The 288,358-nt window shown below is 40.2% G+C and overlaps 5 protein-coding genes and 1 long non-coding RNA gene across 12 annotated transcripts; 3 read left to right on the top strand and 3 right to left on the bottom strand.

The window, feature by feature from the left end:
• The first annotated feature begins 11,514 nt into the window (after nt 1-11,514).
• Nucleotides 11,515-81,695, top strand: hspa12a (heat shock protein 12A). 3 transcript variants are annotated; one of them, XM_022194330.2, is made up of 12 exons: nt 11,515-11,934; nt 39,852-39,928; nt 40,614-40,738; nt 47,005-47,191; nt 48,341-48,445; nt 48,644-48,760; nt 53,370-53,541; nt 58,650-58,736; nt 62,405-62,509; nt 62,595-62,853; nt 65,967-66,070; nt 76,152-81,695. In XM_022194330.2, the coding sequence occupies exons 1-12, from the start codon at nt 11,892-11,894 to the stop codon at nt 76,781-76,783; spliced, it is 2,013 nt and encodes a 670-aa protein (XP_022050022.1). In that variant the 5' UTR covers nt 11,515-11,891; the 3' UTR covers nt 76,784-81,695. The 3 variants fall into 3 exon arrangements, with proteins under 3 accessions (XP_022050022.1, XP_022050023.1, XP_022050021.1); XM_022194329.2 differs by having other exon boundaries at nt 11,516-11,934; nt 40,611-40,738; XM_022194331.2 differs by lacking the exon at nt 58,650-58,736 and having other exon boundaries at nt 40,611-40,738.
• A 3,864-nt stretch (nt 81,696-85,559) lies between these two features.
• Nucleotides 85,560-94,423, top strand: LOC127537484 (uncharacterized). 2 transcript variants are annotated; one of them, XR_007947142.1, is made up of 4 exons: nt 85,560-85,883; nt 90,245-90,578; nt 91,357-91,399; nt 93,681-94,423. It is a non-coding gene; the product is annotated as an uncharacterized LOC127537484 (long non-coding RNA). The 2 variants fall into 2 exon arrangements; XR_007947141.1 differs by lacking the exon at nt 85,560-85,883 and having other exon boundaries at nt 85,890-90,578.
• LOC110951330 (inactive pancreatic lipase-related protein 1-like) lies at nt 91,254-107,963 on the bottom strand. The gene is made up of 12 exons (XM_022194328.2): nt 107,905-107,963; nt 105,239-105,390; nt 104,496-104,615; nt 103,354-103,488; nt 101,890-101,998; nt 101,175-101,294; nt 100,912-101,028; nt 97,921-98,039; nt 95,923-96,052; nt 95,348-95,462; nt 93,655-93,822; nt 91,254-91,379 (listed from the first exon to the last, which is right to left on the bottom strand). The coding sequence occupies exons 1-12, from the start codon at nt 107,957-107,959 to the stop codon at nt 91,310-91,312; spliced, it is 1,410 nt and encodes a 469-aa protein (XP_022050020.2). The 5' UTR covers nt 107,960-107,963; the 3' UTR covers nt 91,254-91,309.
• A 14,284-nt stretch (nt 107,964-122,247) lies between these two features.
• Nucleotides 122,248-144,329, bottom strand: pitx3 (paired-like homeodomain 3). Its single transcript, XM_022194307.2, has 4 exons — nt 144,023-144,329; nt 135,717-135,834; nt 129,036-129,241; nt 122,248-123,746 (listed from the first exon to the last, which is right to left on the bottom strand). Exons 2-4 carry the CDS (start codon nt 135,823-135,825, stop codon nt 123,177-123,179), a joined length of 885 nt encoding a protein of 294 aa, XP_022049999.1. The 5' UTR covers nt 135,826-135,834; nt 144,023-144,329; the 3' UTR covers nt 122,248-123,176.
• Nucleotides 144,330-150,818: 6,489 nt separating this feature from the next.
• On the top strand, nt 150,819-240,562 carry gbf1 (golgi brefeldin A resistant guanine nucleotide exchange factor 1). Of its 4 annotated transcripts, none has more exons than XM_022194324.2 (41): nt 150,819-151,116; nt 153,505-153,609; nt 153,898-153,964; nt 190,985-191,116; nt 198,196-198,314; nt 198,659-198,767; nt 200,439-200,499; nt 202,553-202,607; nt 207,339-207,374; nt 208,423-208,567; nt 208,815-209,041; nt 209,278-209,446; nt 209,689-209,900; nt 210,380-210,478; nt 210,574-210,768; nt 211,823-212,015; nt 212,177-212,308; nt 212,408-212,496; nt 212,595-212,797; nt 212,974-213,097; nt 215,050-215,175; nt 217,500-217,582; nt 218,644-218,880; nt 219,321-219,414; nt 219,984-220,160; nt 220,359-220,423; nt 220,678-220,801; nt 221,214-221,285; nt 221,474-221,568; nt 221,675-221,828; nt 223,276-223,501; nt 224,162-224,319; nt 224,857-225,106; nt 226,553-226,773; nt 228,006-228,156; nt 229,147-229,277; nt 229,470-229,571; nt 230,571-230,684; nt 232,381-232,558; nt 232,686-232,856; nt 234,169-240,562. In XM_022194324.2, the coding sequence occupies exons 2-41, from the start codon at nt 153,514-153,516 to the stop codon at nt 234,420-234,422; spliced, it is 5,646 nt and encodes a 1,881-aa protein (XP_022050016.1). In that variant the 5' UTR covers nt 150,819-151,116; nt 153,505-153,513; the 3' UTR covers nt 234,423-240,562. The 4 variants fall into 4 exon arrangements, with proteins under 4 accessions (XP_022050016.1, XP_022050017.1, XP_022050019.1 ...); XM_022194325.2 differs by having other exon boundaries at nt 150,820-151,116; nt 226,553-226,761; XM_022194327.2 differs by lacking the exon at nt 207,339-207,374 and having other exon boundaries at nt 150,820-151,116; nt 226,553-226,761.
• An 8,070-nt stretch (nt 240,563-248,632) lies between these two features.
• Nucleotides 248,633-264,184, bottom strand: LOC110951327 (core histone macro-H2A.2). The gene is made up of 9 exons (XM_051960054.1): nt 264,163-264,184; nt 263,448-263,625; nt 261,586-261,705; nt 256,986-257,182; nt 255,198-255,302; nt 254,321-254,420; nt 254,138-254,227; nt 252,560-252,734; nt 248,633-249,192 (listed from the first exon to the last, which is right to left on the bottom strand). The coding sequence occupies exons 1-9, from the start codon at nt 264,163-264,165 to the stop codon at nt 249,027-249,029; spliced, it is 1,134 nt and encodes a 377-aa protein (XP_051816014.1). The 5' UTR covers nt 264,166-264,184; the 3' UTR covers nt 248,633-249,026.
• Nucleotides 264,185-288,358: the final 24,174 nt, after the last annotated feature.

Genomic DNA, 288,358 nt, shown 5'->3' with positions numbered 1-288,358 from the left:
ATGTGAGATTTTGGAGCAACATATGACATAGTGTGCTCCTTAATTACCATCAAAACACCAAATGAGGAAATTTATTGTTGGAAAAAGCTGATGTGAGGAAGCTCGATTGACGTAAACTCAACAACACTTCACTAACACTCTTCATGCCAAAGTAGGTTTTTTACTTTATTTCATCTCCCCTCGCCTACATCTTTTGTAGAAACAGGTTTATTTTGGAAACTACCCAGCAGCTAATGTAGAACTGTCAAATAAATGCAGTTCATATCTATCATGTTTCTACCTTTAAAATGTACTGGAGAAATACAAAGTTGCATAAAACTAGAAGTACTAAGAAAATGCAAAAAGAGCAACATCTGCTTGCTCAAGGGGAATCCAAAGGGATCTTTGGATTGTTGGGTTCTTTAAAGTCATTCGATCTGTAACTTACTATGTTAAATGCTATGAGAATGAATGAATACGTTGTGAATTGGTGTTACATAAAATTGAATTAAACTGAACTAAATTTAACTTATTTGCTCAATTAAAAGGCATCGTTGCAAATGCTCACCCTGTTGCGGCACGAGGTAAAAAATATCCCTTTGTCGGTTCTAGGAGGTGTTGAAGTGTTAGCTTCTCTAGTGTTATATTGGAAATAAGATTCTATAGCTGATGTGCAGAGTACAGTGAAGATACTTGTAGAGTCTGTAAAAATGTAATTAATCCTACTCAAAAAGACAAACTAGTGCAAAATGATTTAAAATAATTTGTCAAAAATGGCCCAAAATTACATGAAGCTGTGGAAAATGACTCAAAAATGCATTGAAATTGAATAAAATTGTCCAGAATAATTGGAAAAAATATTCAGAATTCCTCAAAACATGTCCAAAATAATCATGAGAGGGAAATCAAACCTACTGGGTCAATAAAATAAATGCAGAACAGCTCAGAAACATTAAAAAGACTGGATTCAAAATTGGAAACATTCATTACCAAAATGACTCAAAACTTGTGCAAAATTACACAAATGTGTGCAAAATGCATGTAGAAAATGGATAGATAGATAGATAGATAGATAGATAGATAGATAGATAGATAGATAGATAGATAGATAGATAGATAGATAGATACTTTATTAATCTCCAAAGAGAAATTCACAGTTCACAGAAAATGGCCTGAAATTACTCAGAATTGTCTACGATAGCATGCATCTATATAAAATTGTTGAAAAGGCCACAAAACTTGTTAATACATTTATATGTGAGGACAGTAAAGACCACATTCATTTGGCCTTACCCTGCAGTACCCGACGTTTCTGTTGACCCCACTAGATGGCGCGCTCCAGACACAAGTGACCTTTGTTGGTTTATTTTCTCTTCTACTTTGCAACTGCACTGAGCCCTGCCGTAACAATGAGTGGATCAAAGAAAAGAAAAGTCGACAGTGAGTGTCGAGTGTTTCAGAAGGAGTGGACTACTAAATATGTTTTTGCTGAAGTCCGTTCAAAGGCTGTATGTCTTATTAGCAATGAAACCATTGTGGTTTTTAAAGAATACAATATCAGGCAGTTGTGACTGTTGAATTCGACACGGTGCTCCTCGGAAATTAAATGTTTTATTTGTGGTTGATTCTAGCTGTTACCTGTTTTCAAAGCCATCCCAAAGTGAGTGAGTGCTGCCCAAAGTGAGAGACGCCGGGTGGGTGTGGGGATACTCACAAGCCCCTGGCTGAGCGCCGCTTTGGTGGAGTTCTCCCCGGAGAACGAGAGGGTCGCCTCTCTGCGACTTCGTGTTGTAAAGGGGAAAACTCTGACTGTTGTCTGTGCGTATGTGCCAAACAGCAGTTCAGAGTATTCGGCCTTCTTGGAGTCTCTGGGTGGTGTCCTGGAAGGGGTACTACCCGGGGATTCCATAGTTCTCCTGGGAGACTTCAACGCTCACATGGGCAACGATGGAGAAACCTGGAGGGGGGTGATTGGGAGGAACGGCTTGCCCGATCTGAACCCGAGTGGTGTTTTATTATTGGACTTCTGTGCTAGTCATAGTTTGGCTATAACAAACACCATGTTCGACGCCTCAGGAAGGGGAGGCAGGGCTTCGCTCAGGCTGTGTACAGTCGGGGTGGAGAACTGTTGACCCGTACTGGGGACATCGTCGAGCGGTGGAAAGAGCACTTCGAGGAACTCCTGAACCCGGTAAACACGTCCTCTATGGAGGAGGCAGAGCCTGAAGACTCGGGGGGATCTTCGTCCATATTTGTGGCAGAGGTCGCCGAGGTAGTTAAGAAGCTCCTCGGTGGCAAGGCGCCACGTGTGGACGAGATTCGCCCTGAGATGCTGAAGGCTCTGGACATTGTTGGACTGTCTTGGTTGACACGTCTATACAATGTCGCATGAGCATCGGGTACAGTACCTGTGGAGTGGCAGACCGGGGTGGTGGTCCCTATTTTCAAAAAGGGGGACCGGAGAGTGTGTGCCAACTACCGCGGTGTCACACTTCTCAGCCTCCCCAGGAAAGTTTACTCTAGGGTGCTGGAAGGGAGGATCCGACCGATAGTCGAACCTCGGATTCAGGAGGAGCAATGTGGATTCCGTCCCGGTCGCGGAACACCGGACCAGCTCTTTACCCTTGCAGAGCTGTTGAGGGGGTCATGGGAGTATGACCTACCGGTCTACATGTGTTTTGTGGATCTGGAGAAGGCCTATGACCGTGTCCCCCGAGGGGCTTTGTGGGGGGCACAGTGGGAGTATGGGGTCCCGGGCTCATTGCTATGAGCCATTCGGTCCCTGTACGACCAAAGTGAGAGCTGTGTCCCCATACTCGGTACTAAGTCAGACACGTTTCCGGTGGGTGTTGGACTCCATCAGGGCTGCCCCTTGTCTCCAATCCTGTTTGTGGTTTTCATGGATGGGATTTCAAGGCGCAGTCATGGTGGGGAGGGTGGGGATCGCATCTCTGCTTTTTGCGAATGATGTGGTTTTGTTGGCGTCCTCAGACCGTGATGCACTGGAGTGGTTTGCAGCCGAGTGTGAAGCAGCAGGGATGCAGATCAGCATCCAAGTCCGAGGCCATGGTTCTCTGCCGGGAACCAGTGGATTACTCCCTCCAGGTTGGAGGGGAGTTGCTTCCCCAAGCGAAGGAGTTTAAGTATCTCGGGATCTTGTTCACGAATGTTGGGAAAATGGAGCGAGAGATGGACAGCCGGATTGGTGCGGCGTCAGCAGTAATGCGGGTGTTGTACCGAACCGTCGTGGTGAAGAGGGAGCTGAGCCGTAAGGCCAAGCTCTCGATTTAGCAGTCCATCTACGTTCCAACCCTCACCTATGGTCATGAGCTTTGGGTAGTGACCGAAAGAACAAGATCGCGGATACGAGCGGCCGAAATGAGCTTTCTCCGTAGGGTGGCTGGGCTCAGCCTTAGAGATAAGGTGAGGAGCTCAGACATCTGGAGGGAGCTCGGAGTAGAGCCGCTGCTCCTTCGCATCGAAAGGAGCCAGTTGAAGTGGTTTGGCCATCTGATTCGGATGCCTCCAGAGAGACTTCCTTTGGAGGTTTTCCGAGCACGTCCGTCTGGGAGAAGACCCCAGGGTAGACCCAGAACTTGCTAGAGGGATTATATATCTTGTCTGGCCTGGGAAAGCCTCGGGATCCCCCAGGAAGAGCTGGAAAGCGTTGCTGGGGGGAGGGACGTCTGGAACAACCTGCTTCGCCTGCTGCCTCCGCGACCCGGCCCCGGATAAGCAGAATAAAATGGATGGATGGATGAATATCAGCCGGCACTTTTCCACGAAGCATGCTAACTACGCTAGCAACCAGTTGGCGCAAGAACGGACAGCTACCGCTCAGAGGCTGGCAGCTAGTTTACAAACTCAGCAAAATATGTTTTTTCTGCAAACTATGATTCAAGAGTCAAGCACGAAGGCAAGTTATTTGCTAGCATTCAAAATAGCAAAGGCTAGTAAGCCCTTCTCCGAAGGGGAGTTTTTTTTTTAAAGAATGCATGGTAGAGACAGCAGGTCTGCTGTGTCCAGAGAGCAAAAACAAATTTTAAAAAATTAGTTTATCAGCAAGACAGTTACTTGCCTTGTTGAACTAATCGACGAAGACTTAGCCAGCTCACTGAACAAAAAAGCAGAGTCCTTCAAGCTATATTCATTAGCACCGGACGAAAGTAATGACATAAAAGACACTGCTCAGCTTTTAATGAACATTTTGACACAACGGAGGAATTTTTGATCATGGAACCCCTGAAAGGGAAAACACGTGGAGAGGACTGTAGGACAGGATATCTGGGTCATCCAGAGGATGAAGCTGATGTGGTGGAAACTCGCCAATGTCACCACGGATGGATCACAAAAGTCGACAGGAAAAAAATGTTGGGCTGCTGAAAAGAATCCAGGATAAGGTGAAGGAGGAAAACCCTGAGCTGGATGTGATTTTTCTAAGCTGCATAATCCACCAGGCAGTGCTCTGTAAGTCTGTTTTCCATCTTTATCATGTTGTGAAGCCAGTCGTAAAACTCATTACCTTCATACAGTGAGAGGGCTTCAGCATCATCCGTTCATTAAGTTTCTAGAAGAAACTGATGCTGATCACCAGGACTTGCTTTACCACTCTCATGTCCGCTGGTTAAGTTTGGGGAAAGTATGTCAGCGAGTGTGGGAGCTCAAAGGCCAGATTAGCTCATTTGCCGTCAGTTCTCTGATTTTGAAAAAAATGACATGACACTTCAGCTGGTATCATGTCCTTTGTCACAAGACCCAGAAACAGCACCTCAGGAGTTGCAGTTGGAACTGATCGATCTTCAAAGTGACTCGGTCTTAAATGAGAAGTTCAGCTCCCTTAAACTGAATGACTTTTACACTTCACTAAGTGAAGCCAAGTTTCCAAACATTTGGAAGATGGCACAAAGGATGCTGGTGTTGTTCGGATCTACCTACGTGTGTGAGCAGACGTTTAGCGTGATGAACATCAACAAAGCACACCACAGATCCCAGTTAACTGATGAACACCTCAGATCCATTCTGAGAATTTCCACAACCAGATTGACACCAGACTTGGATGCACTGGCAACAAAGGGTTACCAACAACACTGTTCCCACTGAAACTGAATGTGAGTATTCGTTACTTTGTCAGTATTGTCTTTAACATGTATTTTATATTAGTTTACACAATCTCCAACCATCTGATGCAGGTCTGGTCCATCTGTCGAATTTCAAAAGTCAATGTGGCCCCTGAGCCAAAAAGTTTGCCCACCCCTGGTGTAGACTGTACTATCTAATAAAGGCAAAAAGGCCAGTAAATTACTTTTAAAAAAAGAAAAAAAAGAAGGTACCAAACAGTGGATTTGGCCACATGTAATGTTTTTGCTATCTCTCAGATGGGGTTGTTTTGATTTTTCACCCTAAGGATGGCTTGCTTCATTGATAGTGACAACTCTTTGGAGGTCTCTTTGATAGTGACACTACTCTATTGAGAGGTGACCTTACCAAGATTCTGAACACAAATACCAGACATGAAATTAACTCTACCCTTTTATCTGCTCTTTGATTAATGATTAATAAATTAATGAGAGACTAACACACACCTGGCCATGGACCAACTGAGCAGCCAATTGTACAATTACTTTTGATCCCTTAAAAAGGTGGAGGGCACATATAAGATGAGTTGTGAGTCCTACACAGTTCACCTGATTTGGATGTAAATACCCTCAAATTAAAGTTGGAAGTCTATACTTAAAGCACATCTTGATTGTTTCATTTCAAATCCATTGTTGTGGTGTACAGAGCCAAATTACTGAAAATTGTGTCAATGTCCAAATATTTATGGACCAGACTGTAAACTTGATGAAGAAATACAAATGGCTTATGCTATGCATTTCTGAAGATGTTAGGTTAAGATAAAAACAAAAAAGATATGTTAACTAATTGTAATGCTATGAACTTTAGGTTTCAATGGGAAACTACATATCTTTCTATTTAAATATATCAAATAGTTTTATAATTAGCCTACCGCTCTCAGTTGAGCATTTCAGCTATTTCATATTTTGCATACAAAAGATGAACTTTTTTTTTGGCCTTGCTTGTCTTTTTCTGGTCAGTCTTACTGCCATCCAACCATTTTACCAGCTTGACCAGTTTCCCAGCCAAGTTTTGCAGGTCAGCTGTTCACATGGATTGACCAGCAGCCACCAGTTTAGCCTGAATGGTGTCCAGTGATACCAAGAAGTCCAACTATACCGACAAATTAGCAACACCAGCTTAACCAACATGTCCTGCATGGTAAACCAATCTAACCAGCCTCACACCAGCAGGACCAACTGAAACCAGCAACCATCTTAAGCTGGTCTATGCTGTTTTGTCTTCAGCAGTTGACTAACCTGCTCTTACCCCGAGAAGATGGTACAAAACGGAGTGCCAAACTCATTTTAGAAGCCACATACAGCCAAATTTGATCTCAAGTGGGCCAGACCAGTAGCCTAGCCGCGCTAGACTACCCACGGCAACGAATTTAATTCTCTGCCAGGGTGGGTCTAGTTACCCTCCATAAGGCTTGAGGCTGGATTCGCCTAAAACTGGCCGGACGAATCACCATAAAGTGTAGAGTCAGAAGGCAGGCGTAACTAAGTGACGACAGAGGCGCTACGATTCTGACAGAAACAACCGGAAACAACTAGCCTAGCCGCGCTAGACAACCCACGGCAACGAATTTAATTCTCTGCCGGGGTCGGTCTAGTTACCCTCCATAAGGCTCGAGGTTGGATGCTCCTAAAACTGGCCGGACGAATCACCATGAAGTGTAGAGTCAGAAGGCGGGCATAACTAAGTGACGACAGAGGCGCGACGATTCTGACAGAAACAACTAGCCTAGCCGTGCTAGACAACCCACGACAACGAATTTAATTGTCTGCCAGGGTCGACAACAAAAACGACAACAGTCGTTGAGCTCCATTAGCACCGACTCTGAATAATCTTTCTGTTAACATGTCTGTAATATACTTGAGCTTCACCCATTGACTGTATAATTAAGGCTTCACTGAACTACCGTATCCTCTGATTTCCGGTGCTCTAGGAGCCTATTCGTTGCGCTGATTGGTTGTATACCTACCCAATTGCTGCAGAGTGATTTGATAGACAACCTTTAAGCCCGCCTCCCTCCCTGTCGAGCGTGCCTAGACCCTTGTGCCTTCAGAACATGGGTCTAGCGCGGCTAGGCTACCAGACCAGTAAAATCATAACATAATAACCAATAAATAACGACAACTCAAAATATTTTACTTTATTTTAGTGCAAAAAAGTCCATTCTAAAAATGTTCACATTTAATGAACTAGCTTTTTACAAAACATTTTGAACAACCTGAAATTTCTGAAGAAAAACAAGTGAAATTTTAACAACACTGTGTTCGATCGGCATAATTTAATCGCCCCCTGACGACAAAGTTTTTTGAATCTGAATCTCAGTTTATCATTTGTGTATCTCAGCTGACAGATCACAATGTACCTACAAAGGCACAGAACATTCAGTTGCAGGTATCTGGAACAAAACGATATAGTATTTTACAACTTGTCAAGATCTAGAAATTATTTCAAATTTACATCCATTTCCACAACTGTGTGGTAATCCTGACCACCTGAACTGACTCAGCACACAAGTGGGACCTATTAAAGGGGAACTTCGGTTTTTTTCAACCTGGGGTCTGTTTTCATATGTCATTTCATACATGTGAGTGATGGAGAAATGAATTTTCGACATAGCTCCAGTATTTAGCCAGGCAGGCAGCTTAGCAGCTCAGCTAGCAGCTCAGCTAGCAAAAAGTGTGGGTAAGAGGCCCCTCCGCGTCAAAGTCCGCCCTAACGTGCTTTTTTTCCCACACTGACCGGCTCGGATAGTCTCAATGAGTGTCCCACAACATACTAGAGATAAGAAGTGAACGAAAACCTCCACATTACCTGGCGATCGCTCTTTGTTGTGGTCTGTATCCAAAGCTCAGGACGCTAGAAAGCAAATCTCGTTCCGAAATTGCGCGATAGCTCGCGCCAAAACACTGGTTTTGGCACGAGCTATCGCGCGATTTCGCTAGCTATCATGCAATTTCGAGCTGAGCTGCTAAGCTGCCTGCCTGGCTAAATACTGGAGCTATGTCGAAAATTCATTTCTCCATCACTCACATTTATGAAATGACATATGAAAACAGACCCCAGGTCAGTGTTGTTTTTGGCAGCCAATTTAGATTTAGTCTTAGTTTTAGTCTTTGGGACGAAATCCTTATTCTATTTAGTCACAATTTAGTCATTTCTATAAGTGATAGTTTTAGTCCAGTTTTAGTCGACGAAAACTCAAAAGGTTTTAGTATAGTTTTAGTCTAGACGTATTAGCCTTTTAACAAATTACGTATTATTAACCTAACTGACAAAATGACAGTGGATTCAATGTTCATTACTACAAAAATGCCAACAAAGATATTCCTTCTTCAGGACTTGCGGGTTTATTTTTTCTCAGTTTAGAGTAGTATGTTAAGGTTAAGGTTTTGTAGAATAAATATCCTCGTCTCTATTATTGTTCTACGTCGTTAGAAAGGAAAAAAATACCTTTAATTCTGTGATCTATAAAGTCAGTGCATTTAATTTACAATGCATTGATTTCATAGAATACAATGTTGATTAACTTGCAATGCCCCAGTAAAATAAATAAATCTTGAATAATGGGGGAAAAAATTAGATGAAGCATATCGATGTTCTGAAGGCTGGAATGTGAAATCTCTGGTTAGAATGTGGTCAGATGGTTTATATGATATTATTGTTTTACTTAAAATCTGTTTAAAAGTAGAACAACTCAGGTCCAACTGGTTTATCGCCGTAAGCTTTGAAAACTGTATTAGAACTTCTCTTGCCGTTTCTGTCTGACCGTCGGACTGAGGCCACAGACTGTCACCAGTTAATCTGATCGTCACACTCTGCCGCAGTGAAGCGATATTTCCACTCCGTTAGGTGGAAGTCCTCTTTTAACTGAGAATTTTACTGGTAGACGGAACAGCCATGAGGTCCAACAGAGCAATAATGACATCGTTAAAGCTGACATAAGAACATTTCGGAACAGTTTATTGACGTCTGTGTGTTTTGAACAGGCATCGGTACAGTCACCTATGCTATGCATTGCCGTTGTAACAGCCTTGCTCACTGAATATCACCAGTTGATAGAAACCATCCATTAACGTTTTCGTCCAGTCTCGTCTCTTGAATGAAAACTAGCACATCTCGTCATGTTTTGGTCATCAGAGAGCCGCGTTTATTTCGTCATCGTTTCGTTTTCGTTATGAAAAAAAGGGGCGTCAACGAAATAATTTCGTCATCATCATCGTTAACGAAAACAACACTGCCCCAGGTTGAAAAAAATTTAAGTTCCCCTTTAAGGAAACGATTAAGTTATTCCCCTGTCTTGTAAATGTATAAAATGTATATGTTACAGGGGAATAACTTAATCGTTTCCTTAAAGGGGAACTTAAATTTTTTTCAACCTGGGGCAGTGTTGTTTTCGTTAACGATGATAATTTCGTCATCGTCATCGTTAACGAAAACAACACTGCCCCAGGTTGAAAAAAATTTAAGTTCCCCTTTAAGGAAACGATTAAGTTATTCCCCTGTCTTGTAAATGTATAAAATGTATATGTTACAGGCGAAATTAGAATCCAGGCAGATTTTAAATCCACCTAGGCAGAATGAGAATTTTGATTTCACCTAGACTAGATTGAAATTTGAAGGGTTTTAAATATGATATTCTCTGTTGATGTAATTATTTGTTTTCCCTAAAATTATGTACCTTGAAATTTGGTTTTAGATACAAGGTAAATAATTACTTTAGAAGTAATGTCAACTTTTGTCCTCAACACTTGGCAAAATAAACCGTGGGAAAATTATGTTGTCAAAGTAGTTTCTGGGTTCTTTTTTTCATATACTGTATACTAAAATCCTGTTAGAGGGTTAGGGTTATTCTTTCTAATATACAGGCTATTGATATATCAAGATTAAAATTTGTACAACAACCATGGTAGGATTTTGATTTCGCCTAGGCAAAATCAAAATCCTAATTCTGCCTAGACGGATTCCAAATCTACCTGGATTCTAATTTGGCCTGTGACATATACATTAAAAAAAGTTATGGCAGTGCATCAACAGTAGGGTTCCACCAAACCAAACCCTGTTATACTGAACCTCCTGACTCACATTAAATTGCGGTGTTCACTGGCTGTAATTATTTTCACATGAAGTTTTCATTTTCACACATTCATTTTTTCATGTAATTTTCCCACACGTCTGTGGCTGGATTAGACCCTCTGGTAGGTCAATTTTGACCCCCGGGGCCGAATGTGTTGATACCCCTGGTCTAAAGTGTCTTTAACATTCTAATTTCAGTCCTTGGTATGTCATGTACATGTTGAAGAATTGACAATAAAGCTGACTTTGACTTTGATTTTATTGCAATGTTCAAACAAGAGAACGTTCAAGACACTTTAGACCAGGGGTATCAACACACAAGGCTCGTGGGCCAAAATTGGCCAGAGGGTTCAATCAGGCCCAGGATGACTTTGCAAAGTGTAAAACTTACAGAAGTGAAAATGAATAGTTATTGTGAAAATAATTACACTGAACATTATGCAACATAATGTGAGTCAACAGCTTAAGGATGGCAAGGTTTGGTTTGGTGGAACCCTGTTGTTGATGCACTGCCACAACTTCTTTTATGCATGCATTGGGCTGCACAGTGGATTGGTGGTTAGTCATTTTGCCTTGCAGCGAGATCTCCAGTTAAAAGTCCCTGTCTTCCAGGGATCTTTCTGCATGGAATTTGCATGTTCTCCATGTGCATGTGTGGGTTTTCTCCAGGTACTCCGGCTTCCTCCCACAGTCCAAAAACATACTGATGTTAATTGGTGATTCTAAATTGTCCGTAGGTGTGAACGTGAATGTGTTTGTTTGTCTGTATATGTAGCCCTATGATAGACTGGTGACCTGTTAAGGGTGTCCCCTGCCTTCACTGTAAGTCAGCTGGGATAGACTACAGCACTCCCTGGACCCTAATGAGGATTAAGTGGTGTATAGATAATGGATGGATGGATTTTATACATTAACAAGGCACGTCAATGGATCCTGACGTACCACAGAAACTGCTCAGGAGTGGCCCGGGGAACACAACAAACTAAGCTGTGCACCTGTGTTCCACACTTTCCAGATCCAAATCTTATTGAACATCTGTGGGATGTGCCAGGATAAGCCTGATGTAGGTAGGCCCCACCCTGCAACCTACAGAATTCACTGTGACCATCCTGGACATCCTCAGAGGTCCTGTGTCCATGCCCCACTGGGTCAGAGGAGTTTTAGCAGCATAAAGGAGACCAACACAATATTAGGCAAGTGGTCATAATGTTATGCCTGATCGGTGCGTATAAATATGTATGCTGATTTTAAACGTTGCATTCATTTGTCTGTACTTCATATAATAGTGTCTGCATGGACATGAACTTGTGTGTGAGTGGTGCAGAGCTCAGTATCTTGCTGGCTGCTCTGCACAGCCGCAGCACAGCGGCCAGCGGCAGCACTCTGCCCAGGACAGCCATGACTGAGCTGGGAGGGGCGGACAGAGCAGCAGCAGCAGCCAGTCTGGGCTCCAACATCCTCTCTGCTCAAGCTAACGGCCCCCTCCGGACCCCAAACCTTCTCCATGTGTTTTTAACGCCTTTTCCATAAAACGGGAAGCGGCAAATCGAGGTGAAGTTGAACGGGGCAGCGTTAGCCGCGCGAAGCTGTTTTTTTCTTGATGTTTTCCCCCCTTCTTTGACCCGGTGTGTTTCCAGTAAACCAGGAAAATTGCTTGGTGTAGCTGCATCGGAGAGAAGGCTCGGGAGGAGGCGAAACTGCGGGATATGATGACTGAGAAAGAGACGGTGACCGAGAAGATCATAACCGGTGAGTTAGCTCAGTTTAAAGGCGCACGGCAATTAATGCGCGCGCACGTAAGCGGTGTGTCGGTGTGGGACGATTCGCGGCGGTCAAAGTGAAACTCTCGGTGTTTTGCTGCTTTACGGTGGAATTCGGTTTAAAAAAAAAGTCTTGCGACATCTTCTCTGCAGTGCAGGGAGGCAGTCGGAGATGTGAAATCCTGCCTACGGGCTCTCCAAGGGCAGCCGCAGTGTCCAGGACCTCGCCTACTGGCCTGCGCAGAGCGGCTCAGCAGAGAAACATGGCGATAATAAAAGTTTATTGCTCTGCTTTGGCTTTTTTTTCTGATGGAGACACTGAGCTCAGTGTGTTAGGTCGCTTACGGTGGAGCTGACACGGCTCGGTTCGGTCGTCCATAACGGTGCAGAGTTTGGTCACATGTCTCGTCCCACCGGAGTTGTGACTCAATGCAGCAAAAAAGTCTGCACCATGTCCTCAGGTAACGCAGCGATCATCTCCGCCCAGACGGAGCTGCCTCTGTCTGCTCGGGCTGCAGCTCTGTGCTCCGTCATAAATGGCCGCCGTTTTTTTACATATAAGTCGAGCATATTTCAACCTGTTCACGGATAAGATAAGTTAGTCTTCACGTCCATTTCTTCGCAGGTACACGATGTTCTGTAATCCAGTAAGGGCACTGCTTTGGAAAATCTGTTATTTTATCGGTGCTCCCGTGAAAGCATCAACATACAGAAATCCGCCTCCATTATATAAGCGCTTTTGCATGTATTCCTACTGTCTATGCTGTCTCTTTTAACACTATTTCAACTTTTGATTTCACACTGACTGCTGCTGAATAATGAGCAGTGTGCGCCATTCTTGAAAAGTACTATTTCATGATGCATATCTTTTATTGTTTTTTCTAATTTTACTAATGGCTTTGGAGAGAACATGTGTTAAATTAAGCAAAAATGGGGGGGGGAAAGACTGCCTGGTTTAAAGTTGTTTGCTCAGATGCTGTGATCACCCTTCCTGTGGGCTTGGCAACCCTCCAGGGTTATGTAATGTAAAGGGCTGAATGCTCCCTGGTGATGGACCCTGCAGGGATGAGAGCTAAATGGGAGATTTCATGTGCGTTGAACTCCTTACACTACGGCTCAAAATTTTGGGGTCACCCAGGCAATTTAATGTTTTCCATGAAAAGTCACATTTTTATTCATGTGCTAACATAACTTCACAAAATTGTTCTAATCATCAATTAGCCTTTCCACACCATTAACTAACAAAATGTAGCATTAGAACACAGGAGTGATGGCTGCTGGAAATGTTTCTCTGTACCCCTATGGAGATATTCCATTAAAAATCAGCTGTTTCCAGCTAAGATAGTCATTTACCACATTAACAATGTCTAGACTGTAATTTTGATAAATTTCATGTCATCTTCATTGAACGGCTTTCTTTCAAAAACAAGGATAGATTTTGAAAGATAGTGTGTATTGGTGTTGTTGAAAGCCAATATTCTAACTTGTGGGTTCATGAAGTTACACTGGCAGCTCTGAATTCTGCTGTCACTGTTGTGTAGATGTTATCAGTAAATTGTGGTGGAAGAACTTCATACATAATGACAGTTAAGAAATAATTACACTGCACATGTGCCAAAAGTAGCTGCTTGTGAGATCCTGGAGTTGGATGAATGTGCTTTGATCAGTTTCCGACTGTTTGGATGGAGCACTTCTTCCAAGGATTTGTTTGTTGTTTCGTCCTGTCTCTGTAGTGCAGTAAGTTCTTCACCTATTGTTTTAAACTTGTACAATATATAAATGCAGGACACATCTTAAGAGTTTAAATTTTTGATGCATTTGTGTGATGATCTTCACTCCCATGCGACATGATTGCAGTAACACTGCTGATCCCCCACTCCTCCTCCTCTGCAGTCAAACCAAATTGCATCAACACAGAGCAGGGTGTTGCACAGTCATGATAAATGCCAACACTCGCAGCCAGATGTTATTTTCAGGCAGGACACTGACCCTGACTGGTGATTTGTCTTTATACACATCAGATCTGTAGATTGGCGTCACATTATAGCTCTTACAAACCAATTTGTCACATCGGGCTTTGCTTCTCTAGACGAAATGAGTGTCTGTAGCTGATATAATTTACTTAGGCAGTGATTGAGGTAATTTGTGTTTGTCTTAGATTTTCAAGGCAGCATTTGGAGGATAAAAGAGGCCCATTGTTCATGTTGATATGCCGGCTGTTCCTCTGTGGGTCCACACAGGTCAGAATGAAAGGAAAGCATGCATGTTGTTAGATGCCAGACATGCAAACACAAGTGTCCTTTCATGCAGTATCTCACTATCCACTTATGAGTGGACTTCAGTGCTTGTAGGCCTTGATTGTATTTTGCTTAGTTTGATTTCACAGATAATGCAAAAGAAAAAAATAACATTTTAATGTATCCAAAGCAAACAGAACAAGAACAGAAAGACTTATTGTCACATTTCTACTTTTGGGGACTAAATTAGATATTGTTTTGAGATCCATCCATCCATCCATTCTCTATACACTGCTTTATCCTCACTAGGGTCGCGGGGGGTGCTGGAGTCTATCCCAGCTGACTCGGGCAAAGGCAGGGGACACCCTGGACAGGTCGCCAGTCTGTCGCAGGGCTACATATATTGTTTTGAGAGTGATAGTAAATATTGAGTTCCTGGTACTTCAAGGGGTTGGTGATGGTGATTGGTCGAGAAAATGTGTCATGACATTACAGTAAGGCATGACCATAACAGACACAGCAGTCTAGTCTTGTATTTTTATCAGGGAAAGTGGTACTTTAAAGGGATAGTTCCTTTTTAAAAAAAAAATAAAAAATTTACACTACTGTTCAAAAGTTTGGATGCCATAGAAAAGTCCTTATCTTTGAAAGAAAGCATTTTTTTCAATGAAGATACCATTAAATTATTCAGAAATACAGTGTGGACATTGTTAATGTGGTAAATGATTATTCTAGCTGATTTTTCATGGAATATCTCCATAGTGGGTACAGAGGAACATTTCCAGCAACCATCACTCCTGTGTTCCAATGCTACGTTGTGTTAGCTAATGGTGTTGAAAGGCTAACTGATGATTAGAAAACCCTTGTGCAGTTGTGTTAGCACATGAAAAAAAGTGTGAGTTTTCATGGAAAACATTAAATTGTCTGGGTGACCCCAAACCTTTGAACAGTAGTTGTAGATGATGTCTTAACAAGTGTTCAGTTTCAGGGCTTGGTTCAAAGTAGAAGACAGCATAAAGAACTGGTGTATGTCCTCGTGCTACCCTGGATTCGGTGCCAATACATTAATTTTTTTTTTCTGCAAACAACCACTTACTTCAGCTGGCAACTAAGTGTTATACTCTACAACTCCACAAGTAGTCAGGGATAAATTTCATCACCGAAATCTGAAGAGTTGGTGTAGCATCCCCTTTGCAGATGCTTGGTAGTAGTGTGCATGTGCATAATACAGAGATACAGCCTACTGCACGTGTTGAGTGGAGTCCTACAAACGGATGACTGACAACACAAAAAGTGACACAGTAACAACTATGCATTTTCGTGTGTCTTCAGCTGTCTGTGAGTGAGAGTATATACAATGTATAAGAATGATCTCACAGCAAGTTGTCCCACCATAACCTGTGCAACAAAACTATCTGGAGAGTGATAGGGTTGCCACACCGACAGACAGCATGAGTAAAGACATCTGTGGTTGTGTAGAGGCTTTAACTTATTTGATTCTTATTGCTGTGGTAATAATAAACTCATCAAATGTTGTAGTTGCTCCTCTACCAAGTACATCCAAGGACTGTTGCTCACTCCTTGTTGCCATAGGGGTGTACTGATACACAATGCCTTTCTTTCTTTAGCTTTATCAAAACAATGACAGGTCTCTTTACGTCTATGCGCTCACGCTCCCACAATGTATCGCAGAGCGGAACTGTAGCCAGTATGTATGAGCAGTGCATGAGTTGTTGCACATCAGCTATAGCATGCTAGCAGTGTTAGTCTTGACAACTGATCAGACACTGTGCAGGTTTTATTAAAGTTTAATGTATGACCAATTAACTCACTTCATGCTGAAATTGAGTTTCAGTTGGAGTATGAGCTTTGTGCAGGCAGAATCTGTTACTCCTCTGCTCACACTGCACCAGTCTTTCAACTGGAAGCTAACACTATCTGTCACCAAATAAAACCCATTTGCTTCTGACAATTTTAATAATGTTTTTTCAAACAAAATGGCTGTTTAGTGTTGAGAGAAAGAGAAGGAGACGGAGACGGAGAGGCAGAGGCACGCTTACTTTGTGCAGCTTTTAAAGCTGTACCTGCATTGCTGTCTTTAACAGTTAACTTCAGTTCATTCTGAACATGTTGCATTTGTCTTAATATACATTTTTTGTTTTCTGTTTCTGTTTTACTTTCTTGGATGTACCCAATACATACCGAAGCATAACTCCAAAAGTGAGCATTTGACCATGCCATGAATTTTGTGTGCTGTTAAACCATTTTCTTGAATGAATCTCAGACATTATACATATTAGTTTTACGGTCATCCATGAGTTGAGGTTAGTTATCAGTTTGCTGAATCATGTCTTTGTCAGTTAGCTGCAGCATCTTTTTACACAACTCTCCAGAATGTCCTGTGACTAAGCAGAATTTTTGCCATCCTAATAGGGCTGACTCCAAAAGAGTACTAAGCATGCAAAAGAGGAATCCTAGGTTTCACATTGTGTAACTTCTGTACATTTTGTAACAATCTTTAAATAAGCAAATTGACTTAAAATTCCAAATAGCTGAAATCATCTTAGAAGAAGTCCCTAAATCACAAGACGCCCTGCATTCTGTGCAGATGTTCACATGAGTTTCAAAAAGATCAGGGTGAACAGTGGGAGATCTGAATGTGTTAAGTACTGCATTTAAATGTGAGTTACTTCAGGTGATAGTGAGAAGATGAAATATGGACAAGAAGGCTGATTTGAGCCAAGAATCAATGAGACTGGAAGCTAATCAGATGTGTCAACACCAGCACAATCTTACTAATCTGTACAGTTATTTGATTTCTGTTAGCAAAATGCAAAGCTGCAATTTAGCATATACGAGATGTGACTAATAAATAATGAGACTGATGGTTTGATCAATATTATTTAATTCATGCAGATTAAAGCTTTGAGGGTTTATTTATGCTACCCTTACATCAATGCATAAAGCATAATGCAGGCTGCACACTGTGGTGTGACTGACATAAACCCAGTCTCACCGTTAAACAGTCACATGTCGTCTGATGTTTAAACTCTCATGCAAACTGTTGCACAAATTCATGCCATCCTCGCTATGTGACAGCAATGGTTTTGATGTAATCACCTGTAGTCATGCTCCTTCATGTGTTTTACATGTTTCATACAGTGGAAAATAAACAAAAGGTTGACTTTAGAAAGTTTTATCCCAAATAAATCCAATATCTGTCAGACTTTTTCCTCAAATCGATCACCCTCCACTGCGGAGAACTCTATAATCCATCCATCCATCTATCCATCCATCCATCCATTATCAATCCTCATTAGGGTCGTGGGGAGGCTGGAGTTTATCCCAGCTGACAACCTGGACAGGTCACCAGTCTTATCACAGGGCTACACTTGGAGACAAACAAGCACATTCAAATTCATACCTATGGACAATTTAGGATCAACAATTAGCCTCAGAATGTTTTTGGAATTTTGGAGAACCCATTAAAAAACCACACATGCACAGGGAGAATATTTTAACTCCATGCAGAAACAGCTCAGGCTGGGACACGAACCAGGGATCTTCTATCTGCAAGACAACAGTGCTAACCACCGAGGTACTGTGCAGCCCTTTTGTAATACAACACTAGAAAAATTTAATGCACCATATGCTTCCTCACAAGCTAACAATATACCTGTCAGGTTACAAATGAGTCTTTTGTCCTCTTGAATACAGGGTGTCCCTAAAGTCAGAACACATAGGAAATCTCATTAACTATAATTTTTTGCCTCCATAGTAGGGCTGCACAATTAATCAAATTTTGATCGCGATCACGATTTTGGCTGCCACAATTAAATTAACCTGATCGTTGGCGATATTTACATTTAAAACGCGGGCTCTGGTGCATATCTTATCAAGCGCCTTGTCAACCAGTAGTCAGCCAACCACCAGGAGGCGAACACATGGTTAAGGCTTCATTAACCTGCCTAAATAACAAGTGAGCGCACCCTGCAGCGGCAGCCTCAAATCACTCAGTGGACTGGGCTGATGAGAGCGAGTCATGTCGAGAGAAGAAAGTACAGCAGCAATTGGAGATGAGGAGCATCATGGTGAGGAACTAGTGCCTCGAAACGGATCAGCATCCATCGTCTGGACTTGTTTCAGATTCAGGGCAAGTGACGTTAAACAAGAACAAGTCATATGTAAAGAGTGTACCAGAGTTGTCTCTGCCCCGCACAGTAACACAACTAATCTGTTTGACCATCTGAAAAACATCACAAACGCAAATACGAGGAATGCATGAAGGCTAAAGCTAACGTTGATTCACAAAATCCCCGTCCGTGTCCAGCGGCAACCCAGACAACCATTACAGCGACTCTGCATCAGGCAACACCGTATCCAGCTACCTCCCAAAGACACACAGAGATAACGGACACAATCTCGTTTTATTTGGCCAAAGACATGTCCAATAAATACAGTGAGCAACGAGGGCTTCAGAAAAATATTCAAAACAAAGGACAATAAATATGTGATCCCTTGCGCATATTTATCATTTATTCTTATTTAAAGTTTCATTTTGCACTGAAAACGCTTCATATATTGTTCGCTTAAAAGTAGTGCAATAAAAATACAGGTATTTTCTATAACATGATGAACAACCGTGATTAATAATCGTGATTACAATATTGATCAAAATAATCGTGATTATCATTTTGGCCATAATCGTGCAGCCCTACTCCATAGAGTAAATATGGCTTTGTCAAAAGAAGAACGAGTTGAACTGGTACTTCTCAGTGGACATGGATGGACATATCAAAAGACAGGGCTAGGGAAGTGATTTTTTTTTTTTTTTTTTAGGGCTAGCATGAATTTTAGCCATGACCAATTCATTAGTTTCGGCTGATATATTTTGTCATCCAGCACGGGTTTGTCCATGACACTGCTCATGTCTTTAAACTTTTTAAACACCTTTACCATCATAGAAAAACCAAGTGGAATTCTCCATGGATGACGTGAATTAAACTCATCTGCTATCTTTCAATATGTCCATCCTTCACGTCCACTGAGAAGTACCAGTTCAACTCTCTCTTCTTTTGACAAAGCCATATTTATATTGGCCAATGCAGTGTGTCACTTGGAGAAGCTGCATTGTTGGTCAGCTTTAAATGTTAATCCATTGCCTCTGTGTTGTCTAAATGGGGTTTTAAGCAAGAGTATATTATGGAGAAACAATAAATCCTTTTCTCTGCTTTGTTGTGTCTAGGGCTGGGTATCAATCTAAAAGTTTCGATACCGGTACCAATACCGATACCTTCACTTCGATACCGGTTCCTAAACTATACTTTTTTCGATACCAGTTTTACAATATATACTCTAACAGAATGAAAATTGCATTACACATTACTTTTCACATCTTGAGTTTAATTTTCCAGTGCAAAAGAACATTTGCAAGCAATGTCCAGTTCAGTACATGCTGAGCCACCTTCGGCCCAGACCCTTCCTGGCCGACCTGGAGCCGGTCGCAGCGCACCGCCGCGGAGGAAATGCGCCCGGCGGGGGTTGCCAACTGTCCCATATTAGCCGGGATATCAGGTAAATTGGGCTAAATTGATTTGTCTCATACAGGATCTCAGCTGTCCCGTATTTGTGGGCGCCGCCATTACTGTGGTGTAACAGCGTGTCTACTCCTAAATGCTGCCTGCTGAGACAGCTGCAGATATGCTTGTAATCAAAACGTTACAGAACCACAAGAGTACTGTCAAATATATAGGTCCAGAGCGCACGCTACACTCTGGCAGCTGACCACACTCCAGAATTCAGTCAATAACAACTACCGGGCATAATCAACAGCAACAAAACAGAAACACGAACACTGATCCAACATCATGTCTCACAAGAACAAGGCTGGAGCCACATATTTTAGTTCAATATTTGAATATTTAAATATTTAAATCATTAAATATTTTAGTTTAAGACGATAACAAACCAAACCTCAGCCTGAGCTGACCGTCCTGTTTCTACAGCCAGTCTGTGAACACAGATCACACACAAACACAACTCCAAAATGACTGGAAAAGTCATAATTCCATCTATTTGCTTGCAAGTTGGATAGAATAGATCATCCAGCAGGACAATCTGCTTCATATCTGTCTTTGGTTTCATTTCACACATTAAGTAACCAGTAGCCTGAGTAAACTCCCAGTTAGCTCATAGCATTTAAACTCTGATTAGCAGCTCACAGCCACATATCCTCCAAACAAAACACCAACACAAACTCTGCATTTTAAATGAACTGTATCGCTCACCCATTGACGATCTTATGATCTTCATAAGCCAATGGATTTAGCTGCAGCCGCTGTTCATCTGAAACTTAAACATCCAGCCGTGAAAAATGGCTCCTCTGGTCCAGTAATAGTTAGGTGTTGTCCTGTGGTCCAGTAATAGTTAGGTGTTGTCCTCCGTTTGTAGGTAGTTTTGTGCTGTCCCTTTGTTTTTTATCCATCAGCTTTACATCTTGACCGCTGCTAGCCTGGATAGCCTTTAGAATGCTAACCGGCTCCACCATGCTTATCTAATGAATATTCAATTAGCCATGTGCTGCTTATGCAGATCAATAACTTTGGCACTGAACAGGAAGGAGTATTGAGAGGATGTTTTTTTAGTGGCACTGTGCACCTGTCCCTTGTTTAGTTTTGAGAAAGTTGGCAACCCAGCGGCCGCCCCTGGCCCGCCGAGTTGAGTCCCCCAGGTGGACTGCGCGGACCCCACCCGTTTACCTCTTAACGGTTTCACGCCCTCTTGAACTCTCTCTTCAAAGTTCTTTTCAACTTTCCCTTAAGGTACTTGCCGACTATCGGTCTCGTGCCGGTATTTAGCCTTAGATGGAGTTTACCACTCACTTTGGCATATGCTGCACCGCACACTATTGGCGTCCATTTTACAAAAGTAGAGCCACGTTTTACCCACTTCGACAACACGCTACACAACTGCAGTAAAGTCAATGTACCTAACGTGAAACCTGTCTGTGAATGGGCGGGGCGCGCCACAGCATGTTTTTTTCCGGCTTGCCGCAGTCACGTGTAATGTTACAGTCAATCACAGGTTTGCTTTATCATAATCGCGTGATAAGTACCGGAACATGGAATCGAAAGACGAGGCTTATTTCGATACTCATTAGTACCGAAACATTTCGGTCGGTGCCATTAAAGAACCGAAGTTCTGTACTCAGCCCTAGTTGTGTCTGATAAGAACAATTGGTGATCTCATGATGGAGCACAAGCAGGGCATATTGTAAATGGTGGGATTTAGACAATAGTGCTGATGTGCACATGGTTCTGTACATACGTCAGTAGCTGGGGGTCTGCATACTTGCACAGTACTCTTAAAGGTGTAACACAGTTCTTTGTGGACCTGAGCAGCTTTAACCCTCAAGTTAGGAGAGGCATTTCTGCATTAGATTAGTGTGGAATTTGAAGGAGCTGTTGCTCTTCTGTGGAATATCTGTGGCTTAACAGACTTATGGGGCATAAAAATCATTTGTCCATGATTTGAGCTGCACAGGTGGAGGATTACATTCAGTGCTGTAAAGTAATGCACTGATTTGTAACACTTTAAGGCTTAATGTTCCCTCAGTATATTGCAGTGTATTACAACAGCATTCTGTGCTGTAATGCTTGATTTAGTCTCTTTCAGTTTTGAGCACAAAGTTTCATTTGTATCAGGCACACTCTGACAAAAATCAAGTTACCTGTATCTAAATGAACTGCTGCTGATCGTTCGAATAGGTGTGATAGAAAACCAAAAGGTACTTCATTTACATAACTGTGCTCTGTAAATGAAGTGGCTTTTGCTAGTTGTTGACATCTGTTTGTGAATTTTGTGGGAGTTGGGTGTCAGAGTTTTAGTTGATAGTGGGTGTCGAGGGGGTTGGGTGACTTAACATCCTAGCCACAAGTTTTCCGATAAATCCTATGTGATGCATACAGATCGGCAGACCAGACCGTAAGTGTCTCGTGTCCAGTGTCCAGCTTTGTTTTTGTCAACTTTAAACCACATTTTGAAGTGTTTACATCCTGCTCCAGTTAGCTGTGGGGAGAGGCTGTAGACCTTTTTATTATTAGTCCAACAATGGTTAAAAAAAGAGGAGAAAAGTGGAGGGAAAGCATTCACTGAGTGAGCATAATGGACACTCAAAAACTGCTTGTCATTGTCATTTCAGATTTAGAGGAGTACAGAGGCAACCAGTGAAAAACACATTAGATTACATATGGTGCCTCATGCAGAGCCCCTTTCAGAAATTTACTGCTTCACTGCAGTTTAGGGTGTTGGTCTTATGTCGAAATAAAACTCCTACTCACTTAAAAATCTCCCAAAGTCCGACCTAGTAGCAATTCCTGTATCCCTTCAATATGGAACCAGTGTAATTATGTGCAGTAACACTAAGCATGCATAAGATTACAATGTACTGATGTAAGATGTTTTAAAGGCTGTCTGCCAGACATCCTGCATTCAAAAGCAGTAGAAGACGACATATAATATATCTACAAAAGAACCAAAAAGCACAATAGTTTTGTATGACAGAGATGCATGTTTTTCAGTCATTTCATCACAGAAAACTATGAGTTATAGGAGTCACTGGAAACTTCAGACTGCCACGATATACGTGGTCTTCAGAAGTGTGTATAAACTTTGTTCGCGACCCTATATACTGTAGTGTTCACTCCACAGTTTGCTCATACACATTTAAATATTTTGGAAAAAAAGTTGTCATTAAAAATACATATTTACATAAAAAATGTTTTCACCACCTTCACACCACTTGCGTCACATAGCATAAGTGACCTACTTACTGCCCCCACCCAACCAAAATCAAGTGCAACAAGATGAAACAATTATACCACTCCCAAAAGATGTCATGGTTCAAAAAGTTGTAGGGAGCTTTGGAGCAGGCGGCTGTTGTTAGGATTGTGTCATGTCTCTGATATGAGCCATGTGGAGGAGTGGGAGTTACAGGATGGGGGAGGTGCTTCTCACAGGCTATCAGATAGGAACTGGTGAAGAAGGAGGGAGGAAACGGCTCTCATTTGGAAAGCAAAACATTGTTAGGAAGTCTGCTTTGTGACACATTTCTAGAGACATTATTCTTCTCGATACAATATTCTCTCTCACCTTGTGGAGAAAACCTTCTTTCTGGTGACCCATTAATCACTTTTTTATTATTTACTATGAAGTAAAATCAAATACTTTTTTTTGTTTTACATTTAAGTAAATCAACAGTGTTTGCTTTTTAATCAAAGCGGTCAAAGTGTTTCCACATATCACTGATATATTGTATATTCAAGGATACATGAAAGGTTCTTGGCCTCACCCTGAAACAAGGGGCCTACTTCTGTCAGGGGCATAACTATGTACTATAAAGCCTTATGTGACTGTCCACAAAAACCCATATAGTTAAAACACTAAAAGAAAAAAGAGGAGAAAGGCTTTGAGCTGGCTGCTGCTGCTCCGGGACAATGTGTCCATCCAAACAGCACAGGTGACAGAAACAGAAACACTGAACATGCTGTTCAGCATCTGGAAACTCAAGATTTGAGCTTCTGCAAAGGGATAGTGAAGCGTGAAAATGGGTGGACCAAGTAAATTGAAGTGAAAGACTATGTTGAAGAATTGTGTGAAGAATTTATAAGAACAATCTTTCTCCTGTGATGTTTTCTGATGAGGCTGAGAACTTTTTGATGTACCCTCGTATGACATGTCTGCTTTGAACTTTTAAGATTGTCGCCTCATATGGTCTCATAACGAAAAAGATGTTTTTTCCTCCATAAGAGGTAGCAAGTGTCTAACCTAAATGTTACTTTGCTGATTTTATCAATAGCCATTTCTTAGATATGGAAAGCAAAAACAAGTTCTACTGTGTGACATTAGAACTTTAGTGAATAAAACAGTTTAAGTACTTCTTCTACCACTAACACTGACATTCAGTTAGTGAAACAGTGAAAATAAGACGGTTTTTCTGCAGCCCTCAAACCACTAAATGTTGTTGCTCTGTGCTCTGAAGGTAAAACTAAAATTCCATACGACTTCTGAAGTGACAAACAACTTGTTACTCTTGTAGCAAAAAATGTTTTTATGCATTGACTGTAGTGAAGGTTTATCATAGTTTTAAATGTTTTTTTTTCATCACCTGTGTTGCTGCACGGAGCTGCGAGTGAGTGACAGAGCTGTGTGACCGAATCTGATTTAGAAAGCGAAAGAACATCAATAACACATAGACATCAGACACATCTCTGATGTTGAGATAGATTGTGCAATACAATGATCTTCCTACGGTTTGAAAGTATTGTGTATACAGCCATGGCCATAAGTTTGGACACAGCATGACTTACTATGTCTGTTTTGATATCTATTACAGAACATAACTAATATTTTTTGACAGCACCAGTTTAATTAGTCAACAAATCAACAAGGGATATAATATTATCAATAAATTCCAACAATTGGAACAACTTTGTTCCCAAAACATAATATTAGAAGAAAATAACAAAAAATGCAGTTACTTTCACAACCAAATTTGGTAAGAATAACAAAATGACACCAAACTCTTTTGATGTTTTTTTCAAATATGAAACTTAATATAGTTCTCAGGAGTTGTGTACTGTATTGTAAGTGACAATTTTGTGGTATTTTCTAAGATTCACAAGCATCATGGTACTTGTGTCCAAACTTATGGCCATGGCTGTAGAACCATTATCATCAGAGCTTATTGATTCTCCCTTTTTTTAATAATTACGCCCCGTAACTTACTTATTACCAGGGTTCAGTATCTATCTCTTGGTGTGACGGCTAACACTCAGCAGTTTCAAATATCTAGTACTTATGACCCAAATGTTTGGACCATTGGACACATGTAGCTTTGTCTGGCAGACACGAGAAACATCTTGCTTGCCTATGGTGGCCTATAGCTCTATCTGGACAATCCCAGTACACTCATATAAGAATCTGTTGATGGTATTTGTTGATATTCTGTTGGCAGCACAGGAAAGAGCAGGATCCTTGTGATAAATTGTCATTTACTGTGAAGCAAAATCAAATACTTTTTTTTTTAGCTATCTACACATCAGCTAACAATCAAATGCTGCTGTATGGAGGGTTAAAATATGAAGCTGAATATTTTGTTGCTGTTCAATAATTCATAGGCTGTTCAAATATGCATACATTCCAAGCATGGCTGCAGATTCACATCTGAAACATCGAGGCATGCGATACAACAGGAAAGCACTGGACACCTCAAGTAGAGAAAAACACTTCCAATTGTGTTTCTGACTTCAGATAATGACATGTTGACGTGGATGTCAACACAATAGTAATGGTCTATTTTCGTCTAGTCTGAGTTAAGGCAATTGTCTTCGGTAATCAGGCAGTATTTGAGTGGAGCCTTTGTTGTTATCATTTTTTCCATTACAGACATGCAGGAAGGAAAGCCATTGTTCAGCAGAGAGTTTTAAGGCATTTCCTCAGAATGTGACCTCTTCAGGAACCTCCCTCAGACATGTCTGTTCATTGTTTTTCATATAAAAGTACTTGTTTCTTTGTTATACATAACGGTAGGCCTCGTGGTCTTGTGCACATCTGTTTCAATAAAGGTGCAGCCTGTCTGCTTTGAAGTGGAAACGTGTGGCAAGTTTGAAAGAAATTGGTATGAAGAATTGAATGATTGGAAAGTTCAGCTGCCAGTCATGAATCATCCTACTGAGCAGGTGGTGCTTAGGAGCTTCAGTTACAGTCAGGTCCATAGATATTTAGACACTGACATAATTTTTAGTGGTGTAGGAATCACAACACATTTTATATGTGCCCTCTACCTTTTTAAGGGACTAAAAGTAGTTTGACAAACTAACACAATCTCGAATCAAATCACTTTTAATATTTAGTTGCAGATCCTTTGCAGTCAATGAGGTCTGGAACCCATAGACATCACAAGACGCTGGGTTTGGTCCCTGATGATGCTCTGCCAGGCCTCTGCTACTGCTGTCTTGGGGCATTTTCCCTACGGTTTTGTCTTCAGCAAGTGAAATTCATGAGTGTCTAATGAATGTGTATAATGTGTATAATGATGATATAATGATTATATATATGTGTATATGATATTTGTATATAATGAACGCCTTTACGTTCATTATAGGCAAACACAAGCAACAGACTTAATGTTGTATGAAGTGATTTGGGTAAGGTTTTTTTTCTGCATTTCAGCACCAATATTGTTCTGAAAACATCACAGAGACCCTATGACACAGTTTGCTGCCTCAATCACAAAACCCTTTTCTCCTTCACTTTGCTCTGCAGTTTCACATCTATTACAGATTGAGAAGTCCATAAAAATGAAACTTCACTGTACTGAAGACAGAATTGTAACGGGTGTTCTCAGGTTGATTCCAAAGCTCCATCACAACTGTTTTTTATTGTTGTTAAAGTAGTAATTAGATTATCATCACAGACAATTCTGTGTTTAAAGATAATAAACTCAGCTATTAGTTTTACAGACAGGTTGATAAGCCAGTTCTTAGTTTAGGTTTAATCTGTCTTTATTAGAGCATTATTCTGTGTTATGCCATCTGATGCACTGTCCAGTTTCACAAGTGAATCTTGCACATACAGTGGCTCTCTCCATCGCTGTAGTGGGTTCGTCTGAGTGAAGCTGTAAGGAGCATTACTGTAAAAGTGGCCTTTCTCTGTGATTGAGTGCTGTCTCTTTAACAGACTGGTGAAACCACATTGTTTAGTCACAGCTCATTGGGCAGCGGGAATGAGTTAGCTCGAGAAACTACAAATGATCTTGATTGTCATTCTAATGATGTTTAGTCCCAGTTAATCATTTAAACTCTAGTAATAAATGCACTGGGATATATAAGCACTTTGTGGTGTTCTGTCTTACAAACATCATCAATCTCTGTGCTGCTCCAGCAGAGGCTTGTTTGTGAGAATCAGTAGTTAGAGTGTACTGATTTTGTGATTTTTACTGTGATTATCGGACTAGATCATCATTAACTTGTGTCTCTGTTTTCAGCAGAGAGCAGAAAGAGGAATGGACAAGAGAATTATATATAGATAATATAATTATGCTATTTTTTCATTTTGCCACATTAAGATGTTTATAAATGCATTCAAACAAAAATACATAAACATTAAACTCATGTTCATGCATGACAGCAGGATACCCCAAAACAGAAAGCAAATGAACCAGGCTTATAAATGAGAGGAGAACACTTAAGAGCTTACTTGGGAATTGTCAGTTAAGTTTTCTGCAGTAACTTAATAACCCAGGGACATATAGAAAGCTTTCTTTATGCCCCAGTGTACATTACAAGCAGAGGCTGCCAATAGCCTTTCAGCTACTTTTGATGGTGCTCAAAAGAGAAAAGCAGTTCTAGCAGTAGAATACACTGTATAACCAAACATGTCTGTTTTTAAAATGTCAGGACACTGTCTAATTTATACCAGACAAACTTTGAAAAAAAATGTAAGCTAAATTTCTTATCCATTATAAGTTTATGTAGGCTCTGGTGGTCTAATCATGGCTGGACTGTACTGTCACAGACCAGGTCAGAGATTCAAACGCAGATGACAAAGACACAGTAGACAGTATATTCAAACAAAAATACATTTATTTACAATAAGAATATTTACACAGAATCACATGTAAGGCTGAAGGGTAAGGGGAACTGATGTCACAAGTGATTGGACAAAGCTGGTTTCTCCTGGGTGCACAGATGGAGTTTGTTGTCCTGGAGAGAGTGGTGAGAGAGGACTGCCCCCACACCGTGTCAGAGGTGTTGACTTCAATGATAGGATCAAGATAGGATCAGGCTGGATGAGGATGTTATGTTATGAAGCAACGGTTGAAGTCTAAGTGGCTTTGGATGACCAGCAAAATGGCTTGGAGGTGGAGGTCAGGGCAGTTAGGTGGGCAGCAACCTTGCTGTAGTGGTGTATGAATCTCCTGTAGAGGTTGGTGATTACAGTTGTCAGGTTGGGGCCAGTCTTTCACGGTGGAGAGTTTCATGGGGTCCATTCGTACCTCACCTCGGGAGTTGACATAGCCCAGGAAGCACGCAATGGGCTAATTCAAAGGTTACGCTCCTTATGTTGTTTCCTGGAGGCGGCTGTCCAGTCGGATGGCCAGCGAGATTAGCTGGTCCAAACTTGAGACGTTGTTCTGGGTTGCTAGCTCATCCTTGAGGACGTCTCGTAGGCCCATATAAAAGACGTCTGGAGTGCCTTGTCGTTCCAGTCACTCTTGGTTGCTAAGGTTGCGGAACTCGATTGTGTATCCAGCCATGTTGTATGTTTCTTGACAAGTGGGGATGAGTCCGTTGCTAGCATCTTGCCCTCTGACAGGGTGGTCAAAGACCTTCCTGGTAGACAGACTAAGAAGGGGAGACTTGGTGGACTGGTGGAAAACTGAGTAATCTGAGAAATCAAACTGGACAATTAATGGTTAGTTGAGACATTTGATTTATTAGTGCGGTCAACTAGACTGCAAAGTAAGTCATTAAGCAATTGTATGCTGGATGGTGACAACAGGAGGTGCTAGGTCAGGACCGGCTCTGCTGCTGGGCTCACACAGAGCCAGAAATAGCTGCAGAAGCCAGGAAAGGACAAAATACTAGAATGGGATCTACCAAACTAGAAGACAGATTTAATCTTGCAAATGCAGACACATTTTTACAAGGTAGAGCTAACCAGGATTTCAGAGCAAAGATAGAAAAGTCGAGGGCAGGAGAGCATAATAAACAGAATGGTGCATGAAGACACACAAGCACTAAATGCTAAACAAGACAGAGAGAGGGGCTAAAGTTAGCTGACAGCCTGATGAGGAGAGGGAGTGACGGAGCAGGCGTGTGTCGGCAGGTGTAGGAGCCAGGTGGTTTCAACCTCAGATATAGTTCAAGAACCTACAAGAGAAGTCTAGTTGATTTCTACTGAAGCTCCTACGATTACTGTGACCTGGATGACTAAGAATCTACACAGACATATTGCCCTGCACTTTGAGATGAACGCCCTACGATTTATGCGGGAGTATGAGAAGATGGCACAACTGTCTGTTTATGTTCACAATAACATGGTAGTTATGCCCATAGGCGTCAGTTTAGGGGGGGGGCGGTGGAGACGTGTCCCCCCCACTTTTTGTCAGGGGTCATTTTGTCTCCAACACATTCAAATTCTTCACATGTAAACCCAGTTATTTTCAGTAGTATAGAAAATTCCGACGCTCCTGAACGCACCATCCGCACTCGACCGAGAGTTGCACAGACACGCAGCACACCTTCTACCTGCATGTACCAATAGCTCAACAGCTTGAGCCTCCGCCTTTGGTGCGGTGGTTGTGAGTTCGAGCCCAGCTTGTGGCATTTTGCAAGTGCTGTGGTCTCCATCCCCCCCACTTTTAAAAACAAACTGACGCCCTTGGTTATGCCGACCTAGCATGACAATAGCTAACAGCTAAAAAGCCACGAAGTAACTGCAGAAATAACATAAGTGTATTTGAGAATACAGAACGACTGTTCATCACACCATCAGCTGCATGTTGAGGAGCATTTTAGGAGGAGCAATGTGAGAGGGGACGGGCTTTATTCAAATGATTCACAGTGCTGTCTGTCTTCAGCAACTGTCATGGATTAACATTAGTGTTGAACTACTTGTGACCATTATGTATTTAATATGCAACTCTGTCAAAGACGACATGTTTAGACATCTAAGAAAGGTGTCTCTGGTTTTTATTTTGGTTCGTATGAGTCGTGATTTAATGACAAATAAAATGGTGGAGTAGAGAAAGTGTGATTGACCGTTAAAGGCCATCAGAGGGCTGCAGAAATAATGTTTCGCCAGTAACTTCACTCATTAGGTTGCTTATATACAACATACACCTGTGGCCTAAATCTTAAGATAAATTCATCAGTCCAAATGATCGCTAAATTAATGCATGCTCCATAGAAATATCTTAGTGTTTTTGTTGATTTCCTCTCACAATTACCTGTTGTTTTTTTTTTTTAAATTTTGAACCTGTACTACAACCTACCTTAAATTTGCGGCAACAAGAAGTTCAAGACAAGATGTATTTCATAACTCATTTATAGGCAGATTTTTTTAAAGGTAATATAATTCCCCAGAGGTTTAATGCTTTATTGCATGTTTTTGTACTTAAAAATTCCTCTCTGTTGTAAATTTCCACAAATACTAAAGGACAAAGTATTGTAAAACAGTAGAATGTTCTGCCTGTAATTCATGTTTGTTGTCATAAGTGTTAAGATCCCAAAAAAGAAGTTATTTTATTCATTATATATATTTTTAAATTAATTGGCCGATTAATCAGTTATCAGAATTTTTTTCTGCCAAGTATCGGAATCGGAATCAATCTCAAAAAATCCATACTGGTTGAGCCCTATATACAACATTACCATTAGTTGCTGCTGAATCTGCTACGCTTGACCTTTAACTTGTGTAATAAATATTTTTCAATGAAGAGAACTGAAAAAAAAAGAGTTTAGCTATGGTCTTAACTGCTTATTTTGTTCAGTGGCCTCATCTCTACAGCTTTTTGTTCTTTTATAGGAAAAAGCAACACTTACATCTTCACATCTGCAATGATTACTGCGCATCTGACATTTGGGATCGTAGATTGCTGCACATGAAAAAAATGTGTTCTCTAATAAATAATTCCGCCTTGAACATACATATTCACAGGCCTTTGATTTGGGTCTGCGAAAAATCTAGCAGTGTGACATGGCACGTAATGAGCACTCCCCCTCACAGTCAGACTCATGTATATTCCAGTTTGACAGTGGAATGCTTTGGATCTGTTTCATTCCTATCCCTTTAGCATAAATGCAGACCTAGATTCGTTGTGTTTCACATGATTTATCTGCTACAGAAACAATAATGGATACTTGGCATGAAAATAATGCATTACAGAAGAAATGTATTTTAGGGTCTTCCAGTGGTGAGAAACTTTATTCTAAAAATATCTCCACATTTGTTCTGGAAAACATTATTGTGCATTTCTTCAAACCTGTGTGTGCTTTAGATGCAGTCCAGCATGTGTGGATGTACATCCTTGTGTAGTGGCTGCAGCTGCTGTCAGGCTGTCTTTCTGCCCTGTGTGTGTCTGGGCTGGCAGCCAAGTGGATGCAGTCAGCCGGGGAGAGAGGAGTGTGTGCAGGAGGGGGGTTCTGTCACTCTTTCTACATGGCATTAATGAATGGGACCTCAGATGGGAAGAAGAAACAGAGCATTCACTCTACAAACTCATTTTGCCGCCGCCCCTTATGAATGTGGCTCTTTTATAGCCGATTTTTTTTTGTGTGTGTGTTTGTGCCTCTCAGTTTGCTGCAGTGAATTTAATAGGGCTCCTCTCCTGCTATTGTAGGCAACAGTGAGTGCCTTGCTTTGTATCTGCCCCTGTGTTTCTTCACAGTCTTTCTTTACCATTTCAGCAGGCTGCTATTTTTTTTCATTTCTTTGACTTTTCTCTGTAGGTTTATTTACAAGTTTCTAAGCATTTTAAATTTAAAATATTTAAAGTAGATACAGTGCACAGAGTGAATAATAGCAAAGCTGCACTATGAGAACAGACTGTAGCCATGGAATACAATGAACAACCCGTCCACAAAAATTAAGTGGCAGACCCAGTATATTCAGTTTAGATTGCTTGCGTGATTGGCTGGAAGCCCAGCCTGCCTGCCAAGCCTGGTCAAAACGAAGGCTCCTGTGATTTGAGAAATAAGTGAGAATCATCATATTATAGCACAGTGAAGGTATTTTGTGAGCTTCTCTTTTAATTTTATGTTACTTTCAACAATAACCTTAGCCTAGCCATGCTAGACAACCCACGGCAACAAATTTAATTCTCTGCCAGGGTGGGTCTAGTTACCCTCCATAAGGCTCGAGGCTGGATTCTCCTAAAACTGGCCGGACCAATCACCATGAAGTGTAGAGTCAGAAGGCGGGCGTAACTAAGTGACAACAGAGGCGCGACGATTCTGACAGAAACAACCGGCGCACAATAAACAGTTATCTTTCGACTCGGCTTTGGCCACAGCCCTTAAAGATTTGAAGCTAAAATTCAACTTGAAAGATAAACAAAGGACGGCACTGAAGTGTTTCATTGAGAAGAAAGACGTATTTGGACTTATGCCGACGGGATATGGCAAATCCTTAATATACCAGTTGGCTCCGCTGGTTGGGAAGCTAATGGGACTTAGCCACAATCCGCCGGCGCTCTAGGAACTACGTCAGCCTATTCGTTGCGCTGATTGGTTGTATACCTACACAATTGCTGCAGAGTGATTTTAGCCCGCCTCCCTCCCTGTCAAACGTTCCTAGACCCTTGTGTCTTAAGAGCTGGGTCTAGCGCGGCTAGGCTACAATAACCTGGGACGACAAGCAAAATAACTCCTGGCAAACATTTTGAGGATGGAGATCTGTTAAATACCTGTGTAAATAGAAGGTCTGTTGGTGCATTATGTGTGCATTTTAAATTTATGTATAACGAAACATGATTAAAACACCAGAAATGTATAAAAACATTGATACATTGTGATGAAAAGGTTTTTCATTTGACTGAGGTGAAGTAGAAGCTTGTCATAAAAATCTAAAGATACAACACAAGCTGATAAAAGCAGATTTTTTTTAAATGCATTTTGATATCACAGTACCTGCTTCTTCCTCTACTTTTACATAAAGCTTTCATCCTCTACTGTCACTTACTATATCAGACAGGAGAAAGTGTCAGGTGTGCAGGATCCACTGGAGCAGCTCATGAAGCACCACAGGATGCACACATTATTTTTTTTTTTTTTTGCAAGTCCTAGCAAGCCTACAATGGCTACAGTATTTTATTGTAACTAGAGCTGGGCAAGTTAACGCACTTTATCACGTTATTATCACATTAACGCCGGCAATTATTTTATCGCACGTTTTTGAAATTATTCTTCTGAAAGTGGCTGGCTCTGAATCCTCAGGCAGACTAACCATGGATCACAAGAGGGCTGGATGTTAATCAGTACTTGGGATGGGTGTCATAATGTCTCACCCAAACAGTGGAGGGAGGCTTCGGCAGACTGGTTGGAAGCAGCGTGTGGGAGAAATGGAGATAAACTAAAGCAAGACAAGCTAACAAATGCCACAGTGAGGTAGTTAGCTATAGACTGCATTCTGGTTAGTATTGTGGAAGATCTGTTGGTCTGAAGAACGTTCTTAGGATCACAATAAATGACGGCCTGTGTGAGCCTCAACCTGCTCATACATGCGTTGATCGGTACTTGCCATCCCAAGTACCGATCAACATCCAGCCCTCTCAACCTCCAAAAGAAGTACAAACATGGACTTCACAGACTAAATTGTTTTCTGCAGTCAGTCTCAGCTGTGTACTTTTTCACCTCACTCTAACAGGGCCAGTTGCTGCTGAACATGGACTGTTTATGCTGCTTGTTGATAAAAGAAAACAGATTTAAGAACATTAACTTGCTGTTTCCTGCTATAATGTTATGATTATGGCTGTGTGCTCTGAGGGTGACTAATTTTTCTGTAACAAAGTACAGAAAAGGTTAATGCATAATTATTACATAAATATTTAGTTGAGATTTGCAAGAAATATTTGAACTACTACTGTGTAAAGGGAACACTGCTGTTTAAAAGCACCTTGTTTAAAATGTTTGCAAACCAAATGTTATTGCATTTTTGTTCATATAGCCGTACGTTTAAAATAGTGCAGAATAGACTTTTTCAATTCATTATTTAGTTTTGCACATAACAATGTAATTAATCATGATTGCGTAACAGTAATTGTAACCTATATCATACATTTTGTCCCCTACAAGTGTACATAAAGCTCCACTCAGAAGTCTCTGTAGTAATCAGTGAGGAAAAATGTACTGTACATGTGGACTGCACATGTATAAAATGTGAGCACACATGCACACCAAACACAATGCAGATAGTAACACAACTGCATGTGCTTCACTGTCTCACTGTTACAATGAAGAAATGCAGACACAGTGATGGTCTGTCTATTAGCTTGTCACAACAACATGGTGGTGCAGCTCCTGAATTGCAAGTTTGGTTCAGATATTGGATGGTTTTGATAAGAAGTTAGTTTTTCTTTCATTCATGAATCAGAATATTCAAAAGCTGAACTAGAGTATAAGAGCGACCAAAAACTACATCAAATTAGCATCATAAGAGATCTAAGGAATAATGAGAGAATCTTATTCTGTTACTTTACTTGCCTTGTCTGTGGTGCTATGAACACACACTTTGTTTTTCAGGAAAAACATCCAGCTTGTTAGGCCATAAGATCACACAAACACACGCTCTCCTGGAAAACACTGGCCTTGAGCTGCTGTAGCAAAAAAGAAAAAAGGTGTCATGACCTTTGAAGATCTTAAGTTGGTATAAAATTAACGCTGCATAAACTGAAAAACTCCCACAAAATCGGTGCAAACACCTCATTTCTCCAACTACTCGACCCAAAAACAGTAGAGTGGAGCAAGCTTTGAGCAACACCCATGTCTAATTTGGGTTTAGGGAAGGCAAGTGTAACTAAAAAAAAAAAAAAAACAACAAGCAAAAGAAAGTGATTTTATGCAAAAAAAACCAACAAGACACTTGTAAATGATTTTTAAAAATTGTGAAGCGCAAAAACATAATTTTAATACTACACTCTGTAAAGGTTACAATCAGTATCATTTTTAATGTGTACCATAGTTTGCCATATAGGGGCTGTAACTTTTGAACCAATCTACTGCTATTTAAAAAATAACCAATGCATCTAAGTGGTAAAAGTGTCAGTATGATCTCACTAACGGACATGTTGGATGACTGATGACTGCTGGGACATAACGATGGCACAAGCACTGAAAGATATAAAAACGCAAATATTATCTTGTGTGCAAAGTGCAATCATATATCAATATTTAGGAAATATGCAGTGGTTTACAAATAAGTGTCATTGCCTCCACCTCTACTATGAATCTTTCCATTTACTGTGACAATAAATCCACATCACCATTTTGTCAATATAGCAAATAAAAAAGCTACCTTAACTTACCACACATCAAATTCTATTGAAATTGGTGAAATATTGACCAAAGACTGCATTTGTAGTTGAAACTAGAGATACAACCAAATATATACATTTGCAAGAAGTTTCTGCAGCTCTAATAAAACCGTAGATTGAAAATGTTGCATTCTTTTACTGGTTTTGCTGGGCCAAAAATTGTGGTTTTGGCCTTTGCTGGAGCACAGTGGATACTAGGGACAGTTTTGTCTGTATCCTCACCACATTTAATGGCCAAACTGGATGTGTGGATCAGTCTAATAGACTTCAATAGACTGATAGATTTGGTTTCCCATTTACAGAGTTAGGGCTGAGTGTGATATTTTTAATGCTTACAGGCAGCTGGCAGACTGTGAGGAGCTAGTCAATGAATTAGATCAGAAAAGCTGACTTTACCCTTAATATTGTAGAAATGTACATTCACTAATGCTGATCTACAGTCAACAAAAACTGTTTGTCATCATAGTAACATAGTGCATTTCTGCTTTCATTACTAAGTAGTGTGTAAAGCAAGTGAATTTTTAGGTAGACTTTCTACTAGACTTTTATTTCGTCTGGTGGTGGCGGCTGCTGTCTGGGTCATGGTGGCTAAAAGGTTACAGGTGACATACTGTCCTCCTTGAGTGCAGGTTAGAAGTGTGTATTGGATTTTCTGCTTTTCACATCCAGCAGATGCTCTTGAAAGTGACCTTAGTTCAACAGATCAAAGAGCACATCAATGTCATCGTCACGTCTTTCCTCATGTGGGCTATTTTAACCTTTCTAAAAGCTTTTTACCTTTCTTTATATTTCAAACAGAAGTGCCTGATCATTTTCCTAACGTGCTCTACAGGCTCATTCTCTGACTAAAAGTCATTTGGGAAATAGATGGAATGTGATGCCTACAGGAAGTCGCTGCTCTTGCTGAGAGGAGAAAAATAAGAATCTTTGCGTCGTGTTGCAGTGCAGGTTTGTTCATCCTTCTGCACTTTTTGGAAAGGATGGAGAGTAGTCTGCTCTCACCTGTGCCATTTAAGCTGTTCAGAACCGTTAGTAATCTTGTTACGTTACTTCTCAGTTCATAAGTACACTGATTTATATTTGTATCTCTATTTGTATTGAAAAAAATAGCAGAAGTGAGTTTAGACAATGAAAAAACACATGGAGAGAGAAAGATATTTAGGAAAGATCTCAAGCAACTGAACCAGGGATGTCCGGCTTACACGGTATGTTGCAACCCTGTCCTCTGGGTACTGTACAAAATGCTTTAATAGACACAGAGCCTCCAGTAAGGTTAGTAACAGGACAGAGAAAGTCTCAGATGTTGTGGTAAAGTCTGTGCAATGACAGAGCGATATTACTGTCCTTTCATATCACCTCATAAAGTAGTATGTCTGTATCCACACAAGCATGCTACCAATAACCGTCACCTGTTTGTCTCCGTTATCAATTCAAGTATTTATTTTTGGAAATTAAAACAGTAGTGCCCCCAGCAGGTCAAAATCTTACTTATCCAGTGACATATTTCAACATCTACCTCACAGATTAGTATGACTTTTTATACACATATTCATGTTATTCCCAGTGTAAAAGAACTGCAACAACAGTCATCTGACTTTACAGGAAGTACTATAATTAAGTCGTATGTCATTCCAATCAGCCTTGTTGTGTTTATTTCTATGATTATGCTAAGCTAATGGGTCCGTCTCATTATTCAGACTGTGGTATTTATACATACATGTATTTGTATATTGTAGGTGATCAGTTGGCATCCTCGGTACACAGCTGCCTTTAGAAGCTCAGTAATAACATTTCTTATTGCATGCAGGTAAACAAACTAGCGCTGGCACAAAAGGAAAGAACGGCTGAGCCAAACCTTAGTCATACGGCATTTGAGGTATTATTTATTGCAAGATTACAATCACTTTACTTCTCTAATCGTGATTTGATTTTTATGGCCATTGTTGGGAATAAAAACTCCAGCTTGTAAAGGTGATTTTGGGAGTGGGCTTCCGGGGCCGCAGAGAGTTGAGCTGGATGGCGGCTAGATGGAGTATAGCCACAGGTGGTCTGTAATTCTGCACCGTAATTGCTTGGCAAAGTGTATTATGGGTCTTCAGACCACTCATCCACTCTGTAGGGGTGGACAAGAGAAAAGGGTGAGCGAGGTGGAAAAATAGGATGGATAACATGATGTCCCGTTGTGAGACAATTCTGCCAGACACTTACAATATGTCGAGGGAGTATTATTATTGTGTGCGTTCAAAGAACACTTTCGGTGAAGGCTATTAAGCCAGACTAATGAAAATGATGGTGGCAAATGGGGAGACAATCTCCAATTCAATTGAAATGTCATTGTGTTTTAAAGACATGTGCAACAGACATTTTCTGCTCTTTGAATGGAGAAGATGTTATCAGTCTGGAGCTCGGCACCAGGAAAGCAGTCATCCTTTCACTGCTCGGCCATTTACATGTGGGTTTACAGAGTTCAGGGTCAGCAGCAGGACAGAGTCCCTGGAGTAATTTGGTGTTCGGTGCCTGCTTCTGGGCCACTTTCAGCTGGCAGCACCCACTGTGCAAACACCACCTCACAATAGTTCCTCAGTTCAGCTTCTGAGCCTCCTCACTTATCATGTTTGATGATTGGCGGGACTCATTAGAAAAACCCTCCTGCCAGCACATGAGATCAAACTGAGGATGCACATCTTTATGAACCTGACCAATCAGTCTTGATAGCATCTTATTCTGCTACTAGGACTGAAGGCGCAGTTGTAATTAATTGGTCAGTCAGTCCACAGGAAGTGTATCTTCAAGTATTTTGATCATTAATTCATTACCAAAAAAAGACAAATATTCTCTGTTTTAGCCTTTCATATAAGAGGATTTTGTTTGGAAAGGAAGCTGAATGTTTTACGGGTGTTTATCAAAGGGCTCTTAAAAATTAGAAGGGGCATGTTCTCCCTTTCCTGAGGAGGTCTGCATTTAACATTCTATGATTCATCCACAAATCCAGAAATAGTGGGCAGATGTAGTGATGATGAAAAACACTCTAAGTCTTACTGCTGGCTCTGAGCTTGACCTCCTTTTTTCTAACTCTTTTTTTTGGAGGTTTTACCAGCACCAACACAACCAGACAGTAAGCACACATGCAGCCGAAAGACAAACAGCATGTCACAAAGTGTGTCATTTTCTGACTTTAAATCACACCTCTTTGTGTCTGGTTGCAAACACCTCATCATTTGATCTACTTTTGTCACATCATCGCAGGTGTGTTTGTTGCGTATGCGTGGAGCTCATTGCACCTTTCTGTCTTTACCCAGCCAATCTTTCTTCAGTCATCTATCCTCTGCTCTGTGGCTTTAGACCTCTTTGGGGTGGTTGGTGTAACTGGTTTGGTGTACTGTTCACAGACAGCTCATGTCTGTTTCTGGTGTACATTTAGTCTCTTGTCTCTGACAGCTGAGTAAAGTATCTGTTAAACACCATGGAAAAAGCAAGTAAGAGGATCTCGAGTTAAGATCATTTCATTGAATGTTTCTGATGTTGATAATCAGCTTTTACACTCAAACACAGAACATGTGGTCTAGTGATGGATGGATTAAAGCTGATTACCAGAAGGACAGCTAACCGGACCTAAACTGGGTTGGTCTGTTCTGCCTAATGGGGCTAGAGCTAACAGGTTGTTTTTACTCATCAAGAGTTTCTTTCTTTGTTGATAGTAACACTTTGTCGGCACCGGTATCTATACGTGTGACCAATACTGAGCTCTGTGTCATACAAGATGTGCATCTCGAAATTATTATAAATAAGTACAAGCTTCAAATACGTGCATCTGTGCATGAAAAAGTGCTGCTGTTATTACTCCATCAAGGAACGCTGTGGAGTTATGTGACGATCAGCGTACATTTGTCCACCTGTTTGTCTGTCTGTTTGCAATATTACTCTGAAACAGACTAATAGTTGTGGATGAAATTTTCAGGGAAGGTCAGAAATGACACAAGGACCAAGTGATCAGATTTTGGCAGTGATGTGGCTTATAGTCTGGATCCATGGATTTGTTAAAGGTTTCTATATCATTGTGAGATAGCATCACAGCATCACTGTAACTATGACAACAAGTGAATAAATCCATACTACAAATCCACCGCTGCAGACTTATCGGGACTTACTCATCAGAAAATATACGATGACTGAGCAGCCTTGGCTTTCAAACCCTATTTTTAGTATCACTGCATGCAAGCTTTCAAAAACATTGTTTATTTAATGTGCTTTATTTTAATGCAGATAAAAAGAAGTCATTTGTAACTATGTGTTTTAATGAGGAAAGAATTCTTCGATTTAGTTTTTGTGATGTTTGCCTAAAATAAGTATTGAAACATTGAACAGAGTTTTGTAAAAGAAAAATAATAATAATGGAAATATGAACAAAACAGTGACAACAAAAAACATCTGATGTTTTAAAAATGTCAAATATAATGTAACATTTGTGCTAATGTGTTAGTACGTAACAAGGTGTAAGTTATTTTAACAAATGACTGATTGAAGAGTTAAACGGGGGATTGTGACCTAAATATCTTTGTCTGTCTCCTTCTACAGATGCAATGGCCAATCCTTCTCCAGCAAAGAGCATGGGTGACCCTGGAATTACCCCTCTGTCTCCAACACACACTCAGGTGACTCAGCTCTCCTGTACACATAAACTTGTATCTATACCTGCTGTAACTGCAGGCCGTGTATGATCTACAGACATGTTAGGTCTTCTGTTAGCAGAGGTTTAGCACAGCTGACTTTAGATATGCTAATCTTTTAACAAAATATTTTTGTCATATACTCTTTGACTACTATGTCTTTGGACAGTCATACTGTACTTAATCTCTGCTGTACATCAGGAGCAGTTCTTTCCCTTTCATTGTGATGTAAAGACACAGTGTGTGGTCTGCCTGCTCTTCACTTTTTTTTTAGCTATTCATTGTTTTCGCTTCCTCACTTGTGTATTTTACATAACAATGTTAGAGGACCAGAACAGGACAACTGGATTGAATCACTGCAAAAATAAACAATGATTAGGACATCGTGCACAGGAAGAAAAATACTTTCTGGACCATTGATTCCTCTACCATTCTGCTATTCTGTATCTATCTAAATAATATGGTTATTTTAAGGATACCACTACGCTGCAGTTCAAACAATAATAGACATCAGTGTATCCTGTGATATTTCTTTTAAAATCTTACTGATATTCACCCACGGTTTTGAACTGTTGTATTGTGTGTGACTCTCTTGTTGAAGCATATCTCATAACACACAATCACATGCCCTAATTCCATCACACTGTGTTTTCTTTTCTCTGTATAGCAGAATGACACAGACCAGGTACCACCAGGGCCGTCCTTTGTGGTGGTGGTAGCCATTGATTTTGGCACTACATCCAGTGGTTATGCTTACGCCTTCACTAAGGAGCCAGAGTGCATTCACACTATGAGGTAGGCCAGCACTGCAATGCAGACGCTGACAGAGGCAAGTGTGGGGGTGGACAGGAGCCACACCAACACCCTGTTACTTTCCTGATAGTGGTCTACCTGCTTTGAACATGCTAAAACAGCAGCCTGCATGCAAAGCGGAATGATCCAGGAGTCATTCAGATGATTTGAAAATACCAAAACAAGTGCAAGTGGTGCTAGCCTAAGTCCAACGGATCCTTAACCCTCATAAAATATTACTGTCCAAACAGGATGTTCTTGCTCAGGACTCATTTTAGAATCTAGTTCTGCCAGTGGAAGCACAGATTGAAGACCTGAGTTTCTCAAAAGGTTCTTGCATTGGAAATGCCCCCCTTTGTGGACTTCGCCTCTCCTGAATTCCATTAACTTGCACTGCTACATTTGCTTTGATGCTGTTTGCACTGAACATGTTGTCTATGATAATGATACATGATGTCTAACTGTTGTGAGTCCTGGGAAGGTTTTGTGCTTTTGAACATTAAAATGTGGTTGTGAATGGTCAGACTAATGGTGCATTACAGCATTTCTGAGTTGTTTGAAACTGAAGATGGTCTTAGCACATTTAGCAGCAATCTTTCCAAGAACAATGAGTTCACATGAGATATACATGGTACAGGAGTAGCAGCTAATTAAAAGCAGTAAGATCTCATCACTATTATCAGCAGATTCTAGGTGACTGCAGGTTAATAACCTCGATTTTGGTAAAGAATTGTTCAACATTTTAAGAAATGAGCTTGTTTTCCTTTGTTCAGACAATATGATGACAGGATTAGTATCTGTCGTGTTTGTGTGAATTACAGAGCTTTAGCATGGGGCTAGTTGCCTACCTTAGCACTCGGACTGGAAACAGAGAGGGGAAAGCTAGCATGACTCAGTCCAATGATCAACAGTATGCCAAGATCACTCAAGTCGCTTCTGTTAAATAAAAAGGAGGTTAGCAGAGAAACATGAATATCTTTCAAAATATGTTAACAAATATATGTTTTGACATTGGTTTGATATCAGGCACTGGAACTATCAACAATTCCAACTGAGAAGCCACACAGGTAATGCCATTACCCACTGATATTTGCTGGTTGCAGTGATGGTAGCAAAAATAACTAATGATCTTACGCGCCTTTCAGACATGCACTTAATCCATTAATCTGATGGCATCTAAACATATCAGCTTCATGTCTGATTGCCCACACTGACTCACTCACTTTTCCTTAACAGTCACAATGGCAGTCATACTTGGATGGACCCAGTAACATATCCATATTACTTACATAATTCTGAACCGCATTGAAAAACACACACAAGTGATGCACTTTGAGTTGCGTGAAGTGATTCAGGAAAGGCTTTTCAGCACCATAATTGTTCTGAAAACATCACCAACAGCACAAGGCACACTTTGGTGCCAAGATCACAAACACTCCTCTCATTCACTTTGCTCTACAGCGAAGAAGACAGAATGTGTAACCGTTCAGGTCAATCAGGCCCAGCAGCAGTTAATAAAATCCAGGCTTTGACAAGATGGTAACAGAAGCTGAAGTTCAGTTTATTGCTTCAGCTGCTTGTAGGAGTATTTTCTGACTTTAATAAAAACCTGCATCATCGGTCAGCAGCAGGATCTATATGAACCTCTCCATAGAGTGTTGTGTGTATTTACATATGTAGAACAACAGCGGTAATTTCCTTATTTTTTGAAATGGGCAGAGGATTGATCAGCATCTAACAGCAGGTCATACTGTGTACCTGTCAGTTAAATCATTTGGTACGTAGCGGGTGCTCTCTTGTTCAGGTCGGAACTAAAACACAGTTGTAGTGATACTTTTACTCCTACAAGGAATGCGGCAGAGTTCTTTGATGATTGGCGTAAGTTTGTCTGAATCTGTCTGTGTGCAACATTTCTCAAAAACGGACTAACGGATTTGGATGAAATTTTCAGGGAAGGTCAGAAATGACACAAGGACCAACTCAATAAATTTTGGCAGTGATGTAGCTTATAGTCTGGATCCACAGATTTGTTAAAGATTTTCGTATCATTGCAAGTTACTGGCACGACATCTCTAACTATGTCTACAAGTGAAGACTAGATCAGCTGCCTATTGATGATCACATGATTGCGATCCTAAAACAAATCCCCCGCTGCTGACTTATACAGACTTATCTATCGGAAACTACACAACTGAGCAGCCTTGGCAGAGCACTGTGCTCTCTGAGTGCTTTTCTTGTTTGTCTTTGTTGGTAAAGTAATCTGGAGATTATCATTACACATGGACAGAATTTTCAGTGTTTGGGAAATCACGAAATAACAAGGCTGTTAATGGTTTAGTCAGTTTGTTAGTCTTTTATATGTACATTATTATGTATTATACACTACTTGATGTACTGTCCAGGGATGCATGTATGATGAATGTAGTCCTGTGGATCTCTGTCACTGTGCCATCTGCATGAAGCTATGAGGACCATCAATGTAAAAGTGATGCATGTCTGAATGACAGAATGGCGTCACTTCAGCAGACTGACAAAGCAGCAAATGTTATATAGCAGCAATGTTATATATCTCATTTCTGAACTTTAGTTAGTGTAAGTACACTGTTTGATCTATTTTTTAGTCTTGGCTAATTTGCAGCCTTTCGCAAAAGCTTTGTATTTACTCTAGGGCATACAGATATACAGAAATTTAAGATGAAAAGACTAGATTTAATTTTAATGTGAACAAAGTGGACGCAGTGTGCCAAAAGCCATACATATGACAGTGTAATCTTGCTTTTTATTGGTCTTACTTACTTTGAGATAACTTGTATTATATTAGATTGAAATAAAATTGAAATGCTGAGTTTTAATTGAGACCTTCCACTGTGTGTCTAGTGCTGACAGTTAGCATGTGAAAGAAGCTAGAGTCCAACTCTGGAAGTCCCATGACCTCTCAGGTCAACCTAGTGGTGGGCACCACAGGGGTGAACAGCCTCCATCCCACCACAGGCTGACAGGTGTTTTAGTAGACCGGCTCATGTGTGATTTTTCACATTCTTGGCATTGCTTTGTCATGGTGCAGTGCAGGGATCCAAAGTGCAGCAGTGTGCAGCAACACTGCATTATAATGAGATAAGTAATTTTCCCTTCACCAGTCAGTGGTTTTATTGCCGTAAATGATCAGTGCACACATTCAGTGTTCAAGTACGTACAATATTCAGTGAGCGTATCCTCATGCTGTGAAACCGGTACCAGACACTTTTATAGCTCCTGTGCTTTTCTGACAATATGCTTTTGAGCTCGTTTGCACAGTTTCCTCTCTTCATCACTTCATATGTGTATAAGTGTCAGGTAACAGGGCAACAGCAAAACAACAAAACTTTTTTATTAGTATGTTCACAGTCAGTTCTAAGTTGTAGTCCTGTCATTGTAAATACACAGTATTGTAAGTATTTTCTGACATTTTAGTACTTCATGAACAAAAGACAGCTTTACAACATTGTGATTAAAAGTCTGTCAGCCAAAGTCTGTTGCTCAAAGTACGGTAATCAGATGCTAAAATTAAACAGATTTTGCCCTCTAATGAACTGTACAGTATTTTAAACCCACACATATCGAACACTGTACATGTATGATGTTCATTAATTGTAGTGTACCTGCTTGTAAGTCTTACCATCTTTAAAGAAATGTACCCTGTATGTCTTTTGTTTAGTTTTTATAGTGGTTATGATGAGGACAACAGGAATCTCCAGTAATGAGAAGAAGCAGTAGCACAAAATGCTATTTGAGTCATTCACAAGTCATAACTGTAGGAGTCCTTCCCACATTACCTGCCCTCCTACATATTTTTAACATGGCATTAGCTTGAACATGCCGCCATGTTATATATTTTGAAAACGTTTGCAATTACTCTGGGAAGCACTGATGTGGCTCTAATCTGAGCTGCTGTTTATTGTTTGTCTTTCTGGAGTGACTGACCCTTATGTCCTAAAGTAATGATGGACTGTTGTTTCTCTTAACTTAGCTAAGTAGTTCTTGCCATAATATGGATTATTACTGTAGCTAAAGTAGCTCTTCTGCTAACTGAACACCATTCTTGGTGACGACCTCATGGGGCTGGTAAAGGTATTGCTTAGAGTGTTCAAAGTTGTCAAGGGAAGCAGTGGCTAGTTTGAGGAATGTAACATGATTACATTTTAGTGTTCATTGTGTGTCCACTGTTTATGGCTCCAGCTCCACCGTCTTCTTGATAACCAGCACTTTGTCTTGTGGCCCGCTCAGTTTTAGACATATTTTACAGTCGCTGGTAAACATGTTCATTATTTTTCCCTGCTTTTTCAGTTAGCGTGCTTTTCTGCCTATTTCAGCGTTGTATTTAGTTAGATTCATTAAAACACTTGTTCCCTTTAATTTTCTCCCCTGTATTAGTAGTACCATCTTGTGCTTTCTATTAACAAATCTTAGGATAATAGCCGACTTGCCGGTGGCACTTTTTCTAGGCAAAGGGTGACATGCCTCGATGTTATGGCAGTCCAGTTGGATCTCTTTGCACTCTAGGAAAGCAGCAACCTGGTCCTCTGTGGATCTGATGTCCAGCTCACCAAAGTGTATTATTCTATGTTTCTTATGCCCTCAGTTTTGTTCTACATCGGAGAAAACAGTTATAATAAACAAAATCTTTGTCCAGTTGTTTTGCTGCTAATGTAGTTTTACATCTATGTCAGTTTGCTCTTTGTAATATAAATTCATTAGCAATGTAATTATAAGCAAAAATGGAGCAGGGACGTGACTGTGGCAGACCATCCCACTAAACACAGAAAACAGTCTGAGGTACAGATAACTTTTTAGAGATAGAAGTTCAGGGTGGTGTGAGGCCAGCAAAGACAGGCTTCTTGCTGGTGCTCTGACTGGTGTTAATCCCATGATGACCAGAACCAACAAAGCCACTACAGCTGTCTGTGGCATTGATCTCCAAACTTATTAGAAAATCTACAGAAAGCAAAAATAGGCATAGCATGTTTCCAAAACAACTGGTGACTGTAAATTTTAGCAAACCTTACTTAATTATGAACTACGACATTTGTTTGAGGCTGTTTTCAGTGCAGATTAATACACATTTGATGCTCTTGAACTGTGTCACAATATCTAAATAAATACTTCCTTTAAACCAGATGTTTCATCCATTAGATTGGGCCAGTTGGTATAAACACAGTGTTATATTTGTCTTTAAATTCAGTGTGTTTATTCTTGGCTACATTTAGTATTTCTGGCATGGTAGCAAAGAAATATGTCATTGTATAACAGTGCGGTTCAGTTGTTTGTTTTTAGGCCACAATAGAGCTCTGTGCTACAGACTACTATGACACATCAGACTTTAGTTCACACACAGTACTCATTAGTAAGATGCTTTCATTGCTGGTTTGGGTCTTACCATGAAACCGTAAGGAACAAATATAATACCAACCATATCCTTCAAAACTGCCGTCACTCAGGTCTAGGATGAATATTGTTTGTTGTGTACTGCCATTAACTTCTTCTTATATTTTGGATTAATTTTATCTGAGACTATTTCTTTGTTCTTTAAGAAAAGCTTGTTTTTGGGTGGCATCAAGCTGAGAGGAGCAACTAGTAGTCTTTTAAACTGAGGACATTCCTTAAAGCTCTTGAATTAACAAGTAAACAGTCAGTAGGTCAATTTATGACACTCAAGGGGTTTGATTTCAACAGCTGTATTTAGTTTAATATCACCATTGGCTTATGTTGGTTCATGTAAAACATTTGAGATAACTGGTTCAAAGCGTCCTCCTGGTCATTATTTTATGTTTTAAAAAAATCCCAACAACCTCAAATTAGCTAAAAGCTGTTCCATCCAGTCTTTTCCCAGATCTCCCAAATTAGTTCCTCTTCGCATCAGGTGCTCATAGTGAGATGGCCTCCATAATTCCATTATACACTTCTCCCAAGGAACAGAGGTAACACTATTAATAGCTGTCCTCCATTTGTCCGGAAATACTGTGTAGCTTAATTAGCCAAGGGGCTAAGTTCACATGTCTTTACTTAAAGAACCGAAGGCCTAATTTCAAACTCGTGGAATATTTACAAATGACTGATATGAGCTGCATGAAAGTCCTGAGAGTGGTGCTTAAATAGGATTTTACCTGAGAAAATATTGCTTGACTGATATTTGCAAGGTGCTAATGGCTTCAAAAGTCAATATTTGATCATTTCAAATGACAAAAATACAGCTTTAACTTACATGTACTGATAACTGACTATTCTCTTTCTAGGCGTTGGGAGGGTGGAGACCCTGGTGTGTCCAATCAGAAGACTCCAACCACCATTTTACTGACTCCAGACAGGAAGTTCCACAGTTTTGGCTATGCGGCTCGTGACTTCTACCATGACCTGGACCCCAGCGAGTCCAAACACTGGCTCTACTTAGAAAAATTCAAAATGAAGCTTCATACAACCGCAGTAAGGATTCAGACGTACACTAACCACATATTATACAAGCAGAGAATACATTGCAGTTCTCTAAGCTGCTCTTCTAGCCAGCAGCATCACTACAGGCACACTCCTTCCTCATCACTCACTGACTTTCTCACCTTGGCTGGTGTGATGGATGGTGTTGCTGCTGGGTGAGCCTGAGCTGATGCTGCAGCACATTGCTGACTTTGTCTCTTTCTAGACATTTCTGCCAGCGGCTGATGGCTCAGGGCTATTTGCTGCCCATTTGTCACTGCAGGAAATGAAATAAAGCTTTTTAGGCCCATGTCTGTATTGATTATTGTAATTGAGAAAGGCCGATATACAGTAAAAGTGTTTTACTAACAACATGTGATAGCAGAAATAACAAGGTTTGTTCATTTTTACTGAATTTGTACATATATATATAATAAATGTATGTAGAATAAAAATAATGGTGACATTTCAGCATCACATGACACTACGATGCTCTCCTGTTTACTGTGAGATCGATTGATTTAGATCAAGATCAGTTTGTCTTCAGTTCCATATGCTTTTCTTCTCTGTTTTGTTAACCTTTTTTTTATTCTATAATTTTTATTGCCTGCTAAGATACAGATCATAAAACATTATTTCTTGCTGTTTTCCAGACACTGTTTCAGGTTAATTTATGGTTTCCTCCTAACTTAGCCTCAAGCTGTTAGTGCAGCCTCAGTATCTGTGAAACCAGCTAATACCCTGACTTGTGCTTCTTGTCAACCACACCACGTAAACACCTGCAAAATACGTATAAAGACACACTAGGTATGCGTGCCTGTTGTTGTTGTCACTGTGTCCCTTGGGGAATGAATTTTCTCAGCAAATTCCATGACAGTTGCACTACAGTACAAATGTCCACAGTGCTTTTGGGAACTGGTACTGAAGCTTGATGATTGAATGAAAGGAAAGGTCAGAGGTCACAAAAACCTTTCCAAATCCTTCTTTGGTGACCATGAGTTTCAGGATCGTCTGGTCATTGGTATGAATGGATGTGAATGTGAGTGTTAAACACGGAACTGGAAATTTACACCACAGATATGTAATTCACACGATGAATAAATTAATGTACTGTTTTTCATTCATGCAACTTTATCTGTGATATCTTCTCCCTCCAACCAGAATCTGTCCATTGACACTGACCTCCACGCGGCCAATGGGAAGCGAGTAAAAGCTCTGGACATCTTTGCATATGCGCTGGCTTTCTTTAAGGAACAAGCACTAAAAGTAAACTTTTCCTTCCATCTTGAACTTTTGTATGTACCTTTGGGTACTTATTGATTAGTGTAGTTGTTTACAATCATTTGTTATAACAGTCATTTTTTGTGAATTCAGAAACCTTTGACTATGATCGTCACAGTGAGACACTAACCTTTCTAGTGAACTGTGTAACGAGCAGACTGTGTTTAAATGTTTATTCTACAGGAGCTAAGTGATCAGACGGGCGGCGAGTTTGATAACAACGATGTAAGATGGGTAATCACAGTTCCTGCCATCTGGAAAATGCCTGCAAAGCAGTTCATGAGGGAAGCTGCCTATAAGGTAGGCTGAGAAGGTTCATTCACGTTTGTTTGCTAATTTTTTTCCAGACTCCAGCTTGCATCTAGTCTGCACACAACTAGTTTGCAGACGACTGATTCCAAAACTTGATTTAAAAAAAGGCAGGCTCTTACCTTGTAGCTTGGTAAAAATATGTTTGTGACAAATGAACCCTCACTGTTTTGAGGCCATACAATACTCAGGGTGCTGTTGCTGCAGTGACACACAGGAGTCAAGGCTCACATTCATGCTTAACGACCATATGCACACACAGTGACCTACAGTCTGTGAAAGGACACAGGAGTCAGTCATCAATACGGAGACACAAAGAAAAGACGAAGGTGAAGAAAGACAATACACCATCCATCCATACTGAAGTTACCCTAAAGACCAATAACTTCATGCATGTTACACATTATGCACAAAGGGATGTTACAAATGTAAATCCATCTTGCAGGCCCTTCATAATGTGTAGTGAAGTGTCTTTAAATCTGTTTTGGTTGATTGTGGAAATCAGTGCAGCGACCGGTTTTACTTGCTGCCTTAAATATACTGCTGGAAAATTGATTAGATACTTCAAAGGCAAGGAGTGCTGGTTTGTGCATTATCATGTCCTTTCATTTAGTGGGTAGAATGTCTTTGCATCATATCAACCAAACCTCTACGAGCAAATCTGTAGATTCATACATAAACAATTGCAAGATGCTTGACATGATTCTAATCTAAATCTGAGTGAAGGTCACACTTTAACAGAAATTATGTGATCACTGATTGGATCCTATTCAGTGATACAATCTTGTCCTTGTCGTCTTCCTTAAATGCAGGAATGTTATGTCAGATTTTTAGGTTGTGATGTACAGAGATCCTGAGTGGAGACAATTTATTGTTTTGTTCCCCTTTAGCCTAGGTAGGATCTCTTTTTTGTCCTGATTTCAATAAATTTTGAGTCCATCATAAATTTCTAAGTGGCCTTAGGTCAATTAGCAGCTGTATAGAAGTGGATGTCATCTACACTTTAGTAAATCTGCTTGGTCAAAAATTCTAATACTTGTCTAATAATTGACGATTTTCATCAGTTAGCACTGCCACAGAGTTTAGGTTCACACTCCACCCCCAATTGTCACTTTTGAATTAGCTCACAGGCTAATATTCAGACACTAATCCTTTAGCACACAGTATACAGTATGTACACAGAGAAGAAATGTCTCTCAGCTGCTTATATGTGACCTGCCTACTTGGTTATGTTTGAGTGCAAGTCCAGCCAGAAACAACCACATTTGTGTAGCAAAGTAATGTGTACTCTATAGTGCAATACGTATATTGTAGTACGAATGGAACCGCATGCGCATCCACAGTAGATTTCAAAGCAGTATAGACAGATTAGCACGTTTAGATTTTTTTGAGCTCTGTTTCTACACTGGTTCTGTTTCGTTTCCCTCCTGTCTTCCCCAATGATATCGTCATTTAATCCTCGTCGCCATCTCCCTGGTGTGCGTGAGGACAAATAGGAGAAAGAGGAGGGCAAGAACAGTAAAAGGAGGAGGGCTTTCAGCTGTTATCTGCAGTGGTTTGAGGCAGGGTGGAGGGGAGAGTTGACAGAGAGAGAGGATGTGATTAAAACTCCAATGAGAGCAGGAGGAAGCTGGGCGTCTACAGTGACTCAGCATGAGGCAGTGGGATTCATTTGATTGGCTGTTAAAAGGGAGAGGGAGGAAGAAAACAAGAAATCAGCACTGCATCCACTCCTCTAATCACATCATCCAGTTCTTCAGAGACCATGACACAACCCACTGCGCTTTCTGTTCTCTGCTCCTCCATCCTTAACCTATCACTATTTCTTGTCTGGCTCCTGCTTTCAAACAATAAAAGCAGTGCCGCGTCTTAGGACTTCCTGTTCAAAGCAGAGCTGCCTGTTTGAGAGAGACACTGTTAAAGGAGTCTAGAATACTGTGAGGAAGGTAGAAAAGCTGAAACGAATTCTGAAAAACAATAAACCTATATGACATACAATGTCATTTATAGCTGCTGTTATTTTCTGTAGGAGTCCAAACGAAACCCCATTCCTCATCAGCAGCTCTAAATCAGAGCACAGTCAATGTTTTTCATTCATCTCTGGCCCTAATGGCACATTCTTGGCTCTTGATTGCATTGTTGGATCATCATCCCATTTAGCAATTGTGCAATGACCGCAAATTTATCAGAAAACCTTACTGATTACAAAGGTGTAGTGGTGCTTGTATTCCTCCTGAACCACTTAGTATGTACGCCATGTGATCCACACAATCACTTTGTCTTTTGTGTCTACATACTTGCATGCATACTTCCTTGGTGGCAAACTGGACACAGTAAGTGTCGTCAAAAAAGCTTCAGCTGTCCAACAGTTGTTGGACAAAGTGTAATTGGAAGATGAGTTCTGTTTGTACCAACAGGGCAAGTATTGTAATCAAGTACAATATTTCGCTTCTTCTTACTGATAAATTGTGCAATACAATGTTGAGTCACAGACACAGTAGAACTTTGTGTATTGAGACAGAATCTGAGACAGGATGAGTTCAGGACAAAGGGAGGGCAGCATTATTTTTTTTTTTATCCTTTATTAATCCCACGAGGGGAAATTCTGATTTTCGCATATCCCCCCATCTGGGGGGGTCAGAGCGCAGGGTCAGCCGCGGTACAGCGCCCCTGGTGCAATTAGGGGTTAGGTGTCTTGCTCAGGGACACCTCGACATGAGCGCGACGGGCCGGGGATCGAACCGCAACCCTCCGGTTGCGAGATGGCCACTCTACCCACTGAGAGACAATGTTAAGTCCACATGCTTTGAATTTCTTACTTATGAAGCGATAATGTTCAAAGTGAGCACACTTACAAGAGGGCCTATTTTTAACAGAGCCAAAACCATCATGTATTACTGAAAATATGATTGGTTTACTAGTAGAAGATCTTTTAGAATCTTTTTGAGTGGACATTGATTCATTGGTCTAAAGCTACTTTCATACTGACTTTAGACCCAAACTGTGACAGGTAGTGCTTGATCAAACCTAAATTATTATTAGTTAGCAACTATAAACATGCCACCCACTAACAGTAACACAGGAAGCTTTGCAGCAGTATTTTTCATCTATTTGTCTTACTTCTGTTTTGTTTCGTTGTTATCTATAGAGCTGTTAACACAAGCTGTCTAACAGGTCTTGTTTTTACTCATGCTACATTCTGTACATGTATCTATATTTTATCGCTTCAAGTCTCTGTTCTTTATGGACATAACTACATAACTTGCAGATTATTTACACGCCAATAAATTTTAGTGCTTCCAAAGCATTGTGCCCCCTTTCTTAACAGATCCACGTCTCTCATGTGTCTTTTAAATTTTTTTGATAAATGATGGAGCCAGCAGTATACACATAAATCTGTCTTGTTTTTAGAGAAGGGAAATTGCTACAAATGACTGCTTACAGTTGTCACTATGTAGCCTCACCTTCTCCTACATCCTTAATAACATTATCAGACGATGAGCTAATGATGGATCTGCTGCTGTTCCACTTTCTGTGGTTGTTTCTGATATTGATGTGGTTTTATCATGTTGACCTTTGCTTGGATCATTGTTTTGGGGTAGTGTTACTTAAGGGTTTGGGCTACTGATTAGAATGTGCAGTGTTCAAACCCTAGCAGCACCATAGTTGGGCCCTTGAGCAAGGTCCTTAACTCCGTCTGCTCCAAGGGGCTTAATGTGGCTGACCCTGTGTGGGGTGTCAGGCAGTACAGTCTTAGTGTGATGAACTCTGTCCAGGTGGACTTCCTGATAGGTGTACGAGTTGAGTGTCTGAGGCTGGCACAGACGCTGTGCGCGACTTGTAATCAGGAGCATGTATTTACTGACTGTAGAGGACTGGGGAGCAGAGCTTGAAGGTCTGAACCAGTTGATGGATTGCCAGTCTGCGGATAAGGTGGAGGTCTCATAGGCTGGGACCTGAAACACAGGCGGTAGCAGTGTAAGTCTTATTCAAACAGAACAGTGGAGCAGAACTACTGATTCTACCACATGAGCAAGCAGAACCATCCAGTGGAAAACGGAGGTTTGTACCAGAGTTGTTTCCGGGGGTAGATTGGATGTTGAGATCCAGGTGTGTACGATGGTTGTCAGCATAAAGAAAGTATGTTGTCATAGTCATATAAGTATACACACAGACAGACATGAATACAAACAGGTGGAGAGGACAGACAAGAAACACCAGAGAAGGGAGTAGAACAGTGGAAACCAAGGGAAAAGGAGCAAGGTTCTGTCAGGACCATGACAAGAGTGGTGTATTTCTGCCCATAACAGCTGTGACCTCAATACTTTACATAGTGTACAACAGATACCGCATGGACAAACTGTGTTATTCACATCATATTCCTTACCACACAACTCCAAACGTGTCATGTCCCAAACATTTTTGTCTTACAGAAGTACACAGGTGAGCTTTTACTGTTTTTGTGTCCAGATGTGAACACAAGGACAACAAAACCAAAACAAAGTCTATTCAGACATTAAAAAGACTGAAAACTGAGCATTTTTCCATGTCATGTCAGAGTTGAAGCATCCTGTCCTGTTTATCTTCTACCCTTGTGCAGTCTGGTTTGGTGCCCCGTGAAAACCCAGAGCAGCTGATCATCGCCTTAGAACCCGAGGCAGCTTCAATCTATTGTCGCAAGCTCCGCCTCCACCAGATGGTGGACCTTGGCACCCAGACCACCCAGAACGGCTTCAGTCCCACTGAAAATGTGGGGAGCGCAATGACCCAAGGTATGTCCCAAATACACTGACTTCAAAGGCCACTGATTGCTCTACTTCCATGATGATGCTTTCATACAGGTCTTGTGACCTCTGACTTCACCATTCACTGCTGATTTGTCTGTGTGAATTTCAAGTTTCTTGCAACTTACTGTTTTTTCCTCCTAATGAATGTTGCTTTTATCCGTAGTGTCTCCAGGCCAAGGTAACAATGTTAACTTTTAAGCTCAAACACCAAATGCCTAAGATTTCAAAGGCACACCAACTTTTTTTTTTTTTTTTTAAATAATCACATTTAAACTTGCTTTTGCTTCTTTTCTGAGATTCTGTTGCACATAGAACAACTTCACTTGGTTTCTGATGAGATATTCAACCACAAATTATTACTGTATAAACAAACCTTATAGTTGCCATCTTGCAGTGGTGACATAACTGGACAACCAAAGTGTGTCCAGTAATGACTGGAGGTGGAGACAGGGCATCAAGGTTCCAACTCCTATACCACCCAAATGTGTATTCATTAAACTGGATATGGCTAATTGATCAGTTATTAGTAAACCCTAATAACTTACATTTGATTAAGGGAATCTTTTTTATTCCTGTTCATAATACTATTGTCAATAATCAGTCTTTAGTTATTATTCTAGTCAAGTGACAATGAAAAAACTTCCAGATACATTCAATACTGAGCCTAAACTGACACATGAGAAGCAGCAACAGCAAAAAAAACACACATCTTCCTTTTTTAGTCCTTCACTATTGTTTCATGCAATGTTTTTATCACCAAAACACAAAAGGTTCACTTTAGTCTTACTTTATGTATTGTCTATAAAGACAATCAAAGTTTTTCCACTTGCATGTAAACAACATCCATTCCGGTTCAACACGTTAATTTTTGTTATCCAAAGCAGACAATCATGTAAAAAGAAAAATGTTTTGCACCCAGTTCTTTGTTGTTTTTGTGCATATGAATGCGTTTACTCATGTTATAAGACTTTGAAGACGTTTCCTTGAAAAAGTACTTGTGTACAGGTGCAAGTGCAAGTTAAATAGATGCATTAAGACATTCACCTTATTGGTGCATGATTTTAGGTTCATTGATCTCATATTTATAGAAGCATGTCGTAACAGTTTACATTTTGTTCTTCCCTAAAGTGATGTACGTCTTACCTGTGTCAGCTTTAAAACCAACAACCCTGCTACTTATTTGATGAAATACAGTGCATCACTGTTTGGTTTAGAAGTGTTTTAGTTGTTTTTCTGATAAATGCTACAGATTGTGAATCAGAAAAGAAGACAATGCTAAGTTTAGTGCAGTGTGCCATTTACCATTGACCACACTGTTTGAGGAAGAGGAGCTCTCTTCTGTAAAAGAGAGATGGAAAGGAACAGTTTTGTAAAGGTCTACTGAAGAATAAAAAGAGCAATGCATTCATCAACAGGTGGTATCAAACTCGCATTCCTCTTCCGCAACTCTCTTGTACTTTTGCATCTAGAGTAACATGCTACAAGGTCCCTTTTTTTCCAGGTATTTCCAGCTAAAATTTCTTTTTCCACCACATGGCTGTAGAGGTTAGGCAAAATAATAAAGGATGAAACAAAATGACAGCATTGTTAAATTAGTCAGAAAGCTAACAGTGTAACTTGTAAAAATGTAATCTTTCAAGAATCAAGAACAAAACAAGTAGGGCTGACAAGGACTTGCCCTTTACTGAGAACGATTGTAGTTATGGATCTTTACAGGAGCAATGAGCTCTACCAGTGACACTCATTAACTCAGAGCAGTAGGTCCTCAAGCACTTCTTTCCTTCTGCAGTAATACTCTGCTGGTGTCAAGTACGTCACAGAATGGTCTTTCATTTTCACAACAGGAACATTCTCTATTGAACAAGAACCGCTGTAATTGTGTATGGTGTTTACATTATTATGTAAAGTGAAGTTATAAATAGGTGTTGCTTTAATAGAACTGAATTGAACTGAACTTTGAGGAACTCTGTTCTCCTATCTGCACTTTCACCAGAGAAACCATGACCTTTAAAGTTCCAAGGTAGATAGTTTTACATCCGCCAAAGCCCTTGCTTTGATGGAGATGCCTTCTGAAATTTCAGAGACATTGCTGAATGGTTTAATATACGAGCATTTCTTTTGCATCTTGGTATATACCCTCCGTGTTTTAAGTAGTTTGTGGCCATCAGTAATCAGGATGGTGCAGCCAAGGAGGTTTTCTATTGGGCTGGTTTTGCTTGAAGACACGAGGTGAAAGCAAACATTTCCTTTTCATTTCTGATGATTAGTTACAGCTAAAGGCTATGGAAGTCTCTTTAAAACACAAACCACATCATTAGTCCACCTGCATACTATATAATGAGCTGTTTTGGCTGAATGGAAAATGTACAACTTGAGGCTTGGAGCAAAGGCTGAGAGTGATGACATTGCACTTGAATTATTTGGGAAGTCATTTTGTGAGGCACATTTATTTGCAAAAGTGACTTAAGTCACTTGCTGTATTTGAGGAATTGGGTAAAAGCATTTTCATCTTTAACTGTGAGAGATACATTACATAATGTTTCATTAAAGCCTATCTTTGACTCCCACTGACTTCTGTACAGTTGTGAAAGAGAAGTGAACTAAGAGCTAAGCCAGTATTATTCCCTGCAAGGAATATCACAGAATTTATATGTGTAGATGGACATAATTTGACTCATCATTCCTTGTGAAATGGTTGTGCTTGCACATTGCAATTCAAAGTTGTTTTCACTTCACCTCATCAGTTGTTTCTAGCCTTGACTAGTACTTTGATTTCATGCAAATGCGAGCAATAACTTTAGCTTCAAAGCATGTGGCATTACTGTGCGTTAATCCAGTTTTGCTCTAATCCAAACCTCGGTGCTTTTTTTAAATGAATGATACTGTACCTGCAAAATTGCAATGGATTTCCTTTAGGCCTGGCAGCTGGAGTTTTATTGTGTGATAAACTGGTACAGTGACCAGAGTGTTAAGGGTCCATACTGAATAATCTGTTAGGATATTATAAGTTTTCTCACCTCAAGTCTTTGACAGGAACTCAGAAAGGAACAGTTAGAACCAGTCATTTTTCTTTTGAGCATTGCCACTGAATCTTTGCCCCAACAGCTTCACTGCAACTGCCTGTTCTTTAGGTATTACTAAACTTTAGAACTTCCTGATTGTTTTACCACATATCTGCTCAATTGAAAGTTATTTTTTTAAGTCTTGAAAGGTGACTGTTGCTGGTGTTGGGATGTTGCTGGAATGATGTAATTTTAATGGAAGACCTTTCTCATGCCCTGCTAACGACAGTAGGACAGTTGTCCTTCCTGTTCTGTATTGTTTCCTCTATGCAGGAGGAAATGTCTCTCTGACATTTACTTCTGCCAGGTCTTCCTGCTATTAGACAGTCAACCTTAGATCACACGGTTTAAATGCCATCCCAGGTAGACAACCTAGGCTAGAAGACAGTAGTTGTATATACTGGGTAATTTTTTGTATTTTCTTTAGAAGATTTTCTCATCAAAACCTGCTTTGCTGAAACACATTTACTAATTAAAAATGGCTCCTCACACTATAAACTTGACCGAGGTGAAATTACACGCCTATTCATGGAGCATGAGTGTAGAATTCTGAAGGTGTGTGATGAGGATGGATGAAATGGGTTGAACTTTGTGTAAACTGGAGAGGGAAGATAGTTTTAAGCCCCTTTCAGACATGCACTCTGTTCCATTAATCTGACGCAACTGAACATCTTGCTTGAATGCACACCCTGGTGATGTGCTATTAGTTTAGATTTTACCTGTTGTTGTATTATTGTCCATTATACTTCACTTGTGTATTGACTAGGCTTGTATGAATGACGCATATCTAAATGACTAGAATGTTGTTACATTAATAGGTTGATGAAGCCAACAGTGTTCCATATCCCATGCCTGAAAGGGGCTTTAGTAACACAAGTCTGCTACGATCCACTTGAACTGTCTTGGAGTCTCTTAAGCTATTTACCCTTACTGCATGATCACACTGTGAGCAGCCTGATTGTTGCGTCGCATTTTGTGACAGATTGTCCCCGATGCCTTACTTAGATTTCTGTAGAGGTGTACAGTCTGCAGTTGTTTCAGAAAGTATTCAGACCCCCCTCGCTTTTTGCATGAAGTTGTGAAGTTATGTTGTGCACCTCATTCTTAAAGGATAAAGTAGACCTTTCCCTACCATCTACATCTAGACAAAAGATTAGGCCTGTTTACGTTTTTGTTAAATTAATCTTATAAATCGTCTGAAATGTCTCATTCACAAAAATTCAAGACCCATCATTCAGTACTTTTTAGAAGCCCCTTTGGCAGCACTTACACTTTCCAGTCTTCTTGGGTGAGTCTCTACAGGTTTTGTACACCTTGATTTGGGCAGTTTATCCCATTCAACCAGCCACACTTAGGTCTCTAAATAGATGTTCAAAGAAGTTTAAGTTATTGCCTTGTCGTTGCTCACCATTCCCGTTGTTTTGGCTCTTTGCTGTGGGTTTCTGTTATGGTGAAGGATGAACCATAGCAACGGTTTCAGGTCCCTTCATTCTTAAGCAAGTTTCTTCAAGGACCTCTCTGTATTTAGCTGCATTCATCCTTCCCCTAGTTATGACTAGCTTTCCTGTTGTTGCTGCTGAGAAGAACCCTGATATAATAATGCCACCACCATGCTTTACCTTAGAGATGGTATTAATAACTAATGAACAATGAATGGTGTTCGACAGTGTTCGAGCTTGAAGTTTTGTCCAAAGAGTTTAGCTTCAATACCAAAAATTGTTTTCTTTATTTGCGCAGTAGATTGATGAGGGGAAATGTCAAATTTATCCATTTGAAATCAGTTCTACAATACTCAGCAGAAAGTAAAGTAGTCTGAATACCTTTTGAAGCAACTTTACAGATGCGCTGAAAAAATCTTTTACAGATTGTGTAAGTGTGTGAAAATGAGACTTCTTCACAGTGTGGATACATGTGCACCTCAGTCTGCGGCTTGCTCTGCACAGCACTGTATATGAGCCTCACAGCTTCACACAGCAGAGCTTCAAGCCTTCACCACACTCACCAGAACGTTCTCTCTCTGTTAACAACCAGCCAAGGAGCATGTTCGGCGCAACCGACAGAGTCGTACCTTTTTGGTGGAAAATGTCATAGGGGAGCTTTGGTCGGAGCTGGAAGAAGGTAGAGTCTTTCTGTTCTTTAAATCTGCTTTGAAATTCTTTTCCTCTTCCTTTAGGATAACTGCTCTTGCTGTTTCTTATGCTGCCAATCTGCCTTATTAGATGCTAGACTCAAATGAGCTTCATAGAAATAGCGCATGCTGATTTTGAGAAACTGAAACAATCTAGACATCTGTAGAAACTGTAATATCTACAGAAGGGCACCGAGATTGTGATTTTTCCATTCATGTTGCTTTTATGTCATGTTTTTGATATTTAATTTCATTGTATCAATGGTAAAAAGTTAAAAAATATATATATACAGAGGCTATGCATGTCTCTGCTCTACTTCTACTTGTTTTAGCTGAGCTCTGAATTCCTCACAGGAAAACTTTTATGACGTTTATTACAACGTGGGTTTTCATTTTCATAGCGTTTGCTATTCATTTTAACGCATCATAATGCCATGGCACTTCCTCAAGTGACTGCTCACATCTGAATGTCTATAAATAAAGTTTAGACAGGTGAAGAACGACAGATTGTAAGCATTTGTCCAGATAAGTGACTATTACTCGGAAGAGAAAACAAGGATAAATGATGGAACAATTACTCAAAATGCCTGTAGTAAACATCACAATTAGCAAAACTTTTTTTCAAAATTGATTTGCTGTGCTCATCATAGCTGTGCATGGTTTGTTTGTGCAATGAAGAATGATAAGCTGTATGTCCAGAGAACTCACTCTCCATTTGACCCTCAGATAAGCTGTTGGTTTGTTTACAACATGCATGACGTATTGCAACTGCTTCTTTATTGCCTTGCTGGGCTCAGCAATTCATGTGGTGTGCACAATGCTGTCATGACAAATAGAAATTACAGGCAAACTCCAGATAAACCTAAATTCTAATTTCCATAAGTGCCTCAATGTAAAATGACTTTCACCCACATACAGTAAGAATCTTTGAGATGGTTTGTAGCCTGTTTGTCATCCCAGTAAGATTATTTCACGATTGCACTGGGAGAACACTGAAGAGCTGAAACCCATGACTGACAGCAACAGTTTACTAAATGCTGTGATCCTTATGTTGCTGCTGACATGCTTCAGTTACTAGGTCAGCTTGTTACCTTTATCTTTTCATGACACAAAGCCCTGGCTCTGCTGTTAAAATATTAATATTAATACTGTAAAATTTACATCTACATAATGCAAAACAATAACTTGAGGTTACTTATTTCATAAGTCTGGTTCTATAATAACATAAGTGACGTGTCTTTCTATGGAGGAAATGCTCTCTCTGCATTATCCTCAGAAGCCTTGATATCATTATTCCAGCCAGTACTGGCTAGCAGTCGTGACGCTTATTTCAAGAGATTGACATGGTGTCACCCAGCATTCAAGCTAAGCTCAACTCTTCCTCATTTTACACAAGGAGGGTGATCTGGTGAGACATCTCGCTCATATTGTCAGACAACCGAGGTATAAATGAATGTTTGAAAGGGAGCTTAAGATTAGTTATGTCTTTATAACTAATCTTAAGCTCCCTTTCAAACATTCAATTCAATGTCTCACTATGGAGATGCACAGACTCCCATATTGCCAGATAAAGTGACATCTAATGTATAGAACCTTGCAAAGGTCAGAGATGAAGCCCAACTTTCTGCTGCAAATATTTCTTTCATTGTCACCTCCTTAAATAAGGCAAAGGAGGTTACCACTCCTCTGGCTGAGTGGTCGCGTAGCCACAAAGGGGGTCTTAGTCCCTTGCTGGTATAGACCACTTTAATTGCCTTTACAATCCAATGGGATTGACATTGTTTGCTGATGGCTTGCCCACATGGGATTTGACAATTGAAGCACAAAGCTGATCAGACCTCCTACATGGTTTTGTTCTTTCAATATCAGCATGCAAGACTCTTATTGGACAGAGAGCATGCAGTGCTCAGAAAAAGGGAAGAAGAAAAAATGCCCCCAGCTCCAAAGAACGCACCTTTGAATTTTAGGCGTGTTTGGTTTGGTCAAAGTATGACGTATGGCCTTGGGATTACCCTGCATAAACTGAGTGCATTGTGCATGGATGTCAGTGACACATATGCTGATGCAAGAGCCAGCAATATTATGTCTTAAGGGATAGTGTCTTCATGTCTGCCTGATTCAGTGGCTCAAATGGTGGATGGGAGACAGCATCCAGTACCAGAGATAAATCCCAAGAAGGTTCCAATGTTCTAGACATGGGGCGGAGCCATCGTGTTCATTTCCCACCGTATGATCTGCAAAGCCCACATAGCAGGCTGAAATGACTGCTAAATAAACTAATAGTAGAAAAAGCCTTGCCTTTGTCCAGCAGCTCCTGAAAGAAGGACAGAACCGCTGCTAAAGACCATTGAAAGGAAATTATCTGAGATTTCCTGAACCATTCTTCATACACCCTTTATTTGTTTTCATGCAATGTTCCAGTGACGCTCCCTGTGAGTGAAATTTGTGATTCCTCAAGTGGTGCAGTGCTGCAGCACAATCTGCAGTCACTTCGATATTATGGTGGATATGGTGTGTTCGACACAGAGGAATCACCGCCAGTGCAGATGCCACCAATCCCAACATCTGCAGACACTGTTTAAATGGGACGAAATTCCCGGTTCGAAGCACACTTATGTCTGATATCAGCTTCTTTACTCTGTCTGTGCAAAGGCGTGTGCTCTGAATCAATGAATGTCAGAGTTATTCCTCTGTAAGAAATGACCTGGGTTGGTTCCAGGACACTCTTTTCATAGTTTGACAAAACCTAGAGCAGTCATATGATCTACTGGCATCCTCATATGCTTTCTTGACACCTTTTCAGACTCAGACAGTAGTAGTCAGACATTTATTTCTTTTGCTATGGGGATGACCTGTTCCTTTAAAGGAGGCAGTAGACTCCTGTGCATTTGACAAAAAACTTGGGGATTCAGTGAAGGACAGAAATGTGAATACTGCTGCTTGGGCATGCTACAGCTCAAGGCACATCACATACACCTCATGAGTGACTAGTCCTGAAATTTTGCACAATAATTTGTAAATTTGTACACATTTTGGTTGGTGGTATGCTGACTACCATTTCAAACTTAGCCCGGTGTAGCCAGTTTGTTCAGATCCTTCTGCCTTGAAACAAGCATCATGACCACCAGCTGGTGTTTCCTGGTAATGATATTAAGGCTTCTGAGGAAAGTGCTGAGAGAGCATTGCCCTCATGGTTAGACACCGAAATGAATGTTTGAGGGAGAACTCACTGGTTCAAGTTGGATTCCAGGGGAAATACTTGAATAAAACACAGTTGTAAATGGGACATTTTGAACTTTATTTATTTCACTGTTGGAATCATGTGAGATCCAAACTGTTTGCTGCTGTTCACCATCTTTATCTCAGGTACTTTTTATTCTTTTATCACCTCACCACTGGGCCCATGACACTGAAGTCACAATAGATGTAGGTCAGCAGTGTTGTCGGCTTCCTGGTTCAACAAGCCGTGACAGAGACTCACATCCAGTGTCCCTTAAAGATCTTCTACAAACAGCAGATCAGTGTTACAGAGGAACATAGGCTATGTGTCAGAGCAATGAGTCAAATGGGGAAAGATGCTGCTGGATGACATGAGTTTTACATGCCATGTCTGAGCTTGTTACACACTTCGTTCCATTTTTGTGTATTCTCTGTGCAGGCGACCGTTATGTGGTGGTAGACTGTGGTGGAGGGACAGTGGACCTGACTGTCCATCAGATTCGTCTTCCAGAGGGACATCTGAAAGAGCTCTACAAGGCATCAGGTAAATGAATGCAAAAAAGAACAGCTGACTTTTCAACTTTAAGAAAAAAGAATTGATTCACACTCACCACCACTTCTTATTGCAGGTGGTCCTTATGGTTCTATTGGGATTGACTATGAATTTGAGAAGCTGCTGTGTAGGATCTTTGGCCAAGATTTTATTGACCAGTTTAAGATAAAGAGGCCAGCTGCCTGGGTGGACCTGATGATTGCATTTGAGTCTCGGAAGAGAGCAGCAGCTCCTGACAGAACCAACCCGCTCAATATTAATTTGCCCTTCTCCTTCATCGACTACTACAAGAAGTTCAGAGGCCACAGTGTGGAGCATGCCCTGCGCAAAAGCAAGTAAGTGAAAACAGAAAACCAGAGACTAAACCTTAAACTAACATGTTGAAACCAGTGTCTGTATGACCCTGATCTGGAACAAGTCAGAGTGAAAAGTATTCTGTCTGTCGCATATTTATTTGTTTCTGAAAACAAAAGTCACAAATACGGCAACAAAATAAGCAATGACTTGTATAATTGTCAGTAACTGACAATAAAAATATTGGAAAAGAGAACAAGAGCCATGGGAATTTGCATTACATTCATGTGCAGACACTTTTCCTGCTGCTGTATGTGATACAAGTAGCCTTTGATCACCAAAGACTTTGTTTTTCAAAATTAAAATTTAAGTATGGAGCTGTACTGAAGACACGTTAGCCTCGATTCTCATTACCGAAACTGATTATATTCCAGGATGAATGCAGACAGCTGCAGACTTGCACAGGCTTCTGTGCATACTACACATATGTGTGCCCTAGAAAACATGATGGTGAACACCAGACAGCGCAAAGCTGTAAATTTAATCATGAATCAAATTTAGAGCAGAACAGCATTTAAAACAGCAACATTTTTTGCCAAAAAGAAAAAACTCCTGACTTAAGAAAAAAGTTTTGCATTAGACCTCTGTGTTGTGCAGTGTTAGAGAAGACATAAATGGTGGCGTAACTTTTCACTTACAATATTATGAGGCCTTACTTCTGGGACCACCATGGAGTCTAGGTATTAATGGCCCTGTCTTTTGTCTGTGTCGATTTCCATCCCACACACAATACCAGAGAGAGGAACACTACCAGATATTTTTATGGCTGAAATTGGAGCCTCAGTGGCCTCCAGGCTCCTCTGATGCCTCACAGGAAGGTCTCAGTCTGTCTAATTGTGCTGGAAAACCCTGGGAGGGGCCAACGCTGTTACACACATGTGCTCATACTGTACATGAATCACACATGTGGGATGACAGCAGATGGATACCATAGATTTTTTTCAGGATTTATTGTTCAACAGCCGAATGGCACCAGGTATAGCAAAATGGACCTGTAGGCCTCTAGAGACAGGACTGAGGGAAACAACCTACAAAAATCTATACCAGTGCATGATACTGAGCTCTGGTTTCTGCTTCTGGTTGTCTAGCTGCACAGTGGTTGATGTCCATACCACCTTACCTTAGTCTTGCTAATTGATATGTCCAGGCAGCATAGATTCCCAAGATGATGATTTCCAAGCAGAAATCTATATTTACTGCAGTCAGCTAGACAGAATCTGTATCACCATATTGAAGCTGTTGGAACGACAAATAAAGCACAAGTACAGTACAGTGGTGTTAAGGGACTTATTTATTCACTAAATATCTTGGGTTGAGTACAGACAGCATATGGAGAGCACACATTCAGATTATAACTAGTCTAACTTTGGCCTGTCATTGCATTACTCACCTATTCTGATGTTGGAAAGGTGTGTGGGAATTCTCAAGCAGTTTGGCCAATCTAAAAAGATTCAGATGTTTTATGCTGACGCCATTCAGGAACCTTTAGGGTATGTCAGTACTAAACCATTAGACATGCTGTTTGACCACGTTTGTGCTTATGCCAGAACCCACACAAGGCTGAGAAAAGACTAGCATGAATAGTTGGAAGGATGGGAGAATTGTTTGAGCACTTTGAGTATGGTAGCGTCTCTGCCAGGCGTAAACTAATCGTGACGTCACCCGCTGGTTTCAACACCGAGAAAATGAAGCCCGGATTTTGCTACTTCCTGGTCGCCGTTTTGGATTTTTTGGAGCCAGTGACGTAAAAAGCGTCATCAAACAGACTGGACCGGAGAGCAACTAGGGGCAGGATTGGCTGAGGACTCTCTTATCCCGCCCACATTTTACCGCAGAGGCTTCTGTTGCTGTCTATCAAGTATAGCCACGTCCCCTGGCTCTGCCAACTTTAACGATTTATTTAAAATTCAGTATTGATTTATTTTAAGTTCGGCCACCTGATCTCTCATTTTGACAATGAAAACTAACGGGAAAAAAATCCTGAGCTGTAGAACATCAGTCTATCAAATTTTATTTTTTCCAAAAATGAAGTGGGGTCTATGGAGCAAAAGCTTTTTGGAGCCAACCCTAGTGGACGGCGTGATATTGCAAGTTTTTGACACTTCCGGGTTGCCTTCAATTCTGGAGCCAGGTGCTACGTCCATCTTTATATACAGACTATGGTCTCTGCTCAAGAAGTGCTCGTATTGACTAGTCCACTACTTTTCGTTCAAACTGGTGCATCTCGTGAACGATTAGATGAATTGCCATTATAGGTAATCGTTATCCCCAGAACATGATTTTTGTTGAGTTTTATTTAGCATTACCTGCACTATAATGTGTTTATCTGTTAAGTTCTTTGCTCTATATCCACATGCATGATTGCATTTTGGATAGCGTGTCCAAGTCTGCATCCATCCTGAAATACGATTTAATGCTAAGCTAAGCTCACAAAGTCGTGATCCAACTTATATTATTTGATAACATTATCATCAACCTCAGATGCACTTTGTTTTTAATGCTATTTATCAAATGTTAGAACACTAACAGAAAAAAACTGAGATGGTAAACACTACCCGTTGAACATTAGAATGTTAACATTGTGACTGTGAGCATGCTTTCATGCTAATGTAAGTATAGTCATAAAAACCTGCGAGCTTTAGACTGAATAAATCATTCCTCAAGCTCACAACACCTGGATTGCAGTAGTATTGCAGATAGCACTGAGCTACAATTTTGGTTTATTGTTTGTAAGTTTCAGTGGAACGGTGTCCTAATCACATATACTGGAGAGTCTTTGTGAAAATACAAGCATTGTACTGTCATTTTACAAAATGATCTTAAGATTCTGAACTGATGATGTTGTGGAACTGTGTGTGAAGAAGTTTTCCTGATATCATTTTACACTTGAACATAAATGCGCTGGTCATTAGTTTGACTTTATTTTATAAATAATTGGGCTAACCTTTGGCATATAGTGATATGTTACGGTACTTAAAATGTGATAAATTTTGAAATGTTGGTTTGCTTCACTTGACCCTAACTGTAGATGAACCCAATGTAACTGAACTGAATACACAATATGTGACACATTTTCTTCTCTCCTGCTCTCCAGTGTGGACTTTGTTAAATGGTCATCTCAGGGAATGCTGAGGATGAGTCCAGATGCTATGAATTCCCTCTTTAAGCCCACCATAGACCACATCATCCAACATCTCAGTAAGCTGCATTCATAACTCATAAACCTCAACACACGCGTATGTCTCTCCCCTTTCTCTTCAAACAAGTCTTTCAGCTCCAAAGGAAATTATGTTTTTAAAATTGTGGTAAAACTATTCTACAATTTTCAAGACAGGTTTGTACTCATTGTGCCACTGCTTTGAACATTTGAAAGCAATTCATCAAAAACAATACTTTATATGTCACGGCTTAGCTTATTCAGACCGAACAGAGAGCCACTACTACCAGAACCGGAGAAGTTGAAAAAAGGATTTATTGTTCAGGGGTGGATATGGCTGGAGTATGAGGACCGGAATGCAGGGACGGGAATGCAGGCGGGGGGAGGATGTGGCCAGGTGGATCTGGGGGCCGGGGATCGGCGGTAGTCCGGGTCCGGGCGGGACCGGAGCGCTGCGGATCTCTGTGGGGGATCCCTGGCGGCCAGACGTCAAGAGCTTAGAGTTCGGTGGAGGAGAGGAGTTTGGAGAGGACGGACGTAGCACTCTGACGATCCGGGGGGGCCGAGGTGTCGGATTGGCTGAGCAGAGACGGCGTCTCGCCGGTGATGTTCCGGGAGGGGGCTCCGGGAAGGCAGGGAGAGCCGGTTGTCTGCTGCGGCTTCAGCAGCCAGGAGGGAAACGGGTTGGGGGTTCAAGGAAGGGTCCAGGCGGAATGGGGGATCCAAGTGGGGAGGGGACCGGTGCCGAATGGCTCAGGGGGGTTCCAGTGAGGGTTCCAGGTGGGGAGGTCTCCGGGCAGCTGGGTCTGGAAGAGGGTAAGAGAGGTGCACGTTAGAAACGTCAAAATTCTTAATAAACTTTCTGGAGGCTGGAAAGAGAACTGACAGCGAAGTCTATTTCAACAATCTGGCAGGGTGTGGAGTGTTGAGCCGGTACTTATTGTGAGGTGGGTAATCAGGGTGATTTCTTCCAGCTGCCCGGGACTCATGGAGGAGCTTGATTACCTGAGTGGAGACGGCTGCGAAGCCGAACTCCACTCAGGTGTCGTGCTGAGGGAAAGCAGAGGAAGAGGGACGGATGGGAGACAGAAGACACATAGGGAGGGGGTTAGTTTGGGATGCCAGGTGGGGAGGGGTGAGGAGAGGGCCCTGACAGTACCCTCCCCACAACGGGCGCCTCCCGGCGCCCCACGAAGCCGGTCAGGGTGGTTCCGGTGGAAGTCGGCGATGAGGGAGGGATCCAGAATCCGGCTACTGGGAACCCAGCACCGCTCTTCCGGGCCGTAGCCCTCCCAATCCACCAGATATTGACGCCCCCTACCCCGGCGGCGGACATCCAGGAGGCGGGAGACTGTGTACACTGGCTCGCCGTCTAGCATGCGGGGGGGTGGAGGGGCCGGAACGGGAGGGGCCAATGGACTTCCTGAACCGGTTTGATTTGAGAAACGTGGAAGGTGGGATGGATCTTCATGGCAGCGGGGAGTTTCAAACGAACGGCAGATGGATTGATGATTTTGTCGACGGGGAAGGGACCAATGAAGCGGGGAGCCAGTTTCTTTGGAGGGGACACGGAGGGGAAGATCCTTGGCCCGAAGCCAGACCTTCTGGCCCGGGGTGTAGATGGGTGCCTCGGAACGATGGCGATTCGCCTGGTCTTTGGTCTTACGGGAGGCGCGGAGGAGGGCGGCGCGGGCCTGGCGCCAGGTGGCGGGCGCACCGGCGAAGGTGCGCCTCTACAGATGGAACCTCGATCTCTCTCTCCCGGTCCGGGAAGAGAGGCGGGGGGGTAGCCGTAGGCGCAGTGAAAGGTGACAGCCCCGGTGGAGGAGCAGGCAAGGTGTTATGTGCGTACTCCACCCAGGGGAGTTTTGAGTTCCCAGGAGCTGGGGTTCTTTGAAGCCAGGCAGCGGAGGGTGGCCTCCATTTCCTGATTCAAGCCGCTTCCGTCTGGCCGTTGGTCTGTGGGTGAAAGCGGAAGATAGGCTGACCTTGGCCCCAAGTGCTGTACAGAAGGACGCCAACCTGCGAAGTAAACTGGGGCCCCGGTCCGAGACGAGTCTATGGGGATGCCATGGGCTCGGAACACGTGGGCCACCAGCAGGTCGGCGGTCTCGCGGGCTGAGGGGAGTTTAGATAGGGGCAATGAAATGTGCAAACTTTGAGAACCGATCAATTATTGAGAGGATGGTTGTCATACCTTGAGATGGGGGTAGACCGGTGACGAAAATCCAGGGGATATGGGACAAGGTCGGCGTGGGATTGGAAGGGGGTTGCAGGAAACCGGAGGCTGGGTTGGTTGGGGGTTTTGTTTTGTGCACAGACGGAGCAGGCTGAAACGAACTCAACGGCAATCGTGATTCATGGAAGGCCACCAGAACGCCGGCGGAGAACCGCCAGCGTCCCTGGACACCCCTGGGTGGCACGATAACTGGCTGGAGTGCACCAACGGAGTACGTCCGGTGCGGGCGGGTCTCCGGAACGAACAGCGTTCCTGGGGGACCGCTCTCAGGAACTGGTTTTGCTGGGCTCTGCGGACAGTAGCTTCGATATCCCCAGTTAGGCAAGCCAGGTGACAGGGGGACAGGATTGGTTCAGATCTTCAGGTGCGTTCTCTTTTGAGTAGATGCGCGACAGGGCATCAGGTTTAGCATTTCTGGGTTCCGGGGACGATAAGAAAGGTGAAACAGAACCTATCAAAAAACAGAGCCACCTGGCTTGCCGAGGGTTATAACCGTTTTGCTGATCGAGAGTACTGGAGGTTTTGTGGTCGGTCACACCAGAACGGCTGTTCTGCCCCCTCCAGCCAGTGCCGCCACTCCTCCAGAGCCAATTTTCACTTGCCAGCAGCTCCCGGTCTCCCACCGCATAGTTTCTTTCCGCCGGGGAGAGTTTGCGGAGTAGAAGGCGCACGGGTGGAGTTTCTCATCTCCGCCGGTGCGCTGTGAAAGCACCGCCCCACTCGGTGTCCGAGGCATCACCTCCACAATAAACTGCAGACCAGGGTCTGGCTGGACAGGATCGGGGCGGAGGTGAACCGGTTTTTGAGGGTCTGGAAGGCGGCGTGAGCTGTGGGGGACCAGGTGAACTTACAGGAGGTGGATGTGAGAGCGGTCAGGGGTGCGGTGATTTGGCTGTAATTCCGGATGAAGCGGCGGTAGAAGTTGGCGAAGCCCAGGAACCGCTGGAGCTGTTTGCGATCCCCTGGGGCTCCGGCCAACCCTCCACCGCCGCTACCTTGGCGGGTCATCCTGATCTTCCCAGCAGCAATGATGTATCCAGGAAGGGCAACCGTCGGCGCATGAAACACGCACTTCTCAGCTTTCAGGAAAAGGCGGTTTTCACGGAGACGCTTCGATTACCCTCCTCACGTGCCGACGGTGCTCCTCTAAGCTGCTGGAGAAGATCAGGATGTCGTCGAGGTATACGAAGACAAACCGGTTCAGGAAATCACGTAGCACATTCATTGACTAGATGCTGGAAGACAGCCGGGGCGTTGTGAGGCCGAAGGGCATGACTAGATACTCGAAGTGGCCTAAGGGGGTGTTGAAGGCTGTCTTCCATTCATCTCCCTCCCGTATCCGGACCCAGGTGGTAAGCGTTGGCGTAAAATCCAACTTAGTGAAAACGGTGGCGACCAATGAAGTGGGGTGAATGCAGAATCCAGAAGTGGGAAGAGGATATTTATTACGGATGGTGATCTGGGTTAATTCCCCGGTAGTCCCACAGGGGCGCAATCCTCCATCCTTCTTCCCACGAAGAAGAATCCTGCACCAACGGGGGAAGTGGAGGGGCGAATCAGCCCGGCCGCTAATGACTCTTTGATGTAATCCTCCATGGCTCTTTGCTCTGGTTTGGAGAGATTGTATAATTTCCCACTAGGCAAGGAGGCGTCCTTCTGAAGCTCGATGGCGCAATCGTATGGTCGGTGGGCGGAAGGGAGAGGGCCTGGTCCTTATCAAACGCAGGAGCTAAGTCATGGTATTCTACGGGGATGCCAGTGAGATCGGGGGGGTTAGAACGGGCTGGCGTGTGGGACTACCGGGGGCCGAGGCAGAGAGGAGGAGGTGGCATGCAGCTGGGGCTCCATGAAAGAATCTTCCCTGAGACCAGTCAATGTGAGGGTTGTGGCGTCTTAGCCAGGGAAATCCGAGGACCAGAGGGGTGTGTAGGTTGGGAGAGTGCAGAGGGTGATGGATTCAGCGTGATTACCAGATATACGGAGAGTGAAGGGGACAGTTTGGACCTTAATGGTGCTAGACGGCGGCCATTCAGGGAGAAGGCAGAGAGGGGAGGTTGAATGGGTTCAGTGGATATCAGTTGCCGAACCAAGGACTCATCGATGAAGTTTCCTTCTGCACCCGAATCCACGCAACGCCGCGACTGAACACTGGTGATCTCTCCACTCAAGGGTGGCTGTCACCGGAGGTGAGTCGATGGGGAGGAAAGCATGGTTCGACTCACCAGGACCCCCCGGTCACTGGTGAGTCGTGGATTTTCCCGGCTTGGCCGGGCAGGTGGCTGAATAGTGTCCCATCTCTCCGCAGTACAGACAGGCGTTCCGTTGTCGGCGCGCCGTCTTTTCCTCCTCGGAGAGGTGGGCCCGGCCAAGCTGCATGGGTTCCCCCCCGACGCGGACTGGACTGGGGGCAGAAGGCAAGGAACCGGTTCTGAGCGACTGCGGGGCGAGGTGGGCTGATTCTGGGAGGGGGGCCGGTGGCGCCGGGACAGGGGGATCGAGGCTGGATTGGGAGGCGGGGCCGCTGGGGTCGAGGAAGCCAGGAGTTCTCCTTTCTCTCCGGCGCTCCCGGAGGCCGGTTTGTTCCAGCCGGATCGTCAGGTCGATGAGCTCCTTCAGGATCCCAACTCCTCCTTAGGGCTAGTTCGTCCTTAAGCTCCTCATTTTAAACCGTCCTGGAAATGGTAACGGAGGGCCGAATCATTCCAATCACATTCGGCCGCCAGGGTCCGAAACTCGACAGCGTAGTCCGCGACACTCCGTCCCCCCTGCTTAAGACTGCCAGTCGCTTGGCTGCATTCTGTCCCTGGACCGGGTGGTCGAACACCTCCCTCATGGCGGTGCGTGAACGCTGAATAGGAGTCGCAGACGGGGTTGTTATTCATCCAAACCGCCGATCCCCAGCGCCGCGTGCTCCGGTGAGTAAACTCAGTGTGTAGGAATCTTTTGTTCATCTGTGCTGTAGGTGAAGCGGTTGCATGCAAATACTAAAGACGTCTGCATGAGGAATTCTGGCAGGTTCCCTTGATCTCCTGAATAACGTTTCAGGGGTGGGGATATATGGTTCACGAGATGGAGGAGAAGACGGAGCAGCGGGCCGAAGTTCTGGAGGTGGGGTGAAGGGATAAACTGGGGGGAGTCTGGGTTGTGGATAACTGGACCAGGGAGGTGGGCTACCTCACGGCTTAGCTTATTCAGACCGAACAGAGAGCCACTACTACCAGAACCGGAGAAGTTGAAAAAAGGATTTATTGTTCAGGGGTGGATATGGCTGGAGTATGAGGACCGGAATGCAGGGACGGGAATGCAGGCGGGGGGAGGATGTGGCCAGGTGGATCTGGGGGCCGGGGATCGGCGGTAGTCCGGGGTCCGGGCGGGACCGGAGCGCTGCGGATCTCTGTGGGGATCCCTGGCGGCCAGACGTCAAGAGCTTAGAGTTCGGTGGAGGAGAGGAGTTTGGAGAGGACGGACGTAGCACTCTGACGATCCGGGGGGGCCGAGGTGTCGGATTGGCTGAGCAGAGACGGCGTCTCGCGGTGATGTTCCGGGAGGGGGCTCCGGGAGGCAGGGAGAGCCGGTTGTCTGCTGCGGCTTCAGCAGCCAGGAGGGAAACGGGTTGGGGGTTCAAGGAAGGGGTCCAGGCGGAATGGGGGATCCAAGTGGGGAGGGGACCGGTGCCGAATGGCTCAGGGGGGTTCCAGTGAGGGTTCCAGGTGGGGAGGTCTCCGGGCAGCTGGGTCTGGAAGAGGGTAAGAGAGGTAGCACGTTAGAAACGTCAAAATTCTTAATAAACTTTCTGGAGGCTGGAAAGAGAACTGACAGCGAAGTCTATTTCAACAATCTGGCAGGGTGTGGAGTGTTGAGCCGGTACTTATTGTGAGGTGGGTAATCAGGGTGATTTCTTCCAGCTGCCCGGGACTCATGGAGGAGCTTGATTACCTGAGTGGAGACGGCTGCGAAGCCGAACTCCACTCAGGTGTCGTGCTGAGGGAAAGCAGAGGAAGAGGGACGGATGGGAGACAGAAGACACATAGGGAGGGGGTTAGTTTGGGATGCCAGGTGGGGAGGGGTGAGGAGAGGGCCCTGACATTATACTTGATTGAGGTCAGTAACAGTTAAAGATATTCTGAGAACTGTGTTTTTGCTGCTCAGTTTTAAAGGGAGAGGCTTAGTCTCTGCCTAAATACAACTAACCTACATAATTTATTATTTCCAGAACTAGAGGAAAGTAGGTCACATTACTTCAGCATGGCCTGCATGGATTTTAAAACGGACAAAATCTTTCTCACCTAAAGAAATTGCGACCCAAGCTCTGTTTGTACGTGAGTGCATTCATGAACAGCTTGTGTAGCAGAATCAAAGAACTACCTTTGCATTAAGAACCTTAATATTGTCTGCAAAATGGAGCAATAAAAAGCAGTACAGATTTTCTTCATTTGCCATTTTACTTTTAGTAAATTGTGACATTATGACATTGAACAAGAGACTCAATGCCTCCTTCCACTGCCTACAGCAAGCATAAAGCAATATTGAGCTGGTGCTACAAGTTCATAAAGCTCCAGTTTGAGAAATAGGTTGAGTGGTCCTTCAAATATTCATACATTAAAGTAAAATCCACAAAGAAAATAGGAGTATTGACTGAACTCGTATTGAAGAAGACAAGCACTCAGAGAGCACAGTACTCCACCAAGGCTGCTCGGTCGTATCATTTCCAATGACTTAAAACTTGAAAAAAATTTGGTGGAGAAATCACGGCAAAATAGAAGGTTCCCATTTAAAATAGATGTACCCACAAACAAAATGATCTTACGCTGACCATAGGCGTGTGTTATGATGTGTACTTTATGTACGGATACCAAATCATGGGACTTAAATATGTAGCGGGCAGCAGGAATTGATGGGACTCAGAAACACCCCACAATTTAATCAATTGTTCCTTGTATCATTTGTATCATAAGTCCCGATAAGTCCACAACGGTCTATTTGTAGTAGTCGTCAGCAGGCAGCAGCTAGTGTTTACTTCTTGTCATAGAGTTACACCCTGCCGCTTTCTGGCAGTGATACAGAAATCTTTAGGAAATCTGTAGATCCAGACTATAAGCCGCATCTTTGCTGAAATCTAATCACTTGTTCCTTCTGCCATTTGTGACCTTCCCTGAAAATCTGTTTGTCTGTTTTTGAGTAATGTTGATAACAGACAGACAGATGGACAAACATACGCTGATCGTCACATAACTGCGCCACATTGCTTGGCAGAGTAACTATACGAAATATAGTGAATGAATCTTACAGTCAGCAACCATTAACACTAAGCTTGTACCCAACAAGTTAAATATTGACCTCTAAGAACAGAGCAACATCAAAAATCTTGGAGGAAATACAAAAGACAAGTAGTCCGATGCTGGAAGTAAGTTATTGGTCAAACCTGTGAACACCCATCACAGTTTATAGATCAACTTATGCTGCAGCCTTGATGTGCTTGTACCTGCTGTAGTTCAACATTTTTTATGGGCAGTCACACTTTATTGTTAAGATTTCAGGCTTAGTCACTTACAAAAGTAATGGTTTAAATAATCTACACTACCGTTCAAAAGTTTGGGGTCACCCAGGCAATTTCATGTTTTCCATGAAAACTAACTCTTTTATTCATGTGCTAATATAACTGCAAAGGGTTTTCTAATCATTAATTAGCCTTTCAACATGATTAGCTAACACAATGTAGCATTGGTAATGTTCCTCTGTACCCCTATGTAGATATTCAATTAAAATCAACTGTTTCCTGCTAGAATAGTCATTTATCACATTAACAATGTCTAGACTGTGTTTCTGATTCATTTAAATTTATCTTAATTGAAAAAAAAACTGCTTTTCTTTCAAAAGTAGGGACATTTCTAAGTGACCGTAAACTTTGAACGGTAATGTTGGTAAATCTTCAGCTTGTTTTTGACATACTGGTCATCTCACTGTTTCTATTTCTTGCTATAGTGTCAGAAAACATGTTCAGAAAAACAAAAGAAAATTAAATGTAATTTATAGTGAAAAGTAACTTCAGGTCTAATAAACCTACTTGCTAAGATATGTGCTAAGATGATGTTCCTCTGCTGTAGTAGCATTAAATAGGCATCAGAGCCCATCTGTGAAAGCTGTGGTCAGAGGAGGTGGTGCAGCAGACCAAGCACAGTGGTCATCACTGTATACACACGTGGACAAAATTGTTGGTACCCCTCAGTTAAAGAAGGAAAAACCCACAATTCTCACTAAAATCACTTGAAACTCACAAAAGTAACAATAAATAAAAATTTATTGAAAATTAAATAATCAAAATCAGCCATTACTTTTGAATTGTTGATTAACATAATTATTTAAAAAAACAAACTAATGAAACAGGCCTGGACAAAAATGATGGTACCTCTATGAAAGATTGAAAACTATTTGACCAGAGTGACATGATTAACTCAGGTGTGTCATTTAATTGACATCACAGGTGTTTCCAAACTCATAATCAGTCAGTCTGCCTATTTAAAGGGAGACAAGTAGTCACCCTGCTGTTTGGTGAAAAGGTGTGTACCACACTGAACATGGACAACAGAAAGCGAAGGAGAGAATTGTCCCAGGACATCCGAAAAAAAATTATAGACAAACATCTTAAAGGTAAAGGCTATAAGACCATCTCTAAACAGCTTGAAGTTCCTGTGACAACAGTGGCTCATATTATTCAGAAGTTCAAGACCCACGGGACAGTAGCCAACCTCCCTGGACGTGGCCGCAAGAGGAAAATTGATGACAAATTGAAGAGACGGATCATTGGAATTGTATCCAAAGAGCCCAGAGCAACCTCCAAAGAAATTAAAGGTGAACTCCAAGGCCAAGGTACATCAGTGTCAGATCGCACCATTCGTCGTTGTTTGAGCCAAAGTGGACTTCATGGGAGACGACCAAGGAGGACACCACTGCTGAAAAAAACTCATATAAAAGCCAGACTGGAATTTGCAAAAATGCATGTTGACAAGCCACAAAGCTTCTGGGAGAATGTCCTTTGGACAGATGAGACCAAACTGGAGCTTTTTGGTAAGGCACATCAACTCTATGTTCATAGACTCAAAAAGCAAGCATACGAAGAAAAGAACACTGTCCCTACGGTGAAACATGGAGGAGGCTCAGTAATGTTTTGGGGCTGCTTTGCTGCATCTGGCACAGGGTGTCTTGAAAGTGTGCAAGGTACGATGAAATCTGAAGACTATCAAGGCATTCTGGAGAGAAATGTGCTGCCTAGTGTCAGAAAGCTTGGTCTCAGTCGCAGGTCATGGGTCTTCCAACAGGACAACCATCCAAAACACACAGCCAAAAACACCCAAGAATGGCTGAGAGAAAAGCGTTGGACTATTCTAAAGTGGCCTTCTATGAGCCCAGATCTGAATCCCATTGAACATATGTGGAAGGAGCTGAAACATGCCATTTGGAGAAGACACCCATCAAACCTGAGACAACTGGAGCTGTTTGCTCATGAGGAGTGGGCCAAAATACCTGTTGACAGCTGCAGAACGCTCACTGACAAATACAGAAATCGTTTAATTGCAGTGATTGCCTCAAAAGGTTGTGCAACAAAATATTAAGTTATGGGTACCATCATTTTTGTCCAGCCCTATTTCATTAGTTTGTTTTTTTAAATAATTATGTTAATCAACAATTCAAAAGTGATGGCTGATTTTGATTATTTAATTTTCAATAAATTTTTATTTATTGTTACTTTTGTGAGTTTCAAGTGATTTCAGTGAGAATTGTGGGTTTTTCCTTCTTTAACTGAGGGGTACCAACAATTTTGTCCACGTGTGTATATGAACGAGAGGCAAAGTTTAATTCATTGGAATTCTGCTTCTGTCTTCTAGCTGAGCTCTTTGATAAGCCAGAAGTCAGCGATATTAAGTTCCTGTTTCTCGTGGGAGGTTTTGCTGAGTCCACCCTTCTGCAGCAAGCTGTCCAGAACATGCTCCAGGGCCGCAGCCGCATAATTATCCCCCATGACGTTGGCCTCACCATCCTGAAAGGTGCTGTGCTGTTCGGCCTGGATCCCAGCGTCATCAAAGTCCGCCGCTCTCCCCTCACATACGGGGTGGGCGTCCTCAATCGCTTTGTGGAGGGCAAGCACCCGCCAGAGAAGCTACTGGTGAAGGATGGCACACGCTGGTGCACTGACGTGTTTGACACCTTCATTGCTGCCGACCAGTCGGTGGCGCTGGGCGAGATGGTGAAGCGGAGCTACACGCCGGCCAAGCCTTCCCAGCAGGTTATCGTCATCCACGTCTATTGTTCTGAGAAAGAAAGTGCCGGGTTCATCAGTGAGCCCGGCGTCAGGAAGTGTGGGACACTTCGCTTGGATGTGAGCGGAACGGAAAGCACGGCACCACGTCGTGAAATCCAGACGCTCATGCAGTTTGGCGACACGGAGATCAGGGCGATGGCCGTGGATGTGTCCACTGGACGCACCGTCAAAGCTAGCATTGACTTCCTAAGCCATTAACCAGGCCATGAGAGAGATAATGTGTCAGAATTGTTGAAAGCAATGGAAACACATACATACAACAATCTGTGGATATTTACTGGAAAGCTGTTTATGGTCATGAATCTCAATGCTCAGTCACTCAGTTTAAAGTTGAGTGGTAGACCGAATGAAAGTGTTAAGCTTCACCTAAAACCCAGACATTCAACTGTAGAATCCATGTTATAGCAAGGAAAAGACAAAATGGAGTCAGAAAAAGCCCAGTGTGTTTTAGGTCTGTCGCTTAACTCCATCCTGCTAGCTTATTTCCTGAGGAGCTCCACAGTTTTCACACTCATAACAAACCCATATGCTGAGACTACAGTTTTGTTTAGTCATTTTTAGGAGCTCCTGACAGGAAAGATGAAGGCTATTGAACACTCCTCAACCACATCTTAACCATGATAAATTAACATAGGACAGCTTTTCAAATCTTCTCTTTGTGCATTTGAAAGGAAAGCTGTCAAAGCTAGATTTAAAATCTAATGTTCCATCACATTTCAGAATACATCTTTACATGCTTCATTTTGTTTAAGGTTTCAGCAGACCGTTGTATATTGTTAATGATGCTGGTTTATGCGGTGTCTTGTTGCGTCGTATATGCTCTACAAATCATTTTAGGAGATCCAAATATGAAGCGGTCATGATAACATGCTCTAATGAAGCATAATGATACAAATGAATTCTGTTATATTCTCCAGAAATGACATCAGCACCATTTCACCACCACTCTGGGGACCATGCCAGTTGTTTTGCATGATTTAGCTCTTGGAATAGTCAGACATTTTCTAGAGCGATTAAGCTGAACTGTTACCTTCCATCTGTTGCTCATTCACGGAAATGACTGTGAAATCCTCATTGTTGTGCAAAACAGGTCATATATGGAGGAACAAGGGACTAAGAGTTGACTGTGAGGTATATTTAGCCAGCTGTGGACCACTGTAGCTTTCAAAGGGAGGCCATGACCACCCCTGAGGTCCCACTGGCCATCCCAGATCTGAAAGATCAACTTTATTCACTGAAACTCTGATGTTAAAATTTTAGTGGATACAATGTAAAGTGTCAGAGTGCAACTGAAAGCAGCATTAAGTGACTGTAACAGCTACTGAACAGTAGCCAGTTGGCTTTGAGGCCCATCCATAAACATCACAGAGAGCGCAAGACACACTTTGCACCTGTTTAAGGTGCAAAGTGTGTCAAAAGGTGCAAGGTGCAAAGTGAGTCAAAGTGAGTGCAAAGTGAGTCAAAAATTCCCGCACATTTTATGTGCGGGAAGTTTTGACTCATTGACTTTGACAAAGTTTCCTGTCTATTACAAACTGAAATTCCCATAAAAATACAATATTACTGCATCTGACCATTAAACAAGTCAGATTAATGAGACTTCCAAGTAATGAATTAGCTGCCGATTACTTTGTTGCATCCAACTACTCTGTTCTCTAAGTATATTTCTCTACAAGTCAGATGTGGACAGTAAGAGACTGTACCATGGTTCAATCCAAAACAATTCTGTCTGGGTTTGTTACTACAAGCTACAAACTGCTGTTCTCACTGAACACATAATCAGTTTACACATTGCTGTATAATATTAATAGAAACCATTGTTCATAAATTGTTTTTAATTGTTCATGAAGTTCTAGTTGTGCAATTGGCAGTTGAAGAATCAACCACAAAATTGTGTCTTTTTACTAACAGTCTCCATTCAGGATTAGTATTTGTTTACCTACACTATCGTTCAAAAGTTTGGGGTCACTTAGAAATGTCCTAATTCTTAAAATAAAAGCATTTTTTCCCAATGAAGATAGTATTAAATAGATTTTTAATGGAATATCTACATAGGGGTACAGAGGAACATTTCCGGCAACCGTCACTCCTGTGTTCTAATGCTATATTGTGTTAGCTAATGGTGTTGAAACGCTAGCTGATGATAGGAAAACCCTTGTGCAAGTTTTCATGGAAAACATGAAATTGCCTGGGTGACCCCAAACTTTTGAACAGTAGTGTACATGATACAGATGAGATGTGACAGTAAATGATGGTCCATAGTTCAATCTTCTGTAGTAGGGAAATTACTCTAAAACTTGATGCCAAATCATGCTAAACCACCAGTATGGTCCTTTAATGTCATCCACTGTTTAAACCTAAATCCAGGAATGTGAAATGTGCAGCGAGCGCAATCTGAGAAGAAAGAACAGCCATCAAATATGCTTAACTGTTGCCTTTATTTGTTTATGCTTCTGACTATTAGCTGTGGACAGAATGCCACTTGCCCACTTGAATACTTTAAATCCAGGTGTGATCGCACGTGACGAGTGCAGGCCAGTTGAGACAAACAATGAAGTATGTTTATTTCTGTAAATACAGTATTTAAATATTGTACAGATTTTTAGCATCGTTTCAGCAGCTTTAGAACCAAGAGTGCGTGTGTGTGTGCGTATGGGCGGCGTGTGTGCTTTCGCATGGACATCTCATGTTTTTTTTTTCTCACCAGCCATAGCATGAAAGGTTGAGGCACGTTTCATTGCTGTGTTTTCTTTTGTTTTGTTTTTTTTTCAAAAATTGGATGTCGCCTTACTCTTGTTTTCAATCGCTAAGGAAACTTGAATACCTCCGTCCTTAAAAAAGCATTTCAGTGAGCGAGTCTGCTGTTAGTTGATGATAGCAGAGTTTGAATGTGTCCCAACAAACTTCCCATCCATTTATCCATTTAATGATGTATTGCATATACAGTAAAGAGTGTTTCCTCCCTACTGAGAAGAACTTGAGCCATCGAATTTAGCAGAAATAGTTTCTGTGTTAAAGACTTAGTTAGCAATAACCATACAAGTAAAAATCTCTGGGCTGATTATGAAAGGTTTGAAGTCTTAATCAAGAGTGCCTAGTATGAATTCAATGTGATGTCAGCATTCACTCAGCCAATCAGAGGAAGACAACTTTCTATACATGTGTGACTTCAGACGCGATCACTGAGCATCACACTGTGAATTCATGAGGAGCCATTGTCTTATCTAAATGTTGGACAACTTTGCCAGACATCCTGGTAAATCCGACTCCACGGGCAAAAATTAAAGGGGCATTACTCTGAGTTTCATCATACATTGATTGACCAGATGAAGGTACAACAACACTAGTAAAAGAAACGTTTGTCCCTCTAACGTAGTGACCACAACATACAGTGGTAGCTTTGGTTGTGCCTCGTTTCGTCCATGGCTAAATGCTCTTTTGTGTTTACCTCTCATTCAACTCAGCTGGATTGTATACAACTGGAAGGTGCAACACTTGATGCCGTAGCTGAATTCATGTTTTCAGATCTCAGTATGCTTTAAGCTAAATAGAGCCCTCCCTCTGAACTCTCTACAAGCTCTTTTGTTCGCATTTGTCGTCTTAATGAAATAATCCGGGCACTTTTCGCAGACAGTTTTTCTTTCTGGTCCCTCGGAGTTACCATCGCACAAATGACTGTGTAGGATTGGGATCACTGTCAAATTCTCTCTTGTGGACAGTTACAAGGTTTTCGATGGTCCAAAAAGCACTTCAAGTTATACTGAGGCCATCACAGTTCACTCGTGTTGTATTGTGGAAATTCTCTTTGAATATGTTGCCTACATGAATAATCTGCATCGGTTCCATTGATATGAGTAGATATCTGTACAGGATGCTGCGCTTTGGCAGTTCCAGCTGGATTCATTCACTTCAGTGTGTGCTTCACCAAATCCTAACACAACTCAAGGGGGCAGAACGTGTTCACACTTTATGCTAGCTCATTAATCAAGAGCTAGAAATGACACATGCTCTAAAGAGGCAACATTGTACCGTGGTAAATGTTCTGAAGAGAAAAACAAACTTTTCGTTGGTTGGTTTGAAGGGGATATTAATCAGAGTCATCGGTGTTGATCAACTAGCACTGATATGTTGGTCATTTTAGTTTGAAGGACTAAATTATAGCCAGTTTTGAAGCCTTTTTCTTTTATTTTTTATTTAAACTGAATTAAGGCTTGTCTCGCTTTCCAGTGTCGATGTACAAAGATGCACAAGCTTCAGTGCCCTCTGCTGTCTTCGGCACTCTTTCTGCAAATGCACGTTTCGCATGTGTCACAGTAATGATTAACAACAAGTTTATTGCTCTTACTAATCCACAAACCCGAGGTTAGCCACTGATGATGATGATGATGATGATGATGTCCTTAGACTCGTCGCTGCGTTGAAGACTGGCTGGACGACGCTCTGAGCTGAGCTTTAGTTGATGCTCAGAACTGATGGCAGCTCACAGCGACTTCACGTACTTTACCGCTAACTAACCTCATAACCCTTTCTTCCTCCTCCACGTCTCTGTGCTCACAAGGGTGAATATTAAAATGGAAGGATCTAATAACATCGTGATTCTGTTGTCTCCTTGGTTAGATAATTGCTATGTATTTTGTGCAACCCTGAGTATTGCATAATGCACGGGGTAATGTTATGTAGCAGCTTTATACCTGAAGCTATAATAAAATTATATGAAGACATGTTTAGCTGACATTAGCTTTCTCTTCTTGGTGCGCTAGGCAGGTCTGAGCCAAGTGGTTCAGTGGAGGTAATATGAGGTAGCTGTATAGCCAGTGTGCAATATGTACAAGCATCTGCGTAACACTATCTACAATATACAATATTTCTAAAGATTTTACCACTAAAATGATTGAGCTTGTAGTTAGGATCACCTCAGCCACTCTGGAACGCAACAAATGTACACTTTGTTCTTTTAGTCCTTAATTGCTAATGCTAAGAAGTTTTGTTTGTTTTTACTTTGAGTTACTTGTCTTGTTTTCTTGTGGTTTTCACAGTAATGGATGTATTCTGATCAATGCCAGGTATTCACTGTCAGATGGTCATCAATAAAATGTATGTGTATTTCAAATTCCTCTGTGTATTGTTTTCTGCTCATTTTTTACATGAACCAATCCTTCCATGAACGGCTAAGCTAGCATTTTACACATACTGGGGTCATGACTCCACATCATGATCAACAATAGTTTAATTGTCTTCACTTCTTTTCATTTTTTTTTTTTTTTTGCCTTTTTATGAGCTTTATTCAATAGAATTTGTTTATGGGTCACCCGCTCAACCAGTTGAGCTACTTGGGTGCCTATGAATTCTTTTCAAATTTAACACACACTACTATTCAAAAGTTAGGGGGCATTCAGACATGTCCTTACTTTTGAAAGAAAAGCAGTTTTTTTTCAATGAAGATAACAGTTTAGTGAATCAGAAATACATTTTAAACATTGTTAATGTGGTAAATGACTAGTCTAGCTGGAAATGGCTGACTTTTAATACCGGGCTTTGCAAAAGTTCTGTTACACGGTTTCATGATTTTTAGAGATGTTTACATGTCGGAGTGAAAAATTCCATTAAATAAACTGAAAGTTCTACCTTATAGGCAGGTGTCCTTAATACAATGTTTTTCTCCGGTGAAGTTGTATCAAGATGGAAGTCAAAAGAGTTGAGATATCTGCTCTCCTTTGTGCTGAACATCAGCCGGATGACCGTCCACAAAGTCGCGGAGAGGCTAAAGAATGGTGAAGATCTTTCAGGTCTTCACCATTCTTGAAAGATCACTAAAAGATCTTCACCATTCTTGAGCCTCTCCGCGACTCTGTGGACGGTCATCCGGCTGATGTTCAGTTGCTTGGCTCTGTCAGACTTGTTGTGGCCAGCATGAAGGAGAGCAGATATCTCAACTCTTTTGACTTCCATCTTGATACAACTTCACCGGAGAAAAAAATTGTATTCAGGACACCTGCCTATAAGGTAGAACTTTCAGTTTATTTAATGGAATTTTTCACTCCAACATGTAAACATCTCTAAAGATCATGAAACCGTGTAACAGAACTTTTGCAAAGCCCGGTATATTAATAGAGAACATTGCTCACAGATAGTTTTCAATTCTTCATAAATTCCTGGTTGTGCAATTGGCAGTTCAAGAACCAACCTAAGAACAGTCTCCATTTAGAATCAGTATTTGTTTACTTACACTACCGTTCAAAAGTTTGAGGTCACTTAGAAATGTCCTTATTCTCAAAAGAAAAGCATTTTGTCAGTGAAGATAGTATTGAATTGATTTTTAATGGAATATCTCCATAGGGGTACAGAGGAACATTTCCAGCAACCATCACTCCTGTGTTCTAATGCTGCATTGTGTTAGCTAATGGTGTTGAAAGGCTAACTGATGATTAGAAAACCCTTGTGCAGTTATGTTAGCACACGAATAAAAGTGAGTTTTCCTGGAAAACATGAGATTGTCTGGGTGACCCCAAACTTTTGAACGGTAGTGTACATATTTCTTTATAAAGCACTACAAGATTACAGATTCATTTTGTTGCAAAATTTACAATGACAGTTAAAGGAATTCTGTTCTGTCTTCTGAAACTTTCAGTCCCAACTGTGATACCATGTTTCCGTCTGTGACAATGGTACTTAATGAGCAATGTTCTGCTGAAAACTGAAAGTGTTAACAATGGCTGCAGGTTGAATTAGTTGAACAAGCCTGTGATGAGTCGATTAAATCTATCCAGGAGTCACTTGAACGCTGCTTTAGTGGAAGCTGAGGCCTCAGTGTGGAAGCTACAGTCTTTACTGAGAGGATTGTGTATTAAGACACTAAGCAAAAATTTGAAATAACTGGACATTTCCCATACAAGGTCCCACCACATAAACCAAATTATGTCGTCTCCATGTTAAAGGCCAGGTTCAAACTGCAGTTCCACGCCACCAGGTCTGAAAGAGAAAAACTGTTGCTTGGATTATTTGCTGAAGTCTGGACAACAGGTAGAGTCTTTGTGAGGCAACACTGTCACCAAGTGGCGGCTTCACACTTTCAACTGGTCTGTGATAATATTATCCTGGTGCCAGGGGTAAGCAGCATACAAAAAAGAGGCTTTATCGAATTTCTACTGAACTCATTAGTGACGGAATGGTAGAAAAAAAAGCTCCAAAAATAGAAGGGTGTAAACAGTGCATTAAGAGGTAACAAAATGGCATATGAGTATGAAATGATACATCCTACTGACTCACTCCTTTTGTAAGGTTCAGAAGAACTCTGTGGGCTCTGTACCCCATCGATTATTATTTTTGTAAGAAATTACACATGGAAAAATCCAGCATTGCAACCTCTCCATACTGTAAGAGCAGACTGATCTTTTTGACTCAGTGTGCTAATTTTTGACAACACATTTTATATAGCAGATTTTTTTTTAATTGCTGCAGTAAACTTGAGAGTGTTTTTTATGGTTAAAGTTTTGGTGATCTATGTCCATACCAGCAATATTTTCTAAGATAATTTTTGGACACAAGAACTAGACTGCACATCGCTTTGCTGTAATCTGTAGAGCATCTGAACACAACTGGCCTTAATTATTTTAGCGAAGATCGTTCTTTATCAATAAATAACAGCCTTAACAACTCTGAGTGCCACACATCTCTGTTTATACAACTTTAGTCATATGCTACCAGGAAAGCTACAATGAATGTTTTAAAGAAGTTGCGATATAACCACAACAGCAGCCAGGTCACTCAACCTGATTTAGCCCAATAAACAAAATCCATGGACTTTGGATGCTTACAATTCTTGAATGTTATATGTCCTGTTTTTCTTCGGTTTTTCATTATGGCAGGAGAAGCTCCAAGTACTTTTGTGACCTAGCTGCAAAACCTCCACTGAAACCCCCCCACAACGTCTCTTTGTTGTCACCGCTGTGCTTTGTAGGTTATAAAAACTCCTATACAGGAACCATTTTATATTATACTCTGGGTTTTTTTTTCCTTTAGTTCCCCTCAAACACCCCCACCAGTGATTCACCCAGTGGAATATGAAACTAAACACAGCCACTTATTCAGTAACCAGAATACATTTACGCAGTGAGTGTATTATTCTTACACAAGTGGAGGTAGAGAGCCACTCAACCCTTTACAGGGCAAGGTTGTTTTTAGCTTGGATGTGGTGTGTGTGTGTGCGTCAGGGTCAGGGGAAGGGGACAGTGGAGACAGGGTGAGAGGGTTGGATAGGTGTGGCCGATTTCCCTCAAATAGCTATGAAGTAGAATAGTTGCTACGGCAATCTGGAGGGACCCAAACTCTCCAAGTGGCCCTTTAGTTGCCAGCTCGACTGCCCTCCCACATACGTGCTCTCTTCCAGTTAATGGCAGAGTTCAGAGCTACACGAGTAACCAATGAAATCATGGGACAGTAACAGGGAGCTTGACACACTTTGCGCTTGTTAAAGCTTCTCTTTGTTGAAAACAGACAGAATGTAAGTTCATTAGAATTTGTTTGTTTGAATTGAATATTTGTGTAACCTTCTTAAGTGTTCAGGTGTAAAGGTATGCCTGAACACTTAACACGCACGCACACTCACACTCCAGCCCACCCACACACCCACCCACCCACACACACGCACACACACACTGACTGAGGAAAATTGTTGTTTGAAGGTACGCATGCTTGTCAGAGAGGATTGTGAGTCACAGCAAAAACAGGCAGGACTTACAGGATCCTGAAAACAATCAGTAAACATTCAGCAATTCTAAAACTGACTCATCCTTATGGACATACAGCAGAAGTGCACTCCTGTGACGTATCAATAATAGTCAAATGATTCAAAAAAGACTGTGCTGAAAATACAGGTCCCAAAGTAGAAACTCATTGCAAGAAACGTGAATCCACCTGTGCTCAGTGAGACACAGCTGGCTAAACCTGTGCTTTCCAGTTAACCCAATTCCAGGAACGCATCCCGGCCTTCCTGGGATCTTTCTGCATGGAGTTTGCATGTTCTCCCTGTGCATGCATGGGTGCTTCCTCCCACAGTCCAAAAACATGCTGAGGTTAATAGGTAGCTCTAAATTGTACGTAGGTGTGAATGTGAGTGTGATTGTTTGTCTCTATATGTAGCCCTGTGATAGACTGGTGACCTGTCCACCAAGGTGTCTTTTATCTTCGCCTTAAAGGGGAACCGGTGTTTTGGCGCGAGCTCTCGCGCGATTTCGGAAGGAGATTTGCGTTCTAGCATCCTGAGATGTTGATACAGACCACAACAAAGAGCGATCGCCAGGTAATGTGGAGGTTTTCGTTCCCTTCTCATCTCTAGTATGTTGTGGGACACTCATTGAGACTATCTGAGCCGGTCAGTGTGGGGCAAAAGCACGTTAGGGCGGACTTTGACGCGGGGGGGGGCGGGCAGCTGCCCCATACTTTTCGCTAGCTGAGCTGCTAGCTGAGCTGCTAAGCTGCCTGCCTGGCTAAATACTGGAGCTATGTCAAAAATTCATTTCTCCATCACTCACATGTATGAAATTACATATGGAAACAGACCCCAGGTTGAAAAAAAACGAAGTTCCGCTTTAAATCAGCTGGGATAGACTCCAGCCCGACTGCAGCCCTACTGAGGATTAAGCAGTGTATAGATGATGGATGGTTATAAAATAACTGTTGAACAGCAGAATGTTTTTTGACCTATGGACTGTGTCTATATCATAGCTTCACACAGACAAAAATTGTCAGAGAACCAGAAAAGCTGAAAGAAAAATAGAGAAAATGTGGATCAGTGGCCAACTAAAAATCAGTGAAACACAGTTCGGCAGTAATCAGGAGGTGAGCCAATAATCAGAGCTGCAGTGGCCATCATCATAAACTGACAGCGCAGACAGCCAGCGGCTTGTACAATCTAACTCCGAAAAACAGGAAGGCATATTCAACAGACTTGGCACAGTGGTTATTTATGGGAGTCACAGTTTCTGTATCGGCTCAGTCAGAGTGAAGGACAGTGCATTACATCAACCTCTATGGACAGCAGCCGAGACAAAAAAAACTCTACTTGCTCTTCCTCTTTTTGGCAAGACTGAACTAAAGAATATAAAAAGAAGCCTGATAAATATTAAAAAAGCATTCTCTGAGCAGGGCTGCACAGTGGGAGGTGGTTAGCATCGCCGCCTTGCAGCTAGAAGATCCCCGGTTCGTGTCCCGGCCTGGGTCTGGGATCTTTCTGCATGGCGTTTGCATGTTCTCCCTGTACTTGGGTTTTCTCCAGGTTCTCCAGCTAAACCTGTAAACCTGACAGAGACTACCACACTGAACGCACAGTCCTGACAGTGAATCTCAGAAGTGTGATGAGGAGATGGTTTTATATATGGTCCCATGCAGAGTCTTGATATAACGGGAATGTTCTAGCATGATAATGACCCAAAGCACACAAGAGAAGAACACAAATAAAGCTATGACCTGGCCAAGTCTGCTGTGGAGGTTTTCTCCAGCTGCCTCCCACAATCCAAAGGCACGAATGATTGGTTAACTAGCAATTCTAATTTGCCTGTAAGAATTCTTTCTCCACATCGGTATCCACAGTAACCCAACCTTACCCTAACCCTCACTAGTTTTGCCTTCCTATAGCTTACCAAACACAAATGGCTACAACCAATCAACAGCTAAAAATTCAAAATAATGCTGTGCAGGACTTAAGAATTTATGGGATCACAATCAAAAAACACCGCAGCAGTTGTCTTCTCAAGTTGTCAAATATCAGCACAAAAGAACTTTAGCAAAAAAATTTAAAAAAAAAACAGCCCACAAATGCTGTTAAAAAGAGTGCACAGAAAAACTCTATTCAACCTATTTCCTGCTCACTAAAATAGATTCCTTTGTGTACTCACATATTACTGCTGAATCCATTTATTATGAAGGTCACAACATATTGTGGTATTCAAAATAGTTTTGTTATTGAGGTCAAACAGACTTGACCTCTCTTTATGTGATTTCTTTAGGACGACACCGAACAACTGAAATCCTTAAAACCCTTTGGCAGTTTAGTGTGCCGCTCCTCTCAGCATTGTCTCTTCTGTTCTTATATTGTAGCCTGCTGGGTTACTTACTCATTCAACATTCATGTCTTGCTTTGCCTCATCTTTGCAGCAGCGGGCTTGTGGATTCTTTACCTTTGTGCTGCTGCTGAATTCTTCTTGATGGCGGTACAGTCTCGATAAAGGCCAGGGGTTGAATTTGTTGTGTAAGCATTCCTCAGGGGAGCTATTTTCTTTTGCCACCTACATCTATACCTCACTAATTCATGACCTGTCTATAAATGCTTTGTTAGTAACAATGCCACCCCCGAAGCTACTGGCTTAAAGATCAGAATAAGAAGCGCTGTCATTCGCAAATTTCCTCTGACAAACACACATAATTACAGGAATTAGTCCGCTATTTTGTCATTAGCCTTCACTTTCAATGAGCCAATAATAAAAAGAGAAACAAGAGTCAGAGACAAAGACGGATGTCTTTAGAGGATTTCAAGACAATTACTCCCCCCACTTCTTTGCCCACACATTCAATTTGCTATTTTATTAATATTATTAATATAGTCAAGCTTCAAGCTTTGAAGCCGAGAGTTTTTCTTCTGATTGGTATTGTGTGAGCACTGATGGCTTAGCTCAGGGAAAGTCAGCGTGATTTCAAATGCACTTTGTTAGTGCCATGATGAAAATGGCAGCTCGCCTTTTTAAAGCCGTATATTTGCAAGCGTGATTATGGGGTGTGTGTTCAAATAAATGAAGCCAAAACAATGACACACAATCAGGACTTCATAAGCCAGGGAAAGGCCACGGACAGATTAATAAGTGCTTTGTAGACATACGTGCATACACACATGTACATGCAAAGAACTTTTGGAATTACAGATATATGTGACACAGCAGACAAGATTTTGTCCGGGACCATTCTGTATCCAAATGAGCAGGAGAAAGCAGCGATCCCACCATGTAATTTACTGTTGATTTGTGTTTGCACAAATGGAGCCTGATGTCTTTCAACATTAATAAGGGTAATATTTACCCTCTCCTTGTCCTGACAGGCCTTGGCAGTGACGAACAGTTAGCTATGTGAGGCAAGAGAAAGACAAGGGACGTTAATTGTTGGACATGTGAAGTATCCCTCTTACTGCTGCTCTTGTTGAGCCTGTTAAAGTGACAGTAATAACACTGAAGTAATGGAACTATAAATAGCAATGAAGTTGTCACTGATGGTTTTAAGTGAATTTATGTAAATTCTCCGTTTACTACAAAGACTAGTAAATAATGGATGACTATTGTAGGATGCACTCACTTGTTTCATCCCAGCTTACTGATCTTTGGAGACTATAGTTTTAGCGCATTGACGAGCAAGCTGAGTGTCATCAGTGTTGTTGGTCCTTTCAAAATGTTTTTAAAACCATCATGTGGTGCCAAATATGATACACCAACCAGACAGCAACAGTATAACCACCAGCCTAATCGTGTGTAAGTCCCCATCAAGACCTGCAGTTGCAAGTTCAAGACCTCCTTGGATCCACTGTTGTTTTTGATGACTGATTAATTGCTGTATTTAGAGATAATAGGCCTCTGTGGTCTCTTTCTACAAAATGAAAATATGTTTTTCTAGTATGGTCTTGGGCTGCACAGGTGGTTAGCACTTTCACCTTGCAGCTAGAAGATCCCGGTTCAAATCCCGGGGTGGGCCTAGGATCTTTCTGCATGGAGTTTGCATGTTCTCCCTGTGCATGCGTGGGTTTTCTCCGGGCACTCCGGCTTCCTCCCACAGTCCAAAAATATGCTGAGGTTAATTGGTTACTCTAAATTGCCCGTAAGTGTGAATGTGAGTGTGATTGTTTGTCTGTATATGTAGCCCTGCGACAGACTGGTGACCTGTCCAGGGTGTCCCCTGCCTTTGCCCGAGTCAGCTGGGATAGGCTCCAGCACCCTCCGCGACCCTAGAGAGGATAAAGCGGTGTATAGAGAATGGATGGATGGATGTTTAGGCTCTTTAACCCAGCTGGAAAGCTGTATATACCTTCTCATTTTGGACTGTTAACATTCAAATTATGATGGACTTGTTTCCTTGTTTATGTGAATTACAGCATCATTGCTGCAGCATCTGCCTGTTATGTAAAACTGTAAGCTCAACGACAGAATCCTGAAGGCAGTTAAGTGAAAAATAATGTGCAAGAACAGCACGATATACAACCCTGTCAATTTCCACTTCTTAGAATGTTTACTGACAATAATCACACCTAAAATAAGAAATAATATTCTGTACTTTTAGCAACTAGTTCTAAGTTGTAAACCATAAACATCATAGGGTTCTGTTTACTAATCAGTCGAAATCTAAATGAGTACTTCCCAATACACAGTGAACAACAACAATCTGTACCCTTGATCTGTGGTAAAATAATCTGAAATGTTCTGTGCAGTAATGTCAATTTTAAAATACAGTAAGTAGCACTCTATACATTTAACAATAAACCTGAGAACAATAATAAACAGTAACAATATTCCATATTCTTAAGTCATTTAATAGTTCACAGCTCAGCAAACATAGTGTTCTGCATAGAAATCACAAAAAGCTGCTCTCAATAATCTTTCACAGTGAGCAGATGTTCTTGTGTTGCAGGTCCATGGTCCAGACGTGGCCGTGGAAGAAAGCTGAAAAAGTGAAGGTTGCAGCAGGAAACGTCAACTACTCGAGTCCTCCATGACTAGCTTGGAAAATCCAAACTAAATCTCCATGTTCTCCTATCTCCATGTTAGGAGATACAGGAGAATCAGGTTGGCATTGGGCGAATTGAATCGCGTTTCCCTCCAGGGAAAGTTTGGTACGACCAATCATAGCACGGGAGGCGGAAGTTAATGCTGCGTCATCTTCCGACGATGAGGAGGCAGTGGATGGCTCGTTACTTTCACCTTCTTGCCATTGTTTGTACAGAGGAAAATCCCGTTTCAAACGTGTGAGTAAATTTAAGCAACTTTTACACATACGCACCGACTTGGTTTGGCTCTGATTTAAAGTTATTCCTAACACCGCTAATCGTTCGGAAGGAGTCTTTTGTTGCATAGCCTTTTCAAAAATAAGTGTTGTACTTGAGAGTACCCCATGTATTCGCAGATTTTTGTGACAAAAACGGCAGTAATCATTCACCGCGACGCTTTCTCGGCTGCATCCGTGTTACGCTGATTGGTTCTTTCGCGTTCAAGCTGCATTCGTTAGCCCCTCCTTTTTGAAATCGTCTCGTATCATCGCAATGCCAGACTGCCTTTATTTGTATTTATATTAATACATAAATAAAGTCAGTCTGGATTTTCCAGGCAAGTGCTTTCCTTCACTGCTCATCACAATGCTTATGATAATATTTTTTATTCTTCATATAGTGAACATTAGCAATACAATGTATGAACCAAGGGCAAAAGTTGTGGCCTCACATATTTCCTTCTTAAATAATTCCCCATCTCTTACGAGTTCATTGCCATATCCTTTTTTGTTTTCTTTCTAATCTCATCCTTTCTTGGCTGACTTTGCAGTTGATCCGGCTAAGTATTTTGCCCTTGCATCGTGCTCACTTCATTGACTGATCACTTTATAAAGGTGCCACAATAAGCACAACAGCACAAAAGATGAGACAAGCGAGAGAAAACAGAATCTTTATTGAAAGACCCTGAGCCAGCTAACGATTGTGGCTGGTTAAGCCCAGCATGGAAGCACTGACTGGATCTCATTCTCTTCCACAGTCTGTCCTCCGCAGAAGAGGAACCTGAAGGATGAGATAAAAAGGTGATAAAAAGAGATAGAGACTGAATTTGACATTGGAGGGGAGAATGTGAATTAACATTTTAACTTAACCAAACAGCGGCTGATTCTAAAACAAAAAAAATCCTAAATTAATGTAACTGTTTCAAACCTGTGAGCTGATAATTCAAGATGATCCCTAAAATAATAAATAAATCTTTAACTAAGATAGTCATAGTCCAGTTTTGAGTCAGCTGAAGCAAGATACTTTCCCCTGTCACTACAATATATTTCATTCCTATTGACTAATGTATTGTAATGATGTGAAAGACAAATGACAACGCAAAATGAAAACAAACACCAAAAACAGAACTGTTTCCTCTCACCATGTCCCCACCCTGCAGCTGTGAGCACCACTAGAGGGCACTAGAAACAGTCCTATGCTGCCCTCTAGTGGCCAAATGTCATTTGTGTCAGACATTAAGTGCTGCAGTTTGACAACAAAAGCAAGTTCATCACTACTTCTAAATATATACATTGCTCCTTCAACCCCAATAAGCCCAGGCCTGAATCATGCCCACCTCAGCTGGATGATCACAACACAGCAGATGCACAAACAAATAAAGCTTAGCAGATAGGAAGCCAGAGACAGAAATTACTTTGAAAATGAACATCAGTATCTTATCAAATAGATTTACAATAATCAACAGAACATAACTATTTTTTCTATTAATGTAATCATTTTTTTTTTTACCAGCAGTTCTGTTGTAGTCGGTCTTTTTTTTTTGTTTAGCATTTCAAATCAAACCTAAACCTCGTGTGTTCATGCTCATTTGCTGCCCTCCTCATATTCAGCTGTGTGAGACAGATCTAAAAACCTTTTTAATTCAGCACAGCATTCAGCTCTTAGTCCTTGATGACTTTTAATCAAAATTGTGCAATTTAATTTCTCAAAAATTGCTCCTTCTTTTGTAAAGCATTTTAATATTTGTGTTGCGTCTGGCATTTGTTAATTACTTTTGGCCAATAAACTTAACATGCCAAAGAAGTTTTTACCAACCAGCTGAAATTTCTGGTTACAAGAAAAATGCATTCTCCGTAATTTGTATTAATCTTTCTCCATGACAGAGAAATAAACTAATTATTTTAAAGAATTATTAGAATAATAAATAAAGCTTCCTGTCATGAAACTACCAATAAACTATTTATAGTCTTGCACCTTAAAAATTTTAGATATTGTATATTTAAAAACATTTGAAATACTATTTTGAGTAAAGAATAAAAGTCTTCCCACCTATATTCAACAATTTTTTTAAATGAGAAAAAAATGGAATTTAAGAGGGGTGTCTGTCTTTGAAAGAGGTAATGTGAGAAAAGCACTGAAAGGTAAAATAATTAAGGATTACAATGTTAAATGACTGATATGTGAAACGATTAAGGAGAATAATTTAGAGTAAAATCTTGTTTTTTCTTTTTATCTTATATTTCTTGTATTACTGATATGCTGGATTATTTTATAAATTGTTCAGAATTGACTAAAAATGCCTCGGCTTCAGCACATTCTTTTTTCGATTACAGAGCTTGTCAAAAAAATTGTTCTCTCATTTTTATTTTATTTTTTTTGTGAGAGGAAGAGAGAAAGGGGGAAGGGGGAAAAAGAAAAAGGGAAAGAAGGGAAGGGGAAATATGTTTACTGGAAGAATGTATAATAATTCTTTGCTAGCTGAACGCACAAAATGAAATTATTGTACTGCAACACTGTAACCAAAATAAACCTTTCATTCATAAATTAAAATGTGTTTTATAACATATTGTATCTATTCCATGAGCATAAAGGATTTTAAGATGAATAAACTCTACACAGCAGAATCTTTACAATATTACTTAGACTTTGCTCACCTATCCCCTTATTTATTTTTTTTGATTTTTCATATTTATTTTTCTGCTTTCAGTTCACACACACTAACCTTTTATGTGCTTTCTATGAGTGAATTGAGGGAGTAAGTAGCACAAACTGGCTGAATCAGGGTTCATCACTGCTCAAAATGTGCTCTGCCAGATAGTTGACAAACCAATGAAGTGTGTTACAAATGGGTTTACTACGTTGCATTTTTTGTTAATGGTAAAGTACAATTATCATTAAGCATCAATGAATCTACGTACAAACTGCCTTTTTTTAAATCCACCAGTCATTGTCTAGGAGAAAGTGGCTTCTGAGATGCTTCTGTTTAGGATTGCTGAATTGTGACATCAGGATACAAGGAGTCTGACAGTCGTGTTTATTAAAAAGACAAACTTACGTTTTGCCATCTTTTCCCCTCTGCAGCTCCACCCTGGTTGCACCGTACTTGGGATTCATGGGGTTCAGAATGTGGTTGTTCCACCGAAACTTCACCTCCGTCACGTCACTCAAGTACTTGTCAGCATCAATCAGCATCTCGTACCTCCGCCCAGGATTCAGCATACCCCTGGAGTGTCACATTGTTCACTCATTACATGAACCTTTAGATATAGTATAATAATATGATACTTAATGAAAATACTGCACATTCACTGCATAAACCCACTCTAGAAGACTCTGTGTAAAAGGATCGTTTTTGAGTCAAATTACATGTATTTTTATTGATTTTGTCTGCTTTGTGTATCACTAACATTTGATCTCTATGGAGAAAACATGACAAAAGGCAAGCTGTGGCAATGGATTCTTCGTTTTCCATTTATGACATACTCTGAAATGTTTAGTTTATTTTAAAAGCATCATCAAACTGCAGAATACTTCTACATTACTTAGTTTTATGTAAAATGGAAAAAGCAAGCCATCACATCAGATCCGTTTGTCAGTCATCTACTCCTTCTCATACAGTACAGGATGTTGGTCAGCCTTCAGCACCTGAGGAACAGGAACTCATTTTCATATATAATTGGCTTTCTTCGACTATTAATGTAATAATGATACAGGTGAAGGTTTTTGATGTGTGATTTAGACTGTGTGTAATTATCATAGTTGAACTAAGCTCAGAGACTATAAAATATAAAATCACACGGAGGTTTCTACACCTTCACATTTTACACTTTGTCTAAGTACTTGACTTTATGAGCTCTCAGCTACAACACATAAGGGCAATGAGAAAGCTCTGCTAGACGACTGAAAACTGCTTTTGAAATGTTTTTATTATTGATATTTTGGAGGGTAAAAAAAACACAGAGAGTATACTATTCTTGCCCTTACTGATCTTACTTTAGAAATGCCAGTCTAAAACCTTAATATCTGATTTAATGTTTTCTTTATCTGCTTGGCTGTGAGTGTTGGGTCATTGTTCTGCTGGAACATCTATCTAAGATCTAACCTCCATCTTCATTATTTTGTTTACTTTTTTATAAAGCACCAGTTCCGCTGGCAGTAAAACAGTCCCAGAGCATCATACTATCACCGCCATGCTTGACAAAAGGTGTGATGTTTTGGTTAAAGGCTTAATTTTCTGTTCTCCAAACAAATTTCTGGTGAATTTCCGCAGAACATTTTCCCAGAAAGGTTTAGCTTAGTAAACATGATCTGTGTTTCAGAAGCTTCTAATTCATGTTTTTTGGTGATTCTTGGTAGATCAATAAGACAACTAAAGAAAGTCATTCAGCAACTTCACCCCTGCCAGTGATGTTAGATGGAGGAAAGCTGCTGGGTGTATTCTGTAGAACTTAGATTACTCACTGGTGGTCCGAGTCTGGACCCAGACACCATCCTATATGGACCTAGACCTACAATCAATCAATTATAAGGGGATTTAACTTGATGAGATACTTCTATTGGTTTCGCAGATCAGAGGGCTGTACTACAACTTATTGATTACATGCAGACAGTGATACAACTACTACACTTCATCAACATATATCAAACTAACTCAAGTTAGATATTGTCCTATTCCAGACCTTTGCTTTAATACATTTTCACTGGCTGGAGCATACCCCTGCTATAGAACAATGTACTATGGTTCTTACAAATGAATCTGGACCTCCTTGGTTGTGACTTTGCCTCCAGTAAGTGCCACAAACAGGAGTCCTGGGTTTGGCCAGCTGGGACCATCGAGGGTTAATGTGACTCTGTAGCTGTAACCTAGGAAAGAAATAGTACACCTTTGTGCATTTGTGCATACATGGTTAATTATCACACATCACATATTGTTGGGGTGAAATCCGAGAAAATCTCATACAAAAAATGAACAAAAAAGTCTTTTATACCAATACTTTTCCAAGTTTGACATGTCTTGTTGTTCCACTGGCAAGTACTGAAAGATGCTTTTCTTTCCCAGTACCACTCTGAGTTGAAAACTTTTCAGAACATTAGAAAAATAGCTTTGTTTTTATGGATGGCAGTGCATTTTTGAGTGTACTGTAGCAGAGGGCATATGAGCCTAAAGAATGAGGACTGTGTGTTACCCTTTAAATGAGCTGAAAGCATTTAAACAAAACAAAACCGGCAACATCTTTCAGTGCTCCTTCACAGCAACATCTAAGCTGTGAGTTCTTAAGTCACACCTTCATTTTTACCAGGACAGGAAGGTCAGGGTACTTACGACCAAAGGGCTTTGAACGGCCTGTGCTGAGGAAGTACTTCGTCTTTGAAATGCCATCAATCACGGTGAACTTGTCAGCGGAGTGGCCCATCAGAGGACACTGGCTGTCTGCACATGGGAAACACTTTTCCTGTGAAGACAAGGACATGGTGAGGTGTAAAGAGTGAGCTCAGCCCATGATTGAGTGCACCAGCCTCTCTTCTGTCAATGAGCAGTCAGAGAAAAAGTGACAACCCTAAAACACTTTACCCCTACGACTTCATACATTTGACAGTAAGGAACTGTGCTTGTTTTGCAGAAAGTTACTCTGTAGGACCAGGCTGACTGTGCGGCTGCCAACTATGGCTGCAGGAATAACACCAGAGAGCGTTTATGAGGTGAACGACAAGGAGGTGCTGTCATCTTTCAACAGGGACATACTCATATGAGGTCATTCTTGGCGCTCTCCGGGCCTCCTTTGATCGGGACATGTGTCCAGAGCAGGGATAAACTGTCATTACCGCCAACAGCTGCAGATACAAGCCCGCACCAAGGAGGCAATGACTGAAGCCTATTTACATCGTCCCATGCACCGCAGTGAAAATCCAATCTTGCCGAATCAACTTCTAAAACCAAAGAAAAAGTTTGCAGCCATATCAATGTCATACAGCAGTAACAGGTGGCATCCCCGCATACATGCTGGAGTGGCGGGAATGTGGCCCTTCTCCTTCCAGCCCTTCTTTTGTCTGAGCACATCTGATAGCCCTGACTCACATTTTAAATTGAGGACATAAGATGCCTTCAAGATCCCTTGTGTGTAGCTCCTTCCACCGGGAGCTTTGCTGGGATCATTAAAGCTTCTCAAGACGCTATTTCTGTGACCAAATCATGTCCCATTTTAACTATTATCTAACAGGATCCACGGACCTAAATTTTCATTTCAGGGTTTGGGTGTATTCTTGTGGCTAACACAAGTTTTTTATAAACATCTTAAATCAATCATTTCAACTAAATCTTTGGAATTTTTCAACGAGGTGAAGCACATCAGTGCAGATTATACATAGATTGGTTCAGTGAGATGTGTGCACATGTAGAGGCCCAGAAAACTAAGCTACGGTAATGTAATGTCAGAGGTTATGAGGACTGTCAGTCACTGCATACAGTTATTGAGTGGAAAATGTTAATTATCACAAGAAGGAAATCTTCATTGCTCAGAGCACAAAATTGACTAACTGCATATTATAAGGCTGTCATCTCAGTGACTGACATGTTTGTAAGATTTCAGTGGGGACCAATCGCATAGTGAGTTTGTGAGGAAAGGAGCTCTGCAGTCATCTACACGTAACGGGTTTTTGCATTAATGTAACACATCTGACATATATCCATTATCTGGAATATTATCCACAACATCCACATTCAGCATTTGAGTTACACTGTAATAAAAATTCTTTTCATCTCATGGCTGATTGCTACAGTGCCTGAGCAGTGCTAGCTGCATAGCATGTTCCTGGTGAATTAGCAGTCACAGCAGCTTTTCAACCAGCTCTGCTTTTAGTCAGAGCTGGCTGGAATTTTTTTTCAATATGATATACTACTGTTCAAAAGTTTGGGGTCACCCAGACAATTTGATGTTTTCCATGAAAACTCACAATTTTATCAATGTGCTAACATAACTGCACAAAGGTTTTCTAATCATCAATTAGCCTTTCAACATGACTAGCTAACACAGTGTAGCACTAAAACACAGGAGGGATGTTCCTCTGTACCTCTTTGTAGATATTCCATTAAAAATCAGCCATTTCCAGCTAGAAAAGTCATTTACCACATTATCAAGGTCTAAACTGTGTTTCTGATTCATTTAATGTCATCTTCATTGAAAAAAATGATTTTCTTTCAAAAATAAGGACATTTCTAAGTGACCCCATATTTTTGAACGGTAGTGTACATTCTGTAAAAATAAGCCCTTGGAGAGGTATCATCTAGCAGTGGCTCACTTACTAAGTTCACTCAAAGACTTACAGCAGCAAAACTGTCCTGGTCAGAGCAGGGGAATCCCACAAAGCTTTCTGACTGAGAAATGCTCTCGGTGTAGTACTGATAGGCTCGGGCATGGTTGCAGGCATCAAAGTTTGAGGTGCCTAATAAAAGATTGGAAGGGAGAAATGAGATGAGAGAAAAGAGGTTAAGGTAAGAACAATAAGGAGAGAGATATGAGTGCAGATGAAAGTGTTAAATTTCAGATAGCTATAAGTATGAACTCACAACTTTCTGACCAGGACTGAGTCACTGAGCACTGAGAAACATTTGGAAGTTTAGAAGACAGGGAAGCATTTTGTGTCAAAAACATTTAGAATCTGCAGTGGTATGATTTTGAAATTTTGCAGTGATTGACATGAAAAACAGGATCCAGAAGAAGTTATTGCATGTAACACAACAAAAAGGAGAATCTTAAAGTCAGAGTAGGAATGTAAGATAGGGTTGGTGAGCGGCAGACATAGAAAGAGCTTGTCTTCCTTTGTTTTCTCTTCCAGCTCAGGGCAAACACCAGGCACTCCAGGACCTCCAACTATGCAGCCCTGGCTCCCACTCTCAGTCTCTTATCTATAGGATCAAAAGTGGCAGATTCAGCTGTGACAACACCCTCCCTCCCCCTCCTCCACATCATGGCATGGCACCAATGCTGCCACTTGAGCCTCGCTGCTCAGCGGTCCATTTCAAAGAAGGCCGTCGTCATCCATTTTAGAAAATATCTGCTCAGATAGGTCTAGCAGAAATAACTCGGCCTGGAGTTTCTCCACGGTTTTTCCATTGGGACAACTCCAATATTCCTCAGGGCATTGCACTGTAAGTTGCATGGTTGAGAAAATAGGATGCATGAGTCATTGTGCTATGTAAGGCAAGAATGACTGTGATGAAGCCTGATGTCGACTTCAGAGCACTGGATGTGTACTGAGGAGATCAGAGGCCACACCATGTGCCTTATGGATGCATTTTACTCTCTTCCTTTAGAGTAGAAGCCAACACAGAAAGAGCACTACGATTCAATGATAGCAGATGTAGACCAATCAAACAGATGAATAAATGGATTTAAATATGAGCGACGGTGACTGGTGTTTCTTTTCTAGGGGAGGATTTTGATGTACTGTTGATGTGCTGAATGTCAGATAAGGTTTGTGGATTAAATCAATGACGTGACACATTTCCAAAAGCGTCAGATGTTTACGAACACTGGAATCATTCATCTTTATGCAGCCAGTTGTGATAAATATTGCAATCCTCATAAACTCCAGGAGAGGACACTGTTGTTCCTGGCACGCTTGTAAGCTAGAGAGATGCACGGATGTACAAGGTGTCCCCAAAAAATTTGACATCATATCACAGGCCAATAATTTTGGCAATTCTTGTTGAAATAACCTCAAACTTTCACAGAATGTATAGAAACAGAACAAGATTTTATATTTAACGTTTTATTTTTGTTCTGTTTTTAGGATGAGCCGTGCCGTTCACTCCCAAAGAGAAGTCATTTTGCGTCTTGCAATATGCTCGCACACAGTCACCAAAGATTGTGCAGCGTGTCTTCAATGGAAAAACTTCACCAACTGGCAAACAAATTTGGACTTGGTACCAAAAATTTAAAGAGGAGGGCTGCTTATGCAGGGCTAAAAGAGCTGGTAGACCATCATCAACATCAGCATATTCCAAGACGCAAAATGACTTCTCTTTGGGAGTGAACGGCACGGCTCAGCCTGAAAACAGAACAAAAATAAAACATCAATTATAAAATCTTGATCTGTTTCTATACATTCTGTGAAAGTTTGAGGTTATTTCAAGAATTGCCAAAATTATTGGCCTGCGATATGATGTCAAATTTTTTGCGTCACCTTGTACTATCAGCTGAGACTCTTCTTCCGTCCCTGGCTGTCTTGTCAGTGGTACAAAAACACTGCATTAGCAATTCCTGCTGCCACACTCACTGTTATATCATTTTGTTTTCCTTTTGTATTTCTCAGTGTTTTTCCTTTCCCTGTGCCTCCTGTGCTATTTGTGTAACTCTTTAAAGTTTTCTGTTTTATTGTCCTAATCATTGGTCTTGTGTGTTGCTTCACATCTTTGTGTTTTCCCTCTTATGCCCCAACCTCGTGGTTTTGCCTGTTTTAAGTTAGTGTCAGTTTGTCGGCGCTCGTTCCATTTGTACCTCGACCACATGTTTTACAGATGTGCTTCATGCTTTGCTTTCCAGCATTTTCAGTTAGTGCTTCAGCTAGTTTGGCGTAATTTGGATTATTCTCTCTTTTTGTTGTTGTTATAAATTCCATCCAAATTCATGGACTTTGGACCTTTGTAAGGTTCACCTTCCCATGTGAAGTGCCTTAAGATTACATATGTTCTGAACTGATGTCATATACATAAAACTGAATTCAATGGAACTGGGTTGCACAGTGGATGGTGGTTAGCACTGTCGCCTTGTAGCTCAAAGTGCATTGGTTCGTATCCAGACCTTGCTGGGATCTTTCTGCATGGAGTTTGCATGTTCTTCCTGTGGATGTGTGGATTTAGGTACTTCAGCTTCTTCCCACATTCCAAAAACATGATTAGATTAATTCTGTAATTCTAAATTGTCTGTAGGTGTGAATGTGAGTGTGATTGTTTGTCTCTATGTGTAGTCCTGTGATAGACGGGCGACCTGTCCAGGATGAACCATGCCTTCAACCTAAGTCAACTGAGATAGACTCCAGTGCCCTCCCTGCAACCATATTGAGGATAGATGGATGAATTGTATTCTATACATTTACAGTTTTTTATGTTCTGGTGACCTTTGACATTACAGTTATGATTTCCTTCCCATTCATTTAGAAATGGCTGCAGAGTGCTCAGACTTGCATGTAATGACTTTGCTGTAGTCTATGATTGAGTGACACAAAAAATGTGATTACATCAAAATTATCGCTGCAATCAGTGCATTTACAACATCTGATAAAGTGAGTTTAAGAAAGGTGTGATTTGTCTTACCTTCCCAGATAGCATCAAGCTCAGTGGGCTTGCCTTTGTTGGCAGAGCAGCCGGGCATCAGTTCTCCTCCGTTGGGGTAAAAGTCAATGTGACCAACAGACTCTGACATCCCCAATCCTGACAGAATGGAAACAAAAATCATGTTGGTGCAAAGACATGAGATTTTAAAAGCAGAAGGTAAAATAAATACATCGAGCAGATATTTTTTATACAATGTCCTTTAGCCATTTCTGAAATGAAAAGAAATGCTTCAGTGATCATACCCAGTTTGGAGCTGAAGGGAAGTGCATCAGTGTGAATAACATCAACAAAAGTGGCGTCACTGGTGTCGAGACGCACAGAACTGTCAGTGTGTTGGAAGTAAGGTTCAGATGGGTCCAGTCCTAAACAGAAAAAGAGTGCATTAAATGGATCAATGACACACCCTAAATTTCATCTAGTTCTATCTCTGTCACTTATTTCTACAAGCAGCTTCATTGTCACACATTTAAAGGAAGATTCCTGTAAAACTTAAAGACTGTATGAATAAATTTGGGCATAACAGTACCCAAACATGGTGAGAGGTTCGAAATTTTACCAAAATCCTGTTTCATGTTAGAGCGGAAAGACACAACCAGACTTTGAGAAACGTCCACAGAAATCCCATGTGTCCATGTTTAAAATCCACATTGTTCATCCCTAAACCATGAATTGCCCTTTAGCCTTCTTCAGCTCCGTCCCTAAAGTTCTTCCCTCTTCAGCTCGAACTACTTGAAACTGGATAAGTTGCATAGAGAGAATTTATTCTAAACTGTTTAATTTGTTCATTTTTAATCTTCTAACTCATCAAAAAGTTCATGTGTGCTGCCTGTTTTATTATTACCACAAATCACAATGGCAGCCTGATATTAGAGGTTGGCGAAACAACAACAAGTGAAAAACATTTGAAGAAAAGCAGCTGTGTCTTATCATAAAGTGTGAACGGTGTAGCAGGTTCACCGGTGATTCGTGCCAGTCCAGGGATTCTGCTTCCAACCTCCCCAGCAGCGTGAGCTCCCAGGCTGTGTCCGATCAGGTGGAACTTATCAGCGTTCTGCTTGAAGTGTCCCTGTGTCATGCAACATGTGCAGTACGTTAAATTCAAAGACACCGGGTCCACCACATACAGTACACAGAACATATAGTACGTCCTTCAGCTGCTGTGTGTGTGGGTCTGTCATCTGATGTGTTATTTTAGGGTTATTTTTTGCTCCTCTGATTACATACTCGGCAGCAATACTATTATGTTTCACAAACGTTTCCTTTAAAGGGAGTTCTTTGCTGTCACACTGTGTTGGATTGGTTTACTCCACTCTTAGTCTCAGTGTGTGTCAGGTATCAGTCTGACACTGTGTGATGGATACCTGATAAATCACTGTGGGTCATTTCAGAATTGGAGAACATTTACGTCCTACCCGTCAAATTTCAAATAATCCATGTACAAAATACTAAGACATGCAGTTGTTGTGTAAATTTACTTGTCCTGAGACCACATCTAAAAAAAAACTAGGAGAAAAGATAATAGAAAAGAAAATATTTTTAAATACCAAATAAGTCTGGAGTTCCTCCTAAAATGCCATTTTTCTCTTGTCCCCCCCACCCCACCCCTCATGACCAAATAAAATCTCAAATGGAATAGTGTTTTCCTTTTTTGGCATTATTTGTTAATTGATGTCTCATGTAATTGTGGGAACATTTTTTTAATCAAATGATACAGTGGAATTAACATCATCAAACAGTTTTCCAAAAGAATGAGTAGAGCAAAGCTATTTCTTCTCTCCTATTTTTCATATTATCGTAACACTGTCAGCCTCGATTGAATGTCTCACTCTACCTCATTCAACACTGTTACTCACATTATCACAATAAGACAAATTCTTTTTACCTTTTTTTTTTTTTTTTTAACTTTTTTCCATCTGTAAGTTTGTCCTCCTGGTCAGCAGTAACAGCTAGCTAAACATCTAGCTTCTACTGCTGAGGAAAAGCTAGCATTAGCATGGATTAGCAACCCTGTTACTCTGATTAGAGTAGGCTTAGCAAACAACAAATAAAACACGTAATAAAAATGGTACCATTGATGTGTAAGCTGAGCTAATCAAGCCTTTGATAGTTTATTGTCTATTATTGATGAATATGTAGCAGAAAATTGTAAACTAGAAGGTTTATTTTTCAAAAATGTTGAAGCCCAAATGTCCTCCAATTCTAGAAGGACCCCTATCAGGTAAAACGAAGGTTGGGACAGTCAAAATGAGAGATTTTCATTCTACATTTCTTTATATTTCTGACACTGTTTGAATTTTGAAATAACCTGTATTTTGTGACATTTTGTGAGCATATTGTAATGTAGACAACACTACTAGTACTGTGTAGATCTAACCTATATAGAACGTCAATGTGTGGTCGCTAATAAAGCGCTGTATTTACCATGAGGAACGTGATCATGGATGCCACCTGGGCAGCCAACACCCTGGCATTATTGGCCGCCTGAGCATACTTAGTCTTCAATCCTTTCTTCCACTCCACAGCAATGCAGTTCCCATTTTCCTTTTTCACCATCGCCTACAGCAATAAGTTTACCAACACAACATTTTACAAAACACAGGATTAGTTCACCCAATTTACAAAACTATGTTTTCTTCCTTCTGTACCGTGCAAATACTGTCAGTAAATATGCCATACCAGTCAAAAGTTAGGACACATCTGGTCATTTATCGTTTTTTCTGTATTTTCATGAGTATTTATATTGTAGATTTTCACGAAAGTCATCAAACTATGAATGAACACATATGGAATTATGTAGTAAGCAAAGAAAGCGTGAAATAAGTCAAAACATGTTTGATTTTTTAGATTCATCAAAAATAGCCACCCTTTGCTTTGATTACTGCTTTTCCAACCCTTGGCCTTCCCTCAATGAGCTTCATGAGGTACTCACTGGAAATGGTTTTCACTTCACAGGTGTGCCTTGACAAAGTTAATTTGTGGATTTTTTTTCTCTCTTTATGGGGTTGGGACCATCAGTTGTGTTGTGCAGAAGTCAGGTTGATACACAGTAGTACTCAATGCAAAGGGTGGCTATTTTGAAGAAGTGCAAACTCCATGCAGAAAGATCCTAAGACAGCCAGGGTGAGAACCGGGGATCTTCTAGCTGCGAGGCAACAGTGCTAACCAACAAGCTGGCAGTAATATAGTTGGGAAAAAGAAACATTGCACTCGCATTAAAACAGCTGTATAGCAGTGGCAGAGATTTTGGTAGACACATGAAGATTACATATTTATTGACCATTTTCTGGTTACATATGTTAAATGTATGACCATTTGAGGCATTTTGGGGAATGACATTGCTAAGGACAGTTAGATGTTGGATACTGCTAAAAAGTGGCATATGCTGTACTTTGAGTTTTCGACTGCTTGCCTGCAATTGAAGTGACAATTAAAAACTGGAAAGAGCAAGAAGAGGAACCTCCTAGTCTTATACGATGGATAAACATCCTGTAATGTATTGAAAGAGAGACATTTTTTTTCTTTACATTAATCCAGGAATGAGATGTCAGTGTGTGCCTTCTTACCTTGCACATGTCCTGTGGCCAATCCTCATCTTTTTTCACCAAATAACCAGGAATAGCGAATCGAGTTTTATACCTGCCACTGTAGTTGGATATGTCGATAGTTTCATCAGCCTTGATCTCCTGTTGGTTTCATGAGAAAAGCGCTGAAGCCTCTTTAGGATAAATACATTCTTCCAATACATACTGAAGGCTAAAATAATGTAGACACTTTTCAGTCATTTGGATTGTATAGAAACATATAGATATGATGAAAATCTGTTCTTCAGCAGTTTTACCTGTAAACTACCGTATAAAAGTGTGGGGTCACTTAGACATGTCCTTATTTTTGAAAGAAAAGGATTTTTTTCCCAATGAATGAACATTAAATGAATCAGAAATACAGTGTAGACATTGTTAATGTGGTAAATGACTATTCTAGCTATAAACAGCTGATTTTTAATGGAATAGCTCCATAGGGGTACAGAGGAACATTTCCAGCAACCATCACTCCTGTGTTCTAATGCTACATTGTGTTAGCTAATGGTGTTGAAAGGCTAATTGATGATTAGAAAACCCCTGTGCAGTTATGTTAGCACATGAATAAAAGTGTGAGTTTCATGGAAAACCTGAAATTGTCTATGTGACCCCGAACTTTTAAACGGTAGAATATGTCCAAGCTGATACACACACATGGATCACAGACGAGACAACACAACTCCTTGTTAGGTAATATCTATGAAAAGACAGTCAGTCCTCCTCCTTGCCTGGTAGTAGCTGTTCCTCCCTGTGAAGAGGAGGAAGCGGGTGCCAAGCTCCGTGGGGTTCCAGGGCAGGGCAGAAACTGGTCTCTGGTCAGTGCCGGACCAAGGAGGATGATCACTGAAGCAGCCCAGCTCATCATAGCAGACCTCAGTCGCTGCGAACACAAAGGACACACCTCTGCTTGTACATTACACCTTCCTTCACTCATATAGGGTAAACTCCACAATGATCATGCTCATTTAGTTCTGATGCTTTGCAGTTTGAAAACTCCCTTCACAGAACCACAGAGGAAGAAATGTCAGATGAGGTTGTAAAAAGTTTAATTTTGCTTTTGAGTCCTAAAACGTGGTTTGTACTACATAGGTGTAAGTCTGAAGCAAAACACGTCATTAATAATTAATTGATTTTTGTAGAGTTTTAAGACATTGTGAGTACAGTTCATACAAATGGGCTTTAAATACAAGGGATGGGTGGGAACAAAGCTTAATCATATCATCCTGGATATTGAATACATTTATGCCCTGTACATTTATGGTTTCAGACTGCAGTTTAGCTGTTTGCTTTTTTTTTTTTTTTTTTTTTTTTTTTTAACGCTGAATGAGTCTTTCCATGTGGGTCTTGACTAATGTTATGTTGTTTTCCACCATGATTGTCTAACAGTTTCCAAGCTGTGGCTCATGTGGAAGGCTGGCAGTTCAAGCCCAAGTGTCCTTGGGAAAACACTGAACCCCAAACTGTTATCAATGGCAGCAGTCACCAGTAGTGTGAATGCGAATGTGTAAGCAAATGGGAAACACTGTAAATGACTTTGAGTACAATTAAAGTTTAAAAAAAAAGCATTGTATGCATGCAGCATTGACCAGTTATTAGCTTGTCTCCTTGATGTATTTGTAGCCTCCCCCTGTATTAGTCCGTTCCCTCATGGCTCACCTGCCCAGGGATTCCCTACATGTTCTTCAAGCTTTCCTGCTTGATTTTCAGTTTCCTTTTGTCCTCTTTAAATTGATTTTGTTGGACTATTGTTTGGACTATTTATTTTTTTGCTTCAAGTTTGATTAAAATTACTTTTGTTGCCATGTCTGTCATGCATTTATGTCCTCCAGTTGATCTGAACCTGACAAAACCAATTTTCATCGAGTCTTTACTTTATCAATTGTAGAAAAGAAACAAAAAATCTTTTATTATCATATAAATATATTTTTGGTTTAAAGTGGAATTGTCAGAACTCTGAATTACAAGTTACATAAACTCATGTCCAATGGATCCCACCTGTGGAGCATACCCACTAACAACATTGAACATTACACTTTCGATTTCTAGCTTCAGGCTCATCACTCGATCTGACACTCTTTTTACCTCCAGGACATTCCTAACAAACTCCTCCTTCAAGATAACTCCTACTCCATTTCTCTTCCTATCTACACCATGGTAGAACAACTTGAACCCTGCTCCTAAACTTCTAGCTTTACTACCTTTCCACCTGGTCTCCTGGACACACAGTATGTCCACCTTCCTTCTCTGCATCATGTCAACCAGCTCTCTACCTTTTCCTGTCATAGTTCCAACATTCAAAGTCCCTACTCTCAGTCCTAGACTCTTGGTGTTCCTCTTCTCTCTCTTCCTATGAACACACCTTCTTCCCCTCCTTCTTCAACCAACAGTAGATTTGAGAGATTTGGAGACCAAATCTAAAAAAAAAAAAAAAAAAAAAAAAAACTAAGCGAAAGAATGTTGGAAAATATTTTTAAGATACCAAATAAATCTGGAGTTCCCCCTAAAATGCCATTTTTCTCTTGTCCCACTCCCCTGATGACCAAATTGAATCTCAAATATAACAGTTAAAATGAAATTTAAATCTCCTTTATTTGGTATTATATTTTTCATTGATGTCTCATGTAATTGTGGGAACATTTTTTTTATTCAACATAATATCTTAAATAATAATTATTATGCATGGGATGTGTGTCCCACAACATGCAATCAACCCTGTTAGCATAACCCTTTTAGCTGGTAGATGAAGAAGAAAACAGTGACTCTCACGATACACTGGAATTAACATCATCAAACAGTTTTCCAAAAGAATGGGTAGAGCAAAGCTATGTCCTGTCTTCTATTTTTCATATTTTCATAACAGTATCAGCCTTGATCGAATGTCTCACTCTACCTTATGCAGCCCTGTTGTGCATATTATCAGGGTAAGATAAATTATTTTTATTTTATTCTTTACTTTTTTCCATCAGTAAGTTTGTCCTCTTGCTCAGCAGAAACAGTCAGATAAATATCTAGCTTCTACTCCTGAGGAAAAGCTAACATTAGCGTGAATTAGCAACCCTGCTACTGTGATTAGAGTAGGGTTAGCAAACAACAAATAAAACACGTAATAAAAATGGTACCATTGATGTGTAAGCTGAGCCATTCAATAGTTGACAGTTTATTACCTATTACTGATGAATACATAGCAGAAAATTGCAAAAGAGAAGGTTTATTTTTCAAAAATCTTGAAGCCCAAATGTCCTCTAATTCTGAATGACTCATTAAATGGCAACACAAACTTGCATGTCAACAGCTGTCAAAAACTAATTAAAATTAAAATTTCAATTAAAAAAGCCACTCCACCTTAACTTTGCCATTTCAGTAAAATAGTTTCCAACAACTGAAGCCAGCTCACCATATGATGCGCCGGTGAGTAAGCACAACAGACCCAAACTCCACATCAGTGACATCTGTTGGGCAGAAAGTTTGATCAGAATTTTTTGATGAATGAAATGAAGTAAAGTTATGAACAGGATCGTACTCACCACACAGCCAGACAACAAGTTCATGAACTAATTCTGACTCTCCTCTCCTTTAAACACTCCAGCCAGCTGCCTTTTTCCCCACACAGGAGTGGGGAAATACACAGCTGGCAGACTGATATGTTATCCATGGCAGTTCAGAAACCAGCCACTTAGTCGCCTGTGGTTTTAATGCATACTCAGTACTATCACCTGTAGGTTAGAATTAAACATATGAATGTTGATCAGTAGATCTAGCGAGACATATGCAGACAGACACATTTTCCTGTGTACGTATCTGTAGTAGCAGGGTTTCATAATCACCACTCTGCTGTGGATCAGCAGTTAGCAGGAAATATCGGCAGTACACAACACAGTTAGCCTCAGGTGAACCTACAACAAACATCACCATTCACAGGTGCTCACACGCTTATCAGAACAGTATGAACTTCCACACTGAGGACAAGACCACCCATAGGCCAGAGGTTTTACGTTTCCAGATGGTGGCAATGTAACAAAGTCTGAAATTTCAACTTAGATGGATAGTAGAGTTCAGCTACTTTATTACACATTATACAGAAGCTACCTACAGTATAAATACTCCTTGTCTATACTCCTTGTCGACTGATTTCGATGAAGCTGTGTCGCCTCCAAAGGCAGTAAGAAACTTTGATGAACAAAGCATTTAAAAGTTGAAGGGTTTTTTGGACAATAACAATACTAGATCCGTAAGAGCAGCAAGAATTGGAAACCAACAATGACTGGACAGATTCTCAGTAATTTCTTCAGATATTTATGAATCTAAACTCTAAATGTGTCAATATGATTCTTTCAGGTAGTTTTTCTAGACAATCTATGGGATATATTTTTGACTCTCCTGCTGTAGCTACACTAATAGTCAAAGGTTTGGGGTCACCCAAACAATTTAATGTTTTCCATGAAAGCTCACACTTTTATTCATGTGCTAACATAACTGCATAAGGGTTTTCTAATCATCAGTTAGCCTTTCAACACCATTAACTAACACAATGTAGCATTAGAACACAGGAGTGATGGTTGCTGGAAATGTTCCTCTGTACCTCTATGTAGATATTCCATTAAAAATCATCCGTTTCCAGTTAGAATACTCATTTACCACATTAACAATGTCTTTCCAAAGATAAGGACATTTCTAAGTGACCCCAGAAAACCGTGAGCCATAGTTTTTAATAGAATCAGTGTACCTGACTGGTGGTTCATCATGTAATGATAGAAAGACGTTTAACTGCCCTCCTGGGTTCTGTTAACTACACTATTGATGATAGTGACAAAAGAATCATTTGCATTTCTTTCATTTTTAAACATTTTGTATTTCCAACAGATGGCACTAGAGAGCAAGTAAACGTAGCAGCAGCTCCAGTTTCATCAGTGAACCATGCTTGATCAGGCCTCTGTTTAAGTAGATCCAGTTCCCAGTGTCCTCTCTAAAGAGCAGACTTAATCAGTCCTGATTCATGATGACCACCCGGGCGGTCTGTAATTTCCCACTGTCCTCCTGACAGCCTGAGAACACAGAATAAATACAATAAATGAACACAACATGTCTATTACTTTAGCATAAGACATTTGCCTTCAAGAGGCTTTTTATAATTGAGCAATTATCAGTATCTGCCTCACACTGATCATACTGTAGTAGGCGGCACTGATTCCTAACATGGAAACTGCAGCTTCTATCTCCTGTGAGGACTCTACAAACAAATGTAGCTACATTCTGAGGGCACTGTTGCTGCCGCTCAGACACACTGAGCTAAATCAGATTGGTCAGATTGGGTAAACATGCCGGTGGGGGCCAATCTTTGCCAGATGATGCAGAGAGAGTGTTGGGTTTTTCCCTGTGAAGTGTGTTGGGATTTGGACCTGGGTTAATCCCATGTGAAAACAGCCCTGCGTGCACTCTGCTCTCCTGGGCTCCTGGATAAATAACGGCCAATTAGGGGTGTCTGGGATAGGTTTTAGACAAAACCTGTAGCTGCAGCCACCATGTGTGTGAGTGTGTCTGTGTGTGTGAAAGACTGCAATCATCCATTAAAGGCGAAAATATTTTTTTCCTGTTGTCAACAAATGCCACATACTGGTGCTGTGTGCGTCCTATTCCTCTGAGCCACAGAGCTCTGCTGATGTCCACAAACTATTAAGGCACACCAGTGATCCACGTTCTTGCGCTGAGTGACAAGATCCTTCATCCTCAACAAGCCTGGAATAAAAGGTTGATTCTTTTCTTTTTATCTGCAGTTTTTAAAGTTTATTTTATTCGTGATTGTATGAACAAATAGATAGCTAATTTTTACAGTTATTGAAAAATGAACAAAGGTAGAGTAGAAGCAGTTTTGTATAGATGCTTGAAATTTTCATTTTGACTTTACTGACAGAAGGATAAAATAAAAATGTTGGTTTATTCACAGAAGACTATAGTGATTACAGTGCATCACAATGGAGAACACTGAATTGTAAATGATAAAAAAAAGTCCTTAGAAATTTAAAATTTCTCAGAGACACCAACCAGAATGCAGCTTAGTGTGTTGCGTGACTTTATGCCTGCAGCCCAAACGCACAAATACAACTACAAACTGTGTGCGTGGCATGCATACTGGAGGCTTTTATTTGGATGGTGGTGGAGGACTAAGGCAAACGGGAAATTACATGCAGGATAGCACAAGCTGGAGGGGCTGGGGAAGAGGACAGAAAAGCTCGGTAGGTTGGGCATGCACTGCAGCGGTTTACTGTAGGAATGTTAATCCTCCTAATGTATTACAGTTGGAGAAAGAGCCGGACCACAGGCTGAACTGCGCCTACAGGACACGAAGAGGAGAGACATTACAAGGTGAGAGGAGAGAAGCAAAAATATAGGCAGGGATGTGGAGTAAGACGGAGACAATAGAAAGTGTAGTTTGTGTGTTTGTGTGTGAGTGGCTGTGTGTTTTCCACCACCTGGCATACACACAATAAGTGTCGTCAAATCCCTTAAACAGCACTAAGCTTAAGAACTGTTTCAGAGCTTTCAGATCCAATTTCACTGGAGTTTAAATTAGAGCTTTAAATTCCAGATTCACCACTATGTTTTGATTTTTATGTGTATGTTCAAAATGCCCTCAGGAGAAAATAGTGCACCACACACACTCATCATTGTCTTCATTGTGACAACATTAGCTTCAAACTTATACTGAGCTTTGCTGGTATATCACCGCCGCCTTGCAGCTGGAAGATTCTGTTCCGAGGTTAATTGGTGATTCTAAATTGCCCGGAGTTGTGAAAACGAGTGTATTTGTTTGTCTCTATGTGTAGCCTTGAGATAGACTGGTGGCCTGTCCCGGATGTTCCCTGTCTTCACCCTAACTCAGCTGGAATAGACTCCAATCCACCCACAACCCTAATGAGGACTAAGCGGTGTATAGATAATGGACAGATGTTATATCATACACACATATGGGTTTAAATCAGGTGTTTAAAATGTGACTCCTGCTACCTCTCTGAGTCCTGGTCAGGTAGATAGCTGCATCCACCCCACTTCAATAAAGCTCAGTGGAGTTTAGCTGCAATGTTCATAGCATTAAAAAACAACTTGGAAAGAAATGATTCTCCATCGTCAGAAACAGAATTCTTGGGATACACTTCAGTCCAAGATATAGATTAGAAAAATAAAATCCATTTTATGCCTGTGCATCGAAACCAGCTTTACATAAAATGTTAGGGCAGATGAACACTGCACCTACAACACATCTAAAGATTAGAAAGCCGCTTTGTTTATATTCACGTTTGAGAGGTTTGAGATAATTTGAGACATCTTTTCTTTTTTTAAAAGAATGACTACATTTTAATCATTTTCTTTCAACCATTTTTTTTCCTTCAGGCTGCACAGTGGCTCAGGGTTTTAGCACTTTAGCCTCGTAGCTAGAAGATCCCCGATTCGTTTCCTGGCTTTCCCAGGATCTTTCTGCATGGAGTTTGTATGCTCTCGTGGTTTTCCTCCCACAGTCCAAAAACATGCTGAGGTTAATTTGTGACTGGTGAATGTGAGTGTGATTGTTTGTCTCAATGCGTAACTCTGTGATAGACTGGTGACCTGACCAGGGTGCATCCTGCCTTCACCCTAAATCAGCTGGGATAGACTCTAGCACCCTATGACCCTAATGAGGATTAAGTGGTATAATGGATTGATGGATTTCCGTCATGGATGTTGTTGGTTTCTGGCTTCCTGAGACCATAAACAAGTTGATGTGTGCAGTATTTTGGCCCCACAAGAAATTCTTGCTGATCCAGCCATGCTAACATCTCCTAATTCAAAATTAATTATTGATCTTTTAACATCCGGTTGTCTTGTAATATAGAGAAAATGATAACTTGCATTTTTTAAAATAAATAATATGTGTTGGAAATATTTTGTGGTGAAAATCAATGAGATGAGATGTCAGTGATTTGGAGCTGATGGGGTCTAACATGTCTGTCAACGCGTACTAATGCCAAAGATGTTGTACAGAAACACTGAGTGGACATAGAAGTTCCATTTATTTGTGATAATAAATGAATTTAGTGTGGAAAATAAATTAACTGGAGAGCTTCAGAAGAGTCTCTTGACACTTTTTCAAAGTATAGATATGACATTGCTATTGATCTCATCTCACTCTTGCAGAGAAAGAATGAAAATATGAGCAACATTTTTATAGCCTTGGCTTTAGCGTAGCCTAGAGGCATCAGTCCAGAAACATCACTGCCGACATAAGGCCTCATAAATTCTTTCTGTTGACCACATATCTTCTGTTCTGTTGCTGATGAAAAACAGGCTTTGTTCGAAACAAAGAGTTCTCCTTACATCCCAACAGGTGTGCCGTTGCTGGCTGCAGGGAAGTCTTCATTGTATAGCTGCTCACACCTGCTGCGAGGGGAAGGCCACTGTTTAAATTATGGTTAGTCTGATATCCAGGTTCGCTGTTATTACTGGCCTGATATAAAGACATGTTGCTCTATTGGTGTCTTTTAACTTTGTCAGGTTTTTACCAGTCTACTACGGTACTTATTTTTAGAACTGGAGCCTGAATGGCACCAACAAACAACAACATAACAAAGGAATATTACCATCAAGTTCATAGCACTTCAAAATTACACAGAGAAAACAACAAGAGTCTATAATCATGGGTGGCAATATAAAATAAGTGAACCGTTTGGATTTATTTGCATTTTCAAAAAAATCTGATTAGAGATTTCACTATGAGCACATAATGTATTTAAAATAATGCCACAGAAGGCGTAGTGCTGTGCTTTTTTTTTGTCTTTATTGTAGTTGAAACTGAGAGAGACAGGAAACACGAGGAGAAGAGTGAGTTAAAGACAGGCAGCGAATGACCATGGGTCGAACTCAAGCCCATGACCGCTGTGTCGGTGATTATAGCCCCGTTTATGGGTTGCCTGCTCGACCTGTTGAGCTTGTTCATTTTGGCTTTATCAATCAAACAACCACAGTGCATGCTGGACAAAAATGTACGACCCCCTACACTGAAAACATCAACAGAAGCTAACCGAAGTCGGGAGTCAGCAAATCACAGCGGCACTGCAGTTCACCAACTCAAAGGAGACGAACAGCAGAGGCAGTGTCATAATTTGGGGTTTGGCTGCCTCTGGGCCTGGACAGCTCACCAGCACTGAGCATGTTAATCAAGGTGTCGTCCAGGAAGTATCCAGCTGAAGCACAGAGATGCAGCAAGACAATGACTCCAAATATCCATGAAAATGTACTACAGAAAGACATCAAACAAAGACAATGTGCCTTCTAGAGTCAGAGCTTTGACCTGATCCCAGCAGAGATGCCGTGCATGACGTCATAGAGCTGTTTAGACCAGACAGTCAAAGAAGAAGCAGCTGGGTTAAAAACAAGAATCCAAAGTCCGTCTTTAATGTTTTCCAGCTACAGGAAACACTTGTTTCAGGTTTTGCTGCAGAAGAAGGTTTGAACAGTTATCAAATCCAAGAGATGACTTCTGATTTTCAATGGCACTGGGGATGTTTAATAGGTGTGTTTAAGTGTTATTCCCTTAACCTTTAGATGCAGAAGTGAGTCAAAAGTGACCAGTGAGGTCGTTTTATGAAAAGCTTTTATCATTTCATTTTCCAGCTATTCTTCAAAAAAACATGCTTTTGATGTCATTCCGTTTAAAGTTACCTGTTATACTTTTAAAGGAATTGTAATATTTGTACCCCAAGCTCTTTATCACTGATAATATCATACAAGAGGTGATGCAGTGCACAATCTTAGAGGGACGGAAAGCAGCGACAGCTGGAGGAAAAGAGTGGGAAAATGTCAACAAAATGGATGTTGACATTCTTCTAAAGCTGTTCTGTGTAATATTCTTCTTTTTCAATCATCAAAATGTTCAAATCTGTTATAAAGTGAAAAATAAACATATTTCAAACATGAAATCATTCACATTAATTAATTCTTGTTTGGACAAAAATATGATACAAACAATAATGCCAATTATTACTTTTATTCAAAATGACATAAAATGCTATAAAAACACACTGATTTTTATACAGTTCATTTCTGACCTACTTATGGAAGAGTGTAGGATCCAATCACTCGTGCATCTAAGGGCTAAGAGCATTGTGTTTGTCTATTAGTGTGACTTAGCTGAAGCCCAGATCCTATGTTTTAACTATTTAAAGGAGAAAACAAGGTCATTTTTTCTTCTTTATTTCTTCAAATATTCTTTTTAATGTGACTTACAATCTCTCTGCACTATTCCCGAGCAAAAGTAAACTCAGACCTGTGAGTCCATCAGAGCTACCTGAGCTAATTCAGCCAAGCTGAAAACGTAAATGATTGCAAATTCTTGCAAAACATTTTCACCTCCCTCTTGTGCTGTCAGTGATTAGTGAACGTGTCCTGCTCACACTGTCCTCTGTTAACACTGTCCACTGACTTGTTGCCTGCGGCTGCTTGAATATTGAAGTCATGTGGTAAAAACATGAAATTGTTCATCTGAACTTCACATCTTATGAAACTTTTTCCTAAATTAGTGCTTGCGTTTCTCCTGAGATTTATTCCATTTTAAATCAGTTGAGCAAACACCTCATAAAAAGTGGCACCAAAAGTCACTTTGTTTAGTTAATAACTCTGAAAAGCCTGTTCTAATTTTTTTCTAATCTTATACCAGGAACAAACAGTAAGAAGACTCTGCTGAATCACTCCACCACTCTTTACTTTCAACAGTAATTACCATAAAGGTGTTTTCTGCTCGACTGCTAATTATACTGATCACATTGCTGACTTTCATTTAGTCCACCTCCACTCAGACAATAACCTAATATCAGTGAGAACTAAAAATTCCTGAGATCATAACCAGGTACTTTATGCAGGTAGCAGATTAATGACACACATTAGCCACTGAAATGACTGCCGAACACCAATCAGGATTCTCTTTTATTTTAGCATTTCCACCTGGCAGTCACAACACTGGAGTTTTACTGATGTCTGATACTCGTGTTTTTTTTTCTATTGCAGATGATCTTTTAACTTTACTGTAGCAACTGATAATATAATAATACATAAACAGGACTGCATTTCTTAGAAAAAAAAAGATTTTTCGCAGTTTTTGTGCAGTCTGCTCATCAAAAACAGCTAAAGTGGATGGCACAGTCATCACAATCATTCATCAAGGATATGTCCCTTGTAGCTCTCTCTCTCCTTAATTTTGGCTGTAAGACTCAATTTGAGAATTATTTGTTGAACAAAATCTTTACTTACAATACTGTGTATTTGCTTAGATGTGTAAATTCATTATTTCATGTCAGTGTCTCTGTTGGATGCTGCATTGTCAAATGAATTTACTGCAATTTTTCAAACATTTCTAAAGGAAAAAACAATTCAGTCCTCACTTAAAACTGTCTTTATATAACTGGACTGGCACTATAATGGCTCTTAACTCCAAATAACTGAAGAGTATTATGTACATATTGAACTAAGGGAAAAAACATCAGTATAAAATTGACATTACTTCTTTCAGTGAATGTCCTTAACTTCATATTATCCAAAAGCTACATTACTGAGAGGAATCCAGGTTTTCATCAATCCATATTATATGTGTAAACTTAGACCACTGTTAGTCCAGTAGCCTTGTAAAGCTTTATAATCCTAATGGAACAGTCATCTTCTGTGTCTAGGCTCTCTGCAGTGCTTCTCTAATATACACTACCGTTCAAAAGTTTGGGGTCACCCAGGCAATTTCATGCTTTCTATGAAAACTCACACTTTTATTTATAATACAAAAGTGTGAACACAATTGCATCAGGGTTTTCTAATCATCAGTGAGCCTTTCAACACCGTTAGCTAACACAATGTAGCATTAGAACACAGGAGTGATGGTTGCTGGAAATGTTCCTCTGTACCTCTATGGAGATATTCCATTAAAAATCAGCTGTTTCCATCTATAATAGTCATTTACCACATTAACAATGTCCAGACTGTATTTCTGATTAATTTAATGTTATCTTCACTGATAAAATACGCTTTTTTTTCAAAAATAAGGACATTTCTAAAAGACTTTTGAACAGTACTAGCCTAGCCGCGCTAGACAACCTACGGCAACGAATTTAATTCTCTGCCAGGTTGGGTCTAGTTACCCTCCATAAGGCTCGAGGCTGGATTCTCCTAAAACTGGCCGGACCAATCACCATGAAGTGTAGAGTCAGAAGGCGGGCGTAACTAAGTGACGACAGAGGCGCGACGATTCTGACAGAAACAACCAGCGCACAATAAACAGTTATCTTTCGACTCGGCTTTGGCCATAGCCCTTAAAGATTTGAAGCTGAAATTCAACTTGAAAGATAAACAAAGGACGGCACTGAAGTGTTTCATTGAGAAGAAAGACGTATTTGGACTTATGCCGACGGGATATGGCAAATCCTTAATATACCAGTTGGCTCCGCTGGTTGGGAAGCTAATGGGACTTAGCCACAATCCGCCGGTGCTCTCGGAACTGCGTCAGCCTATTTGTTGCGCTGATTGGTTGTATACCTACTCAATTGCTGCAGAGGGATTTGATAGACAACCTTTTAGCCCGCCTCCCTCCCTGTCGAGCTTCCCTAGACCCTTGTGCCGTCAGAAACATGGGTATAGCGTGGCTAGGCTAGAACAGTAGTGCATAAGATTAAAAATGCAGTTCTAATTATGTATTATTACACTATCGGCTGCAGTTATTATATTTTCAGAAGATTTTTGAATGCTAGGCCACTGACATGATAACCAGCTAATAACTTATTACATTATTGGCAAACTGTTCTGACTTTATTGACTCAAAAACTTTATTACAATACTGGCAAGTTATTAAGCTATTGGCTTTATTACATACAGTATAAAGTGGCCAAAACTATTACATTATTAGCTTTTATTGCATTCTTAATTGCTACAAGATACTATCTCAAATCATCCTCTCTGTCATCAGATGTGTTTATCAGAGACTTAAAAGAGATGTAAACCTTAATGCCTCTAACACTGATGTGCTGTTGACTGTGAAAGTGATATTGGTCCCCAGCAAGTTTCAGTGACAGGCTCCAGACAGATCCAGTTGCACTGAAGCACGCTGGTTATGAGTTTCTGGCTTGGCACTGACATGACGTTGTCTCTATCAAGTTCTAAGCAAGAAATTCAAAATGCCATTTTACTTAGATTTTTCTGGAGATGTGCACAGACCAGTCATGTGCAGCAGAATGATCATGAGGGAAACATTTGAGTCTTTGATGGCTCAGTTGAGCACATCAAACGTAAAGACAGTGCCTTGGCTTTGGTGACTGATGGGGAATGTTGTTGCTTGGTAAATTTACCCATTTGACATTTGACGTGTGTGTGCCTTTCTGCAGTCGATGAATGCAAACATATGAGACAAATGTCTGAAAATAGACATTAACTTCAGATTCAGGGCTGTTTCCTGCATGTTTTTATAATTTTGCTGGTCACTGCAAGGTTTTATACCCTACAGAAATACATTTATTTATCTTTTTTTTTTACACTTCTTCCATTTTCTTAACGTATGTATTATTATTTTTATTAGCCTACATTGAAATTTAACAGCTACATGACATCGTTTCGCAAAGTACCGTTACTATTTAAGCGCAAGGATCATTATCATTTTTATTATTATTCTTCTATTGTGTTTGTAGACTGCTATTTGAGCAATTTTTGTGGTGGGGTGGGTGCAGTGTCAAAGTAACATCTGCATCTATCTATCTATCTATCTATCTATCTATCTATCTATCTATCTATCTATCTATCTATCTATCTATCTATCTATCTATCTATCTATCTATCTATCCATCTATCTATCTATCTATCTATCTATCTATCTATCTATCTATCAGGGACAAATATTAAAAAGAACTGCAAAAATTCCACACATGTACAAGTCATCATGTCATAGTATTAATTATTATTATTCGTTTTCTATGTTTCATTCAGTGTCACATGCTTTCAAAAATCAAAATTTCATATGTAGTCCATGCCCTCAATGAATTTGCTTCCTGGGAAGTGGCATTAATATCCTTGTAAGGACAGAAAAATAAAGAAAAGAAGTGGCCAAACACTAAACCTGAGCTATTAGGTCAAAAGAAAACGACTCTCACAGAGCTGGTGTCCTACAAAAACATGCATGGTCTTTAGATATTTCAATGTCAACTTCTTCCATCAGTTAGTTTCTCTTTTCTCATCTCTATTCTCAGAGGTAATCGTTAGAACTTCCTCGGGTTCTGTATTTTTTCCAGACCACGGTCTGTGTTCTCTCTTCGCTTGCTGTAGTTTTGCAGTGTGAGTAAACATAAGGGACCGGCACACATCTCCCCTCCGGTGGAATATTGATTCTTTAGCGCGGTGTGGTGAGGAAGAGCACACACTGTGACCGTTTCACCTCGCTCCACAAAATAGGTCTATGAGGAGACTGCCAGGAGAATAGCTGCGGTTGGATCAGCAGGTTGATTTGGAAGCTCCTTGCTGCCTGGTTTGGAGTTTGAGAGTGTTTCTCTCTCACTGAGAGTTTGTTGGATACAATCACACACAGCAGCTCTGTGTCTAGTGAAGCAGTAATACCTTCAACCAAAAAACTTAAAAGTGGAATTTCTTGAATAATAATAAAGACTAATAATAAAACAATTTCTGTCACTGTATGTGGGGTTCACTTGGCCCTACTTGAAATTCAGATTTCTTGTCCATAGAATCCATATATCTATAAATATTTTTTCACTAAATGTTCTAAATAATCAAACTAATATTTATATTGATTAAATATTATGCAGAGATAACCAACAAAATTTACTGACGATATAGTGAGAATCTGTGTCACCCCAGTAAAAAAGTAATTACCCCCTTAAATCTAATAACTACTTGGTCCCAACTGCAGTTAAATGTTTGTTACAGCTTGTGATCAGTGTTTTACACTAATTCGATTCAGTTCAATTTTATTTGTATAGCACCAATTACAGTTAAATTGTCTCAAGATGCTTTACAGAACCCTTATGCCTGACCCCCAGAGCAAGCCCCAAGGTGACAGTGGCAAGGAAGAGATTTAGATCATTCTTCTCTTCAGAGTAGCTTTAATTTGGCTACATTAGATAGTTTTAGAACATCAACTGCTCCTTTGAGGTCTTACCACTGCATCTCAATTGGATTCGAATCTGATTTTTGAGCCACTCAGAGGTACATTTGCCTGTGTGCTTTGGGTCACTATCATGTTGAATTCAACTCTCCCATGGATCCATTTTCTCCCAGAGTCTTCCTTATTGTGGAACCATGAAGACAGACTTCAGCTGAGGCCAGTGAGGTCTGCAGACCTTTTGATGTTCATCTGGGTTTCTTTATTGACTCCTTGATTAGATATCAGCATGCTTTTAGAGAAATGTTGGTAGGCCGGCCACTCCTGGGAAGGTTCACCACTGTTCCATGTTTCTCCATGTGTGGATAATGTCTGTGGTTCTCTGGAGTCCCAGAGCCTCAGCAATGGCTTTATAACCTTCCAGACTGATCAATGTCAGTGACTTTGTTTAATTGTCTGTTCTTGAATTTCTTTAGAAGGTGGCATCATATGCTGCTTTTTGAGACCCTTTAGCGACTTCACAATGCCATACAGGTTCTATTTAGTGATGCTAAGATTCAACAGATCTTGCAGGAATTATACGTTCATCTGGCAGGTGAGACTGAACCCAACTGCCAAATGAATTTGGTCATTTGGTAGGCTGTAGCCAAGGGGACAAATATTTTTTTCACATAGGGCAAGATGGGCGAGAAAACATTTTTAATTTCATTTAAAAATTGCATTTTGTGTTTGTTTTTTTTACTTCTACAATGTGAGATTAAGCTTTAGTCAAATTTATGTGTTATCAAAAAATTCTTATGGTCAAAATGGAATTTTAATTGCTCTGTTAACAATGTGAGTAATGATATTCGCTTTACCTACGGTTAAGGCTCACTGTTTGTCAGCCTTACGTTTTTTTTATACCCCAATTATCCAGCTGTATTTATGATGTTTTTCCAAATTTGCAGTGTAGCTGCATTTTTTATGGCAAAACAAAAATGGCAACTATAAAACTTCAGCTTTTAAAATAATTCTAAAGTAATTATTATTTTTTGTCACATTCAGCACTTTTCCCCACAGTGTCCACAAGCTCTCCATTCTCAGTGTGCTCTGAAAATGAAATGTAGAGTTTATACCAGTCCTGGAAAATGGGAAATAACGTGGCTCATCCTGATCCACAGGACAACATGCCTGTGTGTCCTGCCTGTATTTCGCTCATGGAAACTATCTAATATGCAAATTAGCATAGCTTGCTAGCTAAACATTCTGACTAGCTAAATGCCTGCTAAATGATTCTCTGGAATGACAGAACTTAATTTTGACCAAATATTGCTGCATTTTGGCTTTCTAGGGCAATACAATGTGCTGTTTCCAGTTACTTGGCTTAGACAGAATGCACAGAATCTAACACTGTATTGTTGGGTTACAGACATCAGTACACCAGATACCTCCATTCACATAACCCAGGAAATGTAAACTCGCTCTCTGTAGAACTGAATTTTAAAAATGACAAATCCCAGTGGCTGGGTGTACAGTCTGCTAAATCACAAGCTTGAAAACTGCAATTATATTCTAATAAGTAAGGTGGTACTCCTGTTTTTTGCTCATTAAATTGGGAAATGACACAATTCTCTTTATTTTACAGGACTGTAACAGGAAATGTTTGCTCTTTTAAATCTGTTTTAAAGTTCACATAGTTGATGAAAATGGTGTGACAATTCTGCTCCTTTACATTTCATTCTGTGCCTTTTCCCAATTCTGTTATTTCAACAAAACAAAATGAACTCTCCTTTTACTTTCTCCGAGTCCGTTTGCCAATTTTAAAAAAGGAGAATGTGATTGAAATCTCTGGAAAAAGATCACTCAGTGGGTCTTGACTTGACTATTAGGTTAATCTACAGATGGAGTTGGAACTTCAGTTACAGCCTGATTCTAAAAATCTTAGCTTTTTTTTGATGCTATCATTTTGATGATGTCATTTTTTGGCCTCAAAGTTTAATTCGGGATTTAAAGTTACTACATTGTTCATTCTCCTCTTATATACTCTCTTTACATGATTATATTCTATGTTGTCAAATTTGTGTGGCAGTATCAGATCAAAATGTAGAGGCATTTCCACTGTCCTAACAAGACAGATAAGCTATGCCACTTTAAAAATAGGACTTTGTAGAATTTCTCTAGAAATCTGCATAAATAAGAAAAAGTGGAAATGTCAGACCAATGAACAGCTACAGAGACTGATAGAGATTGATGGACTGCTAACCCCTCATTTGTGGGTTGTTGGGACACCTCGCTCCTTAAAGCCTTTATGTAATGCTGGCACTGCTTCAGCCCTGACCTCTGTGAATTCCTGCTGTGTTACTGGATAGCCTGCGGTTACCACTCAGAGTGTAGGTCAAACATATCAGTGAGCCACCATCGGGAACATCTATAACCCCCCCGCCCCCCGCCACCGCTCTCTGCTCCAGCGTATACTCTCTCTTTTTGTTGCGTAAGTGTTGCCATGGAAGTGAGTCTGGGTTTCCATGGTGCTGCGCTCATAGTTGTGAGAACATCGTGTTTCAGTCCATATGTCAAAGAACTGCGACAGGTTACAGATCAGTGATATGGAGGGATGTGTGCTGTTCTGTTCCATGTAAAAGTCCATAGCAGTTGATAGAAACGGATCCTTTAATTGGTTCTTTAATGAGACAAAGCAGGCTACACCAGGAAAAAAAGCTTGTTTTTTTTTGTTTTAACAACTGCACTCTTACATACATTTTTTACAGTCATGGACTCCCTTTGTATAACACCACACAAATCTATATATTCAATGGCTTTTTAGAGTTTTACTTGAAAAAATCTTGTTGATATTCGGGTATTTGTCTGTCTGAATTGCTGTTTTTGTCTTAAAGCTTGAAGTTGTGTTGACTTTCCAGGACTGCCCTCCACTCACCCATCCATGTCGACCTTTGACCTATAACCTTCCAGGGGGAGAGAAATTCACAACAAAGTTTAAAGTTCCTAAAAGATGTGCTTGTAGTCCATCAACCTAGGGCCTTTGCTTTTGAAGAACATGCTCATCTCATCTTTAAAGTACTACGTTTTCATATATTTTTGCCACATACAAAACAGAAAAAAGTTCATTATATACATCCTCCATTTGAAACCACAGGTCCCTTTTCCTGCAACAGTAGCAAAGATTGCATTTGACGTTTTTGGGCCAAGATGTTGACCACCAGTCCAGTTGAAGCATCCGTATTTTGTTTACCTTTGGTTTCTACTCTAATCATGCAGTTTAAAAGAAGGAAAAAAAATCATAATGGATAATCATTTTTAGAAATCCTTCGAAGCAGTTGGTCAGTTCAGCGACAAAGTCTCACAAACCGGAGAGAATTCCTTTGAAATGCGGTGGTCCGTCTCAGCACGTCTATTTGTTGTGTCAGTTTTGAAGATTATTCTCATTGTGCACCATCAAAACACAAACTGCCAGTCTGCTGCACATCTGGCAGATTGAGATGGAACTGAAGAGATGTGAAATGGAGAAACAGTGGACTTACAGCTGGTCACGGGGGTCAGGGGTCACAGTTGGTGCTTCTTCTTCATACTGGCCGGTCCACAGCATATTGGCAGGGGTTCAGGTTGGACACGGGGTTCTGCACTGCTGGGTAAGCGAAGTTGGTGTGCTGCTTGGCCTTCAGCCGCAAGCTGGCCAGGCTGGAGTTGCAGGTGTCTCTGTACATGTAGGGACTGGCTGTGGTGGCGTATGGGCAAGTGGCGGCAGTCACCGCTACCGAGTTGAGCGCCGTGGGGCTGTTGAGGTTGTTCAGGTTGCCCAGGTTGTTGAGCCCAGTAGCGGGAACTCCAGCAACCGCTGAGGGCACCATGCTAGAGGCCATGTTCATGGAAGGGATGGAGCTAGGGGGGGAGAACATGGGCTGGGATGACAAGGGGCTTACATTCATTGAGTTAAAGAATGGAAAGCTCTTAGCGGAGAGTGGGCTGCTCGCCAGGCTCTTGGTTGCCCAATTGTTGTAGGAGTATCCTGTGTACATGTCATCGTAGGGCTGCATGAGTCCATTGAACTGGGCACCGAAGCCATTTTTGCATAACTCTGCCTGCTGGTTCCTCTCCCGCTTTCTCCACTTGGCACGTCGGTTCTTGAACCATACCTAGGGAAAGGAGAAAAAAACTTGAGTCAATACGGTATTGGTTTAACCCTCTCTGAACTCTGATACACCCTCATGAACAGCTGTGGCTCTGGTGAATGATCGGTTTGTTCACTGAACCCTAAGTTGCGGTCAATTACAGGACGGTGCCTTACATGGTAACAGATTGTGTGAGAACATGTGTGTGAACGAGAGAAAAAAAAACTGTACAGCATTTGTGCACTTGTGTTAAAAAATTTGCAGTTAATTTGTGATTTAAATACTGAAATAAATATAAATAATTCAAAACACCTCTACCGAAAACCAACGAGAAGAGCACTGAGATTTTTATTGTGGGCTATTTTCTTAGAAATGCATCTTTTAAAGTTGAAGGGATTAAACTACAATTAGGTAAAAAGATGTTTCACAGCACACTTGTAATTTAAGTTAATTTTATTTTGCGAACAAGGAAAAAATAGGACGACAGAGAAAATTATTTTAAAATGACTTTTTCTTCAAAAACCGTCAGGAGTCAATAATGTGTAATTCTTAAGCACATCCAGTCAAAGTAACCTAACCCCTCTCCAATACTTTCAGTAATATTGTGTGCATATGTATCCAGAATTTTTGAAAGACACAATGATCCCAGAAAGTAAGTTGAAGTGTATCTTCAAACAGTCATATTAGGCAAGGCTTATTAAAACTAATCATTCACTTATTTGAATAGTGAGATCCCAACGAAAGAAATGTCAGGAAAGGGCAATCTTCACATTTGTCATTTTATGGTCCTATATTTGGAGGATATGAGTTGGATTAAAGCTTTAGTGGAAAATCTAAATTGAGGGTTTTTAGAAATGAAAACTGAACCAAGTTTCTCTTGCGGGTAAAGTTCTGGACAAACTTTTGCTGTAAACTGGGTACAAAATGGTAGAAATGCAGCGTGTGACAGAGGCCTTATGGTCAACTGGTAACACCCATGTATTTGTTTTACATTAAAATCAGTTGGTATCAGATTTTTTATCTCTTTAATCCTCGTAGAACTTTTACAGGCCTTTTTGTGTTGATGCTCAGTTGCCTCTCTGCCCACTTGGCGTCCATGCTGCGTATAACCCAATCCCCTGTTATTATAGTAACAGAATGCTGTTGACTCATTAATATGAGTATAAAGTGTATGACTCTGAGTTTTCCATCCCACTCGGTGACAGCAGGGGAAACCCCCACCAAAGGACAGAAGCTACCCAGTCTTTGCTGTGACTCAGAGGCAATGCCATTTGAAAATTTGTGGAAGAGGTCGGACGTCAAGGTTGTTCTCATCTGCTGCCACTTTTGTATTTCTTCCATGAAACGGTTAAGAAATTGCAAGAAAAGGAGAATAAAATGCTTTCCTTAAAAAAACTGTGAAATATGCACTACCGTTCAAAAGTTTGGGGACACTGTACTTATTTTTTGAAAGAAATCAGTTTTTACAGAGGCCCATTTCCAGCAACCATCACCCCTGTGTTCTATTGCTATACTGTGTTAGCTAATGGTGTTGAAAGGCTAATTGATGACTGACTTTGAAGGCAGAAAATAAGAATAGCTTTCAAATGATTCATGGTTGGTTTGAACATTTAACATTCAGAGTTTCTCATGGAGAAAATACAGATAAAACACAGGCACTCAAAGCATGTTAGATGTATTTGGCGTACTGCGGGGATACACCACCATGCAGCCAACTTTAAAATGTGTAAAACTATATTTACTATTTACTATGTTTTCTATTATGGATTTTCAGAATCATGGCCCTTTTTATTAGTCAACTCTCTTTTGGAATCCAACTCAAATGATCAGTAATAATGCAGAATAATGGAGAATAAACAATGTTACGGGCTGAATGACCCAGACTTAAACAGCTCAACAATTACTATTATTAGATCGGTTTCTATGACCTTTAGTACAGACATGTACAGATATGTGATATGTACAGTACCTGTTTCTGATTCTCACAATCAGAAACAGGTTTGTTACTAACTATTGTTTCACAAACAAGTTTGGCTTTAAAATGAGCAAAATATTTCTAAAGTTTGTTGCAGTTCTTTACGATTCCTAAACAATACAGTCGACTGATTATACTATCTTTTCTTCTTTCATCTGAACATTTAAATCTTTTTGGTGAAACTTAAATATCTTGACAGCTGATGAATGCACGACCATACCATGGATGAACTCTTTTCTTTGACTGTCCAATATTTAGACATGTGGCCTTCACATCATGACATTCCTGTCACCCTCAACTGAGCTAATGCCCGGATTAACCTTCAAAGGGATTCCCGGACAGAAAATTATGGCGTGATTCTACTGAACTTCCACCTACTGGCCTCTGAAAATGAACCCTGCCAACCCCAAGTTCCCATTAAGTCTAGCAACCAAACCTGTACCTAATTAAACTCCCAAAACCAGTGGGAATGGATCAGTCTTTCAGAGCCCCTGGGCAGTTGACTGTTTTTTCTAGCCTTACCTGCTCTGTATCGGCATGTTAGCATTTTAACTGCTAACATGATTTTCTGATGTTAGCACTTAGCTCAAAACACCACTGTGCTTACGTATAGTTGCCACCTGGGCTATAGACTGAAACACATAAAGCCCATCAGCTATTTTGTGGCATATTTTGAATGTTGCAGTACATAATGTTAAGAGCAAATCAGACATTTGCTTTAGGGCTCTTCTTGGTGAGTCAACACTTGGTCCATAGTCCCTGGAGATTTACCAATATGTTCTGCGACTTTGATGATTAACATCAGCTTCCTAAAAAAAAAAAATCACATGAATCAGGCTGACAGGTCAAGTATTTGGGGCATGTCGGAATCTGTCTGCATGCAGGGATTTAGAAGAGCCAGTGATGGATATTAAGAGCAAGACAATGTGTAGTTGGTTGTCCTTTCAAAATAACAACCAAGACTGTGTGCTATGTGACCTTTCATCTGGCCAACATTAATTTGATCCATTACTTGTCAGGCAGGCAAGCGATTGTATTGTCATCTATCAGAATGTGTGCCCTCCTGCTCCATATAGCTACAGTGACCAAAATGCTGGGTGTGACATTTATGGCTTTTTTTTTCGTTAGCCATTTAGGGTTTATATACAGTACCAGTCAAAAGTTTGGGGTCACTCCCAAATATCATTATTTTTGAAAAAGGCAGTTTTTTCAATGACGATAACATTAAATTACCAGTAATCAGAAATACCGTCTAGACATAGTTAATGTGGTAAATGATTATTCTAGCTGGAAATTGCTGATTTTTAATGGAATATCTACATACGGGTACAGAGGAACATTTCCAGCAACCATCACTCCTGTGTTCTAATGCTACATTGTGTTAGCTAATGGTGCTGAAAGGCTAATTGATGATTAGAAAACCCTTGTGCAGTTATGTTAGCACATGAATAAAAGTGTGAGTTTTCATGGAAAACATGAAATTGTCTGAGTGACCCCAAACTTTTGAAATGGTATTGTCTCTCTCTGTTGTTAGCATCTTGGAAACCAGCTGTAAATCTGACATTGACCTCCATCTTTTAAGTTGGTTTGCTCACTTATTAGTCTGGTAGACATATAACATGATCTTATTAATTCTATAACAGCTTTAAACTTGAGCATGAATACTGATTCAGAGCCTTAGAAACAGCAGCGATAGAACAAAATAAATGTCACTCATGTCTCACTACATGTGTTTAAGATACCCAGAAAAAAAGAGAGTAAGACAAGCTGAACTGAAGGGTTTTGTCCAGATTCAAAGTTAATTACTGCCCACATTTCAAAGGTGTTTAAAAGAGCTAATGACATGGAAGCATTTGCACATTCATAGACCTTAAAACTAAAAACAGTGCTGTGTTTAAGCAGTGTAGGCACTTTCATTGATTGAGAATGGATTTTCAGTGAGGACATGAAAATACATCCAAGAAATCAGGTTGGAGTAACAGATTAAATACAGAAAACACAGCACAGAGGTTAGTAATACTCACACACAGGGCATTATAACACAACACAGTGACAGCTATTCTATCATCTGTCCCAATGATGGAGACATAATCAGCAGAATTTTACGTAATAATTTACCAGGAATTAAGAGTGTGTGACTGGAGAATGTTCTGGATTGTGTAGTGTTGTGGGGGTGAACCTGAGCCTGGTACAACTTGCTTGCAACCAGTCATATGTTGTTTGTCTGTGTGAACACAACCTGACCAGATGTCGAAAAATTTAAAGTTTGAGGGGGACTCAAAGATATAATGTATTAATACTTAACCTCCTGTTATGCTGTGGCTCAAATGGACACATTTTAGCGTAAAAAAAAAAATCCCCTCAAAAGTTGTTAAAAGTTTTTTTTTGTATGAAATTTATTCTGCTTGGCTTAATAAGTGTAATCAACATATAAAATGAAAGTTCATATATTTACAAATATTGATAGAAATGGCAAGTAATGGAGTTAGTAATGAGATATAAACAATGTTTGTTGAGATTTTTTGGTTCCTGATCCATGAACATCATTGTTGTTCCTGAGAAACGAACCTAACAGGAGAGTTGAATGTGAACTCCTTCGGGAGATGGTTATTCTCTACAAATAAGTCTGGCTCTCAGAGGAAAAGAGAGAAGTTTGTGGCCCAATTTTTTAAAATGTCATGATTTATAGCGCGGGCTGCACAGTGCATTGGTGGTTAGCGCTGTTGACTTGCAGCGAGAAGATCCCTGGTTTGCATCCCTGCCTTCCTGGGATCTTTCTGCATGGAGTTTGCATGTTCTCCCTGTGCATGTGGGTTTTCTCTGAGTTCTCCACCTTCATCCCACAGTCCAAAAACATGCTAAGTGTTAATCGGCAGCTCTAAATTGTTTGCAGGTGTGAATGAGAGTGTGATCGTTTGTCTCTATGTGCAGCCCTGTGATAGACTGGTGACCTGTCCAGGTGCCCCCTGTCTTCAACCTAAGTCACCTGGAATAAACTCCAGCTCCCACCGTGGTCCTAATGAGGATTAAGCGGTGTATAGAGAATGGATGGATGGATGGATTTTCAGTGGATACAAATGAAATTTTTGGTCCAGAGATTCTGCTGGAAAGGAGCTAATGGGCAGCATGCACATGAATACAAATGTCACTGCAAGTGTTACACTGATACAACATGCTGAAATTCCCATCTTTGTCAGCTGATCTGCAATTAGACCATGTACCACTGTCTTTCAGGCTCACTAAATTGTGCTTCACCCAGACCCAGACCTCCCCCCTAAAAACAGGTACTAGAATTAAAGCAGGGTTCTGTCTTCCAGGGGGACCACTTGTGTACCCACCCTGACTCGTGCCTCAGTGAGATTGGTCCACACAGCGATCTCTTCCCTGGTGCTCATGTCAGGGTAGCGGTTCCTCTGGAAGGTGGCCTCCAGCTCCTGGAGCTGCTGGCTGGTGAAGTGAGTTCTCTGCCGTCGCTGCTTCTTCTTCAGAGACCCATCCTCAGTGCTGGACTCATCCAGTTGGTTCTGGTGGGACTTCTCTGTGTCTGCAGACACACCGAAAGAAAACAGTTTCTGTGAGGACTCTAGGAAGATCAGTGATACTTAAAGTGATTATAGGACTGGCTAATGACAACAAAACAGTTGAGTGTGAAAGCTCATTCTTGACCTTCAAAGAGTGATTAAATAAAACAAGACAGAACAACAAAAAAAAAGACTGTAGTTTCCATAGTTTGGTACTAAACTTCATAAAAACGAGCAACGTCCATCTATTGATGAAGACCATGACACGCATTTAAAAGCTGAAGAAGAACTGACTAAACTGATTTTGAGTTTAGACTTTTTTCCCTTTTTGTATCAGAACAAGCCAGATTCTACAGCAAATTATAAATCTATTAATCATACTTATGTATTCCAATATTTTACAGCATAAATGTACTGCAGTAAAAAGTTATTTTAGAGTTCTTAGGGTTTATGGAAAAATGTATCCTTGAGAAGTTATAAATGATGGCTGGAATATTTTACACCTGAAGATTTATTCAATTATCATCTTCACAAATATATCTGGGAATAACATACAGCCATGGCCATAAGTTTGGACACAAGTACCATGACGCTTGTGAATCTTAGAAAATACCACAAAATACTGAAGTGTTTGGGTGATAATACACAACTCCTGAGAACTATATTAAGTTTCATATTTAAAAAAAACATCAAAAGAGTTTGGTGTCATTTTGTTATTCTTACCAAATTCGGTTGTGAAAGTAACTGCATTTTTTTTGTTATTTTCTTCTAATATTATGTTTTGGGAACAAAGTTGTTCCAATTGTTGGAATTTATTGATAATATTATATCCCTTGTTGATTTGTTGACTAATTAAACTGGTGCTGTCAAAAAATATTAGTTATGTTCTGGAATAGACATCAAAACAGACATAGTAAGTCATGCTGTGTCCAAACTTATGGCCATGGCTGTAGTTATGTGGAAAAGCAGTGAAACAAAGAAACCCTGTTAATAGTGCAACACTGGGTCATTTGAAGATATACGTACACTACTGTTCAAAAGTTTGTCATCACTTAGAAATGTTCTTATTTTTTACAGAAAAGCAGCTTTTTTCAATGAAGATAATGTTAAATTATTCAGAAATACAATCTAGACATTGTTAATGTGGTAAATGACTATTCTTCTTTTAATAGAATATCTACATAGGGGTACAGAGGAACATTTCCAGCAACCATCACTCCTGTGTTCTAATGCTACATTGTGTTAGCTGACGGTGTTGAAAGGCTAATTGATGATTAGAAAACCCTTGTGCAATTATCTTAGCACTTGAACAAAAGTGAGATTTCATAGAAAATGTAAAATTGAGTGACCCCAACTTTTGAACTCAAGCATACGTTATATTTGTAGAAACGCATTAACTGCCAGAAATATACAATTCAGTAGCTGAACATATACACTTACTGATTATAAAGAATGGTTTACATTTCAGCTATGACTGAAGAATTGCAAAAACAATGAGCCCGAGGCTTATTATAACTGCTTTTATGTACTTGTCAATATTTTAATTCTGTCACATATATAACTTGATTAAGCACAGCTCTATTTCTTATGTAGTATACACCATGTAAGCCCAGTATAAACCAGGATGATTACATGATAATGCTGCTATTGCCTGACGGCCCCCTACACATGCAGAATTATCAATAAACCGTTTGGAAGCAATTAATTTAACAACAACTAAATTGGCTACTGGCACATAATTCACATCAATTTCATTGTTTTCTCAGGTACCCAGAAGCCAACCAGAGATCCAGAGTTGAAACAATCAAATGGTTTCTGATGGTAAAGTGGCAACAAGAAAACAAACTGATTAATTGTTTAATGTGTTCTGGTTGCAGCTTCTCATACGTGGATATTTTGCTCTGATAGTAAGCTCAACACTTTGGGATTTTTGCTTCTATTTGAGGGCAGATAGTAGATAATACGTGTTATTTTGCACACTGAACATTAGAAATATCTACTGACTGTAAAAGGAGCTCCATCATAGATGAATCCTTACAGTTCAGATGGAATATTAGGAAATAACACAAACTGGTATTTTCTATTATCACTCATCCGTAGCAGGTATCAGCCGTAATATTATCTTGAAGTTAAATAAAACATCTTGTGCTGTTACAAGTATGGGACACTTTTACAATAGTGGTTTGAAGGACTACAGTATGGGAATCACTGTTAAATTTAAATGTAAGGAAAATAGAAACAGTTCTACCTGTCTTCATGTTTATCCACAGTGATAGAGAAAACAATCTCAACTTTTCCTTTAAGAAAGATGCAAAAAACATTTACGATCTGAAGTCCTTACCTATAATAAGGAAGCATTATATATTATTGTTATTGTATATTACATTATCAGCAATATTATTCCAATAATGTAATATACAATATATTACATTATTGGAATAATATTGCTGATACATGAATCAATGCGTAAACAAAATGTTGAATACTGTGGCTGGTTTTATGTTTTTTGCCTCTATAAATATACACTATACTTGTTTATTTAACAATTATCTTACTGTGTCACTATGTTTGTGTCTTAATCAGCAAAGTAGCTGCTGTTGTTCAATAAATGTAGTAAAATAGCACTCTGAATCAAATGGAAATAATCCCCTATATATGTAGTTAAACTCAAAACAGTAGCGCACAGTGTCACTTTTAATGCTTCTAATGCTGCTTCTCCTGCCCATAATTATTCTATTTTATTTGATTTCATTTACCGCCCACACTGTACTGTATATATCTTGCCTCTTTTTCATATGTTGTAATTGTTATTGTAGTCTTTTTTACGTGTACATTTGATTTTATTATTTGTTGATGTTAATATAGCTTATCAATGCACCGTCCAGTGGCAGCTATTTCCATTTTTGTCACACTGTTCTATTCTATTCTATTCTATTCTATTCTATTCTATTCTATTAAATGTACTTCCAGCATATAGTTAGGTGGAGTTTGTGCCCCTTGAAAGAAGTGCAAAAAGCTCAATAACAAAACTAACCCATTTAAACCAAAGGAAATATAATTGCCAATTGTAAATGGAAATGTATTATGAAATACATGTGATGTGTATGTAATTAATAGTGTTGTCTTCCTTGTAAAATTCAGAATCTGACCCAACGCATCCTTTACATGAACCACAAATTAGTATTCTGACACCTTGCAGTAGGGATTGACTCAGTACTATCCGATCCCGGATTGAAACTGACTGGATAATACTCTGAGATGAAGCGTCATCTGAAATCCCTCCATACCACAGGCTGGAAAATGACAAGCACGAGTGTGACGTTGCCAGGAGAGAATGACTGCGAACACTGCATTACGTCCAGAGATGTGCGGGAGCAGTGAGTGATTGCATTTGGCCTCCCAGCGCAGTGAGTTTAAAGGACCACACATCCATGTTATGTCTGCCAGGGCTCCACTCTGCCAGATCTGACTCCCGCAATTTGAGGACCTCACAGAAAGAAGTGAAATTAGTTGGCCAGTTAATCCTGTGGATCAGGCTTTTGTGACTGGGGCAGGTTGGCCTGTGTTTGGTGAGGGCTTAGCTCTCTGGGAGCAGTTCGAAATGATCAGCAGGGTTTAAAAAGAGGCTCCACAGGGCCACCGGCAAAACCAATAAGGGCCAGGCCGAGGCTGTTATCTGGCAGTAAACTGACACTGGGTAAGCTGTCACTTAAGGCCAAAGTCTATAACACAATACAGAGGAAAGGGCAGCCTTTTTTAGAGTGACGCGCCGACCAACAATAGGAGCAATCTGAGTGATAATAGGCCGACATGACAGAGTTGTTCCAGGTCAGCGTCTCAGAGGGCTTTAATCTGGAAAACAACTTCAAGAGGCTTTTAACCAAATCACTTTTCAGCGCCTGAAAAAAACACAACAAAGGTCAGAAAATATTCACACATATCAAAAGCTGCAAATCAAAACGATATGTTGGCCAGACTATCCGTTGCTTTGTCTGAGTCAGAGCTTTCAAAAGCAATCAGCCACAGTGAGGGGTAAAGTCAAAGTCAGGTTTTACAGGAGCGGCGGCTTTTAGTTGTTTTTTTCAAAGAGAAAGTTTATTATAATAGAACACAATCGAGTCGTGATTCTGTGCCTGGAGCAAAGGCGTCAACGCGGTGCGGTCAGGTGTGGCAGCCATAAATATCTTCAGAAGAACTGATTGTATTTTGTGTTCATTGTAAAGGGGAAAAGAGTGAACGTTGAAATGCATTGTCATGGTAATTTCCCCATAAACAAACAAACAAACATAAAAAACCAAAAAGAATAGAAAGCCCCAGGGGGATAATATAGAACTACTGTTCAGCGAGTATTATTCAGAGGGAAAAACATTCAAACGAGTGCTGTCTTGTATCAGAAGAGCCATTTTACAATCATATTCATTCTTAAAGCAGCGGGTAGTGTCTATTTACTGGAGTTGATCACAAAGGACTGTGGCCAAAATTGTTCAAAGACTAACGTCAGGAGTTTGCCGTCTAGGAAAATAAATAAAATCCTACTATGAATGAGAAAATGTAACTAGAATACAGAAGATCTCTGTGAGTGTGCAAAGGAAGTTAAATGTGCACATTTAATTTCTCACAGTACTGGCAATAGAAATCCTAAAAGATGAGCCTTTATTGATTCTGAATGGAGCCTCAAACATAATAATTTCAAAAATATTAAAATTAGCTTACAAATTACCTATCAATAGGTGTTTGTATGTGGGAGGTTTTAGTTGATTAGAATAATACTTTATTGATCCTTTACAGGAATTTACTTGTAACAGCAGCATGTTCACACACAAACAACCCACAAACCCAACAGAACAATCATCAGTATGACCACATACACAGTATATAAGGCAGAAAAATTATAAAAGTTAAAACAAGCACAACAAATAACTCATAAGTTAAAATATTAATGCAAATTACTATTACTAAGCCTGATTGCAGCTATTATGTATCTATCTTCTGTATATTGTAAAAAATAAAAGAATGTTTTTTTGTGTTTTGTTGCAAAAGATTAAAGTTTCTCGAAATCACATATGAGCTTGATGTATAATTTGTTGCTGAAACTTTATGGTAAAAGAGATATTTAGGACACAAAACATGTGAATTAGATACACTGTAGGTAAGTTAAAAAAAAAACTATTTGCATCATTTTAAATCATTAGAATAACCCACAACTCCAGTATTCATTGGGTTGTAAAGTCCTTAATTAATACAAAACAAACAAACAAACAAACGCACAGGGACTTCTGTCAGGAAGGCCTCTATGATTAGAATCAGATCGGTCTATAAAGCTGTGACTCCATTAGAGTGAAAGGTTCTTGCTTTTAATTAAGACTAAAGAAGCTGCAGAACCTTGAAAGCATTGAAATAGTTTGCCTATTACAATGTGGACTGGATTAGATTGGGTTACACGCACATAAACACACGGCCACTTTGCAGCAGACACACACACACACACACACACACACACACACACACTGATGCTGTTAACATGAACCATATGGAGGCCCAGAGACGTGAGGGATGAACCCAGATTATTACATATCATCCTCACGTCAGATCACAGAGGAGCACATGTGATCTCAGCGTGATTCTCACTGAATTATGAATGATCCCGTTTAATACACGCATGATGGCCGATCACGTGACCAAAATCTCACCCATGTGACAGCCAGACAGAATCCTTCTCATGATCATGACTTAAAGGCCGCTCCAAAACACGTATAATTACAGTCGGCTGTGTGTCGTCCTTATAGTGGACTTCTAATCACAATTCGTTCGCTTGATTTTTGAAGAGTAAAAACAGATCAGTGGAAACAGCCGACACCCGGTCAGATCGATCGCTCAAACGCGGATGTTTCTAAATGGTTTTAAAGTGTGGCACATCACGCCGACTCGGACGCTCATGGGGAGAAATACGTTTCGCTCTTTTGCAATTAATTTTCCTATTCAAAGCCGCACCGAGGTGGATTTGATTAGAGGCCACCGCCTGAGAGACGCGACTTCACGGTCTGTGATGGACGCTCGGCCTGCGGTGATTTATCCTGCGAATCTGCAGCTTTATGAAGCGGCTGGAGTCGAGCTAAAAAAAAAAAAAAAAAGCGAAACAGGCGGAAAAAGCTGTTCATAACGCCCACAATAATAGCACGTTTCCGAAATAATGCATTGAGTACGCACGTTTCTCCCTAATGTTAACAAACTGCTTATTTTAATTTGTGACTTTACAGACATTATTTATAGTTCTTTCTTTGAAGTTACTTTTGCTGGGTTTAGTAGGGGGAAGACGTGCACCAAAGGGCCGTGAGCTGGACTCGAACCCGCGCCGCTGCATTTGGGTCTGCATTTGGGTCGCCCGCTGAGCCTTCTGTGCTATCCGGACATCGAACTCAATCACAATTCTTAATATTTCCTGTGCATTTCATTGATCAACACCAATATCCAGACTGTAGCAGGCAGGGAGCTACTGACCGCTGGTGTCCTGGCCTTTACATCCCGGGTCGTGCTGCGGCGTCCCAGAGTCGGAGAGCGACAGCGCCGGGCTGCGGGCCTCACTGTCCGTCAGCAGGTTAAAATCCATAACCAGGCTCTGCAGACAGACACACAGGCACAGACAGACAAGACAAGTCAGCCTTCATCCTCCCAGCACTGACACCCAGTGACGTCCTCATCCACGAAGGAGCAAATTAAACACATTTGTTTGATGGTGGATTCATCACTTTATCCTCCATCTCTTTATTCTGACTGTGACATGCATCATGTAAGTGTTCTGCATCATCATGGTGTATTTTCTGTCATATTTCATGTGGTTAGCGAAGTTGCTTTGTTTTGTCACCAGGCTGCATTTGTTATTGTACAAGATTATTTTGTATAAATCCCATATTCTAAGATAAGATAATACTTATAATAGCAATAATATGTACAATATATACACAATATGTTGTATGCCTTATATAGGAAAAGTCCACTGTGATTCAGTTTAAAAATTGGGCTAACAACATTTAGAATTTTCCAAGGCAACATTTTCATTTCAATTTATTCATTTAACACCTCAGGGGCTGTCTGTCCAGCTGTCATAATCCAAAACAAGAATTTTATGATTTATTTTTTAAAAACTTCTGCCACTTTTTATCTCTACACATTCCTTTTGACCAATTTCCTAAAAAGACAAAAGCAGAAAAGGACAGTGTATCTCTGGTGATGCTGCAAATACAACAAAATCAAATTAAAAAAACAGTCATTTCCTAAGCATGATTCAGCATGTGTTGCATTTTGTGCCACCAAAGAACCCCCACCTCCTCCGTCTTTTTCCTCCAGAGACAGATTTTCTTCTCCATCAGGGTAAAGTATCCGTTTATCTAAATCAATACGGGCTCCGTTTGATGTGCGTTTGTGTGTATTCGTTTAATTTGCCGGCGCATTCTGTTTCTATTTTCTCTTCGATCTTTCCATTCACCCCTGGTTGCGGTTGCCATACCGATCCCCCTTTATAGGAGGCTGACATAAGCGGCTATAACAAGAGCTGCCCTGAATTGGCTCTATTCTGGGCTACACGGGCACTTGCTGTAAAATACACTGTGACATTTCCAAGCCAAATTCAAGCCAGAGGGGTACAAGTGTTGCTCAATGGAGCCCCAAAAATAGATTTATCTGAGAGCAGTTAACACCTCGGAAATGCTTGGGGGGAGACTGTCCAAGCTGACAGAGCTTTGGGATGATGTATGGCTTCAGTGTGAATAAAGTTAAAATACGACTTTATGTGCTTGATCAGATAAAAGCATGCTAATTCTCGGTGACAGCTGACAGCATGCCAAAATCTTCTCGTCATGTCCTCAAGTGACTTCATTATTATACCCTTAATGACGAGGTAGTGCCTGAAGTACTAGACAGAAGAGATAATGAAAGTGTAGAGTCACCCAGACAGTTTCATGTTTTTCATGAAACTCACACTTTTATTCACGTGCTAACATGACTGAACAAGGGTTTTCCAGTCATCAGTTAGCCTTTCAACACAATCTAGTAGAAATTCATTGTATTAGAGACAACGGAGAAGCATTGATGTGATAAAAGTAGAAAAGTACTGAGATTTGTTTTTGGGTGGAAAAGAAGGACTGGAGGTCATGAAACTAAGTTGTTTTTTGAGTGAAACTAAGTTTTGTCAGCCTGCCTCACTGGGCAGACTCTCACTCTGATATCTTGTATGTCATAGTGACTGTCTCTTCAGCAATCCCCACTGTATGGTGTTTATTAATAAGTTAAAACCTCCACAACAACAATGTAGCATTAGAACACAGGAGTGATGGTTACTGGAAATGTTCCTCTGTACCCCTATGTAGATATTCCATTAAAAATCAGCTGTTTACAGCTAGAATAGTTATTTCCCACATTAGCAAAGTCTAGACTGTATTTCTGATTCATTTAATGCTATCTTCATTGAAAAAAGTTGCTTTTCTTTCAAAAATACAGATGTTTCTAAGTGACCCCCAAACTTTTAAACTGTCGTATACATAGGGGAATGAATGGGGGGTAAAGGAGGCCAAATAACCCCAGCATTCTGCTGCCTCCCTTTTCTATTTACTTTGTATTTCCAAGGACATAAGTAAGTAAAAGCAAAAAAATTTACAGCTTCAGAGCAGAGTCTAAAGGCTGCTTTAGGCTTCAGTGAATCCATGTCATCAAAGATTTAAAAAGGTGACACCCCTCCTCCCTTCCAGCAGGACTTGGACCGTGCCTGTTGACTGTTTGGATTGCTGCAGCCGTGTCTGTTTTTATTCAGCTTTGCGGTTACGAGCTTTATACTTAGAAACAGCAGATTTAGATTTTCAGGGGAAGGCGTATTTGTCACCCCCCTCTCCTCACCTCTCCTTGCCCTGGAGAAAGAGAGAGAGAGAGAGAGAGCTCCCCCTCCCTCGCTGTGTTTCCCTGCGTCTGTTTGCCACCATGCCAGTCCTTTGTGTGCCAGTCACATGTGACTTCTGCCAGGGTTAACTGTGAAGCCTCAAAACGAGGCATGGACACACACACACACACACACCCATCACCAACAATAACAAATTTCATGAACTCCTGATTGAGACTCCCATCCCCTTTTGAAGCTGCTGAATTGACTTTTCCCCCCTCCAGGCCGGTTTGAACATCATTGTGTCCTTTATACTCGGACGCTCTACTTACATAGCATGACTCCCTCTTAGAAAGCAGAGGGGATGCACAAATTTGATGAATAACAAGTATCAGTGACAGCATTGTTTCACGTGCTGACAATTTGGACGAATTCACAGTAAACGCCTTTATTATGTATGTGTTTCAAAATGAACTTTCCTATCAAAATGAACCTTCAGTACCTGCCGAGTGTAATTTGCATACAAATGTAGAGCTACATGTACCTATACCTGTCTTATATATTCCTTTATATGCCTACAGCATACAGTATATCTGGTGAAAACTCGTGCAATAGTCAGAGCTTGATGGTAAAGACTCATTTTTAGGTTTTGTCTTGTTGTTTTATTATGAAATTTGTTCTTTTTTTCGGCTTCACACCCAAACTGCAAAGAGGATTATCTGCATTTTCATTCCTGATGTTTTTAAAAGGTCACGTTTAAGCAAAACAAGCGAGCCTGAAGTTGTCCGGTGTAAAGTGTCGGAACATCGCACATCCCAGACGTTGATTTAAATTCTATGAAAATGATCAGACATAGTTTGTGCTGTCACGTAAAAAAAAGAAATTGCAGAGACTTCCACTTCATGCCACACGAAGGTGACAAAATTCAAGCGACATTAACTCTATAACAGAATGATTTAAGTGGAGTGATTGTTAAATGGATGGATTTTTAAAGGCCCTGAATCAACTTTACAGCGTTCCAATCATCCACTAAAGCTGGATATTAAACCTCCCTGAGCAGATGTTGCTTTGTTCCCTGCCAGTCCTCGCACAGCTTCACATTCTGCTGCATTCACCAACTACAATGATTTCAATTTAGCACAGCAAAACACAAAAACCCAAACAATGTCATCACTGTAAATGATTGGAGTTTTCCTTTTCCTGACCCCTTACTTAACATTGTGCCGGTCACTCTGACAAAGCAGCATAATGCTACGCTAAAGCCAACCTGTGTTCTGATTAAAGGTTTAGCACCTTATTACCAGCTAAGATCTGTGACATCTAATCAGTGCGCACATCTTCTGGCTTATTCTCTTTTTGACAAACAAACATCAACTTAACCATTAGAATACACGTCTTTTTTTTTTTTCTCATAATCTTTGCTGGAGTCTTCAAAGAAAAGACTTGCATCTGGTTTTTGTTGAGCATCCATGAGAATAATCGCAGCATTTCACAAAAGATTAGAAGACAGGAAAATGGGTATTCTGCAGTCAGCCAGAGGCATCGCTGCATCCCTGGGAAAAAAGATGCAAGACCGAGGATAAGGTCAAGTCTCCCAGTGGAGAGATTACCTCAGTAAGCACACTGCCTCTGTGTTGTGGCTTTGGATTAATACGCCTCTGATATAGATTTGTGGGTTAAAGTTGACTCGTGGGTCAGAAAGATCAGTTTTCCTCCTATTCATAACCACGCAAATATGGCTTCATTCGGTTTTTTTCTGTTTGGCAGAACAATTCACCGCAAATGTCTATTTTGTGGTACCAAGAAACTGTGACCTTCATCCGTTGGCTTGTTTGAACAAAAATACTTCTATTTGTCTCATTTTGTGTTGACACTTTTCAAAGAGCCCTAATCTGACATTTCAGCTGTGCTCTGTGTTCAGAACCTGACACTGTCAAATGTTACGGCCAAATGACTGATCTAGCAAACATAACCAACCACTGTACTATCACCTCTACTGCAGGATGTGTTTTCTTTTTTACAATATTTCCTGAAAGGTGAAACTTTTTCATTTCGAATGGAGGCAAAACAGTTTTTTTCTTTCTTGAAAGAACCATAATTGAAAGCAATTGTAGAAAAAAATAAAGCAGCAAGAGATTAGGTCACCTATAGCTACATTTAACTCTTTGAAAATAAAAAGCACACCATCTGATGCTTGTTTACCTTCGTTGCAGACGTTGTGTTCGGCCGTTTCTCTGTGTTTTATAGTTAAAAGCACTCCACAAGCGGGTCCCCAAGTTGCTGTTGGAACAGTTCAGCCGGGCACCAGCCTGACGGACCAACAGCTGTCCCTTTGTGAGGGCACAGCCCAGGTCTAGTATCAGCAAGGTCCAGTATTTTGGTCAGAAATATGAATGTGAGCCAGTCCGGGGGACTATATCTGCTCTGGCAGTGATGGATGGACAGAAGGCCTGGTGTCAATGTGGTGCTGAGAGGCCGGCTGGCTTGGCAACGAGGGGAGTGCAGGTGATGCAAGCCAGTCATTTTATCTAGAACAAGGTGTCAGTACCCCACACCACACACACACACACACCCTTTTCCCTCCCCACCCCGGCCTCTACACACACACTCATCAGGGGTTCCACATGATTATATTTCCAAAATCAAGAGCCCCCCTCCTCCTCCCTGTCTCCCTCCCTCTCTGGGCTCAGTAGCCAACAAGCTATCAGAGAGCTAACAAGCAGGCAGTGGACTGAGGAGCTGACAGTCCCACCGATCACTGTTGTGTTGATGCTGCTGCTCCTGGAAACACATCACACACTAGCCCGAGCCCCGTTTGGTGCGGCTCCGGCTATTTCCTGGGTGGCACTTGTGGCGCTCCAGACAGCCACCACGTCCCTCTGCGTGAAAGCACGGGCTGGAGAGGCGCCGTGTGTTTGCTCTGACGGGGGGCTGCTGTTCACAAAAGAACGCAAATCAACAGCGAGATGAGAGTCTCCGGTTTGCATAAGCTGCAGCGCTTTGCATAAGCAGTCGCCCGTTGACACCAATCTCATTAAAATATAGATATCTGGTGATAATAATAATAAAAAAAATAATAAATGAACGAAAAATCCTCTCATTTTTCAGGAGATTGTCGGGTCCATCTGGCGGTGCGCTCGGCAGACTGCTTGCATTTCCACGGACTGCAGGCATTAGCCCGGGAATTATTCATAAACGCGTCGAGAATTAATTCCCGGGATTAAGAGTTGATTAAGATGTGTGTCACTTTGCTGTCTGAGAACTTATTAAGGGCCTCCTCGAAGAGGCGGCAGATGGAATTTCAGTCCAATGTTTGTAGATGTTAATTTCTGCCCTCCTATAACAACCATTTGCATATGATTGAGGCAGTGAGGAGCTGAGGCAGTCCTGCAGCTGAATCACTGAGGAATAATTGGCTGCTCCAACCAATACAAAGTCCTCAGCAGTAATTAACACGGAGCCTTTCCACATCCAAATTCTATTAGAAATTTCACTGGTGTGACTCAGTCTGCAAGTGTAAAACAACACCTGTAATTTAGATCACATCGTGTCACTGAGAGAAATAAGCAGGGAAATGGTGCATTTTAACACAATGAAGTGTGACTATATTGTGAACTATAATTACTGATGTACTTTTCTCTGTGATCATCTTAGAAGCATTAATTGCGCTTAAAGTAGCTTTGGGAGTTGTTTGTTTTGAGGTAAATAATATAGAAATTGTAAAGTGTGTAAATGCATATTGATGTCTGCACACCCCGCTCATCTGCAGGGCTTTTCATCGCCTTGTTGGTATCGATTTACTATAATTATGGCAGTTCAGGAAAAAGAGAAGTACCTGGTATGGCAATGTGTCTTCTCAATAACAAGAGAAAATAATAGAGCTATTTTAAATGAAATAAGAATGAAATATGTGCTATAATATTATGTTAGAGTATATAATGTGCTGTAGTTTTATATTATAGGAGTTTTATATGTTATATCATAGGATATGATGTGATACAATATTATATTATAGTGCGTGCATATATAATATAGTACACAATGGGCTATAATATTATATTGTATACAATATGCTATAATACTATGTTATAGTCTGTAATGTGTTATAGCATTATATTATAGGATACAATGTGCAATAGTATTATATCATAGTGTATAATGTGCTATAATACTATATTATATAATGTGTTATAATGTGTTATATTATTATATTATAGGACATAATGTGCTCTAATATTATATTATAGTATACAATGTGTTATGATATTATATTAAAGCAAATAATGAGTTATAGTATTATATTATAGGATATAATGTTCTGTAGTCCTCAGTCCAACAGACTGATGCACTCGTTGGGTGAAAACCACGAAAAGAAATATTTCCATCGTGCCTTGAGGCCTAACGTGACTTCATTAAACGCATCTCATTTTCATATGGCCTGACATGGCAACAGATGCAAAAGAGGCAATAAACTGAAAGCTTACAGAGGAAGTCTAACCTGGTGATATGTGAATTGATATATACATTGATTGAACGTGAAAGTTGTGAAAGTTTTTTCCCCCCATGGAAACTGAGTTTGATTTGAACTTTAGACCAAAATTTGGGTTCAAGGACCAGATAAAATGTATTCCAAAGATATGCTACCAGTCATTTACAAATATATATATAATATATATAATATAATGTATAATATATAATGTAATTGTATAATATGTCATTATTATTATTTATTAGTAGTGATAGTATTTAGTATATGTCACCATAGTTTAAATTTTGAAGTATCTTCAAACAGTGCTTTCGCTTTTTTATACTGCCAACATTTTTTTAAATAAAGCTGAACACAACACAGTAATAATTTGGTTCGGGTTTTTTTTTTCGTTTTTTTTTTTTTTTTTTGGAACGACTGTGTCAGATTAGGCCCCATGTGTAACACTGAATTGCCTTCGCTGTAACAGCGGGCCTTCACCGATAAAAAAGAAACCAAAATCAAAACAAAACAAAACAGAACAATTTTCATAATTAAAAAAGGAGTAAAAGTCTCTATTAAAATATACATTTGCTGGTGAAGACTGCGAGGTAGTGAAAGCACCGGGAAACTTTATTATTATCATCACCATTGTTATTGTTGTTGTTGATTTCGTTTGTGGTTTTAAAACGTTAATAAGCCCGGTGTTTTCTGAACAATTGTAGTTTGCAATGTAGGTTAAAAAAAAAGGCGGACCAGTGAGTGTGGAGCTGGATGTGTGTGTTGGAGGTTTTTAGGTGCGCGGCTCAGTTTTTGTCTCCTGTGGCCTCCGCAGCCACCTGCCGCCTATCAATTTCCTCCACATCCCCAAATATTTTTGACCTCCCACATGTTTTTTTTTTCTTTTTTTACAACGTCCGCCTGTGCTTCGAAATTTCGCAGAAACCGTATCGGATTTTAATCGCTATAATTTAGCGTAATGCTGCGGGAGAAAAACTCTTTATTGAGGTGGGCTTTGCGCAAATCGCAGGCCTCACACGGGGAGAGTGTCCGGCCACGGGACGACTCTGACAATTGATAGTGAACAAAACACACCAACATATAAGCGACTAAAACATCGAGCTGCTCTGTCTGAACAGAAGGCTTCATATGGGTCACTTCTCATCATCAGCGTCAGAATCTGCGCATAAACGCGCACCAGGAATTAAACCCGTCCAGTTAATATTTCCCTTGTTCTAATCGCTCAAACCTTGTTCTTGCAACTCTGTGCCAGAATAAACGGTGATTATATTATTGAAAGTTGAACATTTTCACCCATCAGACAGTTACTGAAGCCTCTCCTTTCCATCTGAGGCTATTTTGGCAACTTTTACCCACACATTAAAAACGTACTGGATGGATTCCAGCCGCACAAGCTGAGAAATGAAAGAGGGAAAGACAGTGCTGGGGAGAGGGGCGGTTAGTTGCACTTACAGTGGATCCCGGTATGGTTAAATTAATCCGTGGAAAAGGCAAAGAGCTTTGCTGCGGGCTGATGAGTGTCCTGGCCTCAGGTTCGCTGGTGACATGGACAAAGTTCCACGGTGCGTCAAAAACAAAAAGTCAGAAAAACAGTCTGCCGGTCAGTTTCCTTCTTCTTCTTCCTCCTCCTCTTCTTCTTCTTCTTCTTCCCCCTGTGCTGTCAGACATGAGGGCTGTGGAGGAGTGAGGCATGATCCCCATACAGAGCAGAGGGAGGGAGCAGGGAGGAGGGGAGGGGGGCACGGTGCTGGTGATAGAGGGGGGGTTGACTTCATGCTAAATATTGCGTGTGACAGGCCCGCTGTGGAGAGGACGTCCCCCTTTCCCTCTCTCTCTTTCTCTCTCTCCGTCTCTCTCTGCGAGCACGCGGGAGCACACGCACGCATACACAAACTGCACTCACGCACACGCGCACACCTCACCCCTCCCACTCCCACTGGCTCCATCTCTGTCTCGTTGCAGCCTCCTCGGTGCAGCTTTTTATTTACCTGCACGGTTGTTGGTAAGGATCGCAAAGCTTACTGCCCTGTAATGGCAGCTTTTTGGTTTTTTTGGTGCACATTTATTCATTTTAAAAAATATTGATTTTGTTCACTTTTTGGTTTTATTTTAGTTTTTACTTTGAACTTCGAGCAAATCTTTTTTTGTTAAAGCTGTTATTCTGAGCAGAAATAACACGTCTGCCACACTAATAGAGATACAATGTTTGATAGAAACAAACTATTGTGACACAACACTTCAATATTTACAAGAAAACAATCACAACAGATTTTAGATGTTCCTGTTGTGAAAAATTTTCAGGTTACAGGTCGATTCTGAAATAGTTTTTGAAATGCTGAGCATAGTTATGGAGTTGGAGTAAGAAATAATTTTGTGATGCCTTCAGCCTCATCTATGATCACTTATTTTTTAATGTTAACTTCACTAAATACAGAGAACAGGCATCAGCATTACTCTACATTTATGTTGTTTTTATTAGATGACTCAATGAATATAAATGAATGATTTTAGTGCCACAGAAATTGGAACCTAAAGGTGATAAATCTATCTATCTATCTATCTATCTATCTATCTATCTATCTATCTATCTATCTATCTATCTATCTATCTATCTATCTATCTATCTATCTATCTATCTATCTATCTATCTATCTATCTGTCTCCTGAAAACCTTTGCACACCTATATAAAATGTGCTTATTTAAATAATTTGCGTAGATAAAGCCTTTCTTTATTTTCTCTCAGGATAAAGGTTAAAAATATCCTTTCACTCCATTGTTCATTTGCATGCTTTTGAGGGTTGCTGTAGTGTCTGACGAAGAAACCAGTTAAATATGATGAGTAACATGAAGAGCAGTTAAGGAGCTGGTCATGAAGGCAACTGAAACATTACATATTGCCACAAAGTGATTGCATAACTTGATTGGCATGTGTCTCTTGAAACCTGGAGCCTTTTGTCCTTCTGAAATGTAAGGACAGAGTCCTGCAGTGATTCAAAGGAACCTATGAATCACACTTATTTGACTAGTGGGAGCACATTCTTAACACAGCTGTGAGCTTTGAGATATGACGTTAGCGTACACAACGCCAACGTCTGTCATCTTTCGGTGACCTTTGCTGGTGGTGCTGGAGCGGGAGCCTTGCAAAATCGATCACCAGAGCAGGTTGGGCAGGAAAATGACCGAAGATTTCTTGCAGGTGTATTTGTTCTTGTGTTACACCTGGTGTGTGAAAATCCCACTGTGCATGCCAGCACTGATAAACTGCTTTTCAGCATTCTGCAGGTCAAGTGGTACTAAAGTACTACAGTACATGAAGACAGGGAAGACGTGAGGAACCGGAGACGGTACATTAGATTTAAAAAGCACCAACTAACTAAAAGACATTTTGGCCATGCAGCTAGCAGAGCAAGCAGTTGAATATGTAGAAATAAAGATTATTTCATGGGTTTCTACTGAACAGCTAAAGAAGTTGCTAAAAATATTTATGAGGTTTTTTTTCTGTTGCAAAGCATGGTCAATACAATTATAATGCCTGTGTTTTAGCCTGAAGAAGTTATCTGACCCTAGCAGCTGGTGCATGCTAAGACAACAACTAAAGAAAAACCCATCTACCACCCTTGTTAAAGCTCATTATTAAACACTTCATTTGTTTTATGGCCACAGAGAGGCATGCAGTACTGTCTAATTCATTCTGCAACATGGCAGCCCTACAGTCAGAAAGAACTATCTTCAGTCACAAGAAGAACAAAGAGTCCTGCAACAGAAGGTGTGACACCACAGAGCCCTGATCTCAACATCAGGAAGTCAGACTGAGTTTACGTTAAGAGGCAAAAGATACTGAGACAAACTGAATCTGCTTTCTAAGTTCCCCAAGATACTAAACAACATACCTGCCAAGTACTTAGAGAAACTGCATGCGAGTGTTCTGTGAAGAGCTGATGCTGTTTTAAAGGCAAACAGAATATTGATGTAATTAGTGATTTTTTTTCTCTCTTCATTACATTTTGTATGATGACTACTGATTAAATTACTGGCTACATTTTTGTAGGTAAACTCTGCAGAAAAAGTAAAAATGGCAGTGTGTTGATTTAGGGGAAGATATGCACAGAGACCAAAAATGTGCTCGCCAGTACATATTACAGTTTGAATCTGCAGCTGTGAATTTTGCTTTTGTGTAGATTAAACTCTTAATGCAACATATTAATTGCTTATGATCATTTTAATTTATTACTCTGCCGAGGAGGTGGAGCCTTGGCGGAGTTATGTGACAATCGGCTTGTGTTTGTCTGTCTGTCCATCTGTTAGCAAAATTACTCAAAAACGGAATAACTGATTTGGATGAAATTTTCAGGGAAGGTCAGAAATGACACAAGGACCAAGTGATTGACTTTTGGCCATGATGTGACATGTAGTCCAGATCTATGAAATTGTTAAAGATTTCTGTATCATTGTGAGATAGCGGCATGGCATCTGTAACTATGACAACAAGTGAACACTACGTCAGCTGCCTGCTGATGATCACATGATTGCGATTGTACTACAACTGGACTGCTGCAGACTTATTGGGACTTATTCGTCGGAAATGATACAATGACTGAATGACTGAGCAGCCTTGGCGGAGTACTGCACTCTCTGAGTAGCCTAGCCGTGCTAGACAACCCACGGCAACAAATTTAATTCTCTGCCAGGGTGGGTCTAGTTACCCTCCATAAGGCTCGAGGCTGGATTCTCCTAAAACTGGCCGGACCAATCACCATGAAGTGTAGCGTCAGAAGGCGGGCGTAACTAAGTGACGACAGTGGCGCGACGATTCTGACAGAAACAACCGGCGCACAATAAACAGTTATCTTTCGACTCGGCTTTGGCCACAGCCCTTAAAGATTTGAAGCTAAAATTCAACTTGAAAGATAAACAAAGGACGGCACTGAAGTGTTTCATTGAGAAGAAAGACGTATTTGGACTTATGCCGACGGGATATGGCAAATCCTTAATATACCAGTTGGCTCCGCGGCTCCGCTGGTTGGGAAGCTAATGGGACTTATCCACAATCCGCTGGCGCTCTAGGAACTGCGTCAGCCTATTCGTTGCGCTGATTGATTGTATACCTACCCAATTGCTGCAGAGTGATTTGAAAGACAACCTTTTAGCCCGCCTCCCTCCCTGTCGAACGGCCCTAGACCCTTGTGCCTTCAGAACATGGGTCTAGCGTGGCTAGGCTACTCTCTGAGGGCTTTTCTTGTAAAATTATTTATTACATTGTACACAGCCAGATTTCCCCATCTTTTCACTCTTTATACTAAGCTAGACTAACTGAACAGCTATAACAGGACAGCTAAATTTTGAAATAGAATATGAAAAATTTGTAAAATGTAATATTAAATCTCAGACGAGAGTGTTTAGGGGGCATTGCACGCTCCAAACATCTTGGTAGATTTCAGACTGATAGAGCTGAAGATGTAGATCACCTACTCTTGGTGCTCCAGGTTCTGGAGTCCAAATCAATTCCCCAAGAACAATGTTAACTGATGTAAAGTTAGAGCACTTTTATTTTAAATTCTCCAAGTTGAATCATTGAGTCGAAAGATGAGCAACTATGTTGGAAACTGTGTGAACCAAGATGGGAAACCAAAGCAGAGAATCGCAGATCTTCAAATTCTGTTATATGCAGCAATACCAATGTCCTATTACAGTTTTTATTTTCATAAAACTGAAATCATAATGCATGTCTTCATTCATGGTTAACTGAACATCAGCAACTGCTCCGATTCATGCCGAAGTCTAGTTTCTTCTCAGTTACATTGGCAATTAAGCTCCTGATATACAGTAGTGTTCAACACCATTCACTACAAAACATGGAGGACAGGAAACAAAGGAATACAGAAATGAGGTGTAGATATCTTCAGATGTAGCAGACCCTCCTATTTTTCAGCTCGATCTACAATGATTGGTGATAGATCAGACTGTTATAGTCTCCTGTCATGCATACATTTTCATAGCCATGAGTATGTCTTTTTGCCTGAAGCTGTTCAAAAGTATCTACAAGAATGTTAGATGAACCCACGACAAACATGATAGCAAACATATTAATTCTTTCAAACAAGGAAATGCTAGCCAGATATGAGACAAGCATTCTGCAGTACAAGGTGTGTTATATTGTGTGGGTTTGCGTTAAAGTTAAAATGCTGATTCCATATTTTCTTACCAGACAACAGGTCAGATTAAAAACTGTATAAAGGCAAAGCAGAAAGACAGTCTGACAGGGGTATTAGTCCCTGAAGAGTGAAAACCTCACCTGTATCCTTACAAAGTGGTAAATATGTCCCTGAGGGGTTATATCGAAAGGATTCAGGATAAAATAGAATGCTCAGATTAAAGGAATCTCACTGAGCTTGTTTTCACGTCTGGAATTAATTTATGAACAGAGTCATGTCCAAGACACTAGCTTAAATAAATATTTTTAAGATTGGATGAAGGAAATGTAATCAAGAGAGATCCAGCTGTGTCACATGCAGCTGAATTGGAATAGGACTGGGATATGGTGCTGTTCCAACGAGGATATGCAACACAAAGTCAAAGTTATCAAATATAACATTTCTTAGAAAAATATTCTTTCTTTCATGATTAACATTGGTTCTTTAATTAGTCTGTAACTACCTGTGAGTTATGTCAGAGGTTTTCTGTAATACTATTTGGGAAAACAATACAAGTGCGTATGCAAATCAATGACAAACATATAAAGCAAAGTGTTGATATTGCTTCAGTCATGCACATGTATCTGCTGGTGTAGAAAACGCCGTGCACATATTTGCAGACGAAATGTTGAAATTAGAAATCCCACAGGTGATCAAACAGTTTGCAAAGAGCAAACAGAGGTCTGACACTAGTGCATTCTACATGCTTTAAACATAGAGCAGTACTTTGAGTGTGGTTGTTGAGAAAACAGTGGCCTCTGATTGCACAAAGAGATAAAATATTGTAGGACTGCAGCCGTGAAACCTTAGTGGACATTGTGGCGGGACTTTTGATACCTTCTATACACAAATGTGTGTCTTTGCAGTGTTTAGTTATTTCAGTTTGCCACAGGTGGACTCCAAACTAATTCTAAACATGTCTCAATTATAACTAAAGCAATCTGGATGCATCTGACCACAATTTGAAGTACCACAGCAGGGATAGAAATAAATCTAAACGAGAGATTCTGACTTTTAAATTTGCTGTTGTTATTTTTTTAATGAATTGGCAAGCAATCTAAAATATGTTTTCAGCTTGTCTTTATGAGTTACTGATGGAAAGGAATGGCAAAGTTCAAATCTGCAATACAGAGTGTAGAAAAAAAATCAATGTATCCAGAAACAAAACTGTAATGAAATTAATGTTACATAACTACCCTACACAATTCTAAGTCAATTTCAGTAATATGCAGATTTGTCAAGAGAAGCACTCCTGCGATACTGACCTGTGACAATAATAAAATATAGATGTTGGAAAGGGAGTTTCTTTTAATATGTGGAATTGTCTTATGCCAAAATTGAACTCATGATGAGTTTACCATTTCAAGAACAACAAAGTATGATGTACTACACAAATAATAAGTCTACACTGTAAAACATAATAAAGGAACTTAGTCAAATCAATTATTTTTTTAAAATTTAATTCATGTCACTATATGTTTTGTTAGTTTTTCATTTATTAACCTTAAAATGTCCCTTGTAAACTTAAAAACATGAATTGTTGTAGTTCACTTAGCTCATTTAACTTACGTTTACTGAGCTGAATGAATTTTAATTACTTGCAGTGGAACAGGAAAAGGGAAAACAAACCGGACAGACACACTGACACACTGAAATACAGAACAGATCAAATATGTTATAGATCATTGCAGATGTATAAGGCCTTTAGTTTTGAAAATGATTCTCATTAAGAAATCAGATGAATGACATCACTAACAGACATTGCAAAGGGATGCCCCCTCAGTGGAGAGTGCAGGCAGTGCTTTCGTCATCAACTCTGCACAACCAGTCTTTAGTCTACCACTGCTCCCTGTGTCCCGCCCCCCTCATCTCTAAACCCAACAGAAATTCTTTTTTAAAACTCCCTGCAATTTCATATGATGTCAAAAATATTTAAAGCAATAGTAAAGCTTCTGTTTTCAATACCTGAAATATATACATGGATTTTGAAGCGTAAGGTGCCATTTAGTGACGAGTTTAGTAGCGTGTCAATCAAGCCTCTATAGTCAGGCTAGGTTGAGATTGCAGAGCTTTTCCACGTCAGTGTGTTTACCAGAAGCAGATTGACAGCTGCAGGAAGGTGTTTACTTTATTCACTTATGGAGCATTTTTTGAAGAGTGAATGAATAGGCGTTATTTGGAAATATTTCGGCATTACACAGTGGAATGTCCGACATTTTTTGTTTGTTTATTTGTCCAAGTGAACTGAACTTTGGTCTTCTTCGTTCACTGTTGGCCGGCTAGCCTGCTAGCTTGCCGAGCAAGGCTAGCATTAGCTACAGCAGGACTCCATCTTTGACATAGCAGCCACACAGGTAAAATATTAATGTCTACAGTTTCCTACAAAGCCATTTCATACATTGTCTATAGGCGTTTTGTTTTGTTCTATCAAAGAGGTAAATGAACGTTTGAAAGGACAAACGCTGAAGACATACAGATAGCCAAATGACACGCTAGCTAGTTGTGCTAGGCAGCTAGCTATTAGGTGTCTGAGCAAGTAATTGGTTTAATGTACGCTACGAAATAGCCTGTAGACACTTACGTTCGTTGATAGATATTAACTAAATGGTGCTCATATGATCTGTCATTATGTTTTTGTTAAACCCAGATGACTGTCAACAGTCATTCAACCAGTTACTTTAGCTAGATATAGCTAGTTAGCCTTGCCTTTGAATAGACGGTCCTACCTTAATCTAATTAGCCAGCTAGCCAACTATGTTTCTATGTCCTAAACTGCTTACAAGCGTATAGCTTGAATCGCTTAGTTTTGGTGTGTTGCTTGCTATGTAGAGCTAAGATAACATGCATTGGGGGTTTCACCATGACTGTCTATGATACGTGAGGATTTCTGTTTAAAACTGCCCACTTTAGTTAGCTGTTTCTGTATTTCTGACAACATGACTGTTGTGCTTTTATTGTAGTCCACTGTCTCTGAAAATATACCGATTAGCAGCTGCCTTTGACATCTAGGAGTAAAGAAAGAAGTCGAGGGTTTAGCCACCAACATGCAGTGATTATGATCTTCATAGCTAGGGTGACCATGAGCATCTTTAGGAATAGTCCTGTAAAGCATAGGTATAAAAAATATCACCTTCCAGAATAGACTGCTCTCTGAACATCTTACCTTTTTACAAAATCTATGTATGTACTATTCTAGATAGTGATTCATATATTAAAGAGCCCTCTAAGATATTGGGTTGAATGAATAAACTTTACATGACTTATAGAGGTGGCTTATTTTCCAGGGCTACTGGACAACAGTGCAGGTGAATTGAAATTACATAGTTTTTACCTGAAGTATCCTTGAAAGAAAACATTTGTAGGAATCAGAGGCTTATGTTTTTTCTAAGTCCAAGCTGAAAAAATTGCGACCAACGGTGTGTGCTGCGAATTAAATGAACATTAGATGTGTCTTCCTGACTACCAGCTGCTCCTGAGCATTGGCTCCATCTTTTGTCATTGTAGTTATATACTACCCTTAAGCAAAGTGTTGCTAGTTGTACTGCACATGCAGTATGCACTCTGCAGCTGTATTATGTTAGAAAGTATAATATCAGATCCTAGAGACTGATTCAGGCTGTAGCTGTGGGTATTATGATCCGTAAGCCTGCCACTGTGTACTTACATTCTAGCCTGTCCCCATCACACCTTCATCCTTGTATTATGTTGAATAGGCTGCTTACTGTGAATTTAAAAGAATGTGGCCTCAGCCACCCCCATAAATCTTCCTATACTGTAAGAATATCTGATATGACTTTCATGACAAAAAGAAAAAGGTTAATCCAACCATTTTGAGCTATACTGCTTGTCAAATATGAACAGTATGTAATTTTGATTCTGTTTGGTTATCTGTATTGATTTTAGGCATCGCAAAAGTGGGCATGGAAATTTGCTTTTTTTGGTTCTTATATTCTGTATACATTTTCGGTAGACACTTCTTAGATTTTGACTTGAGTTGATTCATGCACCAACTGGTGCACTGTGTACACTGCCTCATTATGATGTTTGACAGAGTTCATTTCGTTATTGTAATGATTATGCAAAAGTATTATTTCTTATAACCTAATATTGATATAGTAATAATAGTATAATGCTTATGTATTTTGAATAAAATGTAGAGATAAACTCTTGTTCTTTCCTTTGAGTCATGTGGTTTGTTATATTTTTCTCCCTCACACATCAGATATGAGACATTACTAGCACATAAATCTATGAACTGACAGAACTGATTCTAACCTCTAACAGTATCAATGGCTGCTGCTGAAAGGGTTTCATCAGGACAAACAGTCATTACCTGACTATCAAATTGTAGTAAAAAGTAGGCTTCATGAATACACAAGAGGACAGTGGCCATTTAAAGAACTTACTCAATGATCCATCTATATTTCCCTTCCCCACTGTGTCTTTTAATGCCAACAGTGAAACCAGAAAGCTTGATGTGACCCCAGGAGCTTTGATATACCACTACAGGTTTTCTTCACAATGTGTTGATAGCTCGTGATTTTAATGTTTGTTTCACTAATGGAAGTCTGTCAATCATGAGAGGAACGACCTGCAGACACTTTTGTGAAAAAAAATGTATGTTCAAATTGCCCTTTAGAACAAAACAACTCTAAAGTGTGACTTTTGATGAGCTGTCGCCCAGCCTACCTGCCTTGAATTTTTACCAAACCTGACCAACTCCTGTTTTATTTTTCTGTCAGAAAAGCAGCATGGTGGACAAGAATATCTACATTGTCCAGGGTGAAATTAGCACTGTTGTTGGAGCTATAAAGAGGAACTCCAGATGGAATACGCACACTCCCCTGGTAAGCCAAGCACATGGATGTACGAGTATACATATACGGTATATGTATATCTATATATAGATATACATATATTCTTATTTAGTTAGTGTCAGTTTTGTGTTAGTTCTGCTCTAATGTGGTCGAGGTAGAACTATTTACCCGTAACACAACAAAATATTAAGTCTGTGACGTGCTTTGGACACTTTTTCAGAGACATTAATACCATATATAATGTGTATAACAAATTTTTCCTTTGATTTCCTCTCATGTACCCATCATGCTCTGATTATTTTCTCTTTCTCTGCCCAGGATGAAGAACAGGACCCATTACTCAACAGCTTTGGCCAGCTCAAGGAAATACTAAACAGCATAAAAGGTATGTAGGGCTGGGCTGATGAAGGCTGTGTGGAGAGTCAGTCCATTTTATAGACCACAGTACTTCACTAGAATTCTGCTGTAGGTTAAATAAAACGTTCGGCCTTGTTTGTACTTCTTTTAAAGCAATCGCACTAGTTGTGAGTGAGGCTAAGTGAAGGGTGCAGCTTTAGTGTTCCCTCAAAATAGTGATGACTGGAGTTATTGTGGTGGAACATTTGCCTGCATAGAGACGAAGACTGTAATTAAAATGGATAATTGACTGCAAACTACTAGCAGAACTAGTAGTAGCAGCTTAGCCCTGTCGTATGCCCTGGGCCACTCCTGAGCAGTTTTTGTGGGTGTCGGGGTGCATTGTCCAGCTGAAGGTGGCAACTGGCATCAAGGACTGCTGTTGTTATGCCTGCCTGGGGAGCGGAGGTTGCTTGAGGTGGGTGGCACATGTCAAACATCCACATGAATGTCAGGACTCAAGGTTTCCCAGCAGAACGTTTTATTGACAAGATGATCGGTGTTATTCACTTCACCTGTCAGTGGTCATAATGTTGTGGCTGATCAGTGTATGTCTGTGGTATTGTGTGAAGAACGTGTGTGGCTCAGTAGTTGTAATGACAACTTTGGGGTGTCAGGTCAGAATACTATTTTATTGTCCAGGTGGGAAAACGGAGTCGCTGTGTTCGGGTTTTAGGTTTAGGCTGTTTTTCAACCTCAATGGGAGGTTGATAAACCTTGTAAGCAATGCTGTGAGTTGGATGAGGAATAAAGCTTTAAAATACAAAAACATGTCAACGATTAGTTGTTTGTGTGTGATTCTGTAGACATAGAAACCAATCGTACAAGTTGATTAGTAATACAGATTTTCCAAAAGACAGCTAGACGGCCCTAATTGGTTTCTTACTTTGTGTCTTTAGCTGAGCCTTCAGACTTGGGATGTAGATAGTGACTATCAGTTTGATTAGCAGATTAGAAGCACACTGTATTTGATTATTTGCTTATATGTGGCTTTGGCTCAGGTGTATTGACGGCTTTTCCACTACTCGTGAGGCGGGCTTTCACTCTCTGCCCCTCTGTATGCCTAAGTGTCCTTGGGCAAGACACTGAACTGGCAGTTTTTACTAATAGCAGGCAAGAACATTGCCAACATTGCTGCTCTGTCGCATTGGAAAACATTGTAAAGCACTTTGAATACCACTGAGGTAAAAAAGTGCTATATGGATGCAGACTGTTTGCCATTTATGTAGTTATGGAAAAAAACATTTTTTAAAATTGTTGTCCTGGCCTTTCTAAGAATTACAAAAGCCACAGCTTGCTGTTGCCTAATTTTTCTCACTCAGAAAATTGTATCAGATATGAGGGTATGTTTGGTGATTTAAAGTTATCCGGAAGATTACAAGGCTTATGCATCAAGATACAAGGGTTGTTTGATATATTTACTTGAGTTTAAGTCTCAGGTGCTAAATGTTAAGAATACAATTCTTCATGCATTCTCAGTAATGTATAGAATTATGGTTACTGCTATTAAATACTCTGCAATTCATAGCCTTTGCCCAGTTTTAGCTGCTGCAGTTCATTGCGCTTGCAGAGGTGCGGCATCATTCTGCAATGACAGCCAACATAACTCCAATTTTAATACTTCATTATGTGAAAATATGAGAAATCTGTGCAGTCAAAGACATAAAAACTGTTGTGTCCCAATTATAGCTGAAATAACGAGTTGACTTATGATGATATAATATGTAAATATTTATAATATTTATTTTTTATGTATTTGTAAATCACGTAGGGCTTAGAGTCGGTTTTCAAGCCAATATACCACATATTCCTTGGTTCCAGCTTATCGTTTGTGGGGATTTACTGCATTTATTTGTCTAATGTGAAAACTGATTTTGGTCGCTTATTTGGATAAAAATAATACATTTGATGACATCGCTGGAGCATAATATAATTCTTTTTGAAAATTTTTCACTATTTGACAACTTTTTTATAGACCCAAAAAATAATACACAAAATTATCAGCAGATTAATTGATAGTTTAAAAAAATTGTTATTTTGCACTAGTCCTAATCATAGGCAATAATCATAGTACCCGATAACACAGAGAATCGTCTGTCTTCTTCTGAGGCTTTAGACGTTGCAGCCAGCCGGTACCACGAGTCTAAGTGTTGGTCTGACGTAGTCTACAATTCAGCCCAGGAGCCCGTGTTACATTAGATGATGGCTACCAATGTGGACAGATGCACTTTTGAACTAGGCGTAGTGATTGCTGCAGCTTGATTGGAGCATGTGACTGGGCAGTAGTCCAGTCAAACAGAAGGGTAGGTGGGTAAAGGAACAAGGCTTGGGAAGCCTGCCTGTATTAAGCCAGGATGACAGGCTGGATGTAGAGAAAGCATGGTCGAAAAATAGTTTTTGTCAAGAACTATTTGATAAATGTGATTTGAACTAGACAGTGCAGTTTTTGCGTACCCACTGACTATTCCGATGTCTGTAATGAATTGCTGTGATCCATTGTATTAAATGCAGCACTGGGATCGACCAGAACAATTATAGAGACAAACCACGGGCTGAGGCTTTGAGCAGATCAGCTGGTCACTGTCACAAGTGCTGTTTCTGAGCTGTTATGTAAATCCTGAGTGAAAATCTTTAAACCATTCCTGTCCAGATGGTCACGTGGCTAATTTGCAAGAGCTTTTTTTTAGTGACTTTAGAAATTAAGAGGAGATTGAATGTAGGTCTGTATTTGACTGAAACACTTGGATCAAGTTTTTGCTTTTTAAGTAGATTATCCATTATTAGAGCACCCCTAAAAGCACCGCTCTGACAGCAAAAGCACTGGTCCCTGCTGTGCTTTGACTGTACTCTTCAACAAATGCAGTGCATAATGTTGGCTGTTGTATCATAGCTCAGTGTTTCCTACAGAATTACAGGTAGAGAATTTACTCGTAGAGGTAGATGGGGCGACGTGACTAATGTGCATTCATGCACACTCACACTCATGCAATTTTGATGGCTATAGTGTAAGCCAGACTATTTTCTGAAGCTTAAATTTACAGATGTTCTATAAATGCCTCACAAGCAAACTATTGGTAGAGATATCAATTTACTGATGTACCTGTTAGCCTGTTTAAGAGCTACGGATTAAATCTAAGATGGCAATTTTAGGGGAAAACAGGCTGATAGTTTAGATGAAGCAAAACTTCAAGTTTTCTGAGAGAGATATATAGAAGAAAAGTAGTCTAAATAGAAATAAACTTGTTTCCAAAGTTGCTGCACTGGACAGTACACCTGTGGCATTTGTGGTAAGGACAAAAACTTTCTATTTGATTCACATTTGCAGTGACAATATTTTGATACATGACCTTTAAAACTTGGTAATTTCCACGGTGTCTGAATGTGTTTCAGTGACAAAGTCCAATTTAAATTTGGGCCTCTTTAACTACAGGCTAAGATTGTAGTCACTCTGGCACTGTATGGTGACTGATCATTTGTGAGTTCAAGTGTCTGTAAACACAGTTGTGGTGTCTGAAAGCCCCCACCCCCACCCTTCTGAGAGGCTCAAGCTGGCTCTGATGACAATCCTGCATGTTGTCATGCCTTTGCAATGAGAGTCCTGGCAGCTCCCAGAGCCCTCCAGCTCCAGTTGTAGAAGTTGTGAGCAATGGGAAAGATGCAACACATCGAGCTGCGCAGAACTAAGCCCCCACCGCTGCTGCCTTTCTCCAGGGAATGCCTCAGCCACAGTAAGATGGACAGACGCTGCTGGCTGAGAAGGAATCTACTACACTGGTTAACCCTCCTCTTTCCTTTTCCTCTCGCTATGAGCCTTTCCTTTCAGCCATCAAATCACAAAATGCCTATGCTCCTCTAACCTCACTGATTCCAATACAGTCACTGCATTTGACCGGAATGAAAGTTGAATATGAAATTGAATTTTTTTCCTTTTGTTATAGAACATTTGCATGAAGTAATGAGTTCATGTCAAGGATGTTTGAAGGCCTTGTTCCATCCTTAAGCCCAAATCTCCTGTGCACCCAGCCTCTCAAATGTTACATCCATGCTCTGATGAGAGACAAAATGGAGATCAAATAACCACAGTCGAGTGGAATTCTGTGCTTGAGAGACTGATCAATTTGTTTTGTTTTTGCAGCGGCATAAAAGCCTAATATATATCTCTAGCTGTGTCTCTCATACAGAAAGACAGCAATACTTTGGGAGGAAATCTTGTGGGTGGGCTGTGTTTTGCTGCTGCTTTGAGGCTTCACAGTGGCCCAGCTGTCTGCTTAATGAAAGCCCAGTAATTCCATTCACTCTGGTGTGTCTCTCTGCTCCCTCTAACAACAAAAGCCAACCAGCAACAGAAATCTGAATTAGTCCCCCCAAGTTTTCTCAGTTCCTCTCTGTCTTTCTTTTCTCTTTTTTTTTTTTTTTTTTCCTTTTTCTGTAGATCGCTCTGTCTGGTTTTGGGGTCCGCTGTTGTGGCGGTTCTGTTCTGCCGTAACTAGTGTGATTGACAGGACCATGTGCCACAGAGCTGGAGACTTGTGCAGCTGGAAGTATATCATCTGCAATTTTAGTTGGGTAAATATAGCAGGGAGTCTTGTCAAGCAGAGAGATAAATTGTTCTGGGAAAGGAAGTGTTGTCTCTCTTTTCTGAAAGCAGGAAAAAAGTTTCCGTCAACCTCTGGAACACATAAGGTCCTCTCTTGACTCCTGAACAATGAGAGCACAGTGGAAGAAGCTGGGCCAGAGATGGACCATGTGTTGTAATGCCTCAGCGCTACCTTGCTCAGTCAGCCAGGCAAATCAGTCCCAGGAAGTGGGAGCCGTTCCTCTGATTTAAATTGGATGGGTTGGATCGAGCCTGATATCTAATGCCCCATTACTAACCTTATTGGACCCATATAATTGAAGGCTTTCCACAGCTTTGTGGCCAGCATCTGTTTTTAAATGTGTTTTTAAATGTGTTTAAATGCTTATAAAAAAAAAAATCTGCTGTTTTCTGTCTTACAAAGGTGCTTTTAAACTAAGAAAACACTGTGATGCATTTAATGTGTTCAATGTTAAAATATAGTAACTATAATAAAGTTACCTGTTTTAGATGGATACGAGGTACAATGGAGAGTAGTGAAGTGAGCATTTAGCACAAAATAAGCCAAAAATAACAGCACACATCCTGCTGACTGATTGATTATTCAAATTTTTAGCATCTTATAGACATATAAAGTTTCATATCATGGCTCTGCACCATTTGCCACATGACCTTTAGTTCACTATATTCCATGACAGTTGACAATTTGTAGAGTGATTACATTTTTAGTAATGGCAGATAACTAACAAATGCACATTTGTCCTTTTTTCTTCATTATCAGCCATGTTCTTTTTATTTTATTTATTTTACAGTACACAAATAAATGCCCTCTTCTGGGTTTTCTTTTTTCCTTTGCTTCTCTGAAAACATACTGTGACCTGTAATCAAGCTAGGTACTCTGAATTATGTGCATTACCAAACTCATAAATTATTTGGATCCAGACCTTTTGAACATTTTCTGTAATCCTTGTGGTACAAAAACAGTTCACCAGTGCTTGTTGTGAACAGCTGGCTAAATGGCCAGTAGCAGTTGTGTTGACGTGCATGCTGTGCTATGTCTAATACAGGCTTTACAATAGAATTAACAACAAGCAACTGATGGTGATAAACTTCCTCAAACATTTGATTTGTTGCTTTATATAAGTACCAACTACCAAATGTAAGAAAACCCAAAAAGCTTTGTTGTATTTGAGGGGTATTTGTTGGTGCACTAAAATCTGAGGCACTGTTTTGAGCGGGAGATTTAGTCTTTGTCTCTTACTTGACATTAGCAGGGGGTCTACCATACAGGATTGTCATCACACAGACAAATCTGTCTCAGTCTCTTGTAGAATAATTCTGTGGATTTATTTTATTGCTCGACTATACCTCGGAGAGTAAAAGAGTACAGAGAACAGCCTTTCTTTCTTGAATTACAGTTTATTTTCCATCCTCCTCACCTTTTCTTTTTTTTCAGTTGCACCTATTTATGCAGAAGTCACTGAGCCTCAGCTTCTCAAATCTTCAATTCTTTCCTTTTCACCCTCCTCTGCTGGCAACCCCCTCTGCTGCAGTGAAGGTCAGATTTTTGACAAGTCTGCAGAAGAAACAGTCTGCTTCTAAATCCCTTCATTTTTATTCATACAAATACAGGTTTCGAGCCCCTTGCAGCACCCCAGATACACACCCATAGTGGCCTTTTGACTGACAGCTTTCTCCTTTTCATCCCGACACTAACGAAATTCACAAGCACACCTCTAATTGACTCGAATCAGCAGCACGGCACCAGAGGTAGATATCAGGGGGCATGGCAGTGGATTTGTAGAGTGAACATTGTGGAGGATGATTTGATTACTCTCCAGCTGACCTTTACAATAATTAACCCGCTTTCCCAAAGCAAAACACAAAGCAGAGCTAATTTACCATTGGAATACTAGAATTATGATAAAACATATTTTTAATCATGTAGTTTGAGGCCCCAGCATGCAACCCTTATTGAATGGATTCATTCATGTATTTGATCTGGTGCAGGAAAATTAAGGTGTTACTGGAACAGTAGTACTTGTGTTTGGAAGTGTTTTTCTTCTGTTTTCACATAGTCTAATCCGTGCTTACTGACAACCTCGCTAATTCATCACATTTTACCATCATGTCAGTCATCAAGAGAAAATGCACACATGCTGTCCCTCCTAGTCTCAGTTCAAGGTCAAATGTGTGTGTGTGTGTGTGTGTGTGTCTTCTCAGCCCCCAGCTGTGGTCAGGCAGGCGCTGGTGGGTCTCCGGGGGTCGCAGCAGAAGCACTTGGGAACTGGTTGTGGCCTTTTACCCCCCCTCTCACCCCTCCTTTCCCCCTCCCTGCCACCTGATCTTCACACATATATTACTCCCAATTGAAGCAGCAGAAGGCAGCTGGCAAATGCCTGAGGAAGAGGAGCCATAATTCATGTCGCTCAGCCACTTATGCAAATATGTTTACACATGAAGGCATTCTGAGCAAGGAGAACCTGCTTCATGGCAATGCTTTGAATGTCTGCCACGTGGCCCCGGTGTCTTCTAGCTTTAAGCGTGAGATCACGGGTTAGATTGTCATTCCTGCTCTCAGTCTCTTTTTATGACATGGTCAAAAGACAATAAACTGAGTGGGCAGAGTTGTCACTTACATTAATGTCTTGGCAGATTTACTTGAGTCTGTATAAGACCTGGATAAGCGAATTCCTAGTCGCAATTAAGCGCATTAGGTGTGTTGGTAGGAAAATATAGTAGGACTGCAACAACTGATTATTTCCATCATTAGTTTTTCAGCTTGATTTCATTGTCTTGATTTGTTTATTTGTTTTTTAAAATGTCAGAAAGTAAACAATAATTGCTCTTCATACTGTAACAGTGTCAGTTTGATTTCATAGGAGAGGTTGATTTAGCCTGAAAAACAGTCTAAAGCCTGAAGAGTTTTGTTGTTGTAGAAACAATTCTTCACATTTAAGAAACTTTAAATTGTGAATTAGTGGCATTGGTGCTTGAACAATCATTGAAATGTTTACTTAATTATAGTATTTTTTTTCTTCATCAATTTAACTAATTGTTCAAGATCTAAAATATTGCTTTGATATCAGCTGTAAAAATGATGGAAAACTTGAGCTGATGGAACATACTGACAAAATCAGTTTTGTGTTGTACTGATGCTTATTGCCAATGTGAAGGAATATCAATCTCTGTGTACAAAATACTACTGTTAGTTTGGTTTTACAGATAAATTTTTTTGTCTGATTATACTTTGGTGGCTTCAGTTTTAAGAAGTTAATGTACCAGAAGTCATTCACAATGATACCCAAAACCTGCACACTCATTGGACTTTTTTAGGGATAGTTTTAGCAACTTTTAGTAGCTAAAGAGGTGCAACACCGAGTATGTTGTTTAAAAGTCAGATGCAGCAACACCATGTACTAGCTTCATAACTTGGCCATGGGTTTAAATGCAAACCATAGGATGGATTGTGTGCATGTCTTTCCTCCCTGCCATTGCTGTCTCTCTTTAGCTGTCCTGCAATAAAGCCAAAAAACACCAAGAAATAATCTTTTAAAAAAAAGCTACAAACTAATATTGCAAACAGTTACCAGGGACATCAAAAAGTCATGGCACCAAACACTGGTTTCAGTTGTACAGCAGCAGGCATGCCATTATTTTGTTCGAAAAAAGGGTAAAAATGATTTAGTTTTTCAAAGAAAGATGGGAAATGCAGGTTATAGTAGTAGATGTTGGGTGTTGTACAAAGTTACACTTACAGTTATTAACCCTAATCTAACCCACCCACTGTTTTTGCTAGTGAGACACATTTTCTCCTTTTTCAGGCATAAAACGTTGGACTGTAAAAAGAAAAAGAAATTGCCATTGCTGGAAATCGGGCTCACATGATGATTAATTGAATCTAGTGGTTGTTTGGACAGACCAGCAGTCCAAAACCCAAATTTATTCAAATTACTACACAAGCAGGCAGTAGTGGCTAGACCTCACATCATAGGTGGAGCTAACAAATAACTGACGTCTTTTATATAAGCCTTGTAGCTATTGATATAGTAGATCTGAACTTCCTTTCTGTTAAGTTGACTAATGATACCGTTTACTGACTTCTGAGAGTATAAGTAAGGTCTCTACTACTGTTAAAATAACCCAACTACATTGCTTAGGTCTAGACAATGTGAATATTAACTGCATCAGTGTGTAGTTATGATTGATGGTTGATGGGCGACATACTGGATTATACAGGTGTTACGCAGTGTGAAGCATTTGGCCTTCCAGTTGTAAAAGTCCCCTTTAAAACAGCTATGATTAATCAGAGGGGCTTCCCTGCCCAGACAGGCTGCCACCTAGTGATGGTTAGTAGCTGTAAATCTGCCCAGTTAACAGTGTCCTAACCAGGGACTGACAGGCAGGGCTTAGACCCAGTGTGAAGAGGGGATGCAACTGTTGTCCTGTTTCAGAGGTTCTCAACAATGTGCTGAGTGGATGGAGAGTCCCAGCAGAGTGCTATTAATCATCCCAGCTGGGGTGTCTGTTGGGTAGGAGGGCGGCCTCAGGCATGGAGGGAGCTTAGGGTTAGATAGAAGAGAAAGAGGAAGGTGCTGTGGAGGATTTGGACGTGCCAACAGGAACGGTAGACAAAATATGAACAAAACAAACTAGCCCCCATGAGCCTCAAACAAGAGAAAGAGAAGGCGGTGGGCAGCTTGGACTAGAGGTTGAACACGGACAAGAACTGTGCTTTGCATTCACACTCGAGCATCCAGCAATGCATGGAGTAGTTTTCTCTCAAATTTGAACACGTTTGGACCAATTTTAGTATGTGTGTATTATATTATTCACAGTTGTCACCAAATAATATCAGATCAGTTTCGGAAAATGTTTCACTTGTTTGGGAAATATTTGTCAGTACTTCTAGTCACAATCTAAAGTAAGACACAAATTAAAGCTGTTTCTTTAATCCAATTGCATCAACATTATTTATTGCTGCTCAATCTGCAATTTGGGTTTTAACCTTCCTTAACTTGTCTAATAAGTCAACTCAGGCTTAGTGAGGTAGGATCTGAGCCTTCACAAATACCTCCCAAAATTCCTGTTTTATTTTTTATTTTTATTTTTTTCAAATAAAAAGTGCATTTACAGTGACTATTTGTTGTAGAAGGTTGCACTTATTTAATTTCACAGTAATATACATCAAACTTTGCCCAAACTTTGCATAATCTGCACATACCTTATTGAGAAGTCACTGTCCCATTTTGACTGAGCACTACCAGAGAAGCAATTATATGATAATCTTGGTTCTCTTTAAAAATGTTTCAATTGCTCTCTATGATGAGACATCCTGCTCATCTTATTCAGAGAACCAGATTTCTGGAAGTAATCTTTTTACTTCCTAAGCTAATAACGGACATCTTAAAATGAGACAATGGGACAATGATCACAACAGTTATACAGGGTTGTATACTAAACCAAAGGTTAATTGTATTATTGGAAAACAAAGGAAAATCAGACAGTAAAAGTCTTAGAGATTGAGGGATTTTTAATGACGTTATGATGAAGTCACCTTCACCTTTGTCTCTACAAGTGGTGGCAAAAGGATTTCCTTAGTTTCCTTTAGTTTTTTAAAGTAAAACCATTCTTGAGGCCTAAGCAACAACAGAGCATTTTAAATTGTGCTGGCTGGTGTGTTTTCCAGGCCTGGTCCACAGAGTCTAGCCAGGATCAGTTAAGGTCAAGACCTTCTCTGTGTTGCCAACTCTGGCTGGATGGTGAAGATTTAGTGTTTTTCTCTGTGCAACCTGGATTATGTTTTAATGTTCTGTTAAGCGTATTGTTATGAGATGGTAATTGGAGTTCACAGCAAGACAGATACCCCAACTAATTCCCACCTTGCTGTTTGCTCTTGAGCTGATGGGCTTTGAGTTCAGTGTTGCTTTAATTACTCACCAATGAAATTGGGCCCTTAATAAATTGGGATATTATGGTAGGGTTTGGATGTATCAACACCTCTAAATCCAGCGACAGGTCTTCACTGGAGAGCTGCTCAAAAACAGGCTTGTATTTGGTACACAGTGGCTCCCTGATTGGCCGAAAAGCATTTTCAGTGCTGACTATACAAGCTCGTATTGACAATTTTCTGAAGGGGTCAGGTGTAGGTTTTCACTGTATAAATGAGTGTGTCTCTAAGTTTAGCCCCCTTTGAAGGCAGAGTTAGTAAGCATGTGAATTTTGTTGACATGACTTGTGGTGTATGTCTTTGTATATTTTTGGTGCGCTATTGTCAACATTCCATCACTTGAAAATCGTTCAGTCAACTGATCAGCTATATCTGTTGCTCTGGTAACAGTCTGGGGTTTTCTGCTTTTTGTATCACCAATTCTTTGCAGATGGTGTAGTGATTATATAGTGATTATTACCACCCGGCAAAACTGCGTTTGCCGGAAGGTATTGTTTTCACCTGCATGGTCTTGCTTGCTTGCTTGCTTGCTTGTTTGTCTGTAACAATTTGGTTTCCGCGTGATAACTCCATAAAATATTGATGTAGCCTCACCATATTTGGTACGCAGGTGTACCATAATAAGACACAGGTCAAGTTTGGATTTGGTGACCGTGACCTCATTTTCAAGGTCACAGGGGTCATCTTTGTCGCCGGGCAGTCCAAGTTTGGTAAAACTTCTAGTTTAACTTGAGACCTCCATTTGTAATTTTTTGGTTATAAAGTATCGCCTAACATGTAAGAGGAAGCTTCAGGTCATTAAAGCTGTTAAATAAAACAAACTAAATCCAATATCTCGAATTATTGAGGGTCAGAATTCATTGTTGTTCTTACAGATGCTTCTTAGTTATAATTAGAATGTTGTGAAAAAGTTCATTTTCATTCATGATTTAATTTAAAAAGGCCAACTCATATATTCTATCAGCGCTCGATTTAGACGGTCGCCAGGTCGCCATTTGCAACGTTTTTAGTCGCAAATGGCAACCGTCTAAATCAAGTGCTCGATCGAGCTGAACTGCCTATCATGTTTTCTTCATGGAGGCAGCCACTTTGTATGATATCATCAACCTCCCATGATTCCTGGCGCTCGCGGCGACCTGGCGACCGTCTAAATCGAGCACTGTTCTATATTTGTTACATGTAAAGTGAAATATTTCAAGCCTTTTTTTCACTTTTCATGATTATGGCTTTTTGCTCATGAAAATCCAGAAATCCAGTATGTGATCATTACAATATTTCCTAAACCATTAAAAAAAGATTTACAGTACAGAAATGTCCACCTTCTGAAAAATATGTTCATCTATTCATGCAGTACTTGGTTGGGACACCTAACTACAAAGTACTGCATCAACGCCGTGTGGCATGGAGGAAATCAGTCTGTGGCACTACTGAAGTGTTGTTGAAACCCAGGTTACTTTGATAGCAGCCTCCAGCTCATCTGGAGTTTTCAGTTGGATGTTTCTGATCTGACACTTGACAGTAAACCAAATGGGGCTCTAAGGGGTTCAGGTCAGGTGAGTTGCCTGGCCACTCAAGGACAGTGATATCATGGTTAGCAAACCGTTTGGTTGCAGTTTTGGCACTGTGAGTAGGTGTTAAGTGTTTCTGGAAAAATAAATTGGTACCTCCATAAAACCTGTCAGCAGATGGAAGCATGAAGTGCTTTAAAATGTCCTGATAAAATACAGTGTACCAATGCCAGCAGATGACATGGCATCCCAAATCATCACAGACATCAAACAGTAAATTTCACACTGGACTTCAAACACTTTGTATTCTGAGCATCTCCACTCTTCCTCCAGACTCGAGAAGTTTGATTTCCAAATGATATGCAAAATTTGCTTCCATTTGAAAAGCGGACTTTGGACCAGTGATCAACAGCCCAACTCTGTATCTCCTTAGCTCTAAGATCTTCTGACTGTGGTTCAGGAATAGCTTGATATTGGGAATCCAATAGTTGTAGCTTCTTTCCTGAAGACACCTTTGCTTGGTGGCTCTTGATGGACTGACCAACTTCAGTCCTAATGAAGCTCTCTCTCTAGTGCACCTTCTCCTACCACACTTTTCCCTTCCAGTCAACTTTTCATTAATATGCTTTGGTACAGCACTCTGCCAACAGCCAGTCTTTTTAACAATGACTTTCTGTGATCTGCCCTCCTTGTTGGAAGGTGTCACTGATCATCTTCTGGGCAACTTTCAAGTCAGCAGTCTTCCCCATGGTTGTGGTTGTGTGTACTGGACTCGACTAAGATACGCCGTATTTATACAATATTTAACTAGTAACAATAAAAACTTGAAAAAAATCACTTCACATGTCATGAATATAGAATATGTGAAAGTTTAACTTTTAAGTTACTTTTTTGGCCTTTGTGGCTTTATTTGATAGAAGACAGGAAAATGTTTCTCTGCATTCAATCTGTGCTGTACGTATGCCGTGGATATGGCCTTGTCACATACCCTATGGTGTAGCCTACGCCTTACCCTGATGCATACCTCCTCAGCAAGGTAACTACATGTTGTAGCAATGCAAGTCGCAACAACTGTGATTGGCTCACTTGATCCGGTTGGTTGTAATATTATGTATTTACAGAGGAATGCTTATGTGAAACAAAGTCCTCTATGTATTTGGCTGTGATTGTATCTGATTTACACAGAATGTGAGTGCAAGAGCCAGTGTCCTGTCATAACCACATATCTTCTTTTCATACCTCTGCCAGTGTACGCATGTGCACATTCAGTGGGTTCTGATGTCTTGTCTATTTTCTGTGCTGAATTCTTTTCAACAACAAAGAAACTTAACTCAGTGTTTCAGCAGTGTAATTGCAGACAAACATGGACACCCTGACCCACAATTACAGTTGTACACTTGTAAAGACCATGATTATCATAGCGGTCTTGATAATAATTTATGATGAAATGATTAAAAAACATCCATTTTTGTCACAAAAAAATTGCATTTTCGTTCTCTCATGTATTTATTTGAGGTCTTCTAGAAAAAAGACAAAATCTTCTGGGTGAAAAATATACTTACAGCAACTTCAGTTATTAGTTGTGGTCATGTACAAAGTTGTGCCGTGCCTTTGTAGATTCTTAGGAGTGATTGCGATTAACTACAGCTGATGATATCTCTGAGCCAGTTTAAGTAGGGCCCATTTGATGCATTAACTGGACTCAGCTGCAGACACTAGAATGGGAGGAGTAGGAGGTCTTTACAAGTGTATGTAAACTTTAGTTTACTACTGTATGTGCGTGCATGCTACTTGTGTAGACTGCAAAGTAGGGCTCTGCATAGATTCAAGACAGAAGTATAAAGTACAGTGATGTGTTTTACTTTAAATATGTCAACCACTAAAGAAACTGAATGTGTTCAGAGCTGATTGGTCATTTTGTTTTTTCCCCCACCGTTTCAGAAGTCTTGCACATATTTTCTGAAGCAAACCAAAGGAAAATTTATACCACATTTCAGTCTTTTAAAACTGGAGAGGTTTAAAGCACAAACAAAGCAAAAATATAAATGTTCTCTACCATTAGCAATATTAGGAAACAAACTACAAAATAAAGTTTGTTACAAGTTAAAACTACCATATGAAAGCTCAATTGTGATTTTATTTTGGTGTCTGAAAAACTCTTCTTATCTTAGATCTTGCTTGCATGAATACTTGTTTGCTTCTTTTGCATGAAGCAGATTCATTCATCTTTAATTGTCTTTTTTTGTCATTTTGAAGCTGGTCGATCTTATACATTTATCACAGTCCAGTGCTTATACTTTTGACCATGGTTACTTTTTGTGCTCCCTGCATATATTTAGCTTTTGAATCATCTGTTATTGCTGTCTCTAACAACAGTACGCTACTTTGTCATATGTGACACACAGAAGCAGAAGTTAGTTTAACACTTTATTGATGGAAAACAACCCAACATAAATAATCAGGCTAATGTCACATAACTGTAGTTTGACACGTCAGAGAGTTGTGCTATGTGAACAGTGCATAAGTCATGACTAGTTAATGGTGTCACCACCATTCTCATGAGTGCCATGATGCCATGCTGCTGGTTGTAAAATGTGTTTGTGAGAACAAGGACAAAAATAGGATCTTTAAATCCACTACACATTTGACAGAGCTCTGTAATACCATAGTGACAGTTATATGGAGTAAAGTCCTGGAACCAAGGCTTCACACTGCCTTCTTGATCATTATCATAAACATACAGATGGGTGACAAAGTGAAATAAAACCTGAGAAAGTGTGTTGAGAATCCCAATAAATGCAGAGGCTTCCACATAAATGTACTTCAGTGTATAATTAAACAATAGCAATTATGCTCAGCCCCGCTAATTCCAGGGTTGTATCAAGATAGAAGAAGGAATGATAACAGACTTTAGACTTTATTGGGGCACAGATGGCAGGAGCTTTAGTCATGAGGACTGCTCAGCTGGCTGGTCTTTCATTATTACCAGGGACTATATTAATGTCTCAGCTTTTTTTTGTTTCTTTTTTTAGCTGCCAATCAGATTGGATCAGAGTAATTTAATACTGAGTATCTGGCAATACCTGATACCATTTTTCTAGATAATTAACAAATCAAATATTGTAGATTAGCTGTGGTACCTAGTTTCTGTTTAATACTCTAGTGACGAGAGGAGGCAGGAGCGGATGTAAGCAAAGAGGTGGACATAGGTTTATGCCAATACCAAGCCATTTGGGCCATATCAGCTGAACACCTATGAGAGATTTTGGACCACTGTGTCAGTACTCTCCTCCACCATCAGCAAAACACTAAATGAGCAAATATGTTGGTGGTCGATCCCTTCAGTAGAATTCCAGAGACTTCATCGAATCAATGCCAAGGTGCATTGCAGCTGCTCTGGTGTCCTAACACCTCACTAAGATGCTTTCTGTTGGCTCTTCCTTTAATTTGCCAGCCGTCTGTACAATGCTTTGCAGTGTGAATCACAATGAAAGTCAGTATTAAAGAACTGAGGCTGCAGCAAAGCCGGTCAAATCAAAGCACACAGTCCACTAGCTGTGGATGCAGCGCTGATATGGAGGTCTTGGCTTGGGGGGAGCGGAGGGGGTGGTAGAGTTGTTGTGGTTGAAAATAAGGGCCCATATTAGTATTTCAGAGAGGAACTGTCTTGCTCTCTTGCTTGTGTGGCGCTCACATCCTTAAGCCTTTGGTGTCTCAGTGTGAATCCCACACTGCCTTGATGGACTTGGTTAATAAACCTCACAGCAACTATACCTCCCACACATACACACACACACACACACACACACACACACACACACACACACACACACACACACACACACACACACACACACACACACACACACACACACACACACACACACACACACAAACTGAGCACACACACATGAAGTCTCTTGACACACACAGCTGCTTGTTATTTCATGCCCCATAAGGGTGCTGTGACCACAGACATTGTAATACACATATCCAATTAGCTAAGCATTGCATTGCATGTTGGTCTGAAGCTAGGATTTCACAGATACATACATGCCCTGTTTCATGGACATAGAATTTATTTTGTTCTTAGTGTCAGACCATTCGATGCTGTAGCTGGACTTCACTCTCATAGAACGTTAAATTAAATCATTTATAATCTTATGATCTTTTTAATCTCTGAGCAAATCATAATTGCACATGGCTTCCAATTTATGTGTTTATCTCATATTGTTTATTGTACCGTTTAGAGGTTGAAAAAATGGTTTAAGTCTATTTTTTTCTGTTCAACTGATGAGGGTATTTTGCTAGACTGTAGCGGGTTTATTTTTGTTGTATTCAGACACAAGGTGGGCTAGATGACTACCATGAAGACCATAACTGAAATGACCAAATTTCACATTAACACTTCTGATCTTAAAGGCTAACTTAGCACAGATTCACCAGAAAAATGCACAGTGTTAACATTTTATGTAGGAATGTTTGATTTTTTTCACGGGAAACAAAACCCTCTATTTTGCTGTTGATCTGCAGTCTTGGACATCTAATTTTTGGTGTGTTAATGGTTGATATGTGACCCAATTTGCTTTGGTATTGATATTCAATATTAGATTGAGTCACTTTTCAGTCATTTGATAATTGTGTTTCACTGAGTTGACGACAGAAAGAGTTGCATGTTCTCTGAGCTTCCTTTGTAAAATTGTTGCCATCTTTGACAGTTCTTGACTGTCAAGACTTTCGCGAAAAGTTTTTGTTGTTTGTCCCAACCGTTGCTGCTTGTGTGTACTTGTTTTTATGTAATTTTCAGAGCGATCGCAAACTTTTGGACAAACATATTTTTTGGCCTTGCAGGCTTTTGTTTTACCAATCAAGAGCGATTGCAGTATGATTTCACAGATGCTTGCTGGTTGACTCAGCAGTAATTGATTCATATTCTGTTGTAAAAATGATTATGACTGACATTGTAAAACAGCCTTAATTTTTGGTCAAACAGTGGCTTTTTATTTAGTTTTCACTGTGGAATAAGCTTGGGAAATTTTTTTGTCGTAATGAAATGAACGCTGATGGCATGCAGGGATATTCGGTGAATATGAACAGGACAATACTCAATGTCATTTCCGTGAAATCATTTGACAAATTCTGCACAACATACATATGGTTGTCATCTCCCTCCTGTTTGAGTTTGGAACAGGACACTAGCACAAGGCACTCACCCCAGACTGGACAGCCAGAATTAAAAAAAGCCATCCTATTTCTGGGCTGCAGCTGGGGGTTTGTACGGAGTGTGTGCTGTAAAGGTGACATGGGTCAAAATTTTCTTGTTGAGGGATGGTGGGAGGGCGATTGGTGTGTAGAGGTGAATGGGCATACTACTGGACATATGTAGGTGTGGGCGAGGAATGAGTGATTAAATAACTGTCTACATTTCAAAGCGCAGATGTTAAATCAAAGAGGGCACACATGCAACAGGAGCGCTTTTAACCTGTTGACGCACCTCTTCTTAAATAGAGTAGGATCAACACTGCTGATAACAAATTTTGACAAACGCCGCTCTGCTGACAGGGGAGGGAGCTGAGCAGACTGCTGTTACCCAGTGCAGCTGACGACGAGACATGCTAACAACCAGCGACAACAAGAAGGTGTTGATTGCTCTGAAAGCAAAATAGACCTGCCAGTATGTGCAACCATGTTCACTCCCTTCCCTCTCCCACTGTTTTTTTTTCTTTTTTTCAGCACTGGACTGCACAGACATGTGGCTTAGGCATTCATTAATCTCTGCTGTAGACAACGTAGGTTTGAATATAAATCATTTTTGCTACGCATGTGCTCAGAGTGGAGAGTGATATGAATTTTTAAGCAACAAATCAGTTTGTTTTAATATGTGCTGGATACGTACATTCAGCATGATATTGGTCACAAATGCATCAGCCTGAATTACTTATTTTGAGTTTTCCCTAAAGGCTTTCAGAGAACTTAGATACTTTTTGGGTTTTTAGCTTGGTTGTAGGGTTTAAAAACATTTAAAGGAGTGTTTAAGTTCTTTTAAGCATTTGAAACATTTTTGACCAATATACCTACTTGCCACGTTTAGTTAAGAAATGTGACAACCAAATTTTACTTGCATAATAAGTGTATTATGTTTCACCAAATAGCGTGGTTGGATTGCTGTAATTTGTACACACAAAAAGAACAAGAAAATCCTTCAGAGAGCGCAGTACTCTGACAAGGCTGCTCAGTCCTTGTATGATTTCCGATGGATAAGTCCCTAGCAGTGGGTTTGTAGTAGGATCATAATCATATGATTGTCAGCAGGCAGCTGATGTAGCGTTTGCTTGTGTTCATAGTTACACTGACACCGTGCTGCTGTCTCGCAATGATACAGAAATCTTTAACAAATCTGTGGATCCAGAATGTAAGCCGTATCACTGGTAAAATCTGATCAGGTGGTCCTTGTGTCTGACTTTCCCTGAAAATTTTATCCAACTCCGTTATTTCGTTTTTGAGTAATGTTGCACACAGGCAGAAGGACAAACGTATGCCAGTTGTCACAAAACTCTGCTGCATTCCTTGTTGGAGTAATAATCATTAGTAATGTGTGTTTTTGAGTGAAAGAGTCTGCATTTGTATTTATTTCACTCGCTAGCAGAACTAGCCTGTTACCGATTTTCTCTCAAGGTTAGTGTGGCTTATGAGTACCAAAGGATGGTCTTACCTATATTTTTGAACAGCACATTTTTTTTTCATATAAAAAAGACTTGAACCAGCTGTTTTATCAGAAAAAGATTCTGTGTGTGAACACCCTGACTTTGGTTGGGTACTAACTTAGACAAATTTATGTAATGCCAGAATTTAGTGCTTGAATATCTTTTTTCCCCTTCAAAAGCGGTGATGGAGTTATATTTCCAGAGAAAACCGTCAACATTTGATCAGCTTCCTTACTCACCTCTTTCCCAAAGGCATGAAGCAGGATTTGACAGGTAGGTCATGACGAGCCTGACGTCTGTAGCTATGCTGATCAGTTATTGCTTTTGTTCAGTTTTCATGTCATTCAAAAATCTAAAAAGTCATGAAATGCTGTACTTCTTTTGTTGGGTGCATTGAACATCCTGTAATAGTTACAGTTATTCTAAATATAGATTTGTTTAAAATCAAATTGTCATTGTCAAATGATGTAATCTCTTCCTAGCAAGGCATCGCATAAAAATAGTGATGACAAAAAAAAAAAACGTGGCTCAGAGGTCGTAGAATTTATGGAGATTAAGAATTTCTCTTTGGAACTTAATTTAGTCATTGAACTTATTAGATTACTTTGACTGTAAATTATGTTGTCTGGAATTAGTCTTTGCATACCTACCTTCCTAATCTGGCAAAACGATGCTGCTCTGCTTCACCATGTTTATTAGCTATTTCTGTCCTTTATCTCCTGGAAACTTTATAGGTACAACACAAAACAATAGTCCCTGTATTGTAACATGCAGTTTCTAGGTAGCACCTAGTAATATTTCTGTACCGCTGTCTACATGGCACAGGTCTCAAATGAACCATCGAATTAATGAATAGACATGCATAAGCAGCGGTACTGTACTTTATCAAAACTAAACCAAACCTGTCATTAAATACTGTAACTGATATCACTTACATTAAATTCAATATTGAAATAATAATTTTATTTGAAATTAGTCAATTTTTAAATCAAATCCAGAAATACAACAAATGCATCTGGTCTATCTGGCTTCTACACAGGTGGAACCAATGTAGTAAATAACAGTAGGAGATATTTATCCCTAGATTTGTTCATTGTACTTCATAATCCCTGTGTGAGGGGAGCAACACTATGGGCTCTGCGTCCTCCCTGTCTGACCACTGCCTTAATGCTCAAGGCAGCTAGCAGCCATCCCAGCTATGCAGATATGTCTATGTTGGTTTTAAACTGTAAAAATTCCTGCTAAACTGACAGGAGCGGAGCATGACATGGGTGGTGAAATGTTACTAAATTTACGACCCGATAGGACTGGAGGTGTGCGGATGACGGGCGTCTTCTGGGTGGTTTGGTTGAGTAGACTTTAGGTAGGGTTGGAGAGGGTCAGACTTAGAGGTCAAGGGGGAATGAACTTGTGAACTAGTGCGCATCAATGTTACTGTTGAAGTCAAGCATAGGTCAAACTAATCCAGGGCTCACAGAACAGATTCCTCTATACTCAACACCCCAGATGTATTGGTCTGGGGTTTATACTGTATGTGCTCGGAGGAAACAAGATACACAAGTGTATCTTTTTTATTTTGAGAAAATGATACCGCCCAGTTGCTCCATTTAAACCAATTACGTGATTCCTCATGTGCTGATAAATTTGCCACCAGTGCCTAAAAAGAAGTACGTGCTATTAATTGTGTGCTATTAAATGTTACACTGTCAGAGCCGTGAGAACGGTTTGCCGATTTCATGTCTGTAAGGCTGATAGTGTGGATAATACCTTCACACTAACATACATTGAGGTTTTTTTTGTTTGTTAGTTTTTGCACAGATGCTATAGCTCATAGATGAATTTTCTAACCCCGCTTCATAACTTAGACAGAGTGGTAGTGTGCAGCATTGAGGCCAAAACTGAGCAAAATCCAGTATAGAAAAATCAGCTGCGTGTTACTGCTTTGAATTAAGAAAGGCAGTGTTGGTCATTCAATTTGTTTGCCAACCATTCTGGTCTAGAGTGAAAAATCTGATCAGTTTCTGACTTTATGCCACGTTTACGTTTCCCACACCTTTCTGCTTCTGTGTAAAGAGATGTTGCATTTAGCCACATAGATGATATGTCACTTACACCCACAGACACACTACCCACGCCATTTTCTTTAAAGGTGACAAAAGAGATAACCAATTGTTTTTCTGTTTATCAGAGGTGACATGGCCAGTGGCGCAAGGGGGCGAGGAGGCCCTGTGTTGCCATAGCTAAATATACATCCCTGACAGCTCCATAATAGGTTCCAGGAAGTTCAGTCGAAAATAAAAACAAAGCAACATTTCTAGCTGATTGGCTTTGAAAGGCCGTTTTTCCTTGCTGAATGGGAAAAATGTGGACTTCAGCATTCCATGGCCGTGATGCCAGTCGGATTGGATAGGCGCAGCCTTGCGTGTGCAGAACTAGCCTGGTGTGAGGGAGACACATTGCATTGCAGAAACCAACTTTATGGGAAAGAATTTGTCTACATGTTTGAAAGCACAGCAAACACAAATGATGGGAATATTTTGAGCCGCGCACAGCTGTCTTGTTGAACTTTATGTTCAATTTTACAAGCGAGTGATGGGATTTTTATGCTTTTGACCAAATACAGTGTAGTTTAAAACATTTGTTTTGTTGACACTGACACCTTTTTTGTGTTTTGTAGAATATTGGGAGTGAGAGGCCCTCTATAGCTAATCCTGGTGTATATTGAAAAATGACAGTTAAGTTAATGCTCCTAGTTCTTCTTATAATTATGTCAGGTGTCTTTTGAACTATTTTTTAATTTAATGCTTACAAGTTTGCATTTCCAGTTCATTGCCTCATTTTCAACGGGTGATGTCAACAGTGACCACGAAACTAAGCATCTCTTTTGATTTGAATAATTTATCCGCTACATCTTAAATGAAAGAAATAAAGGCAAATTTAGGCCTCCTATCCTCTGTACATTTTTCTCCTCATCACTCTTTTTAAAGAGAAGGCCAGACAGCATGTTTACAAAAACCTACACTTCTGTCACTTTGAGTACAAAATGTTGTCATGAATTTGTAAAGATAATGTACTCTCTGGATCACATCCCATTCGCTCAGCTGTCCAACATTACCACACAATATTTTTTGAGGACGCACTGCTGCAGCTTGGATTCCTGGCAAACAGCGTCAGTAGTGGACTCCAACACGCTTTTTTTTAGTAAATTACATTTGTATTCCATTTTCTTTCTCTTTTTGCCTCCCAAGTTAGGTTAAATTATGTGCTGAAAGATGTTTTATGACAAACAGCAAGCCCTAGGGAAGTGCACTTTATACATCAGTGGAAGTGAGCTGGCATGTGAACAGCAGTGAAGTGGCTAATTTTTTTCCCTCTTCAGCCACTCAGCCCCTCCTTAAGTTAACATGCTAAGAAAAACAAGGAAACTTGGATTTCATGGAAGGAGAAAAGAAGGCTGCAGTGTTAAAAAAAACTGCTTTAAAGTGATTGGCCACTTTTATGCAAAATGTTTAATTACTGATGATATCGCATTCATTTGCACGTAGCAATTAAAGAAAATCTCAAAAACAAAATGCCTTTCTAAACTTGTCCTGATGCTTCCTTCATATATGCTTGTAGAGGTACACCACCACGTTGACCTCTGTGCTGTTGTCCCCCTGGCTTTGTGCTTTCTCAAATCCAGTCCTGTTGCTCCTGAGTTTCGCTAAAGCTCTTTCTAGTATGGCAGATATGCTGGCCCACAGGGGAGTAATTTAGGACAGTTGTCGCCTTCGTCTGCTAAGCCAGCCCTGGACATCTCCAACCACTCGGAGCAGGGCAATTCAGTGCCCCAGTGGGGATAAACCCGATAGCCTTTAATGTTTCCCCGCAATGGAGCCAGTGTGGCATCAACAGTTAAAAATGTCCCCTGTAAGCCTGTGTTGTTCAAAAGTCACCATGTGTTGCCATGGAGAGGGCACTCTGTTTCATATGGAGAGCGTGTATATAGAATAGGCTTGTGCATGCTTGTATTTAGTTAAAAGAGCTGCAATAAAATGCGTGTACCATTACTGTAACTTCTTTTTATTTTGCGAATTGTGTCCCATTGGTGAAAAATTAGCCATGCTCTCTTTAAGGGCTGTTTTAATGTTTTATTATGTCATGAAGTCTGAGAAATTCTTTCAGAAGGCAAAATTGGTAGGTTCTTGGGTGAGTGGCACTGAATAGTTTTTTAAAAATCTTGAAGCAGAAAACCCCACAACCACTGCAGCTGGATCATCAGCCAGGCTTTCTCTTTGGCACTGATCATAATGCTGAACCAACGTAGTAATGTACTTTTGCTCTGTTTGGGAAGTGGCTTACTAGCTGCCTGGCAGGGGAACACACACTGCTCGGCTGTCCCCTCAAACCACCCACCCCTACAGCCGAGGGTAAACTGAAACAGCTAAGATTAGTATTAATCCCTCTTAATGCTGTGGCTCATAATATAGTCATTAGGTGACTTGAGACTAAGCCATCCCACCTAACTGCTACGATTTATTAAACACACACAGAGGATTTGCTGTCAATGCTTGGTGGGTATAAAGCGAGCATCACGTCTAAATACAGTGGTATCAGCCTATTAATACTGATGAGCTGTGCTGTGAATGGTTACATTCAAATGAGGGGTTCTCACACTGAGGCACGGATGAAATGGAATGACAGGGCTTTGCATCGAATCCTCCTTTTCTGTATGTAGTCTGAATGTCTGAGCATGTTCCACAGCATTTGTCCGTAATATTGAACTGTACAAAATGAAATGAATCAAATTCAAGTAATATTTCCAGGGTTTTCCCCCGAGGTTTTCAGAAGACTTAGATGCTGTCTGATTTCCAGTGGTGGTGGTTTGAGAGATTTGAAATCATTCTAAATGTATTTCACGTTGTTATTGACCATTGTCTTTACCATATTTGTGAAAGAAAGCTGGAAACTCTATTTTTACTTGTAATAAAAAAATCCAAATAATGTTTGAGATTTAATGAAAACATATGTGCATGACCTTATCTTTCACATATGAAATGAGTAAAACTACGCAGGTCCTAAACGTTTCTGGTTGGTGTTTATTTTAGTTGATACCAAAAGGATGTAGGATGTGTCACATCACTATTATTTGTGCCTCTGCTGTTTTATTATAAAAAAGGCTGGCAGGTTGCTGTTGTGGCGATCCTCGATGTCATTCAGCCGCCTCTCCAGTGAGTCTCTCGTCCCATTGAAATACTCCAGCTCCACTGTCTTTAACTGCAGCTGGTGACAGTAGTAACAGCACCGACCTGACGAACCTGCTCTTATGGAAGCATGAGATGTGAAGGGCAAAGACTAGCTGGTTAGCAACAACTGAACTTTCAGAATAGTATATTTAGCTATAGCACCTTTAGTTATGCAATCTGTATGACTCTTCCACAAAGCAGATCATATCCCTAGTTGAGATTATCCCCTCATAAAAAAAGTTGATTCTTCATCCTCTAGGTCATGCATGTCTTGATTCTTCATGGACCAGATCCCAGCTTTCCAGTAATCAACTAATTTAGTCCAGTTTGATTCCAGCTGATAAATTTAGGTCGTCCTTTTTGCCTTGAACATCAATTACTTGACCTGTGAAGACCTCTAGATGGAACTGCCAGGACACCTTGTAGTAGTGTTTCTTTTTCTTCTGTATTTTTTCAGTTCATTTATTTGAGCTAGTCCTCAGCTTACTTGTGTACTTAATGCCTGAAGTGAGAAGTAGAGCTGGCCGGCAAGTATGAACAGACTGTATTTATAGGAGTTAAGAGACACAAGAGGTTTGACAAGAAATTGGATGATTATGGAGTTGAATAAATATGAGTCTATGTTACATGGTTTGGGTCTTGCAACAAAACTCAAGTCATTGTCTTTCTGTGCAGCTGAACCTTTAGATACATGCTAGAACCAGCATTTTTTGGCCCTGCATACACACTGCTATATAGAAACTATAATGTGGTGATGATTCACTGGTCAGTATTTGCAATAAAATACGCCAAGTAATGTTTCAAACATAGTGATATTTGCTACAATATCTAGACTACCACAATCGGTAGTCTTTAAAATCTTTGATTTGTTGGATGGTTTTAACTAAATGCATTTCAATATACTGACATAAACAAATGTGTTAAACTGAATTAGATCTAGTTTTTTTTTTACATAGATAAAACAGCCCTTTGACTAAATCAATACCATCTGTTACTGTAACCAATACTTTGTGACAGTGGAGTGGTTCTTGTGAAAAGACCTCATCCATTCAACAGCAGTTTTACAATCACTCTATCAGTTTTTTTTCATATCAGCCATGTGTGATTCCCAACAGACTGCACTTGCAGTGTGAGCCTCTGTGGCAGTGGTGTATTGTGTGAACACAGTAGACTAGGCCTGTACAGTCCATGGTTTCAGGAATCTCTGCTACCCCATGGGAATGCCATTAGTGGAGAGCTGAAGGAGTGCAGCAGGTGAAACAAATAAGGACGGTAACTCCTTACTCCCACACACACACACCAGAGCTTTGTCTCTGTGTTGGCTGCATTTCCTTCGTCTTTTTTATCTCTCCCCCCATCTTACATATTCTGTTTTTTTCTCTCATCAACTCTTTTTCTCAGCGCCACTTGGTATCCTTGTAGTGGAAACAATTTCCTTCTTGTGTGTTCAGAGTTCTTGCTTGACCAAAGCCAACACTGATATCAATATCTGAAAGTTTGGGTTTTAAAAAAAAAAAAAAAGTCGTACATTGATGTTGTTCAACATTGTATTTGGGGCAAAAATCAACAAATGTTTACTGTATACTGTATGTATACCGTAAGGTTTTAATTACTCAACAGCTGGCCTATTCAGTACTCAGGGCTAATATATCTCTGTTTTTCTTTAAAGTTGAGTTGATTTGTCATTTCTTTTTCTGTTTTGATTGCCTTAATTCTATGGTAGGACATGGTTATGTCCAGTAGTCATATTTGCCTTATTACACTTTCGTGACTTTTGCACTCCTCTGTTTTTTGTTTCTAAGAGCCCTGTAACAGTAAATTTCTCCTTTGTGAGATCAATAAAGTCTATCTTATCTTATTAGCCATATTTCCTGCATTTGCATGAATTATTGTCACTTCAGTTTTTCTTCACTACCCCATCATATTTCTCTGGCCCTCAAACCTTCATTTTTTTCCTTGCCATTGTGGATGGCATTACTCATCAACAGGGATATGAAATCCAGTCTAAGCCTCAGCACGTGCGCTGGTTTATCCTGCTGAATAAAGGCCATCCGCAACCTTACCCCATACCGTAGGCAACCTCAAGTCCTGCAAGCTCCATTATTCCAACTGTATGCTCCCTCCTTTCTATTGCCTTCCTGATTTTGTCCTCATCCCCCTTCTTTCCCCGCCCAGCATCTTAACCAAGACACATGCTGACATTGGCAAGGGTACATGGTTAAAGAATGGAATGGAAATTGTGCGTCTTGCTCTCCACTGTTTGTTTTTCTGGAAATAGAGGTGATAATACGAGCCTGCCTCATCTGAAGGGCACCTCACCGTGACACTACAAGCAAACACTTATGCATCAAAATGAAATGGAATCATTTGGATGAGATGACTGCATTTATAGCGGGACAGGTCATCTGAAGAAATGTTTTAAGAGTTTTATAAGCTCCAATGAAGGACAAGATATTTGTCAATGAAAAAAAAACTAATTTATTTATTCATTTATTTATTTTGCATTGTATCTCGATAAATGGCTGATTCAAGCTCATAGTTGTACAAAATATTTCCTGTCTGAACAGCACCCATTAATACAGAAATGTTCACGTACATTCAAGTTTTAATTCAGCATGATAAAACATCCGTTATTTATGTGTACTCTGAGCAGAAACTATGCCCATCCATCACAGAGGGGACAGCAGGCTGTGAAACATATTAAGTGGACGCTGGGGCCTGGCCAACTTCTTGCTGGAATAATGTGGTCTCTGTGCAAAGTATGCAGCATAGAAAATATATTTTATGTACAGGATAACAGGTGCAGAGCAGCACATTGGCTGGCAGCCTCTGGCCCAGGCAAGGCTCGGTAATGAAGTCATGCTGTTTGAATGCATTTTACTAGCCCTGCTTTTCTGAGGTGAAACACAATTCTGCTGAAAGGAACTATCTTTGAACATAATGTAGTATTTGGGCAAATCAGGTTTTTTTTGGGGAGATTTGTAGACATTCAGGATCTGTGTGTCATTTCAAAGACTTTGTCTCTTGATAAAATAAAATTTGAGGGATGGGAGTAGGGGCAAATATTGGTAACGCTGGCAGTCTGGCAAAAAATAAAACTTGGATTTTTTCTCCAGATTTTTGGGAGTTTTCTTACAAAATGAAAGTTCTACGTCTTTTTGGAAGCGCCCTTGAAGCACTGCAAACATCCAGTTTAGTAATAGCTTTTAACAGTGAAAGGACAGGAACCAAAGAAGCTCCAGAGACAAGTGTACCACATACAGGATTCAGCATTTGCACCACTGAATGCTTTCAGCGTTTAAAGAAAGTGCAGTAGCCGATTAACAGCAACTGAAACTGAATGATGTCCAAGTCAAAATGGAGAGACATTAGAAACTGTTTTATCAAACAGTCCTGCACTGCATCTTCTTATGCTCCATAAAATCCAGAAAATAAGATGGAATAATCCTCATATGGGTTAAGACCTTAGCATGTTCTTGCTAGATGAGTCATTCTTGCTAGCTAGCTTAACAGTTCATCTAATTTATTGCAAAGGTTAAATTGGATATCAAGAGCACAGCTTTGTCTTTTTCACTCTCACAGTATGACACCTTCTAAAATCAACTTTCACACTGTTGCACTGAACAAACAAATGTAGAATGCTGCTTTCTTTTCTTTGACTTTAAACGGCTGGAGTGTCACACAATACTCTGATCCATCCCGTCTCCTAATTAAGAGGGGAGCTCCATTGAGTTTACACACATAGCAAAACAGGTGACTTTATTGATCCTGTCAATCTTACCTCTTCCATGGGTACAAGCAAACAGCTTAGCAGTTGCCCTGATTTATGGTCTCTTCACAAAAATCAGTGGGACACAGACTCTGGCCACTCTCCATTTAACTTTCGTTCACGAGCTTCATGCAGTAATGTTCAGCCAATGACATGAATTGCCAGTTATCTCAAAAGGGCATTTAAATAGCTTATGTAATTGGTTTATCACTAACGAGGAAATCCCACCACTAACAAATCAACCTTTATGTAAACAAGTGCTGTAACTGACTTAAATGTAGTCATCTATTCACCGTACGGATATATGCACACAGACACGATAACAGCAATTACATCGTTCAGCTTTAAAAACACAGAGTTTAAACTTAGATTCATCTACTCTTTTGAGTGGTGGACTTACATGTACGCTTTAACATCTTATGAAAAGGAACCCATGTGTCTCCAGCAATTTGAACACAGCCCTTCAGCTCAGAGATTGCCACTGGTGCTGTGTGTTTGTTTGTTTGATCAGTGGTGGTGTCATTAATATCAAGGCCTCGTTTTGTTCCAGCAGTTGGGTGTGTTTAGTGACTTTCTAAAGGAAATTGCATAAGGATGGTTTGGAGACAGAACACAGATACTAATGTTCACAATGACAGGACTAGGGATGGGTATTGTCAAAATGTTACTCTTATCTGTACTTTTTGATTGCATCTTCTTTTTTTAAAAGAATAAAAACTAAACAAATTAAGAACAGAATAAATATTTTTTTCTTAAACATATATAAATTAAAGCTCTTGAGTAACACACTGCAAGGCGTTGTTTTAAACCAACCACTGTTATATGCTACAATGTTAGAACTGAAATGTAAAATAAATACAGTAATTAATTACAGCAAAAGAAAACAGTCTTTTGAGCAAATCACTTTATAGACACTAATGTTGTGTTAATAGGATGATCAGAGCAGAGTTGTCAGCGTCACAAGTTTTACTCTCCAAATGAAATATTATAAAATCTGTTTCTTCAAACTCTCCAGCATAATACCAGAATTAAAAGCTCCACCTTGATCAAACATTGAGGACATGTCAGCATATTGTGAAGATAAATTCTCTATTACTTTTTACTTTTGGTTCTAAAATCAATGCAGGACTTTTCCCTTATCTGTAATTTTACAGTGATATTAATAGTTCAAAGAGAAATACAGTTGAGGTGCTTCTTCACTTTCATTCAGTTAGGGAAACGGTGAAAATAAAGCAAGACAGAGCTTGTCTGCAGCCCTCAAATCGCTAAATCCTGCCGCTCTGTGCTCTGAAAGTGAAACTGAAATTCTGATCGACAGTTCAGAAGAGGCTCTGAATTTCTGGCAGAATTTATGAACTCAGCCACAGGTAAACAACAAGTTGAACAGCTGCCAAATGCATACATTAGCCTATGTTTGTATTTACTTAAGTCCGTGTGCGTGCATCTAGCAACATAACATACATGATTAGTGCGAGAAAAACTACGAGCTCAGCGGTCAAACTTTTCTTTTCGCTGTCTGTGTGTGATGTACTTTCACTTAATGTTTCCACACATTGACTCTTTCTGCTCTTACATGCAAACGACTTGTCACTCATGTGGCAACAAACATTTTCTGCATCAACTACAGTGGAGTGTATTCATACTTGAACTCTATCTTCCTCCCCATTCCCTGCAGGTGAGTGGTACGGTAGAGCTCCTCTGCAACTCAGACACCTCATCCCAAAACCTGTGTTTTCAATTTCAAAAGACAAAATGTATCATTGACACATATCTTATGGTGATGAGATTGAATGTACAACTCAACCACCTTCTTACTTTCTATAGTACCAATAGCAGAACTGTTCATATGGGAGCTTACTGATCCTCCAGCTTTCAAAAATTTCGCCTTGAGCTTGGTATCCATCTATAGGCAGCACAGGTGAAATGTCTAAGTCCTAAATGAAGTTACCAAATTAATTATCTCTCAATATAGTCATTTAAAATTGTGTTGAAAGGACAATAGTTGTCCAGCCCATTTGACTATATTTGGGATTAATACTCTTTATATTATTAAGACTTTTGATGGCAGTTTGTCTTTATAACGTGTCCATCTGAGAGCTATGGTTTATGGGCTTAGGTGGCTAAAAGTGGAATATTATCTCAGGACTTTGTCATTCCATTTTCACCAAGAAAATACAAATGGCAACTTAGCTACTTTTTACTCTTCCCAAGAAGCAATATGATGACATCACTTTTGACATGCTTGTAAGGCTGTTTGTGCTCTCCTTGCTGATCTGTCTTCTACCTTCAACAAGCCAGTAAGAGCGCTCTTGTAAATACAAATGCAAACTATTCCATGTAACCCTTAAGGAAATGCTCTCCTGTAGTAGCCATTACAGCCGTCCTCCCAAGCATTTGGAAAAGTTTTAATTTCTCCGGGGCTTTCAAATTGCCTGTTTAGGTTGCACAGAGGCATTGTTCCAAGCATCTATAAAATACCACTGTGGCCCCATGAAATGGCCATATGGATCTCCATAGTATTGTTCCATCCTAATTGCCCCTGTCTACATGTGTCAATTTCATTTAGGAGAATACAGGGACTGAGGGCAGAAATGAAGAATGAATGAAACAAGGGTGGGGGCTGAGGGCTGCGGAGAGCTGACATTTATCAAACTTCTCCTGACAGATGGATAAGAGTACTGTCGTGCAAGACTTTGTTCAGCAGATGAGCAGCAGAATTCTCCCTGGATTTCATTTAGCCTTGCTGGTCTTGTTAAAGCGTCGCCTTTCTCCTCAGCGCGAATAGCCTCGGCATTGCAACCAAGGACCCTGACTCTTAATTTTAGCAGCTGAAGGGGTCCAGATCAATAACCATCAGTGTTTGGTTTTGGGCCGCTGCGTCGGTCAAAGACGGGGATTCGCCCCTCCCTTATCTACTGTTCTTTCTCTCCTGCCTCTGTTTTACCGTATAGAAGTTGTCATGCCATTTTGTCTGTTTTCACTAAAAGCTTGTGAACTATGTCCCAGTTTTGAGATTTGTGTGTTTGTGTTGTGCATGAAGGTGATGGTTCAGAGATACAACAGCTGGTCCCAGGTGTTTCTTTTGAATTTCTACTGTTGTCTGCACATAGTTGAATTGGTTTTGATGTCCAGCTATGTCTGAGGTACCTCACCTTTTTGCTAAACGTTAATCATTCCATTGTATTATACAGTTAATACCCACAAATCATGCAGGTGTCTTTATTAGCAAGAGACCAGGAACAAGGAAAGTCCACAGAATTTCTACCATATTTCAATGAGACATGTGTAACACTTTCAGTTCAGTTCACTTGTTGCATACTGAGTAAAGCAAACAGATATTTTACATTGTGGGAATTTATTGTAGAAGAACTTTCTTTAACGTGTTATCTCACCAAGCATCCTCAGAATCCTCCACCTTTGTTTCCAGAAATGTTTCATAAAAAATGTTCAGCCATCTGAGGTCTTTGCATTAAGCACAATATAGCTTTTTCTTTAAAATGTAATTAGAATTTGTAGCTAATACTAACCAATGTTGTGGGAACATTCCCTGCTACTTCTACAAACTACTTGAGGCACCGAATTCAAATGAGGGATTGTAGAACAATATAAATCTTTTTTTTTTTTTCTTTTTGCAAAAAGCACAACTGCCTGTTGGTAAGGCATCACAAGTTCATGTTTTTAAACCAACAAAGTTCAGCACTAGTGCTTGAATAGAACCTGATAATCAGCACACAGCATGCAGGCCATGTGACACAAGTTAGCAACAACTACAAGTATGTGTTAATTTAGTGTAACTTTAGCTCCAGTTTATCTTAAAGATGCATTTTTGGACAAAGCAGTGAGCCTGTGTTCTTAGTAAAGGCCTGAAGCTTGAAATTTTTCCATATAATTGACATTAAAAGTGAATTAAAAAGTTAACAGTACCTTCTTTTGCTTGAAAACACAATGCAGAAATGGGCCTTGGTCTACCCCAGAAGAATAGTGAAATAATAAATGTGGGAACACAGCGTACCCCTGAATAGGGTGACATAGCACTGAGTAATTTAAAACAGGGAGCTCAGTAATTTGAGAACTTGTACATTTTTAACTGTGTGCTTTGTCACTTAATTGGCCCCTAATTATAATTTTTAGCACTGTACCTCCTTATTTCTTGTTAAAGAATCCCAAATATACATTTAGCCATGACACAGCTGTGTTTGACTGTGTTGTTAGGAAGTTATCTGTTTTTGCAAAAACAAAATAAAATAAGCAAAACTTTGATGGATAATCTTTGGAAAGCAGAATGGTACACAATAATTTTCAGTAAATTTTAAACATAGATTGGCAAATTATCTCCTCAGTAGTCTAGTGCAGAGTGGTACAGAGAGCATACAAACAAACAGCCTTAAAATTCCTTTTTTTTTTTTTTTTTTTTTTTTTTACTTACATGATTACTATTAATTACCTGTGACTGATAAAGCTGCCTTTTATTGTAACAGCCTAAAGCAAACAGTCAGACCCCATTGAAATGTTGTCACTACCATCTAGGTTTTTCATTAATTTCTTTTTGGTGATGACAAAGAGCCTGTTCGCCTCAGAGCTACAAATGTGGATGTAGAACTCAAATTTAATACAGGTGCGCATAAATATTTTTTCTTTCGCACTACATGTCAAGCTTTGATTCTGAGGTACACCTTTAAGGTTGTTGCAACATTCATGTATTATTTGGGCAATATCCAGTCTGTCTTTTGTTAACTGGCTTTTGCAAGGCATGGAAGTTAGTCACTTGCAATGTTAGTAACATAGGAATGTAATCTTCCTCTGCTTTGATCTGTTGAACATTAAAAGCACTTGATATTTGCTTCTAGTGCTGAGCTCCTCTGCACTGTAATTCTGCGGGAGACCGGCCTGTTTGTATAACTCTGTGACTCTGCTTAGAAAGACTTACACAGATCTTTGAGACTCCACAGAGAAATTTTTGTATGTTTTAGATAGAGATTTTGTGATTGAGTGTGGATGCTATTTCTGTTTCGTCGGTTCATGTTCTGGGTGCAGTATTTTCCTCTGTTGTCTGGACAATAAGGTGCAGCTCAGATTCGTCTCCTGCTGTTTGTCCCTGTGTTCTAAGCCTTTTCTGCTCCAGTGCCAATAGATGTGCATGTGTTAAAGATGGCCCCTCTTTTGCAGTGAGCCGGCCTCATCGTGAGGTGCTCTCCTGGGGGCAAAGGTTCACCCCTGCCTCCCCTCCCTCTCCTCGCTGGGGTCATTTGGAGAGGTAATCCACACATGGCTGGATACTCTCACTACAGCTCCAATCAGAAAGATGGGGCTCCAGCATGGTAAAAGGTAGATAGGATTAGCTCATGGTGCATCGTAATGGGCTCATTTTACAACCCTTTTTTATATATATAGATATATATTTTTTATACCAATTAAGCTTAACTGGAGTTGAAGTTGTCTGCACTTTTAAATCAGGACCTGTACCCAGCACACCCAGCTCTTAGATCGCAACATGCACGGCTGGGTGAGCCACTTTAATCCTGCATTTTTTTTTTTTACTTTGGTCAATGTCAGCCAGAGGTCAACCTAGTTATAGAATGATTGCCTCACCATGGCCGCGGCTGTCGTTATTTATTTCACTCCACTCCACAAGCCCGAGAGATTGAGTTGAAGTGTAGAGCCTGTATTTAGACTTTATTTAAGAAGATTGGTGGTGGCCACAGACAGACTGCTCCTGTCAGCCCTGTGTTCACCGATGGCCAGCCGGATCAATACAACACAATTGAGTTTTCCAATCTGTGGTCTTTGGGAAGGCAGCCATAGCACTTACAGGGTGATCGCCTCTGATGAAGTCTTCATCAGGATCTATTGACAGATTCATTTGAGCACCCTCTTCCCACCCTTACTACATGTTTTTTTCACACTGTAAAGTAATAGGACACTAAAACCCTATTTGAAAAGTTTTCTGGCAGCTGACGGATCAAAGCAGCACAGCTACCTCACTGTCTCAAGTTAACGCAGATTTTTTATTCTATTTAATTCTTATGTTTGTATCAGGTTTCATGGGAAAAGGTATTTATTTTTGTGCAGTCGTTGCTAAATTTACTCTTCGTATCACCCTTCACCCTTTAAACCAAAACTGCTCCAAGATTTCAGATTTGACAATAACTAAAATAAAAACACCACATGAAAAAATATTCAATAATGCAGGAAGAAGGAGTTTTGCTTTTGAAAGCGAGGCCTGAAAGTGACCTGGCAGCTGATAAAGGGACTGTGTAAATTTCCAAATTATTTCATATTTGATTTATAAACAAGCCGCAGGGGTATTGGATATCACACGCTAATGCACAGCAGTCACATGTGCACTTTTGGAAATTGGTTGGACACTCTGCTTGGTGCTTTTGATGTCCAAGTTATTTTTTCTTGTCTGGAGTGGAGCTGCTCTTAAGAAAGCCATAATCCTCATGGTATTGCTGTGGCAAGCACTCCTCTGGCCCAACATTTCACAGCGGTGTGCGTGACTCTACTAATTTTTCCCGTTGTTGTTTTACCTGTTTTGTATTTTTGCTGCCCCCTCCTCTTGACCCCCTTTCTCCAGAGAAAGAGAGACACTGCTGAAGTCATGGTGGATTGGACAAAGGTGGGATCCCAGAGTGGAATGCCCAGCAAAACCCCTTTCTCTGTGAACAGGCTACATAGGAGGATCTGCTTACGAACACAAATAATTATGGTTGGCTTGTTTTTGGTTATAACAAAGAAAGATTAGTCACTATTTAGTTAAATTTTTTACAAAATACATCAACAGTTAGTAATGCCTTTGCTGTTTAAAACCTGCAGCCTTTCACTTTTTCTCTATGAGCTGTTCTTGACTCTGGAGTAAGTCGTTTTTAAATTGCAGTTGAAATGACTTCAACCTCTTTACTCCTTTTAGTCAGTCTAAATTCATGCTGTCATCTCAGTGAGGCTGCTAATGTCAGCATACTAACATGCTTAGAAAGATGATGTTAGCATGCTAGTGTTTAGAAGGTATAATGCTTGTTCTCTCCACTTTCTGACAATGAGAATGTAGTCAGCGCTTCATAGGTTTCTGCTCCTTGTTGCCGTAGGTGTCAGTCTTGCTTAGCGCTGGCCTGACTGTAAGATGGATAAATACTCTGACTTGTTTGTATTCCTTTAAACCAATCATAATAGAGCCATTTAGTGACAGAATAGTCACAGGGATTTTTTTTTTTTTGCTGATATACTTGCATACAGGGATGTGGGCATTGTCATTAAAATGACCAAGAAACAAAAAACAAAAAAAGCAGTGCTGCCGGACTGCATGAGCCAAATCCTCTGCTAAACTTGAAATTTTCAGACTCAGGACGAGTCTTTGAACTGCATGCATTTATGCACATAGAGACAGTAGGAACTTCATGAATTAGGTTTAACGTTAATTATTGCGACATGGAGACACAGCAGTTGTAAACTTTCTTCACCTCAGACAGGTGAACTGTCACAGTTTATCAGCTGCAGTGTAATATTTTGTTCCATCACAGCCGTCCTCAGGTTGGGTCCTGAACTTTCAGTTTCATTGGTTAAATCAGAAATAACCTGTGCATTTAGTTTACTTTCAGTCTGTTATTGGGTTATTTTGTTTTATACATCACTTCGTCTATGGACTAGTCTTTCATGAATGACAAATGTTGCATGCTTATTATGGCACTCTGACAGTGTGGGTGGTCTATGCGAATGCACATTAACAAGTGAAAAAAGTAACGTATGTCTGAAAGGGGCTTTAATGACAGAATGCCATCATTTAAACAGATTAATCAACCCAGCAATGTTCCATGTCCGTTGTCTGAAAGTGACTTAAGTGATCTTAACGGGTGTCTGAGGCTGTAGTTTTGAAGTTTACTTGACATAGCCAGACTAGTGTTTTCTTTTTTGCTTCCAGTCTGTGTTGTTAGCAAGATGAACCACATCCTTACTCCAGCTCTGTACCTAACATACATGAGATTATTTTGCTTATGTCTTCATTGAAAATGCTTCATTAATAGATAAAACAGAAAGTAAATGATGTTTTTTTTAAATTTTATTTAAGGCCTTTAATAATTATTAGTAACCAAGGAGACTGATTTCTGATATTTGTAGTAGCTATACATTTGTAGAAAAAAATTAAAATCTTACTGTAAAAATTTAGAATAACAAACTTTAATAAAGAGCTTTGATCATATTTTGCATGTGTTTAGTTAAAAGAGAACTTCAAAGCTAATACTGAAGGATAAATGTTGGCTGTTACTTGTGACATATTACCAGTCAGATATAGCAGTGGGTGGGACTTTGCTCAAAAACACAGAATAGTGACTACTCCAGTGAGAGGAAGCCTCATCAGTGCCAAAGTCGTGCATTTTCAATTAATAGACAAAAATGCAATCAGAAACTGGTTTTAAAAATGTATGCAAATAATCACAAAAATGCTGAATATTTGATCCAGTAGTTGATTTTTTTTTTAAAAGAAAAGAAATAAACAGCAAGAAAGGGAGTTTAGCTTTTTTCCCAAAATGTTGAAGTCTTCCTTTTATTGATTTGTCACATTGACTAATTGGACTTCTCTCCGTCCTCATCTTTGCCCCGCTTCTTTTAACTCCTGCACATTCCTCTCTCTCTCTCTCTCTCTCTCTCTCTCTCTCTCTCTCTCTCTCTCTCTCTCTCTCTCTCTCTCTCTCTCTCTCTCTCTCTCTCTCTCTCTCTCTCGAGATTCCAGCCTCCTGTGACGTTAATTCCGCATTGATCTGGCCCCCGAAGGGCAACAGTGCTGTTTACACAGACCAGCATATAGAGTGCAGGGGAAAAGTACATTAAACCCCACACAGCACTGTTGGCCATGGTGCTCGGGCTTGTTTGTGGTAGCAGCAATGTCAAAGGCTTAAGCCTTCACAGGGGAACCTTGCATGTGTGATTTTTGACTCAAGATGCAGAGCAGAGAAATAGACAAGTAAAATATCCTTCTGTGGTGGCGTTTGATCTAAAAAACATGGGAATCACCACGTTAGATTTACTTCATATCTGATAGGATTTTTACAGCAAGTGTTTTGTTTTTTAAGTGCTTGTTTTAAACATTCTGCTTTCGATCATGACGAAAGGGCTTCAAACGTCATTGTCAAACTGTCCATCTGTATTACAGTATATTACACGTGTCCAAAATTTAAATAGTGTCCTAACTGTAGGTTAAACCTCTTCGTCTGTTGGTACATGAGTCCAGATTAATACTTAGTTACTGTGATTTCATGTAGTTTGTTTGTGTGTCCTCCTGCAGAGCTGTCGGATGTTGAACCCAACGTTTTCTTGAGGCCCTTCCTAGAAGTGGTGCGCTCTGAGGACACCACTGGACCAATCACAGGCCTTGCCCTTACCTCCGTCAACAAGTTCCTTTCCTACGGCCTTATAGGTAAGAACAACTGGCATATCATCTTCATTGTGCGTGTGCATGTAAGAATAAAAGAATTAAAAGCTTATGAATACACAAAATGAAGTTAAATGAGTTGATGTAAAAATCAAATATGGCACTCTCTCTATCCACCAATGGGAATCCTACTCCAGTTCTTGGTTGTGGTTCAGAGTTGGCTGAACTTGCAGACCTGTTTGCGTTCCCTCGGGCTAGATAGCTACTATAGAGCTGTCTTATTATCTCACTGTAGACCTGCATAGCTGTTCAGCTGTCTATACAGTTTGACGACAAATTCCTTCCAAGTGACCTAAGCTATGTCAAGCTGCCCATTATAAAGCTAGAAAAAATCTCTCTAAAAATGAAAAAGTAGAGCCCATATTGCTTCAAGTAACTGGGATGGGAATGTCCATCAACTCTGCCTAATTACATGCAACAAGAAGGTGGAGCCTCAGTGGCACAGGTAGTGTTGTAATTGATGTTTGTCTTTCAGCAAGGTTAAACACAGGCTAACTGACCAAATTTCATTAAAGAGATGGGCTGTGGAAACCACACGTTAAGATCTGAATGACTTTCTTTAAAACTGTGAGATAGGGCTTTGGTGCTCTCTGAGGGCCCTTCTAGTTGCATTCTGACGTCAGGTCACAATTCTGGTAGAATCTAGATGGAAAGAACATCCATAATACCATGTGTTTATAGGACAGTGACCAATGATATCCAGATAACTTACCTAGAAGGATTTCACATTTCCGTAGGAGATTGGTATGGGCAGAAACTGCTCTACTTAATTATGAATCATTTGATATATTGGTAGCATAAAAATCTGTTGTCAAAGACATATCCATGCAAATACAATGTTGTCATACACATATTTACTAACATATTTACCATGAAGAAGCAATGACTCAGTTTAAAACACCTATGATATCATCTTGACACTCTTGAAACTTCAGAGTTTTTTTTTAGGGCGCTACATTGTAGCCGGTGCCGTTGCTCAGCGTCAGGTCAGTCAAAGAACGCCAGGAATTTTCTGTTGTCATAATTCATGCAGAAACTGACTTGTCCTGGCGTACGGTCAGGACTGCCTGTCCCCATTAGCCTCATCACCGAAATATGGCCCACTGTCTGCCAGTTGTTTTGTTCAGTGTGAAATGCGTATGCATCACCAGATGTTAGTTGAACTAGCCGGACTGAGTCAATGTTACAATGCTGTCAAAACAGCTGCAGCCATTTCTAAACAAAATAAGAGCTTAAGAAGGAACACTGCACGTTGTAAAAAGCTACTGGATCCTGCTTTCCGGATTTTTAAATAGTTTATATATTTCTTTTTACTACATTGCAGTGAGCGAAAAAAAAAAGTGACAGGATTCCACGTTTGAACTGAAGTTTTTTAAGACAAATATCCTCAATATATGGAGATTTTTTTCTGAGACAGATGAATACTGAGAATATGTGGATAGTAAATCAAACTGGAGACCAGGAGCAGGGAGTGCTTTTCAGGCTCACACTGAAATGTCTCATACTGCAGGTTAAAATGACTGTCATCTTAGACACACACAGTATCTGTTCAAATATCACCTCACAAATTGCCCTCTTAGTCCTAGAGCCTTTGTCTGTCAATCCAGACCTGACACCAGGTGCCTTAATCCCTACAACCGCCATGGCACCATCACCAGCATCTCATCAGCACTGTTCTAAGAGATTCACAACCGCAGCTTGGTTGCAAGGCAACTGCTCTCCACTTGCAATACGTATGAAAAAATAGGACAGGAGTTTAACAACTTAATTAAACCTGGTACGTCTCAGTTTGAATTTTGTTCCTCAAACAGTGCAAAGTCTCCAGCAGCCAGTTAACACGTTCGCCTCTCCTCTTGTTTCACTCAGCCGTGCATCCAATATTTTTCTAGTAGTGGGGTCTGAGTGGGGCTGTGAGCAGGCGAATGAATGCAAGTTCAAAGAGTATTGAAATTCAATCTGAAGAATGTGTCAGAAGCTCCCAGAGGAGACTAAAGACATATTTTCTCATGAATGTGTAGAGTGAATGTGTTTAAAATTTGAATTTTCAAGGAGAGTTATACTGTACAAAGAAATCTGTAGAAATGCAAAATATTACACAGTTATTTCCTTAAATAGTGCATAATATAAGAAACAGGGCCCATTTTTGGATTATGTTTTTTAAAAACCCTTTTACTGTTAGATTTTGTCTGAAGAGAATATTAAACACATAACATATTTTTGTTTTGCATAAAGGGGAGAGCTGAATTATACTTCATTTTTGTTGTTTGACAACTCGGCATAGTTTTCCCCCCCCTTATACCAAGGTGGGTTTGGTAGGGATTTAGATAGCATAGAGACAGTAGTTAGATATATTGATGGATAGATGCAGTACTGCACAAGCAAAATAAAAAAATCAGGCAGTAAATGAAACAGATAAGGAGCAAAAGAGATTTCAAACCTTTACCAAAATTAGGACCGTAAGCTGCAACCCATCCCCAGCTTAAAATCTATGACTTGAAAATATACTATTTAGTAATTGTTCTGTAATGTCTTGTACATTACTAGTAGTGCCAGTTAATTAAATATGTAACGGCCATCCAAACCACCTGAGGAAATACATAATCCTTTGGACGCGTAAAACTGATCATTTCTTTCAAATAACTGAGCAAATTCGAGTGGATAACTGCATAGTAGCACAAGCAACACTGGTCTTGTCAGGTACTGCCACCTCCTGGCTGGAAAGAAATAAAAACATCTAGCAATCTTTGATAAACACTTTATGTGGCTTGTGTCTCATATAGATGCAGATTTTCTGACAGTTTGCTTGTGATACAATATTTTTAAAAATCAGTGTTTTATCCATCTGCAGAAAATACATGTTAACTGTGTTTCTGTTTGTTGCTTTGTTTTGTTCCTACTTCGACGATGCCCGTTACCATTTTGTCTTGCAAGCGTGTGAATACTCAGTGCCTTTTTATGTTGGCATATATAACCATCATGCCTCTCGAAATCTGAAGTAAGAAATTAACTTTTGACAAGCAGATGTGTTCCTCTTTATCCTGGGTGTTGTGTAGAATGTGAATGTGATCCTCTGATGTGTCACCCTGAACATTTTCCCTCTTTTCCCACTAATGTGTCCCCTACACACACACACACACACACACACACACACACACACACACACACACTTCTTTTAGAGACATAATTCCCTTCATCTGTGGCCTAAGGTCTACTGGCACTGAGAGAGCACTAAACTAAGCCTTGTTGCTGATAGATTTCCAGAACTCTGCTCTATCCTTTCTCTTGCCACTGCTCATCTCCCCTTCTTTGACCCTCCTTTGTTCTCTCATGGTTTCTCCTGCTCAGCACAGTCAGCAAAGTCCCATACTGCGCTGCTAGCAGCCGCATGGTCGCCAGACCACATAGGGCTCAGAGCAAGGCTCAGCTGAGGCTTAAACTGCAGCCACTGCCAGATGAGATGATCTTAGAGTACAACTGTAGCCTGCCTCTCACTTAAAGCTTGAATAAAGTGTCATCTGTTAATAAATTGGCTGTCATGATAAAAGAACAAATAATTAGCATGAGCCTAGAGAAAAAAGACCATGAAGTACAAGATGAAAACACTAATTTTAGGGAGAATAGACATAATAAAATTGAATAAAATGCTTTTAAAACTTTATACATATGAAGTACTAAATATATAGCATATCCCTTTCATGTACAATAAAAATACATACAAAAATGTAGTGGGATCATAATCCAGAAATTCTTTATATAAACCTGCTGAGGTAAAACCAGACCTTAGGTGGTTAAACATGCACATGGCATTACAAAGAGAGTTTATACATTTGAAGGATGTTGGAAAATTCAGGACTGGTGCATCCACCCTGTCTACCCAGAGCATTTCTCTTCAACTTCAACCTGACTGGATTTTTTGGAAGAAAACCACCCAGCCATAGAAACATACAGAAGCATACTTTAATCAATTTTATTAGGTGTTATGCATTTTCTGTATTCTCAGTTTTGATTGCATTTTTGTGCTTTTGCAAAAAAAGCACTGAATGTGTCCTGGACTTAAAATTTGTCTCACAATCTGAAGAAAACTAAATCCCCAAAAAGACTTTATGCATTCCATGCATTTATCACTGTGCACACAGACTGCAGCAAAATCTGCGGGCCGAGCAGCCAGGCCTGAAAGGTGATCTTGTGCTATTCAGATGATGAACAGGTGAACAAACTCATTTATTTCCCTGGTCATGAAAAAAAGCAGCACTCCCTTGTTTGGTTTCTAAAGATGCATCGGCCCTTATGTAGAGTGCCGCTTGAGAGCTTTTTGTGTGTCGCTCACTTAAAAACCAGCCCCTTTTGCCCTCACGCTCGCTCTCACTCACGCCACGTCTTTGATTTTTGATATACTTAAACTGCTTTATGCGGCAGCTGGTTCAACCCCCTGTTGACTTTGCCCACATACCCTCAGGCACACACAAACACACACACACACACATACTAAGCCTCTCCTTTCCTCAGTGTTATTTTAACAATGCCCCCCAGCCCCTCCTTTGGACATCACTTGTGTAGACTGTGTGCCAAGAGAAGGATTAGTGCTTTATATCACTTCTGACATTCTGCTGGATCCCCATGTCTCCAGTTTCTGCATCTGGATGTTGGATGTTTTCAGCACAACCTCCATGCTTGTTGTCACCTTTGCCTCTGGAGGGATGTTGGGATTGCTCTGTCTGAACGGCCTCAGCCACACACAAAAAAACAGTTCTCAGCCCTTAAAAAGCTCTTGACTGAATTACTGTATGCACTCCAGTTTTCACCATAGCTGCCAGTTATTAATTGAACTCAAAACGTGTGTTTTTCCTTATCTCTAGCTTAATTAATCTAATGTCCTCTTGTAATCATATATAAGAACACAGAGGTACAGTATCACTTTAAAACCTGAGCCACCTATCTTTTCCATATGTCAGTCTCTTAATGCTGACGGGCTGTTTTGTGGCTGTACCTCCTTTTCTCTTGTCTCTCCCACCATCCATCCGCTCCCCTTTCCCCCTCTGCTTATTAGTTAATGAATTGCTGTTCCTGAGGGCGATGGGAAAGGAAAACAGGCTGGCTCCAGGCAGATAGCTGGCCAGCCGCTCGGGTTTCAAAAACATCGACTCCTGTTGCTCTGACAGCCAATTTGTCCCAGCCTGCCTCCAACAAAGGGTCACATCTGGTCATTAGATCCCAGAATTTGAAGAACAGTCGGGATGGACCGTACTAGATTTGTCTAGTTTTTGTTTATTCATCGAGCTGCTGGAGATGTGTTCTTGGTTGCTGAGTTTACTAACAGTCATTGCTGCCACTTGTTACATATTATGTCACAATCAGCCTGTATTTATATTAAGACTGGAATGGTAACAGATTCAGATTTCTGTTTCTTTTTGACTCTTAGAGTGTGTTTCCTTTGCATGCAGCACATAGTTGTACAATGCTATGCTTTGACAGTGGATGATAGAATTGAGTAGCCAACCAATATTTGGTGTCCTCTTTTGGTCTAAAATATTCCAGACCACTGGAAGTAAAAAGAGAGGCTCCAGATCATCCCCAGCACCCTGATGTGCACCTCAAGTCTTCTCTGAAAGGATGTAGTAGACATGGCAGCTGCAGATAATAACAGGGATTTTCCAAATGTAAATAAAGATTAGAGTATAATATTCCCAGTAGGCAAGCAGATTTCATCCAATTCTAATCAATAGTTTGGCATGTTAACCCTCTGGACTCAAAAGAAGCCCTTTCGAACCTTTTCGACAAAGATTTGTCATTCAGAAAAATAGAATTTACATCAAATTTGACTGTACTATTGAGGGACTTTTAAAGTCTTTGGGATATATCTTGCATACATTTTTATTAACAGTTAAAAAAAAGTTCATTATGATCATGTCTTTACAAATTCCATAATTATTTATTATGGAAACTTATTAATAAAAAATTAGTGACTATCACTAATATGTCAACTAAATAGCCGTCCAAATTTAGTAACAACCACCTTCTAATTAACTAAGCAATAATAAAATGAGCTTATTCAAAAAATTGTTTTTATTGTATTCTTTTAATTTAATTGAGATAATCACAAAAGATAATTCATTTTTGGCAATATATCAAATTCTATATGGAAAATAACAAATTGTATCTGTGTCCAAGAAATCACTTTTAACAAAGTTACCCGTTACAAAAACACCTCTCAAGGAAGTGTGTTTATTCCAGATCACATGACCTGCTCCACATGATGTCATTTCCTCCTGAAGAAAAGACTGGCCAGACTCTAAGGCTTTCTGAGTTATTTAATATAAAGTAGTGTGTGAGTCAAGTGTGGATTTATGGCATGTCAACGAGTTTACTACATTATTTTATAAATAACTTTCAAATTCAATTTTACTCAGTCGTATATATAATACTTTGAAGATTCTTTCTCTTAAAAAATACCATGTGGTGATTGGTTATAGGCGGCCATGTTGATTGAAGGCCTGGAAACAGCAAGAATGTCAACTATCATGTCTCACTTTGCTACAGGGCCTGCACAAAGCCCCCTGGTCATAGAATACAACACCAGATTTGGAATGCTGCAGCTAATAATTTCTTTTGTCACTTTTGCTTTGAAATATTGATAAAATTACTTATTAAGTACCGAATGATTCATTACGTACCAAAAAGTTTTTAACAATTTTTTTGTGGACTGATTTATTGACCAAAGTCATTTTCACGTAAAAAAGACTGGGAGAAAACATTTAAAAGACCTTTTGATTTAATGTAGTCCAGTTGTACCAGCACGTTACCACCACGACAAACTCATTTATTTTTAGGTTTTTAAACTTTTAAAGACCCGTTTCTGTCGCACGGAGTGTAACTTTGTTTTGTGCGCAGTGTATTTGTTGCCACATTGTGGCAGCTGAGGCTTAAAATTCCCCCAGAATAAACACATTTGCCAAATTTTATGCCATATCAATTAACACTGCCAAAATTATGAAAATAAAAACATGTAAAGAAAAAAATGGCCACACGAGGATTAAGAACATTGTATGTTTGTCTTCTATCTACAGATGCTAACCATGAAGCAGCAGCAGAGGCCATTGAAAACATGGCAGATGCAGTCACACACGCTAGATTTGTCGGAACAGATCCTGCAAGTGATGAAGTGGTCCTGATGAAAATTTTACAGGTACATGTTTATTGATGGTAGCTGCAGTTGTCTTGTTTGACCTGATAGAGCTAACATATGAGGTTCATGTTCCACCCACTCATAAGTGCATAAAATAAACATTACTGCTGATAATGTCTTTATCTTCAACAATGTCGGTGTATTACATATTCAATTTATCACCTAGCACTAGCTATGAGAATCTGACTATTTGTACGTTTTGTCAGTATTTTATATCGTTTAAGTAGTATAATTTTGCTCACAGATTGTAGTATGTAATTACTTTTGGCTTCATCATCGTAGAAACTTAGTAAGAGGAACTGGAGTGAGGCTGGAGTTTAGTTAAGTTGTATTTGCTGCTTCAGGTCCTGAGGACTTTGCTGCTGACACCTGTTGGGGCCCATCTGACCAACGAGTCTGTTTGTGAAATCATGCAATCCTGCTTCAGGATCTGCTTCGAGATGCGCCTAAGTGGTGAGTTTCATCATGCACAAATCAAACGTTACTCTTAATGTGTTGAGAGTCATTTCTAGGACAAATTACAATCTGATGTTAATTCTGGGCTGCACAGTGGATTGGTGGTCAGCACTGTTGCATTCCAGCTAGAAGATCCCCGGTTTGGATAGATGCCTGAGCCTGCATGGAGGTTGCACGCTCTCCTGTGCGTATGTGGGTTTTCTCTGACTTCTTCCCACAGTCCAAAACACAGTAACAACAACAATGATCAGTCGTTATTGATACCGACTGAAATGGAACATTTTATTGTGGTAAATTGGGGAAAAGTGGGAGCTGGTTACACAGAACAAATGTAGCTGCTCTGCCTTTTATTTTCTTTTGTGAAAATTTTAGAAACCACAAGTAAGTAAGCTCTGTTGTGCTCTGTTGGGACAATATGATATTAAGAATTCTTTAAGATATGATGGGCTTGATCATTCAGGGCATTCAGGGCATTTACATATGAGGGGAAGAATTTTAAATCCTGTTGTGGGTTTCAGAGAGAGCTGATGAGAAGAAGTTATTATATGAGACATAATCATTCTAGTTTCTGTCAGAACTCTGGTAGCCGTATTTTGGATCCACTGGAGGTCTTTCAGACAATTATTGGGACATCCTGATAGTAAGAATTACATTAGTCCTGCCTAGTTGTAAATACATAAACATTTTTAAGCATCACTCTGAGACAGGAATTTGCAATATTATGTCATTAAATAAGGCAATTGAAGGTCCTTATTTTTATGTGTGAGTTATGGGACATAAGAACTACACAGTTCCTCACAGTAGAACTGATGGACAATGTAATGCAATGTAGAGTAACTATCTACTTGTATATTTAGGGTAAAAAACAATAACTTCAGTTTGATCTGATTTTGTGAGGAGAAAATTTCAGGTCATTTGAGACTTTGTCTTTAAGAAGGCTGAAGATTGACTAATTGATTTGTTTCATTTGGTTATGTAGATAAATATATATGGGTGACATCTTCAAATTTATGCAGTGTTTCCATATGATAATGCTTGAAGGAACTAACTGATTTGCAACAGCTTTTTCAAGGATATTAGAGATAAAAGGGAGGTCTATAGTTGGCTAAAACATCTGTATCAAGAGTAGACTTCTTAAGTAAAGCATCAAACAGCATCTTTAGAAGTCTGCAGTACACAGCCTTTTAGTAAAGAAGAAACAAAGAATGATTAGATGTAAAATTGAAGTATTAGATGTAAAATTGAAGTATTTTTTGAGCAGTCTTTTTAGGATGTGGTGTAAAAGACATAACCCTGGATAAACTTTGATCTACTGAACCTGTAGTTTAGGGTCACAGGTATTACTGAATTTAACATGGAAAACTGTGTGGTTATGTATGGTGTGGTTAACCTAGTACTGACAAAAAGAAAGGCATTTCCATTTATCCAACATCTTATTTAATCTGTTTAGTGACTTGTTCATTCACCACCTCTAGATTTAAATGCTCCAGTCTTCTTTGTGGTAATGGACAACATGAGAATGAATGTTTGAATTGTTTAATTCAGGAGTATCTGAAGCAGCCTGCTTAAGCTGTCTCAGCTCTGGATGCTTTTTCTACTTTGTGACATAAAGTTTTCTTTATGTCACTGTGCTCGGTTTTAATGTCTATTCCCCTTCTGTGTTTACAGAGCTCCTCAGGAAGTCCGCCGAACATACACTGGTCGACATGGTGCAGCTACTATTTTCCAGGTAATTGTATGGGAGATTAGTGGATGAACGATAAGTCCTTAACAACATTAAAGTAGTTGTTTGTGTTTAGTTATACCTCAGTGTATACACTACTAAAGGGGTTAGGATTAAGTATATAAAATACAGTTATGTTTATTCTGTTCAAATACAATGCTACCTTGGGAACTTACTTGTTACTATTTAATGCCTCATCTCGTTCAATTCTGCTTCAAAACTTTTTAAATCACAATAAAGTAAAGCTTTACATTAAAATTTAAAACCTTAAATCTTAAGCTGTCCGACAACAGAAGCAGGCTGGACTTCAGTTGCTCTCCTCCATCACCTCTGGATTATAGACTGGAGGTTTTCTCTATGTACCTGCTTCCCAGGCCTCATTATCTCCCATGAAGCTCATAAATTTCATTCTGCACTCTGCACAGGGTCAGTAGGCCACAGATTCACTAATGCTATAACATGATTTCTCCTTTGGCATTTAGCATAAAAACCCCTCTCTCCCCATCACCCCCTCTACACTCACACACACTCACACTCACACAGATACAGACACAGACACACAAACCCATCCTCATGCATCAGAGTGCCAGTCACATTCAGTCACAGACAAGGCGATGAGCCAATTGAGCTGCACACTGTATGATCTGCATATAGATGAAGCTGGTCTCTCCTTCACCAGCAAAGCTCCAACCCCCATAAATACTAAGAGGCATATCTACACCCACACACACACCCACACACACGCATGAGCTCACATACAGAATTAGCATTGCCAGCCATGCCAGACAGAAGCAATCAGGAAAATCAGCTACAAAAAAAAGCTCATCTGCTCATCTGAATGTGAAGGAGCACCGCTAGAGAACAAACAGAGCTCAGAATAAAGTTATGGTTTGATTCACCTCCTCTCTGAGGGTGTCTATGTCCCCACCAAGACTATTAGACGCAGGATTTGTCACAAAGTGCTGGGATATGTTTCCTCTAGCAAAGTCCAGTGTAGGTTTTTTGCCAAGCTTGTCGCCATTCACTGACACTCCCTCCTGGCATTCTTTGCCTGTTTTTATTTACTGGCAGGACTGTTGTGGCACCTTGTTATCATGTCCTCTTGCAAGATTTAACTGTTTGAGCATACGGCATGGCAGCCAGAGTTGTAAACTGAGATATCGTTGCCACATGAACAGGAGATATAAATGTAGTGTGGACTTTTTGCTCATCATTCTGATAATGCTCTCTCTCTTTCACACACACACACACACACTCGAGCACCACACATCTCATTTCATTCATGTTCAACCCCTAGCCCTCTACTTGTCCACAGACCCCAGATAATAGAGATGTGAGTGCATCTGGGATTCTTCCCCCACCCCCATCAGATAATAATGAGCAGCGGCTCTTCAGCGGGAGTCTTAGATTGCCTGCTGAAAGTATTAGGCATGTTAATCTGTTGGACCCACAGATCATCCAATAATCATGCTTGCAAGACAACACTCTATTAACGCTGAGTTAATGTCAGGAGGGGGCTGCTGATTTTTTTCTTTTTCTGTCTGTGTGTATGTCTGTGTGACTGGTGGTGACATCTCATTTTCCACCAAAGCTTTAGAGTCCACAGAAACCTAGTGACACACACACACACACACACACACACACACACACACACACTCACTCAGTCTTTGTGCGATGCCTTGAGAATAGCAGCCAGCATTGTTAATCAAACACTGGAAAAGTTTATTTGTGGCTCAGGTTGAAAATGTAGAGATTCCAGCCGTGATATTGCCTTTTAAGCAGCTTAGGACACATTCTATGCTCCATTGTATTGGAGACCTCCTTTGTTGAAAATCAAGATATTTACCTTGGTAACATGTCCATATAGAGTTTTTTTTTTTTTTTACATGCGAGAAGACATATCATGAGTAAAATAAATGTTTTTCACCGTGACTACACTCATCTGCCTTGAAAATACAGTGTACAGTACTAAAAATGACAGATTGAGTCATTTAGAAATGTTTTATGTCAGAAGATTGTTTCCTGTAGACTGCATTAAGTATTTTGTTTGTTTTTCCAGACTCCCCCAGTTCAAGGAGGAGGCCAAGAGTTATGTGGGTGCCAACATGAAGAAGGTAATGTGACTGAGATGTTGAATGTGTATTTGATCTGCTTGCAGTTCTTGTGCTCTTTTTTTCCCCCATTTTTATTGTGTTGGTTTTTCCTCATTTTCTTTGAGTTATTTTTGGGTTTCTGTCTGAATGTTTCATATATAGTTGTGAAGTGCAGTTAATGATGTAATGGGATTACTTCACTGGCAAATATATGTACACATGTCTTAAACAGCAACATCTGCAAGACTGTCCTGCATATTGTAATCTGTAGAACTATTTAGAAGTAGCTGGGTAAAATGACTGTGGTTCATTAATTGGGGAATTAAGAAGTCAATTTATGAGTAAACCTGAACACCACCATTAATGGCTGTCCTACTTCTGCCGCCTGTCCCTAGCAATGTTTTTACATCTTGAAATTTTAAGTTTTCTATGTTACTTGCTATTTATTAAGTACAAGTAATCTTAGCATTAGTAGTATAGTAATTATTTTAGCTTGTTTTCCTTTCTGCAGACCCCGTCTGGTATACTGGAGACTCAGGATCTTATTTGTGGAGAGCAGCATAGAAACACAAGTCAGAATGGCCTAGAGAGGGTACTTAACTGGCCCACGCTATTGCCTTTCTGGCATAGTGCGCTGACCAAAGCAGGGTTAGCATGGCTACTTGGTGGGAGTGCATGAGGTTGCATTGGGATGCTGATAACCTTTGTCGGTTTTCAGGATTTTGAAAATGGTTGCCCGTGTGTCTTTTCAAGTTATTAAATCTGTCATCAACACTGCAGCAGTTCTGACACAAAGTGTTTTTTCTGCGATTCCACCACTACACATTTTAATTGCACTAACTAATTAGAATAATAGTATTAAGAGGTTAAAACTGTAGTTCAACTCTTGCCTGTCAAAGTACTACATGTATGAAATGCTGCCATTTAGTTGCATCCTTGAAGATGGCTGAAATGTAAAACATGTTTCTGTGTCTGTGTTCTAACTGCACATTTATCGCTTAATATATGCTCAATTACTATCAAAAATATTTCAGGAATATTTAGTATGTTTAATGAATTTTTTTTGATGACAGTTCTTACGTTTTGTTAAATCAATTTATCCAGGTGAATTAGATTTAGAGGCGAGCTAAAACTGACCATCATTTACAGTCATACTCGACGGTTAACCTGCAGATAGCATCTGTAGCAGTGAGAGGTGTGTGCTTGGATTTGAGCTAGTAAATCTGAAAACAATAGATGTGGTAGAGGTCTAATTTATTCACCCTTCCCCTTATCTAATAACACAAGTAAGGGCGAGGTCTGTCTGCAACTGTTTATCGCCATACCACTGTATAAATGTCGTCACTTTTGTAATTGAATCATGTATTAAGGCTTTGATTTAAATCTGGAACCAAACTGCGGCTCATCCGTGTATTCTGTTGAGCTCGAAAATATGTCACATAACTGAAGATGTTAAGATAAGATCCTCTGATTTGCGCTGGGCTGACAGTGACCCCTGTCCGACGCTGCACCTCTACAATCATACAATTATTTAATCGACAGCATGATGAAGGAAATGACTGTATTCAGTCTGTATTAAATCAGTTCTACTAGACTGTATCACTTAGTCAAAATATGTCTTGGAATGCCTAAGCATCATTAACTGTTGACTCGGTATACTGGTAGTTTTGCATAGCCACACTAATGGTCTGACTGCACTTCTTCCCTCTGCAATGAGGCAAAAAAAAAAAACTCTTGATGTACATATGCAAATCCAACCAGTAAATCCTCAGCCTTGAAACCCTCTCTTGTCTAAACACATTTAGTAAAAACACTCCTTGACGTGGCTAATTTGTAGAAGTTTTTAAGTGTGGCATCTTGCTCGCCTTATGGTGTACCAAGCCTGAACTGGCTCATCACTGCTTCCTCTGTCTTTATCACTGGTGAACATACCAATTACATTAGCTGTTTATTCTCTGTCTGCCGCAAGAGGCAATAAAGAGCCTGTTCCACACTCAAAAACGTGGACAAGGCACATAGAGGTTTATGTATTTACCGGAAATATTTTCAAACTGTGTGCTTTAGATTTACAGGCGAAAAAGCTCAATGGGTGGGCACGACTAAAAGCTTCAGTTAAAAGGCAACCGGACTTTTGATTTTGGTTTTTCAAGACATGTCACCTCTCATCCAAGATGCTTTTTCAGTTCTGACTAACGGGGAGTGTCCCGACCTATGTGGATAACGGCCCCCTTAACAAGCCACTCACAGGTGTGTTTATGTATCAGTAGTTGTGGAACTGCCAGGTTGGTGGAGAGATCTCAACAATGCATTCTACCTGGTACCTGATAAGGAGTGTTGTAGACCCCTCCTTGGCTTGATCTGAATTAAACCTTGATGGCTTCCTTCACATTTATCTTCTCTGTCCAGAATGTGGGCATTACTGTCCCAAAAGGAATGTCCCTCATCCTTTAGATGCAGGTGGACTGCTGAGCCTTGTCCTGAGCCATGGGCTTGTGGAGGTGTTTTTTAGCCTGCTCTATGTATATGTCTGTATACAGTGCATCCGGAAAGTATTCACAGCGCGTTACCTTTTCCACATTTTGTTATGTTACAGTCTTATACCAAATCGGATTCAATTCATTTTTTCCCTTAAAATTCTACACACAACACCCCATAATGACAACATGAAAAAAGTTTTTTTGAGATTCTTGAAAATTTATTAAAAATAAAAAACTAAGAGACCACATGTACATAAGTATTCACAGCCTTTGCTTAATACTTTGTTGATGCACCTTTGGCAGCAATTACAGCCTCAAGTCTTTTTGAATATGATGCCACAAGCTTGGCACACCTATCTTTGGGCAGTTTTGCCCATTCCTCTTTGCAACACCTCTCAAGCTCCATCAAGTTGGATGGGGAGCACCGGTGCACAGCCATTTTCAGATCTCTCCAGAGATGCTCAATTGGATTCAAGTCCGGGCTCTGGCTGGGCCACTCAAGGACATTCACAGAGTTGTCCTGAAGCCACTTCTTTGCTATCTTGGCTGTGTGCTTAGGGTCGTTGTCCTGCTGAAAGATGAACCGCCGCCCCAGTTTGAGGTCAAGAGCGCTCTGGAGCAGGTTTTCATCCAGGATGTCTCTGTACATTGCTGCATTCATCTTCCCCTCTATCTTGACTAGTTTCCCAGTTCCTGCTGCTGAAAAACATCCCCACAGCATGATGCTACCGCCACCATGCTTCACTGTAGGGATGGTATTGGCCTGGTGAAGAGCAGTGCCTGGTTTCCTCCAAACAAAACGCCTAGCATTCACACCAAAGAGTTCAATCTTTGTCTCATCAGACCAGAGAATTTTTTTGCTGATGGTCTGAGAGTCCTTCAGGTGCCTTTTGGCAAACTCCAGGCGGGCTGCCATGTGCCTTTTACTAAGAAGTGGCTTCCGTCTGGCCACTCTACCAAACAGGCCTGATTTGTGGATTGCTGCAGAGATGGTTGTCCTTCTGGAAGGTTCTCCTCTCTCCACAGAGGAACGCTGGAGCTCTGACAAAGTGACCATGGGGTTCTTAGTCACCTCTCTGACTAAGGCCCTTCTCCCCCGATTGCTCAGTTTAGATGGCCGGCCGGCTCTAGGAAGAGTCCTGGTGGTTCCAAATGTCTTCCATTTACGGATGATGGAGGCCACCGTGCTCATTGGGACCTTCAAAGCAGCAGAAATTTTTCTGTACCCTTCCCCAGACTTGTGCCTCGTCACAATCCTGTTTCGGAGGTCTACAGACAACTGTGGAACCTTATATAGACAGGTGTGTACCTTTCCAAATCATGTCCAATCAACTGAATTTGCCACAGGTGGACTCCAATTAAGCAGTAGAAGCGTCTCAAGGATGATCAGTGGAAACAGGATGCACATGAGCTCAATTTAGAGCTTCATGGCAAAGGCTGTGAATACTTATGTACATGTAATTTCTTTGTTTTTTATTTTTAATAAATTTGCAAGACTCTCAAAAAAACTTTTTTCATTTTGTCATTATGGGGTGTTATGTGTAGAATTTTAAGGGAAAAAAATAATTGAATCCGATTTGGAATAAGGCTGTAACATAACAAAATGTGGAAAAAGTGAAACGCTGTGAATACTTTCTGGATGCACTGTATGTCATAGCAGCATTGGTCAGTATATACAGCATTGCTCTGCTCGTGTGTGAGTGTTTTATCCCTCGGATGAACCAGTTTTTGTTTAGGAGTGTTGCTGGGTCTGAAGTGCACCATTATGTTATGTTTGGATAAAATCCTTCTAAAATTCTCAGACGTAGAACCAAAGAGAAGAACCGTAAAACAAAGTCCAGTTCCTTTTTACTGAAGCTCTTATAATTACCATGACCTGGATCTCTGAGAATTTACCTGGATGGTTTATCTAAGCTTTTAAAAGGATTACAGGACTGTCCAGTGGGAAACGACTCTGAATTTCCCAGTTTCTCAATTTTGTTTGAAGTACACCTGAATATTAGATATTTAAATAGTTTCAGGAGTTGTTGCTTTTGCATGGCCTGTTTCCCCGTCCTCTAACACTACCTGCTCATTAGCTGGCTGCTCATTCACTAGCGGTTAGAGCCTGTAGTGGCTGTGTCCATGTCTTCAAACCCTGTGCCCTGTTTGGATTCCACACCCTTCCTGTCATGCTTAAATGTGTGTGCTTCAGTGTGTTGTGTATTGGTGCCACTGCTGATTTGTTACCCATCACTAATTCCGGGCACCTGCCTGCTCCCCCTTCTCTTCTGAGGCTTACAATATCTTGTGGAAAAACAAACGTGTGCAGGTAAGGAAGATGACTTCAACTACTTAGGGTGGAGAGTCTTTCTCTATAACCTTTTCCCTGCCAATTTTAAGATCTCACTAGCCTCCCATTTCGCTAGTCTGTACTAAAAGGAGGAAGATGATGTGCTGTATTAAAGAAATTTAAATGTGTCACTGAAGAAAAAAACAGTTTATTTAGAAGCTTCTGGACGGTCTTGATCATTTTACACATAATTTTCTATGATGTTTCTGTGCTTGCGAATGCTCACATTGCATTTGTATTATTATTGCATTATGACATTGCTGTTTAGTAATTTGTTTTTACATGCTTCTGCATATGTGTCAGCTGCTGTTTGCCATGCCATCATGCCACCCATATGCTTTCTCAGCAGTTTCAGGATAGAGCATGTCTAAGTAGTTTTCTGGAAACAAAACTACTTCTTAAGAGTGTCGTAAAAAGTAAATGGTTTGAATGAATAAATACAGATATTTACACTGAAAAAGAACCTCTTGGAATAAAAGCATCCCATGTCTTTTTTAGACAGTATTTGCATGCATGCGCATATTCTGCTGTTTCTCTTATTTCCATTGTCTCATAAAATGATGTGCTGGTTAACAGCTGAAGCGGTGTTCTTGTTAGACTGTGATCAGATAGGATGTTCTCTTTTGAGCCTCACACTTCTTTAAGTATCTTCTCATTCTTTACTCAAGGTGTATATCAGCTGTTGAATTTGCTACATTTCTGTAACCATAAATACTTACAGTGTTGCCAAAACATGTTGTACAGGGTTAACCTTCCAAGAATAATACTTTAGAATGCACACTGAGACTGCTGTGTTTGTAGCTTTAGCTATGCTGTTGTAGGTAAAATACTGGAGTTCATCGTGCATTCATTTTAAATAGTGTTTAATCTCAGAGACCACACCAGTTGTAATTTTTGGAGAAAAATGTGGAAGGATTTTTATTGAAATAAAGCATCCTATCTGATCATGGCCTTAGTCAGTAAACATGGACCAGCAGTTCAGTGTGTTTGGAGTTGGTGTTTCAACGATCCACTTTATTTCCTCCAGTTGAAGATGCGTGCCGGTGGAATGAGTGAATCATCCAAATGGAAGAAGCAGAAACGTTCACCAAGGCCACCCCGCCACATGGTCCGAAGTCCCTCCGGTCAAATGGACCCAAGTCAATCCAGTACACTCAGCAACAACATATCAGGTAAAAGATACACTACTTTATTAATATGCTCGCAATCTTTAGAGACTATTGTTGGCTCTCGGATCATTTTAAACAATAAATTCCTGTCAAATTCTGCAGCTGTCTCTTCTTTCAAAATTCCTGGAAGGGTTAAAAGCTGATCAAGGAAACGTGCATTCACGGATATTAGGCATGTATTATGCATGTCGGTGAATGGTAATGCGTACATCATACTACACCACTATTTGCTGCATCTCCTTTCTTTTAGGTGGTGTCCCATTCATTGAACAAGGTTTGTCCAACTCCAGCCTTCCAGCCTCAGACAACGCTGGCTCGTCCGTTTCCAGCCCTACAACTACAGACAGTGGCCTGGACACCTGTTCCAAAACCACCTCCAGGGAAGACCTTTCTGACCTGGAACAGTGTAGCTCATCTGCAACCTCCCCTAGCACCGCTGCTACACACCACGGGAATGAATGTGCTCTGGATGGACAGGTAGGAATGATCGAAATATCAGTGGGCCAACCAGCCGTCTCCTGTTGACTCCCGAGCCTTTCTTGCACCATTGACGTTGTACTCAGTTGGTGAATAACACCACCATCTTTATCCTGCACTCATGTTCACTTTGTGAAATTCTGTCTACTGGTGTCATTGTGTATGTATTCGACTGTAGTGAATTCCTCCTGCTATGTGCCTTTAACTTCTTGTGTTCTGTTTCCACCTACAACCAGTCTGAAAGCAGACAGGTTGAACCATCTCAGGCAACCTCAGTGGAGTCCATCCCAGAGGTTCTAGAAGATAAAGACTCCATTACAGATCAGTCAGACAGCGCCTCTGTCCATGACATGGACTACGTAAACCCTCGAGGAGTCCGTTTCACACAGTCTACACAAAGAGATGGTAGGGATGCTAGAGGATTTTTTGCATTGCTTTGTTTGCAAATGGGGAAGACACTTTTTCCTGATACATAGTTGACAAGTCAACAGCTGCTTGTGATAAACAGTGAACTCATGAAGAGCTTAGTACATATTAGTTAATTTTGAGAGTTCAATATTGTAAAGTCCTTTTTTACGCACTGAGAACATTTTCTTAACTTGTCAGGTAAAACTGTTCCTTAACTTCTGTCCTCCACTTGTTTGTAGGAGCGTCTCTTATCCCTTATGGCCTCCCATGTTTGAGGGAACTCTTTCGCTTTCTAATCTCACTCACCCACCCCAATGACCGCCACAACACTGATGCCATGATGCACATGGGCCTGCAGCTGCTGACTGTAGCACTTGAGTCGGCACACATTGCTAACTACCAGTCTTTACTGGTGCTGGTCAAAGATGAGCTCTGCAGACATCTCTTCCAGGTAAAATAGAGTGTATAAATAATGTTTGGAGTTGTTGCACATCTGTATCTGTATGGTCTATCGTTGAATCGATACTTTAGGAATATTTTCTCTGCATTAGTGACAGTCAGATTGTTGGTAAAAAGCTTTTTGAGCTGTATTGTCTATTTCCTGAAATTGGAAACTTGCAGAAGCTGCTAGCTAGGTGTAGCCACTTCGCATTGGTTGACCTGAAGCTGGCATCTGGTTGAATCCTTACATTTTTACATTTTTCACCTGTGCAAATTCTTGCTTTGATTAAAATAACATTGAACTAACACCATAGTGTTTCTGCCATGATTTGTATGCTGAAGGACGATGAGTATGTTTGCTACTTGTGAAGTAGCACGAAAACAAAATGATGCTGTATTATGAGAAACACAGTATTTTGCGGGATTTATTTATTTTTGATTAGTATTTTAATGTCTCTTTTGTGATGATCTGTCTGATCTATTTTGTAGCTGCTGAGTGTGGACCGTATGAACCTGTATGCTTCCTCTATACGAGTTTGCTTCTTGCTTTTTGAAAGCATGAGGGTGCATCTAAAGTTTCAACTTGAGGTAACCATGTTATCCAGTTTGCTGCTTTTGGAATCTAGCTGTTTGGTAAAACTGTCGTGATCTAATACTCATCAACCTCTGTTTTGACCTGGCAGATGTACCTGAAGAAACTGATGGAAATTATCACATCAGAGAACATGAAGATGCCGTATGAGATGAAGGAAATGGCTCTCGAGGCACTTGTCCAGCTATGGAGAATCCCCAGCTTTGTCACTGAGCTGTACATCAACTATGACTGTGATTTCTACTGCTCCAATCTGTTTGAAGACCTCACCAAACTGCTGTCCAAGGTAATATTACCCTTATGGGGTCGCTTAAAAAATATGGAGTTGATTTTTAAGATATTTGTTATTTAAAACATCATGAACATCATGGACTTAAAACTTCAGAAATCCTTGTTGTTTTTAGTGGTAGTTTTTGCTCATTTATATAAATGTAAAAAAAAAGGAATTATGATTTCCTCCTTTGCTTTATTGTAATCCAAATGGATCAGACTTGGCTCATAATTGGAAGAAAGACAATTCAATAATTTTTTTTCTACTGCTATTTTGCAATATTAGAAGTGGGTGGATAAATGCTTCTGCTTGAACGTAGTATATGTATTATAGTAAACTTAGTATGGATGGATGAATAGATGGATGGATAGATACAGACAGACAGACAGATGCATACATACATACATACATATGTACATAGATAGAAATTCAAGGTATCCAGTAGCTCACACATATTACATGTAAGAAAAATAAGGTGCAGATCATGCTGACAGAAGAAACAAGTTAAAGTGCAAGAAAAAAACTAATGGTGCTTGTAGAAAAAAAGTACAAATATAGTTACTGAAATGTGGCAGCCAACAATATGCTGTGGTACCTAATGGTTGTGGGGACAAACGGTCTCCTTTTCCTGCAGTGCAGTGAGGTTAAAGCATGAAAATATAATGTATAATAGTGCCTTTAGTGCAAACACTGCTGCCACTGCCAGCTACATTGGAAGCTCGTTAACTCATAACGACCAAGTATCAAATTTATCAGCAACTTAAATTATTTTTCAGCTGTTTTTTTTCTAGCTTTCTGTAATTCTTCAATAGGAATGCGCTTGAGAAATGAGGTAAATCGTATTCCATGTGGCACTAAAAACAGCTTCATAAACTGTGTTTTTGAGTTGTGTTTCCTTAAACTACGCTATTTCTTAATTACAAATGTAATGAAAAAAATCTTTAGTTGTGAGCCCTTTTTGAGACTATACACACGTCTCAATAGATCATAGAACTGACTCTATGAACTGATGAAATATTTTTATTAAAACAGCTTTTTTGTAAAATGTTTTTTTCCCCTCTTGCTGTAGAATGCATTCCCAGTATCGGGGCAATTGTACACCACCCATCTCCTATCACTGGAGGCTCTGCTTACAGTGATTGACAGCACTGAAGCCCACTGCCAGGCCAAGGTGCTCAACAGTAGCACTCAACATGATCAGTCAGAGACACTGATGGCAGAAGGAGAAGGTCCAACTAAAAATGGAACAGATTCTGCTACTGGTATACACCCCTGCACACATCAGTGACATTATAGACATGTTTCTGTTATGGCTATGAAAATATGTACAATAATAAGATAGGAAATGCTGCAAATGTCAGATATTAATAGCTCTGGCTCAAAAATGTCAGTTTTTCACAGAACATATTTTATTTTGTTTCAGATCTTAGTAGACTGGCCAGTACCAATGGCCTTCCTCAATCTGAGAATCCACCCGTGTGTCCACCTACCAGTGGACATCTGATGGCAGAGAAGATGAAACTGGGTAGACAGGATCAAGGAGACAGTGATACTTGTGAGATTGGCTCTTAAACATAGTTTTTTCATTCAAGTCATCATAAGCATGGGATGAAATCTGTGTGGAAGCTGATATATATTTTATTCTTTACTGCAGCTGAGAAGAGAGCTCTGAAAAAGCCTCAGCGCTTCTTATCTTGTTTACCTGATTCGCAGGAGTTGATAGAAATTAGAACAAAGAAAAAGGTGAGTACCTGATCTCGATTTAGTGTAATATTACATCCTCAGCCAATTCTCAAATCTACTACTGCTCCTTCTAACGGCTTTTCTTGCCATGCGTCCAGCTGCTGATCACTGGCACAGAGCAGTTTAACCAGAAGCCCAAGAAGGGAATCCAGTTCCTGCAGGAAAAAGGCCTCCTCAGTAACCCCATGGACAACAATCAGGTGGCTCAGTGGCTCAGAGAAAACCCCAGACTGGACAAAAAAATGATTGGCGAGTGCATCAGTGATCGCAAGAACATGGAACTCCTGGACAGCTTTGTGAAGTAGGGGGAAATTCTAAAGCGCTGAGAACATTTGTTGATCATTTTAATGTTATTTTCCAATGTCTTAGGGGTACAGAGGTTTTGGTTACATGAAGCGTTTGTGTGTGCAGTGTTTTTAAACATTTCTCTATTTGTTAAAACTTGAGTTGTTCTAATAATGTACATCTTTATTGCAGCACGTTCACTTTCCAGGGGCTTCGTATTGATGAGGCCCTGCGGCTCTACCTAGAGGCATTTAGACTACCTGGAGAGGCTCCTGTCATTCAGAGGCTGCTGGAAACGTTCACAGACAACTGGCATGTAAGACACATTTCTTCAGCCTTTGAAATAGCTCAGCAGTTCTTTGTTGCCATGTGGTTAACAAGGTGAGCAGCATAAAACTCTGAAGATGTGGCCTTGGTTACACAGGATTCAAACAAGACAGACAACTTATACTCCAACTGCAACAACTGTCATTATATTGGCTTACTAAGAGGATTGCCAGATTAAAATTGAATTTATTTTAAGGGAAAACTTTATCAACCTGTGAAATTGAAAATGTAAGATGTTGCAACTTAGTTTCAATTTGCCCGCATCAACTTGTGACCAATGTTTTACATAGAATGTATGGATCCAAGTCAAACTACGTACATATATTGCAAGATATTCAAGATTGATTTGTGAGTTGACTTTAATGCAAGTGACAGTGACTTAAATTTTTTGAACTGGAATGACTTAGTAACCAGCCCTAAACCAACAATGTGTGGTAAATTAAGTCATAGTTTTTCTGCTGACTGATTAACACAAACTAGAAAAGCACTTAGAGAGTGCAATACTCCGCCAAGTTTGTTCATTCCCCCCATGTGGCACTGTCAATTTTTTTTTCTTTTCCGGAATGCAACATTTGTGTATTTATTAGTTATTGATGATAAGAAATTGCAGCAACATAGAATGTGGCCATTTAATATAGATATACCCACAAACAAAATGACCTTCTGCTGAGCACAGGCATGTGTTATGATGTGTACGTTATGTACGGATACTAAATCATGTGACCTAAATATGTAGCAGATGGCGGGAATTGGTGGGACTTGGAAACATCCCCACAATTTAATCCACTGTTGAGTCCTGATGAGTCTGCAGTGGTGGATTTGTAGTAGGATCATGTGATCATCAGCAGGCAGCTTACGTAGTGTTCACTTGTAGTCATAGTTACAGTGATGCCGTTCCACTATCTCACAATGATACATAAATCTTTGACAAGTTGTTGATCCAGACTATAAGCAGCATCACTGCCAAACTCACTAATCACTCAGTCCTTGTGTCATTTCTGACCTTCCTTGAAAATTTCATCCAAATCCGTTAGTCTGTTTTTGAGTAATGTTGCTAACAGACAGACGGACAGACACACAGGGACAGACATATGCCGATCATCACATAACTAAGCCCAATTCCTTGGCGGAGTAATAAGCCAGAACACTATGACCTTCCAGGCGTAAAGGATATAATGTTGATTATCTCATAACATTTGCACCTGCCAGGCTCTGCGTTACAATCAAATGAAAACTGAACATTCAGTTGTTTTAGGAGGAAAGGACATGTGTAAAGGCCTGAGTGCCTCTGACAAGGGCAACATCATTATGTCCCCCCATATCTTAAAACGGAACTACAATTTCTGTCTCTTAATGCCCTGGTGCCTCCTTCACACACATCTTTTTCTTCCATTTTCATTCTATAAGCCCAGCCTGGTCACAAACTGTGCTGTCCATCATCAGATAATTCCAGTTGTTCAGAAGATGATGGATCAAACGCTGTCACTGACATGATTAACACTCCAGATTATAGTCATTGGATAGCATAAGCGTTGAAACAGACTCACACATATACACAATGATGAGCAAAGGACAAACTCCACAGGGGGGAACATTTGACTTCTCAAAATAGCAGGAGTAGCCATGTGACCTGGAAACTATTCCAAGTAATGTCCTTTTCTTAGACCGACCACATACACACAAATAGTGGCTTTGAAAGAGTAGATGATTAATTTTAGGCAGTGACACGGTAAATGAGTTTTCCACTCTATGGGGTCAGTGTGATATTAGGAGGATGGGCAAGGTTGGTTACAGAGCAGAAACAAGGTTAGCTATTCTTATGTAACATACAGTATACCCAGCTTCTCATTTGGAGTTCTGTTAAAAACGATTGACTCTAAGCTTTAGATTTACTGTTCATTGTGTAATATATCACGTTGCACTGTATGTTTGTGTTTATAGAAAGTGAACGGGTCTCCTTTCATGACCAACGATGCAGGCTTTGCCTTGGCCTACGCTGTCATTATGCTGAACACTGACCAGCATAACCACAATGTCCGCAAACAGAACATCCCCATGACAGTAGAGGTAAGTGATTCTCTCTCTCACACATAGACTCGCACATTTGTGCACGCAACATGTTTCAGATCTGCGCAGTCGTTGGCCAAATAGCCTCCATTTGAGCAGGTCTCTCCAACTTGCTGCTGTAAACCACACTGACCCTGTCAAGTGTAGCAAAACCATTAAGCTTGTGCATTATACAGCGCCCTCCATAATTATTGGCACCCCTGGTTAAGATGTGTTGAAAACCTTAAAATAAGTTCAATTTTTATTGCAGAAGCATACCCTCACACTGAAAATTGTACAAAAATATATTATAGGAGAAGATTAAGTGCATTTATTCCCCCTGAATAAATGCACTTGAATTAAAGGTTGAATTTTCCTCTTTTTCCCATTGTGGTCTTATATTATTTAGAAAAAAATGAATTTATTAGAAGCTAAAGAACACATCTTAACCAGGGGTGCCAATAATTATGGAGGGTGCTGTATGTTATTGTGCTCAAAAACTAATAGAAAAGTATGTAATTTGCAAGCTGTGATAAGCTATAATGTATATACATTTTTTAATCCATTTTATGGTGCATGAGGACACAAATGAAGCACAGATGCTCAGTGTTTCATTCTAATTAATATTACATCATACTGCTAAAGTTTAGATTCAGTTGAGATTATGAAAACAATAAGATTGCGTTAAAACTTGAACACTAGGTGAGTGGTTTGCCCAACATCCCCATGAGTTGGCTTTTAGGAAGAGTCATCAGTGTTTCAAATGTTGTTTGTCAATGCTAGGACATCATGATTTAATCAGTTGCATTTTGCTGTGGCCCATCTCTCATCGGTGCTCTTCCCTGTTTCTAAAAAACAGAGCTGTCTACTTGTCCTAATTCTTAGTTTAATTGTTCCATATCTCACCAATAAAAGTTGAACATTTCTTTCTGCCATAGTAAGTTGAGAAGTAGTTGAACTAATATGCTCCACTATAGCGCATAGGGAAAAGAACTGCAATGTTTTCATATTGCTATTTTTTCTCCCACTGGAACATGCCACCATTTGTGTCTGATGGTGTGACATTCCTCTGAGTGTGCCAGCATTTGCACTGGTGCAGCTTGGCGGCTCAGAAAGCCCACAGCCAGCAGCTGTAGCCAGTGGTGGTCTGTCTGCGAAGTGAACTCATCCTAAACAGGCGGCCGGGGGCAGGGGAGGAGGTGGGGTTTCTCTCCGTCTCTGGCGTTATCTATTGCCTGTGTTTTTCTGTCTTTGATTGGCAGCTGCTGAGGACTAAACAGAGTCTCTGGGGCAGCCTGTGAACAGTGGGTGGGCCACTCTTACTGACAAACAATAGCAGGCACTTGCTTTCTCTTTTTGTCTGCCTCACTCAGTTGTATGTACACATGGCAGATTTGATCTTTCTTGAGTCAAGTTGTACCGCACCATACAGCTGCTCTTGTATGTTTAAATTATCCCCGCACATCCCTGAAAGGTCAGCTGTGGTTTGGTGAAGAAGGGCTCGTTGACCTCCAGGCTCAGACAACAGGCAGAGGCTTCCACACAATAGCTTGGAGAGGGCCAATAAAAGTGGCGCCCAGCACTTCACTTACTTAGCAGTTTGCAATGTGTAGCATTCATCACAGCATGTGTTGGCAGTGGGGTTATTTTTGAAATGGGAAAACTATGCCCAGCGTCTCTGTGTGTAAATCAGATACTCTTCTTTGTCAGTGCCATGACATGTTGTGAGCGAGGTACAGGTTCAATCAGTGGTATGATATTCATTTTGTCCATTAAGCAAAACATATTGTCGTCAGCTGCTGCTCCTAGAGCTGCTCTGATGGTGGGTGAATATATGTGTGTTAGAGGCTGTCTGCCCCTGATAGCAGCATGAAAATTAGGAGGCCTGACCCCCGGTAGCCTCTTGCTCTCTCTGTGTCAGTGTTTATTTCTTTGTGTGTCCCTGTAGAGAAGCTCCTGTTTCCCCTCATCATACCGCAAGTAGGACAAACCTTGTCAAGTCTTGGCATAAAAGCCTTGAGGCTGTCAGTCATCGCCGGTTGGTTGTGTTTGTTTACAGGAGATTCTTGCTTCTAATCCTCGTTTTTCTAATGATCCAACTGAAGCATATTAAGTGACACATAACAAGTGTATTTCCACTCAAGGCCCTTTCAGTTCCTGGCTTGATGCTCAGTCAACAAAGCACTTACAGCCAGAGGTTTGTGTGTCTGAGCTAAACCTCTGTGTTGAGATGCATTGTTGACTGCAGAGAGCAGAAAAAACAGCCAGTTTTTCATGTGATGTAATTAAAATGGTTTTAATCAGGAAGCAAAGATCAAACTGTTTATTCTTTTTTTCTTAAACAGCAATTCAAGAAAAATCTGAAAGGAGTAAATGGAAACAAAGACTTTGACCAGGATATGTTGGAGGACATCTACAATGCTATCAAGTAAGCTGCCAGCAAAAGCACAGAACTCACCTGACTCTCAATAGTTACCTGAGAAACATAACCTGTAAGATAAAACCACCCTGAAGATCCTCAGTGAAAATATAGTTTTTATCCTTGTTATCATGTCTGTATAGGGTTTTTTATGCTATGCTAAAGTTGACATAAGGCTGAATTTGAATTCAATGGTATGGCTGAACATTAAACCTTTGTATCTGCTCCAGTGGTCAAAAACACAGATTTACGCATTCAGGGTTTCATTTTTAATCAACCTAAGAAACTCAGGAAACCTAAAGAAGGAAATATTAATATTCATCAGAACCGTTAAAATGTTGCATTTGTGTGACTGAATCATTCCAATAGTACAACTCCACACTGTGTAGTAGAAAGTACATTTACAGGAACAGAGGATACTTAAGCTGTAGGCAAGCAGCAGAGGGATGGTTGGAGACGGAGGTGGGGAACAATTTACAGATTCACAGTTCCACACATAGCAGATATGTGGATCGTTAAGTAGATAACAAAAGCAGTCAACACGTGGAGTCACATTTGAGCCATTTTAAGTTAGGTGAAAAAACTAAATATATGAAAATGTCATTTTGATGACCAGAGATGAGTTTTCAGGGGATATTTTTATCACAATCAAGAGAGCGTCTAGCTACGTATTAGTAATCATTTTAGCTCTACTGTTAAGCACTAACAACTGGCATCAGATGGCACGATGAAAAGCGCTTACAGAAATATACATTTGGACACATTTTGGAAGCATAATTTTGGAAAGAAAAGTTCATGGGGATCTGCAAGAACTAGTAGCAACAACTCTGCTTCATACAGTGTTACTTTGCCAGTGAATATAAACAAAGCAGGAGTAAAGTAATATGTAGTTTAACAATCCTCCTGCTTTCAGCTCATATGCTAAACTTGTTATCAGAATCATAATCAGGTTTATTTTCTTTGATTAGATAATTCCAGACTTAAACTTTTGTCTGTTTTAAACCTCTTTATTTAGGCAAGTCCTTCCAGTGCTGACCATTTACCATTTAACATGTGTTTTTCCTCTACAGGAATGAGGAAATTGTGATGCCAGACGAGCAGACAGGTTTAGTGAAGGAGAACTATGTGTGGAGTGTTTTGCTGCACCGTGGCGCCACACCTGAAGGGGTTTTCCTCCTCCTGCCACCCGGCAGCTACGACCATGACTTGTTCACCATGACTTGGGGTCCCACCATCGCTGCCCTCTCCTACGTCTTTGACAAAAGCCTTGACGACAACATCATCCAGAAGGCAATCACTGGCTTCAGGTACATTGGTTGAGAGTAGTCAGCAGATCAGATGATGGAACAGGGAGGCATTTTAAATGAGGATTTGGAAGTGCAGCAGCACAACCTTCACTCTCTATTTTGTTATTGGTCTCACCTTAGAATTTTTAAAATTGACCATGCGTTGTACTCTAAACATTGCTGTTTTTTAATAGATCATGTTTCCCTCGAAATCAAAGCAGTTCTTAAAACATCCATCATTTTGTATTCACAATGGCTGTTTTAAAAAGCTGGACTGTCTTATGAGAATAAATTGTGTCGTAATTTAAACATTCTCCCTTGTTTGTGGATTGACCTGAGTGAAATGGATGGAAGTGTATCTAGCTTACTCTGCTGCAAATTTTCAAGAATGAGTAGTTTATGATTTTTGCGTATTTGTGAATTTTCATACTGTATTGTAATCTGTGTTTCTGTCTTTGCAGGAAATGTGCAATGATAGCGGCTCACTATGGCTTCAGCGATGTTTTTGACAATTTGATCATCTCCCTCTGCAAGTTCACCACTCTGAGTAGTGAGGTGAGGCACTGTCAGACAAAATAACCTCCACAGCATCTTGTTGTGCTAATAGGAACCCGTACTTAACCAAAAAAAATGCTGTCGATTGAGCCTAGCTTAGAATAGTTATTTACTTTTATCATTTGAGCCCATAATTAAAAAAAGAATCTGATAATGGTGACAATACACTATAAAAATACCCCAAAAGAAGAAAAATTAAACCACTACACAAACAAGTATTTTATAACATACTTTTGAATCATTGTTTATGAGTTTTATTTATCATAATATTTCTGATTTGATGATGTATCGAAATATTTTCAGTCAAAGCAATGAATGTGGGGGCTAGTAATAGTTGTGAGGACTCTTTTATGTCAGAGCTGTTCTAGACATGATAACAAACAGGTTATATAAACAAACTTGACTCCTAAGGCTGTGACACCTTCTGTAAATTAATAAAAATAGTGATGTGGTGTAAACAAAATTCTTTCCTGTAATTGAAACGGACAAAATTGTGTTAAAAAAACCCACGTACAAACGATAAACTCTTTTGGAATGTCTTACTGTTGGTGTGTCCTCTCCCCCTGCAGTCCGTGGAAAACCTTCCTACAGTGTTTGGCAGCAACAGTAAGGCCCAGACAGCAGCCAAGACAGTGTTTGACCTCGCCCATCGGCATGGCAACATCCTGAGGGAGGGCTGGAAGAACATTATGGACTCCATGCTGCAGCTGTTCAGAGCCGAGCTCTTGCCCAAGCCCATGGTTGAGGTCAGGACTCCATTTCTAAACTCTAAACACTCACACGCTCACTAACTCTTTCCCTTCCGTCACTGACTGAACAATGTCAACATTGTGAAAACACTGAGGGGTCTGTAGTAGTAATTTGTGCTTGTCAGAAGAGAGACTGCATTTTGTGTACTCTGCTGCCACCTACTGTTCACTGCTTTGCACTGTGTGTCGCCTCAGGTGGAGGATTTTGTGGAGCCAAACGGAAAAATTTCTCTTCAACGAGAGGAAACCCCTTCAAATCGGTATGCACAAATCTCATTCACTATCTTTTTATATACAGTATCTACATGAAAAATAAAAACTTATTCCAGGATGATATTTTTCCATTTATTGTTAAACTTTACTCCACACCTCAGTTCAGCTGTGTTCCTTTCATAGTTTTTTCCCCTTTATTTTGAGAAAAAGTGACCAGTTTTTTAATATTTAGGAATATGTATAATTTAACAGCTCTGGGTTAAGAGTAAAGGTCGAATAATCTCCCTCTAATCCTTGTCAGTGGTGAGTCAGCAGTATTAAGTTTTGTCAACTGGCTGACGCTGAGCGGAGCCGAGCAGTCGGGACTTAGAGGGCCGTCCACAGAAAACCAAGAAGCCAAGCAAGCTGCTATTAACTGCATAAAGGTACTGAACACACAGAGCATTATGCCTTAACCCTGTCTGTAATTATGATATATAGTAAAATATTTGTCTGTTATATCCTTCCATTATTAGAATAAATACATTTCAAATTTAACAGTATTATGTGCCATATATCTGTGATAGCACATCTCTTGCTACATGATTGCGCTCAAATTGTTTTATTTTATGTTTTGTTTTTGTTATTTTTACTTTTCCTTTATACACATATCTTTGGCAGTGAAGCTTTTTATTGCTCATTGTAATGTCTGCATTATTTCTATAATGTCTTGTCTCATCCAGTTTTTTATATTTCAGTGTAGATCAGGTGTGAAACTGTGAACTTGCTTTGCCTGCTTCATTTAATGCATTTTGTTTGGGTCAATATATCTGACTTCTCGTTTTTTTCTCTTTTTAGAAATGTGACCCAGAAAAGCTGATCACAGAGAGTAAATTCCTGCAACTGGAGTCTCTACAGGAGCTAATGAAGGTTATTGTTTTTAACATCCTTTTTTTTATTAACTGACTATATTTAGCCCATAATTGTCTGCTATACTGCATGATAGAATTATTTTCTTCAAGTGCTTGTTGACTAATTTGGGTAAATGTTTCCAGTAAATGCCTTTTACGTCACGGTTCAACAAAAACAAATTAGATTAAGTAAGTTCTCCTCTTCAGGCTCTGATATCAGTCACCCCAGATGAAGAGACCTACGATGAGGAGGATGCTGCCTTCTGCTTGGAGATGTTGCTGCGAATTGTTCTAGAGAACCGGTAGGAGGGAGAATCTTCAATGATACAATCATACCTTCACAGTTAGTCATCTGTGTTGCTACTGTCATTCTTTAAACGCCGAACGTCTCCCTCTCTGTGTGTGCAGAGACCGTGTGTCCTGTGTGTGGCAGACGGTGCGTGACCACCTCTGCCAGCTTTGCGTTCATGCTACCGAGAGCTGCTTCCTGGTGGAGAGAGCTGTGGTGGGACTCCTTCGGCTCGCTATCCGCCTGCTACGACGAGAAGATATTAGCTCTCAGGTACACACACACACACACACACACACACACACACACACACACACACACACACACACACACACACACACACACACACACACTCATCCAGACAGCTAACACTGCAGCTCAGCTAATGCGATGTTACAGGCTAAGATAATCATCATCTTCATGATTGTTGTTTGTCCACAACCTTGTGTTTTGTCACTGTTTTGGCGAGCACATTCACTGTCTTTTTTTTGAGCGATAGTCCAAATACAATATGTTTTTTAGGTCGCACAGCCTCTAATGATAGGGATTGTAATCTTTGTTTTATTCTTGCTTGCTGCAGTGTAGCATTAGAACACAGGAGTGATGGTTGCTGGAAGTGTTCCTCTGTACCCCTATGGAGATATTCCATTAAAAATCAGCCGTTTCCAGCTAGAATAGTCATTTACCACATTAACAATGTCTAGACTATATTTCTGATTAATTTAATGTGATCTTCATTGAAAAAAACTGCCTTTCTTTCAAAAATAATTACATTTCTAAGTGAGCCCAAACTTTTGAATAGTAGTGTATGTCAATGTGCTGCTGTACGACCACCCTTCTTTAGCAGTTGTCTGTTTATTTGTTCCCACTTCCCATTCTTCAGTCAGAACAACCACTCTATGGTAATGATAAATCTCATATTGTGCTTTTATCTGCAAAATAGAGCATGATTTACAGTATTTACTCAGTAATGTGTGAGTCTTAGGATAGAAATGTTCTGACTAATGGATGATTGAAACATGGTCAGCCACAGCCTGCATTTACTTTGGAGACCAACAAATTGAAATCACAGGGCTGATAACAAAAGCCAATAATTGAATGTTCTTCATGATGTATGTACTGATAAGCAGGTAATTTAATGCTGACTCCATCTTATTGTAGGAGGGTGACCTCCAGTTAAACTCCATTAACTAAATGTTTCTACGTGTCAAAACGTTTGTAAGCGTTAATACAGAAAAAAGACACTATTATGTAAACTGCTTTCTCCCTTTTTTTACATATAGACTATACCCTGATATAATTGAGTAAATTTTCACTTCTGCAGTATTTGTAATGTTTGTAATTGCCTGTGGGAATACAGCAGCTAAAAATTCTAAACAAAGGTAAGATTTTTCTGTACAAAGTTGTTTTACTGCAGCAGGTGGTATTCAGTTATTTCACTTAATCAAAATACTACGCAACCAAACAGAATATATTTTAGGTCAAAGAAGCACTTGCATTTCAGTCAATCCTTTAAAGCTCCCCATATCAGCACAATTATACTAACCATGGAAAAGTAGATGAAAGCCATTTGAAATGTAGCTGATGGTCATTCTGGTGTTGGCCATTCACTGATTACCTTATTTTATTAAAATGTACTAATGAAAATAAAATTGGAGCATGTATAATGTACTTGAAATGTAATGTCCAATAAATTACTGCAGGATTCCTCTTCTTGCAGGTCCTTCTCTCCCTGCGTCTGCTACTGATGATGAAACCTCACGTATTGGCCCGGGCCAGCAGGGAAGTGGCTTATGGCCTTCATGAGTTGCTAAAGACCAATGCAGCCAACATCCACTGTACAGATGACTGGTACACACTCTTCTCCCTGCTGGAGTGCATCGGAGCTGGAGTGAAACCTCCTGCCTCCTTCCAGCTTACCTCCACGACTAATGACAACGATACAGGTGCAGTATTTCTCCAAGCTTTTTGTCAGAGATCTCTTTACACTTTAAACTCAACCTTCATGACACAAGGTTTAAAACCAGTGATGAATAAACTCAGCAGTTACTCTTGAAATTAATACATCCTTTCTAAAAAAAAACATTTTCTTGGGAATTCAGCGCTTTAGCAACAGCAATGTACAGTTTATAGTGCGTTACGTTTTGAGGAAAGAAGGAAAAAAACAAGAGTAAACCACATCTGTAGCAGAATCATGTCCCCACCACCAAGGAAGATAATAAAATGTATTCATCAAATCCATATCATCTTTCAGAAGCAATCTTACTGTCAAGTTTATATCCAAAGGGATAGGGTGTGTTCTCAGTGTATCTTAGGTTCTGCAAAAAAAACAAAACTCTGAGGCATCTGAAATGTGACCCTCTCTGCTTTTTGTGAGAAATTCCTAATGTTTCAAAACACTGTCCACTTTAGATTCCAGTAAACAACTTCTTCAATTAGCACAATTTTTTTGAATGCTTTATAAGCTTTTCTAAAAATTGTCGTTTATTTTCCATTGGTCAATGTACAGTACTGAGCCCTAGTTATATTAAAAAAAAGCAATCAAGCATGTAAGAATGGCATAAATGGATGCTAATAAAAATAAATTGTTGGTTTTGTGTCTCCAGGGGCCCAGTCAGATAGTGAGCTGTCATCTCATCATTCCAGTGAAGTGACGTTAGACCGTGGCTACACATCTGACTCAGAGGTCTACACTGATCACAGCAAGACCAGGATCCCTCGCTCCACAACAGATGTAGATGTAGCCAGCAGTGGATGGCTTGTGGTAAGTAGACACAAACACACATATAGACACAAACACACCCAAACACATGTAAACACAAACATGGGGTGCTGTATAATGCAGACTTGGAGTCTTTGAAACATACAAAGTTGCATATGTTTAGCATCACATAAAAAACACTCCGTTCCATAAATCTGATGGCAATCTAATGTGTTGGCTTCATGTCACTTACTTTTGTTGGACCAGTAACATTTCGTATCACTCTCAACACGATGGAAGTCTGAAATGACTGGTCACATTAAGGGATAGACAAGCACAAGCAATGGTACTTTAAGTTGTATGAAGTAATAAGTTATATACACCAATACGGTACTCTAACATTTGTTTAGGACCTTTAAAAATATAGTTGAGACGATAAGTGATCAGAGATCTCAGAATGAAATACAATAAAAGAAATGTGTTTCTTTTAATTTCTTTTTTAAGTACTGGTATATAATATAAAAAATTGTACTGAAGTTCTAAGCAGAGCATCATATTCTGATGCATGTTCTTACTCTTGTGATTTGTGTTGTTTTCAAGGTTGGAAAAGACGACCTGGAGATGAGTAAGACTCCCCTAGTAAGCTCTAAAACTCAACTGACTCACCCGCTGGTCAACCAGTACAGTTTGACGCTAGGCCAGGACCTGGGCCACCATGACACAAAGTCTCTCATCAAGTGTGTGGAAACGCTGTCCTTCATCGTCCGTGATGCAGCCCACGTCACCCCGGACAACTTTGAACTGTGTGTTAGAGCTATACGAGTGTTTGTGGAGGCCAGCCTAAATGGAGGTGAGACATTAAAATGAATTGTTAATACTTCATTTACTAAATATTCAAGAGACTTTGATGAAGTGAAAAATGACTGAGAAACATGATGTGAAAAAGTCTAATAATGATCGCAGACTGGTGTGTAGTACTGTGGTCTGTAACCACTGGTCTGGTAGCTCTGTGGTGGCTGGACATCTTTCTGTGATAATGACCTGGATGGCTTCAGCTCAGAAAGACTGAGGTTCAGCAGCAGTCATTAAACTAAATGTGAAACAATCTAGAACAGGCAGATAATTTACATACAACTTTTGTTTTACTGTAATAACAAGAAACAAACTTATACTGTTCACACATCATACTTGCTTTCTTGCGTTTCCACAAAGTGGGATATTCATCTTCCAAGTGGTTACAGTGATTTACATTACAGAGGTCAGATGCTCTGTGTCCTGTTCAGGCCTTTATATTTTCCACTTACTTGTGGATTCCAGTGGAATAAACCATGAAAACACTGATAGACTTTCATGCAATAGGTCAACAAATTTTAACCCATTTTGTCACTTCTGTATCACTGTTCTTGTTTTTTATACACAGTGATTCACTTTTAATCGTGCTGCGCACATCACTGGTTCCTTGTCCTAAATACTTTGTCCTAGACTTAACCCTGAGGACAAAATATTTGGCACATTTAACAAAGGTACCTTTAAAATGTCATTGAATTCAGTCACTCTCTCTCTTAATAAAGCATTCTCTAGACTGTGTCATGATTGAGGTGTTGTTTTAACAGCGCGAATAAACATTTGATTCAAACTGATTAGTCACTTCACCTAATTAGTCAGCTATGAAGGATAGTAAAGAAATTCACATTTAACAGTCATACAGTCTGACTACCTCATGAAGCTGATTTAGAGAATGCCACGAGTATGCAAAGCTGCCATCAAAGCCAAAGGGAGCTACTAAAATATAAAGCATATTCTTGTTGTTTAACACTTTCTTTGTTTACTACATAATTCCCATAACAGTATGTGTTTCATAGTTTTGATGTCTCCAGTGTTATGTAATCTACAATGTAGAAAATAATTAAAATGAACAAAAAACTTTGAATGAAAAGGTGTGTCCAAACCCTACAGAGGATGCAGTGTTGTACAGATAGTGGATGGATGGATCACTGAGTCTGTTTCAGTCATTCTAAAGATCAAGTTGAGCTTTCTCCTTTTTTCCAGTACTCCTTAGTGTATAATATAGTTTTGATGTAAAAGCATTTCAAAGCTTACAGCTGTGCAGAAAGTAATTCAACTGCCGATGAAACAAAACACCCAGGCCTGCAGGAAGCCCTGTTATCTGCAAATCTTCCTGAACTGATGCACCTCCCCTTTTTTTGATGCACCCTGCCAGATAAAAGCTACCTCTGCATCTAGTTTTAGATAAATCAGATTTTTTTTTTTTATTGTCAATAATTTTCTTTCTCAGGTTACCGGAATCATGACAAGAAGAAGAGCCACAAGTATGACTCCTCAAAGTCCCGGATGAGGAAGAAGGCAGGGGGCCGGGAAAAGGACAGCGGAGGCAACACACGAAGAGGCGGCAGCCGGGCATCCAGCCAGCGCCCGTCACGTTCCCACAGTGATGATGAGGAGGACGAGGGCGTCCCAGCCAGCTACCACACGGTGTCATTACAGGTTAGTCAGGACGTAAGTACACCCTCCCTCTTTACCCTTCTACCTTATTTTGATTTGAACCCAGCGTTCCCAAAATCATCCCTTTTTTCCCCTCAAATGTTTCTTATCAGTGCTATCAGTATGAGTCAGCAGTTTACTGCCACACTGAAATCCTCCCATCTAAGGCTAAGATGGTTGTGGCATCAACATGTTTTTGGGTAATAACAGCTTTGGGCCCAAAGAAACTTTAAGGACATGCATAACTTAATATTGGGACTCTAATAAAAATGTCACAAAGTGAAGTTTTCCTTAGAGCTCTTATGTGGAGTGAAATACTGCAGCATTTCAAATCATGGCAGTCTGTGAACTTGACATTACAAACCTCCTGATATCATCCCATGTGTCCTGGATATTTGGTATGATGATTGGTGAGTGAGAATGCAGAGCGACAGTGTAATACTAGTATATGTTTATTTGAATTTCCTTTCACATGCCACTGTCCTCCACACTTACTGTAAATTCACTCTTTTGACTTCTGGGCAGCTGGCCGCATTCATTTACACTACATATTTTGGTAGATATGCAAAGAACCAAGAGAGGTTAGCTTAGCACAATGACAGGAAGCAGGGGGAACACATATTTGTCCAGATTTGATGAACAAGGTAAAACTTTGAAAGGTGAAATTTTGTGTTTGACACAGAGCCAGCCAGATGATAGAAACTGCTCCCAGCAACATCCTAATGTGCAAATTTCCCAAAACAGTGGAACGATTGCTCAGTGTTTCTGTTCTTTGCTCCTTAATTTTTGTCCTGCTGGAAATAAAATCAGCATGTTAGTTTTCACTATTTCGGGATGGCACCAGGAATAAGGATCACTGCATTAATGTTATCCCTTAACTGGTGACAGTGCTGTGAATCCTTTCCTTTGATTTTAAGACAGTTACCCTTGACGAAAAGACTTCACAGCTTTTTATGCACTACAGTATACAGTATTAGGTGGGTGAGAGAGATGCTGGTTAATAATGTATATTAAAAGTCTTGTTTTAAGTATGATTAAGTTCTCTGGCTCTTCTGTACATTTGGTAGTTTTATGCCATTAAAGCTACAAGTATTCAGTTGCATAGTGTTATGTCTGTATATTACCTCAATGGATCAGTCGGACACAGATTCACAAAGAAATAAACTCTGTCACGACCCCAGACTTGATAGTTTTGCTGCGCATATTAAGGAATACGTTAATGTTAACAATAGTGTCTGGTGCTGCAGCTGCTAGACCTGATGCACACCCTGCACACCCGGGCTGCCAGCATCTACAGCTCCTGGGCAGAGGAGCAGCGCCATCTGGAGGCTTCAGGCAGGAAGATCGAGGCCGACTCCCAAACTCTGTGGACCAGCTGCTGGTGCCCCCTGCTGCAAGGTAGGCCAGCGTCACAGCGTTCAGGAGACAGACAATAGGTGCAGTCCATCACAGCTCTTTAAAGTACAGGAATGAATCATATAATATCATTTAAGGTTTATTTTGTGTCATCATTTCTCTGCACTAGCGACTGCTGTGGCCATTGTAATGACTGTAATACCTCAGGTACTTCTGGAAGCAATTTCTTCAGATTTAGCAGAAACGTCCACCTGGGCAATGAACTGAGTAGTATTTGGCAGTCAAAGCTAAAGGTCACTGTGCTCTCATACTGTTGGTCACGGCTCAAGAATTTAGAAGCCAATTATGACAATATTTCCCACAAATATCTAATACGACAAAATGTATCGAATACTTGGTTGTTTACACAAATCTTAGGTGCCCACCACCAAACTGTGGCGACTCCAGATTTAAAGATATCATGAAACATCCCCTTTTCAGAACTTGTAGCTTTTTTACAGCCACATCTAGTGCCTTTAAGTGAAGACAGCAACCATCTTACTAGGAACAGATACCTGGAGGCACATGCCACTATAGTGATGACTTTCATTTTGTCCAAAAATATCTCATACTCAATTCTTTTGATTAACTTCTTTCAAAGTCTTCATTACTACATGAAGCTGGACAGACATGGATGCAAACTGTAATTTGATTGGTTGGTGGAGACATACAACCTTAAGGTGGTCATCCTCAGTTCAAGTACATTTACAGTATTTTTTAAAACTGATAACTGCTCCTACTGTATAAAGGTATTGTGATGATCAGAAAAGTAAAAGGGATTTTAAGTATAAAGGGCAACATTTTGAAAGTTCAAAGGCCATAATTAGATTTGTGTCATGACATATTGGGAAAGTTTTCTTGAAATTTAGTTCTCTAGGATTTGCAAATATGTACAGAGCTTGAGCATCCATGAATAAGACTTTTCAGGTAAGTGCAAGTCTTCATCACAGCTCATGTCTGCTTCATTGTTTTTGTGGTTGTTGTCCTCTGCAGGCATTGCTTGGTTGTGTTGTGATGCCAGACGACAGGTTCGCATGCAGGCCCTCACCTACCTCCAAAGGGCGCTGCTTGTCCACGATCTGCAGACACTTGATGCAACTGAGTGGGAGTCCTGCTTTAACAAGGTATGAAAAGGGAGGAGAAGCTGCATGTCTGTACTAACTATGAAGTCCTCTGTCTGGTAGCGTATACAGAGCAGGTCAGTAAAGCTAATAATGTTGTACAGTCACTGAACTTCTTCTTTATACTGTCTATTTGAAGTTTCAACAGATTGCACCTTTTTCATTTTAAAGTCGTTGTTTAAATGTGTGTTGCAGGTGCTTTTCCCGCTGCTCACTAAGCTGCTTGACAACATCAGCCCAGCAGATGTGGGAGGAATGGAGGAAACCAGAATGAGAGCCTGCACGCTTCTGTCCAAGGTTCAAAGCAACACTCACTGCCAACAGTCATTCATAGCTGATGTTTGCTATTAATTTGTGATTTGAACATTTTCTAGCACGCTTTTCTGAATACGGTCTTCTTTGTAGCTCTCTGTTGTGAAGCAATCATGTGTATTGGCTTTAAGTGATGATTAGAGTCCCAGCATGCTAGCAACAGTTGCACATTGTTAAAAAGAGAACATGCATAGACAGTTTTTTTTCTTTTTTCACAACATGGATCTTACTCTTGGCCATGCTGGATACTTCATTAATCATATCTTTATGATGGAGTCAATGTGCAGCACAAACATGAGATGTCAGAGGCACCCCTTACTCAAAACACTGTTTCATTGGTGAATTAAGGAGAGCACACCTGAATCTTTCACTGCAATGCAGAATTCCAACAAGAAGTGTGGGTCAGGGTCAGAATCAAATAAACATTTACAGCTGGCAGATTGGGTAATAGTTTTTATATTGTTCCTTCTAATAATAACATTTATCATCATGTGTAAACTGTTCATGTTTAAAGTCTGTTCTTGTGCTAGACTGCAGTGTTTCCCCTCCTATATGACCGACGAGGCAGGCTGCCTCGCTGGTATAGGGCACCGCCTCATTACAATTTTGCCGAAATTGCCGCCTCACTGGTCCTTGCCCAAAAACAAAAAACAAAAAACACAAAAAACGGAAAGCACCAAGCCACCGGAGCTGTCATTTTTAACTCTGCGGGTCCGCCGGCTGCCCCCCCTACACCCCACCGCCTCACAGCCATTTCAACCCAGGGGAAACACTGGACTGCTCTGTTGAAACTGTAACTCAAACTATCAGCCCAGGCTGAGAAGCGAACCAGGGATTGTCTAGCTAGTGCTATCCACCGAGCTACAGTGCTAACCATTGGTCCACCGTGCAGTCAACAATTAAAAACAAGAGCTTATTTTATTCCTAAGCAGAGCTTATTCTTGTGTTAGTAGCTGTAGGTGATGATTTTTTCTGTTTTCCCAGGTTTTCCTCCAGCACCTCTCTCCTCTACTGTCCCTCCCAACCTTTGCCGCCCTCTGGCTCACCATTCTGGATTTCATGGACAAGTACATGCATGCAGGATCCAGTGACTTACTGGTGAGGATAGTGATAATACTCATTTTTGTAAAAAAAAAAGTTATGTGATTAAAGCTAAATTATACAGTTTTTACACTAAAAGGAAGGTGAAGATGCCTTTAAAATGACATGAATACTATAATAACCAAAATGTGATTTGCATATTTTCTAGAAATCAGGTTTAAAATAGTGATTGCTAGACAACAACTTGTTGATAACATCAGGCCTTTTGTAGAATCTTCCTGAATCCCACATAAACAGCATTTTGCTAGTCCAGTTTAACCCACAAAGGTTTGTGGTCTAAATGTTTGTGGTGCTTGTTTTGCTGCCACAAAGGAGATCAATTCATGGTTTTCAAGTGTCCTGGTGTCTTTACTGCAGAACTGAACCAGAGAAAAAAAATCTGTCTGCCAAGAATGACAAACTCAAAAGGATAGTCTGAAAATGCTGAATGTCAGACCAAAAAAATGAATTGAACGAGTGCTCCATGAGCCTGGCACGAGAGTGGAAATCTGTGACTGATACACCACCATTCAAAGGTTTGGGGTCACCGAGAAATGCCCTTATTTTTGAAAGAAAATGATTTTTTTTTCTCCAATAAAGGTAACATTAAATGAATCAGAAATCCAGTCTAGACATTGTTAATGTGGTAAATGACTATTCTAGCTGGAAACGGACGATTTTTAATGGAATATCTCCATAGAGGTACAGAGGAACATTTCCAGCAACCATCACTCCTGTGTTCTAATGCTACATTGTGTTAGCTAATGGTGTTGAAAGGCTAATTGATGATTAGAAAACCCTTGTGCAGTTATGTTAGCACATGAATAAAAGTGTTTGTTTTCATGGAAAACATGAAATTGTCTGGGTGACCCCAAACTTTTGAACGATAGTGTAGATGCGATACACACGAGAGTTTAGCATATTGCTGCATTTGATATATGTGAGAGGAAGCTTTGCTACCAGGACAAAAGCAAAAGTGTTTCCAATCCTCAAGTCCTTTCTCAAAAACTGAGTCTTCTTATCAGTTGTCCAGAATGCAGTGAAGAACGAAAAAACCTAAATCAAACATCAAATTTAGTGTGAGGATAGTTTTTATGGCACATTTGATTGGGTTTGATGAATGAAAATAAGACACATTTGCACAGCACCATATGTACAATTGATCCATGATGACTTCATTTACATGTACATATCAGAGTCATGTTTTTCCACCTAAAGCAAATAAACAACCATCCATCTTCTGTCTGGTGCTTCTGGTAAGTTGGAAAACGATGTTCAGTATATGTGAATGTTGCCGTAGCTGTTGGTGACAACGCACAAATTCTTCCATGTCATATACAGTTCAGCATTTTGAGTCATTTGCGACTATTGCCAGGTTGAATTCATGGACATGTTTATATCAGCCTTCGGAACAGATCATGAACCTATTATTTGATCTCTAACATCTGTGTGTGTGTTCACTCTTTAGTGAAAGTACGTTCATTTATGTCTTGTCATTATCTCTGATCAAGCACTGTAAATGAAGACAAGTGTGAATATTTCAGACTGAAACAGTCGCTCAAAGGGTTTGTCAGTGTGTAGATTAGGAGGCATGCAATCCTATAAGTTGTCTAAAATGGTGAAAAGCAGCTGACTTGGAACAAAAAGGAATTTGCAGAATCTGTGCCTCATGTAGTGAGACTTACTCTCTGACTTGGCTGTATTTTCTGTGCAGTTGGAGGCAATCCCAGAGTCTCTAAAGAACATGCTGCTGGTGATGGACACAGCAGGGATCTTCCACAGTGCCGACTCCAAGACAGGATACTCAGACCTGTGGGAAATCACCTGGGAAAGAATTGTCTGCTTCCTGCCTAACCTGAGGGAGGAGCTGTTCAAACAGACTGTCATACAAGGTACACAGCACTGTACACCTCACACAACATGAAGCTGGTTGAAGCAGCTTGACTTCATACCGTAACAAAATGTGCATTTTTTGCTTGTTGTGTTATTAGGAGCTTAATACATTTATCATGTTTATAGATCCAGTCCCTGCAGAGCCTGTGCAGCCAATCCTCCCAGCAGGCCGGCCTCCATCCCCTCAGGTGTCTCTGCCACCTGCCCAGCCCCCCTCTCCTGTCCCAGTCCCAGCAGAAGCTCAGACCTCCAGCAGGCCAGCATCACCCCATGAGCTTCAACCAGCCAGTGCCAACGGTAAAAACTCTAAAGCTTTCCCACCTTCCGGTAAATCTGAGCACACACATTGATTCAGCCAAGACACTGTAATTCAGCCAAACCAAATTTAATGTAAATCGTGTTAAAGTTCTCTGTCGTAGCCACGAACATGATGCATTTTGTGGATGTTGTTGGAGCTGATTTGAATTCTGATAGCTAACAACTGATGATTGGAATTTAAAGATCAATCAGTAAATGAGTAATTAAACAAAATAATACAATAAAATCATGCACTCAGTTTGAAAGTATGATTTAACCCTCTAAACCCCAAGCAAGTTCTGGGCAGTTTGTTTGCTCCTGACACATTTCTCCTCCCTATGGGCTCTTTTTTTTTTACTGCGCTGTAAAATCCATGCTAGAAGTAGAGAGAACTCAAAAATGTCTTTTGTATGAGATAATAAAGTTATAATGTTAGCTTAAAATGGTTTACTTTCTATGTTTTTTATTAGATATGTAGAAGAAAAGGATTTTCAAATATAATGAGATTAAACTTAGAATTAGTTCATTTTCCCAATGAACCCGAGAGTCACATGAATAACGTCTTTCTGTTGCACCCTTGAGAACAGCATTCCGAAGGTGCTTTGACAGTCAAAACATGCAACACAGACGATCAAGAAAGACATAAGGAGACAAGACAGAGTAGTCAAATAAATGATTATAAATGCTAGTAAGTTAAAAGAATAACTAGCTAGGTTAGCACGCGTCATAAAGGGAACTAAGCAATTTGGAAATGAAAGAATAAGATTAAGGGTTAAAAGTTAGAAATTAAAAATGAGAAAATTAGAGATGACATTACACCAGAGAACAAAGGAGCTAAAATTAAAATAAAACAAGAGAGAAGATATAAAATAAACAGACACAGTACTGAATAAAACACCAAACTAATTATAGCTAAAAGTAAACCTCACATAAAAGCAAAAAAAAAGTGTGTTTAAAAGAAGTTACTGACTCTACAAGCCTTATCTCCTCAGGCAGGCCGTTCCAAAGTCGAGGGTCCTGATGGAGAAAGCTCGGTCGCCGTTAGATTTTAGTCTTGACTGTGGAATGACCAGAAGGATCCACCTGAGGATCTAAGGCTGCCAGCAGGCTCATACAGGGTCAACAGGTTGCAAATGTAGCTTGGGGGCGAGACCCTGATGAGCTTTGAAAGTGATTAGTAAAATCTTAAAATTAGTTCCAAAACAAACGGAGCCAGTGGAGGGGAGCCAGGATAGGTGTGATGTAATGTTTAAACCGGTAAGACGGAATAATGAGTGAACTGCATTGAGATCTCTGTGCTTTTGTTTTGTAGGATCAGACCGGTCGTCTCCGATCCCACCCTCGGTTCCTCCCATGCCCGTGCCGTTAACAGGATCTCCTACCCAGGCTCCCTCACCTCTGAGCCAGTCCCCCCTCATCCTGCAGCCCCTCGCCTCTCCCCTGCAGGTGGGAGTCCCGCCCATGTCCCTGCCAATCATCCTGAACCCTGCCCTCATTGAAGCCACGTCCCCTGTACCGCTGCTGCCTGGTCCCAGACCTACGAGTCCCTCTGATGAGGTCAAGTAAGGGGAACTCCATCTGCCCTCCAGCTGCATTACTCTCTTTAACAAATGGACCCAGCTCTTACTTTTAGCAGCTGCTTGTCACCAGGTCTCTGAACTCTGTGGCAGGACGACATAGATAAATTATACCCTCTTTGATTTACAGGAAGAATCTCCCTAAATAGGTGACGTTGAAAAAGCAAGTTGCTGGAGCACCCTGCTTTGTTTGTGCAATTTTTCTGTTTATCTTCTAATTATACATTAGATAAATGACTCAAGGGAGACAATGTACTCGACATCTGGAACAGAAAACATTGCATGAAAGTCTTTCTAGGAAAAATATAAAGTGTGATTGAGGCACAGTGAATTCCAAAATCTCAGCAGGTCTAAAGCACTGAGAGCGCCACCATTCTGTCCTCCTTCTGTCCAACCTGGGGAGAGTTTATATCACTTATTGTGGAAAATTTACTTGTAGAATCCATTACTTCTAAACTCATTGCGTTATGTATATTTTAAACTGATACAATAAAAAATGACCATTTCCCCACTTAATTTTTATTCTTTGGAAGGTAAGGAAGGCTTTAAATTCTAAGTCTGGTGACATTCTGTATTTTATTTACTGTCTTAAAGTCTGTTCAAAAGACTAAAACCAATAATGTGTTTGTCCATCTCTTAAAAAGGCTCAGTAATTTCCTAAAACATCTGGGTAGTGTAGTTTTTATTACACAAATATAAGGACAGCAGTAGTTCTCTATGGAATGGAGGAATAAGACACATTAATACACATGCCATACTTTGTTGGAATTATTCGGTGTTGGTTTTGCTCTGCCCACAGGTTCTGTTGGTAGTAAGGAAACAACTACAGTTTTCAACACCTCTGATTCTGACTCTTGAGTTTTCTTCTTTAAGGGTGCTATCATGTATTCAGGATGAACTTGATGGTGGACTGCACAGGAAGTGTAGAATAACGGACCGGGACTTTAGGGGTTAGTGTAGACTCAGCAGCATTAATGAAATCGTTGCTGAACGCTCAAAAGAAAGAGGAACACCTGAAGGACACACTTCTCACCTGAAGAGTGGCCTTCACATAGATTTTAATTTCAAGCTGACCTCATAGCTTTGCTTGTACGACCGTGCTTTACATTAATCTGGAAATTAAACAGTGGCAGTAAAGGACCACACAAGTACATTGTTGGGATTTTCGGTACTGCATATTGGTGATTGAACAGCATTTCTATGGCAAGCCATTTTAACGTTCAATGGGTGATATCAGTCATAGATACGCTGCATTCCCTTGATATCTATAGCATCATTCTGGCCAGTCAGAACCACAGTTTGAGAGATCTGTAATTTAGTTTGGACTTGAGAATAATTGATGTGAAGGTCAGAGGTTCAAACCCCGATACAGCCACTGTTTGCCCCTTGAGCAAGGCCCTTAACCCTTGTGGCGTCCTGCGGGTCAAAATTGACCCACTTTGAAGTAGGTCAAAGTTTGAAAATGTAGAAAAAAATATATATTTTCACAGTGAAACGTCTGATGTCCACATTTTCAACATTTTTGGGAAAACTTTGAAATTTTTTGGGTGGAAAAAAGAAATCTTAAAAATGTTTTTTAAGAACATTCACAGCAAAATTTGCTGGATTTAGGTTGATTTTTTTTTTTGGTGAATGTTCTTAAAGAAAATATTAAATTTTACTGATGATGTATATCAGAATAGATATTTTTAGGATTTTTTGGGAGATTTTTACTCATGTTTTGAAAATATTTACAAGAATTTTCTTGCCACATTTGGAGGATTTTTAAAAAATAAAACTTATAAGGGAAACTTTTAAGGAATTATAGAAATTTTCTTCTTAAAGATATACCAAATTTGGGGAATTTTTTTTGCTGAATTTTTGGATTTTTTTTTTCAGACAATCAAACAGTATTTTTTGGTGCCTGTAAATGAGGACAAAAGGAGGGTTAACCCTTCCTGCTCCAGGGGTGCTGGACCATGGCTGACCCTGCGCTCTGACCCCCCAATTGGGCCGATATGCGAAAAACAGAATTTCCCCTCTGGGGACAAATAATGTTGGGGGTAAAAATATCTCAGATGCCATTGTCCATCCATCCATTATCTACACATTCTATACGATCCTCATTAGAGTCAACTATCCCAGTTGACTTAGGGTGGACAGATCACCAGTCTATCACAGGGCTATATAGGGACAAACAATCACACTCACATTCATACCTATGGACAATTTAGAATCACCAGTTAACCTCAGCTTGTTTTTGGACTGTTTGAGGAAGCCAGAGAAACATGCAAACTCTATGCAGAAAGCTCCCAGGAAGGCCAGGACACAAACCGTGGATCTTCTAGCTGCACGGTGGCAGTGCTAACCCTCAAATGCCATCACGACTCCGCTAACTGTTCATGCAGGGCTTCCCATTAATGTTGGTCCATCGAAGCGTCTGAATAGTGGCAGCAGAAGTGATGGCCGCTGTTGTGGTGCTGAAAGATCGTTAGATAAATGGTGGAAGATTTTGTGGTTGACAAGAGCTTCGTCTATTAGAAACTTGTGGTCGAAATTTACTCGAACTAGACATGCCAATAAAACGGTTGTTAAATGAGACTACAGCTGAAGTGCCAAAGTATGTTTGAAAATCCAAAACCTTGCACTCATCGTAGCTTCTGACCTAAATATCTGTGATGCCATTTTGCCTTGTCAAAAGTCAGATTCATGATATCTGTAATTACATTTTAACAGGGACAGAATTCCACTTAACCACTACGTCATTGTGACCTGTTCAGACTTCATTTTGCGGATCTTAAAGAGAGAACAGTTCTAGCTGAATTGAGGAGAAGAATTATGCCGAGTCAGAATTAAGCTGTACATATCTAAAACTGGAATTACAACTAGTCAGGATTTAAATGAAGAAATCTGCAATGAAAAGCCCATGAATGTAGAAACGGCTTGCCATAGTCTTCTGTAGCTTTGACTTCAATTGGGTGCTCCAGAGGGCACCACTGAGGGATTAATGTCTGAATCAGACCTGTATAGAAAGATGACTATTTATAGATCTGGTGGTTGGTTTGGTCCATAGAATATCCAGACACAGAGACACTGAGCTGTACTGATTATTTTCTGTCTTTTTAGTTCTTAATGAGCTTTTTGTCCCCGATAGCTTAACAAAAGAAGTGGCTGTGATTCCGGGCGCCTTATGAAATCTAGTTAACAAAGAGTAATCGCATGCATATGAAGCCTTTCTCAGATGGACTGGAGACGTCACACATGCAACATTTCAAAGTGTAGATACCAGCGTCTGTCGGCAGGACACTCAGAGCTCCTCACAGCGACTCTTTTACTCTATGAGAAGTCATTAAAAGAGCTGAGTGTTGATGTTCCTTGATCGTGTTCGTGTAGCTCGCTGTGGACGGCAGTGATTAATCCCCAGACCCGGAGGAGGAAGTCTTTACGGATCTCTATCATATCACAGGAAATCTATGGAAAACATTAGAGCAGTAACTTGACACCTCAGCGTTTACTCCAACTACTACTTAATACTTGATGTTGAAAAGTGAATTACCACTGAAATCGCCTAAAGCATCTGAATTTGGAAGTCGTCTATTTCTGTTTATGTGGTTGGATTTATCTTGCAGGTATGTGTGGCAGCCAGGATTTACACATTTGTATACAAAAAAAAAAAAAATGACAGAGTTACCTGTACAGAGGCTGACTTCATGTAGGTTTATTTGTTTTTAAGAATTGCTCCTTTGTGCTTTGTGTCTGTTTACTGCCCACAGACCTGTGTGATGGTAATCATCAGATGACTGTGATAAGACAGGGATTTTCCCGGGTACGCCAAAAGTGTAAATGAGTCAAAGGAAATATGTGTTGAGCATCTGTTTTAACAGATAAAGAAAAGCAGCCAGACTCTAACCTTTCCCTCGTAATGTCTCAATAATCTTTTGTCCCATTTGTACTTAAATCCATACATTATCTATATGCTGCTTAGTCCTCATTGGGGTTGTGGGGAGGGGTTACCAGTTCTCTAAATGGGATCATAATTTACTAAATAAACACTATGCTGTATTTAAAAAGTACCAAAACTAGAAACTGAGACTATTAACGCCCATAAATATTTGCTATTTTAACAGATCAGGTTAGAAGTAAGTTTATGCAGGTTTAAGGCACTTGTGCATAGGCTGTGTCTGTCTTTAAATAAAGTTTGATACAGAAAAAAAACTAAAAATAACCACCAACATAACAGAGAGGAATTCAAACTGCATAACACTGATGGATGGTTTACAAAGGAAAATATCTAAATGCTATGTTCAGTGGTATTTTCACTTCAACAGTAAGTATTCAGTTGTGGGAGAAACTGCTCCACTTTGCTTCCGTAGATATGTGGTGGTGATGTTGTTGCATGCTGATTGTGCCTTGTGTACAATAACATGTCTGTTTTGGCAAACTGACTAATACACGTTTCAGCTCCATTCAGAGTGACCCTGGGATTCTCTCAGTGATGTTTCATGTTATTTATTGAACTGAGGAAGAGGAGATGGATGTTTCCGCTGCAGTACAGACGACATAGATACAGTGTGTGTCAGTCAGGTAACAGCACAGCCTTATAGAGCCACCAACATGTAAGCTGTGTGTTTATTTGTTGTACAGGACTTTTTACAGGAAATTACGTGAATATAGTGTGTGTATGTATATATATATATATATATATATATATATATATATACACACACACACACACACCTATATATGCATCTCAAAAAAATAGAACGTCGTGAAAAAGTTTTCTTGTAACTTCATTCTAAAAGATAAACTTTCATGTATTCTATATTCATTACACATAAAGTGGAATATATTTTAAGTCTTTTTTTTGGTGATGATTGTGACTTTTAGCTCATAAAGACCAGAAATCCAGTGTCTCAAACTATCACTAAAAGGATTTAAAAATGTTCAACTCCTGAAAAGTATGTTCATTTATACACTCAATACTTGGTTGGTCCACCTTAACTAGAGCCCAGGTTACTTTGATAGCAGCCTCCAGCTCATCTGTAGTTTTGAGTTGAATGTTTCTGATCTTCCTCTTGACAGTAAACCAAATGGGGCTCTAAGGGGTTCAGGTCAGGTGAGTTGGCTGGCCAATCAACGACAGCAATATAATAACTAGCAAACCATTTGGTAGCAGTTTTGGCACTGTGTGCAGATGTTAAGTGTTTCTGGAAAAATAAATTGGTACCTCCATAAAACCTGTCAGCAGATGGAAGCATGAAGTTCTCTAAAATGTCCTGTGTTGACTTTGGACTTGATAAAACACAGTGGACCAATGCCAGCAGATGGCATGGCATCATTACACTACGTAAACTTCACACTGGATTCAAACACCTTGGATTCTGAGCCTCTCCACTCTTCCTCCAGACTCTAGAACCATAATTTCCAAATAATATGTAAATGTGCTTCCATCTGAGAAGTTGACTTTGGACCAGTGATCAACAGTCCAGTTCTTTTTCTCTTTAGTCCAGGTAAGATCTTCTGACTGTCTCTGGTTCAGGAGTAGCTTGATATTAGGAATCCAATAACCGAAGCTTCTTTCCTGAAGATGTCTTTGCTTGGTGCCCATTGATGCTCTGACAGTGTCAGTCCTCTACCAAGCCTTGAATCAACTTCTGTTAATGATCTTCTTGAGGCTCCAATCATCCGTCTTGTTTGTGCACCTTTTCCTACCACACTTCCAGTCAACTTTCCATTAATATGCTTTGGTGCAGCATTCTGCCAACAGCCAGTCTTTTCAGAAATGACCTGTGGTCTGTCCTTCTTGCGGAAGGTGTCACTGATCATCTTCTGAACGACTTTCAATTCAGCAGTCCTTTCCATTGTTGTGGTTGTGTGTACTGAACTTGACCAAGAGATCCACAGTATTTACAGTTTGAATAGTAACTCTGTCAAACTTCAAATTAAATATTTTGATTTAAAATGCTGGATTTCTGTTTTTTTTATGAGATATGAGCCACATGTCTAGAATTTGTACAAATGTTCATTTAAAAAAAAAATGCTGGAAAATATTAGGCTTTTCCATGACGTTCTAATTTTTTGAGATGCACTAGTATACATATAAATGAAAGGAAATGTACTTTTTACTATGTAATAAATGTAAAGAATGTGCTCATCCTGGTGCGTGTGGTTTATTTTCCTACTGGTTGTAGTCCTAACTGAAGCTTCACAAAATGCTGCTGAGAGACACTTGAATTTACCAGAGCATAAATGTTTTTTGTCACAGTGTAGACAGTCAAAGATGGAGACCTGATTATCCCTGTATCACAGACTTAAACTAGAAAAGCACTCAGAGAGCACAGTACTCTGCCAAGGCTACTCAGTTGAAGCGTCATCTCTGACGGATGAAATCTTGAATAAAAAAATGACCTTGCGCACAGTACAGGTGTGTGTTATAAATGTGCATGTCATGTATGAATACCAAATCACTCTTATAAAGGTCTGCTGATCAGTTCATCAGTTTTGACAAGCCTTTGTTTTCCTATTGTTAAAATAAGCGTTTCCTCCATGCTTTTATTGTAAAGGCGTATTTTTAATGTTGCAGGCTTTTATTTTGTAACCATTCCAGCAGCACAGCAAGTACTATTCTTAGAAGAGATTTCCTGACATGACGAAGATGCTGCCGAAAATTCCGAAAATTCACAAAAAGATGAAAGACGGGTTTCACGCTGTTGCTGTGTAGCAAAGGATGTGTCTAAACTTATAAGCATCTAGCAGGGACAAGGTGTTACGGTGAAGAAATGAGGGAATGACAGAAAGGTGAATCTGTGTTCACAATAATAGGATTGTACTTGTATTTATATTCCCTGACATATATATATGTCAGGGTAGAGACTGTGATTTGGTAGAGTTGGAGTTTCTACCAGTAGAGATTGCGATTGGAGTCTCTACCAGTAGAGTTTGAGATTGTAATCTCTACCAGTAGAAACCTCAATCCTACCAGTAGAGATGGAACTTTAAATCTGACCCCTGACCCTAACCTTAACTAACCCTGACCTTTAAATCTGACCCCTGACCCTAACCTTAAAAGTCTAACCTTAGCCCTGACAAATCTCTACTGGTAGGATTGGAGTTTCTACTGGTAGAGATTGCGATCGCAGTCTCTACTGGTAGAGACTCCAATTCTACTGGTAGAGGTTGCGATCGCAATCTCTACTGGTAGAGACTCCAATCGCAATCTCTACTGGTAGAAACTCCAACTCTACCAAATCGCAGTCTCTACCCTGACATGTATATAAAAATGCTGTTGCCGTGACAGCGGGTTGTTGCCATGACAAAGTACTTTCTGACAAGTTTGGAACCCTCAAATGCTAGCCAAAATTACCACACACATCAGGACTGCTGAAGATTTAATATTTTAGATGAACTGCACGTGTGTGGAAAAATAGCTCCATAGCACCACCTGGAAAATTTCAAACATTTACGGCCAGTACCTGTCACATACAGTTATGAAATTTGGTAGAGGCACAAAAATGTAATTGACACCCATGGCCAGAACCCAACAGGAAGTCGGCCATTTTGAATTATGGGTCATATTTTTTTGACAATTTTGGGTCATTTTTGACCATGATCAAAAGCTATATACTCAAACAGGGTAACACTGAGAGAGCTGAAATTTGGCCAGGATGTACAGTAGGCAAGGGTGATGAAAAATTATCAGAATGCTTCGCAACAGTCTGAGGGTGTAGAAATGGCGGCCCCTGGAAATTTACAATTTGCCATGAAACAGGAAATGCTGTGTAACTGCCCTGAACATGCTCCAATCTGCAGATATACAGCTATAGTCATAGCGCCACCTGGTGGATGGAAGGAAATGCTTTATAACTAGCTGTACATGCTCTGATCTGCCTGAAACTTTACATGTGTGATCAGAGTCCAGTCCTGATGACATCAATGGGCCCAAATACACTCTCGGTTGCAACGCCACCTGGTGGACATGCATGGATTCGCCGACCAGCAAGGATTTGAGGACCCGTCCATCGCTGCTGGCAGCTTTAATTTGTTTTTTTGCAGACCCACCATGACGTAACACGTTCGTGCACACGGTCAGAGGTGTTTGAAAGATGAAAACAGGAAGAGCAAGAGTGGTGCAGAGAAGGCAAGAAATAAAAAAGAGGAAAGCTCTGGAAACAGACGCAGCCAAATGTGCAGAAATTGGAAACTTTTTCACTAAAGCTCGCGGTTTGAAACAACAAATGAGGACGAGGTTTATTAAATGTTGCTATGAAGGTATCGCTGTTTTTCTTTGTGACTGCAACGTGCTCCAACTGGAACTTGAACTTAGAAGTAAATCCTTCCATCTGACAGGATTTAGTTGCATTAATAACCTCATAACATTCTAATTTTTATTCCAGTCTTAGTTGGAAATAGAATCTCTGTATTGATTCATGTAAAAACTGAACTTCACAGCATGCTGAGCAAAACAACCAGATGAAAACTGATGGTGTCGGATTGTCAGACTGTAGTGTTGCAGCTTTTCTATCTCAGTTCATTCTGACATTCAACTCTGAATCTACAGCAGCTGATGGTGATCCATGCTGTGGAAGTCTCACATCTCCTGATTTAATTGCACTGTTTATTCACCAACACTTTATTTCATAAAAATCCCATCTACTTTTTATGAGGAATGTGATGTTGTGAGGTGTTTGTGTTGCTCCTCACCTACTTCAGACAGCCGGGACAAAACAATGTTTTGTGGACCAAAGGCTAAACTCTGACGTGTTTAGAGTGACATGCTATACGACAGGCTTTTTTAATTGACATAATACTATGACTTTTTTTGTTTTATTTTTTTTTAATCAACATATAAGAATTCGAATGTTTTTAAAAATTTCTATACTTTTATTTGTGCAATGAACTATTATTCTATGGCATTTTTTAGACCACATATTACACTTTGATGTTTTCTAGAATAACATACTATTTTGACAATATACTGCACTATGACATTTTTTGAACCACATATCATACATGACAATTTTAGGCAACATCCTATCATTTTGTGCTTTTTTAACCACATAATAATCTGTGGGTTTTTTTGTCGGCATGCTATACTATGAACTACAGGCCATACTATGTTATTCTTGAAAAGTATACTATACTTTGACATTTTATGAACTACATCCTATACTATGGCATTACACACGGAGTGCTTTGGCTACACACGTGGACAAAATTGTTGGTACCCCTCAGTTAAAGAAGGAAAAACCCACAATTCTCACTGAAATCACTTGAAACTCACAAAAGTAACAATAAATAAAAATTTATTGAAAATTAAATAATCAAAATCAGCCATCACTTTTGAATTGTTGATTAACATAATTATTTAAAAAAAAAAAAAACTAATGAAATAGGGCTGGACAAAAATGATGGTACCCATAACTTAATATTTTGTTGCACAACCTTTTGAGGCAATCACTGCAATTAAACGATTTCTGTATTTGTCAATGAGCGTTCTGCAGCTGTCAACAGGTATTTTGGCCCACTCCTCATGAGCAAACAGCTCCAGTTGTCTCAGGTTTGATGGGTGTCTTCTCCAAATGGCATGTTTCAGCTCCTTCCACATATGTTCAATGGGATTCAGATCTGGGCTCATAGAAGGCCACTTTAGAATAGTCCAACGCTTTTCTCTCAGCCATTCTTGGGTGTTTTTGGCTGTGTGTTTTGGATGGTTGTCCTGTTGGAAGACCCATGACCTGCGACTGAGACCAAGCTTTCTGACACTAGGCAGCACATTTCTCTCCAGAATGCCTTGATAGTCTTCAGATTTCATTGTACCTTGCACACTTTCAAGACACCCTGTGCCAGATGCAGCAAAGCAGCCCCAAAACATTACTGAGCCTCCTCCATGTTTCACCGTAGGGACAGTGTTCTTTTCTTTGTATGCTTGGTTTTTGAGTCTATGAACATAGAGTTGATGTGCCTTACCAAAAAGCTCCAGTTTGGTCTCATCTGTCCAAAGGACATTCTCCCAGAAGCTTTGTGGCTTGTCAACATGCATTTTTGCAGATTCCAGTCTGGCTTTTTTATGAGTTTTTTTCAGCAGTGGTGTCCTCCTTGGTCGTCTCCCATGAAGTCCACTTTGGCTCAAACAACGACGAATGGTGCGATCTGACACTGATGTACCTTGGCCTTGGAGTTCACCTTTAATTTCTTTGGAGGTTGCTCTGGGCTCTTTGGATACAATTCCAACGATCCGTCTCTTCAATTTGTCATCAATTTTCCTCTTGCGGCCACGTCCAGGGAGGTTGGCTACTGTCCCGTGGGTCTTGAACTTCTGAATAATATGAGCCACTGTTGTCACAGGAACTTCAAGCTGTTTAGAGATGGTCTTATAGCCTTTACCTTTAAGATGTTTGTCTATCTTTTTTTTTCGGATGTCCTGGGACAATTCTCTCCTTCGCTTTCTGTTGTCCATGTTCAGTGTGGTACACACCTTTTCACCAAACAGCAGGGTGACTACTTGTCTCCCTTTAAATAGGCAGACTGACTGATTATGAGTTTGGAAACACCTGTGATGTCAATTAAATGACACACCTGAGTTAATCATGTCACTCTGGTCAAATAGTTTTCAATCTTTTATAGAGGTACCATCATTTTTGTCCAGGCCTGTTTCATTAGTTTGTTTTTTAAAATAATTATGTTAATCAACAATTCAAAAGTAATGGCTGTTTTTGATTATTTAATTTTCAATAAATTTTTATTTATTGTTACTTTTGTGAGTTTCAAGTGATTTCAGTGAGAATTGTGGGTTTTTCCTTCTTTAACTGAGGGGTACCAACAATTTTGTCCACGTGTGTACATGTTGATTTATAATCTAGATTTTTTTCTGTTTTGTTTTTTGATTTCTGATTACCACAGACCTGACTGTGAACACCGTTGACACTCACCTGAGGGAGACGCTGCCTAAGATCTCAAGGCTGCTTGGTCGTGGTCTTCTTTTGAAGAGGCCCTCAGATGCTGCAATCTCTGACCTTAAGGAGGAACTGCTACTTTCACTCTGTAATGAGACGGCGATTATTGTAAAGACCCAGCTCCTGGTGGCTTTGAGTGAAAATTTAACATCCATCAAAACAGAACTACAGACAGTTAAATCTGAGCTGTCGGTCAGTATTTCAAACATCAAGTCCGACCCGGGTGCCCTAAAGCACGCTGTGGGTGAAACGGAAACTTCAGTCTCCACATCACTGACGACATCGTCACACTCCAAAGCAGAGCACCTGTCTGCTGGCACACATTATATCTGACACAAAAGTTGCACATAAAGTGCATTAAAAGCGGTATCGATAAGAAAATAAACATTTACTTACCGAACTTTCAGAGTCTGCTCGAATCAGCTGAAGGTAGAAAACTGGTTAAAACAAGCCAATGGACAGGAAAACTGTCTGTGGAAAAGATTCTGCTTCTCCATCGATGATAAAGTAACCGACAGTGACCATATCAGAATTAATCCAGTCCAGGAGAGCAGAGTCTAGGCTACATCCTCCAGACTGTCAGTCATTCCAGATGAACTGTCAATCAAGTAACCACGCCCCTTTGTGTCACAAATCTTAATAAATAAAAAATCAATATTGATTTATTTTAAGATCGGCCACCTGATTTCTCATTTTGACCATGAAAACTAACAAAAAAAATTATATAGTCTATACACTGTGCTCTGTTTGGCTCCACCCTTGCCGATGACCACTTCCGGTCTCAGAAAACGAAAAACAGATCTCTTTTCGTTTCTGTCTCTTACATTTTGTTGTTATTGTAAATATAAAATGAAAATGAAAGCATTTTTAAAAGTTCGTATATCCCTTTTTGATCATGAAAAGGAAAAATGCCTTGTATTTCTATTTAAATTTTTGTATTTTAAAACGAAAATCAAATAACCACTCGTTTTTTGTTTTTCAATACCTGCTTTAGAACGGAAAATCCAATTACCAAAATATACACGGACCTGTTTCTTTGCAGAGGAAAAAGAGATGATAGTGTTATTAGAAACTGCAGCACATTTTATTTTTTTTATTTTTTATATTTAATAGTTTTATTTCTTCTTTTATTTCACTTTTAAGGTTTGGATATCCTCGAACACTTATTTGTACAGGATAGTGATTCTGATGTTGTAAAGAATAATGTTGGAGATGTGCACTCATGTTGAAATATATCCAAATTGTGCAGCAACCTTTACTTGCACTGAATTGGGAATATTTTAGAAAAACACACTGAATTACAGGACTGTGCAGAACAGTGCGCTATTGTAGACTGAACATGCAAGGCTAGAATTACGTGATTTTAATCACAATAGATCGTGATCTAAAGTGGGCCAGTCTGAGGCATGAAAGTTCACGGCTGAAAATGAGTCCCACTCCGGCCCTGCTCAGAAACACCCCACAGTTTAATCATTTGTTCCTCGTATGATTTCCAAATGATAAATCACAGTCATATTGTCGTAGGATAGCAATCATGTGACCCTCAGCGGGTAGCAAACACAGTGTTCATGTCATGGTCACAGCAAGGCTGTGTCAGCTGCTGCATCTGGCAAGGGGAAATCTTTAACAAATCCGTGGATCCAGATTATAAACTGCATCACTGCCAAAATCTAACCACTTGGTCCTTGTGTCATTTCTGACCTTCCCTGAAAATTTCATCCAAATCTGTTGCTCCGTTTTTGAGTAATGTTTCACACAGACAGACAGACTCACAGAATAACAGATTCACAAACATACGCCGGTCGTCACATAACTCCACCGTTCCTTGGCGGAGTAATAAATATAATTTTCATCATTCCAAAGTAGCGTGAGGAATCGATTACAACAGAAATTGTTGCTATCAGTAACATCCATTGATCTCATTTTGAATGTTTTGGTTATTTTATCAACTTGATTACAAACACAAAGTGAGATGTTATTCATTATTATTTGGATCATTCCAGATTTGCAGGACATTTTACTGGCTTTAATATGGCTTTGTTGAAAGAAGAAAGAGTTGAACTGGTACTTCTCAGTGGATGTAAAGGATGGACATATTGAAAAACAGGGTTAGGGAAGTGATTTTTTGGGGCTAGCATGAATTTTTACCATGACCAATCCTTTAGTTTTGGCTCATACATTTGGTCGTCCAGAACAGGGTTTGTCCATGACATTGCGCGTTTCCTTAAACCTTTTAACCATCTTCACCATCGTGGAAAACCAAGTGGAATCTTCCGTGGATGACGTGCATTAAACTCATCTACTACCTTTCGATATGTCTATTTTTCGCGTCCACTGAGAAGTACCAGTTCAACTCTTCTTCTTTTGACAAAGCCATGTTTAATCTGTGGAGGCAAAATAAAGATACAGTAGTTAATGAGATTTCCTATGTGTCCAGACTTTAGGAACACCCTGTACATTACATGTTCTTGTCAACAAATCCAATGTCCATCCATCCATCAATTCTCTATACACCACTTTATCCTCACTAGGGTCGCGGGGGGTGTTGGAGTCTATCCCGGCTGACTCGGGCGAAGGCAGGGGACACCCTGGACAGTTCACCAGTCTGTCTCAGGGCTACATATACAGACAAATAATCACACACATGCACAGGGAGAACATGCAAACTCCATGCAGAAAGATCCCAGGCTCATCCCGGGATTTGAACTGGGGATCTTTTTGCTGCAAGGCGAAAGTGCTAACCACTACTCCACAGTGCAGCCCCAAATCCAATGTGCACATGCAAACTAACAATCCAGAGTAGTCTGAAACCATTTCTTCGATGATTCATAGTTGTGGACATTCAAGTGTCTGGCCACTGACAGCATCCAGCAGCCCGTTCATGTCTTTCTCTTGTCATCAGTCATTGAATAAAGCTGCATTTTAAGTCTTTTATCAAGTCATGTTTTAAAAATATTCCTAGACTTCCCTGTTTTTTGTTCACCTATGAGGGGGTACAGTCTTGGCAAACAGACAGACATTTTAAAACACAACAGATCTGGATGTGATCGTGGGACTCATTGAGGATAACAAGACTAGATGAGTGATCCTTCTTCTCCTAGTTTGACTGGTCTGGTAGGATTCTGTAGTAGAATTACAAATGATGTGAAATGATCGTTGTTTGAAAGAACAGAGACATTTACACAGACACTAAGACTTTCAAAAGTGTCATTTGTAACTTTTTAGAACAACACTCAACACCAACAGTGAAAAACAATACAAACAAGTGTTGAAAGTCTGAGCAGACCTCTGGTGTAAAACATCTGACTTTTATTTCAAAGCAAAATGAGAATCACTGTATTTTTTTAGTAAACTAACTGTATCAGAAACTACATAGGCCAGAAAAAAACTGTTATACAATATTTGTACATGGAATGTAAAAACATCATGAAACAAGGAGGCAGAATATCAAACTGTACGGACTTAAATGATCTAATCTATAAAGAATTCAATATCTTGAAGGGACAGTGGGACATAAATGTGAACAGCACTCCACTCACAAATATTGTTTTCCTCTTTAATCAACAGATTCCACATCAAAAGCCCTACCGTTGCACCACCTACCTATCCCCCATCCGCAACAAACAACAGTTAGAAAAACCGACCCCTAAAACCAGGATTCCTCACTTGGTGTCCAGCTTGGCCATTTCCTGAAGGTATATTCCAATGCTCTCACTGTCAAACAGCACAAAGTAAATGTTTTTCAAAGAGGAGCTCGTGGACGACACAAAATGGTTGGAGATGGCCTTGAGGATGAGCTGAGCCGCTGTTTGCTTTGGGAAGCCGTTCCTGTGAAAGAGAGTCCAGTTGTTGAATGAATGCGTAGTGAGCAGTAAATAAAGAGCAGTGAAGACTAATAGCAACCAACACAGCTGGCAATGATGTCGCTGCAAGTAAAAATGTAAAGGACTCATGTTCTGCATCGTTACTTTGGTGGAGACAAATGATTTCACAGCTGCACTGGACGAGACTGTCAGTTGTTCTGATTCTGACTAAACTACAGATGTGGCCACAACAGCCAGCAAGTTCTAGATCAGGAGTGTCAAACTCGTTTTAGTTCAGGGGAAACATTCAGCCCAAGGCACAAAACATTCAGTTGCAAGTATCTGGAACTGAATGATAGTATTTTACAACTTGTCAAGATCTAGAAATGATTGTAGATTCCCATTCATTTCCACGTCTGTGTTAGCCTAGCCACGCTAGACCCATGCTCTGAAGGCGCAAGGGTCTAGGCACGCTCGACAGGGAGGGAGGCGGGCTAAAAGGTTGTCTATCAAATCACTCTGCAGCAATTGGGTAGGTATACAACCAATCAGCGCAACGAACAGGCTCCTAGAGCGCCGGAAATCAGAGGATGCGGTAGTTTGGTGAAACCTTATTTATACAGTCAATGGGTGAAGCTCAAGTATATTACAGACATGTTAACAGAAAGATTATTCAGAGTCTGTGCTAATGGAGCTCAACGACTGTTGTTGTTTTTGTTGTCGACCCTGGCAGAGAATTAAATTCGTTGCCGTGGGTTGTCTAGCGCGGCTAGGCTAGTTGTTTCCGGTTGTTTCTGTCAGAATCGTCATGCCTCTGTCGTCACTTAGTTACGCCCGCCTTCTGACTCTACACTTCATGGTGATTCGTCCGGCCGGTTTTAGGAGAATCCAGCCTCGAGCCTTATGGAGGGTAACTAGACCCACCCTGGCAGAGAATTAAATTTGTTGCCGTGGGTTGTCTAGCGCAGCTAGGCTACGTCTGTGTAGTAATCCTGACACACCACACCACACAAACTATAAAGGAAGAAGTTATCCCCCTGCCTTGTAAATGTATCAAATTTATACTAAAAAAAATGCATAAAAGTTGTGGCTGTGCATCAACAATAGGGTTCAACTGTAGTCCAGACTGTAGTCGTACATCTGATAGTCCACCAAGAGCTCAGGGCCTTTAAAGTAGCGAGAGGCGACTCTGACGTTGTACTCCTGTCCTGGGTGGTAAAACTCAGCCAGACCCCAGTCAATAAGGCGCAATTTGCGGTGCTCATGATCGATCATCACATTATGTGGCTTTACATCTCTATGCATGATTCCCATGCTGTGACAGTAATCCAGGGCCTTGAGGATCTCATACATGTAGAACCGGATGTCATAGTCGGTCAGGGTCTGGTACAGTTGCTTGAAGTCCGTGTTGTTAACATGTTCAAAGACCAAGGCAGGTGTTCGGGATACAGGGTCTTTGACAATGTCGATTCAGAGTGTTGGCGAAGAGTTGTGTTGCCACCAAATGGCCAGACTCTACTTCAGTACCAAGACATGCTTTTATAAAGAACTCTAGCTCTGTCATACTGAAGCTGCTGACTCACATTAGGAAGTATTTATTTGCACCTCAGTTTTTTTTGTTTTTTTACACTTTGCAAAGTCATCCCGCGTTCTGGATTGGACCCTATGGGGGGCCGGTTTTGGCCCTCGGGTCATATGTTTGACACCCCGGTTCTAGGAGAGTGAGCCTTTCTGATCTCCTTCTGATATCACAACCCACAGACATGTTTCTGTGACATCACTCTAATACAGAGGACTCTTTATCACTCTGTCTACATTGATTTATTGCAACACACAACAGCAACATGATGGGGTCAAAAAGAAAAAAATAAAACAATGCCTGCTGCTATCACTTAACATTACCGATGAACACCAGAGTTGCCAAAACCAAAGATGAGAAGTGTTTTCTGTTCTCTCAGGCCGCACACAAATGGATTTGAAAACAGAATTGTTGTTGCAGCTGTAATTAATGACCATCACTAGTGTGCCAAAACACTGAGCCAACACATGCACATCCCTGCATCAGCAAGAGGAGAACTCTGGTACTGGTTAATTAAGTCAGATGGTGTCAAATCACACAATGAGAGGCTGCTGATTTTAGAGGATAATTCCTATTAGCTCAAATGTTGTGTGTAAAGTGGTTTGCTGCTTATTTACTCATCTGTCAGCATGAAAGCTGTTCAGATGATTATTGACGTCATTAGCATCAGCTAAGTGACAGTATTTCACAATTTATAAAACAGATTTTATTTTATAAGTACATAAGATGATAAACAAGCCACACATTTATTATAGGGCTCTCAATAGCCAACAAAATGTGCCTTCTCACTGTGTCTCTACATGTTTTAAACACTAGGTCCTTTTTAAAATTTCAACCTGAAAACATTCCCAAATCTAGTCAGTAACAGCTCCACAGTCAAAGCACCAAAATGAGAAAGAGATTTTTTTTAATTCCACCTAATAATGAGTCAGTAATGTTACTGAGCCTCTCCTAAAATTTATACCACTAGAATGAAGATAATGTGCTACACCCAGTTTGGTCATTTTTGTAGTGCTTCTTCATTTTATCCACTTTCAGAGCTTTCAGGAGTGAAGTGTGTCACATTTACATTTACAACATATTGATGGAGCACCTTTTAATAACTGATATGACCTGGTCCCAGTACCACCATCACATTGGCAGAAAAAGGTCACCTCTGTCGGTCTTTAAAATAAAGCTCCAGTATATGAGATTTTGAAAACAAACATAGCAGCAAACAACTATCTGCTGTGTAAAGATATATTGGGGTAATAGTGTTGTACTCCCTTTGTGTGTGTGGAACCAAGCTTCTCTGTCCTGTTTGTTAGTCTAGTCATGTGCATCTTAGTGCATGTGAGTCTATCCCTTTGAAACTGTTCCTCCTCACATTTGTAAACCATCTGAGAATGATCTCCCATACAACAGTGTAAAAGTGAAAGTACAGTCGAGAGAACAGACCCTGAGCCTTTCAAGACTGATGCCTGTTCTTATGGTTGGGTATTGTTAGGGGTTTTTCTGACACAGGTGCTAAAATAACACCTTTAAAAGGGTCTGAAGTGACATTTAGCGTAAAAAAAACAAACAAAAAGACTTGTATATAGCATTTTTGGAGCACTAGAGGGAAGATACTTCAATCAGAAGCTCACGCATTTAAGTGGCACCAACACGAGGCCCTGAATCTGTGTTGCTAACTGGTCCGGTAGCTTCCAGTCATAAAGGCTGTAACAGACTTTGGAGCAGCTCCTTTTTGCCCTAGTGGTCAAACCTGAGTGAAGAAGCACTGGAGCAGCTCTACTGAGTGACACACAGAGAGTTTAAAATGTGTGGAACTCACCGTCCAGCAGGAAGTGAAGGGAAAGCCACCGACTTGAGCTTCTTCTCTTCTGCTGCTGAGAGGCAGTTCTTCACTGTCTTCTCCAGCTGGTCCTCACACTTCTCTGAGCCCCACTGAGGGATGTTACAGTGGATGATGAAGCGGGCTGCCATCCCATTGGCCTGGCTCACTGCCACTGCAGGACGCACACACACACACTCTTAGTCTGACTGTGTCACCTAACTAAAAGGTTTCTGAAGAGCAGAGGTGTTCAGGAATCATAGACTTTATCTTCTATAGAAGGTCTCTGGTAGAAATGCTCCAGTGACATCAGTGACAACAATAAGTAACCTTCTAAAACATGGGTCTCAAACTTGCAGCCCGCGGGCCAACTGCGGCCCGTGGGACGATATTTTGTGGCCCTCCACTTGAGATCAAAGTTTAGCATTGGTGCGGCCCGCCTGCTTTTCTCATACGCTTCCACATAGTTGATAAGACAGCACTTTGAGATAAGTCGAAGAACAGCAGCAAAGTGCTACGAGCTGGGCTTGAACTCACGACCGCCGCATCAAAGGCGGGAGCTCAACCTGTTGAGCTATCGGCGAAAGAAGCTCGCGGATCTTTCTGCTGACTACTTCCGTGTTGCACTTGCCGTGGACTTTCACATAATATACAGTGGTCACTCCTCTGTGGCGCGGATTAGGTTCCTGAATCCCCCGCGACTTTAAATTAATTTTGATGCGCAGCGATCAGACGTCTATGTGAAATGGACAAAGCGAGATGCTGAGCTGCTAAACACGAGACGGAGGAGACTCCTGCTATGGTCCCTGAGCCAATCAGAGCCCAGCGCTCTATCTATTTCTATTTAATGTTATTTTAATATGTTTTAATTATTATTTTTAATATTATTTTTCATTTTGTAGGCTAGAAAATGCTTATTTTTCCGTGAAAATATTTAAATAATAAATAAATATAAATACATATTCCGCAAAATAGCTCAGGCTCATGACAGGTTCCGGCATTTGCGGTCAAGTTAGCCAACACGAATTAGCAACGTCAGTCGCTTGAAACGTGACTGCGGAGCGACATCAAGTGAAAGTAACACAAGCAAAGAACATATATCCAGCCTCAGTCATGTCCTTCTCAAAACCTGCCGTGAAGAGAAAGGTTGGTGACCAGCACGATCATCTTCAAGCCGTACTGAGGGTCTCAATTCTTCCTCCCTCAAGCCAAATGTGGCTCAACTGTGTGAGAGGAAGCACTGCCAGGTCTCTGGCAGCAAGGAGTAGGAAAGAGAAGCCTATGTCCTGAAGAACAGTTCATGCTCTGAAAAAATGTTCATGCTCAGCAGAACCATTCACATTCTGAAGAAACAGTCATGTTGAAGAACTGTTCTTGATAAAGAAGAAGATTGGATCAGTTGTACTTTTCTTTGGAATACTTGAAACTCGTTTTTGTGGAATACTTGATGCAGCCCAGCCTCACTCAGAATCTAGCTTCAGTGGCCCCCATGTAAGTTGAGTTTGAGACCCCTGTTCTAAAACGTCACAGCTGATACAGTTTGCCCTGTGTGAAGTGTCTGTCCAGGCCAGTCTCTACCTGACGCCACCTCCAAAGGCCCCTGTGCTTTCCGCAGCTCCTTCACTCCCTCCAGGAACTCTCTGCCTCCAGCTTTCTCCAGGGCATTGCCTGTAAATACGGTGCAGCAGAAGCTGAGTATAAGTGAGTGTGAAACAAAAGTCTGAAAAGTGGCCAGTAAACACATCACCATGCTCTCCTTACCCACTCCATCTTTGAGGTCCATCTCTGCATTTGTTGGGTTGATTATTCCCTCCACCTTGATGGTTCCGATTTTGCTGATTTCACTCTCTGTTAGTGAAAGCTGTGGATTCACAAAAACATCAATATGACAAAACAGTTGTGGCGTTTTCTTACTGAGTGGTTTTGGTAAATGTTGTAGATCAGACCGACATGTTAGTTGGGCTTTGATCAAACATCATACTGACTAGATGCTGTTATCTTAATTGTACCACCTGTCAGCTTTACACAGCTACACACAACTGTGTACCTCGTTCGCAGTATGCTCTTTAAAATATCTACTGTGATCACCACTGCCATAGTCACCAAAGTTTGCAAATGCACATGCACTTAATGACCACTGCCGTTGTCAGTTTAAGTATGATTATTTGTTTAAACTGCTATAGCTTTTCTACATTTTGTCCAGCCTCATAGTGGCTCAGTGGTTAGCACTGTCACCATGCAGCTAGAAGATCCCCAATTCGTGTCCTGGCCTGGGATCTTTCTGCATGGAGTTTACATGTTTCTCCCTGTGCATGTGTGGGTTTTCTCCTGGTACTCCGGCTTCCTCCCACAGTCCAAAAACATGCTGAGGTTAATTGGTAATTCTAAACTGTCCATAAGTGTGAATGTGAATGTGACTGTTTGTCTCTATATGTAGCCCTGTGACAGACTGGTGACCTGTCCAGAGTGTCCTCTGCCTTCACCCTAAATCAGCTGGGATAGACTCCAGTACCCCAACGACTCTAATAAGGATTAAGTGGTGTGCAGATAATAGATGAATGGATGTCCAACCTCTGGAATCTCCATAGTTCACAATAACTAGCATTGCCACTAAGTGTGTCTAACACACACACATTACCTTTTGTCCAAGGAACAGGCTCTTTGCTGATAGGATGGTGAAGCCATCTCCAGGACCGTCTTCTGCTGTGGAGTTTGGTACAGACTCTTTGTCGTTGTCTGTGCTCTTTGCCACATGGAGGAAAAAAAACATCCATTGAACCAAACTTTAATCATAACAGAATGCACAGCCCTAATCAATCTGACTATTGATCAGTACTTGCTGATCTTATTTAAGCAGATTCAAAAATTAAAAGACAGCCTTCGATGCCTTGTCAAATTCTTGGGTTTGATATTTACTATTTGTTACGTATATACCATATAGTATTGCATGATTTCAGCTTCATCGTATTGTGTCTTGCCAATGTTTTTCCTTGCCTCTGAACATCAAAGTTTAACAAAATAATTTAACCCTTTACGCTTCAGTGCGTCGTAGGTGTACCGCCGGCGGTACACCTACTAATTTGCATAGGAATTTCAAGAATGTCCGACGGCTGCAAACCCGATTATACAAACACTATACACCGATGGAAAGCTTAGATTCTCATGAATCCGCCGGTATAAACCACTTTCAGATGCGATTACCACAGCGGGTGAGAAAAACACATTTGTCCGACAAAAACAAATATTCATCCATCCGTTCTCTATACATGGATTCAACGTACACAGCGCAACTCACATTTCCGGGTTCATTACTACACACAGAAAAAAAGATTCCACAAAAAACGGCCATAATCCAACCTTTTACATCCACACAACACAAGCCAGTAAACTATTTTGTCCAAAACATGTCCTGAAGTCGGTATAAAATCCACGAATCGGTCATTTTCAAGGAAATGCACCTCGCGATGTGCGTCCAATATTCCCTGTATTTTTCGTAATTTTTTTATTTAAAATAGAATGTTAGCGATTTTTTGTACTGAAAACGGCTGGAATTGACTGAAGCTTAAAGGGTTAAAGTCAAAGCCTAAAACCTTGTATTCACTTTTCTAAAACTTTCAACCATATCGGTCTTCTTTAATTGACACAGTTCAACTCCTAAACCCAGCTGAATCTCAGAGCTGTGGACATGGATTAGTTTTGGATTTGACTGGTGCAGCCTAAAATTTGGGATTGCGTGACTTTCCACACTACAAGCATGCTGACTGTGCATGTCCCAGGAAAACAAATGGTGCTTAAAACAAACATTTTCTAAAAAGTGAGTTGTATGAGGAGAATCTCAGTCATCCACACCTTTAGAATTCATCATTAAACGAGTCTTAATTGAAGTATTTGCTGCCAAACTTTGGAGGGGCTTTGTTTGTACATACTTTCCATCAATGGAGCCCAAGCACAGTACTGTACATAGTCCCCATTTCTTCTGAAATCCTGAGCTATGTTTGTACACTATGCCTGGCACACTTCAATAACAATCAGGGATATGGTGTTAGAACCAAAGCTGTAACCAGCTGCTGTTTTCCCATGAGTTGTTTTGTTTTTGAAATTAGAGGAAATGTGGCAAACTAGCCCTAATGTGAACGAAGCGATGCCTATTTATCTGTCTGCGTAGACGTAAAGCAAGACTTGACCATTAACTTTACTGTCAGACATCTTTCATTTGTAGCTCAGTGGGAAAAGGACAGGAGTCTGTGGTTTGGCACACAGTGAACTGGACAAAGAGCCTAAATGCAGTGACCCCTTACTTTCTGTTCGTTTGGAACAGAGAAGTCAATTCAATTGAATTGTGGGACAGCCAGAGATTTTTGCAGTATACTGAGGCCTTAATGGCCTCCCCACCTCCCTGTGTATTCTGTCTGTTGAGTTGACTGACCTTTGGCTTGCGGCCTCGTTTGCCTTTAACCTTTTTGAAAGGTTTGACTGGCTTCTTGCTCTTTGAGCGTCCTTCCTGCTTGTCGGGGACAGACGCCTGGGTTTCCACTTTTACTCGGCTTCCCCTTTTCTTTGACAGCAGCTCTGGATGGATCCGAGGCAGAACTCCTCCATTTGATATGGTCACCCCCTCAGAAGCTGACGGCAAGAACATTCCAGAAATAAAGACTTTGTATTTACTGTACTGTCCTACAGAATAAGAAACACACCCTTTGTCTTCACAGGAATGTTGTTTCCATCATGGAACTGTTGTGGTTCTTCCAAGCAGAGGGTTAACCACAGTGTTGGGACATTTAAATGAAACATTAGCTGCTACACACACCATCTGCTGTCAGCTGAAACCTTTGCTATCACACACATACACCGTGCACCCCTGGGAAAACACTTTCACTCCCATTATCATGATAGGACAGTTGCTTACACAATATACACTCACTGGTCATTTTATTAGGTACACCTTCCTCGTAAAAGGTTGGACCCCCCTTTTCGTCATGCCATGTATGATGACAATAAAGCCATTCTACCTTCAGAACTGCCTTAATTCTTCATGGTATACTTTCAAGAAGGGGTTGGAAACATTCCTCTGAGACTTTGGTCCATGTTGACATGACAACATCACACAGTTGCAGCAGATTTGTCGGCTGCTTATCCATGATGTGAATCTCCTATTCCAACACATCTCAAAGGTGCTCTATTGGATTGAGATTTGGTGACTGTGGAGGCCACTGGAGTACAGTGAACTCATTGTCATGTTCAAGAAACCAGTTTAAGATGATTTGAGCTTTGTGACATGGTGCATTATCCTGCTGGAAGTAGCTTTAGAAGATGGTGCACTGTGGTCATAAAGGGATGGACTTAACATTACTAACCATGTCCATCCCTTTATGACCACAGTACATACTCAGGTAGGCTGTGGTGTCTCAATTGGTACCAAGGGGCCCAAAGTGTGCCAAGAAACTATCCCCCACACCATTACACCACCACCACCAGCCTGAACCACTGATACAAGGCAGGATGGATCCATGCTTTTATGTTGTTTACGCCAAATTCTGATAATCTAAATGTCGCAGCTGAAATGGAGACTCAGACCAGGCAACATTTTTCCAATCTTTTATTGTCCAATTTTGGTGAGCCTGTGCCAATTGTAGCCTCAGTTTCCTGTTCTTAGCTGACAGGACCCAGTGGCACTCGGTGTGGTCTTCTGCTTTAGTAGTCCATCTTTTTCAAGGTTGGACATGATGTGCATTTAGAGATGGTATTCTGTATTCCCTGATTGTGACGAGTGGTTATTTGAGTTACTGTTGCCTTTCTATCATCTCCAACCAGTCTGTCCATTCTCCTCTGACCTCTCACATCAACAAATCATTTTCAGCCACACAACTGCCACTCACTGGCTATTTTCTCTTTTTTGGGCAATTGTTTGTAAACCCTAGAGATGGTTGTGTATGAAAATCCCAGATGATCAGCAGTTTGTGAAACGAAGTATTCAAACTCACTTAAATCATTCAAACTCACTTAAATCCCCTTTCTTCCCCATTCTGATGCTCGGTTTAAACTTCAGCAAGTTGTCTTGACCACGTCTACATCCCTAAATAAATGCATTGAGTTGCTGCTGTTGAGTTGTGGCTGATTAACTATTTGCTTTAACAAGCAATTGAACAGGTGTACCTAATAAAGTGGCTTTTGAGTGTAATTGTAGCAAAAAAACACACACACACACAAAAAACATTTATTATGGTTGAACTTTGGCATTCATTAGAAAGTTGCTAATGTTTTAGGTATCCAGATATACAGTACCTAAAATTGCGAGAAACTGTAGTCTGAAAAAACAGCTTAATGCTCTGACAGTGGAAACATGAACAACATGTGTTTGCAGTATCGGAGCCACTGGTGCTTCTGGCACAGCTGATGAGGTTAAAGGTGCATGAGGCAACCTGATCCACTAGCAGCTCCAGATGGCAGATAGAGACTTGTCTTGGAATGTTGAGGTCTGGGCTGCACAGTGGATTGGTGTTCAGCACTTTCACCTTACAGCTAGAAGATCCCTGGTTTGCATCCCGACCTTCGTGGGATATTTCTGCATAGAGTTTGCCTGTTCGCCCTGTGTATGCATGGGCTTTCTCTGAGTACTCCAGCTTCTTCCCACAGTCCCAAAACATGCTCAGGATAACTGGTGATTCTAAATTGTCTGTAGGTGTGAATGTGAGTGTATATGTAGCCCTATGATAGACTGGTGACCTGTCCAAGGTGTCCCATACCCACCCTAAGTCAGCTGGGATTAGGCTCCAGCACCCCTGCAAACCTAATGAGGATTAAGTGGTGTATAGATAATGGATATTGAGGTCTTCATTACTTAAGTCATGCTGGGTAGCGTCATTAATGTAAAAGCTATTTCCTCTTTTTCACTGGTGATTAACAAAGGCAGCACTATGAGCGTGTTTACACGGACAATCAGTCAAATAACTGAATTTGAAAGGAAAGTTTATAGTGATGATGAGCCCACAGAGAATTATCCTCAACTGTAAATAGTTCTCTTAATTTTCCACTCAGGTTGAACAGCAGGTTTTTCACTAATCACAGTTTGATCCCTGGCCCCTGCATGTGCCGAAATGCCCTTATGCAATACACTAAACCCCAAGTTGCTCCCGATGACAGGGGAGCACCTTGCATGGCAGCTCTGTCGCTATCAGCATGTGAGTGTGAAGTGCTTTGTAGAACCCAGCTATGACTAAAAGGCATACATAACTAGTGCAGAAGTAGATAAGTGCAGATCATTTACAATTAGTTTCTCTCAGTTCTACTCGGTTTGGTTCATTGTTTAGTTTAACAAATCGTAAATTCCACTTTCAGCAACAGCAGCAGCTGTTTTCAGTGAAAAAATAAATAAATCAGAAACCCACTTTTCGCTACCTGCTCAGCATCATGCTTAAAGCTGCTGTCCGGAGTTTGAATCGCAGCGTCTCCCAAAACACTGGTGGTCCCACCCTCCCTCCCTCTGATTTCGCCCCTTTATTTGTGCACGCGCGCAGTACCTGAGAGAAGTGCCCGGAGTGATGCAGCATCTTGTCTGTTTTGCTGTTTTCCACTCTTCTACATTTAGTACATTTAGTAAATAATAAAGGAATTACGTTAGAATGCTGTATTGAGTCTAACTTGTCCTAATACCAAAATAACATGAATCTGCTAGGACGAACGAGTAAAGTTTCAATATGTGATTACACTCGTGTATCCCTCTCGATGACGTTGTTTATCAAACTTAGTGCATTTATATGCATGTATATGTGTTACATTGTTTATTTATTTCTATCTAGAGTTCAGAATTGCATGACTCCTCTGACGAAGAGTATGTCCCAGACGCCCCAACATCTTCCTCCAGAGGTCGGGCATCTAAACGAAGCCGTCAGCCGGGCTATGGAGGCCGTGGTCGGGGAGCGACGCGAGCACCCCGAGCCAAAAAACGTCCTGCAGTCTCTTGGCCTGACAAGCCGTGGGATTGGTAACTTTTCTGGAAGTTGCTGATCCCTGATGCTCTCTCAGCTCCTCCACAAGCAAAACAAATGTGCGCGCGGTTGCGTAGTGCGTAGCTCGCCCACCTCTGCATGGGCTTGCTTGCTGTGCGCGTAACCGTTGATTGACAGCATGACAAAGCTGAAGCTCGAACTTTATTGGTCGGAAGCGACCGGCGCTTTTTGGAATAACATGGGGGTCTATGAGAGGAAGGCGGAGCTCAGGAATAAATTTTCATATCGCGTTATACTAACTTTATATTATAGTATCGAACTAGACTAACACATTTAAGCTTTGTTAAACAATGACACATAAATTGAAAACAAACGGAAACTCCGGACAGCAGCTTTAAACATAGTGGGGCAGGAATAGGAATATTGACAACCTGCAGGGTTTCCCAAGATTTAGGATTTCTTCAGTATCAAAGCAGTTCAATTCAGGGGCACATGTCAACATTTTCCATGTATTTATTGCAACATTCTACTTTTTGTGTGAAGGTTTACATAGGTTCACATAAGTGAAGACTTTTACCATTGGAATACAACAAACTACTGATGTTCAAGCTCATGTTTAATATAATAAATCAGGTAGAGCCATTGACTCCATTAGGTTAGTAAAGTGATAATCATGTTAACCTTTATCATTATTAAGATCACATAACTAGTTGTAAATCATCATTACAGGATAAAGTCTCCATGTTTTTTTTGTGAATGCAGTGCCCATGGATCAGGTGGTAGAGCAGACTGTCCACTAATCATAAGGTTTGCAGTTAGATCCCTCTGTCCTCCACATGTGGGAGTGTCCTTTGGCAAGACATTGAACCCCAAGTTACTATCAGTTTATTTCTTCTGTGAAAACAATGCCCTTACAGTGAGAGTGTGTGTTAATGGGTGAATGAGAAACACACTGTAAAGCACTGTGTGGAACCTAGCAAAGCAAGAAACAGCGTACACTGATTCTGAGTGTGAGGAGCTGGCTCTGCTGATACCTGAAATGTGATGGTTTACACACAAATATAAGTCAGTCACTGGTACAGCACTGTGTTACCTGGTTGAGCTCCTCGTCATTGGCCACAGCCAGTTTGATGTGCCTGGGAGTTATTCTGCCTTTCTTGTTGTCCCGTGCTGCGTTTCCTGCCAGCTCCAAGATCTCAGCTTAGAGGAGAGAAAACAGAGTGTGGAAATCCATCTGACATGCAGCATGTGTTCTGCCATTTAAACTGGTTTATTTTCCTGCACATTAGACACAGTCAACATGATTAGATCAAACTCCTGTTGGAAGCCGTAACATTTTAACAGTGATGTGTACACTAATGCTGCAAAAAAAAAGCTGTCTTTTTAGAATCCTTATTTGTTTTGTTAGCTTTATAGTCAAAAAAAATTATTTTGACCATTCTTATTAGCTCAAGAATTAGACCTTTGCCCTGTAATTTTTCTATTTTGTGATGTGTTACAGGATGTGAATTAAATGAATATAAAATAGTATTTTAAAATTGCAATAAACTAAATAAATCTCATAAGGATCAAACAAAAATTAATTGAAAGTAATTTTTTAAAAACTAAGCAAAAATGAGCTGAAAGGCGAAATTTCCTCTTAAAATTATACAAGAGAGCTACGGTGGGTTAAAGTATTTTCATTTTTCTTCCGCTTGTCAGGATTTCTTGACTCTGTGATGTGGGCATTTAGGGTATTACAGCAGTGCTTCCCCACCAGAAGTGCAACAAGTGGTAAAACTTCAAATATTTTGCACCATTCAATTCTCTTTCTTCTCGGTAGTTGTCATGATGAAAGATAGGAGTCATCTTAATTTATCTAGGTTTATTATTACTAATTATAAATGACAATATTGCTACTTTGGCAGCTGAACGAAATTAAATATGACACAATAAAGTTACATTTGTTGATTACGTTGGCCTCAATCACAAGTTAAAGCTAACATACTATTAACTGGAATATGAATCAGAGAGCTGCTGCTGCATCTCCCTCCTGAACCCAGTCCTCATGTTGTTCTGGTGAAGTGAAAGAGGCAGATACATCAGAAACGTTGAGACTCACACTCTCCGATTAATTGTTAATTAGCTGTAGTTACCCTGTGACCAAAAAATGTAGCTTGTGTAATAATCAACAGAAATGGACCGAAACTGAAACTAAAGCGTTAAGTAGCAGGACTACAAAATGTAACTGAAATGGGGAAAAAAGTTACTAGAGAGGACAAACTTCAATCAGTGAAAACCAGCCGAGAATACTGTAACAGAAAGTAGCACTATATAATTGCATTGTAAGGTCTGCCTTTGAGCTGTTTTTAAATCTTTTTTTATTAATTTTCATTTTTTGGTTGATTCTTGGGAAACTGTGTTAAATTAGGCAGGTAGGTTGCTCAAAACACCTTGGGGAAGTTCCCACTGTTCTTCTGTGGATTCAGTCTGTCTCGGTGTCTTCTGTCTTTTCAATGGAATCCCAAACTGACTCCATGATGTTTAGATCAGGGCTCTGTGGGCTTTAAGCCATCTGCTGCATGACTCCTAGTTCTTCTTGTGGATCAAAAAAAAATCTTTACGACTGACTGGATGCTTAGGTTTAGACCCCGACCTCTCTAATGGTATTGTTCTGATGCACAGTTATGAAAAAAAGCTTACAAGAAGTGTTTTTGTCAGATTTCCAAATGACCCATCGTAAATCTACAAAAGAACCAAAACGCATGGTTGTTTTTTATTGTGTGACAAAGACACATTTTTAATGATCCCATCATTAAAAATTCAGAGTTATACGAGTCACTGGAAACTCAAGAACTTCATGATGGTCTTTACAAGTGTATGCAAACTTTTGTGCACAACTATGCGCTTACAGACATGGAAGCTGGGATGTATGATGGTTAAACCACGTGATGCTGCCCTACCTGCCAGGTACTCGATGACAGCTGCCATGTAGACGGGCGCCCCCATGCCGATGCGGTATTTGTGTGTGCCAGTGCGCAGGTACCTCATCATCCTCCCTACAGGGAAGATGACACCCGCCCTGGCTGAACGGGACAGCTTGGTGGCCTTCTTCTTTCCTCCTCTGGCAGACATCCTGGTCTGGACACAGAGTGCAACCACATCCAGTGAATAACCAAAATAACATATTGTACATAGTACAGCAGTTATTTATAAATAAGTAGTTAATTATAGAAATAATAATACTGAATATTACACAAAGCAGCAGTTCTCTGAAAATGTCAATAAATAAATATTCCACGTTTTTACATATCTTTTTCTGAAATCCCAACACATTAAAGCTAAAAAAAATTAATTTGCAAACATAAATCTTTTAAAATGATCTCTTTTTAGGAACACTGTCTCTGTTAATTTGAATGATATGCAGCACACAGTAGTTTTCATAGGAACTGTTACTTTGTTAGAAAGCAGTTTTATTGAAAACCTGTCGAAAAAAGACGCCTTTTTAAATAAAGTACTAATTTAAATCCTGAATAAATAAAATAAAATAAAATACATCAGTCCCATTTTTTAATTTTAGTTTTGAGCATGATGTGCATTTGTATGGTGCCATACACTAGTGGAATTATAATGCAGCTATTTCTTTTTAATATCATTTCAAATCTGTTATCAACTAACCATGGGGGTGATAAGACTTTTGTGTACTGTTGACGGGAATCTGTACCAGATTATTGTAAGAAACCTTCAGCGAACCAATGAACATATCCGCAGGCTGATGTCCTCAGCTGAGTATGACAGCCGAAAACAAGAAAGTGATTTAACATACATGTTTACCGACTGAACAGATCTCTACCGCAGACAAATACGCAGAAAAATAAACACACGTCACGTCCGATGTTTACATCTAGGATGCTCTAATGAAGGCCGCTGTTGTCTTTTTCTTTTTTCTTGTATTTTTAGGTCAAACCATATGTTGATCAGGGACGTTAGGAGGAAGGAATCCCCCTTCCCGAGGTCTCCGTGTAAACAGCAGTGATCGGCTGCGGCCTGCAGCAGCTTGACTCTCACTTTATTTACATGCATCGACTCGATAACGCACGAGCACATCGCGCGCGTTAAACATGGAGGGACACGAAAAAGAATGTGAATAGAACAAGCTAGGGAGGCTAACGTTACTGTACCGAACCAGAGCTAACGTTACTGTACCATGCAGAGCTAACGTTACTGTACCGAACCGGAGCTAACGATACTGTACCATGCAGAGCTAACGTTACTGTACCATGCAGAGCTAACGTTACTGTACCGAACCGGAGCTAACGTTACTGTACCATGCAAAGCTAACGTTACTGTACCGAACCAGAGCTAACGTTACTGTACCGAACCAGAGCTAACGATACTGTACCATGCAGAGCTAACGTTACTATACTGTTATAAAGCGAACGTTACTGTACCGTCCAAAGCTAACGTTACTGTACCGTGCCAGAGCTAACAGTAGTATACTGTACCAAACACAACATTACAGCCAAGTAACGCCTTCTCCGTGTACCTGCGTAGACATTTAAGTGGACTTCTCGCATATTTGAACTCAAGAAAACAGCTGACAAGGCGATGCCAGCTAACACAGAGGAGTGTATTTATGTATTTATTCATAGGCACTGATTCAGCAGGGAAAACAACGTTGCGAGGTAATGTCAGCTACGACAGGTCGGTTGCATTAAGCTAGTTGCCTTTACTAAATTGTTGGCAAGGTTGACTCGGCAATGAAAGCTTCAACGAAGATGTGTTTGCATTCATTTCTGGGGGATAAGTGTGCTGCAATATATATATATATATAAAGCTGCGAGAAAATGTTAGCCACGACAGGTCGGCTTCGTTTTGCTCGTTAATTAAAATCCTTCGGTGCACATTCCGCCAGCCACTTTCGCGTGTTATTCTACAATTGAGACGTTGAGTACAACGACCCATTTCTTTAAACAAGCCCCCACCCGCCCCCTTCTTTTTTCCATGTAGCCTCCAATCCTCTGCATGTGTGTAATCACATCAAACATGGAAAGTAAAGCCTGCCCGTCAATCCGGATATGCGCCGAGGCAGGAAAAATGAAAAGCCTCCAAGTTTCTACCTGTTTTGTCCTCCTTGAACACAAATCAGCGCAAGTCCGAAAGGCTGCTGCACGATGAAGGACGGCGCGTTTTGTTGTGGTTCTCTTTACTTGCTGTCCTTGTGCGTAATAATCTTGCCCTCCAACCTTAGAAAAAAAAAGCCCACAGTGCAAGCAGGAACAGCGTAGTCTGGTCGGAGGCTGGCTCTGAGCTACTGATGCTGCAAAGGGGAAAAATTCAGTGGAGGGAAAATCCAGCGAAAACGCCCCCTTATCTTGGCTTCAACGAGGGAAGTGTGTTTGAAGTCAACGAAAATAGAAATACAATCCCTGATAATTTAAATAAATTCAACAAATTTAAAATGACAACCTCATAAAAGGCCTTACAGTATATTCCATTTCTTCTTCATATCTTTCCAGCCTGTTAGGCCGTTTCTGTGTAGTGTGAGGCTGTGCCGGTTCAGAATCTAACAGGTAGTGAGACAGTAAATGAACATCTCTCCTTGAACACACAATCTGAGCCAAGTGGATCAGACAGATGATCCTGGTGCATCAGAGGAGAAACCACAAGGAACTGAGAGAGCCACAGCAGCCAATCAGATCACTCGACTCCATCTTTGATCTGTCAAAGCCAATAGAGCCATGACATGGAGACAGACACATCCACTTACTGAAGACATGGATCTGACTTTTCTATTGGGAATCTTTCTTTTTACCCTCATTTTGCATGACATTAAACTGTGTTTTGTGTTTTACTCGTTAATGTAGTAATTATTTATTTATGACTGTTGCATATTAAATTGCTCATGTAATAATATGAACATGTTTGCTTTTGTTGTCAGCTACGTGATTATTCTAATGTACAGTGCATATTCATACTGTTTTTTCCACATTCCAAAATGGATTCAATTTATTTTTCCCCCTCAAAATTCTACACATAATACCCGATAATGTCAAAGTGAAAAAATGTTTTTAGACAATTTTGCAAATTTAGCAAAAAATGAAACACTCAAATATCACATGAACATACACTACCATTCAAAAGTTTGACAATTTCATGTTTTCCATGAAAATCCCGGTTTTATTCATGCACTAACATAACTGCACAAGACTTTTCTAATCATCAGTTAGCGTTTCAACACAATTAGCTAACACAATGTACCCAAAAGAGTGGAAATGTTCCTCTGTACCCCTATGTAGATATTCCATTAAAAATCAGCCATTTCCAGCTAGAATAGTCATTTACCACATTAACAATGTCTAGACTGCAGTTCTGTTTCATTTAATGTTATCTTCACTGAAAAAAATGCTTTTCTCTCAAAAATAAGGACATTCCTAAGTGACCCCAAACATTTGAACAGTAGTATAAATATTCACACCATTTACTACGAAGCTTAAGATTGAGCACAGGTGCTGCTTGTTTCCACTGATCATCTTTGAAATGTTACTACAACTTGATTGGAGTCCACCTGTGGTAAATTCAATTGATTGGACATGATTTAAAAAGAGACTCACCTGTCTATATGAGGTCCCACAGTTGACAGTGCATGTCAGAGCACAAACCAAGCTATGAAGTCAAAGGAATTGCCTGTAGACTGCTGAGACTTTGTTGTGCCGAGACATCTGGGGAAGGGTACAGTACCCTTGGCACTTTTAAAAACCGTAAGAAAGATTTTATAGTAGCTACTTATCGCACTTGTTGTTTCTATGCAAATCCTTAATCATGTTGCTTTTATTTAGCATGTATTTTATTTATTTTGTTGTGTGAGTTGGTGTTGCGGTTTTTATGTTTCCTAGGCTGCCCTCTTGGCCAAGCTTCCCTTGAAAAAGAGGTCGTTGTATCTCGATGGGACCAGCCTGGTTAAATAAAGGCTAAATAAAAAATAAAGGAAACATTTCAGCACCATTAAAGGTCCCAAAGAACACAATAGTCTCCATCATTTGGAAATGGAAGCAGTTTGGAACCACCAGCATCTCAGTTAGGTATATTGCTTGACTAATGCATCACACACACATGCCTAGTGTTTGCAAGCTTTGGGTAGGGTATGGAACACAGTGTGAAATGGGCTACAATCATCTTATAACATTGTTGCTAAGATTTGCCTACAACAATACAAGTATGTTTGTTTATCATGAACAGACATTGGGTGGCACACCATCCTTCTTGGGGCCCAGTCAGGCATTTTAACCAGAAAAAAAACATTCACGATGCAATAACTGCCACATTATATTCTTTCATTGCCATAGGTTAAAAAGAAGCATTCAAAACCCACCAGTGTATAGCATGTAGAGTACTTTATTGTCTGCTCAGAATTTATTTCTGCATGCTTTGCACTACCATTAGTACAACCCAGTAAATACAGCTCACGGAAACAATTTCACCTCTATATTAACAGTATTCATCCAATTTTTTTGTAATGGTTTCTTATATTGTTCAGCATATAGTCTTTGTGGTTTCAAAAATAGAAACATTAGCTGGTTTCAGATTCAGAAAACAACATGCCAAGTGCAGTTAACCCTTTTAAGGGCACTCATTGAAATTGAGGTTAAACAAAAGTTTGAATATTTTGGTGTTTGTGTTTCTGTAAACATTTTCTCAAAACACAACGTATGTTAATTTCTTTTTTTACCCAATAGTCCCTGACAACTACTGCACCTGTCCCTGCTGAACAGCTGTGCACATCTCTCCTCTGTGCTGCTGCTCTCTGATGACTGTCAGTAGCCTATAATCAACATTAACCCAAATCATGGGCTTGGTTTCTTTTTTCCTGCCAGACTGGAGATCATCTATGACTAGCTGTACTCTTTAATCACTGTTATTGTGAGCACTGAAGTCGTCCAACACAAATGCAAAACAGCAGCATTTCTAATTCACGTGAAGTTTGCAGCCAGCCCACAGCACTAACTCATGTGCCTAGCTTGTTGTTGAAAGCCTGTTTGTATATTTGTTTTTCTTTGCTTAAAAGTGCATTTATTCTATTGGAATTAACATATTCATGAAGTAGAGTAGATGTATGAATTGATTGAATTTAAGATTGGTTTGCTCGCTATCTGTCAAAATGATTTTTTTTAAGTGTACAGATATGCCTTCCACAGGTACATCTGAAATTATTAGAATATGGTGGAAAAGGTTCAACAATTTTTATAAGATGTTTCTCAAGGTGAAAATTGTATCTATTCCAGTCTCTGTACACTCCCACACAGCTCTAAGAAGAGTCTTAATCAGCTTATTAACTTAAAGCACTTGCAAATACATTTTCTATCTGCAGTCTGATTGAGTATGCACAACCACAATCATGAAGACTTGACAGTTGTCCAGAATTATACCTCCACGAGGAGAGTAAGACTCAAAAGTACATTGCTGAAAGAGCTCTTTTTCGCAGACTCTTGTACAAAAACACATTAATGTCAAATTAACTGGAAGGAAAAGGTGTAGCAGGAAAAGGTGCACAAGCAAAAGGGATGACTGCAGATTTGAGAGGATGGTCATGAAAAGCAGATTCAGGAATGTGAGAGAGATTCACAAGAAGTGAACTGAGACTGAAGCCAGAACGTTCAGAGCCACCACACAAAGATGTATAATGAAATCTAAAATCAATGCAGCCATCTACCAGCAGATTTTGGAGCTCTACCTGCTTCAGTCTGCCGAAGAGCTTTTTGGAGATGCAGATTTTGTCTTCCAGCAGGACCTGGAATCTCCCCACACTGCAAAAACCACTCAGAAATATTTTACTGATCATGGCGTTACAGTGTTCGATTGACCAGCCAACTCGCCAGATCTGAACCCCATAGAAAGTCTGTGACATGTTGTCAGGAGGGGAATGACATGAACCAAACCCAACAATACAGAAGAGATGAAGGCAGCTATGAAGGCAACCTGGACATCCATTACCCTTCAGCAGTGCACAGACTGATTGCCTCCATGCCACGCCACATTGCTACAGAGGCCCGACCATGTATTTAAAGAGCATACATCAAAATACTTTTCAGAATATGTATATATCTACATTATAAATCATTTTTAAAATTGATCTTTTTTAATCTTTTGAAAAATTCTCATATTTTGAAATTGGTTTTGAATAGGTTTCATGAGCTGTAAGTCACTATCGACAAAGTTAAAAGGAATAAATGTTTGACATGTTTCAGTTTATATGCACTGAGTCCAGAACACACCAATCAGGACCAACATTATGACCTCTGACAGATGAAGTGATGTTGTGACTGGCTCTTAGGCCGCAACAAAAGAGGAGATGGTGTGGTAATAAGCATCAGTGGTGTGTGAGTTTGTATGATAGCAGTGGTCAATGTGTGATGCATGTTGTCAATGTAAAGCAAACCAAAGTACAACAATGGCCCACATGGATGGCTGGATGTGAGGAGCAGAGAAGAGAGAGAGCTCCGCAGGCTGGCTTATATTGCCAGGTACACGGGCCAGGCGTACCAAGCTAGATGATTATAGGCTCCACCCTGCCAGAGACCTGCAAGAGAAGAGGGAAGACAAAGGCTCTGAGGCCGTAATAGTGAATAACACTGATTATCTCTTCATCATGGCACCTGTTAGTGCGTTGGATAAATATAGCAGCAAGTGAACATTTTGTCCTCAGAGTTGATGTGTTAAAAGCAGGAAAAATTGGCAAGCGTGAGGATTTGAGCGAGTTTGACAAGGAGCAAATGCATGCAGGGAGTGAAGACTGGTATGTGTGGTTCAGTCTAACAGATGAGCTACCGTTGCTCAAATTGCTGAAGAAGTCAATGCTGGTTTTGATAGAAAGGTGTCAGAATATACAGTGCATCACAGTTTGTTGTGTATGGGGCTGCACAGCCACAGACCAGTCAGGGTATCCATGCTGACCCCTGTGCACTGCCTAAAGCACCAACAATGGACACGTGAGCATCAGAACTAGACCATGGAGCTATAGAAGAAGGTGGCCTGGTCTGATGTATCATGTTTTCTTTTATCCCACGTGGATGGCCAGGTACGTATGCATCACTTACCTGGTGAACACATGGCACCAGGATGCACTATGGGAAGAAGACAAGCCAGTGGAGGCAATGTGAATGCATTTGGCAATGTTCTGCTGGGAATCCTTGGGTCCTGCCATCCATGTGGATCTTACTTTGACATGTACCACCTACCTAAGCATTGATGCAGACCATGCACACCCTTTCATGGATAATGCAGGATAATGCACCGTGCCACAAAGCAAAAATGGTTCAGGAGTGGTTTGAGGAGCACAACAAGGAGTTTGAGATGTTGACTTGGCCTCCAAATGCTGCTTGATTAAGTCATGGATTCATTTTTTACTGGTCAAAGGCAGAAATGAAGTATTTGATTTTTCATAGTTCATCAACAGAAGCCTGAATGACAGCAGTCAATGAAGATGAAGGTAAAGGACATTAGACATCCAGCTCTATCACATAGATTGGTATTCAGGTAGAAGACTCTGCATATAAATTGAAAATAAATTTGCATTCAAAAAATAATTATTGCTTTTTTGGAAACATTTTCAATGTCATTACTTTCACCCCAAGTTTTGGTAGCTTGATAAATAAAACCAATAGCCTAATAATGTAGGTAACCTGTGTGCCTGTTAAATACACACGTGGACAAAATTGTTGGTACCCCTCAGTTAAAGAAGGAAAAACCCACAATTCTCACTGAAATCACTTGAAACTCACAAAAGTAACAATAAATAAAAATTTATTGAAAATTAAATAATCAAAAACAGCCATCACTTTTGAATTGTTGATTAACATAATTATTTAAAAAAACAAACTAATGAAACAGGCCTGGACAAAAATGATGGTACCTCTATAAAAGATTGAAAACTATTTGACCAGAGTGACATGATTAACTCAGGTGTGTCATTTAATTGACATCACAGGTGTTTCCAAACTCATAATCAGTCAGTCTGCCTATTTAAAGGGAGACAAGTAGTCACCCTGCTGTTTGGTGAAAAGGTGTGTACCACACTGAACATGGACAACAGAAAGCGAAGGAGAGAATTGTCCCAGGACATCCGAAAAAAATGATAGACAAACATCTTAAAGGTAAAGGCTATAAGACCATCTCTAAACAGCTTGAAGTTCCTGTGACAACAGTGGCTCATATTATTCAGAAGTTCAAGACCCACGGGACAGTAGCCAACCTCCCTGGACGTGGCCGCAAGAGGAAAATTGATGACAAATTGAAGAGACGGATCGTTGGAATTGTATCCAAAGAGCCCAGAGCAACCTCCAAAGAAATTAAAGGTGAACTCCAAGGCCAAGGTACATCAGTGTCAGATCGCACCATTCGTCGTTGTTTGAGCCAAAGTGGACTTCATGGGAGACGACCAAGGAGGACACCACTGCTGAAAAAAACTCATAAAAAAGCGAGACTGGAATTTGCAAAAATGCATGTTGACAAGCCACAAAGCTTCTGGGAGAATGTCCTTTGGACAGATGAGACCAAACTGGAGCTTTTTGGTAAGGCACATCAACTCTATGTTCATAGACTCAAAAACCAAGCATACGAGGAAAAGAACACTGTCCCTACGGTGAAACATGGAGGAGGCTCAGTAATGTTTTGGGGCTGCTTTGCTGCATCTGGCACAGGGTGTCTTGAAAGTGTGCAAGGTACGATGAAATCTGAAGACTATCAAGGCATTCTGGAGAGAAATGTGCTGCCTAGTGTCAGAAAGCTTGGTCTCAGTCGCAGGTCATGGGTCTTCCAACAGGACAACCATCCAAAACACACAGCCAAAAACACCCAAGAATGGCTGAGAGAAAAGCGTTGGACTATTCTAAAGTGGCCTTCTATGAGCCCAGATCGGAATCCCATTGAACATATGTGGAAGGAGCTGAAACATGCCATTTGGAGAAGACACCCATCAAACCTGAGACAACTGGAGCTGTTTGCTCATGAGGAGTGGGCCAAAATACCTGTTGACAGCTGCAGAACGCTCATTGACAAATACAGAAATCGTTTCATTGCAGTGATTGCCTCAAAAGGTTGTGCAACAAAATATTAAGTTATGGGTACCATCATTTTTGTCCAGCCCTATTTCATTAGTTTGTTTTTTAAAATAATTATGTTAATCAACAATTCAAAAGTGATGGCTGATTTTGATTATTTAATTTTCAATAAATTTTTATTTATTGTTACTTTTGTGAGTTTCAAGTGATTTCAGTGAGAATTGTGGGTTTTTCCTTCTTTAACTGAGGGGTACCAACAATTTTGTCCACGTGTGTAGCTCTGACCCTTCAGTTCATGGACATCTCTGAGGAGGTCCTGTGGTGTCTGACACCAGAATGTTAGCAGCAGATTCCTTCAGTCCTGTGGGTTGTCGGGTAGGTCAGGCATGTTCCAATGCATTCCATGAACACTGAATCAGATCAGGATCTTGGGAGTTTTAAGGCCTGGCCAAGGCATTGTGCTCTTTGTCGCGTTCCCTGAGCTGTTCTTCAGCAGTTTTTGAGGTGGTTCAAGGTGCGTTGTCTTGCTGGGGTAGACCCCTGCAGTCTGGGAGTGCTGTTGCCAAGGATTAGTGGGGTTCTTGGTCTGGAAAAGTGTTCAAGGGGGCGATGTGTGTCAGATTAACTGTGACTTCAATGTCAGAACCTGCAGTTTCTCAGCAGATTGTTGCATTCTAATGAGATGATTGGTGTAATTTTATCTCACAGTGATTTTAATGTTGAGGCTGACCAAAGTATATCCATCAGAAAATTTGATGTAGACGCAAACATTACTCTACTGACCGCCTGTGTATGATTCCTCATTAAATGCTTTTAAAGCTTACTATGCTCATTGTTAAACCTTAGATGCATGTGTGATTGGACCCTGCACTCTTCCATAAGTGAATCAAAAATGACCCATATAAGAATCAATGTGTTTGTTATGCCACTTCTGTCATTTTGGTTAAGAATAAATAATTGTATTACTGCTTATATTGTATTTTTGTCCACACAAGAATGGTTTCATGTTTGAAATCTGTTTATTTTTTACTTTCTAACACATTTTGAAAATTTTGATAATTAGAAAAGAATATTACACAAAGCGGCAATAGAATAATGTCAAAATCCATTTTGTGGACATTTTTTTTACTCTTTTCTTCCAGCCATTGCTGCTCTCTGTCCCTCCAAGGTTGTGCACTTCATCACTTCTGCAGGATGTTATCAGTGAAAAAGAGCTTGGAGTAATAATACAAATATTACCATTTTACCAATTTACCTTTAAATGTATAAAAGGTAACTTAAAAACTTGAATTGAATGACATCAAAAACATGTTTTTTTTGAGGAATAGCAGGAATATGAAATGATAAAAACTTTTTATTACAAAGATTTTGCAAGAAAACGACCTCACCGGCTCTTTTTTTTTTTTTTTTTTTACTCACTTATGCATCATTAAAAAGAAGGACCCCAACAGTCTGGTCATAAAATGTTCCTGTGTCCCTTTCCTGTGCATCACTAAACAGGAAAATGAAAATATAATTCTAAAAGTAGTGTGACTGCACAATGATGCTCCGAGGCAACAAATGAAGAACACTGTATAGGACATTAATAGAGGCAAAACGGATCTAGAAACAAACTTTTTCACTTACTCATAGTCATGCCCAATATTTTAAAAAGATTTTTTCTTGCTTCACTCTGCCATGCAAAATGTCAAACTCACTTCAGTTCTTCATTTCAGAGAACACAGATATGTTTGTGATTTAATACATACATATTTTAACATTTTTATGTATGCACATAGTCAGTACAGTAGTCAGTACAATAGTCAGTAGTAAGGTGGAGGACTGAGGACAGGGGAGGTGCTGCTATCAGACTGCTACTATGGGAAACTTAAAAACCTACACTTTTTAAAAGGCATAATGTTGCAAATGAACCAATCAGCATTGGACACTCACCAGGCTGATTCTGCCAGTCCCATCATTTAGAACGAGACACCTGTAGGTTGGCAATCAAAGATCCTCTCAGGAACAGACCATTAGACAAAGGTTAGAATTACTATGTCCATAATAGTGCCAATATGTTATGTCATAATTTCTGCAGTAGTTGCAGTTGTTGCCTCATTGCAGCTCTTTTTGATTTTCACCAGCAGAGGGCAGTGCAGGTCCGGCTATAGACCTATGCTGAGACATATGGAAAAGCAAAGAAAAAATAAAAACACTTTTCTTTAGCATCAGTAGAAACGGACCAAAGACATTAACCTATTATTCAAAAATAATGAAACAATGAAAATGACATAGAAACAACAGGGCCCTTTAAATAACGTTTTGTAGCAATCGTTGCAAATTACTGCACTTTTGTAGATCTTAATGGGCCTGTCATACTTCTTAGCTGGTAGTTTAACTATCTGAGCATATTTTGTCAGTTTTATTTGTATTAATTGGGTTCACTGGGTAGATGTAGACCAGAGGAAATGCTGACTTAACATCATAATTTGTGTAAGGGATGCTATCTGTCAGAGCTGCCAACAGGATTTAGAATAAGCTTCGGTTAATTTCATCTACACAGAACAAAAGTTAGGTGGCCTGGAATAGTATAAATTCTGCACTTTAGGAATATGAAAAAGACCCTGCTGAAAACTTCCTACATCCTTCTTAATATTATTATTTTGCTCCTCTTCTCATACCGGTTTGAGCTGGTTTTCAACACATTTCTATATCGAAAAGTTTAGTTCTGGGAAAAAAGAGAACGGAGTCAGAAATAAGCCAGGCTATTTTCTTTTTTAGACAGGAGGAGGGAAACTTTATTTTTGGAAAATTCCTTAGATATAAAGGTAACCTGCACGTTTTCTAGAAACACTTAATACTGGGTAGGGCCTTCATTCGCTCACGAAATAGCAAACCGGACTCTGGTCCATGTTGATGAGATTACATCACATAACTTCAGCTACACATTCATGCTACTGGTGTCCTGCTCTATCACATCCAAGACATGTTGCTGAATTCAGATCAAGTGACTGATGAAGGCACTGAGGTCCACTGAACTTTTCATTTGTCATGTTCATGAAACTAGCTTGAAATATTTCTAATGAGCATGACTGCATCACCACGAACTGGATGTTTTTATTTTTTTCTTTGTGATGACAAAAACTCTGGACTGTTGTGGGGAATGTTTGATAGATTAAATAACTGAATGAATAAACATGTACAGGTGTGTCATGGTGCGGAGTTTTTTTCAGTTATTTTCTATATTTATTTTGTAGAGATCTCTGTAGTTGTGTTTCTTTTGTTTTGCTTTTTTTTTTACTTTCTCCCTTTGTCTCTGTTTCCCTTCTCTGTTGATTGCACTCATTAGTTTCACCTGTATCTTGTCTCCCCAAATAGGTCTCTCTGTAGATACACTAAGTTTGGGGTCATTTAAAAATGTCCTTATTTTTGAGAGAAAAGCATTTTTTTTCAATAAAGATAACATTAAATGAATCAGAAATGCAGTCTACACATTGTTAATGTGATAAATGACTATTCTAGCGGGAAACGGCTGATTTTTAATGGAATATCTCCATAGGGGTACAGAGGAACATTTCCAGCAACCATCACTCCTGTGTTCTAATGCTACATTGTGTTAGCTATGGGTGCTGAAAGGCTCATTCATGATTAGAAAACCCTTGTGCAATTGTGTTAGCACAAGAATAAAAGTGTGAATTTTCATGGAAAACATTAAATTGTCTGGGTGACCTCAAATTTTTCCGCGGTAGTGTATAGTGCCATTTTGCCAGTCTGTCCTGTAGGTCTCCCTCCCTTTCTGCCTACTAGATTATCCCCTGACTTCAGGTTTCCATTTTGCTTTTGAATCTTTAAGTTATCTTTGGTTACTTTAGTTATCCCTTGGAATTTTAGTTAAGACTTTTTCCTGGATTTTCAGACTTTTATTTGCCTGCCTATGGTGTCTACACATGGGTCAGGATCCCTGACAAGCTGCTCCCAATAAAGTACTTGGTGAGTGTACAGTGGCCTCATTAATGAGTTGGATCTGGAGGAATAAAAAGGGAAAGCCCTGAGATTCATCTCAATTTTTTGATGTTATTCATTTTAACACACTGAATCCTTCAGTCACCGACAGAAATAAACTCTGCCTGGTTGATCCCAGTGCCTGTATAATGAAATGTTGTCAATGCTCATCATGGACTGTCCGAGCTCGTGATCAGGGATGTTAGCCAAAAACAGGACTTTTCACCCAGAACAGGTGAGATAGTATAAAGTCCTTGGTAAGACTGGCTGTACTGATGTACTGGGTAAGATCCAGGACTTGTACTTGCTCTGGTTTGAATCCTGGTTGAGGCTGCAAGTAAATGTTAGGCTTAGGGCTTGAGGCATGAGTTTATGTGATAGGAGGGACTTACAACAAATTCTGTTTTGTTTGTTTTAGCTGTTGTTGCTTCTGCCTTTTCCAGATTTCTTCCTACTGCAGCTTTAATGTAGGTTATATTCTCTTCTGTTATTTATTTTCTGTTATGCAGTATTGCACCATAATGTTCTTTGTCACCTGTCCACAAAATCAAGAAAAAGATCAACAGCATTACTCCTGGTAAAATGCAACAGGCCAATGTCAGAGATTAAAGGAAATATCAACTTCCAGCAAATAAATGGTAGAAGTTGCTAAATGTATAGCCATAATATCCATGCCCAGTTACATAGTGACGAACCCAGGCCTGTGCAACATGTTTTGGGTCGTGTCCAAATATTTCATTTAGGAGTTTCCCTCAAGAGCCACAGTTGTCACTAGAATACACAAGTTTAAGAAACAGAGAGGGTGTCTTCTCCACTGTGACATCGCCATCCACATACTCCACTGTTGCACTGCCTATGTGCTAACAGAACTGGAGTTACATCCAGGAACTACTACCTTAGAAGTAGTGGAAACTGAAACAAAAAGCCAGAAAGAAGAAACTCCCTGCTGGGGTTTGTGCTAGACATTTTACATATGTAGCAAAGCCGTAGAACACTGAAAATAAAGGAAGCTCTCTCAACACAGTCGGTGCAGGAGACATAATTGCAATCAGGAAATAGCTATGACTTGCAATTCATCTGTGAGTGATCGCAATTACCTACACAAAGTTATGTGATTTATTGTAATTCCATTTTTTAATTGCCTTTGTAATCAGGGAAGCTGCAACTGTAACTGATGCTAATTGATCTGACACTATTATCAACACAAGGACATCACTCTTTCTAAAATAAAACTGACATTCCACTGCTAGAGTTAAAGTTTCGACACAAAACAAGAGTTATCCAAAAATTCCATTATCACAGTTCAAAGATTTCACCAGCGTCAAAAAGTACCAAGAAGTGTCATGATCCTGTGGAACGTGATCTTAATGAAGTGCCCAATATTTATTTTACTTTTATAAAATAGAAGTTGCAAAATGTTAAACAAAAGTAGGATAAAAGTAATAAAGGTTGGTTATTTGACATTACATAACACAGTGACTTCAGGACATTATGCCAAGTTTATAGTAAAGTGAAAACAACTTCATAGTCTAAATAAAAACTCTGTAGATCAGCTGCTACATTAGAAATCCTTTGATCATAATACTTCAAAAATTTGTTGTCAGAGGAGCTTGTGTGATATGGATGTTTGTGCTATAGCTCAAGACTCAATACAAGACTTTGAACAGTAATAACAAAAAAATCTGATGGCAAACAACTATGTGCTTCTAGCAGATAATAAACTCACTCCTGTGCGTGTTGTAATCCATGCTTCTCTGTTCAGTGTTGTAGGGGCCAGCGTAGCATCTATGTTTAGTGTACATAAGTACCTCCCTTTGAAACTGTTGGCTTTCTTTATGCTTATAGACAGATCAAATATTCATCCAGTGCCCCTCCAAAAAACCTAAGAATTCAAAAACAAAGTATTTCATTTATGTCACATACCTAATGTATGTGTACTTGTTTCATTTCAGCTCAGTGTGAGAGTCTGTATTGCTTTTTTAAGGCGGTTCTCTGCTACGTCTTCTTTACTCATGTTTGCTCTGCTCAGGTTTTTGTGTGTCTGTTTCCACACAGGGGAGAGATTGCAAGACATGGGATGAAGATAACATTACTGGAGCTGACAAGAACTTACTGTGGCCATTCAGTGATATTTTACAGTGATAGGTTAACGGTTGTGACTGGATTATTTATTGCTGGGGTAAAAAAAAAATCTAGCGCTGTGAATACAGAGAATACTGAGCTATTATATAAAGAGTTGTTCTTGTCATAGCAGTATCCGAAAATAAATGACTGAAAAGTTCGACATCAGTGGAATTACTAGCTCCAGATGCCTGTTCTCATGGTGAGGAGACACTTGTGAGGATCGACATGCAGGTTCATTCACTGGGGGGATTCTGCAGGATGCTGGCTCACTTTGACATGCAGGATGTGATCAGTGTACTCGGTGTTGTTCATAGATGCAGTGAGACATACAACTGTAGCAGATGCTGCCTTCCTCAGCATCCTCCTTCAGAGAGGCCCTGTAGATGGCTTCCCCAGCCTCACTGTCTGAACTCTTCTAAGGGATGCTTCAGGGAGGGAGGAGACCTCAGAGCCCCTGAGCAAAAAGGGCATGGACACTCTGAGTCAGCATCAACTGTGGATGGGAAAAACATCTGGTGAAACCCTGCATTCACGTTGAAAAGAGTAGACCAAGTCCTCCTGGCTCTGCTGTAATTATGTGTGTGTGTTTGTGTATGTGCGTGCGTGCATGCGTGCGTGTGTGTGTGTAATAATATACAGTGAGTCAGGATGGACAGGAGCTGGCAATACAAGTCGTAGCTTACTGGATGGGTTATGACTCATTCTGAGCATCAGCCGGGCCAGAGGCAAAATCCATCAATACTCAAATTCATGTAAAAACAACAGTCGGTGGCTTGAAGAGTCAGTCTGAAATTAAGCAGAACCAAGGCCTGTGGAAACAATGCACGATAGTGTATGGCCAAAAGTATTGTGACCCCTGTCTGTATGACAGAATAATTTTGGTTACAAACTGTTTTTGTGGTTTGGACTGGAATTTGCTTGTTTGCTTGTTTTTATTTTTATTTTTTAGGATTTGCATTTTTAAAAAATGGAATCGAACCGGGGATCTTCTAGCTGCAAGGCGAAAGTGCTAACCACTATCGCACTGTGTAGCCCCACAAGAAAACCAGTCATCGAAAATTAATTATTGATTATTGATTTGATGAATAAGTCTCAATAAGGTCATAGTTACAGTGAAATCTTTTACAAATCCATGGATCCAGATTATAAGGCGCATTACTGTCAAAATGTTATCAGCTGGTCCTTGTGTCATTTCTAACCTTCCCTGAAAATTTCATTCAAATCTGTTGATTTGTTTTTGAGTAATGTTGCTAACAGAGAGACGGACAGACAGACAGACGAACGGACGAACAGACAGACAGACGGACAGACAAACATATGTTGATCGCCACATAACTCCCTCACATTCCTTGGCGGAGTAACACGACAAGCCAACCAAACTAAAAAATATTTTTTGTACAAGATGAAAGGAAAGTATCATTTTGAGTGGAATTATAAACAAACACAAACACTCAGTCCCAAAACAGAGGTTCTCTGGGTCCTCAGAATAATTCTTGTTCATGGATGACAGAGTTCAGTCTTTGGAAAAACAAATAACAGACAGAAATGACACTGCAAACCCAGTATTGTATTCACACAACACTTTGCCTAAAAATGGTGCATTACCATGCTGCATCTCTGTTAAATTAAATGAAAATTAAGCTACCAATACAACAGCAACATTACCTGCACTAACAGCAATGACTGTCTTACTGTGTTATGAGTGTGAACACAGCAAAGCGGTGGTCTCTCATTGTCTTATGTTATCCGAAGGGGCACATACATGTTGAGTCACTGTGGGCCATGCAATATTTTCATTGTAAAAGGTATACACAAAAAGACTGCATATGAAGGGGTTAAAACTAGGGAATAATCATAGTCTTGGTTAAAACAGAACCTAATACTAAGACATTTCCTTATCTTAAGTGTTCTTGGTGCCTAAATCCAGCCATAGACAGGATCCAGGGCTCTGGTGTTAAGGTCCTGTGTTTTGTGCTTTAAGCATCAAGCCTGACAATGTCCATTCCTCTGGACAATAGAATCACTGGCACTAAATATATTTGTCAACAACAGTAACTATATGAGGAAGAATCTGCGCAGACTTTAACCCCTTCCAACAATTTTGAAATGAATTGAAACACAGACTCAGTGTTAGGCCTCATTATGGATCTGGTGGCCAAATGGGCAAAGATCCCTGCAACAGGTGAAACTGGAACTAGAAATACACATTCTTCAACATGACGTCTAAGTCATGTGACTGCAATGATCACATTTCCACAGATTTTTTACTATATTGTGTACTTTTCTGTAGTGGACTGTCATGTTCATTTAATTGTAAAACAGACTAGAATGATGAATTATGTTTTCCCAAAAGCGGATCCACAACACGGTTAGGATGAAATAGGAGAAATATGTGTGTTTCATACGGGAAACAAATCAATGTAAGCTGAATTATTTTTCCCTGCATCTCCAATACTTCAGAAATAATAATATCCCATCTCACCAATCATATCCATTTATAATGCTGCCAAAAATGCTTCTGCTCACCGTGATGAAGCAGCCTCTTGAGCACCGAGCTTTTTAAACGACGATCATGAAGGCACTTTGACAAATGAGCATCCACTGGGGATACAGGGATGGGACAGAGCAGGAACGCTACAGTGTGTTTTTACAGCTTCATCTACTGGCAGGCCTGGAGGATGACTCCATGTTATCCAATGACCCACCTCGGCATCTGGCTAATCATTTAGCATCAAGATAAACCCTTCCCTCGTGTTAGTTTTAGCTTGTATCCAAACGACAGACACGTGTCGCACATGCTGAATGATAATTCTCTGTAGGTGGATGAAAATCATTTATCAGTGTAATATCTTGGTTGTTTGGTTATGGTGGCAGTCAGTTGGAAGACCTCATCTGTGGTGGGGTAATATAGTGGAGAATGTGGTATTTACTTAGTGTTTTGATTGTTCACGCTGAGTGGAATCTGTCGTTAAGCTTTAAGACAGAATAATGACTGCCGCAGAGCCATTTAAACACAATCGTTCAGCATTTTGGTAACAGACAACAGAAACTCCTTGAGAGCACACAGAAAGGAATCCATTTATTGTCTGTTTTCACTTAATACAGCACAGATACATATTCCTAGAAGATGTTGTGACATAAAGTAATGGTTGTAAAGGCTCCTGGACACTTAATGGCAAGATTTAATCCAGTCTAAAAGCCTACTGACAGGGATAATTAATATGAATCGGGGTAATGGGACATACAGCAGACTATCACCCATTCCACAGACCTGGCCAATCACTGCATATAGCATACATAGAATAGTGATGTCTTATTCACTCACATGGAGTTAAAAGAGGTGCAACAGGCTGATATGCATTCAGAACAATTCAGTACTGAAAAGTTTCCAGATAGTTCTACATGGGAGCCCATGTTCGGAGCAGAACAACCCTTTATCTATACATGTTTACAGATGTCAAACACAGCAGGAGTGTAGCAAAATTAGATTAAAAAAAGACAGCAGATGGTTTGTTTGGTATGTTAGACTGCTCAGTTTGTTGATCTGATACCACGTTTCAACTATTTTGTACCATCAATCTACAATGTTCACCGATGTTCTACATGCAAATACAAATATATATATTATTTGTTTAGTAAAATTATTATTATATTTGAGTACATGCTTCCCATAGGAGGAGCCCCTTTTCATTTAACAAGGTAGCTGCCTTTCCCTTACTGTCACTGTTTGGGAACATTTTCGGTTTTACTCAAAAGATTATCATGAATTGGTTGAGCACAGTGTTGGTTCCAAGGTTGTGATCCATTTGATTTTTATCAATCTCAGGACGAATTTACTCCAAAGAGTAACATAGTCCATAATGTGTTGTTTGTTTCATCAGACAAATGAGTACTGATGGATGCATTCAGCATCAAAGCCTAAAGAAACATTTAAGTCTTGCTTCTGTATTGTCATTTTAAGTAAATGGACGTCAGTTCTTTGTGCATTTTTGTGCTTTAATTTATTGCTGTTCTTCCTGGATTCCGCTTGCTGGAACACTGAGAACTTCAACTTAATCTGCCGAACATTTCTTGCACAACCTTGTTTATGTCACCCTGGGAAAGTGACCCTGTTGGCTTGCTGGGTGGGACTTCCTACCATCTTTTCCTCAGTCTATCTCGTCACCTACACACATCTGACATAAGAGGGAAACCCTGCCTTTCCTCCTCTGCCTGTTTATAGACAAATATCATGGCAGTTTTAGGGGTTGCTGTGTTTATATCAGTGCCTTTGTATTTTGCTGTGACCTGTGAGCGGCAGGTCAAGGTGAATAAGATGGAGCATTAGTCAGGTCCCATCTGTGAGGTTTTGTAATTGGAGGACTTGGGCACTTTGTACAACAAAGCCCACTTAGCTCAGGTTAGAGCTGGGATGGTGACGTATGGCAGCCGATGCTTGTTATTTCCTACTGTGGTTGAAGCTTATTTCTTGCTAACCTTCAGCTCTTGGGTTCAGTAACCGTCTGTCCTCTCATGACTGCAGCCCCGAAAAACTTACTTGATCAGTGAAACAAATGCAGCATGAATCAACATAAAAGACTGCATGCAGAGGAGCAAGTTGGTGAACAAAACATTCAGCATTGCAAAATACTGTGTTTCGTGCTGGGTTTGATTGGTTTATCGGCTGCTCTATAAAAACTTGGGCTTTCTTCCCTTTGGGGCAAGATCTTACTGCTCCTACAGTAACAGTGACTCTCCGGCTTCTCCAGTGATTCAGCTAAGCATTCTACTTGTGTTGACTTTGAGATTCCTACTCCCCTGACACTCGTGCTCTCCTGTGCAGATCCTTCTGCGTGCCTCGCTGTGTTGCCGCCAACTCCTGCGTTCCATCGGCTCAGCTTTCAGCTCTACCAGCTTCGCCTTCACCATACTCCTGTCCATTTCTGCATCTGGGTCCAAACCCCAAGTTTATGGGGTTTGCAAAAATATTTATAAGTTTAGTCAAACAATCTGTCTACTTTGTGTGGGGCTCCCATGTTTTTCCAGTATTGGTTACACCTGCAGTCACTTGGAAAAATCGTGTCAATATTGATTCTGCTTTTTGCAAACAAAACAAATAATTACAAAAATCTAACTTTCATTTTTGTTCTTTCTTTTTTTCGTGTCTGATTTATGGAATTGTAACAGGGTCATAGCACACAGAGGATATTTTTTAGTCCTCTCTACTCTTAGCCATGGTTGTGCTGTTTCCCAGAGCTCAGTGTCTTTCTTCAGATATACTTATTGTTCCTTACAAAGCCAAATCTTTTCTTTCAGCAGCCTTTTAGCCCATAATTTCTCACTTTTTACAATGATAGTTAAATTTCCATCCCTGTAAATGTTCGTACTGACTGACTGAGCGGCGTCATCTGGAACCTCCACTACTTTGATAGCTGAGTAAACAAACTAAGAGCCAAGTCGCTCCTGGAACACTGATGTGGAAATAACCACGTGACTGGCCAACTCTCCTCTAATGTCTGAAAATTAATGTGCTAATGATTTATCGAAGTAAAATACATCCACTTACAACCATTCCCCTGACTTACTCAGTAAAAACTGACGAGTCCAATCCTCTTCCCTTCTTCCTGTTACGTGACTGCATGTATCTACACATATTAAAGAGTGTCAGCAGTCCCATAAGCCAATTCAGTGTCTGTTTGATCTTCCTAACATCCTGTGGTTTTGTTATGGTCACCATAATTAAAGTCAGATGGAGCACATTTAGTAATGCAGCATGGGTTAACCCAGGTCTGTGTGACAAACCCATCAGCAGCAGCATGTGGGACAGGCTCAGAGCTGTTTCCCAGCAGAAGAGCGCCTTGAAAAGTCGTCTTCCAAACCGCACTCAGGTGGCACCGTTAACAGGCAGCTGGAAAAGCTATCCGACTGTTTACTCTCTGTCTGTTTGGCCCACTTTTCCCATGCATTCATGACTCATGTTAGGTAATGATCAAACCTTATTTTAGATTGCTTTTGAAAGTTATCAAAGCGCTTTCTTGGGAGGGTCATAAGGTCCAAACACTTCAGCAGCAATTTTCACTGATTAGATCTTTTAATCACTCATCTAGTGGATCAGGTTCAAGCAAAACTTTGGTTCTAAGCACTCAGTGGCTGAATCAGGTTAACATACTGTCCTGATAAGTATTTAGACAGTTGCAGATTATTTTGGGTTGTTCTTTAGATTCTGCATTTCTTCACATTCAGTTTAAAATAAAATAATGGAAACTGCTCAAAAGTATCAAGTCAAACTTAATTATAATTATGCCAGTACTGAAAGAACTATTTTGCGCATGAAGCCCTTTTAACACTCAACAAAGATGTAACAATCTATTAGCAAGTCACCCAAAGTACTTGATTTGCCAGAGTTAAGAGACATCATGAGCAGAGAAGATACAAAGTGTGTGTTGATGTCTGTGGGTCAAAGTCTTCAGGTAGTCACCAACAGCAGTAAACGTTCCTCAAAATATTGAATACGATGATGTAGTTTAACATATGTATCTGTCCAGTTAGTTTTGTGTGTTGAAAGGGCTACTCTATATTGTGGAAAATGCCACAAACTAAAGCTAAGACGTGGCACTTTATTGTAGGACCCATTGTCCATCCATCCATTCTCTATACACCGCTTTATCCTCACTAAGGTCGCGGGGGAGCTGGAGCCTATCCCAGCTGACTCGGGCGATGGCAGGGGACACCCTGGACAGGTCGCCAGTCTGTCGCAGGGCTACATATACACACGTGGACAAAATTGTTGGTACCCCTCAGTTAAAGAAGGAAAAACCCACAATTCTCACTGAAATCACTTGAAACTCACAAAAGTAACAATAAATAAAAATTTATTGAAAATTAAATAATCAAAATCAGCCATCACTTTTGAATTGTTGATTAACATAATTATTTTAAAAAACAAACTAATGAAATAGGGCTGGACAAAAATGATGGTACCCATAACTTAATATTTTGTTGCACAACCTTTTGAGGCAATCACTGCAATTAAACGATTTCTGTATTTGTCAATGAGCGTTCTGCAGCTGTCAACAGGTATTTTGGCCCACTCCTCATGAGCAAACAGCTCCAGTTGTCTCAGGTTTGATGGGTGTCTTCTCCAAATGGCATGTTTCAGCTCCTTCCACATATGTTCAATGGGATTCAGATCTGGGCTCATAGAAGGCCACTTTAGAATAGTCCAATGCTTTTCTCTCAGCCATTCTTGGGTGTTTTTGGCTGTGTGTTTTGGATGGTTGTCCTGTTGGAAGACCCATGACCTGCGACTGAGACCAAGCTTTCTGACACCAGGCAGCACATTTCTCTCCAGAATGCCTTGATAGTCTTCAGATTTCATCGTACCTTGCACACTTTCAAGACACCCTGTGCCAGATGCAGCAAAGCAGCCCCAAAACATTACTGAGCCTCCTCCATGTTTCACCGTAGGGATGGTGTTCTTTTCTTCGTATGCTTGGTTTTTGAGTCTATGAACATAGAGTTGATGTGCCTTACCAAAAAGCTCCAGTTTGGTCTCATCTGTCCAAAGGACATTCTCCCAGAAGCTTTGTGGCTTGTCAACATGCATTTTTGCAGATTCCAGTCTGGCTTTTTTATGAGTTTTTTTCAGCAGTGGTGTCCTCCTTGGTCGTCTCCCATGAAGTCCACTTTGGCTCAAACAACGACGAATGGTGCGATCTGACACTGATGTACCTTGGCCTTGGAGTTCACCTTTAATTTCTTTGGAGGTTGCTCTGGGCTCTTTGGATACAATTCCAACGATCCGTCTCTTCAATTTGTCATCAATTTTCCTCTTGCGGCCACGTCCAGGGAGGTTGGCTACTGTCCCGTGGGTCTTGAACTTCTGAATAATATGAGCCACTGTTGTCACAGGAACTTCAAGCTGTTTAGAGATGGTCTTATAGCCTTTACCTTTAAGATGTTTGTCTATCATTTTTTTTCAGATGTCCTGGGACAATTCTCTCCTTCGCTTTCTGTTGTCCATGTTCAGTGTGGTACACACCTTTTCACCAAACAGCAGGGTGACTACTTGTCTCCCTTTAAATAGGCAGACTGACTGATTATGAGTTTGGAAACACCTGTGATGTCAATTAAATGACACACCTGAGTTAATCATGTCACTCTGGTCAAATAGTTTTCAATCTTTTATAGAGGTACCATCATTTTTGTCCAGGCCTGTTTCATTAGTTTGTTTTTTTAAATAATTATGTTCATCAACAATTCAAAAGTGATGGCTGTTTTTGATTATTTAATTTCCAATAAATTTTTATTTATTGTTACTTTTGTGAGTTTCAAGTGATTTCAGTGAGAATTGTGGGTTTTTCCTTCTTTAACTGAGGGGTACCAACAATTTTGTCCACGTGTGTACAGACGAACAGTCACTCTTGCATTCACACCTACGTGCAATTTAGAATAGTCAATTAACCTCAGCATATTTTTGGACTGTGGGAGGAAGCCGGAGTACCTGGAGAAAACCCACGCATGCACAGGGAGAACATGCAAACTCCATACAGAAAGATCCACCCCGGGATTCGAACCGGGATCTTCTTGCTGCAAGGAGAAAGTGCTAACCGCTACTCCACTGTGCAGCCCAGGACCCATTGTTTTATTTCAAATTGAATACTTTGATGCACAGATGCAAAACAACAATGTCTTTCTGTCTTATGGTCTGCACTGTCGTTTTAACAGGGGCATGGAAAAGAAGATCAGCATCACTTTAACAATACACCATATCAACTTTATGCATGCAGATAATGAAATTCTCTACTAAACTATCAAGTTATACTCAACACATACAGAAGTCATGAGAGAGCCAGTCTGTGTTGATAAATGACTTTAACATGTTAAAAAGTCATCAGTGTAGCAGAGCTTTTATGTGGCAGGAAACTGCACGTATCATTGGAGAATTCATTCACAAGATACTTATATATTTCAGTGATAGACAGTGTCCCGTGTAAGAAATGAGTTAGTATCAGGGTTAAAAGGTGCTCTGTACTAAAAAGAGAGATGCTTTTAACATTTTGTGGTCTAACTTCTCTGTTTCATACGCTTATTGCTCAATTCGCACAGTTCGAAATCATATATTGTTAAGGGACACCATATGCCTTTATGGTGGGGCACACTGATGTGATTTAAATAGTTTCTGGATCACAACTCTATGTGGGAAAAAACTGTATGGTGCAGAGGCATATGACTGTCAGTAAGATGCATTCTGTGTTGATTTGGGCCTGCACATAAAGATTTATTAACTATAAGAAAAACACAAAACTTACACTTGAGCCAAACGCAGCTTAAGTGCCTCATATGAAACTGATTGCTGACCTGTCTGTGCAGTCTGTGTTTATTGGCCCCAAACAGCCCATGCACTGATTGCACGGCAATAGCTGTCACCTGGTACGTGACAGAGAAATGTGTACTAACCTTGTTTCCTATAAACTATGCTCAGCTATTACTAAATAGCTTTTCCAGTTCTGCTTTGCCAGCAGGATAAAGGTGGACGTACAGACTGCTTCATTTTCACATCAGACACCAGGGTTTGCATCCACACTCCTGTCTGTGATTAGGATGTCTGACTGATCCCGTTAGTCATTAAGAGCTCTGATTCTTTCAGCTGTTTTTTTCCACTTGTTTTCGCTTCATTCCGTTTATCAGATATATTCTAGAATTTGGTACTTATAGATTTTAGTATCTTTTTC

Source organism: Acanthochromis polyacanthus, chromosome 15 (genome assembly GCF_021347895.1).
Source record: "Acanthochromis polyacanthus isolate Apoly-LR-REF ecotype Palm Island chromosome 15, KAUST_Apoly_ChrSc, whole genome shotgun sequence".
Taxonomy (NCBI): Eukaryota; Metazoa; Chordata; class Actinopteri; family Pomacentridae; genus Acanthochromis; species Acanthochromis polyacanthus.
Note: the sequence above shows the minus strand (reverse complement) of the source record. Positions and strands in the feature narration are given on the sequence as shown.

What these genes read in the sequence shown, in the direction of transcription:
- hspa12a (XM_022194329.2), top strand. Translation starts at nt 11,892, where the DNA reads ATGATGACTGAGAAAGAGACGGTGACCGAGAAGATCATAACCG. An exon ending in GGGGAGCGCAATGACCCAAG is followed by an intron (nt 53,542 to 58,649) that starts GTATGTCCCAAA and finishes GTTAACAACCAG; the next exon opens with CCAAGGAGCATGTTCGGCGC. An exon ending in AGAGCTCTACAAGGCATCAG is followed by an intron (nt 62,510 to 62,594) that starts GTAAATGAATGC and finishes TTCTTATTGCAG; the next exon opens with GTGGTCCTTATGGTTCTATT.
- LOC110951330 (XM_022194328.2), bottom strand. Translation starts at nt 107,959, where the DNA reads ATGTCACTGATGTGGAGTTTGGGTCTGTTGTGCTTACTCACCGGCGCA. An exon ending in ACTCACCGGCGCATCATATG is followed by an intron (nt 105,391 to 107,904) that starts GTGAGCTGGCTT and finishes TTGTGTTCGCAG; the next exon opens with CGACTGAGGTCTGCTATGAT. An exon ending in GGAGGAACAGCTACTACCAG is followed by an intron (nt 104,616 to 105,238) that starts GCAAGGAGGAGG and finishes TGAAACCAACAG; the next exon opens with GAGATCAAGGCTGATGAAAC.
- pitx3 (XM_022194307.2), bottom strand. Translation starts at nt 135,825, where the DNA reads ATGGATTTTAACCTGCTGACGGACAGTGAGGCCCGCAGCCCGGCGCTG. An exon ending in TAAAGGCCAGGACACCAGCG is followed by an intron (nt 129,242 to 135,716) that starts GTCAGTAGCTCC and finishes GTGTGTCTGCAG; the next exon opens with ACACAGAGAAGTCCCACCAG. An exon ending in TCACTGAGGCACGAGTCAGG is followed by an intron (nt 123,747 to 129,035) that starts GTGGGTACACAA and finishes TCCTTTCCCTAG; the next exon opens with GTATGGTTCAAGAACCGACG.
- gbf1 (XM_022194324.2), top strand. Translation starts at nt 153,514, where the DNA reads ATGGTGGACAAGAATATCTACATTGTCCAGGGTGAAATTAGCACTGTT. An exon ending in GACATCTACAATGCTATCAA is followed by an intron (nt 217,583 to 218,643) that starts GTAAGCTGCCAG and finishes TTTCCTCTACAG; the next exon opens with GAATGAGGAAATTGTGATGC. An exon ending in GAGAAGATATTAGCTCTCAG is followed by an intron (nt 221,829 to 223,275) that starts GTACACACACAC and finishes CTCTTCTTGCAG; the next exon opens with GTCCTTCTCTCCCTGCGTCT.
- LOC110951327 (XM_051960054.1), bottom strand. An exon ending in TGTCATCGAGTACCTGGCAG is followed by an intron (nt 261,706 to 263,447) that starts GTAGGGCAGCAT and finishes CTCTCCTCTAAG; the next exon opens with CTGAGATCTTGGAGCTGGCA. An exon ending in GCCTGTTCCTTGGACAAAAG is followed by an intron (nt 254,421 to 255,197) that starts GTAATGTGTGTG and finishes GTGAATCCACAG; the next exon opens with CTTTCACTAACAGAGAGTGA.